Source organism: Phocoena phocoena, chromosome 15 (genome assembly GCF_963924675.1).
Source record: "Phocoena phocoena chromosome 15, mPhoPho1.1, whole genome shotgun sequence".
In the NCBI taxonomy this organism is placed as follows: domain Eukaryota; kingdom Metazoa; phylum Chordata; class Mammalia; order Artiodactyla; family Phocoenidae; genus Phocoena; species Phocoena phocoena.
Window position 1 is genome coordinate 3,919,392 of NC_089233.1, and position 275,694 is coordinate 4,195,085.

The 275,694-nt window shown below is 46.1% G+C and overlaps 2 protein-coding genes across 2 annotated transcripts; one reads left to right on the forward strand and one right to left on the reverse strand.

Moving 5' to 3' along the window:
- Nucleotides 1-32,343: 32,343 nt before the first annotated feature.
- On the forward strand, nt 32,344-40,789 carry FSCN1 (fascin actin-bundling protein 1). The gene is made up of 5 exons (XM_065892762.1): nt 32,344-33,175; nt 39,333-39,489; nt 39,585-39,706; nt 39,954-40,121; nt 40,587-40,789. Exons 1-5 carry the CDS (start codon nt 32,344-32,346, stop codon nt 40,787-40,789), a joined length of 1,482 nt encoding a protein of 493 aa, XP_065748834.1.
- A 20,115-nt stretch (nt 40,790-60,904) lies between these two features.
- On the reverse strand, nt 60,905-231,260 carry RNF216 (ring finger protein 216). Its single transcript, XM_065892156.1, has 17 exons — nt 231,137-231,260; nt 211,469-211,590; nt 199,619-199,752; nt 189,975-190,661; nt 188,936-189,012; nt 180,121-180,223; nt 178,120-178,284; nt 170,122-170,236; nt 166,752-166,891; nt 161,238-161,288; nt 159,590-159,727; nt 157,527-157,675; nt 156,937-157,015; nt 89,967-90,064; nt 78,380-78,602; nt 62,437-62,506; nt 60,905-61,688 (listed from the first exon to the last, which is right to left on the reverse strand). The coding sequence occupies exons 2-17, from the start codon at nt 211,533-211,535 to the stop codon at nt 61,369-61,371; spliced, it is 2,616 nt and encodes an 871-aa protein (XP_065748228.1). The 5' UTR covers nt 211,536-211,590; nt 231,137-231,260; the 3' UTR covers nt 60,905-61,368.
- Nucleotides 231,261-275,694: the final 44,434 nt, after the last annotated feature.

The following is a 275,694-nucleotide window of genomic DNA, read 5'->3' on the forward strand; positions in this document are numbered from 1 at the left end:
AAGGATGTGACGGAGGGACCTGCACATGTCTCTTGATCTGGGTGCTGGGTACGTGTGAGTGTTCGGTTTGTGGCAATTCAAGTAGCTGCACGATGATAATGTGCGTACTTGCCTAGACGGCAGCTAGTTTGGGAGTGTGGCTGCCCGTCCCCCCACCCCCACCCCCCGCTCCCGCCAGCCTCACTCTACACTCCAGACATGCTGGCCTCTAGCCCTTAGAGCACTAAGTTCCCGCCTGCCTCAGGGCCTTTGCACTTGCTGTTCTGTCTGTCTATAATGGACCCTTCTTCCCACACACATCCTTTCTGCTTCTTTAAGTTCTGCTTATCCTTTAGGGCTCGGTGTAAACATCACCTGGTCCAGGGGGATCCCTAGACAAGGGCAGGGTTCTCGTGGCTCCTGCACTTCTCTGTCATGCTCGTCACAGCCGATTATTGGGTGTATCTGTGTGATCATAGGTTTATTCTCTCCCTCCATGCTGCAAAGGCAGGGACCACATTTGTTTTGATCACTGTGGGATCCCCATCTCAGGGTGTATAGTCAGTACAGTTTTGGGCTTCTTTTTTTTTTCTTTTTTTGGGTCTCCATTGCTGCGTGCGGGCATTCTCTAGTTGCGGTGAGCGGGGGCTACTCTTCGTTGCAGTGCATGGGCTTCTCACTGCGGGGGCTTCTCTTGTTGTGGCACATGGGCTCTAGGTGCGTGGGCTTCAGTAGTTGCGGCACACAGGCTCAGTAGTTGTGGCTCGCAGGCTCTAGAGCGCAGGCTCAGTAGTTGTGGCGCAAGGGCATAGTTGCTCCGCGGCACGTGGGATCTTCCTGGACCAGGGCTCAAGCCCATGTCCCCTGCATTGGCAGCTGGATTCTTAACCACTGCTCTACCAGGGAAACCCCAGCTTTGGGCCTCTATCTTCAGATGGAAGAAAGGAAGGGAGGAAGGGAAGATGGATGGATCCAGTTCTCTACAGAAGGGACAGAGGTCGCAGGAATGGATGTACTGGCTCTCAAGGGTGTGAACACCCTGTGCCAGGAGGGTGTGGGCACAGCCCTAGCAGGAATGATGTCCCAGGACTGCCAAAGCTGATGAGGAACAGGCCTGGGGAGGAAGGGGTTTGGCCAGCTCAGGGCTCACACCTTCCAGCGGATGTTGACGGGAGGGGTGTATGGGAGGCTGGGTGTCACAAGAAGTCCTCAGGTCTCTGGGCTGCAGCTGACTCACCCAGTGTCTGATATCACTCACAGGTCAGACTTGAGCCTTGTTCTCCGGAAGTCTCCAGGGAAAACAACTGTTTGATATCCTGAACGTGTGAGGAGCTGAACTGGAGGAAGAGCAACCCAGCCCAAGTATCAAGCAAGGCTTTCCACAGGAGGGGTCTTTTTGGCTGGGCTTTGAAGTATGAATAGGAGTTCACAAAGGAGACAATTTAGAGGGGGCTCGACAGAAGGTTTGTTGGGAGAACTGCAAATATCTGATGTGGCTGGGAACTTTGGAAATTGAGTCCATAGAAACCTTAATGGGGAGATCTGGACTCAACACCATTTTTGTTCTGGCCAACACTCAGTAGAGTACATGGAGGCCCCATCTGAGAAAGACCCCAACTGGGTGAGCAGGACTGGGGTGGGCATGGGGTTCGTGGAGCGCTCTTAGCACAGCTCAGTGGGGGCTGTGAGTCTTTACCCCTTGGAAGGAATGTACTGGGCCTTGAATTCAGGTCCCATTGTAAAGGTGGGGAGACTGAGGTAGGCAGGGTCAGAGCTAGGCTCGAATAGCTGGGTTAAGCTTGGGTTCTGGAGCCCATAAGGGCAAGAAACGGGCCCTCCTGGAAGTTGGACACCCTGCAGACGCAAGTTTACGGGGCCAGCCTCTGGGGTCCAGCGCTGGGGGTACCATGACACTCACCAATGAACTGGCTGGAAACAAGGAACTAGAACTCTGCAACAGGCGACAGCTGCAGGGCCTCTGTGCTGCCCTCCCCCAAAGCTGTCAGGTACCCCTTCCTCTCCTAGTCAGCCTCAACCTTGGCCCAGAGAAGGAAAGCAAGATGCAGGGCCACACAGCAAGAATGTAGCCTTGGAACTCAGCCAGGAGGTGGGAAAGTGCTTCCTAGGTCTGGAGATTTGCTGGCGCCCAGGATGCCTGGGGTGGGTGTGTTCTCAGAGGACTGGCATGAACTCAGGAGCTGGGACTTTGTCCGCAATTGTAATGGGGAGCTATAGAGGGTGGGGGAGCGGGAGAGGGGAGGGCCATGTCTGATGTTTCAGCAGATGGCTCTACATTATGAAAGGGCCCAGGAGGCTCCAAAACAAACTCTGTAGCCTCAGATTTCAGATTTCTGTCTGTCCCTGGCCAAGTAGAAGTTTGTATTAGAAATACTAGCGCTATACAAATAATTATAATAATAGTAATGAGAATAATAACCTATGTGTGATACTCTTTCATTTTTCTGATGTTCTATGATTTGATTTTATCCCATGGCAACCCCAAGAGGCAGGAAGGGCAGCTTTCATCATGACGTTTTAAGTTGTGGGTAGCAAAGCTGACAGTCGAGGTTGGGGACCTGCCTGGGGTATGGGGAGCATGCAGCTCACTCACGTTCATGCAGGGCCACGCTTACCTGGAGGAGGTGAGGTGGTGAGCCCCCAGCTGGGACCGACTGTCGCTACATGCCCAGATGCCCTTCATGAGCCTCTAGGAGGCAGGCCCTGTCCTGCTCACTCCCCATTAACTGCCCCATGAGGCAGGGGCCTTGATGTTTCCCCAAATCCAGGTGAAGCCCAGAGGAGTGAGGGGACATGCCCAAGGTCACACACAACCAGGGAAAGATGGCAAGAGGGGGCATATCTGCCATCTCTGTGACTCTGGGCAAGTCACTTTACTTGCAAAGGGCCTCGGTTTTCTCACCTGTAAAATGGGGGTGAGGACTTCCCTGGTGTCACAGTGGTTAAGAATCTGCCTGCTAATGCAGGGGACACGGGTTGGAGCCCTGGTCCGGGAAGATCCCACATGCTGCGGAGCAGCTAAGCCAATGCACCACAACTCCAGAGCCTGTGCTCTAGAGCCTGTGAGCCACATCTACTGAGGCCTTATGCCACAACTACTGAAGCCCACGCTCCTAAAGTCTGTGCTCTGCAACAAGAGAAGCCACCGAGTGAGAAGCCCGCGCACCGCAACAAAGAGTAGCCCCTGCTCGCCGCAACTAGACAAAGCCCGCGCACAGCAGAGAAGACCCAACACAGCCAAAAAATAAATTAACTTTTTTAAAAAAGGGGGTAAAAACTGTGTGGGGCTGCTGGAAGGACGAAACCAGAGTGTAAGTTGAGGGGTCAAAAAACATGCAGCTGGGGCCGCCCTGGTGGCTCAGTGGTTAAGAATCCGCCTGCCAATGCAGGGGACACGGGTTTGAGCCCTGGTCTGGGAAGATCCCACATGCTGCAGAGCAACTAAGCTCGTGTGCCACAACTACTGAGCCCGCACTCTAGAGCCCACGAGCCACAACTACTGAGCCCGCGCGACTAGAGCCTGTGCTCCGCAACAAGAGAAGCCACCGCAATGAGAAGCCCGCGCACCGCAATGAAGAGTAGCCCCCGCTCGCTGCAACTAGAGAAAGCCCACGTGCAGCAACAATGACCCAACCCAGTCAAAAATAAAGAAAGAAATAAATGTTTTTTAAAAATTATTAAAAAATAAAAAAGTATCCGCCTGCCGATGCAGGCGACATGGGTTCCAGCCCCGGTCCGGGAAGATCCCACATGCTGTGGAGCAACTAGGCCCGTGCGCCACAACTACTGAGCCTGCGCTCTGGAGCCCGCGAGCCACAACTACTGAGCCCACGTGCCACAGCTACTGAAGCCTGTGCGCCTAGAGCCCGTGCTCCGCAGCAAGAGAAGCCACCGCAATGAGAAGTCCGTACACCGCAACGAAGAGCAGCCCCCGCTCGCCACAGCTAGAGAAAGCCCACGGGCAGCAACGAAGACCCAACGCAGCCAAAAATTAATTAATTAATTAATTTAAATAAACAAAAAACGAAAACAACCACGGAGCTGGACTTCCTTGGTGTTCTAGTGGTGAAGACTCCGCTCTCCCAAGGCAGGGGGCACGGGTTTGATCACTGGTCTGGGAAGATCCTGCATGCCATGTAAGCACAGCCAAAAAAAACAAAAAAAACACAGAGTTGCTGGGCTGTGGTTACAACTGCTCTTGTTTCCAGGGAAGAACCGGGGGCCAGTGGCCTCTCTGTGGTACCTGCTGATGGTTGGTTTTGGGGGAGGGGGTGGGGGGGTGTAGGGAGGAGGAGAAAGGTGTTCATGTATCAGCTGATAAGCTAAGCATCCTGGTTCTGCCCTAGCCCACTCCCAGGGTCCTTATGACCGGAGAGCAAAGGACAAAGTGCAGGGGCTGGAATCTGGCCTCTCCCTGTCATCCAGGGGCACTTGTAGGCATATCTAGACTTAATCATGACAGTCACCTTTCCCGGAGGGTGTACAGGGTGTGGTGCCAGCCTTCCAGCTCAGGAATCTGAAAATATACAAGCACACCTCCGCCCACCTGTCCCTATCCTCCACTGAAATGTCACCCCAGGCCTGGGGGCAGGGGCAGTATCCACTATGGACCTAGAGACCTTAGGGGCCCCCACCCTTAGGAAGGGCAGCGCCAGGACTCCTGGCCAGGTCTTGCTGACTCCGGAGGAGGGAGGGGACTGTGCGGGTGTCACGGAGCATCTGCAGCAGGGCTGGACCAGGGTCTTCAGGCCCTGCGGCATTCCCATCTTCTGCCGCTCAGCTCCTCGGGCCTGTGAACTCCCTCCAAGGCCTGGCGATTTCTGGGGGGGGACTCAGGAGAATCTCTTCGGGCATAGCTGGGACAGCATTCCCCGTGTCCAGACCCTCTGGTCGGGGTTCATGAGGCCCCACGACAGAAGAGCAGAACGTTTGCAGCGCCCTGAATCACACCCTGCTGTCTCTGGGCCTCTGTGCCCACCTGCAAAATGGAGCCCAGTGGCCTCAAACCAGCCTTGCAGGGTCCCAGCTGGACTCCGGACCACACGGATGTGGTGGAATACTGGGTTCCCAGAATCCCACAGCCCATCCCGGCCCTCCTCCCGTACAGTGGCCAGGGCTGGAGCTGGTGGCTGTTGAAGGTGGAGGAGAACTTTGTTGGGAGTCTGGACCGAGAGACACTGAGCTGCAGGACAGAGCCCCTGACTCTCCCAGGTCAGGGGAGTGGGGAGGGGGTGTGTCTAAGTCAGATCAGAGGGTGGGAGCCCATCTGGACACTTCAGGTAGGTAACTGTCTGGGGTCCCAAGGTGAGTGTGCTCTGACCCATCCCCAGGCAGGTCGTAGGAGCCCAAGGCCAGGGCCAGGCTTGGCCGGCAGAGGTGGAGGCTCCGCCTCCCCTGGGCTCGGCCGCTGGGGGCCGGGGTGGGGTGTTTATTATCTGGCGTTCCCAGGCCCGCGCGGCTCACGTGGCCGTGGCTCAGGGCCTCCCGCGTCCCAGGGCCGCTCGGAGATAAGCCTGGTGCTCCCAGTGCGTGTCCAGCGCGGGCCGGGCCGGAGCTCCAGGTCCCCACCCCTACCCTCGGGCCGGCCCGGCCCACTTGGCCCAACTTCCTCTCCATAAAAGGCGAGGTTTGGGAGCGCCCGGGGAGGGGGCGCTGGCCTCACAGGCCCGGCCGCCGCCGAGGTTTGCCTGGGCTGCCCCCCCATGCCCCTCCCCCCAGGGAGCTGTCGCGGGCCTGAGCGCCCCGGGTTGGGAGGGGGGCACGGCCCAGCGCCCGGGTGTTCTAAATCCCTGCCTCTCTCCTCCCAGACCATCACCCCGAGCGCGCTCTCCACTCCAAACCGGACCCCCTGTACCCCCCGCATTTTGCGTTTGAACAAACGGAGGCCCACAGCGTGGCAGGGCCGGAGGCGGGGACTGAAGACCAGCAGGAAACCATACACGTGCCCCGAGGGTCGCGGTGCGACTCAGCTCCGCACAGACGCACAGGAATTCTATTTCGTGTGGGGCGTATGTGAGTTCTGACGCCCCTAGGATTGGGGTACCTGCTCCCAGACATACTTACGTTAGGCCCCTCGCATTGCCACTTAGCTCCCTGACCTGGGGCTCACAGCTTCAGTCTACCATCTGTTAAACGGGGAGATGATTTTCATCTCCCCGCAAACGTAAAGTACAACAGCCAGCCAGGGGCAGGTGAGGGGGAGGACCAAAGGGGAGCTGCTTCTCCCCTCCGGGGAGAGCCCGCGTCGGGCTGTGGTTCGCGGACCCAAACCCGCTCTCAAAGGACTGCTGTGAAGCCGAGAAATCTGGAGGCCGGGAGACAAACAGTGGGTGCTCAATAAATGCAGCTGCGCGCCCTTGGGAGTGTGTCATCTTTGTCCCGGCCCTGGGCTGGGAAGCAGGGCCTTTGGGTGTCATCGGGTGCCACCCCGCCGTGGTGCGATGTGACCTTGGCAGGGCTCCGCCCCTCCCCGCACCTCAGTTTCCCTCTCGGTAAATCTGGGAGGCTGGGCCTGGCCAGCTGGGGGTAGGGGTGGGCTGGGGGAGGTGGGGGGAGAGGATGGTCGGCCCTCGGGGAAGCGCCCGCAACCCCCCGCCGCCGCCCGGCCCCTCGCAGTCGTGCCCTCAGCCCCTCGGTCGGGGGGGGGCGGGGGGGGCGGGGGGGGGGCCCGGGAGGCCACGTCCGCTGCCGGCGAGTCCGCCATAAAAGGCAACCGGCGGCGGGGCGCGCGGCCAAACTTAGTCATCCGGCCCGCGGGCCGCCCGGCGCGCGCCGCGCTCAGCTTCCTCCCTGAACTTCCCGTGTGCCGAGGGGCCCGGGAGGGGTCCGAGGTGCGGCTGCGCCTTTCGAAACGTACGCGCTTCTCAAAAGGGCCGGCAGCGGCTGGGCCCTGGGGTGGGACGCCCTCGGGGAAGCTGGGAGGCTTGGCCTGGGGGGTCCCGGGCTGGGGGCGCCCTCGGGGAGGCTGGGAGGCTTGGCCTGGGGGGTCCCGGGCTGGGGACCCGCCGCGGACGCCACCGCCCCGCCCCCAGCCAAGTCGGTCTGCGGCGCTTTAACCCCGGAGCTGCTGGACAGTCTGGCGCCGGGGCGGGCGGGCGCCTGGGCCCCGCAGGGTGACCTCCAGAAGATGCCTGCGAGGGAGGCCGAGGTCACTGCCCAGATCAATCTAAGCGAAGCCCCGGGGAGAAAAGTGCAAGGCAGTCAGGTCGAGTTTGTAAAATGTAAAAACACTTTGTGAAACCACCAATATACTGGCCCTCAGGAGCAGGGATAGATAAGAAGGGTATGGGATGAAATACGTGCAAAGTCAGGAGTAACAAGCCAGAAGCACCCAGATGGAGCAGCCTTAGGCTGTCTGGTTCAGGCCCCTTACAGCCAAAGCTAACTGAGGGTGACAGCAGTCGGGATGGTGGGAGGGAGGCTATAGGGGGCGGTGCGTGGGGAGCCATCCTGGGATGGAAAAGTCCTGTGTGCTAATTTGTGGTGACCCCACTGCAGTACACTCAGGACCCAGCTGTACACCCGAGGCTGGTGACCTCTACTGTAGGTAAATTACACCCCAATACAGACTGTAAAAAGGAATGCGCACACAGGACACTCCCATTTATCGTTTAGGGACACGTAGGTAGGAACAAAGGCCATGGAAACAGAAGGGAAGGGGCCACCACAGCTTCAGGGTGGAGGTGGGAGGGGGCAGAAGGGTGGGCATCCACTGCTTCTGATATCTTCTATTTCTTTGAGAAAACAGAACTGAAGAAAATATAGTGAAATAATTACCGGATCTGGGGGTGCATTATACTCCTCTCTATACCTTTCTGTACATTCGAAATATTTTTCACGCTTTTCAAAAAGGAGCGGGGGGAAGGGGGGGGGAAGCGCAGAGCCGGTAGTTGGACATGGTGGTCAACCTCTCTGACCCTGAGTTTCTTCTTCTGTACAGTGGGCCAATCAGTAATCCCTCTGGGGCAAGTATATTAGAACTATACGATGTGGGGCATGCAAAGTGTTGAATGTGAGCCCCAGGCACACAGTAGGTGCTCGACAAAGGGGGCTGGGGGTGTGGGGCTCCCCCTTTCCTCAGCACCCCTGGGAGAAGGAAGGACTTGCTGGGGTATGGGCCTAGGGTGGGAAGGTCTTTAGGCCATAGCTCCCTTAGGCTAATGGCCTGGCCTGGCCTGGCCTGGCTGGAAAGGCTTGTGTTTCTGACAAATGGGGCCAGCCAACCTCATGCCCTGCTGTCCTGTCCTGTCCTGACTGTCCTGTCCCTGGGGCGAGGGTCACTCCAGGTGAGGCTCAGGGCCAGCATACTCAGCGGGACACGGGCCTGCAGGTCCCCTGGCCTCAGATTCCAGGTGGCCGGGGCCACAGGCAGCCTCCGTGGCGGTGAGGACACACTGGATGGTAGGTGCCAGACGGTGAGTCCTGGAGCCCTGCCCTGGGAGCACGGCGCAGAGGGCTCCAGAGGGCTGTGGGCAAGCCTAGCCAGCAGGGAGGAAGCGGGGAGGGCGTGGGGGTTTAGAAAGGGCATTCGGGAAGGAACAGGGAAGAGAAAGCAGAAGGAGAGTCTGCCTTTCCTCCCATGACTTAGGGGCACCCACCGGTGGGCACTGCATCCGGGTGCTCTGATGGAAGCCATCATGACCCTGACGGGGAAGGAAGACCCCCAAATGCAGTGAGGTTAAGTGACTGGGCCAAGGTGACCCAGCTGAGAAGGGCAGGTATGAACAAGAGAGAATTGACAGAAGCGTGGCCAGGGGACAACAGAGTAGGCAGCGGGCATGAAGCAGCCCAAGTGAAGGGGAGGCCCTGGGAGTAGGAAGGAGAGGTGGGGGCTCAAGGAAGGGGGTGTTGGGGGCGGTTGGGGGAGCAGAGAGGAGTAAGTGAATGACAGCCAGCTGGGGCAAGCCGGAGGGCAGGACCAGCGGGAAGACACTGCTCTCGGGTGCCCTCTAGTGGGGACATTTTCTTCCCTGGCCAGGTGGACCTGTGATGTCCCCACACGACGAATTAGGGACTGGCTGGATTCTCCCTGTAGGGACCAGACCTCCATAGGCACCCCCCTTCATGGCACCCCTTTCCCAACCCTCCCTCACCTCCGCAGGCCCTGCCTCTCCCAGGCCTTGCTGGACAAGAAGTGGCCATGGCAAAGTATCAGGCAAGAGGAGTGTCCTTAGCTGCCCCACGGCCCAGCCGTCATCCACCCACCAAACGCTCCAGCTGCAGCCTCCCAGCCACACTGTTGGGGCGGACATTTCTCTCCCCCTTTTCCAGATGAGGAAACTGAGGTCTAGAGGGTACCAGGCATGCCCACCTCTCATGCACACGAGTGCACGATGGAGCTGGGCACCCTGAGTCTGCTCACCTGGGTGGATACAGATGAAGCTGAGAATCTGGGTTTCTCAGCCTCCCTGGCTGGCAAAAGCAGCCCCTCCTGCAGTATCTGAGGAATCCAACCTTCCCTGGCTGGAAGGTGCTTTAACACCCTCACCTGAAGGGAACCTCTTACAGGCTGTAGCTCCACCATCCCTGTGGCCTTCAGCCCCAGAACTAGGGTCAGATTTCAGCATGTCCCAGGGGCTCAGAGGTCAAAGTTGACCCGGAGGAAACAGCTTATACTCCAAGAGAGACAAATGTTGCTAATTTCCATCAACAGAAACCTGGGGCTCTATGGAGATGGACTCTACAGGTATTAGGCCCGTGGGGGTGACACTGGATTGGGCTGGATTTACAGGCATGAATGTGCATCCCAGGGAGTCAGAATGTAATGTGTCAGCTGGTGCAACTGAAAGGGCCTCCAACAATTTGCTTGGTCTGTTGTCTGAAGTTGCATCCCATCAGTGGTCTACATTCAGTGAGGCAGATGTGCCAGAACTTCCCAGGCATAATTGAAGGAAGAATCAGAAGAGAGTGATTTGTCACGTGTGGCCTGCATGTCTCTGAGAAATGTAGCGGCGAGGCAGCGCCAGCATCCCCAGGCACCAGCGGCCATGCTCTGTGGGCTGGCATGAGGGGGTGGTGCTGCACTGCCATGGGCTCCTGATCTCAGGGGGCTGATGGCACCCCGAACGGCAGAGGCTGAGCGGTGACCCTTAAGCTCTAGAGACAAGGTGAGCAAATTACACAGAGATGGAGCTATTTCCAGAAAGTTCTGGCCTGCAGGAATTTTTTTTTTTTTTTCTTGCAGGAATTTCTGATGGAGGCTAATGGATCGTGGTGTTCTTAGGAATGAAGTAGATGGGCCACATACTAACGTATCACTTGAGCTATAAAATTGGAAAACTCCAGGTCTGGTGGACCAGAAATCCCACTGGAGTCCCCACAGTCTCGAGTTTCTAGGCTTGAGATATGTTATTTAATGCATTAATAAAGAAGTACTTTTATCAGTTACTGTATCACACATTTGTGCTTTCAAATTGTTGACAACTGCGATTGATAGTTTCCTTTTGTACATTCCTTTGTAATTCTATGCATTTTATTTTATGCACTTAAAGGCATGATTCTCATTGTCTGTGGATGGATGAATGCATAAACAAAATGGGAACATATATACAATGGAATATGATTTTGCCTTTTAGAGGGAAGGAAATTCTGACACATGGTGCAAGGTGGATGAACCTTGAGGGCATTATGCTAAGTGAATAAGACAGCCACAAAAGGACAAATACTGTATGATTCCACTGACATGAAACAGCTAACGTAGTCAAACAGAAAGAGAAAGTAGAAGGGTGTTTTACCAGGGTCTGGGGGCAGGGCGAGAAGGGGAATTTGTTGGGTGTAGAGTTTCAAGTTTGCAAAATGAAGAAGTTCTCGAGCTGTCTCACAATAGTGCGGCCGTCTTAACTAAACTGTACTGTTAAAATGGGCTAAGAAGGCAAATTTTATGTGTATTTTACCACAACTTAAAAAAATACAGAATACAATACACACAACTGAAAGTCTTAAATCTTTTCTTAAAAGCATGATTCTGGGACTTCCCCGGTGGTCCAGTGGTTAAGACTCCACGCTACCAATGGCCCAGGTCCCATCCCGCATGCCACAAAGAAGACCCCATGCAGCCAAATAAATAAGTATTGTTTTAAATTTAAAAAAAAAGCATGGTTCTGAGAAGGGTCGCCCTAAGTATCTTCAGATGCTAAACGCAGCCACACGAGTCCACCCACAACACCCAAACTGTTAAGAGCCCCGGCGCCTCCTATTGGCCGAACCCAGCAGGAATTCCGGGTCGGCCAGGGATTCTGGGAATCGTAGTTTACAGACCTCAGCCGGAGCCTCGCTGAGAAGGGTGGGCTTGGACCTCGGAGACAATAGCTCCGAGACCGACATCCGGGATGGGGGGGGGGATTCGCGGAATGCAAGCTCGGCGCACCCGTCCCCACGTTGCCCAGGGCAGCCTCTTACACGGTCAGACGAACACATACACCTGTCCACTTGCACCACGCAGCGCGTGGCGCTCCCGGTTTGCAGTTTGCACCTGCACATTTTTTCCAATACAAATGCCCACACGAACATCTGCGGGTCAGGCACGTAGATGCTCCCTCGCTCTTCCCTGACACATCCCCACGGGAGCAGAGGCCTTGGCAGTGACCATGGGGAGGATGCACAGGCTACAGATGCCCCGGGGAAGTGTGTGCCAGGCTGAGGGCACAGAGAGTGCAAAGGCCCTGAGGCGGGAGGCTGCGTGGCCACTTGCACTAGGGGAGAACGGCAGGGGATGAGGTGGGGTAGGCCTCGTTGGCCACGTAGAGGCGTTTAAACAGGCTAGTGGCCAAGCCTCCCAGGTGAGCGCTGGGCCGCTGCCTAGTGAATTGAATGACGCTTATTGTTTTCACCGTGATTGCAGCTGCAGCCTCGGAAGTAACTCAGCGGAATTCCTGGGAGCTGGGTGTGGGCGGGAGGGATGCTCCAAATAGTCTGGGGAGGGGGCGGTGCCCGAGCAGAGGCCCCACCCCCAAGCTCTGGCTGACGGCGGCGCACACCCACCCTGGAGTTCTCCACCCTATCCCTGTTGGCTTGCGCAAGCGCCAGCGGGAGCGGAGGAAAGCGGGGCGGCGGTGGGCGTACAGCTGGAGGATTCAGGGAGAGAGGGAGGGAGCGGGAAACCTGGCGCGGGGCGGGACTTCTCCCATCCTCCTGGAACCTCCATCCTTGAGCCCGGATTTGGGTGGGGGTGGGGCAGACTGGAAGGAACTGGGGTGCGGTGGAGGCTGGCTCTTTTTTCAGCCCCCGGGGGGAGCCCAGGCCTTTGGCCGGGGGCTGGGGAGCAGAGTTGGCCCAGTCCGGACTCCTGAGTGAGTCAAACGGATCAGGGCCTCTCTGGGACTAACTTCTTCCTCTAAATAAAGGGAATCGTTCAGTCAGCAGGCATTCTAGCTTAAAGTCGCATGTGGCAGACTGGGCATTTCCGAGGGGGAGCCAGGGCAGGCTTGAGTTAAGAAGGTCTGAGCACTGGACTGGGGCTGTGGCGCAAATATTCTAAGAATGAGCCTCAGTTTTCCAGTGCATAAGACGGGTGCAACAACCCCAAGAACGAGGCTTGCTGGAGTAAGCTGCGCGCGGTCCACCTTTGCTCTGGCCTTGCACCCCGGGGTGGCTGGACTGAGAAGGCGAATTAATAAGTGTACTGCATGGCCCAGCTCCAACTTGCCGTCCTTAGGGAAGACGTCCCCCACTACCAAGACAAAACACACGGCCTGTTCCCTCCTCGGGGCCGGAGAAGGGAGGACCCCGCCCAGGATCTGACCGCCCACAGGGACCCCACTGCCCTTTCCACCGCCCGATCGGGCTGCGGGGCGCCTGGCGGCCTCCAGGTGGCACTGGAGACGCGCCTGCCAAGCCAAGCTGGGCGGGGCTGGACTTGTCCTTGAGAAGGGGCTGCTCGGGAAGCCACCCCAGATCCACTGAGAAGCCGTTTGGACACCCCCGCCCCCAGCCAAAAGTACTGCATTCAAAAAATGCAAAATTAAGAGTCAATACATATATGTATTTATGTGACATATATGTATATATATGTCAACTTATGACTGAACTCGCCTCATCTTTCTGAGTTGGGGGTCCAGAGCAGGGCCAGAGGTCTCTGTTCTGGCGGGGTGACAGGTGAGAAGTGCCTGGGGTGCTTATCTGAGCAGGGAGATTTAAATAGGGCCTTGAAAAGTGAGGAGAATGTGGAGCGGAGGGGAGAGGGAATTCTAGGCTGGAAGGTGGGACTGGTTCCAACAAGTACAGAACAAAACAAGTTCATTTCTCGGGTAAGAGGGTGGAATTTGGCAAGTGGAGTAGATGGGGTGGGTGATGTCCTAGCCTCATCCAGCTTGGGACTGGCCACATTTTGTCTCAGCATCGTGTCCTTGCTCCACTGGCATTTCACTCTGGCATTGACAGATACTGAGAGGTCACTGTGGGCTGTGCCTAGCCTGGGGACACAGTAGGCCTGCCTGTCTGCTTCCAACCTAACATTATCCGAAGCTCCCCAGGGCCCTTGAGACAAAATCTGGGGCCTCAGCTTGAACCTGCATGCCAGTAGCAGCTGGACATTCCCTGGCAGATGGAGATCAGGAACGGCGTATGTGGGGCGCTGGACGAGGAGCACCTTCCAAGCTTCTTAGGTCAGAAAGGCATAAATAAGGAGGTCTCGGCACAGGTGCTAAGGTGGGCCGGGCAGTGACTCTGACCTGGCAGCAGTGGTGAGGGGTGAGCACTTGGGGAGAACCAGGCCTTGACCTCCCACCCCGCCCAGACTTGATCAAGGTCGGGAGATAGAAAGACCCTGTTCTGGCAGGCAGGTGTCAAAGCATGATTTTTGAAAAGCTAAGATCATGACTCTCACATAATTAGAACATGAACATTTGTGAGAGATTTAGTTCAACTCATTAATTAATGAGGAAACAGTAAGGTGGTAAAATTCACGCAAAGAGCATTTGTGGAACTGGGGTTTATATAGTCCATTAAAAGTGCTAGGATAAGATTCCTAAATTTGATTTCAAAAGCTGCCCAAACCTGACTCATATCCTTTTGGGCAACTAAGAGTTAACCTTTGGCGTTATCTTTCATCTCAGACACAAATCCACAAGTTAACCTGTAACTTCAAGTTTGAGCCCTTATTTATTTATTTTTTAATATAAATTTATTTTTATTTTTGGCTGCATTGGGTCTTTGTTGCTGCGCCCGGGCTTCCTCTAGTTGCGGCGAGTGGGGGCTACTCTTCGTTGCAGTGCGCGGGCTTCTCATTGCGGTGGCTTCTCTTGTTGCAGACTGCGGGCTGTAGGCGCGCAGGCTGCAGTAGTTGTGGCACATGGGCTCAGTAGTTGTGGCTCCTGGGCTTAGTTGCTCTGCAGCATGTGGGATCTTCCCAGACCAGGGCTTGAAGCTGTGCCCCTTGCATTGGCAGGCAGATTCTTAACCACTGCGCCACCAAGGAAGCCCTTGCTGTTTACTTTTAAATAAAGGCTCAGGGCTTCCCGCGCACCTAGAGCTCACGCTCCGAAACAAGAGAAGCCACCACGATGAGAGGCCCGCACACCGCAACGAAGAGTAGCCCCTGCTCGCCGCAACTAGAGAAAGCCCGTGCGCAATGAAGACCCAACACAGCCAAAAAGAAAGAAAGAAATAAAATTTATATATAAATTAAAAAGTACGGACTTCCCTGGTGGTGCAGTGGTTAAGAATCCGCCTGCCAATGCAGGTAACACCAGTTCGATCCCTGGTCCTGGAAGATCCCACATGCCGCGGAGCAGCTAAGCCCGTGTGCCACAACTACTGAGCCTGCGCTCTAGAGCCCACAAGCCACAACTACTGAGTCTGCATGCCACAACTACTGAAGTTCTCATGCTACAACTACTGAACCTGTGCTCTAGAGCCCGCAAGCCACAACTACTGAGCTTGTGTGCTGCAACTACTGAAGCCCGTGTACCTAGAGCCCATGCTCTGCAACAAGAGAAGCCACCGCAGTGAGAAGCCCACATGCCGCAGAGAAGAGTAGCCCCCGCTCACCACAACTAGAGAAAGCCCGCGCGCAGCAACAGACTCAATGCAGCCAAAAATAAATAAATTTATATATTAAAAAAAAAAAAGTAAATAGCAAGGGGAACTTCCCTGGTGGTCCAGTGGAAAAGAATCCGCCTTACAATGCAGGGGACGCCAGGTTCGATCCCTGGTCAGGGAACTGACTCAGCCCGTGCACCACAACTACTGAGCTCACGCATCTCAACTAGAGCCTGCCTGCCGCAAACTACAGAGCCCAAGCGCTCTGGAACCCGCGCGCCACAACTACAGAGCCCACGCACCTTGGAGCTTGTGCACCACAACTAGAGAAGAGAAAACCCGCAGGCTACAACTAGAGAGAAGCCCGCGTGCCACAACTAAGACCCGACGCAGCCAAAAATAAATAAATGAATAATAAATAAATCTTAAAAAAACAAAAAGTAAATAGCAAGGCAAACAGAAGTTTCCTAGAGAATTAGATAATCCTTAGGTGGGCCCCGTACACATAATGCAGTCCTTCTGTGGGCTTCATTTCTAGGTCTTCATGTTGCAAGAAATGGAAAATACCAACGTACCTTGTCTAGAACAACAAATACTGGCTTCTGTAGCTGTCTAGAGGTAATGGGATGTGAGGTATGGTATGATCAGGGCTCTGGCTCAATTTCTGTCTCTCTAAGCATTGTCTTCTCCATGGGTCAGCTCTGTGTACAGGGTGGCCAAATGCTTGCTGCAGGTCCAGGTGGCACATCCATAGGCCATAGTGACTTGGAGTAGAACAGCAGTGCTCTGGGCCAGGGTGCCAAGCATGTCCCGGGGGCTCTCCAGATTGGGCGGTTTAGGTCACAGGCCCATCCCTGGAGCAATGATGACTTGGATGAGGAGGTGACCTGGATGGGGAGGTTAGAGTAGGGGTTGGCCCAAGGCTCAGGAGTTGAGAGAACGAGCAGAGAGTGGAATGAAAACCTGGACTGTCCCTAAAAAGAAGGGGAGGGATGGATGTGGGGAAGGAGCCCAGGGAAGAACAATGGAGGGAAAAGAGGAGATTGACAAGGAAATCCCTTAGGCGGGTTGCGGCTGGTGTAATCATCCAGGCTTGGGGACTGTCTGGCTGGCAGCGGGTGCAGTAGCTCAGGTGTGGAGGGCGGAAGGGGCTCTGGGTGAGGATGCAGCTGGAGGACCTTGGTGAGGGGACTCCAACCCCAGGACTCCGGAAACCACACCCAGAACGAAGCCACTCAGGCCCTACCAGAAGCCTCCAAGCTCCCCAAACCTCCTACTGCTCTAACTGCCGCCTCCGCCAGCAGGAAACCAGGGGGGAGGGGAGGCTGCTCGCGGAAGGGGACGGGAAGGGCCGTCTCGGGACTCAGCCGGTTCGAGAAGTAATCGGGTAGCAGGAGTTGCAAAGGGAGGAGGGACCCGGGGGGCGCGGGATCCGCTGGGGCGGTCCGGGCGTGGCTCTGCAGGGCCTCGCGGACCCCGGGGCGCCCCCTTCCTAGCCGCGTCCAGAGTCAGGGGCTTGCTTCCCCATCGCGGGCGGGGCCTCTGCTCGCCCTGATCCCACTGCTGGATCCCAGGCCCCTTCCCCCCGTGGCACCCCTCTCCCCAGCCCCTCCTTCTCCCCTGGGGCACCCGACGGCCTCTGCAGGACCCCAAAGGAACCTCAACTACAGCAGGTAGCAGGAGCCCCGCCCACTCTCCCACAGGCCCCGCCCACGCCCCGGCCACAGCCCCGCCATTGGCTTCCCAGAGCTGGGGCCTCCCCGGATTGGTCCATCTCCGCTAGACCGCGCCCTCCCGCCCGCACAAAGAAAGGGGCCCGATCAGCCCACCCCCACCGCAGACTGCAAGGAATTTGGGGGGGCTGGGTCCCAATGTTGCAAGCCCCGCTCTCGCCCCGACCGAGGCGGCCCGGTTGAGTCACAGCCTGGGGGTTGTAATAGTAACTGCGGTCGAGGTTGTTGTGAGCCCCAGATGCGCTGACTCAGGCCTTGGGGGGTTCCGATTTGGGAAAACCCGGGTCTCCCTACCCAGACCTCGCGCCCCGCCCCCCCGCCCCGGCTCCATTCCCACCTAGGAACTTACCCTCTAGGCCCCGCCACTCTGTCACTCCGCTGTTTCCCCTCCCTGCCCTTCGTGCTGAGGTGGGGGTGGGTGGACTCACCGATTTCGAGTTACTTGATTGTGAAGCTGTTACAGATGAGAAAACTGAGGCTCACAGAGGGTAGGTAGCCTGGGCCAAGTCACACAGCAGTCAGGAGTAGCCGGAAAAAAAAATAATGAGGTGTGGGAAGAGGGGGGAGAGGGCTGTGGACGGTGTGATCATCGGTGCCTCCTCCCCCCCTTCCTCCCTGCACACCTGAGACTGGGCAGCTAAGTCAGGGAAGGGTCGCCTGCAGGCTGAGGGAGGGGATTTGATTTGATTTGATTTATTTACTGTTTATGGTCAGAACGTGAGCCATTTTAATGGAGTCAAGATTCTTTGTTCAGAATTTTATTTTATCAGTGATGTGCTCGATCCCAAACAACAGCACGATCCAACAGATACATAATGAAGCCATAAATGCAAATCACATATTTAGTTTTAAGGTTTCTTGTCTGGAGGAGGAGATTTTAGCAAGAAAACGTGGCAGTGGTGTCTAGAGAGCGTTTATAGGCTTTGTTCCCACCTCCACCTCGCAGGCAAGTTTTGCCTCCTTGAAACTTTCCTTATCTGTAAAATGGGTTGGTAACAGCTGTGAGGATTAGATGAGACCCTGCCAGTGCCAGGCACACAGTAGGGGTGGACATGCAGCACTGTGAAGAGCCACGAGGGCAAGCTGGGGTGAGGGTCCAGGCTGCCCCGGGAAGCGTGGGTGTGAGGGGACATTCGGGCCATGCCTGGGCAGGGATGGTGTGAAGAGGGGGACGGGGATGGAGCCTCCCAGTGCCCAGCAAGGACCAGCAAGGGGTGTGGGTGGGCTTGAGGACCTCACGCTTCCCAGAAACACCTTAAACTGTTTCAAAGCTGATGGCACTTCTGAAGTTTTGGGAGAGGGTGGGCGAGTGGTGGGAACACTGGCCAGGACCCCTGGATTCAAACTTGAGGCATGTGGTACATCTCCAGGTGAGGGGTCAGGGCTGTCCCCTTGTCCTCAGCCAGTCAGTGGTCCTGCCCTCCTGGAGGAAGCCCCCTCCTACTCTCTCCACTTCCCGGGCTCGTTGCTGGGGCCTCTCGATTCTTTCTCCTGAACATGAAAATCCAACCCCTCCTGCCACCTCCAGGGTCAATGCAGGGTACAGCCACCACCCTCTGCCACCTGGCTTCATGTCCCCAAGCCGGCCACCCAACTCCTGCACACCCCCCATGGGAGGCCTCTCCACCCTGTGCATGGAAACCTACCTTGCTCTGCCCCAGCCAGTGGCTTTAGGACTCAGCTGTTCCAGAAGGGAAATGAAAGAAGGGGCAAAGGGGAGAGGAAGGAAGAGATCTTCTCTGTTTCTCGCTTTATCTTGAAAACTCACGCCAAGCATGCAGTTTTTTTTTTTTTTTTTTTTTTTTTTGCGGTAGGCGGGCCTCTCACTGCTGTGGCCTCTCCCGTTGCGGAGCACAGGCTCCGGACGCACAGGCCCAGCGGCCATGGCTCACGGGCCCAGCCGCTCCGCGGCATGCGGGATCCTCCCGGACCGGGGCACGAACCCGCGTCCCCTGCATCGGCAGGCGGACTCTCAACCACTGCGCCACCAGGGAAGCCCCAAGCATGCAGTTTTTAAAGAACGCAATTCCTTTCAGTTTAACGTGATGCAGGGTCCTCCCCACTCATCTTCGTGCTGTCCTGGGAGGAGGTCTGGGGCTTCCAGGGGCCAGTGGAGTGGGGTGGAGTGGGGGAGCCTGGGGGAGGGTGGGGGAGGGCAGGGGCCTCCGGGACTCTCCTGACCTTCCCTTCCTTCCAAGACAATGGGCTACCAGCTGAGGGAGATAAGGGGCTGGATGGGGGCCCAGTGGAATCACAGCCTCTGGCAGCTGCCTGGAGGAAGGGGGCTTCCCCAAGGATGGCCTCCCCACAGCCTCCAGGGCCTCTGGTCCCCATTACTCTGCACCTTCGTGGAAGGGAGGCCCGAAGGCTGTGCCTGGTCGGTCACCAGAGCCCCCCTCCTGACTCAGGGACTCAGTCACTCAAGGACATCTTCCTTCCTCCCTCCCTCGCCCCCCGCCCCGCATCTATTTCTCTTTCTCTCTTTCTTCAAACGCAAAGTGCACCTACCTTGAGTACAAGTATGTGTCTGTTGAGATGTGTCCAGCCGGGATGTCAGCCTGTGGTGGGAGCGGGCCAGGTGCGGCTTGACGGAGTGTAGGTGGGCCAGATGGCTTAGTTTGGAGGGAAAGGAGAACCTAAAAATTTCTCAGTAACTTTTATATTGATTACATATTGAAATGATCATATTTGGGGCATACTCATGGGTTAAATAAGATATATTATTAAAATTGATTTCACTGGTTTATTTTTACCGTGTTAATGAGGCTGCTGGAACATTTAAAGTTACATCTGTGGCTGATACCGAACATTTCCAGCTCCTAGAAGCCCCCTGGAGCCCCACCTGGCCAGCACCTCCCCGACTAGCTTTGACTGTTCTTGAACTTCCTAAAAGGAGTCACCCAGCAAGCGCTCCTTCCCATCTGTGGGGTCATCGTGGTGGTAGAGTTGCTGCACCCTCATGGGGAATTTAACAAGCCAGACTCTGGGCGGAGCACAAAGATGCTGCAGCCACCACGACAGCCGGTCCTTGCCTTGGAGCAGCCCTCAAGAGGCGGGAATGAGGCCGGGGCTCCCAGGGGCTGCAGAGGGAAAGGGGCACCTGAGCGAGGCCCACATCTGAACTGGACTGGGTTGAACTGTGACCCCCTCCAAATTCATTTCCCGTTGGAACCTCAGAATGTGACCTTAGGATAGGAAATAGGATCTCGGCAGGTGTCATTATTTAGGGATCTCGGATGAGAGCCTGGGTTGGGGGCGGCCCCTCCATCCATTGGCTGGTGTCTTTATAAGAGAAAGGAGAGGGAGATTGGGACCCAGAGAGATGCCAGGAAGGAGGTCTTGTGAAGGCAGAGGAAGAGATGGGGTGATTCGGCCACAAGCCAAGGAACACCTGGGGCCACCAGAGCCCGAAAGAGGCAGGAAGGAGCCTTCCCTGGAGCCTCTGGAGGGAGCACGGCCCTGCCGACACCTTGACTTCCGCCTCTGGACTCCAGAACTGTGAGAAAATAAATTCCTGTTGTTTTAAGCCAACTAGTTTGTGGTAATTTGTTATGGCAGCCCCAGGAAACCCATCTACGGAGACTTGGAGCACTCATCTGGGAACAGAGGAGAAACTGAGGCACTGGGGGCACGCGAGTGAGGTCTCCTCACAGAGCACAGGTTTGGGACCCCTCCCGGACTAGCTGGGCATCCCTCAGCAAGTCACTGCACCTCTCTGAGCCCCACTGTCCTCCTTGAAGAGGCGCTGCTCAGAGTGGACGGAGACCCTCCTACCCAGGGCTGGGGGGCACCGCAGATGGTAGGGAGGGGCCTCCATCCCTCTGCCCCCAGAGGTGCTCTGAGCCTGGCTCCTCAGTGACATTGATGCTGCAGGAATCAGCTCAACATGGCCTCCACTATCACTGTGCGCAGACCCTGGGGTGCCCGGAGACACTGGCTTCTAAGGCATTCCTGTTAGCGTTTTGCCTTGCACAGGTTTTATTAAAAAATCCATAACTAGGCCAGAGACAAGGCAAGGGACACTGCAGCCCGCTGGCCACTGCATGGTGCCTGCCAGGGCCCAGCCAGAGCCTCCGCACCCCGTCTTCCCCTCCGCTGCCTTCCTGCCGGTCACCGCCTCGTGGGGTGAGGGCTAGAGGGCGGTGGGAGTCTGGGGACGGCAGGGGGGAGGCGGAAGGAACTGTGGGGTCCCAGCCAGCGTGGAGAGGCCTTGATCTGAGCAGGCTTGTGACCCTCCCCCAGGTGCCTGTCTGGTCCTACTCATGCTGCCCCCTTGCAGCCCCTCAGACGGTGTCAAAGTTCTTTCCCCCAAAACAGAAACTGCTTTCTGAGCACATCCTCTGGGCCCTGCTTGGTCCTCGTGACCCTCGGGATGTGGGGCTCCGAGGCCCCCGCGCCCCAGCATGCTGACTCACCCTCTTGTACACGGCACCTCCTGCCCATCTCAGCCCCGGGGCCTGCTCCTCCCATCTGTCTTCCCCAGGCGGCAACAGGAGCACGCCACACTCCCACTGAAACCTTCCATAGCTCCCCAGCACTCCCAGGATAAACCCTGAGCACAGACCTGCAGGCTCCGGCCTCTCCACCACCCTGTCTCCCCCCACCCCGCCCCCGTGCACCCCAGACCAAACCCCAGGTGGTCCCTGAACTCCTCCTGCCCTGCAGGCTCCCGTGGACACATATATTTTTCAGGACATTTCCCCACGGCCCTCTGAGGTGGGCAGTATGGTACCCATTTCACAGAGGACAACGCTGAGGCTCGAGAGAGAAAGGAAGCTAGAGGATGAGCAAGGGCCTACACCCCGGCGGCTGCAGCTGCCCACAGCCCTGCTCGGAGACTGTTGCCCCATCCGTGTGCCGACCTCTATTTCATTGGCACCTTTGGTGTAAATCAAATGACTGGATAAGTCAATTGGGCTCAATCTTCTATTCCATCCACCTGCGTGTCGGTCCTGTTCCAGAACTTTGCCATCTTCCTTACTGTGGCGTCAGAGAAAGTCACAGGTTACGCAGCAGTGAGTTCTCTTTGTTTTATTTTTTCCCCCTCACTCAACCCCCGGCCACCACCATTCCGCCTTCTGTCTCTCTGCGCGTGGCTCCTCCAGGGACCTCATATAAGCAGAATCCTACCGTATTTGTCCTTTCGTGTTCACTGAGCCTACTGTCCTCAAGGTCCATCCCCGTTGTAGCAGGTCTCAGAATTTCATTCCTTTTTAAGGCTAAATGACATTTCATTGTATGATGGACCACATTTCGTTTATCTACTCAGCTGTCAGTGGGACTTCCCTGGTGGTCCACTGGTTAAGACTCCACGCTTCCACTGCTGGGGGCACGGGTTCGATCCCTGGTCAGGGAACTAAGATCCCACAAGCCGCTCAGCGTGGCCAAAAAAAAAAAAAAAAAAAAAAAAGCTGTCAATGGTCACTTGGGTTCCTTCCACTTTTTGGCTACTGTGAATAAACGGTGCTGTGAACGTGGGTGTGCAGCTACCTGTTCAGGTCCCTGTGTTCAGTTCTTCGGGGCTTATACCCAGAAGTCGAATTGCTGGACCGTATAGTCATTCTATGGGGCGTGGATTTGGGGAGAAGCACGTTGTCAGCTTGGCTAAGAGAAGTGAGGGAAGGTCTGCAGGAGGGCTCTGGGAAAGGTCTCTTCTATTTATAAAAACAGCCTTCCACAGAGAGCTGCTGGAGTTAGGGAGTCTGGAGTCTCTGAACTCGGATGAGAAAACAATCACATCCTGAGCGTCACTGACTGAGCTCAGCATTTCCCCCCTTTAGGATTGGGAACAGCAAACCCCAGAAGGGCCTGTGGTTTTGCCACCAACACTGTCACCGAGGGCTTCAGAACACAGTACCTCTACTGCAGAAATTTCAGAATGTCGTTTGGACTCAAGTCGTGGTAGTTCTTAAATCCACCACTAGGTATTATTTAATGTATTAGAAGAAAGTCCATATTAGCACAACACAAGTAAACAACAGGTTGACAATTTGAATGTAATTGGCTTCCTTTGTAATGCTACGTATTCTGTCTTATGCATTTAAAAACATGATACTGAGAAGGGGTTTGTCAAAAGCCTAGTTTAGATGATGCTGGGGAGATGTGATGTCTGGAACCCTGGTAGCCATTTTGTGACTCTGAGGGGCTCAGCCTGAGAGTAAAGCTGACTCAGTAAGGATGGTAGAGAGAGGAGTAGGGGAAGTTCCAGGGTCCTTTCCCAGCTATTATCAGAATTACCCAACCCAGGAAACTCCCCTCTTCAGGGCTTCTTATTTCTTGCCATAATTACTGGACTTGTTACTGATAGTTATCCAGTTGAGTCAAGTTTCTTTCCTTCTTTCTTTTTTTTTGGCCACCCTGCAAGGCTTGCAGGATCTCAGTTCCTCGACCAGGGACTGAACCTGGGCCACGGTAGTGAAAGCCCGGAACCTAACCACTAGGCCACCAGGGAACTCCCAATTTTTTTGGTTGGTTGTTTGTGTGTTTTTTTTGCCGTGAAGATTTCATGACTGAAAGACAGTGTTTCCAAAGGGATCCATGAATGGCCTAGGGAACGGTGGGTGAGGACAGAATCCTGCCGGCCTGCATAGAGCCTTTGTGTGAATTAGAAAGAGGTGCTCCTCTGGGTGGCTAAAAAGTGCCCTGGCTGGGGGCTGTGGCTTTTGGCAAGAATAAAAGCCTCTTTTCCTCCAGGCTGACACAGCCCCCAAGCGGGGGCACAGGGCTTGTCTAAGGGGCCTTGAGTTGGCTCTCCCCCGACCCCAGCTGTACACGGAGGCCCTGGGAGGAGACCCCAGGTTGAGGAGAGCAGGTGGGCTTCATGAAGGGGCTGGACATGCATAGGGTGGGGTAGAGAGGGGCCGGCAGGACCCCTGAGTCAGGCACGTAGTGAAAGGTTCCCCTTCCCTGTATGAGCATTTGGAATTCCCCAGACAGCTGGCGCTCCCGAAATGCTATGCAGATTCCGCCCCAGGCTCTTTCGGGGAAGCAGCCAGAGTGCTGGTCGGAGGCCATGTGCCCACTTGTGGAACTGTCAGGGTCTGGAGTCGGGGAAGGTCCCCGGGCCGCGGGGGATTGAGCCAAGAAAGGCCTGGGCAGCAGGGAAGGTGAGGGAGGGTCTGGTGTCCGGGCCACACCACCCCTCCTGCCTCTGGGTCCCTCTGTCTTGCTTGGGGCTGCCTGGCTGCTGGGTGGGCCTCAGGGATGCATGTGTCAGGGATTTGTTGCATGTTGCAGGGCCTGACATGGGTGCTGCAGCTGTGGCACTGGAGTCGGGGGTGGGGAGACACAGCCCTGGCCGCCGGTGAGGGGGGAGGGCAAAAAAGGCAAGTCACCAACAACTGGCCGAGGCACTGGACGCTTGTTGTCACATCTGTCAACTCGTGGGATATCCCTCCGAGCTCCAAACTCTGCTCTAGCCTCCCAGGGTGGGGCGGCGCGGGCCGGGGCGGGGCGGGGCGGCGCGGGCTACCCAGGCCGCAGCAGAAGTGCCGGGACCTGCGCTTCTTACACGTAAGCGAAGCACAGTGAAGCGAAATGAAAGGTTCCTCGGTCACACAAGCCACGTTTCAAATGCTCCGCAGCCACATGTGTGACCTGAGGCTCCCGTATCGGACAGAGCAGGTTCCAGAACACTTCCATCACTGCACAAATATGCCTGCCTTGACCCCTGGGACGCTTGGACCTGCGGGAACAGAACCAGGGTTTCCCCCACACACACTGGGGGCCTCCCCAGAGGAGATGGGGAATGTTTGAGGTGAGTCTTTTGCACGAGCAGGGGTCTGCAGGTGGAGAACAGGGAAAGGAGGAGAGCGAGGCAGGAGAGATGGACAGAGGCTGGACCACCAAGGGCTCTGGGCACTGGGGAGCCGTGAGAGAGCTTTAAGCTGCGGGGCAGGTGGGGCCAGCTTTGCCGTGGAGGAAGCTGCCGGTATGCCCCAGTGGATGAGTTGGGGGTAATGGAGGAGGCGGGCGAGGCTGCCGTCCCTGTGGAGGTGCTCGTCACTCTTTCTCCCCACCCAGGCGTCAGAAGTCAATCAGAATAGCGCTCAGAGCCCGCTGGGTGGGGGAAGAGCGGGCACCGCGCTCCTCGCAGGTGACCGTGATGCCCCTGGACTTACGGGCGTTACGTAGCAAGGGTTCCGCGCAGGCTCGGGGAGGATGGATGAACACACCATTTGACACACGGGGCCTGAGGCCTGAGGCCAGAGGCCGGCCTGTGCTGTGGAGGTTCACGGGCACCGGTGGAGGGGCGGGGGGACCCCGAAGGTCGGCCGCAGGCCCTGAGGAGCAGGAGTGGGGTGGCGGCCAGGTGGGGCTTAGCAGAGGCCTGGCACGGCCAGGGAATCGGCCCTGCTCCTGGCAAGGATGCCTTGGCAGGAGAGGGCTTCTGCCCAGGGTGCTAATGCCCTCTTAATTAGCCAGGCACTTGCCAAGCAACTGCCACCACAGCCTCACTTTACAGAACACACTCGGGGCTCAGAGCTGGTCCAGCACCTGCCATACTGTCAGGCGGATGGCCAGGTGCGGCCTCTGAGCTGCCCGCTGAGGCCAATCCAGGCCTTCCCCTCGGGGCTTCCTGGTCCAGGACGACAGAAATAGCAATGCTTTGTAGGGACGCGTTTTTGGTAACAGACACGGGGCAGGTCAGCCTCTGTACCTTTGCTCCAGCCAGCCTGGCTCTGCCCTGCTGAATTCCTATTCACCCAGCGTGGCCACCACTTCCTCCTGGGGGCCCTCCTGGACCTCACGGTTAACTCTGGGGTCTCCCCCACCGCCCAGGACAGCTCACTACGTGGGCCACGCCGTGGGCACCCACAGGTTTGGTTCCTGACTTAGAAGGGTTACAATTTAGGGGCAGGAGGGGGTGTCACAGATCTCTTGGCAAATCTGAGAAGAGCCACAGACTGGGCCCCTGGGAGTTGCATGTCCCTCCTAAAAGCTGGACCAGAGCCTCGCTGTTCTGTCCAAGCCACAGTTTCCCTACGCGTAACCTGGCGGCCCTGGACCCATATTGGCAGAGATGTTTCTGGAGATGGGGTGACAGCTGGTCCTGCCCTCCTTGGCTCTGACCCGACAGTGCTGGGGTGTGGCCCGTGGCCCCAGAAAGCACAGCTGTCCATCGGTTACTCCCACTTAGGGCACTCGTGAGGGATGCGAGGGATGCAGGGATGCAGGCCGTACCAGGCTGCCTCGAGGGGCCACAGGGGCAGAACAACAAAGACACCATTCACAGGCTCTGGGCCCCGAGGCCGGTCATCTATGGGGGCTGGGCCGTTGACATCTGTACATCTGCAACGTGGATGGCCCTTCCGGCCTCTTACACATGCCTGGGACACACTTACCTCCTTTTGAGAGAAGGGAAAGTGAGGCTCAGAGAAGACAGGGAGCCCCCTGTTCACGGCTCTAAGTGATGCTGGCGGGAAACTCCCAGGATGTCACATCCTGTCCTTTTGCAGACGAGGAACTGAAGCTTCGAGGGGCCTCAAACGCTGGTCCCTGGACAACAGTCAAGACCAAGTGCAGGGCCCATGCCCTGAAAGCCGGCAGCCCTGGTCAGGTGTGACAGGAGGTTTCCAGCGTTGAGATCCTGGCAGGCAAAAGACAGGGTGTGAGACTGTAAAGCTGGTATGAAGGGGGAGCCCCAGCAAGGAGTGGGAGGTGCTGGGGGCGGGGCGGGGGACAATGGGAGACAGCCTAAGGCTTGATTTTGTCACTCCTAGCTGCGTGACTTGCTTAGGTTCTTTTTTCCCCAAGATTGATTGATGTTTTTTAAGTTGAGGGAAAGTTCACACAACATAAAAATTTAAAGCGCACGATTCTGTGGCATTTAGTATATGCGTTCACAATGTTATGCAGTCACCACCTCTACTTAGTTCTGTTTTTTTAAATTTTTAAACATTTTTGGTTGTACTGCTCAGCATGTCGGATCTTAGTTCCCCGACCAGGGATCGAACCCTCGCCCCGTGCAGTGGCAGCGTGGAGTCTCAGCCACTGGACCGCCGGGGAAGTCCCTCTACTCAGTTCCGAAACACTGTCGTCCCCCCACTCCGTCCCCATTAAGCAGCCGCTCCCCGTCCCCCGGGCCCCGCAGGCACCAATCTCCTTTCCGTTTGGTTGTGTTTCTTCCGCCGCTCAGGCTCCTCCTCCTCATTCGTGAAGTGGGCATGACACCCGGTTGTCGGAAAGTTAAAGCATATAAAGCCCTCGGCACAGTGCCTGCAGCGCCTGTGATTGTGAGTGGTTTAATGCCCGCCTCCCAACCGGAGCCCAGCACCAGTGACCCCAGGAGTGGTGGGAGCTGGGGCCGGGGTCTCGGCGGCTGGGAGAAGTGGGGCTTGGGAAGACCTCCTCGAGGAGAAGCCACGGGGAGCCCGAGGTGCCGGAGACCCTGGGCAGCGCAGCTTTGCCCCAGCCCAGGTGAGAGGGCTCAGCTCTGGGACAGGCACAGGTCAGGGCCCAGCTAGTCCAGGCAGGCATCTGCCCCTGGGATCAAGCCTGGAACGTCAGGTCAATGTGACAGCCTAGTAGGAATCTGATGACCTTCCACATGCCAGAGAGAATGGGGTGGAAACAGCCCTGGGGATGGAGGGGGTGGGGGGCGTTCACTGGGCCAAGTCATCATGGGATGTAAGTAAGATGCAGAGCAAAAAATAAAATAAAAAAAAAGCCAAATTAACAAAACCCTCAGAAATAAAGCTATGCACTTCTCTATCTAAATATCTATCAATATCTCCTACCTATCTATCATCTATCATCTACCTATCACCTCTCCACCTCTACCTACATAATACATTCCTGAATAAAGGTACAGAGCGGGCTGGCAGGATGAGGTCCAAACAACGAAACAGTACACACAGGAGACAGGACTAAGGCACAGGCGAAGATGCAGGGTCAGAATGTCAGGGTTCATTACTGTTACGAACATGTTCAGGCAGACATAAAAAACACAGTATGTTGTCTCTTCTCGTGCCGTCACTGCTGGCACAATCATTACATCCTATCTATTCCCCACCACCACTATCTTTTTTGGGGGGGAAGGGAGGACTGGGGTATTTTATTTTTTATTTTTAGTGTCCTTGTCCAAAACTTTTTATCATGGAAATGTCCAAACATTTATTAAAGTAGAGAGACTCGGGAATTCCCTGGCGGTCCCGTCGTTAGGACTCCACACTTTCACTGCCAAGGGCCCGGGTGTGATCCCTGGTCGGGGCCACGAGGCATGGCCAAAAAATAAAAATAGAGAGACTCACGGAATGCAACCCCATGTGCCCACCACCCTGTCTGGAATGGTTTAAGGCAAAACCCAGGCATCATGTCATTTCATAGGGAGTTCTTTTTCATGGCTTGAGGGATCTTAGTTCCCTGACCAGGGATCAAACCCGGGCCCTCAGCAGTGAAAGTGCCAAGTCCTGACCACTGGCCCGCCAGGGAGGTTCCTTTAGGGAGTGTTTCTGACAGGTAAAGACATTTGTTTGTTGCTTTTACAAACACTGTGCCATTTTTATACCTACCTCTGTGTTGTCCATGAGGAACTCTGCATGTATTATTATTTCCATTTGACAGGTGAGGAAACTGAGGGTGAAGTAACCTGTCAAAGGTCCCATGGCAAGTGTGTGTCAGAGCTGGGAGCCAAGTCAAGGCCTCCTGACTCCAGCTTCTGCTCCTTGGCTTTTGTGCTGGGATGCACCCCAGGATGTCATTTCAGGAAGCCCCTGCCCATCAGTGGTGGGTGGGCACAGGGAATTCTCCAAGCCTGCTGGACGGGGGAGGAGTCTGAGTCTTTGTGGCTCAGAATCCTCATTCGGGGAACTGGGTTCAGGGCTAGCTGAGCAGCCCTTCCTGGTGGCCTCATTCTCCTGCCCAGACCAGGCAGGAGGGCGCCCGGCGGCCAGCCTGGGAGCGGCTCAGGCCTGGCCCCAGCCAAGCACCTCCGTTCTCCCCGTGCCATGCCCTTGTTCCAGGCAGCTCAGGTGGCGCCTGGGTTCCCGTGGGGCCCAGGGACACAGCGTCCGTGTTCCTGTCCTTCCCCAGAGGGACCCAAGGTGGAGCCTGCAGACAGGACCATGTGACTGCACTGGACACAGAAGTGCCCAGTGTAACTGAGACTCGGGGAAGGGAAGAGGCGGGAACATGGGTGCAGAGCAGGGAAGGAGTTTTGAAAATGCTCTTTTGCCAAACTGACCTAAGATTTTGGTCCTATATTGGCTTTTCAGCAATAATTAATCATAATAATAATTTAAAAAAAAACTGAGATGCTTCCCTCTGCCCTCATCCAAAGATCTATGGTCATGAGACTCAGCCATCTGGTAGTTTTCCCTGTACACAGGAGACCCCTCTTTCCCAGCAGCTGCTGTGGGCCAGGGCTCCCTCACCCCCCAGTCTCCTCCCAAGCTAGAACAAGGCAAATACGTATCACCCATATTGGCTTTGGACAGAGGACAGAGTGAGCTCCCCATCACCAGAGGCATTCAAGCCAAGACTGGACAGCCTTAATTTTTTACATGGTGCCTGCTGGGTAAAGAGAAACATGAACACATGTTGGTTTGTGGTTGAGGGCATCACTCTTGGGAGGAGGTTCTGGCCAAAGCAGGGCATCAACAGCAACAACCCAAGTGTCCATCCACATGGCAGTAGTTAAATAAATGGCACATTCATGCAATGGAACATTACAGAGCTGTGAAAGAGAACAAGGAAGGCACTCAGGTACTGAAGCAGAGACTGGGTTCAGATGAAAGTAAGAAAGCAGGATTGAAAATACTGTTTAAAGATGTAGAGATTTACACGAATACAGATGCAGGTTTGCTTGTCTTTGAAGTTCACGGAAAGGGAGACAATCTAACAGCAGTTATGGAGGTAGTGGGTGGGAATGGGGGGAGGGGGAGGACAAAAGCCTTTTTAGGGTTTGGGAGATTGGAACCATGTGAATATATTGTCTGTTCAGAAAAAAATTAAATATACTAATTTAGCTTCACGCCTATTGAAACGAACCTCAGCTCTTCATCTACTCACCCCTACACCGCCCCTTGCCCCCAGTCTCAGGACTAACCTGATTTTCCCCAACACTTCACTCGACCTGGACTGCCCTCATCTGTAGGGAAATCCAAGGTCCCCTTTCTATGTGCCCTCCCCCACACTGCTCCATTTGATTTTAATTTATTCAGCAAATCGGCACAAGGCTCATACTCCTGGCCGACTGATCCTAAAGCTTTGTACTTCACCATCGCTCTGACTACGGGACTAGGGTCCTGGGGACTCCTGGTGACCCTGGGGGCTGGAGGGAGTCTGGCCCGTCCCCAGGACAGTTCCCAGGACCAGTTGGCATTTATGAGCACTGACCACGTGCCAGGCACTGTTTTTTAGGTGCCTGATGTGTGGAGTCACCAACTTGTCTCCGTTTGCCCAAGACCTTCCTGGTTTGAAAACCGAATGCCACGTCCCGGGAGCCCCCTCAGTCCCGTTCACAGCTCCTTCTGTCCTCTCAGCTTCTCTCCTGGGGCAGGTGCTATCATTATGCCCTTTTTAGAGATGGGAAAACCACGAACCAGGGATGTGCATTTGAGCCCAGGAAGCCCGATGCAGGAACCCTGGCTGCCACCATACCCAGCCGGGCTCACCAGTCTTTCTGTCAAAAGCATCACCTGGGAAGGCCTGGAACCGCTCCCACTCCTGGCCTGACTGAGAGGCAGGAGCCCCCAACCCCAGCCTCCTTCCTGGCCTCCATGCTGCTAAGTTGTAGGAGGGGGACTCGGGTCAGAATGGGGAGCTGCAGAGCCAGGAGGGAGGTGCCATCCAGCCCCCATCCCAGCAGGCACGGCTCAGCAGACTCCAGTCCTGCTGCCAGCATGGACCCCGCCCCCAACCTTCAGTTATTCAGCTCCCTCTCCTCGGAGCCTTGGTAGTTGGCCAGAGGGTTGGGGTCTCCCTTACTAGGGCTTTCTGGGGACTGTAATGGGTTCTGAGGGGGGCCAGGGACCGTGTCTGCTGAGCTCCATGCCCTCAGGGACTCTCAGACAACCCTGAGATGGGGGATTTGAATCTCTTCTACAAAAGGTGAAACAGGCTCAGAGAGGTTAAGTGACTTGCCTACAGTCACACAGTCAGCGAGACCCTGGGTTTCAAGTCTATTAGATGACCTCAAAAAGAGACACTTGATTTCTCATCTCTCCAGAGGTGAGCTTTGTGGGAGGGGATGCTGTGGGCAGTGCCTGCCTGGGGCTCAAGGACCTGCCAGTAAACCCATTTGACCCAAATGATGGGAAAGTAACACAAAATTACCCTGAAAGATAAAAATCACTGGAGGAGGTTGCCTGGGGGGAGCCACAGGCACAGACCAACCGGCCCAGGAGCTAGTTCAGTGCCCTCTGCCTTTGGCCTCGAGACCTTGTGGGCAGCCTGTGGTCATGCTGGCATTCCAGGGGCCTGCTTGGCATGTGGGGAATGTCCCAGCAAAAGTCTTGGCCTTTGGAGATGCTCAGAAAAGGGAAGTGTTCCTCTACAGGGGCGGGGGTGGGCATCTGTAGGGAAGATCCACGTTGACGGAGGAGGATGGAGAGCTGAGGTCCTAAATGAGGGCTGTAGCCAGCGTCGCCCCTTCCTGTGTGCCAGGCTCTGCGTCCAATACAGTGGGGACCTGGGGGTGGGTATCAAGTGGGAGGCACGCTGGCCCCTGGGGCTGGAGACCTGGGTTCCGCCCCTCGGGGCTGTACTGCCTGAGCCGGAGCACGACTCTGACCTGCTCAGTAAAAGCGCACGCTGCTCACTCTATGCCTGGAGAACCTCACCAGAACCCTGTGGCTTCTGCATCCTCAGAGTGGACACACTGCCACTTGTCTCAGCCACTACCACGGAGACCTATTTGGGCCAGCCCGGCTGGGTGCCTGGGCCACAGGGAAGGGTCTGGGTGGCTTTCAGGGCAGTGTCCTGGGAGGGAAGCCTCGGGGAACCCCAGCCCCCGCTCTGGAGGCTGCAAGGCCTGGGTTGGGTGAGTTGGGGTCTGCAGGCCCCTCCCCAGCTCCTGGCCTGCCCCCCACTCTTCCGCCCACAGGCCCTTGGAGGGTCCCCTCTCAGCTCCTTCAAGGCTCTGCTCTAAAGCCGCCTCCTCTGAGGAGCCTCCAGGCCGCTCCGCCCTAGTACTGATGTGCTCTGTGGTCTTGCGGTTTCTATCACAACCTCAAACCTGGCTCGGCCTTCCTCCCGGCTGAGCTTGGGGTGCGGGGCCTCCGAGGGGTCCCGTGCTCTGGGTGAGTCCTCAGGCTGCGGTGCTGCGAGGGCGAGGCCTTGGCATTGGCGGGGAGGGGGCTGGCGGCCCGAAGAGGTGGGACTGCAGAGGCCGGCCGAGCAGGGAACGCGGCGAGCCCAGCCCCCACCCGCGCCCCTCCGAGACCCTGCGCGGCTCAGCTCGCTCCCTGGGCCCCGGTGCCCCCTCCTCGGCGAGCCCCGGGGCGGGGCGGGGGCGGGACCTCGCGACGCTGACGTCACCCCGCCTATAAAGAGGCTCGGGCGCCACGGGCCGGCTTTGTAAAGCGCTGCTGAGGGTGAGCGCACGGCCGCGGCAGCTGAACAAAGGAGCAGGGCGCCGCCGCTGGGACCCGCCACCGACCTCCCGGGCCGCGCCGGCCTCCCGCCCGCCGCCACCATGACCGCCAACGGCACGGCCGAGGCCCTGCAGATCCAGTTCGGTCTCATTAACTGCAGCAACAAGTACCTGACGGCCGAGACGTTCGGGTTCAAGGTGAATGCGTCGGCCAGCAGCCTGAAGAAGAAGCAGATCTGGACGCTGGAACAGCCGCCCGACGAGGCGGGCAGCGCAGCCGTGTGCCTGCGCAGCCACCTGGGCCGCTACCTGGCGGCGGACAAGGATGGCAACGTGACCTGCGAACACGAGGTGCCCAGTGCCGACTGCCGCTTTCTCATCGTGGCGCACGACGACGGCCGCTGGTCGCTGCAGTCTGAGGCGCACCGGCGCTACTTTGGAGGCACCGAGGACCGCCTGTCGTGCTTCGCTCAGACCGTGTCGCCGGCCGAGAAGTGGAGCGTGCACATCGCCATGCACCCCCAGGTCACCATCTACAGCCTGGCCCGCAAGCGCTACGCGCACCTGAGCGCGCGGCCGGCCGACGAGATCGCAGTGGACCGCGACGTGCCCTGGGGCGTCGACTCGCTCATCACGCTGGCCTTCCAGGACCAGCGCTACAGCTTGCAGACGGCCGACCACCGCTTCCTGCGCCACGACGGGCGCCTAGTGGCGCACCCCGAGCCCGCCACCGGCTACACGCTCGAGTTCCGTTCCGGCAAGGTGGCCTTCCGCGACTGCGAAGGCCGCTACCTGGCGCCGTCGGGGCCCAGCGGCACGCTCAAGGCGGGCAAGGCCACCAAGGTGGGCAAGGACGAGCTCTTCGCCCTGGAACAGAGCTGCGCCCAGGTCGTGCTGCAGGCGGCCAACGAGAGGAACGTGTCCACGCGCCAGGGTGAGTGGGGACGCCGTCCCCCGCCTCTCTGGGCCATGCACAAAGCGAACCCCACCCCAGTCCCCGCAGCCTCCCGCCCTTTCTCGCCCGCGGCGCCGCTGCAATCCTGAGCGACGCCCGGTGCGCCCCCGCTGGGCGCGCGGACCACCCCACCCCGCCGCCGGGACCTGCGCTCCGATCCCCAGGAAGGGGCGAGGGGTGGGGCTTTGCCCATCCTTGGGGGCCGCTGCATAGCCCCCACTCCGCCTTGAGGTTGGGGCTCCTAGGCCGCGATTAGACGCCGCCCCTTGTGCCACCCTCCGAACCCTCGGCCTGATCTGGGTCCTCCCTACGCGCGCAGATCCGTCCCTCGCATCCGTGGGCCTAGCCCGTGGGGAGGGGACGCCCCTCGCCTGTTTCCTCGTGCCCCTCCCCCCGGCAGTGGGCCTTTGGTTCCAGGGCGGAGACTAGGGGTCGCAACAGGCGCGGGGCGCGCCCCCGCTCCATGAAGGCCGCCTTTCGCGGGCGGGATGGGGGTAGCCTTTGATCTCCGCAGGGTGCGCTTCCACCTCCCCTCCCTCCGGGCCTTTCTCCACCTCCGCTGGCTGCTGGGAGGGGTTGGCCTCTGCTGGAGGGGGGTGCCCAGAGTGTCTGCCCTTCCCCCCCCAGCCCCTCCTCCCGCGTCCGCCCCGCGCTCGAGGCCGCGGCCTTTGTGAGCAGGGGGGCGGGCTCGTCGACAAGGCCCTCCCTCGCCCCCTTTGTCCTGCTCCGTCTCTGCAGATGGGAAAACCAGATGCGGCCGGGCGGGGGAGGGAATCGACTTTCTGCGGGTACCCCCTGCTGAGGACCCCCCGCGCCGCCCCTAGGCCCAGTGCCCCGTCCGAAGCCGCCCCAGAAGGCGGCCTCCCTGCTCGCGCCCCAGCCCCGGGACGGCGTGGCGTGGATGGCGCCCCGCCAGGCACCCCGCCCCGCGCCCACCGCGCGTCTCCTGGCCTGTACCCTCTGCTCTGCGGGAGCCAGAGAGCGGTCTCAGCCTGAGCCCGGAGACGCCAGCCCGGCACCCTCGGGAAGCCCCCCTTACCCTCGGTTGAACCCACCCCCAAGACTCCCGCCTGGAACAACTGGCTGCAACTCGATGCGTCCTCTCCCGGGGCCTCCCGCTGGCCTGGCCATTTCCTACTGGCCTGCGCGCCAGAAGTGAACCCTCCTCTTTCCCTTCTTAGATTCTCCCCGTAGGCGGCTTCTCTTCCTTCTGGCGCCCTCGCCCCTCCTTTGGGGGAACCTGTGGGTGTCTGGCTCCCCCAGCCGGGAAGTTGGGCCCCAGCCTCTGGAGATGGCTGGATGGGAGCCCAGTCCCCCCCACCCCCTTCCTTCTGACGGCCACCCTCCTGATCCGGCTCTGCCAAGGAGGTTGCAGCCGGGTGGCAGTTTCCTACCCGAGTGTGCTGATTGAAGTGGGTGGTATTTCCTCCATCCTGCAGATGGGCAGGTTTAGGCCCAGAGAGGAGCAGCCATGTGCCCAAGATCACACAGCAAGTAAGCAGCAAGAAGAACTGGGTTTGACTCCAGAAAGAGCTCTTATCTGGACCCCCTGATGCCTCCCAGCCTCTGGGGCACAGGTCCTCCCCTTTCCAGTCTCACACAGTACGAGGTGGGGCAGGACTCCCCACCTATTCAGCAAACACTGAGCCCCTACCAAGTGAGACATGCTGAGGCCTGAGTGGTGAGCACGTGGGCATCTCCTGGATCCTTCCCTGCTGGGCCCAGTGTTCTCGTTGGGACCTGAGGAACATCCCAGAGGTGTCAAGCAAAGGTCTGGGGGTCCAGGAAGTACATGAAGGTCCCAGATTAGATGGGGGAGGTCCCTTTCTGAGGAGGACACTTGACCTGACCTGAGGATGAATAGAAGGTAGCATGTATCAGGTGTGTGGAACAGTGTTGCAGGTACAGGGAATAGCTCGTGCAAAGGCCCCGAGGCAGGAAGGAGCAGAAAGCCCAGGGTGGCTGAAGAGAAGCTTGTGAGGTTGGTAGATGGGACTGGAACAGCCGGCAGGGCCACAGGACCTAGGTTGGGTGCTCATCAATGCAGGCATGCTCCATGCTTGCTGGGCTGCATCTAGCACCTGCCCTGGGGAAGGTGTGGCAGGAACGCATGGCCCTGGCCCTAGCCCTTGGCACCAGAAAGGAGCAGAGAGATCCTGGGGGTGTTCCTGGCAGGCACTGGTGAGCCTGGGCAGGTGCCCTCTCCTTTCTAGTAAAGCTCGTTGGTGGTGTCATGGTGTGATTCAAGCTGATGGGGCAGGAGGAGACGGAAATTGCACCAGGAGAGCTGCTGGCTCATCTGTGCGTTTAAAGGGAAGGGAGATTTGGGAGCAAAGATTGGAGCTACATTGGCCTCAGATTTTGGGGTCCTCATCTCGTTCTGATGTTGGCTGACCTCGGGTCTTCTTTGTGGTGTGGAGGATGACCAGAGGACCTGGAGCCGGCATGGGCTTGGGGGGTGTGTCTGCAGAGGCCATTTTGGACAGGCCTGCGTGGCAAGGAGGCTTCAGCTGTGCTTCCGACACATGTTGGGAAACGCCAGCCAGGAAGGAGGAGCATCCTGGGTTTAGCTGGCTGGGGGAAGTGAATCATCATCCCCGTAGGCCTGCACAGGCCGGGTCTGGTGGGGGTGGGGTGCTCCCTGCTGAAGCTGCAGCCTGCTCTCTGGCCTCAGTTTCCCCATTTGTAAAGGGCTCGCCCAGGGCTGCCCTGGGCACATTCTTGTCGGCCAGACTGTATTTCTGGGAGGAGGCCATCACAGCCTACATTAGAGGCAGGATCGGCCACAGGGAGTGGGGGTCCTAAGAGCTGATGTGACAAGGCAGATGGCACATGTCTGTCCCAGGTCCTGGGAAGTGCTGTAGCTGTGACCACACAGGTGAGGACATGGCTTGGGCAGGGATGGAGGATGGCAGGGCCACTGAGTGAGCAGTACTCATGCTACTTTGGAGCCTCACCTGCCCTGGGCTCCAGCCAGACCCTGGGCAGAGCCTCACCACATTTCCCACCTGGTCTCACAGCCTCTTTGCATCTGGCCAGCTGTGCCCTGGGGACTCCATGCTCAGGAAGTGCCCAGTCCCAGCCGCTCAAAGGTGAGGCTGGCTGGCTGAGAAAGGGCTGGTCAGGCTGGGCTCTGCAGGATGTGTAAGAGTTCTCCTGATGAGGCAGGGCATTTCAGGCCCAGGGAACAGCTTGTGTAAGGACGGAGTAGGGATTTAAAGTGGTCAGGTAGTGGCAAGAGCTGACTGGGAAGAGGGGAGGTGAGGTGAGGCCACAGATGCTTCTGGGCCCCCTCCCTTAAACTGAATGGGGGTGGTGGAGAGTGCCTGATTTGAACAAGCCAGGGGAATATGTGGACTGCTAAGGCTGAGGGGGATGGGGATCATGAAGTGTGTTGGCAGGGAGGGGATGCCCCCTCCAAGCCACTGTACAGGATGGCTCAGAGGCTCGAGATGGGGAAAGCCACAATGTGGGGGGACATGCCGGGGCCCGGTGTCTCAATTGTGCTCTCTGGAGCGGGTCGGGGGGATGTGCCCATGGGCTCTGTTGAGCTCCCTCATCTCCTGCCTCCTCAGGGCTCCTGTGGGCCTGTGACTCAGGTTTTTTGTGCTGCTGTTGATGAAAAGAAAAATCCTGAAGAGAACCCTGTTCCCATAGTAACCGAGCTCTAATTAGAGACTCCAAGGCCCCACTCCAAGTGGGGCCTTTCCCATCTGGGCAGGGCCTTGGAGCCAGGAGTTACCCCACTGGAATGGGGAGGGGATACTCTTCCCACCCCTTCCTATCACGGGTGGAAGACCTGGTGTCTACTTGGCACTGGGCTGCTAAATCCTTTCCATCTCAGACCGGGCCCTTTTGGCAGGCAGAGAGGGAAACTGAGGCTGCGTGGGGGGGAGGCACTCGAGGGCGCCTGGCCCCGGCTTTGCATACCTTGCGGGCTGGCCTGGGCCTGTTTATGAAACCAGTTCCAGGACTGGACACACCCAGGCGGGACGGGGTCTGAGTGGCTGAGCAGGTGGTGGTGGTCGTGTGGCCCTGAGGAGGTACCCGCGCTGCAGAGCCTCCCTTTGTTCCTGGAAATAGCTCTGTGGAATTGCTGGGAGGACTCAAGTCCAGGGCTGTCCGCAGGAGCGCAGGGCTGGCTAAGCTCTCAGGAACCAAAGCCTCGTTGAAAAGGAGCCCCTGCGCTTGCTGTGTTTGTCCTCGGGGCAGGCTGGCGAGCCTCTGTTATGTCAGGTAGGCTGGTCAGTGCTAGAGATCTGACTGCCACTCTGGGCCCTTCCCTGCCCCCTTTGCCCCTCTTTCTGGGGAGCCCTGTCTGTCTTTTCTGCTGCTGAGGTGTGCCCGGCGGGGCTCCTCCTCGTCTGTTCTTTCCTTCCCGTCAGCCGGCCTGCCACGTGTCGGGCAGGTGGGGCCACGTGGCTGGGCAGGCTGGGCAGGCTGGGGGTGGCAGCTCTGCAGCAGCGGGTGGGGCAGGCCGGCTGGGCGGGGTCTGAGCGGGGTGGAGCCCAGCCCCACATTGTGCTCCTGGGTGTGGCCTTGAGGATGGTGGTCCTCTGGGTGGCTCGGGCACCCAGAAGGCCCGGCCCCTGCTGACCCTCGCCCCGTGCTTCACTGGGGCGTGATGGGGGATCGAGCTCACCTCTACCCCCGGGGCCTCAGTAGTCAGCAGATCCCTGACACTGTGGCTAAGGGGACCCAGGGGGCCTGGAGGGTCAAGCCCAAGCGTTGTGAGGGTCTGCTTCAGAGTGACCCGCGGAGGCCACATCCACCAGTCCACAGAGTGGAGGGAGGATTGGGGGAGAGGGCGTGGCAGGAGGCCTGAGTTTGCCCATCTCTCCTCCCGAGAGCCCTGGACCCCTAGCTTTCTCTCTGGGTGACCTTGGGCAAGGGCACCACCTCTCTGCCTCATTCTCCTTTGTGATGGGGTGGCGCTGACATGGGACACGAGACCCGGTTAGCATGGGGCTGACACCTTTCAGGCCCTCTGGGTGGTGGCTGGAGAACTAAGAATGGGTCCTGGGGGAGGGCCTGGGGGTGCTCAGACCCCAGGCTCTGCCACCCGCCAGCCTCTGCCACTCGCCAGCCTCATCTCATCTAAAAGGACACCTGCCGCCCGCCACTGATCCTGGCTTCATAAAGGCCTCAAGGCCCAACTCACCCTGCTGCTGAGGCCCTTAGGATCCATGGCGCTTGGGGATGTGAACTTGTTGGGACGAAAGATCCCACTTCAGGTTTTATCTGGAGGAGTCCATACGGATGTGCAAAACGACATGGCTGCAGCTTGTGGGAGCAAGACCCCGGAAGCCACCCCCTTCACAGACAACTTAGGGACGTGGAAACGTGTAAAGGTGTTAGGCAGATCATTTGCAAATCGAGGTCTGTAGCATGCATGCACTTGAAGGTCAAGAAAATGCATATGTGAGCGCACGGGGAAAAGGCTAGGAGTGTGTGGTCGCCCGCCGTTCACGGTGGCGTTCTGGGGGTGTGGTGGGCATGGGGGTGTGTGTGAATTTGCTTTTAAGAGTTTTCTAAATTCCCTGAAGGGAACGTGTGCTATGACTCTCTTGACACGTATACGGAAGCAGGAAGGATATCATGAGCTGCTACCATATTCCGACTCCCCCAGCTGCAAATTCTGCCACACTAGCTCCCTGTCCCTTTATTCATAGCTTCTGGTTGTACTTAATGCAAATCCCTGACATCAGGGCATTTCATCTCAAAATGTTTGTGTGTATCTCTAAAAGACAAGGCCATTTTCTTACTTAGTGACAGCGTGATTAACAATAATTAATCCATGCTCTCTAATCCTGGACCACGTTGAGAGTCTCCCAGTTGGTTCTACAATATCTTTTTTTTTTTTTTAACAATATCTTTTTGCATTTGGTTTGTCGGAAGGTATTACTTCTGTAATCAGAGAACGTGATGTGTAAATGGACCTAGCTGGCCTTGGCCCTTGACTTGTCCTGCCTGGGATCCTGGGTTCCGCCCTCTGACGTGAAGGCCGAGGGGTCTGAGCCGCACTGTGGGGTCTCAGCAGCCCCCTGCTGTGTTGGTGTGTGCGGGCAGGGCTGAGGGTCAGCCAGCACCGGGGGGGCGTGGGGGTCCCTGTACTAGCTGGAGGCTCTCCCAGCAGGTATGGACCTGTCGGCCAATCAGGACGAAGAGACCGACCAAGAGACTTTCCAGCTGGAGATCGACCGCGACACCAAAAAGTGCGCCTTCCGCACCCACTCGGGCAAGTACTGGACGCTGACGGCCACCGGGGGCGTGCAGTCCACTGCCTCCACCAAGTGAGTGCCCCGCTGCCCGCCCGCCACTGCCCGCGCTCGCCCAGGCTGGCCTTCCTGTGGGGCGGCCTTGCCTGACCCTGTCCCGCCACCCCCAGGGATGCCAGCTGCTACTTTGACATTGAGTGGCGTGATCGGAGGATCATGCTGCGCGCGTCCAATGGCAAGTTTGTGACGGCCAAGAAGAACGGCCAGCTGGCTGCCTCGGTGGAGACAGCAGGTAGCCACCTGGGGGCGTACCTCAAGCCCTTGTTCCCTGGAGGGTCTAACTGTATGCCATGGTCACTTACGAACCCCACCCGAAGCCTGCCCTGTGCTGGGCATCCTCCCAAACTGGCACCACCCTGCCTCACCCGAGGGCTGGCATGCTGTGTGACCCCAGACTCCCGCTCTCCCTCTCTGAGCCACACCCCGGGTGTCCACGCCCAACCCCATGAGGCTCACTTCTTTTCCACCTCCTGGGACAGGGGACTCGGAGCTCTTCCTCATGAAGCTGATCAACCGCCCCATCATCGTGTTCCGTGGGGAGCACGGCTTCATTGGCTGCCGCAAGGTCACAGGCACCCTGGACGCCAACCGCTCCAACTACGACGTCTTCCAGCTGGAGTTCAGAGACGGTGCCTACAACATCAAAGGCAGGTTCTCCTGTGGGCAGTGCCGGGTGGGGCCCCCTGGGCTCAGGGGGCCAATGTTGGACACGGAGAGCAAACCCCTGCCCCACTTGAGCCTGGCTTTGGGGCTCGGCTTGGCCACCCTGTGATGTGGCCTGGCCCAAGCCCCGTCTGGACACCAGAGGCTCTAGGCTGGGGGCGGGGTAGCCCCTTCCCCTCTTGTCTGTACAGGAGGGAGATGTCCGGCCCACCCCAGATAGAGCTAGAGAGGGAGACGGGATTCTGGAAAGGCTGGGCGGGGAAGGGGTCACACACGAGTTATGGGACCAAAATTCTGGTGGGAGGCGGGGGAAGGGACTCCAGTCCAGCATGGGCCCGAGGCTTGGGTGGATGTAACAGACCCCACCCCCATTCTGGAAGCCATGACTGGAGGGTGGGGAGCAGAGCCCAGGCAGGGCCTGACGGGGCCTCCCCTTGCCCCTGCTCCAGACTCCACAGGCAAGTACTGGATGGTGGGCAACGACTCCTCCGTCACCAGCAGCAGCGACAGCCCTGTGGACTTCTTCTTCGAGTTCTGTGACTACAACAAGGTGGCCATCAAGGTGGGCGGGCACTACCTGAAGGGGGACCACGCGGGGGTCCTAAAGGCCTGCGCTGACACTATCGACCCCACCACGCTGTGGGAGTACTAGGGCCCCGCCGCCGGCATCCCCCTCCCCACCCTGCCCAACCCGCCCTGCTAACTCTCTTCTCCAGGTGGGCTCTGCTGTGGGTGGCGAGCCCCTTTGCCTTTCAAACTGGAAACCCAGAGCAAATGGTGCCCTCACCTGTTGTCCCACGTGGCCTCCCCCGGGCAGGTCAGAGGCTGTGACCTGGTCCTTGGAGGGATTTCACATCCCTCTGCTCTCTCTTCTCTGCCCTGGGCGAGGCTGGAACTTCTTTCTTCTGACCTCAGACAACTCTGAGCCTTATTTCCCCGAAGAGGCCGAGGAGGAGTGGGGGGCTGGGAGGCCTTCCCGATCTCAGCTCCTGGGAGTGGCGGGGTGTGTAACTGGAATCTCCTGTCCCCTCCTGAACCTCCCCCTCCCCCATTTCCCGGGAGCCAAGCTCTTGCCCCAGGCCTGTTGGTGGCCCCCCTGGGGCGCCATCCCTGTGTTGTCAGGAGGACAGCTGGTGGACAGGACGGGGCTGGCTCCAGGCCCCTGTGAGTGGAGCAGGCTTGGTTTGGTGGCCGCCTGGGCCTGGCCACTGCACACACATCCTGCTGTGGTCCGGGGGTCCTGCTCCTGTCTCTTTTCTTTCACTCTGGCCTGACTGGAAGCAGAAAATGACCAAATCAGTAACTTTTTTTTTTTCAGTGAAATGTTATTGCTGGAGGAGCCCCAGGCAAGCCTGGTTGTAGCCATGGGTGGTCTTCAAGGGGTCTTGGTGGGGGGGTAGTCTTGAGACAGCATCTCCGGGCCTCAGTGCCCTCCGCCCACTAGTGGTGGGGTAGGTGGGGTGCCTCCCCGAATCCAGAACCTGCCTCCACCTTCCCAGGGGGCTCTCACCGGCCCCCTCCCTCCCATGTGCCTGGGCCCCAGGCCTGTGTCCCCACCTGGTGGTGCTGGGCCCTTCACCGCCTCAGCCAGGGCCCCTGGTGTGATCGGTGCTCCTCTTCTGACTGGACTCCCAGGTCTCGGCAGGATGAAGCTGGGCGTCGCCCTCAGCCGGGAGCCCCATGGAAGCCCCCTGGTCCCTGGCTCCTAGCCCCGCCCCTGCCAGTTCCCTCCCCCTCTGGTTAGTGTCCACCATGCATCTCACTCTGGGTGTCTTGGTCTTTTATTTTTTGTAAGTGTCATTTGTATAACTCTAAATGCCCATGATAGTAGCTTCAGACTGGAAAGAGCAAAATAAAGTTAACGTAAGTCTGCACCCCTGAGGTTGTGTGTGTGTGTGTGTTGGGGGTGAAGGCAGGTGGCAGGGGTGGGCCTGGGAACCCTCCTGCTGCAGGTTTCCGAGTTAGAGGTCAGGCCCACACAAACCAGCAGAGCGGACTTCGTCTTGCCTTGGCACGTGTGCCTTGACGAGCTTGGAGGTACGGTGCCTGGGTGCCCCCTTTCCATACTGCAAGGGGCCTTGTGTGCATCCATCCACACGCCAACACAGCAGGCTTGGGCCCCTTGGGACCTGGATGTGCTGTCTGGGCGCCCTTGGAGGACAGGCCCGGGTAGAGGTGGGCACAGGCCCTGGGAGAAGTCAGCTGGATGAGCTAAGCTTGGAGTCCAGGGAGGATGCCTTCATGAGAACAGGACCCCTAGGCCCAGCTTGGGGGAGGAGGGGAGGCACTTCTCTTATTTGGCAGATAAGAAGCTGAGGAAGTTTCCAACCTCGAGGGGGGACCTGGGTCCTGAGCCCACCCTGTGGTCGTGGCCCCTGGCAGACCTCCAGGTGGTCAGCCCTGCAGGGACTCCAGAGAGGCAGACGCTGGGTTGGGCCCTTCTCTGCAGTATCATGTTACCCAGAGCATACCTGTTCCCATCTTACAGAGGAGGAGACTGAGGTTCAGAGTAGCGAGGCAGAGCTTTGAGGGTGGAACGGGGTGCCCCGTGGGTGTCCAGTAAGTGGGCGGTGATTGAAGATGGACTTGGGCGTGTGGCCATCTTGCGGGGGCAGCGGGACCAGAGGGGCCTGAGCTGTCAGCAGGAGCGCTGATTGGCTGCTGATGACGAAACTGGGATGCCTGCGCTGTGATTGGTGGTCCCTGGGGGCGGGAGTCTCGAGATTGACAAGCACAGATGGCGGCTACAAAGGGACGTCGGGCTCTCAGCGGGGTCCTGGCGGCCAACCCTCCACCACTGTTAAAGCCAGGCTGGAAGCCAGAAAAGTCTCAGTGACGTGGAAGGGAACAGATGAGTCCTCCGGAGCCAAGCTCCTCCAGACTGTAGGGATGGGGATGCCCTGGAAGGGGCTCAGGGAGGGGTCCCCAGTTGGGCAGTTGAGCGAGGTTGAGCGAGGTGGTTCCCTGCGGTGCCCGGGGTGGGCGCCTGACCAGGAGCAGGAATGACCTGTCCTGGAATGATGCAGGCACCCCTCCCCGCATCCTCCCAGCCAGGCCCAGGCACTGATTCTGAATTCCACGCGTTCTGCAGAAATGGGCGCAGAGCAAGTGCCTGCGCGTTACAGGGGCTTCTTCCCCCGCCCCACACACACCCCGCGAATGAGGCGAAAAGGCTGGTGGGGGAGGTGATCACACCTAGGGAGCAGGGGGGCCTAACCCAATACTAGGGACAGGAAAGGCAACCAGGGCAAGGGAACCGCACAAGCAAAGGTCAGGTGGGAGGAACCTTGGGGCGGGGCCTGGTTGGGTCCCGGATGAAGAGTGGATTTGAGTGAGGCCATTGTCTCTAGGCCCACGTGGAGGCGACAGGCGTTACCGGAAGGCGGCAGACACTCCCGGGGGCGCAAATGGAGCACCGTGGGGACCACCAGATTCACTCCTGCGCACGCACCGGGACTCCCCATGTCCTGGTCGAAAGGTGCCCCCCGTCAGAATTGGCTCTGGGGCCCCCAGGGCGCAGATTCCAGAGCAAAGGATGCGGTTCTTCCTCAGCGATTCCCAGTTCACAAGGGTCACTGTGATCCTGCATACACGCACACGGGCTTGTGTACAGGCATGGGTGAGTGCACACAGGAACACGTGCAGGCATGTACAGGAGCCCAGTGCACACACAACACGCATGCACACAGAGACATACGTGGACGCAGGCACAGGCACACGGACCAGCCCACAGGAACAAAGGGCTTACGGTTTGCTCACCAGCCTGCATTGACTCAGCCCACAGGCTTCCAACCACTGTGCCTGGGGACTCCGTTCCCCTCGGTTTTCCCAGACCCTGACTGCAGCTCCTCTCACCTCCAGCTGGGTCAGGGGCCAGTGGGCCCCACAGTTCTGAGGCTGCGTTCCCCCCAAGCCTGCCATGGAGGGCCAGCAAGAGTCCAGGCTCCCATTGCTCAGATGGGGACATCAAGGCCTAGAGAAATGCCCAGTGAGTCTGGGCAGCTGCAGCCAGTGCTCCAAGCTACTCGTTGGGGTTAATTGTGAGCCTAAAAGATCATGTCAGAAGGAAAAACATTCAATTAAACTTGTAAGGAAGAAAAAAGGAAGGAGAGGCAGACCTTCTTCCCTTCCGTGGCTCTTTTCCCTGTTAGGGGCAGGACTGCCGGAGGCTGGGCAGATGGGGGCAGCTGCAGTCCCCAGGATGTGGCCTGGCCAGAGTAAACTGGGATCTCCACAGGTTGGTCCTTTAGGTCTGTCTTGGGGTGGGACCCCAAGCCCTGCTGGGGGCTCCAGCCCCAGTAGGACACAGGTGGTCCCCCCTGGTGGGGGGAAGCCTCAACTTCCCAGGTGCATCTCCATAGGACACTTCAAGCCCCCTGCCCTCCCCAGCTCAGGCTCCTCCCCTGTTCATTTCTGGGGAGACCTCAGTGGAGGATATCCCAGACCTGGCTGGGCCCTGCTTCCTCCAGGGCCTCTGTCAGAATTGAGAAGTATGAGGGGTGACCTCCAGTGACCTTGGGGCTAATATCTCACACTGAAGTGTAAGGTAGGTGAGGCTACAAAGGGACCCCCGCCACTCTGGACTTCCTGGGGACCCTCTGGCCTCAGTTTCCCTCATTTGAGCGACGGACAGCTGGTTCCCTGGGCCTCAAGACTGTCAGATGGGGGAGGGGCTCTGAGACCTCTGGGGCAGCGAAACAAGAAGGGAACAGATGGGGTCTCCCCAGGCAGAAGGAGGCCTGGGAAGGGTGGGCTGGAGCTGAGCATTTGGCCTGAAGCCCCAGCCCTTTAGTGGGGCCCCTGAACTTAACCAGGAGGAGGCTGATTCTCCATGAGGAGATGGGGGGAAGAGAAATTGCTCTCCTCTCCCCGCCCCCTTCCCCCAGTCCAGGCCTGACCCCCAGAAGGGGAAGGGAAACCCACCTTCCAGGAACCTGGAACTGGGCAAGCTGTTCTGAAAGGTTTACTATTACTATCATTATTGTTACTTTAAGAATTAAGAGAGGGACTTCCCTGGTGGCACAGTGCTTAAGAATCTGCCTGCCAATGCAGGGGACACGGGTTCAAGCCCTAGTCCGGGAAGATCCCACATGCCGCAGAGCAACTAAGCCAGTGTGCCACAACTACTGAGCCTGCACTCTAGAGCCCACGAGCCACAACTACTGAAGCCCTCGCGCCTAGAGCCTGTGCTCTGCAACAAGAGAAGCCACCACAATGGGAAGCCCGCGCACTGCAACGAAGAGTAGTCCACACTCACCGCAACTAGAGAAAGCCTGCGCACAGCAAAGAAAACCCAATGCAGTCAAAGAAAATAAATCAGGGCTTCCCTGGTGGCGCAGTGGTTGAGAGTCCGCCTGCCGATGCAGGGGACATGGGTTCATGCCCCGGTCCGAGAAGATCCCACATGCCGCGGAGCTGCTTGGCCCGTGAGCCATGGCCAATGAGCTGGCACGTCCGGAGCCTGCGCTCTGCAACGGGAGAGGCCACAACAGTGAGAGGCCCACGTACCGCAAAAAAATAAATAAATTTATTAAAAAAAAAAAAAAGAATTAAGAGAATAGGGACTTCCCTGGTGGTCCAGCAGTTAAGACTCCTTACTCCCAATGCAGGGGCCGGGTTGGATCCCTGGTCAGGGAACTAGATCCTGCATGCCACAACTAAAGATTCCGTGTGCGGCAACTAAGACCCGGCGCAGCCAAATAAATAAATAAATATTTAAAAAAAAGAATTAAGAGAATAAATACCTAGAGTATAAAGTCAAAGGGTGCCCCAGCCCCAGTCCTCCCCCCAGAGGTAACACTGAAGTTACTTATACTCTTCCAGAAAATCTTTTTTTTCTTTTTTTGCGGTACGCGGGCCTCTCACTGTTGTGTCCTCTCCTGCTGCAGAGCACAGGCTCCGGACGTGCAGGCTCAGCGGCCATGGCTCACGGGCCCAGCTGCTCTGCGGCATGTGGGATCTTCCCGGACCGGGGCACGAACCTGTGTCCCCTGCATCGGCAGGCAGGACTCTCAACCACTGTGCCACCAGGGCAGCCCCCAGAAAATCTTATTTTTTATTTAAGGAATATAGCCCTTACTATGTGCCAGGTACAAAGCCCTTTATTACCTCACTTAGTCCTTATGATGGGCTGAATTGTGTCCCCACCAAATTCATATGATGAGATCCTAACTCCCAGTACCTCAGAATGTGACTGTTTGTGGAGATCAGGTATTTAAAGAGGTGATTAAAATTAAATGAGGTCATTGGGGTGGGCCCTACTCCAATATGACTGGTATCCTTATAAGAGGAGGGGATTAGGGACTTCCCTGGTGGCGCAGGGGTTAAGAATCCGCCCGCCAATGCAGGGGACACCGGTTCGAGCCCTGGTCTGGGAAGATCCTACATGCCGCGGAGCATCTAAGCCTGTGCGCCGCAACAACTGAGCCTGAGCTCTAGAGCCCGTGTGCCACAACTACTGAGCCTGTGCCCGTGCTCCACAACAAGAGAAGCCACCGCCACGAGAAGGCTGCGCACCGCAAGGAAGAGTAGCACCCACTGGCCGCAACGAGAGAAAAGTCTGCGTGCAGCAACGAAGACCCAACGCAGCCAAAAAAAAAAAAAAAAAAAAGAGGAGGGGATTAGAACACAGACAGGCACCGAGGAATGACCATGTGAGGACAGGGGGAGAAAACAGCTGTCTGCAAGCCAAGGAGAGAGGCCCAAGAGACATCAACTCTGCTGATACCTTGATCTCAGACTTCTGGCTTCCAGAACTGTGAGCTAATATATGTTTTTGTTTAAGCCGCCCAGCCTGTGGTACTTTGTAACGGTGGCCCCAGGAAATTAATACAGACCTTGTAACAGCCCCGCATGGTAGGTACTGTTGTTGTTCCACTTACTGGTGCAGAAATTGAGGCACAGAGAGGTTAAGTGACTTGCTCAAGGTCACACACCCAGTTCGTGGTGCAACTGGAATTTTTATATAGAAACCTAACAGGTGGAAATGCAAATCAAAGTCAAAATGAGATACCACCTCACACCTATCAGAATGGCTATTCTCCAAATGACAAAAAATAACAAGTGTTGGAGAGGAATTTTAGGGAAAAGGGAAGCCTCATGCACTGTTGGTGAGAATGTAAATTGGTGCAACCACTATGGAAAACAGTATGGAGGGTCCTCAAAAAACTAAAAATAGAACTACCATATGATCCAGCAATCCCACTCCTGGGTATTTACCCGAAGATCACTAAATCAAGGGGCTTCCCTGATGGTGCAGTGGTTGGGAATCAGCCTGCCAGTGCAGGGGTCACAGGTTCGAGCCCTGGTCCGGGAAGATTCCCACATGCCGTGGAACAACTGGGCCCGTGAGCCACAGCTACTGAGCCCACGTGCCACAACTACTGAAGCCCGCATGCCTAGAGCCTGTGCTCCGCACCAAGAGAGGACACTGCAATGAGAGGCCAGCACACCACAGCGAAGAGTAGCCCCCGCTCGTCACAACTAGAGAAAGCCCGCGTGCAGCAACAAAGACCCAACGCAACCAAAAATAAATAAATAAATTTATTTTTAAAAAACCCACTAATTCGAAAAGATACAGCTACCTCAGTGTTCATAGCAGCATTATTTATAATAGTCAAGATATAAAGACAGGGCTTCCCTGGTGGCGCAGTGGTCGAGAGTCCGCCTGCCGATGCAGGGGACACGGGTTCGTGCCCCGGTCCGGGAAGGTCCCACATGCCGCGGAGCGGCTGGGCCCGTGAGCCATGGCCACTGAGCCTGCGTGTCCGGAGCCTGTGCTCCGCAACGGGAGAGGCCACGACAGTGAGAGGCCCCGCGTACCACACACACAAAAAAATAATAAGATATAAAGACAACCTAAGTGCCCATCAATAGATGAATGGATAAAAATGGATAAAGAAGAGGTGATACACACACACACACACACACACACACACACAATGGAATACTGCTCAGCCATAAAAAAGAATGAAATCTTGCCATTTGCGACAATGAGGCTGGGCCTAGAGGTATTATGCTAAGTGAAATAAGTCAAAGACGAATACCATACGATTTCACTTATATGTGGAATCTAAAAAACAAAACAAATGAGCAAACATAACAAAACAAACAGACTCAGACACAGGGAACAAACAGGTGGTTGCCAGAAGGGAGGGATTGGGGGGATGAGTGAAATAGGTGAAGGGGATTTAGAGGTACAAGCTTCCAGTTACAAAATAAGTATCACCAGAATGAAATGTACAGCATAGGGAATATAGTCAATAATATTGTAATAACTTTGTATGGTGACAGATGGTAACCAGACTTGTGGTGATCATTTTGTAACGTATATAGTACATTAGTGTAATGTATACTATGTATATGTATAATCTAATGTACACTATGTTGTACACCTGAAACCAACACAACGTTGTAAGTCAATTATGCTTCAATAAAAAAATCAACAAACATAACAGGACTTCCCTGGAGATCCAGTGGTTAAGACTCCGCGCTTCCACGTCAGGGGACGCGGGTTTGATCCCTGGTTGGGGAAGATCCCACATGCCGCACAGCATGGCCAAAAAAAAAAAAAAATCAACAAACATGACAAGTATGTACCGGCACACAGGCACTCAAAGTCATCAGTTCTCCCAGAAACAGATGGATATAAGCGTTCAGGCCAAGTGACTACTTTGGAGGTGACCCGGGGACAGGGAGAGGAGGGGAGAAGGCAGGCAATGGCAGGGCAGCACCGTGGGCACCGGGCCCTGAACCCCTCTGGGTGGTTCAGGAGATCAGGACAACACACTGCAGAGCCTTCCCTGAGGAGCAGAGACGCAGGCCTGTCACCACCAAACCTCTCCATCATGGTGGGCTGCTTTCCAGAGCGCCAAGCTGTACTCTGGACTTCCCCAGTGTGGACAGGACGGATGCGTGCCTGCAGCTGGGGGACTGCTGGGCAGGGGGCAGAGGGTGGCGTGGGGGTTCGAAGGCAGCACCTCTGCTGCAGAGGGGGAGCTGAGGGGATATGTGAGGGGCACCGACAGGGCTGCTACGGCCTATGTTGTCATGCACTTATTATCATGACCCCCGTTGTATTTATTTTATTCCAATTAACTAATTAAATAACTTTTAATTGTGGTAAAATACACTAGCACAAAAGCTGCCATCTTAACCATTTCTAATGGTTCAGCGATGTTAGGAATATCCACATTGTTGTGCCATCATCTAATTGCCACCATAATCTCCAGAACTCTCAATTTGTAAAACTGACACTCTGTCCCCTCCCCCAGCCCCTGGCACCCACCCTTATACTGTCTGCCTCTATGAATGTGATACTGTAGGGACCTCATCCAAGTGGAATCATACAGTATTTGTCCTTTTGTGAGTGGCTTATTTCACTCAACATAATGGCCTCAAAGTTCATCCATGCTGTAGCAGGTGCCAGCATCTCCTTCCTTTTTAAGGCTGAATACTATTCCATCGTATTGGTATGCCCCATCTGTCAGTGGACATTTTGGTTGCTTCCATCTATTGGCTATTGTGAATAATGCTGCTATGAACATAGGTGTACAAGACCCTGCTTTCAATTCTTTTTTTTCTCTTTGGCTGCACGGCATGGCATGTGAGATCTTAGTTCCCTGACCAGGGATTGAACCCATGCCCCCTGCAGAGGAAGTGTGGATTCTTAACCACTGGACTACCAGGGAAGTCCCCCTGTTTTTGTTTTTTTTTTTTTAATTTTTAAATTATTTATTTATTTATGTTTGGCTGCATTGGGTCCTCGTTGCTGCTTGCGGTCTTTCTCTAGTTGCAGAGAGCGGGGGCTACTCCTCGTTGTGGTACGCAGGCTTCTCATTGCAGTGGCTTCTCTTGTTGCGGAGCATGGGCTCTAGTTGCGTGGGCTCTAGTAGTTGTGGCCCACGGGCTTAGTTGCTCCGCGGCATGTGGGATCCTCCCAGACCAGGGATCAAACCCGTGTCCCCTGCGTTGGCAGGCGGACTCCTAACCACTGCGCCACCAGGGAAGCCCTGCTTTCAATTCTTTTGGGCATAGACCCAGAAGTGGAATTGCTGGTTCATGTGGCCATTCTAATTTTAATGTTTTGAGGAACTGCCATAATGTTTTCCATAGCAGCTGCACCATTTTACATTCCCAGCAATGGTGCACGAGGGTTTTATTTTATTTTTTGACACACGCAGCATCGTATGCGTCCACTGCTCCATCCGTTCACTTGTCACCTAACACATGCCGGTTTTCCTTATCTGCCCAGACAGACCTCACTCTGTCTTCTCACGCTCAGCCCTGTGACATCCTGTCTTATCTACCTCGTCCCCTGCTCATGGACGTTCACATCCTTTCTCATCTGCCATGACTGGCACAAACATGGCTGAATGGAACAACGGTGGGTAGGAGCCTTTTTACAAGTCTCTGGGGTAAATTCCCGGAAGGATTAAAATTCTTGGGTCACTTGACATTTTGATAGATATAGTCTGATGGCCTCCCCAAAAGACGCTCCCCCCGGCCCCTGCCCAGCTGTGGGTGTTTCTTTACACTTTTCCCAACGTGGATGGAATCACTCTTGAAGCTTCTTGCCAAGCTGAGAGGTGAGAACCCGGGTCCTACGTGTGTTGGTGTGTGCCATCAGCACTGTGCTTGGGTTAGTCTGCTAACTGGGAACACAGGGTGTCTGGCCTGGGGGCTCCTGCCTGCTGGGCTTCCTCCTTTCCCAAAGCACCACTGGCAGATTTGAGGGGTGTAAATAAAAACCTCGTACATCTCCCAGGGCTCCAGATAAAGTCTAATCAAAGAGCTGGTAACCGGGACTTCCCTGGTGGCGCAGTGGTTAAGAATCCACCTGCCAATGCAGGGGACACGGGTTCGAGCCCTGGTCTGGGAAGATCCCACATGCCTCCGAGCAACTAAGCCCATGCGCCACAACTACTGGGCCTGCACTCTAGAGCCTGCAAGCCACAACTACTGAGCCCATGTGCCACAACTACTGAAGCCTGCATGCCTAGAGCCAGTGCCCTGCAAAAAGAGTAGTCACTGAATAAGAAGCCAGTGCACCACAACTAAGAGTAGCCCCCGTTCGCTGCAACTAGAGAAAGCCCGTGTGCAGCAACAAAGACCCAATACAGCCAAAAATAAAAATAAAATAAATAAATTTATTTAAAAAAAAAGAAAAAAAGAAAAAGAGCTGGTAATCAAGGAGGCCCTGGGTCCCTGCAGCTCCAGATGTGCTCAAAGGGGCTCCAAGGTGGCTGATGGTCAGCCAGCCCCCTCACTCACCTGGGCCAAGGTCCTCCCCACAGAGGCTGTCCTCTTTGAGGGTGTAGGCTGTGCCCTGTCTGGCACACCCTTCCCCTTCTGTTTATTTTTTTCACTTTTTTTTTTTTGTGTTTCTTTGTTTTGGATAGTTTCTATTGCTGTCTTCAAGTTCAGTAACCTTTTTTTTTTTTTTTTTCTTTTTTCCCCTGTAGTATCTAATCTGTTATTAATTCCACACAGGGTATTTTTTTTAAATATAAAACATTGTATAGTTTCATCTTTAGAAGTTTAATTTGGGTGGGTTTCCCCCCACCCCCTTTTTTTTTTTATCATGCTCATGTCTTCTTTTGCCTTCTTGAGGGACTCGATTTACATCTATCTATAATAGCTGTTTTAATATCCTTGTCTACTAACTGTATCTTCTTGTTTCTAGTGATTGATTTTCTTCCAACCTTAATATGGGTTGTATTTTCCTGCTTCATTGCCTGCCTTGTAATTTTTGATCGGATGACAGATACTTAGATTTTCATGTTGTTGTACGCTGGATTTCTTTCCTTTTAAAAAATATCTTAATTGATTAATTAATTAATTTTTGGCTGTGTTGGGTCTTAGTTGTGGCAGTCAGGCTTCTCTCTAGTTGTGGCATGTGGGCTACCTAGTTGTGGCATGCAGGCTCTCTAGTTGTGACATGGGCTTAGTGGCCCTGTGGCATGTGGGATCTTAGTTCCCTGACCAGGGGTCGAACCCGTTCCCTGACCAGGGGTCGAACCCACGTCCCCTGCGTTGGAAGGTGGATTCTTAACCGCTGTACCACCAGGGAGGTCCGAATTTCTTTTCTTTGTGTTTCTTTTAATGTCTGTTAGCTTCATATGTTTTTGCTCTGGGTTGACGTTAAAGTACTTGGAACAGCTTGATCGTTTGGAGGCTTGTTTTTAAGTTTGGGGCCAAAGCAGCCCTTCAGCCTTTCATGCCCACTATGGCGGCGACACCTTTCTGAGAATTCTAGCCCTGATCCATGCACTTAGATTCTTTGCTCTGCTGTGGGGAACATGAACTATTCCCAGTGCTGTGTGGCCTCTGTGGGTCGTTTAGTCTGCTTCTTTCTGCTGGTTACTTCCTGGCCTGACACCGGGTCCTCACATGCATTAACTCGTCAGTTGTCAGCTGAAGACAGAGGAGGCCCCTCTGCAGACCCCTAGAGCAGCTCTCCCCTCTTTTCTGCTCTTTTGCTCCGCGGATTCTCGGTCTCACCAAATTCTCAACTCTCCTCAACTCTGGGAGTCCACTGGTCTCCGCCAGGGCTTCCTGTTCCTGTGCTGCAGCCTGGACAACTCTCCAGAAAGGCGGCTGGGAAATTGTAGAGGTCACCTCATTTGTTTCTCTTGTCTCAGGGGTCATTGACTTTGCTCCTGTTGTCCACTGTCTGAAGACTATTGTTTCATATATTTTGTCTGATTTTTTAGTTATTTAAGGGGGAAGGGTAAATCCAGTCATCCTTGTTACTCCACATGGCCAGAAGTGGTATCTCTCCCCTCCCTCCCTCCCCCTTCCTCTTTCTTCTCCTTCTCTTTTTTTAAAATAACAGCTTTATTGTGTGATAATTCACACACCATAAATTTATCACCTCAAAATGAAAGACTGTAGGGACTTCCCTGGCGGTCCAGTGGTTAAGACTCTTCGCTCCAAATGCAGAGGGCACGCACTCTTTAGCTGTCACCCCCTATCCCTCCATGGCCCCCTTCAACCCTAAGCAACCACTAATCTACTTTTTGTCTGTATAGTTTGCTGATTCATATAAATGAGATCACACAACCTGCAGCCTTTTGTGTTTGGCTTCTTTCACTTAGCATGTTGTCAAGATTCATCCACATTGTCGAAGGTGTCAGGACTTCTTTCTTGTATGGCCAAATGATATCCCATTGTATGGAGAGACCCCATTTTGTTTATCCATTCATCAGATGATGGACATTTGGATTGTTTCCACTTTTTGGCTATTTATGAATAATGCTAAATTATCATTGTATGAAACACATTCTAGGGAAACATCTCTGTAGATTTATAACCCCAGCTCTTGATATCTGCACCATCAGGACACCTGTAAAATCCCAGCCCATTAGAGCAGGGAGGGCTTTTCAGGCTACCCAGCCAACCCCTCCACTTCACAGATGGGGGAATTGATGCTCCAGCTGGCAGGTGACTTGCCCACCATACCAGTAGTGGAAGGAACACTCACCCACATTTTCTGATCCTAAAAACAATGAAGGTAACATTTGTGTGGCTCCTGTGGGTCGGGTTGCATCTTCACATACACTATCTCATTTGATGCCCTACATCCCCCTTCTGAGGTGGGTCTTTTTATCCTCATTTCACAGATTTCTTCTTCCAACAGTTATTGCCTGAGCACCCCAGACCCTGAACTGGTGCTGGAGATGTTGAGCTGGGCAGAATGGTGCTCCTGGGATTTCAGGGAGGCAGGCACTGTGGAAAATATTCCAAAGGTAGGGAATCAATCAAAGATGGTTAGTGCCTCATGAGGATAGAGGTCAGGGGACTGGGCTGTGTCTCAGAGGCAGGAAATGGCAGAGCTGGGTAGGAACGCCCGCCTTTAAGGTCGCTCTAGGCTTCCTTTTTGGCCTTACTCCCCATCAGAAGGGAGAGAAAGGGTATGTCTGTGGGGGAGGTGTCAGCTTCCCCGAGGTCTGAGGCTGTGAGCAGGCTTGGCCCCCAGGGTGCCTGGGACAGGGGCAGCCGGGCCTCCAGCAGGTCGCCGAGATGTGCCTCGGCCTGCACAGTGCCCTTCCCTTGAGCTATGGGCATGTCTCCGTCTTACAGAGACATTGACCCTTATAACTCATGCGTTTCAGCATGCGAGGTGAAGCTGCCTTTGAAGACTGGGCAAGGACGCCTGGTGGAGGTGATTCAGAGCCCTAACTCTGGGCTGTGCTCATTTTATAATCATAGCTTCGCTTTTGTTCCAATTTGGTTTCTCTGTTTGTTTTTATATCATATGTATTTTTGGTAAGTGGCATTAAACGCGATAGAAATGAGTAAAGAGGGGGAGGGGGAAAGAGAGAGAGACAGAGAGGACCAGACTTGGGGCCAACAGAGAAAGGAGGGACAGAGCCATTTAAGAAGGCTGCGGCCACAGTCCCCCACAGGCGCCTCTTCCAGCCGTGAGAGGCGAGCCGCGCACAGGGGGCCACAGGGCTTGGTTTGGGGCACGCTGGGCGCTGCGCGAGGTGGTTTGTGTGCGCTGGCCCCGGGGTGCCCTTGACAGCCCCCGCGCGTCGTGCTGGGGGGAAGCTCGGGCCGCTAGGGGCGAGGGGCCCTGGGAGGCCATCTACGGGGCTGCAGTCTCAGACAAACCGCAGCAGGGCTCAAAGCTGCCCGCGGCGGTTTCTAGCCATTGCGCTCTCTTGCTCGGGGTGGTTTCCTGCTGCCGAGGCCGCGGAGGAGCGGGTGGAGCAGCGGCGGGGCGAAGGGGGCCGCTGGCTCCGGGGCGGGAGAAGCTCGGTTGGGCCCTGGTGGGGGCTTGGAGGGGAGGGTAGGGTAGCCGGGTCTGCTATCCGACGCCCAGTAACCAGAGGGCCGGAGAGAGGGCTCGGCGGGGCAGGAGGCTACTCCCCCTGTCGCCGCACCCAACCTACTGACAAGCCCTAGGCGATGAAGAGGAGCCAGGTTGGGGTCTTTCCCCACCCTCTTGGCTGGAGGCACCCCCTCCAGGCCACCTCCCTAGCCCATGGGAGCCTCCTGCTGCGTCTTCTGTTCCCGCGGTCTGGTGTTTTAGTGGCATGTTTTTTGTCACCACTGCTGCGGAGCCTGACAGCCCAAGCCCACCCAGTTGAGTGGCGCCTTCCTGAGGCCCAGCCTAAGCCTGTACCATTTAGTGGTGCGTGCACAGGTGCCCACTGTGTGCAGGGCGTGGGGCATGTTCTCAGTGCCGCAAGGATTTTATTTTTTATACAGCAGGTTATTAGTCATCAATTTTTTTTTTTTTTTTTTTTTTTTTTTTTTTTGCGGTACGCGGGCCTCTCACTGTTGTGGCCTCTCCCGTTGCGGAGCACAGGCTCCGGACACGCAGGCTCAGCGGCCATGGCTCAAGGGCCCAGTCGCTCCGCGGCATGTGGGATCCTCCCGGACCGGGGCACGAACCCCTGTCCCCTGCATCAGCAGGCGGACTCTCAACCACTGCGCCACCAGGGAAGCCCCTAGTCATCAATTTTATACACATCAGTGTACACATGTCAATCCCAATCGCCCAATTCATCACACCACCACCTCCACACACACACACACACACACACACCCCGGCCCGGCTTTACCCCCTTGGTGACCATATGTTTGTTCTCTACATCTGTGTCTTAATTTCTGCCCTGCAAACCGGTTCATCTGTACCATTTTCTAGGTTCCACATATATGCGTTAATATACGATATTTGTTTTTCTCTTTCTGATTTACTTCACTCTGTATGACAGTCTCTAGATCCACCCACGTCTCAACAAATGCCACGAGGGTTTTAACTGGCACCTTCTAAGGCAAAGCCAAGCCAAGCCAGTGATCAGTCCTTGCCAAAAATGTGCTGATGAAGGGAGAGGAACTGGTTCTCCAACATAATCCTGACTAAGAGGGATGACACAGATGGGGATTTAGATGTGACCATTTCCCACCAGGGGTCATGGGAACAAAGGGCCAGCAGGCTGGGGAGGGTTGGCTGTGCACCAGCCTTCAGGAAAGAGATTTTAATAAGCCCAGAGAGAATGCTAACAGAGCCTGCAGCAAGAAGTTATAAAACAAGGAGCTAATTAAAAATCATGTTTCAGAAGCACTTGCTCATACGTACCTTGTTACTGCTCAAGACAGACTGAAAATCTGCACATCTGGCTTACTGGTTTTGTGAAATACACCATATATATCACAGAAAAAAAATACACTGGAAGGAAACACATCAAAATATTAGTAGTAGTTACCTTTGGGTAACAAAGCACTTCTTCTTTATACTTTTCTGTGTTTTCAATTTTTTTTTCTATTTAAAAACATTTACAATTGGCAAATATATTTAAAAAAGACACTTTTTTAAGGGTGGAAAAAATAAAAGTTTAGACATTACAATGACAAATGCTCCTGACCTAAAAGCAGTTTTACCTAAAGGAAGAGGTGACAATAGAAGTGATGTCTCCATGAGGTCAGATTACAGAGGGCATGACTTAGGACAGCAGGGTGGACCATGGTCACAAAGATGTGCCAATGAGGGGCGAGAGCACAGCCAAAGGCTCTCACCTGTGGTGGGCTGACACAGCTTTGCAGGAGAGGAATCTGGCAATGCTACTGAAATATACCTGGAGAAAAGGGAGCCCTCCTACATTGTTAGCAGGAATGTAAATTGGTGCAGCTACTGTGGAAAACAGTATGGAGGTTCCTTAAAAAACTTAAAATAGAGTTACCATATGATCCAGCAATCGCAGTCCTGGGGTTATATCTAGAAAAGGCAAAAACTCTAATTTGAAAAGATACATGCACCCCAACATTCTTAGCAGCATCATTTACAATAGCCAAGACATGGAAGCAACCTGAGTGTCCATCGACAGATGAATGGATAAGGAGGATGTGGTACATATATACAATGGATACTACTCAGTCATAAAAAAGAATGAAATAATGCCACTTGCAGCAACATGGATGGACCTAGAGATTATCATACGAAGTGAAGTAAGTCAGACAGAAGGACAATCATATGATATCACTTATATGTGGAATCTAAAAAATAGTACAAATGAACTTATTTATGAAACAGAAACAGACTCACAGACACAGAAAACAAACTTATGGTTACCAAAGGGGAAGGCGGTGGGGTTATAAACTGGGAGTATGGGATTAACAGATGCATGCTACCATATATAAAATAGATAAACAAGAAGGATTTACTGTATAGCACAGGTAACTATGTTCAATAGCTTGTAAAAAAAGTATAACGGAAAAAATGTTTAAAAATCTAGATATATATATGTATAACCAGATCACTTTGCTGTACACCTGAAACTAACACAATATTGTAAATCAACTATACTTAAAAAAATAAATACACACACACCCCTTTCTTTGATTCACAACTCCACTGCTGGAAATTTATCTATTGCAACGTCAAAGGGAATGTTCACTGAGGTGTTGTGTGTGGTGGCAAGACTTTGCAAGCATCCAAATTTTCTTTAATGGGGCAATGGTTGGCAAATATATACAAAGAAATATCATGGAAGGCATAAAAGGCACAAATTAGAGCTATATTGACCCACAGACCTGGAGGGTACTCCATGACTGCAAAGAGAGAAAAGTGAGTTTCAGCCAAAAGTATGAAACCACTTTTGTAACAACAAAGGCCCAGAGCCCTGATAAGCAGGTGCATGTTGAAATGTGCTGGAGGGCGAGTGGGGTAAAGAGGGAGGAATGTGACTCTGGTTACTTGAATGGAGGATGGGAAAAAAAGATGGTAGTAGATTGTGGGGCAAAAACATTACTCATCTACTGATGGAAACTGTAGAATAGTCTATGATATTGCTGCAAATACGTAAATATGGAACATGTACAGGAACAAGAACTAGATGGCATGGGTAAATTTAAAATACACCGATTTAGAAGCTGGTAATGCAGGTACACACCTTTTTCAGATGTGCAATTAAAAAAAAAAAAAAAAGTCACTCAGTAAAAAGTTGCAAGTAGAGAAGAGGATAGCGTGCTTTCTCAACATCTGAGCCCGAGTGTGCTGTGATCCACCCGTGCCCAAGGTACCCTCCAGGCCTGGCAGGTGGCAGGAAGTGTGGTGTACCTGCAGCTTCACTGCCTAGGGGCTCCCTGTTCTCAGGACTGGCCTCCTGAGTGAGGTTTCTCCCTTTTGCATCCACCTCCAGGGCCGAGTCAGTGGCTTGCTGGCAGCGGCCTGGAAGAGGAGCTGACCATACTTTCTTGAAGGGGATTCTGTACTGAAAAACAAATAAAAAACCCCCTTTGTGCCCAACCCGACCTGGGCAGCCACCCAGGCAGGGTTAGCATAATGGATCACCTGATCTTCCTCCTGAGCAGGCCCAGCCCCTCGGGGCTCCTTTGGGATCAGATCCTGCAGCTCTCCAGCAGCATCCCGACCTCCGCTCTGGGTGAGCAGTGTTACATGAAGTGCTATCACTCCCCTGGAATCCGCTGGCTTTCAGTCTGAGCAGCCCCTGTAACTCTGTGGGGTCGTGGGGCCTGTCTGGTCAGGCCGTGTGGAGACACTAAACCAGAGAGCAGTCTGCACAAACATTTATTTACAAAAAACCAAGTTACATATGGTACAGGCTTTTTACATAACACAGTAGTTTAAACAATTATTTTATGTATTTTTACTACCAGAAGGTAAAGAATTTAGTAAACTAATCGTTTTTGCTATTTTTATACAAAGTGACAGGTCATGCACATTTTTTTTAAGTTTTAAAATCTTTTGCTAAGTGCAAATACTAGATTCCTCTCTCCAGTTTTAAGGCAAGAATGGGACTGTTGCTGGGCAGTCTCTCGCTCCAGGGAGCAAGCAAGGCAGCCCAGAGGGGAAGGTGCCAGGCTGCCTCCGGGACCGCTCTGTCCCCCAGACAGGGGCTGATCTCTGGGGGTGTCCTGTCATTTGCATCTTGCAGCCACTGACTGGTTTGTCTGACGGTTATGGCGCCCTCTCTCCCCAAACCCATCACTAGTACAGACTGCTTCTCCAAGACACGAGGCACCTACAGGGCCATTTTGCAGACATGAGGGGGCTCACGCTTGGGTCAGAACTTGAGGCAAAAGTGACTGTGCTACATCTGCAGACCCGCGAGCCGCTCCACAGCCTGGCTCAGGGAGGAACATTAGCAATCAGGAGCCCTCGGCTCAGAAAGGCAGGAGTGGTTCCCTAGCTGCCTTGTGTGGCTAAAAACAGCCAGAACTCATCTCAAAAGACAAGTCTTCAGTTTGGCCTTGGGGGAATTATTCTGGTCTCCCTCCTGTGCAGCAACCTTTGGACCTTCGCATGCCAGGTCCTAGGGCAGTTGCTGGACTGCAGTGTCAAGGGCATGCAACACCAGCCCAAGGTCTGTCCTTGCTGCTGCCCCAGGACCTCCGTGGAGCCACGTACCCTGGGCTGCTGGGCAAAGATGGAAGCTGGTTCCTTCTTTAGATGATGAATCGGGTCAGAGACCCAGAAGGTTCTGGTGGGCTGGGGTGAGCACTGTCACCAGTGGGGCAGGTTGACAGCACCTGGGGTCACCTTCCCCATCCGGTGGTACATCTGCTGGCAGTTCACAGCCCTCAGGGACCCTCCCTTGGGGAAGCATGGGGAACATGCTTTAAAGGTACTTGAAGAAATACTGTTGCTGTGCCCCGAGGGCAGGGGCAGGAAGCCCGGCAGGGAAAGGCTCCTGGCAGCAGAGACTCAGTGTAGCCTCTCTTCGTGCGTCCCCCACCCCAAGCCCAGGGGGCCGCCTATCCGCAAACCCCAAACCCAGAGGAAAGACAGCAATAACAGGCAACGTGGCACATCACCTCTCCATTTTAATCTCTGAAAAACATCTGAGAGGCTGATGGCAACGGGTGACCAGACAGTGATGCCTGGTCCCGGGTGTGTCCCCTCCTCTCTGAGGTCTGTGTGTGTGAACTTCGGGGAACCCCATAGCCATCAGAGCTTCAGCAAGAGGAACGGAGGCCAACACAGGGAGCCAGGCAGGTTCATTCCCCACTGAGGCCTCTGCTCTGCACATGGGCTGGAGCACGAAGTACTGCAGAGTGGGTGGCCGGGGTGAGGCTCAAACACCTAGCTGGGGCTGGACAGCAAAAGGCAACTGGGAACATGGCGGGGACTCCCAAGCAAACCCATAGCCAGACTCACCTGACCTCAAGAAAAGGTAGCTGCCGAGCACAACCTGGGTCATGTACCTGCTGGGGAAAGCCAGCGCCACCATACCTTAGGGGAGAATCTGTTCATTACCTGGGTGGTGGCAAACACGGCTCCCTGGGAGAGCCACCAGGCCTCTGTCACAGCTACTTCAAAAGGATCTTGTGGTTGGCAAAAATTTCAGGACCATCCCACCCTCCTCAACTGCCAGGCGCGGGGCAACAGGTTTCTTTGACTTTGCAGAGACCGAGGGAGAGAAACTCTAGTAGAGGCCACAGAAAACTGGGAAGGTTCAAAGTGAGTAAACGGCAAATGTTTCTTTAGGTAAACTACAAACATCCCATTGCATGAAATGGCTCTCTGTGGTCTCATCCGAGAGGATCAAGAGGGGAGGCGAGACCCTGGAACAATCACTGTGGTGGCGGCCTGGGGTACTGCACTTGGACACGGTCCACAGCCACCCCAACCCGAGCAGCGCTCCCAGGTCTGTGGACATCGCTCTGCCACTTAGACCAACCGGCTCAGGGCAGTGGGGTGCACCTCACTCTAGGTGGGCTTCAGAGCGAGGGGGTAGAAGAACCAGGCCTCCACGACACGGTGCCAAGCTCTCAGCTTTCTCGAAACCGCACTACTTGTTACTTCACTTTATTATGGATCACACTGCTACGGTAAGGAAGGCTTACGTGGTTTTTAACTGAGAGACTTCTGTTGTCTGCCAGGGGGAGGGGATGGAGGCAAACATTTCCCTTCATCTATTTCTGCAGGGACGTGATAGAGACGGGCTACCTTGTGGCCCAGGGCCACCACGTTGGCTGCTACGACGGCAGAACTCTTCAGGAAGAGGGTTTTGCTGCCCCCTTATCTCTGGCCCAATCCCGTTACGGGCACCCAGAGGGTACTAGCCTGCTGATCACTCTTCAAGGAGCAGTGGCCCTTCCCAGGAAGAAATCCAGCCTATCCATTCGACAGGCAAGTCCGTCATCCCTACTTAGCAGGCATGGGCACAGCCATCAGCCTTGGGGGCAAAGGAGCATCTATCCAGCCCCAGCCTGCACAGGATGCTTGGCGGGGCTCCCGGGAGGGGTGGGGCCTGGGTGTCAGAAGCGATGCCGTGGCTGGGGGCCAAAGTGCATAGGCAGGTTGTGCTCCAGCGGCATGTGGACGGGGGCGAAGTCGTAATTGACTCGTACGTTGGGCAGAGGGGGCACATAGGGTGCTGGGATGGGGCCCATGTTGAGGGGGAAGTTGTTGAACATGGGCCGGACAGGAGGCAGGGGGAAGGCTGGGTGCACGAAGGCGTAGTGGGGGATCTGTGGCTGGTGCAGGTTCTGTGGGACGGGCCTCGGCAGGGCTTCGATCCTCTGGACTTTCTCTGGAGGCTTCTCCAAGGGGGGCCCAATGCGTTTGAAGGTATTCTCTGAAAAGAAGATGGGATTTAGTAGAGAAAACAGTTAAATCCCACTGTGCCCGGATCTGGCTTGGGACCAGAGCTGCATATCCTGATCCTGGTCCCAGGGGCCCTGAGCTGTAGGCTGACAGCCTGGAGCATGAGGGCAGACCGGGAACCTCCAACTTTCAGCATCATTCTTCCCTGTGGACACAGGAGGGGTGGCCAGGCCAGAATAAGGCCGATTAAAGCCCAAAACGTAACATTCACGCATGAGTGCATAGCCCCCTAACCAGCCATCACCAAGGACAAAACCATACTTCCCACCGAGTGTCACACTCCACAAGGATCACCTTGGAAAGAGACAGACTGATCCAGCTCAGAACAGGTGGAGCTTCTGTGAGAGAATTTCCTTTAGAGCCAGGGCGTGGATGGCCACTTACAGAAACTCCATTTCATTCCTCCGTAACCTCAGAGGGGCCTACTGTCGTTTTAAGTCTGCTTTCGCTTCTATTTGCTTCCTAAGCTCCAACTCACCCCTTGGGACCTCCTGGCCATCAAGGAGCTGCTGAAACTGTGTCTATGCTTTCAGGGCCTTTCCCAGAGAGAGGTGGATATGTGGGTGAGGTATATAAGTGGCCACCTGAGGGACAGCACTCCCCGGTGGTCCCTGGCTGGGTGGAGTGCCAGGATCCTGATGCAAGCCGGCAGCGGGGTCCCCTCCTCCCCTGTGCACATGCAGTGAGTGAGCACAGGGCCTGTCTTGGGGAGCACTTGCCTCCATTCTTTCTCTTCTGTTCCTCTTCGGCCTCCTTCTGGATTTCCTCAATTAGCTTCTCATCATCTTCCTAGGAGAAAGGAAAGAAGATGACAAGCTTGCTCTCAGCCAGCTCCATGCAGCGCTGAGGCCCTCCCGGAACGCGCGGGAGGCCGGCTTGCTGCCGATCAGCAATGGGGCTAAGCCGGAGACCTGCTGCTGACCAGCGAGGTCGTGGGCTTGCATACCACCCATTCCCAGTTCCCCGAGAATCTTCTTCCTTCATCATTAGACCGTGTTCCCACGAGGAAGCCCATCTGAAAGGCTGGGACCAAGGAGCGGATCTGTGCACTGCAGGTGGCTGTCTGGGGGCTGGGCTAAGAGAGCCTGCTCTGTTCACTCACCTGTAAGGTAAGAACTTCCCACGGCTCGAAGAGGGCAGACTGATAACCCAAGGGTTTGGTATGGGGGTGAGTCTGGAGGGGGCAGGGCCTGAGGAGTTTCAGATCTTGAGTCTACAAACTCTGAGCAAGAAGCGCTCTCTGTAGAGCCCGGAAGTCTTGCTGGCTCCCCGAACTGAGTTGGACAAAAGACTGTGCAGGCCTGCTGAGACCTGAAGCTGGCCTTTAGCTCCTAGACAGCGGTGGGCTGTAGAAGGAGCAGCATCCCGCCAGCAGAACGGTGGCCTGGGCCACAGGGAAGGGCACAGCAGTCTAAGAACAACTCCCCTGTAGACCTCCCCATCTCCCCTTCTCAAACTCAGGCTTGGTAGGCCTGCTTCGCTAATAGGCAATTCAGACTTGGATTATCCCCTCCTGGGGACAGAGCCAAGTAGGCGCTCTGGGTTCAGGCAGATGTGTGGGCTTCACCAGGGAAACTCAGGGGTCTGTGCCACATACAGTTCCCCCATCTCCACCTGCCCCAGGCACCGTGAACTGGGCTGCTGGCCCGGGACAGACAACCTGAACCATGCCTGTTCTGTGTAATGTCCTGGGGGTTCAACCCACTCCTCAGCAGCCCTGCAAAACGGCTGGGGACTGAAAGGACACTCGCTGGATTGAAAACACCACCAATACGGTGCATGTCTTTGCTGCCAGCCGCAGGGCTGCTGCTGAACCAGCATGGCCACGGAGGGCATGGGACTTAACGTCTACCCGCCACGAGCTGGGGCTCGACAAAGAGCAGAGTTGACACTGCAGCCACAACCTGAGCGTGGCAAGTGCACTGATCAAACCGAGAGACAGGCAGGCGTGTCCTGTTTCCTGGGGTCTTGCAGTAGCTTCTCCAGGAGTTAAGGGCAGTCAAACTGGGAAGAAGTAAGGAGAAGGGCAGTGGTGCCCAGTGTGGGGTGGGGAAGCATAAGCCAAGTTTCAGGACTTCCAGAAGCCTGCTAGAAACGTGTGTTGCCCCAGGCGACGCATCAGGCGAGGCCTCTCCACATGGCCCGTGTGGTCTGGGCTGGAACACTGCCAGTGATAACTCTGGAGTTTTCATGCTGATTGGATGCTCTGGACTGGCTGACGTCACCCGTGGCACTTCTGGGAGGTGAATGGAGGGCCACAGAAGGGAGTGCATGAGCTGGAAAGAACCCCTGGAAAACCTTGGACCAGGGGAGAGCACAGCAGCCTCAGCGTGGAGCTGGGCAATGGGCAGTTACCAATGTCATAACCAAGATGGTAACTTGTGATTTCAGACAGTTACGGCCCCTCCCTGATTCTGGAGTCACGAGTGTCGCTCACTCATTGTGTACTGGACACCTACTCTATAAAAACCCTAAGACGTGCTCATGCAGCCTCTCTGTGAACACTCCAAATGAGGAAACTTATTACTCTACAGAGTAATCACTAAGCCAATCAATACTAAGGGCTCCAGTAATGCAGCAGGCTTTGGTGGAGGCAGTCTGAAGCTTTCCATGTGAATGTCAAGATAAATTCTACCACTATTGAGATTAGGAGCTGGCAAGCATCTTCATTTTGGTGCCAGTGGCAAGCCTAGGAAAAAAGATTTAAAAAAAAAAAAAGAGTAATCTAGAAAAATGGAAAGTAGGAGAGCTGTTGCTCTGCACTGCTCACTGAGTGACCTGGGCAAATTCCTGAACATCTGAGTCTGGGCATCTCATCTGTAAAATGGGCTGTTGTAAGGACCGTATGAGCTCAATTGTGTAAAGGACCCAGCACAAAGCAAGTACTCCTCATTAAAGACAGGAAAGTTGTGAAAATGGCAGGAATAAAGATTTCAGAAAGATGAAAAGTTTCAAGAGAAAGTGGTAAAGATTGGGAGATGCCCTAACATTTCTCTCAGTGGCTTCTTTATGGTATGAGTGAGGTTTCCTGCCTCTGGTCATTTATTAATTATAACTATTAGTACTACATCACCATCACCCTCACCTCACCCCCACTATCTCATCCCTCTTCTATCACATCACTTAAATGTGGTCATGCCCATCGGTACCCAGAGGGACACCTAAGGCCTCTGATGGCACAGGAAGGCACCTTAGAAACCAGCCATTCTAACTTCCTTCTACCACAGAAAGTAAGGTCCCAGAGCAGGTAAGTTGTTCAAAGTTATGGTTAGTTGGCGGTGGACTAGGCAGTGTCACTCAAATACCTTTCCTGGAGAAAATCCACAGAAAACTACTGTGAAGGTTCCCTGTCCCTGTCGTTTGATTTGAAAACGTGGAGGGTATATGTATGCTTTCATTCAAGAATATGTATCGTGTGTCCAGTATGCATCAGGCACTGAACTGGATGTACAGCTAAGAATAAGGCAGACCTGGTCCCTTCCCTCATGCAGCTTCTATTTTTGTGCTGTGATCACAATTCCAGCTGGCATTCCACTTTGGAATCCTACATGGGCCTAAAGAGTAATTTCACAGCGTTAAAGACTAACCCCTGACCCCCACCCCCTCTTTCCCTTCTGACTGTCTTGTGACATTTCTGTCAGAATAAATGAAGAATGAAGAATCTTCTGAGTAAAAGATTCCAGGTCTCTTATAGCACTGTTAAGGGTATGGATGAACAGGGCATCTGACCGATTTTGATCAATACTAAGTTTCCTGTGATAAATCCCAACGCTCCTGGTAGAAGTTCGCCCCTGAATAAATGCAATGTAAGAACTCCCTTAGGCGGGTCTGAGGCACTTGCACAGGCAAGAGTGAGTTGAGCGTCCTGATACGGATCTGCCGGCTCTCTGGAGGACAGAGCAGCCAGGTCCACGAGCTGGCAGAAACTCCCAGGCCGCCACTGAGAGCTCTTCCGGGGTTGGGGGGCGGGAGAAGCCTTAGAGCCTTGAGCTCTTCACCTTTTGAAGAGAGCCACCTGGAGCCTCTTCCCTTCCTTCCTTTGCTCTGATCACTCTCCTGATTTGTTAAGTGGACTCAGGACTATTTGTCCTTAAGCTCTGGCTTTCCCTGGTTAGGCAGTGCTCTTACGGTCTAAATACAGTCTGTATTTCACAAGAAAATGTCAGCACTCAACTATTTTGAGCAGTGATTGTTACCATAAAGAATGAGCGAATTGTTAGTTACACCTAGAATATGGGTTAAGTGTTTCAGATTTCAACTTTCTCCAACTGGTTGGAGTCACAGGACACTATATTTCGAAACTAAGAACTAAAACGCTTTTCAATATATTTTTTTAAAGATAAAAATTACATTTTCAGCCAAATATGTTAGACTCTAAGGGGGAAGACTTTTTCTTCATCTGGGGTAGAATTTCCTTCCATAAGCAGTTCCCCTGGAGTATTTAAAATTCCTCAAGTCAGGAGTGAAGGCATGGGCTTCCCTAGTGGCGCAGTGGTTAAGAATCCGCCTGCCAATGCAGGGGTACACGAGTTCGAGCCCTGGTCTGGGAAGATCCCACATGCCGCGGAGCAACTAAGCCCACGTGCCACAACTACTGAGCCTGTGTGCCGCAACTACTGAGTCTGCGTGCTACAACTACTGAAGCCTGAGCATTTAGAGCCCGTGCTCTGCAACAAGAGAAGCCACCGCAATGAGAAGCCTGCACACCATAACGAAGAGTAGCCCCCGCTCACTGCAACTAGAGAAAGCCTGCGTGCAGCAACAAAGACCCAATGCAGCCAAAAATAAATAAATAAAAAAATTCAATAAAATTTTTTAAAAAATTAAAAGAAAGTGAAGGCAGAAGGGCTTCCCTGGTGGTGCAGTGGTTGAGAGTCCGCCTGCCAATGCAGGGGACGTGGGTTCGTGCCCCGGTCTGGGAAGATCCCACATGCCGCGGAGTGGCTGGGCCCGTGAACCATGGCCGCTGAGCCTGCGCGTCTGGAGCCTGTGCTCCGCAACGGGAGAGGCCACAACAGTGAGAGGCCCGTGTACCGCAAAAAAAAAAAAAAAAGCGAAGGCAGACTGAATTGTACACTTTAAAAATGGCAAATTTTACTTTACCACAATTTAAAAAGTTAATAATGTTTAAAAAAAAAAAAGAGTGAAGGTAGGTTTAGGGTTGATTTTGAGATAACACGTGAGGACTGGTCCCTCATCAGAACACTTCTTGGGTTGGATAAGTGATACATGGGGATATTAAGGCTTTTCTAGAGGTAAGTTCCCTTGGGAAACATTCTAGGCATCCCAAGTGTCATCATTCACGGTGAATAAGAACACCTGTGAAAAAGTCTTGCCATTCTGCAAATCTAGGACACACCTAACCTGCTGGAAACAGGGAACAATAGGAGGAAAAAAGATGACGAGAGGGCCAGGGGTGTGTGGGCTGGATCACAGAATTAACTGTCCTCCAGCCCCCCTGCAGGGCCTGAGTCACTTACAGGAAATCCTGGCATGCTGGAGCAGGCCCCACCGTAGTGAATTTTATCTTAAAGCAGCACTGGCTTCCTAACAGGCAGGCAGCTGGTGTGATGGGACTCCAGCTTTGGGGTTCCACAGACCTTGGCCTGGGGACCCCTCTACCCAACACGACTTAACCTGGAGCCTAATCATTTCCATAGCAGGTTTACTGTGAGAAGCAGATTATCTCACTTTTTATAAAGTGCCAAGCACAGTGATAGTAATAATGGCTTACTGTGTGCCAGCTCCTGTTCTAAGCACCTCACATAGATTTCATAACAACTCCAGGAGTTAGGTACTACTGATTAATCCCCATATTACAAATGAGGAAACTGAGGTTTTTTAAAAATATTTTTTCTGATCAGGGATCGAATCCATGCCCCCTGCCTTGGAAGCACGGAGTCTTAACCATTGGACCGCCAGGGAAGTCCCACACATAGTAAGGTTTGAATCCAGGCCTTCTCAAAGCCTGAGCTCTTAAGCACTTAAACCACTAGTTTCTGAATAGAAGCTTCTGGAACAGTATGACTGGAGGGGCCCAGAGTACTCTGCCTGCCCTGAGAACTGTCAGAGGTGACTATTTTTAGGCCCTGCTTTGTTCTAGAAAGAGTGTATCTTGCTCTCTTTGAAATATAAGAGTTCCCTCTCTTTGGGATGGGCAGAACTCTGAAATCTCCTTTCTCCACTGAATAAAAGAAGGGAATAGGGCAAAATAAAACACCTCTACTCAAGGTGATGAACAGCCAGCAGTACAGCAGAGAAGGGGACACTTCCCTGGAAAATTCCCATTTTCCTGGGGTCAGCTCACCCAGAAGTACATGTGCCATCACTTGGAACGTCAGGTCTCTGACTGGCCTCCCTAGCACTTGGCCTTTGAGACAAAGCCAGCAGAACCTTCTCACCCAGAGTGGGAGCCGGGAGCTCGGGGAGAAACCAGAAGCCTAAGGTGCAGGCCAGGCTCTATCACTGAGGCCACAGGACTTAAATGGCTCATGGTAACTGAGTCGCCTATCGCTCCTGACCTGGGCGCTGTTCCAGGCCATCTCCAGATGTCCTTGCCTTGTTGACATGTTTTCTCATGAGGCTACCAAGTTACCTGTATACCTTGGAGTCCCATGGAATTTTCTCCTTCTTCCACAAAAAGCCAGAGTTTTGATTCTCACACACATTAAAGCAATCTTGGGAAAAAGAGTTAAACAAAACACAAATAAAAAGGTAATTCCGGGCTTCCCTGGTGGCACAGTGGTTGAGAATCTGCCTGCTAATGCAGGGGACACGGGTTCGAGCCCTGGTCTGGGAGGATCCCACATGCCGCGGAGCAACTAGGCCCGTGAGCCACAACTACTGAGCCTGCGCGTCTGCAGCCTGTGCTCCGCAACAAGAGAGGCCACGATAAGGAGAGGCCCGCGCACCGCGATGAAGAGTGGCCCCTGCTTGCCACAACTAGAGAAAGCCCTTGAACAGAAATGAAGACCCACCACAGCAAAATTAATAATGAACTCCTACCCCCAACATCTTTTTTTTTTAAATTTATTATTTATAAATTTATTTTATTTATTTATTTTTGGCTGTGTTGGGTCTTCACTGCTGTACGCGGGCTTTCTCTAGTTGTGTCAAGCAGGGGCTACTCTTTGTTGCGGTGTGCGGGCTTCTCACTGTGGTGGCTTTTCTTGTTGCGGAGCCCGGGCTTCAGTAGTTGTGGCACATGGGCTCAGTAGTTGTGGCTCGCAGGCCTAGTTGCTCCGCGGCATGTGGGATCCTCCCAGGCCAGGGCTCGAACCCGTGTCCCCTGCATTGGCAGGCGGATTCTTAACCACTGCACCACCAGGGAAGTCCCAGGAATTACTTTTTTTTTTTTTTTTTAAAGATGTTGGGCTTCCCCGGTGGCGCAGTGGTTAAGAATCCGCCTGCCAATGCAGGGCAGACGGGTTCGAGCCCTGGTCCTGGAAGATCCCACATGTCGCGGAGCAACTAAGCCCATGTGCCACAACTACTGAGCCTGCGCTCTAGAGCCCGCGAGCCACAACTACTGAAGCCTGCACGCCTAGAACCCGTGCTCCACAAGAGAAGCCACCTCAATGAGAAGCCCGCACATTGCAACGAAGAGTAGCCCCTGTTCGCCGCAACTAGAGAAAGCCCACGGGCAGCAACGAAGACCCAACGCAGCCAAAAATAAATAAATTTAAAAAAATTAAAAAAAGAAAGAAAAAAGAAAGGTAATTCCTCACCAGAGATGACTCCTAGGAAGATTTTGGCCTAATTTCCATTGGTTGTTTTTGTATCCACATCTCACTTTCAAAATCCCTGAGGTTCCCTTCTAGAAGGCCACACTCTGCACACTCAGGTCCCCACTTCCCTGTGTGTAATGCGCTCGTTCACACATGCCTGCTCTCCAAGTGTCTCTCCCAGCCACAAGGGGCTGGCAGCATTCTACCCACGAGGAAACAGGCTCTGACAAGGCAGTTACGTGTTGAAGGTCACCAAGTAGATGATGAAGAGTGAAATCAGAACCAGGGCAGGGCCAGGCTGCTTCTTCTGGGCTTACAGCCCCAAGGGGAGCCTGGGCAGTTCTGGACTCTGCAGGCAATCAGAGGCCAAAGGCCTTGGGAGCAAGCTATTAGGGGCCCCTCTGACCCCAACAAAGTTGGAGGCTAAACCGAGCCCATTTGAGACCTGAGCTCCCCTTCATACCCTGCCTGCCTTGGTCAGTGGGTAACTGTGGGAGGAAGACAACTCTGTCCGGACTCACTGCACTGGACACCTCGACAGGCCCTAGTGAATGTCCACCAAGGGCAACATGCCCACCCCAGCATTCCTCTCCTTGGCCTTTGGCTCGGGGTTTAAGATGGACCCAGTAGGCCTTTTCTGCCCTCTTTCTGGCCCCTCCTCATCTTGGTGAAAACCTTTAAACAGATCCGCAGAATATGCATATAAGCAAGTCTCAGACTGAGCATAAGGAAACGCCAGGCTAGAGTAGAAGTGAACCCCACAGACCACCACTGAATGTAATGAGAACTGGGATAGGAACATGTGTAGCACCCACAGTGGGCCAGTGCACCCCAAATGCAGTGCTGAGGACAAAGGATCACAGCAGACAGTGACATGGAGTCTTGCAGCCCAGCAGATCTGGAAGAATGCTTTATATAAAGAAATGAGGGGCTGCATCTTAACAGTGAGAGGATTTTATTTCCTTTCCCTGAATTCCTCTGAGCTCAGCAAGATACAGAAATGCTGGCCTAACACAGAAGACTCTGACACGCTTGCTTCACATGGAGGTGGGTAGGGAGTGAGGCACGGCAAGAGCATGAGGGGGATGGCAGGGGCCCGGCTTCTCCGAAACACCGACTCAGCACGCCAGCTGCCGGCAGGAAGTGAGGGAGAATTCACCAGAGAGGTTTTAATGGAGAAAAACAACCCCAAACCCCAACTCCTTAAAACGTGTCCCTCAACAATGAAGCCCCACAGCTCTGCCCATGGAGCAGGGTCTGGATGGGAGAAAAAGAAGGAAGAGAAACTGCAAGTGGTTAAAGGGAAAAAGAGAAGGTTTCCACCAATCAGATATTGACAACAATCGCCAGCCACAGGCTGAAGGTTCCTAAAATAAATGTCTGAGTACTTAGCACACAGCTTGTTCTTGCGAGGCTTTTAAACATCCTTTTGAGCCCGTTTTCTTCAACATTTCTGGACACCAGAGCTGCCAGCCTGCTTGCCTGCTGCCAGCCTCCGGTGACCATGAAGGGAGGGTGGTGACTTTTCTTCTCCATTTAACTTTTCCTCCCTGTAAAAAGGTGACTGAGAATTGCAAGTCAACTGCTGCTTCCCTCCTGCAATTTTGGGGGTGGGGGTGGGGCTGGGGCTGGGATCCAGGTCATGTATGGCCACAGCTGTTGTTAATAAACTTGCAATGATTTCATAAAAGGCTTCCAAAGAGCTGAGGATTTAGTTTCAAATTATTCCCAGATTGGCTACAGATCGCCGAGCAACACCAGACCCTAACCCCCCCAGCGCCAGCTGTCCCCCTGCAACAGGAAACTGGGGGGAGGAGGGTGCAGCATGGCCCGGAGTGGCACATGCTGTGCAGCTGGGGTCTGGAATGGCCGGGGAGGGGGTGCGGAGGTGGTCTGGATAATGTGTTGGGGAGGAGCAAAGACTGGACGGCTCTCTGCTGGCTTCTGCAACTATCTCCTCGGGTCACAGAGGCCTGGAACGCAAACACCTTTCTGTCTAGAGCTCCCCCCAGGGACCTGGAGGCAGCATGGGGTGTGGCCATGTTGGGACTCCTGTCAGGGTCAAGCACTCAGCCTGGGGCCTGCTGGCATCTGCTGAACATGACACATGCCAACATGCCATGTTTACTGGACTGAGCCATACTGTGGCCCTCCTTGGTACAATCCTCTAGTGACATCTAAACCTGACTGGGGACACTGTCAAGGCCCCTTTCTACCATCTGCAGCTTGCTCAATGGGGAAGGGTCCAGCGAGGGCCTATCCCTTTACGGAGGCCTGCGTGACTCACTGGGTGCAGGGGCTCTGCGGGCAGCTATCGGCAAGCTCCCGTACTTGTGACCTCTTGCTCCAGACAGAGAGTGGAGACTTGGGGAGTGGAAGGAGCTAACGGCTGGCTGAAGACCTGGATTTGCACCCTGGTTTTACCAAGTGACCTGAATCTTGTTTTCTTCATCTGCAGAATGCGAAAGTGGTCCCGCCTCCATGTTGTAACAGAAACAATGGCGTTTAAAACAGTGACTTGAAATAAAATGCTAAGGCCAACTGTGGAAGTTAAGTGATGGGGCAACATGGGTGTTCACTTTACCATCTTCTTCACAGAAGGTAAATTTTAGAAGTTAAGGAAAAAACCCTGAAACTGAAAATTAGTTCCTGAGCTAAACTCTGGAATATCTTTCTGAAGATACTCCCTAAAATGATCTCCACCTTTCCCTCCTCAACCCTGTGTCTGAAATACTTTTATTTCCTCTTCCTTTCCCAGGCCACTCAAACAAGGGTCTCAAAGGTGCCCAGTGCCCTCCGTGCCCCTGACCCATCAGGAAGACAGACACTGGTCCAGGCTGGGTGGTGCTGGAGCCAACTAAGGGGAGAAAGCAGAAAGCAGCTTTGTTTAAGATGCTGAGAGAACAGAAGACCTGAGATCAACACATGTCACGTTTTTTTTTTTTAATTTGGCATGCAGGATCTTAGTTCCCAGACCCGGGACTGAACCTGTGCCCTCAGCAGTGAAAGCGCAGAGCTCTAACCACTGGACCGCCACGGAATTCCCCATGCCACCTTTTACTGACCACAATCTTCTGCAAGTTTCTTCATTTGTAAAACTGGGATGATACACTGGCCTTAGAGGACTGTCAAAGAATTAAATATATTAACACATATTAATGTCAGGTTCAATCCACTGCAGGCTTGAGAAAAATAAATAATTCTCTTAACCAAACGGCTAGACGATAATGGTGCCAAATTGTAAACTGGCTGTTAAAGCCCTAGGGTTTTATTTGAACTGAACATGCTTCAAATTCTTATATTTAAAAAACAAAGAAGTTGTAGAAAACAATTCTGTGCAGTTTCTGGTAGCCAAAACCCAAGATAAATACCGACTTTGTTTTGTATTAAAGAGAAAATGCTCTTACGAATTTTGCCCCACTTCCAGAATCCGGACTGCCAGATGACTGCTCTGAACATGGCTTCTAACAGTTAAGATGTAACTCGTTAACCCCCTTAAGTTACCACTCACGGACAAGAAAAAAGTCAGCACATATGGGTCCAGTAAAGTCCCGGGGTAACCATTCCCCCACTGCAAAATAATGTTTGTTCATTTATGTGTTGTGATTTGGCTGTGCATTCTGACCCCTAAGCTAGAAAACTGTGGTTTGTTGTGACTGGTTTGCTTCTGTTTTTCTTTTTTCCTTCTTAAAAAGACATCTTGTTTTTACAAGACTCTTGGTTGAATGTTTTGAGCTTATTTCTGACAACTAACAGATAACTGACAGCTTTCTAATATGCAGTTAGTTCAGTTCCCAAGCAATCTCCAGTCATTAAGGATGAAAACTCAACTTCTCTCCAAACCACGAAGGGATAACTCCCTCATGGACAAATGAGAGATTCTTCCTGGCCTTGCCGGTTAATTAAGCCAGAGAAAAGGCTGGATGACAGGGCATGCTTTGTTTCCCTGAACTTCTGAATGGCTTTGTGTTCCCAGAAGCCCCAACAGATGCTGGGTTGGAATTCAATCGGTCTCCTGGTGAGAATCAAGGAAACGGGGCTGATCCCGGTTTTGATGGGAACGGGACAAATGGAACAAAATCTCTGGTTGTGGCTACCAGAGGAAATCGGAGGGATTTGTATTTGCCTGACCTTCCTTTCGAACTTTATTTTGAGCAAGTACAGAACCTTTCTCAGGGTAGAAGATGACAATGCAACATGAAAATGAGGGGCAGTTGCATGCTATGGCACCGAAACAAGGTAACAGAACAAGAGAAACGTTTATAATCAATTCCATGTGTGGGAAGAAAAGGGAGGTGGCAGGAGAAGAACAAGAGAGAGCAGAAAGGAAAATGGGGCTGCGAAGAAACCAGACTGCCTGCCGCACACCCTGCCACACGTGGTAACTCCCACGCTGCTCTCTGCTTCTAGAGAGGAAAGCAGGCTGAGGAATGCTTCTTAGGAGCGCCGCTGAAGAAATGGACCCTATTTCTTCACCAAGTCCCTAGAGATGCTCAGGCCCCCAGTATGCTCGCTGGATGGGACTGAGGAACCGAGTCTGTGGAACTGCCAGGGCCTGGGAAGTTTTGTCACAAAATGCAGTGTGGGTTACCTTGGAGAGCACTTCCCACTGTGGGCCACACCTCCCTCCACTCAACCAGCAACAGAAGGATGACTGTTTATCCCAAAGTCGCCCCTTTCTTTCAATTATTTCCTCAGTGGTAGGGGGGCAGGCTTGCTAAGGGTTTTACTGGGTCACGGAGCTGTGGGATAAGAGCAATTTCTAGGTCCCTCAGCCCAGTTTTCCGTTCCTGACATGCAGATGCCGGGTTTTCACAGAGGACTCAGTGCTTAACAAAAGTGTGGGGGGTTCTGAGGATTAGGGTTAGGCCACCAGCTTGGCCTGCCGTGGCTTTCAACAGGGGCCAGCCTGTGACCCTGACACCTTTTCTTATCAGGCATACTGGAGGTGTTCTATATGAGGGATAAAGATTGGTGGCTAACAAGACTTTTATCTTTGACTTATAAAGTTCTAGCTAGAACAGTGTTTTAGATTTGGATTAATGACCAATCTTCAAAAATTGGGAGATTTCACATTAAAATACAGATTTCCAACCTCTCTGGAAAATCCAAAGCCGTGGTAACTCTGAGCACAGTCCCATCTAGCAACGAACTATGGGGGCTTAGGCCAAGTCACTCGTGTACTCAGGGCCTGCAACAGCTCCCAGCACACTCAGTGAGACCCACGGCCTGCTTCTGTGCCCACCTCTCTCACCTCCCTCCCCTCGTTCACCACCTGCAAACCACACCAGCCTTCTTTCTGTTCCACGAATAGGCCGAATTGTTTTATTTCTTTGGCCGGCCTTGCTCCTCCTTTGCATGCAGGTTTCGCTGTAAATGCTGCCTCTCAGAGAGGCCTGCAGAGATGACTCCCCCCTCCGGCTCCTGTCATCCTCCACTGCATCATTCTTACTGCTCCTACACAGTACCAACCACATGAAGTATCTCTGTTTTAAACTTAATAGACTGTAAACTCCAAGAAAACTAGTCCTGGCAACACTGAATAGTTACAAAGAATGGATGAATCTATAATTTCTCCAGTGATTTGAATGATATTTTTGTCACACATTAAATTCTTATGGGACTGTTCCTGGTCTCTACCTTGTCCCCTTGATCTGTCTATTCTTGCATTAGTCTGCGTGATTTTTTTTTTTTTTTTTTTTTTTTTTTTGGGGTACGCGGGCCTCTCACTGCTGCGGCCTCTCCCGTTGCGGAGCACAGGCTCCGGACGCGCAGGCTCAGCGGCCATGGCTCACGGGCCCAGCCGCTCCGCGGCATGTGGGATCTTCCTGGACCGGGGCACGAACCCGTGTCCCCTGCATCGGCAGGCGGGCTCTCAACCACTGCGCCACCAGGGAAGCCCAAGTCTACGTGATTTTGATTTGTGCAGCTTCACAGGAAAAATTAGTCTCACTTTCAAAATTACAGGTAATTTTTCAAGAAAAAAAATCCGACTGAATTTAAACGGGAATTGCAGTAAACTTGTAGATTACTTTGGACATAAGTAATCTCTCTGTAATACCAAGTCTCCCCTTTGAGGGACAAGGCGCTTCTCCACTATCCAGGTCATCCTCACTTGCCCCAGTGAAAGCTGACTCGTCAGTGGCTATCCCCAGGCCTCCGCGGGCTATGGTGCAGCTTCCTTGCTAGCTCCAAGTTGGCAGGGTATCTATCCACTGTTATGCTCAATTGTTTTTTGGTAGAACAAGTCTTCTCACATATACTACATTGCCATCCTTACAGAGCAACTTACAACTGACTAATAGTAATACTATCAAACTTAAAAATTATTGGGACTACCCTGGTGGCACAGTGGTTAAGAATCTGTCTGCCAATGCAGGGGACACGGGTTTGGGCCCTGGTCCGGAAGATCCCACATGCCACGGAGCGACTAAGCCCGCGTGCCACAACTACTGAGCCTGTGCTCTAGAGCCTGCAACCCAAAACTACTGAGCCCGCGTGCCAAGAGCCCATGCTCCGCAACAAGAGAAGCCACCGCAATGAGAAGCCTGTGTACTGCAACAAAGAGTAGCCCCTGCTCGCTGCATCTAGAGATAGCTTGAGCGCAGCAACGAAGACCCAACACAGCCAATAAATGAACAAATAAATGAAATTTATTGTTATTATATACATAAAAAAAACAAAGCATATTTCTCCACATGTTCAAGTCTCTTCACGTCCTTCAATACGGTTTTATAGTTTTCTTCATACTTCTTGTTAAAGTTCATTTCCTGGGTATTTCACGATTTATATAGCTACTGTGAATGGCATTCTGTATATCTATTTTTTTGTGTATATCTATTTTGTATCTAGCTATCTTTCACTGTTTCTGATGCCTTTTCAGTTGATTATTTTGTCTTTTCTCAGGTTTAAAACAGTAGGTTTGCCTTTTTTTTTTTTCTCTTTTTTTGCGGGGGCTGTGCTAGGTCTTCGTTGCTGTGCACAGGCTTTCTCTAGCTGTGGTGAACGGGGGCTACTCTTCGTTGCAGTGTGCGGGCTTCTCATTGCGGTGGCTTTTCTTGTTGTGGAGCATGGGCTCTAGGCACGTGGGCTTTAGCAGTTGCAGCGTGTGGGCTCAGCAGCTGCGGCTCATGGGCTCTAGAATGCAGGCTCAGTAGTTGTGGCACATGGGCTTAGTTGCTCCGTGGCATGTGGGATCTTCCCAGACCAGGGATAGAACCTGTGTCTCCTGCACTGGCAGGCGGATTCTTAACCACTGCGTCACCAGGGAAGTCCTGCTTTTCTTCTTTACATATAAAAGTGCTTAGGGGTTTCCCTGGTGGCACAGTGGTTGGGAGTCCGCCTGCCGATGCAGGGGACGCGGGTTCGTGCCCTGGCCCAGGAGGGTCCCACGTGCCGCGGAGCGGCTGGGCCCGTGGGCCATGGCCGCTGAGCCTGCGCATCCGGAGCCGAGAGAGGCCACAACAGTGAGAGGCCCGCGTACCGCAAAAAAAAAGTGCTTAGAACTTTTTATTGGACACACAGTGGGTGTCCAATAAGCATTAGTGATCATCTTCTCCAATATCTATATTTTTCATCTTATTCTCTCAGCTAACTGCACTGAATAGCACAAATAATGGTGATAGTCTTATATATGACTTTTGGGGAATGTTTCTATGTATTTCGTTATTAAATACATGCTAATGACTGTTTTGAAACATGGGGCTTATAAAATATATTAAGTATCCTTCTAATACTACTGTTAAAGCTTAAATCAAGAACGGATACAGTCATCCCTAGATATCCACAGGGGGTTGGTTCCAGGACCCCCATGGACACCAAAACCAGTGTTGCTCAAGTCCCTTAAAATGGTGTAGTATTTGCACATAACCTATGCACATCCTCCTGTATACTTTAAATAATCTCTAGATTACTTATAATACCCAATACAATGTAAATGCTATGTAAATAGTTGCTGGTGTATGGCAAATTCAAGTTTTGCTTTTTGGAACTTTCTGGAAATTTTTTTCCCTGAATATTTTCAATACATGGTTTGTTGAATCCACATATGTAGAACCTGTAGATACAGAGGGCTGACTGTATTTGTCTTCTTTTTTTCTTTTTGCATTTTATTGTTTTGTATTTATTTTTGTTTCACACACACTGTATTTAATCTTATAAGAGATGAATAGACTGACACCAAGCATTGTAAATGGATGACCACAACAAAAGCAACAATGACTGCAATTACCAAACACTCACACACTCACACTATGTCATAATATTGACATTCAGTCCAGGAATCCTCCACTGTAACAGCTCCTTTACTCTGCAATGAAAATTGATTTGTATATTTTTTGCCCGAGTCCTTGTGGGATTTTTTTTTTTTTATTCCAACAGAAAGTCACAAAAATTATAGTCACCCTCATCAGTGTATTTGTCTTTATCACCTAAAGATATCATATGGTAAGTTATATTAACAGAGTTCTTAATACTGAGCCATCCTTGCACATCTGGAACAACCTCACTCAGTCATGGTTTCTATTTGCTGATATTTTATTTAAAGAATTTTAAACCTATATTCGTAAGTGAGATAAATCTGTAGATTTCTTTTTCAGGGTTACCTCTGAGAGGTTTTGGTATCAGCATTATGCTGGCTTTATACCAATATATGTAAAACATTCGTTTACTTTTCTATCCTCGGAAGTATTTCAAATGGCATAGAAAAATTTTATTCCCTAAAGGATTAAAAGAATTTGCTCATAAACTGTTGCAGAATGCTTTCTGAGGAGTAGCTTTTTAGCTACTTTCTCAATTTTTGTGTGTAGTTATCTATGCAGTTCCCTATCTTTTCAGGATTCAAAATGTGTCATGTATGTACAAAATCTCTTTTTGTCATATTACGTTATAGATACTTTTTCCCTACAAAGCAACATGTAGCCATGCATTCACTTACAGTGGGGTCGGTCCAGAGGGAGCATCTTGAACACTCCTGGCAAGGGGCTCCTGGGGAGCGAGGATGCTGGCAGAAGTGGTCATATCCATTGATAGATACTCGACAGAGGTAGCACATTTGGGCACCGCAGCGGCAAGACATGCGGTTGCAGCCTTCTGATTTGATGAGGCCGGTCCCACACTTATGGCATTTCCTAATGCGGGCTGCAGTCATCTTTTCTTCACTAAAAAAAAAAGAAAACAGGATTGGAGAGAGCACGGAAGATGAAAAAGAAAGAAAAACATTATGGACCTTAAAGTCTTTCTTTCTTTCCACAGATAATGATTGCTTGGCTCTTTTGGTGACATTCGAAGGGTGAAAAGAGCCTATGTTTTGGGCTTCCCTGGTGGTGCAGTGGTTGGGAATCCGCCTGCCAATGCAGGGGACACGAGTTTGAGCCCTGGTCCGGGAAGATCCCACATGCTGTGGAGTAGCTAGGCCTGTGTGCAACAACTGTGCCTGTACTCTACAGCCCACGAGCCACAACTACTGAGCCTGCATGCTGCAACTACTGAAGCTTGTGTGCCTGCAGCCCATGCTCTGTAACGAGAAAGGCCACTGCGGTGAGAGGCCTACACACTGCAATGCAGGGTGGCCCCCAATCGCCGCAACTAGAGAGAGCCCTTGCACAGCAACGAAGCCCCAACTCAGTCAAACAAACAAACAAACAAAAAAAGGAGCCTATATTTTGGAGTCTCAGAACTGGCTTCAGTTTTTCAGTTGTATGACCTTGGGTAAATTATTTAACTGCCTCGAGACCCAGTTTCCTCATTTTTAAATTGGGAGAACCAAACTTTCTCATAGTGTTTTTCAAAATTAATTAATTAATTAATTTTAACATCTCATAGTGTTTTTTTTTTTTTTTTTTTTTTGCGGTATGCGGGCCTCTCACTGTTGTGGCCTCTCCCGTTGCGGAGCACAGGCTCCGGACGCGCAGGCTCAGCGGCCATGGCTCACGGGCCCAGCCGCTCTGCGGCATGTGGGATCTTCCCGGACCGGGGCACGAACCTGTGTCCCCTGCTTCGGCAGGCGGACTCTCAACCACTGCGCCATCAGGGAAGCCCTCTCATAGTGTTTTGAGGATTACAGATAAGATACAGGGTACCCTGGGGCAAGTGCCTGGCATCTAGTATTTAGAAAATGATTATTCTATTTGTTATAGGAGTCCCTATAGGCTTAAAATGGAGAGAAAAAACTCAGTGTCTTCCTAAACAATGTTTTTTTATATACACAAAGCTGGATAATGGAGAGCCAGTAAACCTTAGTTACATACACATCTTAGGTTTTTAAATACATACTTGACATAGGGCTGGGGTAGACACAGCTGGGGGCGATCCAATAGCCACCTATGACTTCTTCCTGTTGGCAGAGCTCACTCCTATGACAAACTGGCATGTTGGAATACTACCTTCTCAGACTCCCTTGCAGCTAGGGGATGGGCACACATATGACTCAATCCTGGCCAACGGGAAGCTTGCAGGGAGGCGACTTGTTTCCAGAAGCACTTTTAACTGATATCTAGAGTCAAAATGACAGGTCTTGGCTTGTTTTCAAGAGCTGGCACTTCTGAATTAGTTACTTCTAATGGTGCTGTTCATAACTCTGAAATAACACTTGCCACCTTTGCCTATAATTGCTTATGTGTGTCTTCCTCTGCTGTGCTGAGTTCCTTAAAGTATAAGGCAGAGGCTATGATGCTTGTACCCAAGCTGGCATGAAGAAGTATCATCTTGATGGGAAGGAGTCAAAAGGTATTCCTGCTGAGACCAAGAAGAGCATGAATGACCCCAAGCATGGATAGCCTTGAAGGACTCATCCCATTGCTCGAGAACTTCTCTCCTCTCCAAGTACAAACACAGTGTGGAACCAGGTAATTGCTTCATTGTAAAGAATGTAATAATGTGGGGATGAGTTCTGATCTGCACTCTCCCTCCTAAAGCTGAGGGAATGCAGCCTTCTTCCTTCCACTGCTCCCAGTTTTTCTGCTAATAAGTAAGAGTAGCCAGATGAGCCTGTGGTCAGGCAAGTGTTTTTTTTTTTTTTTCTTTTTTAAATATACATTTAGGACTTCCCTGGTGGCACAGTGGTTAAGAATCCGCCTGCCAACGCAGGGGACAAGGGTTTGAGCCCTGGTCTGGGAAGATCCCACATGCCACAGAGCAACTAAGCCCGTGCGCCACAACTACTGAGCCTGTGCTCTAGAGCCTGTGAGCCACAACTACTGAGCCTGTGAGCCACAACTACTGAAGCCCGTGCGCCTAGAGCCCGTGCTCTGCAATGAGAAGCCACCGCAATGAGAAGCCCGTGCACCGCAATGAAGAGCAACCCCTGCTTGCCGCAACTAGAGAAAGCCCGCCCACGGCAACGAAAACCCAACACAGCCAACATAAATAAATAATAAAAGATATTTTAAAAAATTATATATATAAAAAAATATTTATTTATTTTTGGTTGCGTCGGGTCTTTGTTGCTGCGCACGGGCTTTCTCCAGCTGCTGTGTGCAGGCTTCTCATTGCAGTGGCTTCTCTTGTTGTGGAGCATGGGCTCTAGGCATGTGGGCTTCAGTAGTTGTGGCATGTAGGCTCAGTAGTTGTGGCTCACAGGCTTTAGAGTGCAGGCTTAGTAGTTGTGGCGCACAGGTTTAGCTGCTCCATGGCATGTGGGATCCTCCCGAACCGGGGCTCAAACCCGTGTCCCCTGCATTGGCAGGCGGATTCTTAACCACTGCGACACGAGGGAAGTCCAGGCAAGTGATTTTAATTACTGATATTTAGAAGACTGTTGTAGAATGCTCCTCAGAAGCCAGATCATATGTGTTTAAAAATAGAAAAATACATTAGGAAATTGGCTGCTATTCATTTCATTTAGGTCTAAGCTTTGAACGGCCCAAAATGAAGGCAGGCAGAACTTTGGCCTGAAAAGAATTTAAACCCAGTTCAAGTTACAGAAGAACAAATGAGTTCTAAGTTTTGCTGAACAGGAAACAAGGTCAAGGAGACAAAAGTTTTAAAAAAGTAAATTTATTATTGTCAACACTGTACACATGTTCATGATTTCAGTTAGCTCAGCAACTGTGAAGACAGTTCTCAATGTTCCATGTTAAGACTCACAAGGTTCTGGGACTTCCCTGGTGGTCCAGTGGGTGAGACTCCATGCTCCCAATGCAGGGGGCCCAGGTTCAATCCCTGGTCGGGGAACTAGACTCCCCCATGCATGCCACAACTAAGAGTCTGCATGCCACAACTAAGAGTCCTCATGCTGCAACTAAGAAGCCCACATGCCACAACTGAAGATCCTGTATGCCGCAACTAAACGTGCCACAACGAAGATCCCATGTGCCACAACTGAGACCTGGTGCAGCCAAAATAAATATTCAAAATTATTATTATTTTAAAATAAAGTCCTTGTCTTTTATTTTTTATTATTTTATTTACTTACTCCCCCCCATCCCCCGCCCCGCTTTTTCAGCTGCACCAGGTCTTAGTTGAGGCATATGGGATCTTTGTTGAGGCATGCGGGATCTTTCATTACAGCACGTGGTCTCTTCGTTGCAGTGCTCAGGCTCCTCTCTAGTTGTGGCGTGTGGGTTGCAGGGCGTGTGGGCTCTGCAGTTCATGGCACGCGGGGTCTCTCATTGAGGCGTGTGAGTTCAATAGTTGTGGCATGCAGGCTTAGTTGCCCTGCAGCATGTGGGATCTTAGTTCCCTGACCAGGGATTGAACTTGTGTCCCCTGCATTGGAAGGCTGATTCTTTACCCCTGGACCACCAGGGAAGTCCCCAAAATTACTATTAAAAAAACAAACAAGACTCACAAGGTTCTGATGAAAAAGTTTCCAATCTGAAAAGCTGTGACCAAAACACAATTACAATTTTCTATGGCACAAACTTTCTGTGTACACGCACCCTGGAGACTGAGGTGTGGCTTTAAGCCATTGCACTCTGCCTGGGGCTGGCTCACGTCTTCCCCGAGCAGCTGCTTAGACTGTAGTGTGGGAGAGGAGTGGCTAAAGAGAACCAAGGTTATATAGTCCTTTCCAGGAAGAGGGTGCATTTGCTTGCTCTGTCCCACCAAGCTGTCAGTCGCCAATGTGAAATAATACTGGGTGTGGTGGGGGAGAAATGGATGGAGGAGGGGGCTTCCCTGGTGGCACAGTGGTTGAGAGTCCGTCTGCCGATGCGGGGGACGCGGGTTTGTGCCCCGGTCCGGGAGGATTCCACGTGCCGCGGAGCGTCTAGGCCCGTGAGCCATGCCCGCTGAGCCTGTGCGTCCGGAGCCTGTGCTCCGCAGCGGGAGAGGCCATGGCAGTGAAAGGCCCGCGTGCCGAAGAAAAAAAAAAAAAAAAAAAAAAAAAGGTGGAGGAATATGAAAAACACATACAACTCAGCATGGTTATAATGTTCAAATAGCTACTCAACACTGCAAGGATATCTATTCAAGTCCTTTGTTTTTGCAAAAGAACAGAACTAGATAGGGCCAGAATGGCCCTGTACCATAAAAGGACTGCTATTATGGGATGTGGTGACCACCTATGCAGTAATGTGAAAGTGCAAAATGGGACTGGGGAGAAATCATAGATGATTTTTTTGGGAGGAGGGTGATTTGGCAAGAAGATTCTAAACTAGGCAGGAAGCAAACAGCCCTACAGGATGTGATCATTCACAGGAAAGGAAGAGAAGCCTGGGCTGCAGCTGTGTGGACTGACCTTGTGTTCAAACAGGAAGGCTCACTGCCCTCCTCTACATAACCAATCAAGATCCTACAATTCCATGATTATTTGTTCTCACCACTATTTAATTACGTTGGAAACTCCTTTTGGGAGCTGTCCTTATTTCTTGTAGCATACACTATTCAAAATCGTAAGTGGCTTTCCTCCGTGAGCATGTGCATGCATTTTTCTGGTGATAATGTGCACATAAAATTTGCCATTTTATCTACTTGAAAGTGTACAATTCAGGGACATTTAGTATATTCCCAACGTTGTGCATCCATCACCATTACCTAGTTCCAGAACATCTTCATCACCCCCAAAGGAAACTGTACCTATTAAGCACTCACTCTCCCCAATCCCATTTCCCCTGCAACTGCTCATCTGCCTTCTGTCTCTAACGGTTTTGTCTATTCTGTACATAGGCAAATATCCATAAGCCTATGAATACTTTATATAAAAGGAATCATACAAGATGTGGCCTTTTGAAACTGGTTTCTTTCACTTAGCATGTTTTGAAGGCTCATCCACAGTGTAGCCAAATATCTTCATTCCCTTTCCACGGCTGAATAATATTCCACTCTATGGATATACTACACTCTGTTTACCATCATCAGTTGGTGGACATCTGGGTTGTTTCCTCCATTTGGCTATTGCAAACAGTGCTTCTAACGAACATTCTTGTACAAGTTTTGCTGGGATACCTGCCCCATCTTATACCACTTATTATGCTGTATCTTATGATTTAGCAATAAACTGCTTATGATTCCCTGTGTGTACCCTGTGCCTACAAAAAGTGATACCAGATTCCTGTGAGCATCTTTGAGAGAGGCACCACCATCAAGGGGTGCTGATTCTCAATAAATCTCCTTTTACTTCTCTGTCTGGACTGTATAGAGGAATGGGTCTTGGAGAACACTGCATTACTATAAGCCTAATCAGGTGCTGACTCTAATTGCAGCTGCTGTTCCAGATGTCATTTCTTACCAGAGCAAATAAACATAACCTCTGGCAACTGGTATGCAGCCAATGATCCGGAAAATGCTTTTATTTTCTGACCAATAAGCCGAGAACACCAGAAGCAGTTGGCAAGGACCTTGATCATCTGTCAACCAACAGACAATCCACTGGACCACTATTCTAATGACATGCAAATAGAACCCAGTTAACAGGAAGTAGCAGGTCCTTTACGATACATCAATATGGTGTATGTATGCCAGAAGGTGGGAGATAGATCTCTTGAAAATACAGAGATCTCTAATCTCTATGAATCTCTGGTGGCCTGGAGGTCATGTGCATATATATCAGGCTATTCCTTCCAAAGGTACGCACACATTGCTGTTATGTTGTATCCCCTACCACAAAGAAAGAAGTCAGACACTTGGGAGGCCTTTCTGGATTTTGGAATTAACATATATCACATCTGGATACATGGTTCTGATCCATTTACTGCTGATACAAAAGGCCAGGTTTAAGTAGGGTCTAAACCAAGAGAAGTCTTCCAGCTGCTATTGGACCCAGTGGTGTTCCAAGTGTTTACGGCAGACCAACATGCTGAACAGAGCTCGTAGCAGGAACTGACAGGAGAGTCAAAAAGGGGGCTGTGCTTCAAAAAGTAACCAACTCTGGGAATTCCCTGGTGGTCCAAAGGTTAGGACGTGGCACTTTCACTGTGGAGGCCCGGGTTCGATCCCTGGTTGGGGAACTAAGATCCTGAAATCTGTACAGTGTAGCCAAAAAAAAAAAAAAAAAAGTAACCAAGTCGTCTCCTTCTGAGAAACATCTCTGGGTCTGTGACCGAGTCTTGGAGTAGAGTATAGAGTATAGAGTATGCTCTATACTTTACAGATAAGGAAATTTAGGCACAGAAAGATTTAAAAATTTGCCTAAGGTTCTTAACTACAGCTATCCAGGGTGAGCACTCAGTAAATCTGTACTGACTTCATGAATAAGACATCCTTCTTCAAGGCAAAACAAAGGCTCAAACAGCAACAACAGAAATCATCCGTTCCTCCCAACTCAAACTAGATATGACATGTCCACAATAACCAGAACAGATCTGGGGGGAGCTGGCTCGTAAACCGGCTGAAAGACAATTCCAAATGAGAAGTTTAAAGTGTTTTAGGCAATAGCACAACTGCTAGAATACTGCCAGACACGATGATGACTTTGAAAAAAGAACATTTTTTGACATGTTCATCACTCAAGGCCATGCCACTGGTCAGGGTGGTGGTCACTCTAAAATATAAAGGCTGGCTGACAGGGATAAGCCTGGATGTGACGAAGCAATACCAGATTTTTCTAGTTGGCGTGGTATTTGTGATTACTATGTATGTGGCTGAATTAGTTTTCTTTTGTTTACTGTAACCTTAATCACATCTGCAAAGCCCTTTACCATGTGAGATTAAAAACAAAACAAAACAGAACAAACCACAGGTTCTGGGGATTAGGGCATGGATTATCTTTGGAGGCCATTTTCTCTTCTCTAACACAGTCTGCCCTCTGGCTTCCAAAGACTGATATCCATCCCACATGCAAACTACAGTGACCTCATCTCAAGGACCCCAAAGATCTCATCCAGTATAACATCAACTCAAATTTCATCATCTAAATTAGGTATAGATGAGACTCTGGGTATGATCCACTATGGGACACACTTCCTCTCCATTTGTGGGCCTGGGAAACTAAAGAAACAAATTATCTGCTCCTAAAATACAATGATGGGACAGGCCTAGGACAGCATTTATAGATATTCTGGTTCAAAGGGGGAGAAAATGGAAGGAAAAAAGGAGTCACCATTCCTAATAAATTTAGAAATCCAGCTGGGCAAACTCCCTTATATTTCAGCTCTGAGCACAATCCTCTGTGGCTCACAGCTCTGTTCATGGCTTGAAGAGGAATAATCCTTCCTTTTTCAAGAAAGGTAGCATATGTTTGCAGCTGAGTAGTTTTTAATCAGCCTGTTTGCTGCTTATAGAATTTTGGGGGTCTGACAGACTTCTTTCATTTTGTACTGTCTCTTTCAGTCCAACCTGGCAGTGTTTCTACTGATATAAAATTCTCAAGAACCTTGTGGGTCTCCCATGTATGTCACAGGGATTCATTCCATTAAGACATGAAGCTCAGGGGCTTCCCTGGTGGCACAGTGGTTAAGAATCCACCTGCCAATGCAGGCGACACAGGTTCGATCCCTGGTCCGGGAAGATCCCACATGCTTTGGCGCAACTAAGCCCATGCACCACAACTACTGAGCCTGCACTCTAGAGCCCACAAGCCACAACTACCGAGGCCCGCGTGTCTAGAGCCTGTGCTCCACAACAAGAGAAGCCAATGCAGTAAGAAGCCCACGCACTGCAACGAAGAGTAGCCCCCGCTCCCCGCAACTAGAGAAAGCCCGTGCACAGCAACGAAGACCCAACACAGCCAATAATAAATAAATTTATTAAAAAAAAAAAAAAGACATGAAGCTCATTCACAGATATTTCCTTGATAATCCCATCTCTACTTTTGGCTTCTGCTTAGATGGCTGAGGGATAATGCCCGAGTTTCCTAGAGGCTCCCTGGTTACACTGAGGGGATCTGTGAGTCACTCTCTCAGGCTCTTCAAAGAGCCTTTGTGTGACTGAACACTCTGACATTCTCAAGGCAGCCTTGGTTTTTTTCTCTAGAGCATGCTTTTCCTGACAGTAAATCTCTTAATTTTAGGGTCTTTTATCATCTGGAGAGTATGAGATTTTCAGAAACAATCAAGCCTGTTCCTTAAAAAAAAAAAATCTATTTATTTATTACTTTTGGCTGTGTTGGGTCTTCGTTGCTGTGTGCAGGCCTTGTCTAGTTGCGGCGAGCAGGGGATACTCTTTGTTGCAATGCACAGGCTTCCCATTGCGGTGGCTTCTCTTGTTGCAGAGCAGAGGCTCCAGGCATGCGGGCTTCAGTAGCTGTGGCACGCGGGCTCAACAGTTGTGGCTCGTGGGCTCTAGAGTGCAGGCTCAGTAGTTGTGGTGCACGGGCTTAGTTGCTCCATGGCATGTGGGATCTTTCTGGACCAGGGCTCGAACGCTTGCCCCCTGCACCAGCAGGTGGATTCTTGACCACTGCGCCAGCAGAGAAGTCCCACCTGTTCCTTTGTGTTAACAGCTCTCCTCTCAGTCTATCTCTTTCCACTTGCATTTTCTACTCTTCAATACTGTGCTTGGGGGACTTCCTTGGTGGTCCAGTGGGTAAGACTCTGTGCTCCCAATGCAGGAGGCCTGGGTTCAATGCCTGGTTGGGGAACTAGATCCCGCATGCATGCCTCAACTAAGAGTCCGCATGCCACAAATAAAGATCCTACATGCCAAAACTAAGACCCAGCAGAGACAAAAAAAAAAAAAAAAAATACTGTGCTTGGAAACCTCAGTTAAATGTCGTTTCACCATTTACAAGTTCTACTTTCTTCATAATTGCTGGACACAAGTCAGCTAAGCTTTCTGCCATTATATAACAAGGATTCCCTTTCCTCCAGTTTTCAATAACATGTTCTCCATTTCCTTCTGAGTCCTCACCAGCACTGCCTTTCGTGTCCATATTTCTACTAACAGTCTGTTCATGGTGATTTAAGTGTTCTCTCAGGTAATTTAGGCTTTGCCCATAATGGTCCTCACTTACTTCTGAGCCCTCAATGGTGGTTTCCAATGTCTGTATTTCTACTAATGGTCTGTTCAAGGCAATCTATGTATTTTTTTATCATGCTTCTCAAAATTCTTCCAGTTTCTACCCATTGCCCAATTCCAAACCCATTTCTACATTTTAAGGTATCTGTTACAGCAGCATTCTACTTCTGGTTCCAAAATTTATTTTCTATTGCTGCTATAACAAATTACCACAAACTTATTAGCTAAATATAACACAAATTTATTATTTCATAGTTTTATAGGTCAGAAGTATAGCATGGATCTCATCAGACTAAAATCAAGGTGCTGGTGGGCTATGTTATCTACTGGAGGTTCTAGGAGACAATCTGTTTGCTGCTCATCTGGAATGTCAGAGGATTCAGTTCTTTGAGGTTGCAGGACTTGAAGTCCCCATTTTCTTGGCAGCTATAAACAGAAGGTTATTCTCTGCTTCTGGAAGCTCTCACGTTCCTTGGCTCATGGCCTTCTTCCTCTACCTTCACAAAGAGCAACAGGAGGTAAAATTCTTCTTGTGTCTCTCTGACTCTTTGTCCATCATTCCATCTTTGTCTGATCAGAGAAAAGCTCACTCTGCTTTTAAGAAGTCATGTGATTAGACTGGATTTACCTGGATAATTCACGATAATCTTCCCTATTTCAAGTTCCATAACCTGAATCACATTTGGAAAGTCCCTACTGCCATGTAATGAAATATATCCAAAGATTTATAGGTTCCAGAGATTAGGACATGGGACATCTTTGGGGAACATTATTCTGCCTACCAAACCTGTGGCAAACAGCGAAGTCATGGAGCCATTTGCCTAGGTTCAAATTCCTGCTACGCCAATTTCTACCTGTGTGACCATGTCTACTTGGGCTCTCTGTGTGTCAGTTGTGTCATCTGTAAAATGAGGATAATAGTACCTATCTGTGGTGGAGACCTGGAGACTGTTAACTGCCCCAAATAGCCATTTCCCACTTTATTTTCTTGGTCACAAAACCCACTCCTTACCCTTCAAATTTAAGCTGGAGAAAAATTCGGCCAGCTAGAAACTATATATGGTATCTGCCTTGGAGCCAGGTTGTGGCCATATGACTCAGTTTAGACCAATAGGGTATGAGCAGAAATAATATATATAATTTCTGCTTCACTTAAAACTTAGAAGCTGCCTGCCTGGCAACTTGTCTCTGTCTCTCTCCTTTTCTACGGGCTGGAGTGCAAATGTGGCTGCAACCTAGTCACAATTATGCAGATAAGAACACCACCTTAGTGAAGCCACGAGATCAAGAAACCTAGGTCTTTGAATGACCTCATGGGACAGATCTGCCCCACCTGCCAGGCAGGGCTGGACTATCATATGAGAGAGAAATAGACTTCTGCACTATATAAATCAATGTATTTAATAGCTGTAAAGTGCCCAGACACGTAAGGAGTGCTATACAGTGATGTTCTTCTTACTGACTGCGTTATTTTGAATTCTGGAGGTTGTAATTCTACCCAATGTCTCAGGCCACCGCCTCCTACAGAAAACAGATGAGCAACAGCAGTGCAATGTGACTTAATTAAAATGTGTAATAAGGGACTCCCCTGGTGGTGCAGTGGATGAGAATCTGCCTGCCAATGCAGGGGACACATGCTCAATCCCTGGCCCAGGAGGATACGACATGCCGCGGAGCAACTAAGCCCGTGCGCCACAACTACTGAGCCTGTGCTCTAGAGCCCGTGAACCACAACTACTGAAGCCCGCGCGCCTAGAGCCTGTGCTCGGTAACAGAAGCCACTGCAATGAGAAGCCTGCGTACCGCAACGAAGAGTAGCCCCTGCTCGCTGCAACTAGAGAAAAGCCTGCGCACAGCAATGAAGACTCAACGCGGCCAAAATTAAGTTAATTAAAATGTGTAATAACACATTTTATTTAAACAGTAAAGAGAAGAGGAACCGAAAGTTATTGAATTCATACATGCCAGGCATTTACTATGTTACATTTGACCGAGAAATAGTTCTAAGAGGCTGCAGAGATGAGGAAACAGAGGCTCAGGGGTTAGGTCCCTTCCTTGAGATCATTCTAGCCTGGGGTAGCTTCAGAGCTTATTTTTCCCACAATATTCACTGCCCCCTCTGCCCAAAAGGCAGGTTAATGGGGGAGTTGCAAATCAGTCAATAAGCCCCCCTGAATCATGTTACTCACATAGATGTTCGGTACTTGATGTCATCTTTTTCAGCCAGTTCTTCACAAGTGAGACCGTTGTGCTCTTTCCAGAGTCCCTGACACTTCCTACAGGTTTCCTGGGGAAAAAGGAGAGACACAAAGACAGCTCTTGGTGAGTAGACACCATATACGTCTCTGTTTAACCATCGGGAATGCGAAACAAGCTTCACTTGGCTTGATTCTTTCAGAGGATCTCTCTCCTTTTCAGCAGGGATATTTCTAAATACATCTCAAAAGAAGATGTAAGAATCATTATAAGAAAGCATGGGGAAATTTTTCTCTCCTTGGATCAAAAGAAAGTGTCGCTCCCATCACCTAAGGTTTATAAGGTTTTCTAAAATGCCAGGAGTCACCTGAAACACTACATAAGATAAATTTATGTGATCTTGGTTTTTTAAAAATAAAATACTGTGAGCTGCTTGAGGTCTGGTTCTGCCCAGCGTTCCAGTGTTGGTCTGGCACAGACCACTTGTGTTGAATTGAAGTGAAGAACAGTCTAGATAGGGGTCCTTAGGGGAGACATTCCCTCAGTCATCCCTCACTCATAAACATGGATATCATCCTCCATAGCTTAACTTCATTTATAAACATAAATTCAAAATAATTACTAATTTTTATTCTAGGACTCTTCACAGTTTATAAAATATTTTCACATGTGCCAGAAACCATCTCACATCAGTAACAGGAATTTAAAGAAACATTAATGCAATTTAATTTCCATAAATAGAAACCACAACCCTAATAAGTACAATGAAGGAAGAAATGGTGTCAGCTTTGTTTGGCCTGGTGCGACAGTGAAGGCTTGAGGACGTGGAGCCTGAGATCAGAAAGATGAGTCAAAGAAAACAGAAGGAGAATAGCATTCCAGACAGAGGAACAGTAAGAGAAAGACTCTAGTAGATGAAACTGGCCGAGTTCGGTTCCTGTAGCTGGACTGCAGGCATTGAAAATAGGCCCGGTGAGGCCTGCTGGAGCCCGTCCATGTGAGGCTTTGTAGGATGTGATTATCAGTTTGACCTTTATCCTAAGAGTGGTAGGGAAGCATCGAAAGGTGTCAAGCATGGAAGTAACATGAGCAGGTTTGTGATTTTAAAAGATGATTCTGCGTGGAGAACAGAGCAGAGGGAGAAAAGAGTGGAAGTGTAAGACACTAGGAAGCTATTAAAGTCATTCAGGAGAGAGACTATGGAGGCCCCGGTCAAGTAGGTGAGGACATGAAGGAAAGCTGACTGATTTAAGAGAAATTTAGGAAGTAGAACTGGCTGGCTTGGTGACGGCCTGGCTCTGGGAATGAGGAGAGGGAGGTATCACCCTGATGCCTTGGTTTCTGGTTTGTGCAACCCAAGATAACAGCGACATGGATGGAGCTTGGGAACAGTGGAAAAGGCCTGGCTTGGGAGGAGGGAGGGCAGGTGTTAAGATCCCGAGTTTGATCTTGGCAGTAATGACACAGGGGGACCTGTGGGACACCCAGTGGAGATGTCAGGCAGGGAGCTGGGGGTACATGTTTAGCATCTGGAAGTACCTGGGGTAGAGCTCGCCAGAAGATGTGCTAGATTATATCTTCACATCAATTCTAGAAACATCTCCTACCTCTGTATTCTCCACTTACTACTGAACTTTCTGTAATATACACTGAGATGACTCTAACAAGGTGCAGAGTAGTATACATAGTAAAGATACTACCACTTCTACATCAAAAAAGGTGGTGGTGGGAGAATACAGTGATATATAAAATCAACCTGAAAGGATAGCCAAGTAATTGGTAGTACTGATTGTCCCGAGTGGCTGGAAAGTGGGGTGAGACTTCTTACTGTAAGCTCTTTGTATCTTTTGTATCTTGTACTACACCTAATTAAAATATAAAATTTTAAAAGAGAAAGAGAAATAAAATGTACTGCTTGAGGAACTAAGAACCTGAATAACTCTCATAAAAAGGCTTCAATCAATGGCATGGGGTGGGGTGGAGTTAGAGATGAGCTGATCAGAGATTCTCTATTAAATGCTGTTGCTTCCAAGGTCCTGGTCTGCTGCTCTCTGGTCCACTACCTACATCTCTGTCAGTAAACAGAAGCTAAATCAGTACTGACTTCATTACTACACACCCAAACGTAAAGCAGCGTAAAACCCATTTTTTTAAAAAAACCCATTTTTAAAAGACCTTGTGCCTGACTATTCTGGGAAACTGGAGGATAAACAACAGCTGGAGAATAAATGAGCTAGTATCTATATCTTAACCTTCAAAACAATGCTAACCTAGCCACCCACCGGGAATAACATCTTAGAAACAATGCATGGCATTTAGAGAGTGCTTTCCAGCATTCCTGGTGATCCAGTTATTAATTCATGGGACCTTCTTCATAAGGGAAGAACCCATTTTCTAGGTGAGGCACAGGTCCATGACAGCAAGATGACCTGGCCAAGCTGAGTCAGCTGTGAGGGGTCACCACGAAGCCACTGCTTACTTCCAATGTCACAGCGGCTCTCCTGTAGGTCCACATGTGGTTTTTCAGGCATGTACTTCTCATTGAAGGGCTGAGGGGTCCCAGAGAATAAAAATGAAATGTCTTTTGAAGAGACTAGCTAGTTAGACATTGAAACCCACAATTAAAAGAAGGCAAGCAAATAGCAGGCTGGGTGAATTTTACATTTGGACCTTTCTGTGTGTTGTTTCTTTACAACGTACCCTCTCTTCTAAACATAGCGTATACTTCACTAAGCTGTAATTCTCTCCTCTCAAGTACAGCTAGGCTTTGTTCCTAAATGCAACAAATGCTTAAACAATATTAGGCAGAAGAAATGTTCTTCAATGTTTCTAACGTGAAGATAATCAATTCTTCAAAGTAAGGTTAATGAAAGTCCCAAGGACCATTTTGGAAGGTGGAGTACAACGCTGACAAGTAACTTCAAAACATGAAGGACATGCATATCTTGGCTGTCAAATCTAATTGGAGAGGCTTCCCATCGCCTGCGTGCATTTTCAGATCAGGAGGAAACAGATGAATTCATCATCGGCCCAAATACAACAGAGAAGGCAGCTCCTTCCTTCTTGATGAGGAAGGCACGCACACACTGGTTGACTCAGCAGCTACCAGTCCACGTTCCTCATGACATCAGAGAGATTTCTGGTTAAGTTTTACGTTGCCCTTTAGTGCGCAAGATGCATCAAGGTGTTCTGACTATTCACTAAGGTCTTAACTTTGTACTCTAAAGAAAGTACTCGACAGCTTCTCTTCATCCATTTTCTGCTGCTTAAATAATGTTTACTGGGTAAGGCAGAAGATCAAGTTTGGTTTCAGATGACCCTGTCAGGGAGCTGACATTTCTTCAAAGAACCAGCTTCCTAAAAGACTAGCAGACAGTGTCCAGGTCATCATCTACGCATAGCAGGGCTTCCTGCTGCTGGCAAAGAACCTGAGAGATGAGACCAAGGGTCCAAGCAAGTCACCAGACTCTGCACTTCTTGCTCGCCATCCCTCCAGGCCTGCTCTGAAGTTTCTTGGTTCCCTGTGCATCCTGCATCTTTCCTGCTTGACTTCCAGCCTTGTCTCAGAAGCGGAACACAGTAGAGACTGCTCACTTATTTCTGAATGGTTCCTCCAGTGAAACTTCCAGACTCACTATCCAGGGGAGAGAAGTCTGCTGGCCTAAGATATGGGGTATGGGGCTGTGGCCAATTCATATCAAATCTCTGAAATTCCAGCTCTCTGCTTTGCCATCTCAGGTACTCAAAAACTGGTGGGGCCGTAAATCCTCACACCTCTTAAGTAAAAGATGAGGCCCGGGCACCTGACCATTCACAAGTGCTTAGCATACTCCAGAAGCCACAGGGCTATGGGCATTCAGGCCACATGTGTCTTCCAGCTGTCAAAGTCACTGGTTCTCCCCACCTCAAGACCCAAATGACATACGGATGCTAGCCAAAGCCAGAAAGAGTTCGATTTTAAGACAGGAAAACAGACAATGAGATGCATGCTGGAACCCTTGGGAATCAATAAAGCTTGGCAAAGTCAAAGCTCAGGCAGAATCAGTGGGCTTTCTTTCCTTTCACTAAGCGAATTTGAGGATCTCTATTTTCTCTACGGCAAGGATGCCAAGGAAGTCAGATATGTGAGCAAACCAAGTAGAGCACAGTGGAGGTAAGTATAATAGTGTACACATGTACGTGCGCATGCGCACACACGAGCACACGAGAGACAGCAAAGGGGGTGGGGCTAAGTCAGACAAGGACTCTTTGAGGAGCTGGTGTCTTCATGGGACTGAATAAAACCAGTATCGTGAGGACTTCCCTGGTGATCCAGTGGTAGAGAATCCGCCTTACAATGCAGGGGATGCAGGTTCGATCCCTGGTCAGCAACCTGAGATCCCAGATGCTGCGGGGCAACTAAGCCTGCGCGACACAACTACTGAGCTTGTGCGCCTCAACTAGAGAGAAGCCTGCACGCCGCAAAGAAGGTCCCTCGTGCTGCAACGAAGACCCGATGCAGCCAAAACAAACAAAAATTAAAATACAACAGTATCATGAGTGATGAGAACATCCAGGCAACCAATAAAGTACTCCTCACATCTGGACTGACATCTCTTAGGGAAGTGCCTTTCCCAGCTACAACAGCCATTAAAGTACGTAAAATGTAGAACCAGGGAATTCTCTGGAGGTCCAGTGGTCAGGACTCTGTGCTTTCACTGCTGAGGGCGTGGGTTTAATCCCTGGTCCGGGAACTAAGTTCCCACAAGCCACATGGCATGTCCAAAAAAGAAGTAGAACCAGACTCTCAATCAAACATTTCAATAATGAAACATATTCAAAGTGTTAATATTTTAACGAACACAAAAGGTTTTCATATTATTAAATAGAATTGTTTTGTTTTGGGCTTCCCTGGTGGTGCAGTGGTTGGGAGTCCGCCTGCCGACGCAGGGGACACGGGTTCGTGCCCTGGTCCGGGAAGATCCCACATGCCGCGGAGCGGCTAGGCCCGTGAGCCATGGTCGCTGAGCCTGCGCGTCCGGAGCCTGTGCTCCGCAACGGGAGAGGCCACAACAGTGAGAGGCCCGCGTACCGCAAAAAAAAAAAAAATTGTTTTTTAAATAAAATTATTTTAAAGTATTTATTTCATCCTGCCCTTTACAATTTTCTGTATTTATGTATATTTTGCAATGTATGTTACAACAGTAGTACAGACACATAATTTATAAATAAATAAATACGTACTTTGGGGGGAATTCTGCTGTACCCATTTTTTTCCAATACAGAGAGCAATGGCAAAGTTGTGCCATCTACTACCCTAGATATCAGAAAGTCACGGAAGGGATCCAGACGTGGCAGCAACCTGCCTGGGCCTGCGTTTCCAAATGCTTTGATGGACTGAAGGGGCTGAGACTAGAGGCAAGAGGACAGTTAAGCAGCAACCGAAGAGTCTATGGGACTGGGTTGGGGAAAACATGGACTTGGATCAAGTGATGGAGGAGGAGGAGCAGATCTGAGTGAGGGTGGGAGGCAGAGGTGAGAAGAGAAGTTTAATTTTAAACGAGCTTACTTATTCACTCTCAATATTTGCTGAATTTTTATCATTGGTTGAGGGCTGTATGAGATGCTGGGGATACAGCATTAAGCAAGTTAGACTCAGCGTCTAACTTCTTGCAGCTTATGTTCTGCTGAAGAAAACAGACATTAGACAAACTGGATATACAGCTGCAACTGTGACAGGAACATTCAGAGGAAAAGCACTGGGTGCTATAGAAGAGCGGAGTTAAATTAGCCCAGCGATCAGGAAAGGCTTTGTGAGGATGTGATGTTGAAGCTGAGCCCTGAGGGATGAGCAGAGTTAGCCAGATACGGGGGAAGGGTGTTCCAGGCAGAGGGGAGAGGATGTGTGAAGGCTTTGGCACAGGTGAGGGCCTGTCTCATTCAAGGAGCACAGAGGGAGTTGGTATTGGCTGGAGCCCAAGGGGGAGAGCTGAGAGTAGACTGGTGAATCCTGGTGCAGCCGCTGAGGCTGGAGGGAGGTGTTTGGAAAGCCAGGCTAAATAGGTGGGAAGTGCAATGATCGAATTCACATTTTCAAAAGATCACTCTGGCGGCTGATGGCTTGCTAGGTTGTAGGACCTTGCAGTGACCCCCTCACTGAACTAGGGTCTGGTAAATAACTTTTAGGGGAACAAGCCCTACAGTCTGGATTCAGTTCTTGGGCAGACTTCCTCCACAGCCCTCCACACATAAGGCCACAACCTCCCTCCTGAAGCAAGCTGTGCCAATGCTGAGCCTGGCAGAGGTGAGGCTGACCTGTGACCAGCAAACGGCAACATACCTATCTTTTCTTGTTAGGAATAAGAGGACCACTTTTCCTACACGATTTCAGAAAGGGACTTCATTATTATTTTAAAAAGGAGATTGCTTTTTTCAGTTTTGGCTCTTTAGATGAGTTTCTCATTGAAATGTCATCTATATGGTATGGAACATCCATATATAAAGCACTGCATATATTTCAAATAAGACATTCTTTGTTGATTTTCTCCTATAGCTCCAATATGTGGAAACTGATCTCACCCGAGACCCTGGTTCAAGGTTTCAGACATATACACCTTCTGGTACAGGCTGTTTACACACACATTTCACTTAGTCTTCACAGCAATTCTACAAGGGAAGTACTGGCCATTATCCACCCCCCCCCCCTTTTTTTTTAAGTAAATGAGAAAGGAAGGCTCAGAGAGGCAAATTAACTTGTTTAAGGTCACAGAGCTATGGACTCAAGTCTGCTCAAATCCATTTACACTCCCCACTCTATTCTCACTGACTCCAGCACGGTGTCTGTGAGCAAGAACAGGTCATTGTTTACTGGAAGCCCTGAGGTTACAATGGGCATCTTGTGTAAGGAGACCACAGACGAAAGGTCAGTGAGGTCACGTAGAACCAAGCGTCAGGGTAGCAAAGGTGTGGACACCGAGCTGCAGCTGTGCAGGATGGCTGCTTCCCTGCGTTTCCTGGAGAGCTGGGAATGACCCATTAAGAGGCAGGATGGACTAGGATTAAACACGAGGACACCTTTTATTAATGATAATGATAGGAACCTGCTAATCACAAAGTAATCCTGGACTTGACACACGTGAGGAAGTAGCTGTTCCTGTCGCTTTCAGCCAGTTGCATGTCTGGCGGGGCACTGATGGAAGTGTGTTTTTAGATTCCCATTAGATGTAAAAACGTGAGTATTCCACACCAGAACCAAATATCAGTTACCTGGTCCTTCCCTCAACCAGCCCCTGGAACTTTACTTGTAAATACTGGCCGCTCACTTCCCCAAAGGTGGCCAGGATTAGGATACATGAAGACCTGCCGGTGAGAATGCTTGAGGTGATTTACCATCACCAACCCTGTGATTCAGTGCAGACCATTTCTGCACTGAAAGGAGTAAGGACACCTTCACTTTCCCTCCCTCGCCCCCTTCAACAAATACCTCCTGAGCGCTGCCACGAGGACCAGGCACTGTTCTCAGCAAACGATCACTGAACAAATGAAGTCCCTGCCCTCCCCGAGTCTACATTCTGGGAGTGCTGGAGTGGGTGGATCGCCAAACAGATAAACGTCTAGTCTGTAGGAAGACAAGGAGCACCCAGGGGAACTAAAGCAAGGTGAGGGGCAAAGAGGTGTGAAGGACAGCCCTGCGCAGAGGTGGCGTGTCAGCTCAAACCTGAAGGGTATCTGGTAGAGGAGTGGGAGCAGGATGGAGGATGGTCAAGTGAGCCAGGAGAGAAGAAGGAGAGAAGCTCAGAGAAACAGCCGTCCCAGGTCTCGCGTCCGTCCTGAGCCAGCACCCAAGGCCAGCACTGCTGGCCTCCTGCCAGTGCCACACGCTCAACACCCTCAACCTCGCAAAGCTCTGCCTAGGTGTCCTTTCTCTGCTGGCAACAACTACTCATCAGCTCTCATTTCAAGTACCGGGGGCTCTGGAAAACCCAAATGACACGGGCAAAAGTTGGCACTCTTTCTCTGGACTCTTGGAGCCCTTGGCTCCAACTCTATCACAGTAGCACTTTTAATAGTGTCTTGTAATTATCTGGTTACATCACATCTCCAAGGAGCCAAGCACTCCTTGCAGGCACAGACTATGCCCTGCTGATCACTACAGACAGGCTTGGAATGGAGGGTTCGATTCATCTATTCAAAAAATGTTATCCTTTGAGTGCCTGTTATGTGCCACATGGGGATACACTGGCGAGTAAGCCAGCAAAATTCCTGACTGAAAGGAGCTTACAATGTTCTACATGGTGTCTCAGCTATCTTTGGGTTTCTAGGGCCTTACACTAGGTCTGAGAAAAGCAAGGGGCTTAAGGTATGAAAAATTACAGAGAGATGAAGGCTGGCAAGACAAAGCACATTCCTCTCCGTACAGAGTTACAAATACAACCCCACCCCTACTCCTGGGACGTATGCATTTTACGTGGGAAAAAGGCATATGAAACCTCTTAGTAAACTGAACCCCTTCCCAAAAGAACATTAGTTCCTTCCTATCTTATCTTTTTCTTTATAGTTATACAAAATATAATGATGATTTTATGAGAAAATCAAGCTATATGTAAGACAATTTCAAGTTAATTCTTTAGAGTTTATGCCTTAAGGATACGGGCTACACCTTTTCCACTGTGGTTCCTTTCTTTGCTCCCTAATCACCTTCCCCAACCTAATGCATAAAACTTACAGATCAGTTATTACCAAGAAGCTAGTGGCCAAATGCCTGCAGATGGTGCTTGAGAAAGCACTGCATATATTTCAAATAAGACATTCTTTGTTGATTTTCTCCTATAGCTCCAACATGTGGAAACTGATCTCTCTTCATTTCCAATGAAAGGAGCTTCACCAACTATACTGCTTGTGCGAGCCTCTACTTTAGAGAGATTAAGACTCAAAAATCACGGTCAAGACTTCCCTGGTGGTGCAGTGGTTAAGAATCCGCCTGCCTATGCAGGGGACACGGGCTCGAGCTCTGGTCCGGGAAGATCCCCCATGCGGCGGAGCAACTAAGCCCATGCGCCACAATTACTGAGCCTGCACTCTAGAGCCCACGAGCCACAACTGCTGAGCCTGTGTGCCACAACTACTGAAGCCCGTGCACCTGGAGCCCGTGCTCCACAACAAGAGAAGCCACCGCAGTGAGAAGCCCACGCACCACAACGAAGAGTAGCCACCGCTCGCTGCAACTAGAGAAAGCCTGCGCAGCAACGAAGACCCAACACAGCCAAAAATAAATAAATAAATTTATAAATTAAAAAAAATCACAGTCAGCCTGGCTCTTTCCTTCTCCCACCCAGGGGCTCTGGAAGGTCAGTTACCACCTGAGGTCAGATCACAGGTTCCTCCTGCCCACCCCTCACCCCATCAAGACCAGTCCACTCTGCCTGGGCCCACTTTTCTTTTTTTCTTAATCACTATTTAAAAAAAAATTTTTAGTTTATTTATTTTTAACACAGCAGGTTCTTATTAGTCAATCCCTTTTATACATATTAGTGTATATATGTCAATCCCAATCTCCCAATTCATCACACCCCTACCCCCATCACTTTCCCCCCGTGGTGTCCATATGTTTGTTCTCTACATCTGTGTCTCAGTTTCTGCCCTGCAAACTGCTTCATCTGTACCATTTTCCTAGGTTCCACGTATATGTGTTAATATACGATATTTGTTTTTCTCTTTCTGACTTACTTCACTCTGTATGACAGTCTCTAGGTCCATCCACATCTCTACAAATGACCCAATTTCGTTCCTTTTTATGGCTGAGTAATATTCCATTGTATATATGTACCACATCTTCTTTATCCATTCGTCTGTTGATGGGCATTTAGGTTGCTTCCATGACCTGGCTATTGTAAACAGTGCTGCAATGAACACTGGGGTGCATGTGTCTTTTTGAATTATGGTTTTCTCTGGGTATATGATGCCTGGGCCCACTTTTCTTAAAGGACAAACAAAATTTGAACATTAATTCTTTAAATGATGTCTTGTAATTATTGGATTACATCATGCCTCTACAAGAAGCCAAGCTCTCCTTGCAGGGGATTACTCTCTTTCCTCAAAGTAAATAATCACTCTGAGGCAGAAGAACCTTTTGATTTCTGAATGTAGAAATTCAAATCTGGGTGTGACCCGGCAACAGCTCTGGGCAACATTACTGTGGAATAGGTTTCTTTGGGGAAGATTCCATACTGTTCTTATTTTTTGATGATCACACACACAAACTATGGAGATTTAAAAAAATGTGTGCACTGGATGCGCACCCTACCATGTCTATGCACAGAAGCAGATTTTGAAAAAAGAAATCTCCAAATTTTACTCCTGCAGATTAGAAAGAAGTCAAGCACTCCCTTCCTTTGGATCCACCAGGATTAGGTGACAAATCAGAATAGGTGGTTTATAAACTTGGTTTCTGTGCTAATGCTGCCCTCTAGGGACAGAAAGCTATAAAGGTACGGAGACTTAAAGAGATTTACGCTGCCTGGGAAAAGGGTAATGCTTGAGAAATACTGACTGGGAAAAGCCCATTACAGCAGGGCCACAGCTGCCTGCTTTTTACTATACTATAGGGACCAGGACTTCTAAGATAAAAAGTGGGAGGTAAATGTTTCCTGAAATAAATGTAAGTTCAAATACTGATAACGTTCTCTAGAATGTCCACTTAACAGAACCAATGGGACAATATAAGTAACACCCGGGGCAATGCCAGGAGGTGGACATTAATATAATCTGATTACTGCTCTGGGCATTGGGGAATAAAATGGACAAATACAAATCCCCTACCTTCAGAGAATTTACTGGGGATGGAGGGAAGGTCATACCATATGTCAAATAAGTAAAATACACAGTGAGATAAGATTATAGGTGCTTAGGAGAAAAACACAGGGAGGAAGAATGTTAGCATTGGGTTGCAGAAAGGGAAATTATTCATCATTTTAAAGTGGGTGGTTGGGGAAGGCCTCTCTGAGAAGGTGTATTTAAGCAAAGACTTAGGAAAGCAAGTAAGCTTTGTGATGTCTGGGGGAAAGAATTCCAGGCCATGGAAACAGCAAGAAGGGAGGTGGAAAGGCCAGTAAGCTGTCAGGAGGGCAGGGTGTCTGGGGCCTGGGAGGTAATGATAAGGACTTTGGCCTGTACCCAGAGTAAACAGGTTAAAGAGGATTCCCTCTACAAGGACTTGAGTGAGTTAAGTCCCAAAGAACCCCCATCTGCTGGCTCCCCTTTCCTGGTGAGTTCTCAGGTCTCTGAGCCACACCTCCACCTGGGCCCTGGGCCTCTCCTCCCTTGTGCTGCGCTCACCGGAAAGGGCGGGAGGGCAGAGGCTGTGACTAAGCCCTGTCCAAAGGGGTTTGCTCATGGTGGACGCGCAACACAGTGCAACTCTGTGGAACCAGCTACTTACAGCTATGATTTTTAAACTATGGACTACAAACCATTGGTGGGTTATGAAATCATTTCAGTAGATTATGATAAAAAAAAAAACTAGAACGGGAAAGAAGATACTAGAGTGCATCCACATGTCAGGCATTTGTTTTTTGTAAAGCTACTGTTTTGGTTATACATGTATGTGTTTATGCATGTGTTGGTTCTATGGTAAAATATATTCCTACTATAGGTCACAGTTAAAACAGTCTGAAAACCATCAACTTAGGATTCATTCATTTATTCAAGAACCAAAAAGTTTCTCTAAAGGATCAGAGAGGCTCTTTCTTCCAGGGACCAGCTGTGAGGAATTGAAAAATGGACCCATCTCCAGTTTACCCTAGAGGTAATGCTTTTAGTGAGGAACAATGCATGAGAATCAGGTAGAACAACAGTCTTCAGGAGGGCTCAGGAGCAAAGCAATGTATTATGAAGTGGGGGATCTAATAAAAGGTCACTTCGACTGTCAAAAATAAACATTGTTAGAACTTGGACAGAAACAAGCCCAGTGCTCACTCCAAGGGCTACTCCTGGGGGACTTCCCTGGTGGCGCAGTGGTTGAGAGTCCGCCTGCCAATGCAGGGGGCAAAGGTTTGAGCCCTGGTCCAGGAAGATCCCACATGCCGTGGAGCAACTAAGCCCGTGCGCCACAACTACTGAAGCCTGTGCGCCTACAGCCTGTGCTCCGCAACGAGAAGCCATTGCAATGAGAAGCCTGTGCACTGCAATGAAGAGTACCCCCGCTAGCTGCAACTATAGAAAGCCCATGCGCAACAACGAAGACCCAACACAGCCAAAAATAAATAAATAAATTAAAAAAAAAAAAAAAAAAAAAAAAGGGCTACTCCCGGGCTTCCTGGAACTTCTGGGAATCCTGGCCTGGAAGGAAGAGCCAGCAAAGCCAGCTCTTCCCTGCTCTCACTCCACTGTCAACATGCCCTGGAAGGGAGGCTCCAGATTTCAGGAAAACCAAAAGATGTACCTCCCACAATACGCTTCGAGACCTCATCTATATTTTCATGGTGTTAGCTAGCTGGGCAGGGGTGTTGAGGGGCAGACAGACAATAAAGGCCACTCACAATCCAGAACTTGGAGAGAGGTGACCCTCTGCCCTCAGTGTTAAACCGGGAAATGCTACGTATTTCTTGCGGGAGACAGACAAGTGGCAGAAGGGCTCAGGGAGCAAGTCTACAAATCAAACAGGAGAGGCATGGCCAAGGAGAAGAGTGCTACAGCCTAATGAACAGCCTCACAACCTGAGAAACAGAAGGATGCTACCTGAGGTCAGAAAAAGAAGAAACGAAGGATTTGTCAGCCTGACTCCACATGCTCTAAAGAAGAGGTAACTGCACCAGCCAGCTCAAGTATCTCTGGCCTTGTCACAGCTACCATCCTGCAGCCGTGACAAATAGCCATGAGATGACTGGACCTGTCCCCTGCCTTGCGCTCCCTCTTAGATGTGCCTTTGGGGACAGACAGCATGTGCTGGAAGGCCAACCTAAGTGTCTGTGTGGCAGTTACATCTGGGACTCTAGCTGCATTCTGTTTTCTCTTTTAATCTTGTGTGGATTTGGCTTGGGTCAGTGTAAAATTCAGCTTCTGGATCAGTAGTGTCAGACAAAACCCTTGACCCTGGCACTCACTTTCTGTGTGCACAAAAATCACCGGGGTTGCTAATAAAAGATGCAGATTCTAACGCTGTGGTGCTGGGCGGGCCCAGGAACCTGCACATAGAGCAGCCTCTTGGGACACTGCTACATGGCTTACAGATTATGCTTTGAGAAACCTTGCCCAGATCCCCGCACTGCCTCCTTACGAGGTCTGGCCTTGATGGCTTTCCTCTAGGACAGTCATGACTACTCTTCAAGGGTAAATAAATGGTAATTAATGTCCCTCACCTAATAGGCTGCCCAGTTTCCTGGGCATTCCTGAGTAGACAGCATGCACACTTTTGTTTTTTTCTTCTTTGACAAAGTTAGAAAAAAAGGTCTTTTGAACACACTGTTCACTTGTATTTTAGCCTGGTGTGATGAGGCACTGTAAGCCAGAAAGGAGAGAAACCAGGCCCCGCCACCAGGCCTGTGAGAAGGAGTGGAGACCACCTGAGTCAGCAGCCCTCCCCAGTGGCAGGTCCGGCAACAGGCTGGGAGATTTATGCAGCTGGGGTTCCAACAGGCTGCCCAGGTAGAGGAGGAGCCGTGAGGTCTGAGCACAGGAGGAAGGAGGAAGCAGAGACCTCAATCACAGGTAGTTCAGTGGAAGTGCTGATTCTAAGGTGGAGTGCAGTTTCAGGGGGCATTCTGTACAGCTGGCAGTGGTACCGGCACCCAGGGTCAGGACTTAGGGTTCAAAATACCCCTTGGTGGACGTTGGATAGGACAGCTCACAGAGGTCTCTGACCTAGGCTTTCCACCTTATGAGCAAAGGTTTCCAAAGAGGGAGACCCTGTAGGCCACTCACGGTGGCCTGTTTCCACAGGAGGCAGCCTGGCTGCTCCCCGAGCCTGTACCTCCACCTCCTTCCCGCCCCCACGGATGGTTTATGCCCTACCAGAAGAGCCCAAGAGGTGAATATAGTTATAATAAAATGAGAAAACATCCCCAAAGAGGTCTGGACTAACAGTTGTGGTGCACAGGTCAGCAAGGCTCTCTGGGACAGGGAAGGCGTAGAAACCTTCTCAAATGTTAAAGCTAACAGAAGAAAATGTAGGCAAATATCTGTGTGTTCTTTGGTTAGGAAAGGATTTCTTAAACAATTCCCCAAAGCACCCACTACAAAGGTGAAGCAACTGAACTGAGTCGTTTTATCCTAAGGAGGACACCACAGACCAGGGTTAACAGATGTGTGACTGACTAGAAGTATCTGGAGCACTTAAAACTGAAACAAGATTAATGTCTAGAATGTACAGGGAAGTGGCAAAAATTGGGAAGTAAAAATAAAATAAGAAATATGATAGAAAAATGGGTTAAAGATATGAGAGGGGAGATGTGCAACTGCAAAAGTTACCAAAGACAAATGGCCAACAGACACGTGAAAAGATGCTCAACATCGCCAATTATTAGAGAAATGCAGATCAAAACTACCATGAGGTACCACCAAGACTAAAACACAAAGACTAAAACACCAGTCGGAATGACCATCATCAAAAAGTCTATAAATAAACTTTGGAGAGGGTGTAGAGAAAAGGAAACCCTCCTACACTGTTGGTGGGATGGTAAATTGGTGCAGTTACTAAGGAGAACAGGATGGAGGATTCTTAAAAAACTAAAAATAGTTTCCATGATCTAGCAATGCTACTACTCAAAAACTCTAATTTGAGAGGATACCCGCACCCCAATGTTCACAGCAGCACTATTTACAATAGCCAAGACATAGAAGCAACCTAAATCTTCACTGACAGATGAATGGATAAAGAAGATGTGGTGTATATACAATGGAATACTACTCAGCCATAAAAAAGAATGAAATAATGCCATTTGCAGCAACATGGATGGACCTAGAGACTTCCATACTAAGTGAAGTTAAGTCAGACAGAGAAAGAGAAATATTATATGATGTTGCTTTTATGTGGAATCTAAAAAAATGATACAAATGAACTTATTTACCAAACACAAATAGACTCACAGACATAGAAAACGAACTTATGGTAGGAGGGATAAATTTGGAATTTGGGATTAACAGACACACACTACTACACATAAAACAGATAAACAATAAGGACCTACTGTATAGCACAGGAAACTATATTAAATATCTTATAACAACATATAATGGAAAAGAATCTGAAGAAGAATACACACACACACAACTGAATCACTTTGCTATACACCTGAAACATTATGAATCAACTATACTTCCATAAAAAAAAAAAGTTACCAGAAAAATGTATATGAAAACACTTTACACTAAGCAGACTGGCGACAATCAGAAAGTCAATCCACGTGAGGTGCTGGTGAGGCTGTGTGTCAAAGGGAACCACTGAGTACAGCTGGAGTGTGTCAACTGCCTGGCCACCTCCACCTAGGGTTGCTTCCCCAGGCCCATAAGGATGCATTCAGAGGTCTAGGATGGTAGAGAGGTGCTACGGTACACAGGAGAATGGATAACAAGATGCTATGCAGGCAAGGAGAAACATTCACAAAAAGCAACGCAGAAAAGACCTCAAAAACAGTATGAAAAAAAGAACAGAATGAGATCTACAGCACATATCACTTATGTAAATGAAAATCATACAGGCATAGAACTCTATTTTCTCGAGATACACACATACCCAAGGACATATACTGAATATTTAAAATGGGTGTCTAAGGGGGAGGAGACAGGAGTAGGGATTGGAGATGGAGAAAACCCAGTAAAACAAGAGGGGTCTTCTGCAGCTGGTTCTGATGGTGTGCTCGTAGGTGGAGAGTGTGACTGATTTAGATTCGTGGACTTGGGGTTCCAGTCCTCACCCCAAGACTAAAACACACCATTCATACACCCTGGGCTCAAACTGCTATTACTGCCCCCACCCTCCCTAGGATTTAAAAGCAGCTGTAGAAGGACTGGATTAACCTCCATATTTGCAAATCAAAAAGCAAAGCACGATGATCAGGGCGTAAGCACAGAGTGTGGGTGTGTTCTGGGGTGTATCTTTCACTAATACTTTTATTTTGGTTAGGCCTGGGGATTTATTTCGTTGACTTGGTCTAAATATGACTGAGTTTTAGAATACTTTAGAAAAAACCTTGAATAATAAAAAATCAAAATAATAAGAACAGCACATACTCAGAAAGATGGGTTCTGATAAGTGTAAGAGGACCCTGTAGAATCTGTGATCCTAGGGTACATGTGGTTCTGTATTTCTTGGACAGCTTTACAGACACCAGGACTTTTCACTTGGGATGAAATTCTTCGAGTGAAGAGGACACAATTCAATCTTTTCTTGGTGACTCACAGTTATGGTCTCAGTGTATGCCAGCCACTCTGAGCCATAAGGAGTCTACCAAGTCTGTCCCTACCCAGAATGTCCCCAGGCTGCTGGGCCTTTGGAGTCCTCATGTTTGTTTCGGATAGACGGTTTTTTCCTTGCTTTCAGGAGGCGCCCTTTTCTCCTGCTGTTTCTATGACTGCCCAGCATGCTCCTTCTTTCTCCCCATCTATTGTTAAGGAGTTGAAAACTAGATAACTAAGTGTTTTAGAACTGGATCTCAAATAAAAATAGACTGATCTGAGGGCTAATCTCTAGGCTCACCTTGGAGGACAAAGCATCACAGACTGTGATGGTAACTATTCTGGATGCTTCAAAGGCTTTTCTGATTAGCTCCTGCCACTATTTCAGTGTGGGAAGATGAAAAAAGGCAACTGTGGAAAATTCTTCTCAAAAATGGCAATGACTACAAAATCTGCCCTGGCTTGACCTTACAGCCCTTTCCCAGCCGGGTTATCTTCGCCTGCTGGGCCAACACTGTACGGGGAGTGGTACTCTCTGCCTCAGCAGACAAGTGCGAGGGGGCTGTGGGGGTACTAGGTCAATCCCCTGACTCTGTGTTCAGTTTCCCTGTGGAGCTTCCAGCCTATGCAGAGCGCCATGCAGACCCAACAACAGTCTTTAGATACTAGGGTGGAGGAGACAGGTGCCGTGTCTTCTCATTTTACTAGACAACAAGCCTCTCTGACGAGGACATAGTCAGTTCTCATTAACGGGCTTTCTCACGAAATCCAACCCATGAGGTTAGTGCAGCTGGAGACCAGGTATGTGGTATGTTACTGCCTTTTTCGACCTGGTGCCTAGGTCTCATCAGACTCATCTTAAATTTTTAGGATTCACGGTTTATGAGATGTTGTCAGTGTACTTTTATGAAACCCTTGTCAAGAAAACAAGACTTCAAAAGGAAGACATCACAGAGACATAGTATCTGGAACTGTAACAGCAAATGCCATGTTTAATAATGGGATTAATCAAGTGAAGCCTGGATTTCTCTGTATTCCCTCATTTGATGAACTAGAAAATGGGGACATTATTGTAATCATGTTTGTTTTCTCCCCAGGACTCAAGGAGAAGGCAGTTATTTTTGAAGAAAACATGAGAGATTTAGATTTTATGTGGTGGATTTGGGGAACTGTTTGGCGGTGTGGTTTGAACTTGTTAGGCTAAGAGCTCAGGGAGGGGTGGGGCTGGAGTCCAGATGTATGAGGCTCTGGCACGCAGAAGGCATTTAAGACAGCTTGGATGAGGTCACCCAAGGCGAGTGGGGACAAACGCAAAGGGGCACAGATCAGTGCCCCAGGGTGCTCCAGGGGTGGCATGCAGGGCAGAGAGGAAGAGATAGGAAGCTTCTGTGTGGTGGGGGTCATTAAGGCACTAGATTAGGTTTCTAAAATGGAAAGATGACAAATGAAAGCGAGCGGGTAAAACTGCTATGCCTTAGGGACTGGCAATCTCTCTTTCGGGCTACTTAATAACATCACACCCATCTCTCTCTGCCTGAGTACCGAGGCACATCCTACTTGCATTTCTCTCTGCTGATGTCTTTCACAGTTCACTACAGAATTTCTGGCATTTTGGAGTCCTACAGTGATAGGAATCCAAAGCCCTGCTAGTGTCAGGCTGCCTGGAACCAAGAACTGGCTCAAGTTTGAGCCCATTCAGCCACTAGATAACACTCAGATAATTCTTGGCTCAAATTTTGTTAATTATTGATGGGTTAGAATTGCATCATTCATGAAACATAAGATCACAAGTTGGAAGCAACTTCCAAGAACTAAAAACTTCAGTTTTAATTTACAGAAAAAGGAACTCCTAGGTGGATATCCAATTGGAGTGTACCAATACTATCTTTCCAATACTAGTACCAATACTATCTTTAGCTAGGCTTAAGGCAAGGTATTCAGGCCTTAGAGTATACATACAGGAAGAAAGATCCTCCGCAGAGTTGTTAAAACTGGTAGTTACAGTTCATATGACCATTTTTGATACTGAAACTGGTAATGATTTCTGGAAAACTTGGGAGAACAGGCTCCTGAACGAGCGGTAGGGGTTGTGGTAGGAAATAGCCAATGAGAGCATTAAAGCAGCACAGGGAGGAAAACAATTCTTCTCATTACTTCCCTTCAGTGGCTGCCTTTTCCCCGCACTCCTGTGACAGGCCCTACTTGTCTGCATTTTTTCATCTTCTGGCTCGCCTCCCTGTTGACCCCTCTATCCCACTCTTTCTCCAATGACGTTCATTTTCCCCTTCAGAAATGGACTTTCATAAGGAAGTAGAGGTCACATGTGAGCCTTTCCCTTGTGGAGTCTGTTGTCCTGTTCCCTTGAATGTGGCCCGCACTCACTCTTTTTTGGACCCCTTAGGACAACACAATCTCTCTACTTTCCTTTTTCTTCCTCTTCCCTGAGACAGACACACAGACTTGCTCTGTTAGAAGGATTTTATGGCTCACCATGCTGGGTGGACAGATTGGAGAAAAAAATGACATATAGGAAGTTCGTTTTCAGAAACTCCCTTAAAAAAAAAAAAGTACTGGTTTCTGGGATGTGGTGTCAGGTACACTTCTGTGCTGGTAACTGGTAAATCCCATTGGATTTCCTTCCACTTTTATTTTTAAAGCTCACACGCCCTCCCCACCTGCTGACCCAACCCAACGAAAGGAATAAAGACAACACAATGTAGCAGAAGGCTTGGAGAAAAAGAGGAAGTATTTGCTGCTATTTACTGCTATGAGCAGTCTCTTCTCAAAGAGTTACCACTTTCAGATCTCCCTGTAGTAGTATAAGCATTAAATGAGAAAAGGTGTCACCTCTGGTAGGGTGCCTGGCACTGAGAGGCTTTTTTTTTTTTCCCACATCTTTATTGGAGTATAAATGCTTTACAATGTTGTGTTAATTTCTGCTGTACAACAAAGTGAATCAGCTGTATGTATACATATATCCCCATATCCCCTCCCTCTTTAGTCTCTCTCCCACCCTCCCTATCCCACCCCTCTAGGTCATCACAAAGCATCGAGCTGATCTCCCTGTTCTATTCAGCAGCTTCCCTTCCCACTAGCCATCCATTTTACATTTGGTAGTGTATATATGTCAATGTTACTCACTTCATCCCAGCTTCCTCCCCCGCCGCCACCCTGTGTCCTCAAGTCCATTCTGTAGGTCTGCATCTTTATTCCTGCTGTGCCACTAGGTTCATCAGTACCGCTTTTTAAAATTCCATATATATGGTATTTGTTTTTCTCTTTCTGACTTACTTCACCCTGCATGACATCCACCTCACTACAAATAACCCAATTTCATTCCTTTTTATGCTGAGTAATGGTCCATTGTATATATGTGCTTTAACCATTCATCTGTCAATGGACAGTAGGTTGCTTCCATGTCCTGGCTACTGTAAATAGAGCTGCAATGAACATTGTGGTACATGTCTCTTTTTGAATTATGGTTTTCTCAGGGTATATGCCCAGTAGTGGGACTGCTAGGTCATATGGCAGTTCTATTTTTAGCTTTTTAAAGAACCTCCATACTGCTCTCCATAGTGGATTTATCAATGTACATTCCCACCAACAGTGCAGGAGGGTTCCCTTTTCTCCATGCCCTCTCCAGCATTTACTGTTTCTGGATTTTTTTTGTTTGTTTGTTTCTGGATTTTTTGATGATGGCCATTCTGACCAGTGTGAGGTGATACCTCATTGTGGGTTTTTTTGTTTTTTTTGCTGTACGCGGGCCTCTCACCGTTGTGGCCTCTCCCGTTGAGGAGCACAGGCTCCAGACGCGCAGGCTCAGTGGCCATGGCTCACGGGCCCAGCCGCTCTGCGACATGTGGGATCTTCCTGGACTGGGGCACGAACCCGTGTCCCCTGCATCGGCAGGCGGACTCTCAACCACTGCCCAGGGAAGCCCCTCATTGTGGTTTTGATTTGCATTTCTCTAATGATTAGTGATGTTGAGCATCTTTTCATGTATTTGTTGGCCATCAGTATGTCTTCTTTGGAGAAATGTCTATTTAGGTCTTCTGCCCATTTCTGGATTGGGTTGTTTGCTTTTGTGATACTGAGCTGCATGAGCAGCTTGTATGTTTTGCAGATTAATCCTCTGTCAGTTGCTTCATTTACAAATATTTTCTCCCTTTCTGAGGGTTGTCTTTTAGTGCTGTTTATGGTTTCCTCTGCTGTGCAAAAGCTTTTAAGTTTCATTAGGTCCCATTTGTTTATTTTTGTTTTTATTTCCTTACTCTAGGAGGTGCATCAAAAAGAATCTTGCTGTGGTTTATGTCATAGAGTGTTCTGCCTATGTTTTCCTCTAACAGTTTTATGGTGTCTGGCCTTGCATTTAGGTCTTTAATCCATTTTGAGTTTATTTTTGCGTATGGTGTTAGGGTGTGCTCTAATTTCATTCTTTTACATGTATCTATCCATTTTTCCCAGCGCCACTTATTGAAGAGGCTGTCTTTTCTCCATTGTATATTCTTGAGAGGCTCTCTCTTTGAATGCTGACCTCACTAGCAGGGACTCAGCTTCTCTGCTGCTCCTCTCACCCCCTGCCATTTGTGTTTCTAACTCCCCAGCAATTAGAGAGAGCACCAGCAACAGCCTGACGTTCCTCAGGGCTTGTTTTCTACATTTGCACACAGTGCAGTGTGGGTATGTCTGTCTTTTCTTTTTCTTTTGCTCATAAGGTTTGCAGGGCAGATTCTATGCTGATATCATCCACTTAAAGTATCAACTAAGTGCCCACCGGGGGCCAAGCAGACTGCCGGGTATAGTCAGCAGTGCTTGAAATTATCAAACTGTGTGCTCTCTTTATGCTTCACATATTGGCAATGTTTTGAACAGAGGGCCTAATCCTTCCACCGTGGACCCTGGCAATACTCTGCCTGGGTTACGCCTGACCACAAAGCTCTTTTCTTCAGAGTTCAGGGCCTTCCTTCCTCACTGTCCAGGGAGCGAACGGTCATTTATAAACATCTAATTTGCCCACAGGCACACGGTCAGCTCCTGGAAAAGGGATGGCAGTCAAGGGGACTACATACTCGCAAAGGTTTTCAGAATGATTTTCCTGCAAAGAACCCAGAATTCTCCCAAATTCTGTACATGTTTTTTGTGGTTTTTTTTGTGGTACGCAGGCCTCTCACTGTTGTGGTCTCTACCGTTGCAGAGCACAGGCTCCGGACGCGCAGGCTCAGCGGCCATGGCTCATGGGCCCAGCCGCTCCGCGGCATGTCGGATCTTCCCGGACTGGGGCACGAACCCGGGTCCCCTGCATCGGCAGGCGAACTCTCAACCACTGCGCCACCAGGGAAGCCCCCAAATTCTGTACATCTTAAGGAGATAGAATCCTCACTGTCTTCCCAGAAAGGAAAGAACAATGGTAAAAAATTGAAAGGGTGCAGTCATTTCTGATCTTTACTGGTACTTTCACGTTCCCTTCTGTTCTGCTATTAATGGGAGGTACAATAAGGGCTGTTTAATTCTTATGAAGCAGGTTAAGAAAACCAAGAGTGACATGGATTGCTGATGTGTTGCCAATGACAGTCCCTTTCCTTTGGTGTTGAAAGGAACGTTTTCTCCTCGAACTTATCTGGAGGTAGAGTTATACCCGCTTCACAAGTGCCGTTTATACAGCAGGCTTGCAGGGAGGGAGCGGCTGCCTAGCTAGTAGTTTTTCATATCCTCATTAACAAACAAACAAACAAACCCCCTCCTCAGAGTAAACAGCAATGGTGAGCTTTCAATCTTTCCCTCCTTGCTCCTTAAGTGTGACAAAAAGAAAAGCCTCTCTTGGGCTCAAGCAATATGACTGAATAGAAGGGTCAGGAAAGGGAGGAAAAACCGTCAACTTGACACAGGGGCATGATAAAAAATGCAAGTGGAAGAATCCCAACTCGAAAGGCACAGAAACAGGAACATAGAGACCTGTCTCGATACAGAAACGCTTCGTGCTGTCACCCTCCTAATGCCTCACTCCCTCCATGCTCCCACTTAACATGCTTTGGCAACTCCACTTATACTGTAAGTTTTCATATATTTTTGTTATAGGAAACAGTAAAACACTATGTATTTGGTTAGTACGCTATCCACCTGATGTCTTCAGATACTATCGTCCTTACACCCCTACTGAACTCACATGCCCACATGGCTCTTTATCCAATTTTTTTTCCTTCCTTTTTTCCTTCCCTCCCTCCCTCCCTTTCTTTCTTTCTTTATGCAGGCTGTGCTGGGTCTTAGTTGTGGCACATGGGATCTTTTAGTTGTGGCATGCAGACTCTTAGTTGTGGCACACATGCAGGATCTAGTTCTCCGACCAGGGATCAAACCTGGGCCCCCTGCACTGGGAGTGCGGAGACTTGCCAACTGGACCACCAGGGAAGTCACTCTTTATCCAACTGAAAACTAGTCCTTTCCCTTAGGAATACGAGCAGTTTAATCAATGATTTTTAGTTCTGTGGGACATAATAGTATAAAAAACATCAGAGAACATTCAGGGGATGGTTACCTAGTTACTGCTCCTCAGAGGATGAGCAACACTGTCTTTCCCTGGGAGCTTGTCAGAAATGCAGAACATCAGGCTCCGCTCTAGACCTACTAAGCAGATTTGCATTTTGACAAGATCACTGAGTGATTCTAATACACAGTAAAGTTTGAGAAGCCCTGGCCTCTTCTTACACAGGTCTTGGTTTTGCTGATCCTTCTGACACCTCTATTCAGACAAGAAAAAAAATCAGGTAATATGGGTTCTTTAGTAGCTCAGTTTTCACTACTGGCAATTTTTAGGGAAGCTGACTATATTCATTCTCCGTTCTTTTCAGCATGGCTAAGGGGACTGCAGAGTTTACTCAACGCTCGCTCGTGAAATCATCACTCCATCTTGCTTCAAGGGAAAGGCCATCAACATATTTAACAGTAGGGGACAAAGAGGTATGAGAGAGTGAGGAGACTGGAGGGAGCAACAGTGAAATCTACAATTCTTTATGCTCGTAAATCAAGGTCTAAAATTTATTATCAAATTTGCCAAATATTGTTATTGAAAACGAGATGGTGAACAATGCATTTTGGAAAGCACCTTGCAAACACACAATGCCGGCGCAGGGTCTTCAAGACTGTATATAAACCATCTGCACTGAGCACATACTCGCCTGCCCATAAAGGCTGCTTGCTGATGCAGGGAAGGACCCAGCTATGCGGGGAAGCAGGGCTTGCCTGATGCCATGTCGAGGAAGCTGCCAAAAAGAGACATTCAGAACCGGCCGAGAGTGCTGAGCTGACTGCTGATGAAGACAAATGGTCTCTTATTTTCTTGTTTGCTTATTCTTGGACTTAAATTTTCAGTACAGTTAGTCACTCAAGTATAAAACAAACCTTAGTATACCACGATCTCAAACACTATTTGATCAGAGAGAAACTAATCAATGGTGCATCCTCACCATTTGACCCTAAAGCATGCCTAACCACCACCCACTAATGCTTAACCACTTTTTCATTAGTTTTCTGCTTGTTCAAACACCCAAAGGTGACCTTTGGAAGCAAAAGTGCAGCTAAGGTGTTGTAAATGGGTCTCGTAACACAATATGTTGCAAATGTGACTTCCCTCTCATCTCTTTTAAGCTGTCTTTCAGCCTTTATCTGTGGCCCCAATTCTCTGTTCCAGTTATATGGTGTACCGAGGGGGAACTTGTAGTGTTTGGCCATATAAGGAGCCTGTCCACAGCCTTCCTTGAAGGCAAGATAAGCCCAGCCCAGGAAGGTAGAGCTGAAGGAACCATGTCACTCACGCCCCCCTTCCATGTCCCCTCCCCTAGAAGGGCCTAGTGATTTTGTAAAAACCCGACCCTGCAGAGAGCTGCCAGAGTGGTGGCCTGTTCTGGTGCTGCCAGTATCTTTGTTTTTCATTCTTAATTCCTTCCTTACAGCAACTACTCAAAACAACAGATGGACAATAGGACAAAACTTCACCAGAAGCCATTTGCCTTTTGTCAGGCTCCCCAAGCTCTGCTCCCCTCGGGCTCAGCAGCAATTGCCCTAGGTGCCTGGAGGAAGGCTGGACAACCTGGAAATACACGGGGACACATCTGCTAAAGCTGTAACAGATTTGTCTCTGGCTCAGTTGTAAGCTCAATTATAACCACTCCTGATTTCTGTGGCCTGAGTCAGGCTACAAAAGACACTGGTTTTTTTTTGGCAGCCATTATGGACTGAATTGTGCTCCCTCCTAAATTCAGATGTTGAAGTCCTAACCCCCAGCAGCTCAGAATGTGAATCTGTTTAGAGACAGGGCCTTTAAAGGGGTGATTAGGTTGAAATGAGGCTCTTAGGGTAGACCCTAAGCCAACCTGACTGGTGTCCTTATAGAAGACGGGTATCTGGACATATAGAGAGACACCAGAGATTTGCGTTCACAGTGGAAAGGCCCTGTGAGGACACAGTGAGGAGGTGGCCATCTGCAAGCCAAGGAGAGAGGCCTAAGAAGAAATCAAACTTGCCAACACCTTGATCTTGGACTTCCAGCCTCCAGAACTGTGAGAAAGTAAATGTCTGTTGTTTAAGCTGCCAATCTGTGGTACTCTGTTATGGCGGCCCTAGCAAATTAACAGGGTGGCCTTCAACGGTGATCAAACACTAGATGGTGGTGGATCTAGAGAGGTCCTGACCCTCTGTGCACACACTGCTGCCCTTTGACCTTCTTCATTCATGCTGAAACTCTAAGTCATGATTTTTGGAGGACAGATGGGAACAGGCTGTGGAGACTGTGACTAAGTCCCCGAAAACCGAGAGTGCCACTGATCTATTTTCCATTCAGATGAACACGTGGCTTCCTGGAAGTGGGGCCTCTAAGTACATGTTGACTTTGGGGGAATAATGATTTTTTTCTTTGGCCATGCCGCGTGGCTTGTGGGATTCTCAGTTCCCTGACCAAGGACTGAACCCAGGCCCCTGCAGTGAAAGTGCCAAGTCCCAACCACTGGACCAGGGAATTCCCAATAATCCTGTAGTTATACCAGTTACTTCTACCTTTACTAATGGTAATCCTCAGAATATACCACCCCCCTCAATGCAATGTGGTGCTTAGAGTATGAAGAGATAGTTTATGCTACTGACCAATTTCAACAGGAATCGGACTCAATGTATCTTCTGGGAATAAAAAGAGGTTTCCAGAATTCACAAAATACATGTTGAATTAAATTTGCATCCGTCTCCCTGCATTTTCTTGCCAGTACACAACAACAAATAGCTATGATACTAAAGTGTGATTAAATCGATTTCAACAAATATTTATCAAGCAAGCTAGACACTGTATTAGCAAGTGGAAATAAAACCATGAACAAGACTCTGTCTCTGACTTTCAGGAGGAGATTACAGCAGACCAGGAACTGCAATCTCAAAACGCCCATATGGGTGGCAGGTAATGCAAGCTGCTAGAAAATAACCAATCGTGGTGACCAATAGCTGCCAATCAAAAGCGAGATTCAGTTTGCCTAAGCTTTAAATTTAAGAGAAGCCAGAAATCTGAAATTTTGCATAAAATCTGATTTCATATATTGGTAGCTAACTAAAAAAATAGTTTATAATGTTGGTGAGGACTAAATGAAAATGGCTATGAGCTGCATCAGGGGTGTGTGTGTGTGTGTGTGTGTGTGTGTGTGTGTGTGTGTGTGCGCACACACGCGTGCGCTGGGGGTAGGGTTTTCTGCACTTTACAGACCAGATTTAGGACCGGGCACAGCTGAGGGATGAGCACTGGCACCAAGGAAACATTCACAACCTTGGCTCTAGGTTTAGGCTTGTTTGTTCATCCAGCTACTGAACTGCTGCCACTCACCAGCTGGTCCGGCTGTCTCCACCCTGCCCCCACCCTTTTTACAAAGGTATGTGTGGTTTTCCTTAACCATCAAGACACTGCTCCCTCTCCACCTTTCTCCCCAGGCCCCCACACCCTCCCAAGACAAGTACAAGAGTTCATGGTTACTGCTGCTCGGAAAAGGCCTCTGTGAAAAGAGCTGTCTTCTCATAAAGCAGAGATCATCAGGGAGTGGTGGTGTCCACTCCTCATGACTGACTAACTTGTTCCTCCAAACAAACGCTTATGCCAGGTCCTGAATAGGTGCCGGCTAAGAGGTGGATCCTACAGTGTTTCTGTTCAGGTATCGGCTACTGTAGAGTGGGACAAGAGAGAAGGGTCACATGGTGTTCTAGCTGTTCAGGGGAGGGGTGGGGCCTGGGAAGGCTGCACAAAGGAGAGGGTCTGGCTGAGGTTCAAAGGTTCAGGAAGAGTCATCCAGGAGAGGGTGGAGGGTGTAACAAGTACAAAGAGCAGAGGTGTGAGAGAGCTGGTCTAGTGAGGAAACTCAAGTCGTGTGGGGCTGGAACATGATGCTGGGAGAAGGAAGATGTGCAGGAGAGGAGTCTGGTGAGGCCAACTAGATCCCGGGCCAGATGTGTAAGGCCTCCTAAGGTGCATCCTAAGAGCCGTGGGGGCTATGGAGGGTGTTAAACAGGAGACAACGTGGCCAAGTTTGTTCTGTAGGAGATCACTCCAGTGCAGGTATGGAGCATGAAACTGGAAGTGGAAGCCTTGTGAGGAGGCTGCTGTGATCCGGGCGAGCAGCGCAGGGCAGAGGAGAGATTTGGAGAGAACTTGGTGGCAGGTTGCAAGGAGAGGTGGGAGAGTGGAGGAGAAGGGAGCTGCGGGGAGTACGGGGTCTAGGATGGAAGGTGAGAAGCTGAGGCGCTTTGTGCTTGAGGTTCTCTCTCTGGATCCTATCGCTTGACCTCCGGGGATCCCCTGGTCAGAAAATCTACAGGAGTGCTGAGACTTCCTAAGCCTTGGCCTAAGAAGCTGCAATTTATAGGTTTGTTCTGTCTTTACAAGAGACATGGGGTGGTATCTATCAGCCTCTCTACCCACTCTCATGGTGGGATGGGGACACGCATGCACAGTGTGGGTATCCGCTCTGCACCAACTGGACTGCCTGAGACCAGTTTACTGAACAATCTGATGCTGAGACAGATGTATTCTCTCCAATACCAAACCCCATCAGGGTACTCTGATGTAATTATAAGGTGTGGAAAGCTGAAAATGATTTTGTTTTGTATTAGCATTATTTCTAAACTGTCAAACCCCACCTGTGGGCAGTACTACATCTGGCACCAGCCCTACCTGAGAGGGGGAAGCAGGTTAAATAGTCAGTGGTTACTGAGATTCTTCTGTGGAGCTCCAAAGTATAAAACAGGGCCTCTGCCTGCCTACCTACCTACCTACCTATCTATTTGCCTGCCAATTTATCTATTTTATTAATGTGGATCCACAGAGCAGTGTGGACTGGAGAGGGCTTTGTGGAGACAGCAGGACAAGAGGTGAAGAATATGGTCCAGGTGAAGGCACGTGCATGAGCAGAGGCAGGCACGTGGAGGACCTGGTCTGGTCTGTGAGAAATCAGGAGGCAGAGGCCAGATTTCTTTCTTTTGAAAGAGTGTCAAAGGCCTGGGCTCTAGAAGCCACTGCAGGTTCTAACTGGGTGATGTGAAGGAACAGCAAGGCTGACAACATTATAGGGCATACTGGAGGGAGGAAAAGAGAGTCAGGAGACTGAGTGCAGGAGGCCACAGCTACAGTCCAGAGTGGAAGTCCGACCAGGTGAAGTGGGGAGATAAGAGATTCTGAAGAAATTCTTCCATATGGCTAGATTTAGATGAAAAAACCCAAACAACCCTAAGTCATCACAGGCTATGAGAAAAATCTGCCAGTCAAGGAATCCTTGGGAAGATTGTTCAAAGAAATGCTGACACCCACTTGTAGGAGCGCAAAGAAGGGAGCCTTTAAAGCAATGTGGAGGTAAAACGGTTAATGTTTGCATATGTTAGCTTCATATGTAACAGAGCAGAACTCCCGCAATTTAACTGAAAGGTTAAAATTTGATTTTAAAATAACAGCGTGTAAAGAAGAAGTATCAACTCTCAAAGACTCAGATATGGCATCGTTTATTAAATACCTGCTATATACTGCTTACTCTACTGGGTGCTTCACACCCATCATCTTGTCAATCCCTAACCCCCTGCACAGAGGCAAGTGAGTCACAGACAAGAATCTAAGGCTCCTGCAAGGGAAGTGACTTTTCTGGGCTGTATCTCCGTGGATGGAGTAGAGAGGCAGGACCACACAGATCATGAAGCTCATAGCACCACCACTATCTGAAAGAAATGCTTTTTTCCCCAGCTTCATACCTTAAAAATTTATGCAAATTTTAACACAAAACGAAGCTGACAGTGAAAGTGTTGACAGCAGGTGCAAAAAATGAGTACGACTCTGAAACAAGGTAAGCCCTGTCAGAACCGCTGCTGGGGAAATCTCCCAGCAGCACTTGCAGCAGAGCCAGTGAGCTGCTTCCCTGCAGCCTCTGTCCACATGGCATTTCTGTGTGGAACAAAGTGGCGCAGCCTGCTCCAGACCTACTGCTTCGGTCCTGTCTGCCTGTCTGCAGGGCTACCACAGCTTCGACGGCACTCTTGGAACATAAACAGCACCCCAGACACCCTGAGAGGGCACAAAAGGGGGACAGGTGCACAATTAGAAAGAGTAGGCTTGTGCTGGAAAAAGCCAGTCTAATCTAAGCCCTTATTCTTGCAGAAGAATGGCACTTTAGGCCTAACAAGTGGTAAAGAAATAAAGGACTCACAAACAGTACAATATGAGAACCATGACAGACAGAAAGGCCACTGGCCTTCCTTGGGCCTCAGGTTCAAAGTACTTCCCCTCCAGCCATTGTCCCCTGCTATTATTTCAAGGCTGACCTTGGGCCTATGACCAGGTGTGCACCCAGCTGGGGTGCTCCAAAATGGGACCAGTGAATGCCGGAAATACTCTCATCCAAGGTCTATGTTTCCAGTGGGTAGGGGTTACTGTTTCTTAAAGACAAAGCCAAACAAAAGCAAACCAAAACAAACCAGATCCTGTTCTGTTCTATGACCTTCCTAAGAAAACCTAACTAGCGGCCCAGTTTAAGTAAAATATTGGTATAACACACACACACAAGTGGGGCCTGCCCACCCAACAGTTTCAGGGTACTCTGATGTAACTGTAAGGTGTGGAAAGCTGAGAATGATTTTGTTTTGTATTAGCATCATTTCTAAACTGTCAAGGTGCTCACTTCAGGGCAAACACATACGACTTAGAGACTGCTGAACATGCACTTCCACGCGTCACTCAAGGGCTCACCAAGGATTCCCCTGCCCTCTGAACACTATGTGCTCTTACTGTGCATGCAGCACAGGCAGTGAATGCCTCCTACATTCACTAAAGGGGAGCATGAGATAAATTTTATTGCTAGTGATATAACTGCATTCTTTTGGCTTTCTTGCCATCTTTCTAAGCTTTCCACTATAAAGGAGAAAAAAAGGGACATCCATGGGGAAAAAAGGGAATGAATGTAAGATCCAGGCCACGATTTAAAGGCCCATATACGGGGAGTTCCCTGGTGGTCCAGTGGTTAGGACTCCTCACTCTCACTGCCAAAGGCCAGGGTTCGATCCCTGGTCGGGGAACTAAGATCTTGCATGCCGTGTGGCTTGGCCAAAATAAACCATAAAAAAATAAAAATAAAGGTCGATATACAGTTTTTGGTAGACTATAACAACAACAAGCACTTATAAAGGCATTGTTCCAAGAGCTTGTCACTACACCTATAATCAGGATCCTCAGATTAGAAAGAAATTACTAATAACCAGTCTGGAATCTGGCCATTCAATTGCTAATACTGAGGGTTAAGAGCGAAACAGCTTAATCCTCTTCCGGGTGTGTCTGTCATTACTTCACTCAGCAGTTGCTGTCCACAATCCTGGAAGCGTTATGCAGGACTTCCCAGGAAAGAGTCTGCCCAGGGAGGGGGTTATACATGCAGAGGCCATGCGGGTTACTGAAGCAGAACCCAATAAAAACCAGAGCAAGGGGATACTGGGGTGTGAAGGAGTTAGATAAATAGTTTCTTGTTCACCTCCCGGTTCCCGCAGAGCCGATGCGTTCCTCTTTTACATACAATGGCATACCACACAATCCTCCGCCCCACCCTCAAAGCAAGACTACACGTATTCCCAACTAGCAGGCCACCAGATTTTGCAACTGTACTTCTGTAACTGTGATTTCTATCTTCCACCTAGCCCCTATCTTGATATCGAAGGGGGTGGAGTTTCCTCCCAAGTTCAGAGATGGGCACTCCAGTTTGGGCTTGCCTGACTGCACGCCCACTGAAGCCAAAGAAGGCTGGCCTTGGCCTCCCTGAGAGGGCCAGAATCTGCGCTTATTTGTGAGGCTCTGAGGCCCTCTGCTGACTGCCTGCTGTAACTGTCAGTTCCTCACTAGACCAGTAAGAAAATGGTCCTCAGAAACCTTCCCATCTCACTGCCATCTACAAGGCTTTCAATTTACTGAAAACACCCACAGGCAGAGAAATACGCAATACAGCTTTACGTCATCTGAGCTCAGGCAACGTAAATATTTTTATCCACATTTAATAAACAGCATCTACAGAACATTAAGGCTTGTGCCCAGTCTCAGGACGGGAACTAACATGGTCAAGATCTGCCCGAGATATCCTCTGGCCAGCATCGCAGCCTCACCAAGTATGTACAGTTAACCTCATTCTACAGATGAGCGCAGTGAGGTTAAGGCAACTTGGGCTCCCCACACAACCTGGTGCTCAGGAGACTGGCTCTGGGCAGATGTGGGTGGTCTTCCTCGGCCACTCACTGAATGGTGACCGTGGGCTAGCAGCTCATCTCCCAGCTTTAGTTTCCTCGTCTATGAAGGAGAGGTAACAGTGTTACAGGACTGAATGAGACGCTGCACTTCTAGTATCCACAGGGTGGCGGCACCCAGCAGTAGACTAACAGACGTTTTAGCTGCTGCTCTGCCATCGCTATCATCACAGCCTGGGCCTCCAGGCCTCATGCCTGCCAAACACAGCCGCAGGAAAACCCTGCCCCATGGGGGGAGGCGGGGGGGGGGGGGGGTCTAGAGCAATAACTTGAGTCGGAGAGGCCCCCTCATACAGAAGGTGGCAGAGCCTATTTTTGGACAGCAGGTTACCAAGTGAGAGCTGGTTTCTCTCACTTAAAAGGCAAAGGGAAATCGAGAGAACTGACAGAGCAATGAGCGCATTAAAGAACCGAAACCCAGGTCCGTAGACACTGCTGAGGAAACTGAGGATGCCGCAGGTGAGCGGAGGATGAGCACCTGGAAACAACATGGGCAGTATGGTTGGCTTCCAGTTACTTTCCAATAACCCTGACCACACAGGGACTGGAACAACCCTGGGAAGAGCCACAGGGAAATTTATGGGAGCCACCAAGTATAGAATATTGAAAAGACTTAGTAAAGTTGCCAAATCTAAGAGTAGGAGAAATGAGATACACAGTGGGATGAATAATAGTAACAGCTAACATTCACTGAATGCCCATGGACTACACATCTTACTTATATTAAGTCATTCAATCCTTATAGCCAATCTCTCAGGAGGGGGCTATTCTCCTCCCTATTTTCACAGTAGGGGAAACTGAGACAGAGGGTGAAGGGGGCTGTGTAAGGCCACACGACTAGCTGGTGGAGGGGCTGGGATTTGAACGCAGGCAGTGGCAGTGCTGTTCCAGCCAGCCCCAGTGAAGAGTGCTGGACTAACAACCTGCTTTGCCGCTGTCTAGTGACTCTGGGCAAATTCTTTCGCCCCAGAATGGTGCAGCACAGAGAAAATACTGTATAAACAAATGGCGTATTTACTGATACACTAAAGAGATGTATTTGGTGGGACAGATTGTTAGGAAGCCAGAACTTGGGCGAGGCCTCCCAGTATTGGGAGAGCTGACCGGAGAGCCCCTTGACAGTTCTCCTTGCCTCCAGTTCCTGGGAGTTGAAGTCTTCACCAGATGCGCAGTTGTCTGATAAGGCCTTAGCTCCAGGCGCTATGGCAACAGACCACAAAATCAAACCACTGAAATCAAGCAAGTGAAAGAACATTCCTGTTGTGGAATCTGCCAGTGGAATGTGCTGTTGCAGGATACAATTAAAAAAAAAAGAAAAGGAAAAAAAGCCACCAGGAGAGAGTATTAGTGTGAGTGTGTGCATTTTAAACAACTGGTCTTACAGAAACAGGAACAGGCGTGTCTTTAGCATTGCCCTTGGTGAGACAGAACCTGAGCAGCTAGACCATCACACTGATAAAGAGCCAGCCTTCCCAACACACTTGGATCGATAAAGCCAGAACCTCCACTGTCCACACAGCACGTTGGCCCACTCATACCCACCTTTCTGCTGAGCTGCCAGAGCCCCAGGGCAGGGAGCACGGTGGCTCCGCCATCACTCTAAGGATGAAAGCAGCAGCGCTAACTGCACTGCATTGCCTGTGTGTGGCTGAGCTGCATCCTTTTTTTTTTTTTTTTTTTTTTTTTTTGCTGTACGCGGGCCTCTCACTGTTGCGGCCTCTCCCGTTGCGGAGCACAGGCTCCGGACACGCAGGCTCAGCGGCCATTGCTCACGGGCCCAGCTGCTCCGCGGCATGTGGGATCTTTCCAGACCGGGGCACGAACCCGTGTCCCCTGCATTGGCAGGCGGACTCTCAACCACTGCGCCACCAGGGAAGCCCTGAGCTGCATCCCTACGCTATCTTCTTACTGCCCTCCCTGCCTTCAATCTCTTCTCACTTTCAGTCCTTTTTTCAAACTGCTGCCAGAATAATCTTCTGAAAACCTTTATTTGATCATATCATCCCCTTTCCCACCCTGGATGGACCTGCTATTGTTAACAAGAAGACACCCACACTCTTCCCACAAGGACTGTCCCCTTCACCAAATGGCTCACCACCGGCCACCGCCCCACCCCTCCCTCAGAAACACACCTTAAATATGCTGTGTCTCCTTCTGGGAGGCCTTTCCCCACTCCTCTGCCCTAGCTACCCAGCAGCCTTCCAGGTCCAATCCTAAAGTCACTTCTATAATGTTTCCTCAACTCTCCCAGGCAAAACCAGCAGTCCCCTCTCATCCACTCCCTCCCCAGCTGACACGCCAGGCTCTGAGGCTCTCCCATGCAGGCAGGATCGGTGGTGCCTGGCTCTACTCTGGCTCTGACAGCTTCCCTAAGTGGTAGGCCTGCATATCCGACTGGCTCTTCAACATTTCTGCCTGGAGGTCTAAAAGGCATCACAGACACGTCTGAAACACAAAGTTTGATCCCCTCACCTCCCCACAAAGCTGTTCTTAGTCTCCTCTGTATCACTAAGGGACACCACCACCCACTAGCTGCGCAAGCAAAAACCCTGGATTCTTCCTTTTTCTTCACCGCCCCCCCCCCCCCCCCCACTTATCCCACCAGCCAGTCCTCTCAGCTCTACCTCAAACCCACCCACTCCCATGTTTCCCGAAGCCTAAATCCAGAATCACTGCTAGCCTGGACCCTGTAGTGCTGGAAGAACCAGAATCTAAACCAAAAATAAATAAATTTTAAAAAAAGGATGCTACAAAGGTGACCAAAGGTGACAAACTCCCTGAGCCAACAGCAACCAGGATGGAACACGTGCGCCCACTCTCACAATGACGGCTTCACAGGCACATCCGATGTATGTATGTATTTATTTATGGCTGTGTTGGGTCTTCGCTGTTGTGCACGGGCTTTCTCTAGTTGTGGCAAGCGGGGTCTACTCTTTATCACAGTGCACGGGCTTCTCATTGCAGTGGCTTCTCTTGTTGCGGAGCAGGGGCTCTAGGCTTCAGCAGATGTGGCACGCGGGCTCAGTAGTGGCTCGCAGGCTTAGCTGCTCCGTGGCATGTGGGATCTTCCCGGACCAGGGCTTGAACCTGTGTCCCCTGCATCGGCAGGTGGATTCTTAACCACTGTGCCACCAGGAAAGCCCCCATCGGTTTGTTTTGGTTCTTCTCATGCTGTTTCTTTACCCCAGCAGCTTCTCTCCTCACGGCAGGGACAATTAAGAAACGCCTGCACTAAAATGCAAGCACAACTGTCCACTCAGAGAAGGACAACTGAGACCAGAGTGGGTGTCACGCTGCCAGGACAAACTCTGTACCGATGTGCTGGCCTATACTTGCTTTTGCTCAAATCTGGACTCTGAAAATGCCTGTTTTGTCTTGAAATCCTCCGGAATCACCTCAAAGGCTACTTCACAAAGCAGGCCTTCAAAGGTGTCAGTGCCTCTCTGAAGGGCAGCCAGGCAGCATGTGCCACTGTTCAGCCTGGGGCAGCCAGTCTCTGTGCTGAAAACAGATGACACTTTTCCTTTTAAAATAAGCAGCATGTACTGGAGGAAAGATAACCATATACAACCCTGGAAAGAAATCTGGAACTACGTCTTAAGAGTCTTAAGAAGAAAATTGATTCTCTTGGGCCCAGGAGTCCTACTCTAGAGATCTATCCTCATGAATAATTCTAAAAAAGAGAAGGCTTTACATACAAGGCCGTGCACTGCACTGTTTGCAGCAGCAAAAGCGGAAAGCCTCCTGCATTCCAGCTCAGGGGTGCATGGGAATAAGCCGAAGAACACCTGATTGACGGAATGACAGCCACCCATGACACATGTTTACACGTGGTTAGAGAATGCAAAAAGTGCTTACGTTATGTTGAGTAAAAAAGCAAGGCACGGCAGTGTACATATGGAATGACTACAATCATACGGCAAAAAGCAAATGCCAGCCTGCAAGCTAAAGGTGCAGCACCACATGGCAGAGCAGAGGATCAGAGGCATCTGTGTGACCCTGAGAAGTCCTGGCCTCTCTGCTTCCACAGAAAACGGGGAAACAAAAACGGAGAAAACAAGTACCTGGCAGGATTTCTGTAAACATAAATGAGAAATGTGTGTGCTCCATAACCAACAGCTGCTGTTCTTATGTAGCAACAAGACAGCCTGGTGGTGCTGCCTCACTCCTCATCACACCCTGAGCAGGTACCACATTATCCCCACTCTCCCTGTAAAGACTCCAGGGTCACAGGCACTCAGGCACTGTGATCTTAACTGCTTCACTAGAACTTTCTAAACAGACACTTGAGCCTCAGTCCTGGCTCTGCCATTTACAGGTGTGCACTTAACCCCTGAGCCTCAGTGTCCCCATTTGGTAAACCGGGAATGACGATGATGCCTTTCAGGGTTACTCTGAGGCTGGTAAGAGTCTTCAGAGTGCTGAGCACAGCAGTAGATAAGCAATGAGTGACACAGTTATTATTGGGGGAAGTGGGTGGCAATCAATCATATTAGTGTCTTGGGATAGAATCTGTACAAAGCTCATGACTAGCCGAGCAGAGTTTATAGCCTAATTACTCTGGCCATTACTACAGAGACAAGTGAGAGACAGGATTTTCTAACTTAATTCCGGATGGGGACAGGGGTAGTTTTTGTTTATGGTGGCACAGCGGTTAAGAATCTGCCTGACAATGCAGGGGACATGGGTTCGAGCCCTGGTCCGGGAAGATCCCACACGCCGCGGGGCAACTAAACCCATGTGCCACTACTATTGAGCCTGCGCTCTAGAGCCCGCGAGCCACAACTACTGAGTCTGCATGCCACAACTACTGAAGCCCGTGCGCCTAGAGCCTGGGCTCCGCAACAAGAGAAGCCACTGCAACGAGAAGCCCACACACCACAACGAAGGGCAGCCCCCCGCTTGCCACAACTAGAGTAAGCCCACGTGCAGCAACGAAGGCCCAATGCAGCCAAAAATAAATAAATTAAAAAAAAAAGAAAAATTGCAACACTATGATATGACAAGTGACATATGGTGAGAAGGCCGCCATGGCTGAGTTAAGGCCTAGATAAAAGTAGACAGTGATGTGTGAAGAACAAGTGGGCAGAGAAGCAGTTCAGCCTGGCCAGTGTTTGGCTCTGATTTGTGATGGCCGAACATGTGTTTCCATTAGCTGGGCTTTCTAAGTGGGAGTCTGCATTAAAAAAAAAAAAATCCTGAGGGACTTTCCTGGTGGCACAGTGGTTAAGACTCTGTGCTCCCAATGCAGGGGCGCCCGGGTTCGATTCCTGGTTGGGGATCTGGATACCATGTGCATGCTACAGTTGGGAGTTTGCATGAAGCAACTAAGGAGATCACGTGGAGCAACAAAGGAACCCTTGAGCTGCAACTAAGGGGCCCACCTGCCACAACCAAGTCCCAGCACAACCAAATAAACTAAAAAAAAAAAAAACAAACCCTGAGGTTGAAACTACTGCCAGACTTTGTTATCCCTGACCTGCTTGTGCAGGAAGCACCAGCCACCACTCCTGTTGTACAACGCTCCCTGGGGTTTCTGGAAATTCCAGCTTGGCTTACAGCGAAGATCACCCCGAGCGGTCGAGTAGTGTCTCCAGTTGCCCTCAGGCCTGGGTGCCTGTGCCCCGCCTATGGAGCAGAGGGGGAGAAAGGGGGCGCTATTGATTTCCTAACAGCTATTCCAATGGGCTCCCAAGCAACATCTGTCCAAAAGGCACCTCACAAATAGGAAGGAAAAACGAAGCTTTTACTTTTGCATGGTTCCTTCCTTTAGCAAATCAAATGGTGTGCCTTATTTTTTTTTTTTTGAGGTGGCTAAAGAAGTCAATGAAACACCTTGCTTAGCTCCCCCAAGAAGGGAAAGTGGGCTCCTGATGGGGCCATCTGCACTGCTCCCCACCCCCAGTGGACCCGTTCCTGTGAGGCGCATGTGGACGAGGCTGCTGGGGACTGCTGAGGTGAGTCCCACACCGGGCGAAGCCAGCTTCTGCTGGCCAGAACTCTGTCTCCCTTCCACCCGTGCCACTGGCTGCTCATGCCACACTCTGCTTCCTACAGGGAACCAGACCACAGCAGAAAGAGGGGTGAGCCTTCATTCATTGGACTCGGGCTGTAGGAACCAAGGAAACACCCTGATTGTCACCCACTGCAGATGTGTGGACACGGGGTGGCTCCCCTGGTGGAGGTGGCCTGAGATGAAAAGGAGTACAGTGACCTTCAACAGCCACTCCTCCTCTGTGCCCCACAGGCTCCCGGACCTCCTCCGCCTTCAGAACTAGATGCGACTAATGTTAGGAGAGGGGGACTCCCACTGGCCCCCGTCTGGGGTCTGGGTTCTTTTGTGGGCCTGGACCTACTCCTCCCCTCCCCATAGGCCACCAAGGTTGAAGGACCCAGGGTGCAAGGAAGGACTTTTTTAAGTCTGGGAGAGCAGGGCCACAGAAACTGTTCTGTTACTGGACACTAAGGAATGTACACTAAACATTACTACTTTGAAAATACAGCCAGCTACAAGATGAACTCCACAGGGGCAAATTCTATTACCTTTCCTCTTTCCACCCAAAACCAAAAGGACAAAGTGACGAGCTGAAAATGAGAGGGAAGGGTATGCAGTGGGAGGGAAATAAACAGCCAAAAGCTGAACCTGACAGAAGTCATGGTTTAGCCACTCTTCTCTCACAGCTGCATCCAAATGGTAAGTCACCAAGGCTGCAAACATCTATCTCAGGAGTAATTAAATCAAATTAATCTCAGGAAAAGAGCTTTAAATGTTCAAAGCCCCATTAGCGCTCATGCCTTGTAATTAAATACGTATGTTAAGAAGGCTTGGACAAAAGCAAAACATTTTCAAATGTGAATTCTTTACATTCACAGCATTATAATGCATTCTAAGTACTGATCTTGTAGAAAACTATGTAAAAAATTTAGTGAAGCACACTGTAAAAACATGGCAGAAAGAACGCAGATACAATCTCAGTCCATACTGAGCTTTAGAAAAATGTGCCTTGATAAACATCTTCACTTTTAAGGCTCCACATAAGTTATCCAGTGATAATCTCCACTTAGTTTTTTAACTCTTCCCTGATCCTTGCCCCTCTGGATCCCGAGGCGGCAGCCCTCACATGCATCTTGGAAAAGTTCTTTGCTTCTGCTCTCCTGGGATCTTCTACTTTATTTCCTTGTTCGTGTCAATCTTCCAGGGTTAACCTTCTCTTTGATAATCAACCATGAAAGAGACTGGTCACCCCAACATACTGTGTGTCTTGAAGGGAAGGTATCCAATCTTCCATTTCTAAAAAAGCGTGTACTTGTCAAAAATCTCAAGAACACTACTGCTGCCACGTGGTCTCTGAACAGCTCTTGACTCCTTTGTCAAAGTGCTCTCACCTCACAGAACCTCATTTGCTTCTCACAGCCACCCTGAGAGAAGGTGGAGTAGGAATTACACGTCCATCTTTCTGATGAGGAGAATCAGAGTAAAAGACTTGCTGACAGTCACACAGTAAGCAGTTTACAGTCTGAATGTTATCAGTTCTCTGATTAAGTGCTACTGGTCAGAACCGTTGGTGCCTCCAGGAAAGGCTGTCACAATGGAGACCAAATCATCTACAAAAGGCTCCCATGATTTGTCTGAATTGCTTGGTTCTGTTGCAACTGTAGTTATCAATTCTTTCTTTAAAAACATTGTGAGTTGGAGTTATGGACTGAATGTCTGTGTCCTTGGATAACTCATACATTGAAATCCTAACCCCCAATGTGATGGTATTAGGAGGTAGGGCCTTTGAAGGCCATGAGGGGGGAGTGCTCATGAATGGGATTCATTATAAGGAGAGACAGGAGAACCTGTTCCTTCTGCCCTTTGTCATGTAATGATATACAGAGAAGATGTCCATCTGCAAACCAGGAAGAGGGCCCTCACCAGAACTCAATCTGCCAGCACCTTGATCTTAGACTTCCCAGCCTCTAGAACTGTGAGAAGTAATGCTGGTTGTTTAAGCCACCCGGTCTATGGTAATTTGGTAATTAGCAGCCTGAGCTAAGATGGCTGAGTTTGGAAAACTTAACAAAGTTTTCAAAGACAGGGATATCTGTGGTAAAGGAATTTTACCTACAGAAGATCTTAAAAAACAAAAGCAGAAGCCCTGATTATTCCAACTGGATTCATTACCATGGTCAACTGAATATATCTGTCAGGAATACCAGGTTTCAAATCAAAACCTCGAAATTAAGGGAAGAGGCAGAGTTTTCAGAAACCAAAGAAAGAGTATACTCGTATCTAATTTTTGGACAAAGATACTGTGGAAGGATTGTCACACTGACACCAGCGGATCTAAATGACATTTTAAAGTTTCTTCTAGGTCCAAAAGTCTGTGTGAAGCTCCTCTGCCCCTTGAAAGATTCTAAGGTAAGTAGATCTCATTCCAGAGGAGGAAGCCAAGTGATCCAGCAATATCGTTTCAGAGAAGACTGAAGTAGAGAAACCAAATGCCTCAAATGAGGAGGAATCAAGAACAGTAAAAACCTCGTCTTTTGTTTATTTCCCAAGTCCGAGGGAAGGGAGAAGATAAATGGACCTACCCACATTTTCAAGGACTTAAAGATTAAAGGTGCTGTCTCAGAATTTTACTAATATCCCTTCCTTCAATCCTCAGATAGCCCGGAGAGAATGTCATCATATCCATTTCACATATGAGGAAACCATGTTACTTAGAAATTGAAGGACTTGCCTAGTTTACATAGGTTATGCCCAGGATTCTCAAAGTTACACTACAATTAACTTCCTATCATACTCTTTCCCCTGTTTTCTAGCAGGAAAAAACAGCTGTTCTGACAATTTTACTTATGTCTGATAAAAGGTCCTGGCTTTTGGAAATGAAACTAAAGAGGTGACTGGAGCAGTAAATAAATATCAGAGAACAGATCTTTGTTCAATGAACAAAGTCTTTGTGTTCTGTTCCCTGAGAAAACTTAAAACATTTATTTTATTTTATTTTATTTTTGGCCGCACCAGTGGCATGTGGGATATCTTAGTTCCCCGACCAGGGATCGAACCTGTGCCCCCTGCATTGGGAGCATGGAGTCTTAATCACCGGACCGCAGGGAAGTCCCCAAAACATTTATTTTAATGTCAAAAGTTTTTGCCTAGTGAATTTCATTTACTTCTGACACAGCTCCAGGTCTAACAGACGGAGGGAGCACTTCAGTTCAAGTGAAGAAAATGGAACTTTACTGTCTACATTGTCTGAAGCTCTGCCAAGCTTTCCTGGAAGAGTCACGAGACTATTCTTAACAGAAGACATTCCTGTTTCCAGTCCTGGATTCCTACAGCTGGCCAGCGAGGGCACCAGGCTTTCATTCTACTGTTAAAAGCACAGAATTGTGTAAAACCGAGATAATTCTGGCAATGATTACCTTCTTTCAATTATTTTTATATTGAGAGAAAAAGTAGAGTAAAAAGCTATGAAAAGTATAAGCAGACGGTAAATGAAGTAGGGTGAAAACTACTTAATGTGACACAGTCACATATTCAGAAACCATGAAGAAAGAGAAGGAGGAGCTACCGATCCGTTCATTCCAAACAGACTGAACGTCAGGGGAAAAAGTGGTCAGCTGAAGCTCAGAATTCTATGCTGGGGTAGTTTTTGTTTTTTAAATTTCTGTGGACACCGGTCAAAGAAAAAAAAAAAATACATGTACATGCTGAGAAATACAAAAAGGCCTAATGAGTGAAAGCCTGTGTTTCATTCCAGAAAAAAAGCTCACACTGCACCCATTTTACCTTGCTTTTTGCACTCGAAAGTGCACTTCTTGGAGAGATTTCCTGATCAGTACTTATAGATCTTTCCTATATATATCATATATATTTTTTGGAATGGGTTATGAAAAATTTTGCTGGTTACTCTAGCAGTGGGCCAATTCTCAATTTATCCATCTTACTTTCTTATCAACAGAAGAGTTTTTTAAAAAAATTTATTTATTTTTATTTATTCTATTTTTGGCTGCCTTGGGTCTTCGTTGCTGCACACAGGCTTTCTCCTGTTGCGGCGAGCAGGGGCTACTCTTCGCTGTGGTGCGTGGGCTTCTCATTGCAGTGATTTCTCTTGCTGCGGGGCACAGGCTCTAGGCACGCGGGCTTCAGTAGCTGTGGTGCATGGGTTTCAGTAGTTGTGGCTCACAGGCTCTAGAGCGCAGGCTCAATAGTTGTGGTGCACGGGCTTAGTTGCTCCACGGCATGTGGGATCTTCCCACACCAGGGCTTGAATCCGTATCCCCTGCATTGGCAGGTGGATTCTTAACCACTGCACCACCAGGGAAGCCAAAAAGCGTTGCTTTTGATAAAGTATGACTCAGGCTCCTAAATGAAGACAACAGTCAACATTACTATGCAGATCGCTGGTTTTTTTTTTTTTCTTCAGATCGCTGTTTTTTAATCTTTTTTTTTTTTTCTGGGCTGTGCAGCTTGCAGAATCTTAGTTCCCTGACCAGGAATTGAACCCAGGCCCCGGCAGAGAAAGTGCTGAGTCCTAACCACTGGACGGCCAGGGAATTCCCAGATCACTGCTTTTTAAAGTAAAAATTTAAGAGATTCTGAATTCAAATGTTGATTGAGAGACCAGAAAAACAAACAAATGAAAACATTCGAAGAACTGGATTAAGGAAACAACCTTTCTTCCTTAAGTGGATCTGCCATGGCTCCATCCCTCATGTCAAGACCTTAAGACAAAATAAGTTCCTGGGATGTAGCACCACCACCAGGACCACTCATGCCCACTGGGAGAGCTGGGGGCGTGGAACTGGAAGGAGTGCCTGCCCTCCCATGCGGCCTGCTTCAGCATCGTGCTGGTGTGTGAGATGTGGGAAAAGCGAGAGGATTTACTTTCAGTTTTGAGAACCATGATTCATTCTCCCTACATTCTCTCAATTCTTAGTATTTTTAGTATTAAAAAAGAAAGAAAAAGAAAAGAGAGGCAGATCATGAAGCAGGGAACATAGAAGCCCACATCCTTTCAGTTCTACCATCAAATGATTAATAACTGCTCACTTTCGTGAAGCTGTTTTCTTTCCAAGAAAAATATAAGCTTTGTGTCCTCTCAAAATGGTTTTTCCTGCTTTTCAACAATTAAAAAACATTATTTCAAAGTAGTTTTCCTTTTCTCCTGGACTCAGGGTTGTGATTGCATGATAGCACACTTGAGTAAAATAATTTAGAAATGAAGCGTTCAAGAAAATGATACGTGAGGGGGCAGGTAACCCACGTTTGCAGAGCTCAACTGTCTTACGGTTTACTCTTACCTTTGAAGTCCCTTTCTACTTCCTCTTACTCTAGAAGACATGGTCAGTGTTCCTCAGAAGCTGGGCAGGCTTTTGATTAGAGATCAGTTTGCTAAGGTTCCCCAGGTGACATTAAAGGCGGCTCCAGCGGCATGAAATTCTCCTCTCCCTGAAGCAACAACGGGAGGAGGTGCTGTCCTCACCTCTCACAGAAACCACTACACCAGCTCACAGGGGCCGTCAACCAAACACGCCCTCGCATAAGCAGGGCTCCGTTCCACAGGGAAGAAGGGGGGCGGCTGGCCCCTGCCCTTTGGTAACGCTCTGCCGCCCAGCCTTTTGTACCTCAGGTAAGTGCACGTGCTCGTTCTGCCAAGCTTACATCTCCCAACAACACCGACGTGTCACATTCGCAAGAAGCTGGGATCTGGGGGCTGGAGGGAGACTTAACTCACGTAGGCAGACTCAGACCTGGAGGTGAAAGGCTGATGCCAGCACACGGCACATGGCCAAGCGAGGGCGGAAGCCGGTTCCCCGCAGTCTCCCTGCAACGCCTCTCCTGCCACATTAACACAATCCTGTCCGGCTCATACCGCCAGCGCACAAAGAGCTCGCTTTCAAAGGGGTTGTTCTGCCATGATAAGAGTTTTGGATGTTTCAAAGTTCTGACAGAAACGCACCCTCTTCTCTAACCCTGTGCACAGACAGTGAGACTGGGGTGACCGATGTGATGTTAAGAGCACCTCCCCTCCCACCAACAGGGTCTCTGCTGGGTCGGCTTATGGTGAAGATCCACCTCTACCCTCAACAAACAGTACCGACACGAGCAATTTTGCCTGACAGCAGTATTTTATTGTTATGACACTGTCTTGTGACCCACTTTACTCCCTGCTCCTTACTTCTCGGTTATAAGCAGTAATTAGTAATGTCAGTGTTCTGGCTGGATTGCTCCAGGTCCATTAATGATGCAAGAGCAGGAACAGGATGAATGCGTAAATGTGCAACAGAGGTTTCAAGGTTAAAAGCAGTAATGGGGAGAGCTGGGGGGAGGCAGGCAGTGTTGGCAGAAGAGGAGAGCGTGTGTGTGTGTGGTGTGTGTGTATGGTGTGTGTAAGAGAGAGAGAGTGAGCGAGAGAGAGAGAGAGAGAGAGAGAGAGAGAGAGAGAGAGAGAAGCAGGGAGGGTGTGGGGGAGAGAGGTGATGGGGGGTTTTAAATTTATTTTTTAAAACGTCCAGCTTCCCTTTAGGGGCAGTATGTACAGCGAAGTACTTCTCAGTGTCCTTCATCAAGCTGAGTATAGTTTCTCCTCTCCTCTGCAGTGGACACATGCCTCTGGCCACCTGGTGGGGAGGGCATCAGTGCTAAGTCTCAGGCACTGAAGAGTTACCAGTATATGAAATTGAGGTCAGAGGAAACTATGCCAGTATCTTTCAATCACCTTTCTGGTGTTTTAAATGACTGCTCTTATAAAAGGCAATGCCTGCTTGTTCAGCAAAACTGGTACCTTCCCACTTAAGCTTTTACAGGAAAGTCAAGACACGTGATGCAGAACAGGTCCCAGTCTGGCAGCCAGGTACTCCTTCAGTGCAAGAGACAGAAGACGATGTTGTTGCAACTGCTTCCCCATCTCTGCAAATCTCCATCCCACCGTGTTTCCAAGGGGGGATTTCAAAAGGTACGATATCCAACATTCCTAAACAGATCTTTGTGTTAGAACCGAATGACAGCAAACAAGCCTGCAAATTAGGAGTGGGAGAGGATGAGCACGGCTATCTGAAAAACATTTGCTTAGGAGATGGGGGAGGGGGCCCTGAAGCAAGGTGGACAGCCATCTGTGACTCCTGAGCTGTTTGCAGCTACATTACCTTTTAAGCAGACACAACCTTTCACTTGTCCCTCACGTACCAAAAGTGAACTGCTTTACATACTAGGAAAGTAACAACTTTCTCTGCTGGTTTCACAACCAAAACCAGACATTTTAAAAGCCGGTGATAGCAATGCTTGGGTGAATCAGAACCCATCCTTACTTGTTAGTCAGAAATAGTCTCTGTGGGAAAAGGAAGCAGCTGGAAGCAGCCTTGAATCATAGTTACTGAAAGCTGTATCTATTCCCACAGGGCTCTGACTTCTGTGCCAAGGTTTTCTCACTGGTAGCATATGTTCTGTGCGCTAGAGATGGGGCTCCTGCAGAAAGGCCAGCGAGAAGAAAGGCAGAGCTGCCAGAGTTCCAGCTCTTTCCACTGGCCACAAAATTGCATCACGTCACCTACAACCTGAGGCAAAGCACTCCTTTTGAGGGTGGTGAAGTCAGCCCTCACAGGGATCCAGGAGAAAGGTTTATGGGTTTGAAAATATACAAGCATGTTTTTAAAATCACATGTCTATCATTCTTTTCAAGTTCCCTAAAAACAAATAAAATAAAATCCTTTTGTTTTAAAAGTTCAGAGATGACTGGGTTGATGAAAATGGGTACAGTTATTTTTTAATTGGAAAAGTAGTACACGCACACAGTACTCCCCCTCTCCTGCCTTACCCTCAGAGTAAGCCTCCCCCAAAGCAATTCCCTGTAACCAATTTCTTACTTATCCTTCCACACAGATTTTATTCACATGTTGGCACCCATCTCCTCCTCCTCCCATGTGAGACCAGATATAAGCATACAATACCCACTGTTCTATACCTTGTTTTATTTTATTTAATTTTTTTACTTAATACATCTTGGTGATAGCTCCAGATTGGCACAACTGGACCCATGTCATTCTCTTTAATGCTATGGTGTACCGGTTCACAAGTCAAATCTGTTCTGTTGCCTCTCTTTGTAAATATAATCTTAACTGGATCACAGCCACATTCATTTGTTCACATATTGTCTACGGTTGCTTGCAAGCTACAAAGGCAAAGTTGAGCAGCTCTGACAGATTTATATGGTCCAAAAAGACTAAAATATTTACTATCTTGCCCTTTACAAAAAAAAGTTTGCCAACCCCTGGTGTATGCCATTGTATGAATGTCCATATGTAATCTGTTCCCTGTTGATGAACATTCAAGTGGAAAATGGGTATCCTTAAGAATAAAATTAAACTGTAAACATTGAGAGGCACTAAGGATGAGGAGGAAAGAGCAGGAACTAGCTGGAAGAAGCTGGCATGAAGAAGCAGGCGTAAAGAGGGAACTGCAGGGCAAGCTACAGCCTCCCAAAGTGTTACTTCCTTTTTTTAGAGGAAGTAAGAGGCAAACTGTAGGTCTTTGATAAAAGGAAATTCCCCTTTGCTGTATCAAAGCTACTCCCTGTGTTTGTGTTTTTCTAAGTTAGGCAAGGCTGCCTGAAGCATACTCTGACCAAATTAGGAAGCAAGCAGGCTGATGTCTCTAAGCTGGTCACCACATGGCCAGGACGCCCAGGCATGCATGCATACACAGAGTGATGGATGGGGAAGGAGAGACTCAATCCAAGAAAGAAATGCTATTTGCTTGAGAAATTAGCCTTATGAAAATTACACTTAATAAGAATTAGTAATTGTTCTTGAAGATGAAATTCACTTCCTGCTTCTGACAAAAAAACCAGGGCTTCCAAGGTTTCTACAAGGGTAGAATGTGTGAGGTGCACAGTGGAGATGAATTCTTCGGGGCATTTTTCTGTTTACTCCAAGGGCAGTGAAGATCTTGTGAAGCACCAAGGAAAAACATACCAATTAGCTCTCTGATAGATTAATAAGATATTCAGTTTTACACTACTGAGAAATAAAGAACTTAGAAAGGTCATACTAAAAAAGAATTGTATAAATTTCTATTTGAAGACTGACTACTCAACTGCTTTATCTGCTGGAAGGATAACGTTTTAAACTAGTCTTACACTTTCCAACAAGGTTGAGGTATGCGATACTGAATCAATCATTCACACTGAGCTTGTTTCTGCCATCTCTACTCAGTGATATTCTTTTTCAGGAATGACTTCTGAGTTAACTTTTGATTCTGAGCCAATGAGCTCAGAATCTACTCCGACCACCAGCACTATCTGGGTAATAAAATTTAACCTTGAAAATCCTTGCTTTCCTCCCAAATTTCCAGATCAGCAAGATTCTTGGACATGATTTTTATTCCCTTAGGAATGTGCTCAGTTCAGTTCCAGTATTCGCTTTGAAATCAGACATGCAGTTAGAGTTAAGGTAAGTTTAAATGACAAAGCAAATCTCAGTTCTTCTTTTTTTTTTTTTGCGGTACGCGGGCCTCTCACTGTTGTGGCCTCTCCCGTTGCGGAGCACAGGCTCCAGATGTGCAGGCTCAGCAGCCATGGCTCATGGGCCCAGCCGCTCCGCGGCATGTGGGATCTTCCCAGACCGGGGCATGAACCCGTGTCCCCTGCATCGGCAGGCGGACTCTCAACCACTGCGCCACCAGGGAAGCCCGCAGTTCTTCTTTATAGGAAAATCTTCAAGGGAGCCAGGCAAAAAGATGTGGGCACTGCTCTTGGCTCAATCTGAGAACCTGCTCTCTCCAGCGCAGCAGCTGCTCCCCACAGAGAAGGCAGAGGCCCAGAGCAGCAATCTGCACAGGTGGCCATGGACTGGCGTGGGGCTCCTGTTGAAACAGCGTTTTCTGTGCTGTAGCTCAATTTGTGTTGAGTTGGTATCCTGGTTCCTTTGCCAGGCTGCCTGAGGCAGGAAATTCGCAGCCCTTCTCTCCAAAGTGCTCTATATGTTGTCAAAATTGCTAAGTGTTTGCTTTCTACCTATTCCTTTACTGACTTTGCACATTTATTTACAATCACCTAAAGGACCCATGGATTTTACAGGTAACACTATAAAGAACAGCTATTTTTTTAAACCCTGGTTGAACCCATCAATTAAGAACTGTATTTCTATTAGTCAAGACTTCTGTGACTCACCTTTAACTGAGTCAAACTGTACACTAATGGACCACTGAGGACATACACAGGTTAGAGAGCTATCCCTGAACCCGAAGTTCATATATAACCAAAAGACGAAAGTGTGATAGTTTCCTCAAGCTGCGTGAACCTGGCACTTAACCCCTTTCTTCGTCTGCACAGTGAAGATGTATGGGCTATATGAGTCCCCTCTACTCCCTTTATAAATCCAGCACCTACAATTACAAATGGAGAGAACCAAATGCCAGTAACATAGAACCACCTGGGCAGGCTCAGTGCAGTTCCCCCTAACAAGGTTTGAACTACACACTTGTGTCCCAGTAGACGAGCGTGAGCTGTCGACGGTACCCAGGTAGATGGGAGGCCTTCCTTGCCCTGCTTTCTCCAACTGAGGCTGCTGCTCGGCAGCCTGGCCGAAGCAGCGATGTGGGCTCGGCGAACCTGCTGCTGTACCTACTGCGACGCGTCCCTCTCCCCAGCTTGTCTTCTGCTTTCTTACTGCAGTGCAGAAGGCACCACGGCTCTACACAAGCTTTGTTGCCCTTTTATGGTAGAAAAATGAATTGCCTGCCCAGCAGTGGAGCGGAGAGAGATGACAGAACGGAAAGTTGTCATTTGTTGTGGTTTTGGCAGCAAGAGAGTGTTCTCCCCTCAGCCACCCTTGGATGGACAGTGCACGCCAGGCATTCAGAGAGGGAAACGCAAAAGCCCAGCCAAACTGCTCCCCGATGCATTCTTCCTTTGCCTGGGCGGCAAAGGGATGTGTTTATTTATGAACGGTATCAAGCCTCATTCTTGTGAAAATGTACCTTTTACAAAACAAGCCATAAAAAGGCTGTTTGTTCTCTGCTGAAAGATTTAAGCAGAGGTGTCCCAGAAAACATGGTTCCAATCAGATCGCATCCAAGGAACAGACTTCACTTCCTTGCGTAATGAGGATGTAGGACTGGAGCTGGGCAGGGAGGTGACCTCACTCTGAAGGAGGGGCTGTGGCTTTTACTGCAGCCCAGCGCAACCTTGGTCCCTGCCTCCCATATGGCTCAGAGGGACAGGAGAGTAGCCACAAACCCCAGATAAATGCAACTCCTGGGAAAACACACCAATATCCAAGTCCCTGTGGTAATAAACAGCAGTTGGTACAAGGCCTTAAACGGTTTGCACTTCTGTCAGGAGGCCCACAGAAAAAAAGCAGGCCTCCCAGCAGCTGGGAAAGCGTGCTGTTAAAAGGAAAATTTAGCAAATCTCTGTATGCACATCGGAGTTAGGGAAATTAAGCCATCTGAGTGAGAAATTAAGCTTAATCCAACATGCTTTCAGCTGGAAAACAAGCCTTTTAAAATGTGTGGGGAAAAAACTTTGATGGTTACGTGGTTTCTTCCATGTTTAAAAAGCACCCAAGGACTAAAAAAGCCAAACATACTGGTACGGAACTGTACCCAAGCAGCAGCTATTAAAGGATGTGCCCAGTGTCTCATTTTTGGGCTCCCTCCACACTACACTCCCTACACCCACAGGGGCTGTGCTCCGGGACAGCCCCGCAGGAGGAAGGAGCCTCCTGGACACCCGTGCCCAGGCTGTGTCCACCACTGGCCCTGGGCTGGCGCCTCCACCATCGCTCCTGATGGCTGCTGCCCCTCCGCTGCAGCCCCCAATCAGCCCTCAGAAGACTGTGTTTCTTCAGGACAATCCAACCCCATCAAGGCCTTCTGGAGAAGAAAAAAAATCACAGCAAGTACCTGAGGCACTACATAAACGGGCTTTGGGACCGGAGGGTTTGTTAACCGAGGACCACGGGAGCACTGTGTGATCCTAGGTCTTGTGGCACCAGACCCGTTACGATAACTAAACTGACAAGACTTCCCAGCTCCCCTAACATTCTGTATCTCATTTCTCCCCAACTCCCACTCCTCTTTCATGGCTCTACAAGGTCCACCCTCCTTGCACTTTGATCACATTGTCCCAACATCAGGCCTGCAAATAGCTCCCTGGAGTGTCCAGAATCAGATCCACTGTCTTTACTCTGCTTTGCAAAGCCCTCTTCAATCTGGGCTCTATTTATCCTCCTAGTGCCATTTTCTCCTGCTCTGTCACACTTGTCTACTGGCTGACCACTCATGCAGTTTTGCTCGTGTCAGAGTACCAGTCCCCCATCTCCACCCGTTAAGTCCCAGTCAGGCCAAGACCCTGCTCTTTCAGGGAGTATTTCCTGACTGCTCTTCTGACTCCCTAGAGCAGTCACCATCACCATCTCACTATTTAACTGTCTTCACAGGAGTGGCCTCCCCTGCCGAGAACTTAGGTTAGGGCTGCGGCTGCCCCTTTTGCATTTCTTCAGGCACGGCCGCGCTCAATAAGTATCTGAATGACCAGATTCCAACCAAGCAGTGATGTCCCGCCTGTCTTGGCACAAGTCTAGGCTGAGGGAGCGGCTCACAAACATGTTCAGAGAAGAAGGAAGTAACATCGGGGAGGATAAGGGGCAAGACCCTCGTCAGCTGCTTCTGCATGATGGCTGGACAAAGCTTTTTAGGAAGGACTGAGTCCAGAGCTCTAGAGAGGGAAGGACTTGCACAGCAGGCAGAGCCATAGAATGAAGGGTTTAGGGGCAAGGGTGCCACCTGGAGAAAAGATCCAAGCCAGGAGAGATAAAGTTAGGTCAGAGTGGGCGCTGGCCTTGAGGGAGAAAAGAAGGGTTTTAAGGGAGGCAAGAGGGCCTTGGAAGAAAGAGGGCTGTGGTCACAGGACAGGGAGCTACAGAGATTTTTAGCAGCAAAATGTGACAGAAGAGGGGAGAGGAAGGCAAAAGGATAAGCCGCTGTCAAAGACAAGAGAAGAAAAAAATTGCGATCTGTTTCACTCTCTTTGGGCTAGAATCTGGATCAGCTTCTAGGGAGCTTTTGAAACTTAAAATGCTTTCCATATATATGCTTCTGATGGGAAATAAAACTGGAAAGTGCTTTTATGAGGCTTTAGGGATTTGATCTGAGAAATTCTCTTAGCCTACTTCTCTTTGAAAACCAAATGCCAATGCCAGTTTGAAAGCCCTCAGTATTCTAGAAATCAGAGACTCTGGACTGGAAGGACACTCGAAAGGTCATCTGGTCTCCCTCCCGGCCTCGAGGCTAGACCGCATGTTGCCAGTCATCCTAGAGGAAGGAGAATCTGTCCAGGGCTGTACGTGAGCCTCCGCGCAGGGCCCCAGGCTCCTGGAACCTGTTTCACTGGTTACATTATAGTCTAGCGATCCATCTTGGATTCCTGATGGGCAGCTGAAGTCTGTTTTCTCAGGGAAGTTGGAAAACATCAGGTCACCACCACTTGTACGGAAGAATCTTGTACCAATAGAGAAACTACACACATGCAGCCTTCCCTTCTCCAGGATGACTAGCCCTTTAATCTTCTCACAAATAGCTGCTGACATTTTCCTGTTATGTTACAGATTTTCTTCATCTCTTAAAAAAGTGACTACACCATGAAATAGAATATTTGAGTGAAGGGTCTTGCCAGTTTCCAAGAGTGAGGTGCCCTCAAAGTAGTAAAGCAAAGTAGGTCAGAGCATAGACATAGAAAAGTCAAACACATCTAGATTTCTGTTTTTTAAATTAACTTATTATGAAAAAATTTAAATATATGCAAAAGTAGGTAATATAATGAACCCCATGTACCTGTCACTCATGTTTAATAATTATCAGATCAGAGCCAATCCTGGCTTCTCTAAACCCTACCTGCTCTCCCGTCCTCCCTCTTCCAGTATAATTTCGAAGCAAATCCCAGACTACACATCATTTCATTTGTAAGCATTTCAGTTTGTATCTCCAAAAGACAAGGACTCTTAAAAAACCAACGATCACACCAAAATCACACCTAAAAACACACAAACAATGATAAGTAAGAAAACCTTGGATGTGATTCAGGGTTGTCACCCTGATGTTGTCACCTGCTAGCTGCGTGACTTTGAGTGGACAAGGAGTAGAAAGCCCCTAAAAGCCGGCAAGAGCGCTGCTGGCAGGTACTGTGACTTCCGCCGGGTGTAACTATGATGCTAAACTCCCACCTCAAGGAACTCCGACTAGATTGGCTCTGACTTTCTGGCAGAGCAGCACACTAGCTTTTGGTCGTGCTCCTCAAGCCAACCTCAGCGGACTGCACTTGGTTTCTCAGCACTGCTCTGAGTTACCAAGGTGATTCTGAGTCCATCTTCTCAAGAGACATTAGCATGTAATGCAGACGCAGAGCACAAAAGCTACCATTTGGCTTCAAGTGAGACAGCAAGGCTGACTCCTTAACCTGTTATACTGGAGATGAAGGGCAGTGGGTGCTGTAGGTCTGGGTGGTCGGTCCCACATGGAGCGGTACACTGTCCACAGACACACACACTCGTTTCTAACTGTGGCCTGGGAGAAGGTCATGTGGCCTTTGGGAACCACAGAGATGACAGAGGCCCTTCTCATTCTCTGTTTGTCTCCAAGTCAGGGAGGACACTGGGGAGTAAAAGACCATTTACCTTTCTCAGCTACCACACAGCAATCACAAAATGACCTCGAATTCAACAGTAAACACAAGAAATTCCATCCAGTGGCAGCTTTAGCCTAGGCTTCACTCTGATTTTACCTGAACATTCCTCTCTGCTACCGCTTCCCTTGCCTGCATTCCTCCTCCCTGACACAGACACCCAGGGGGATACAGGGTGTTTTTGAGCTTGTGTTATTACCATAGCAACAATTTTTCTTCTACCTGGAAGGCTGGAAGCCCTGCAGTGCTCTGTGCTGAGAATGCAAAGAGGGAACACTATTGCTTTGCTCTCCTACATACATGCACCACACACAGACACACACACATGCAGGCACACACAACACACACTCCTTCCTCAAGGACATCGCGATGAGGATCGCTAAAACAAATTAAGATGCTGACACCTAGTAACACAATTAGTGAAAGACAAAAAGGAGGCAAATGACTCTATAAAAATCTATTCTGTAGATTATCAATTCTTGAGGGATTTTTAATGTGAGATTTCTAAAGATTTTGAATCAAAATGCATCTCTCCTTTGATGAGGCCACAGGCACAGGAAAATGCATTATTTTAGCAAAACGTCTAAAGGCACTCAACAAGTAATATGTGGTTTCCAGAAAGAGAGGCACTCAAAGCTTCTGATCCCCGTACGGTTTGTGAACAGGGTTAGGCCGCTATGAGTCTGATAAGCAATGGCTAATGGTGGCCATAAAAACCATGAAAAAGGGTCAGAGTTCCTATTTTAATAAAGTGCCCATACAAACCTATTAACCCACAGAATCTTTTTCTTTAAGCACCACAGACAGTATATCTTAGTAGAGACCAAAACAACAGAAGACAGACAAGGAGGTGTGTCCGTTTGCTAAGAGGACAGCAAAAGGCGAGCAGCCCCAACCCCCAGGGCTGCCCGCTGCACTGCACGTGCGGGTGACGGTCAAGACTCCAAGGTCAGCACCCTGCCAGGAAGACAATTACCAACGAATCATGGAGACGAACCAACGCTTTTAAAAATATTCCCTTTGTGACTAATTCTGAGTTCTCCAGCAAAATGTACTACCAGTTTTGTTTCTGGGTCCTTCTTACACTCATCTCTTTGAATATCATTCCCTGAGATGCCAATCCTTCTAGATAGGGGTTAAAAAAAAATCAAGGAGAAACCTGAAAGGAGGGGACACAGCAGTGGTGCAGACCAAGCAACTGAGACATGGAGAGCAAACCCGCGAGCAGCCTGCTTCAAGACACGGCTCTCCCCAGGGCAGAACAGGGTTCTCTCTCAACTTGAACACTGCGGGCTGAACTGAGAGTGGTTATTTCTGACAGAACATATCGGTCAGCAAAAAATTTAGCTTCAAAAATCTATCCCCTTTCCATTGTGGCATGCTAGTAAGAAATGAAAATCTTTGAGTACGTGATTTGAAAAATTAAGGTAAGTGAGGAGTCCTCTTTTGGTCCCCTGATGGGACTTCACATCTGCCCACTTTAGGGGAACTCTGCTCTTGTGGTAAAAGATTTTACAAACCTGGGAGAGGTTCCTCCTTTCTAGGAATTCCTGTCCTCACCTGAGCCTGCACTGCACCTGTACACACTGTCGGCATCAGTCTCTGCCTTCCTTGTACAGACAGCGGCTGTTTACTGAGGAAGTGCTGGGCAGTGGGGTAAGCACTTCAGCTACATCACGGCATTTAACACCCCCCCCCCCCCCCCCGCCCAACCCCCCTGGTGTAGATTTACTGAGATAAAACTGACAAGCCATTTACTTTTCACAAAGGCTCCACGACATAGGTGTAACTGTTCTCCTTTTATAGATAAAGAAAATGTGGCTCAGGGAGATGACGTTTTTACCCTAGGTCACAAAGCCAAGAAGAGGAAGAGCTGGAATTAAAGCATGAGCAGGTTTAACAACAAAATCCCTGTCTTATCCACTATGCCAGACTGTCTCCTTAGCTGCTTTATAAGCAACAGCATGGATTTCTTTGATATTTACAGCCTCATGGCACCCAGCACAGGGCTGGACCCAGAGCAGTGCATCCATGAATATTTCTCACGTAACTGTATTCAAAAAGAACTCTCAAAACAGAGAACTTACTAATAAAGCCCAGCAAAAAAAGTACTTGTCCCAAGCAATGCTGCTGGATAAAGGCAAAGCCTCTTCATTCTACAGAGAACAGGAAGTTCTGTGATTTGTCTCCTAGAAGGTGGCAACATTTTAACCCTTTAAAGCAGCTTCATTAAGAAGCACCAGAATGTTCTCTGGGGGCAAGACAGAGCAATGCTCATTTCCTGAGGGTGAGGGAAGTCGGCAAAAACCCGAGGCCCAGGCTGCTGCTCTGCCCTCAGGCCCCAAGTCCATACTGACAGCTGTGTCTGGACCACCTTGGCTCTGAAATGCACTCCACCATCTGCTGAAAAGTCAGCAGTCAACCTCTGAGAGCTTCAAGGGGAGAAATCTGAGGGGCTGTGCCAGCCTCCAAGAGCAAGCAGGCAGAGCGGCACTGCTTGTGCCCGCTTACCAGTCCCCTAAGCTAGGAGATATCATGGGTTCAGTTCCAGACCGTGGCAAAAAGCAAATATGCTGTAAAGGGAGTCACATGAATTTTTTGATTTCTCAGTGCATATAAAAGTTACACTGACAGGGCTTCCCTGGTGGCGCAGTGGCTGAAAGTCCGCCTGCCGATGCAGGGGACACGGGTTTGTGCCCCATTCCGGAGAGATCCCACATGCCGCGGAGCAGCTGGGCCCGTGGGCCATGGCCGCTGAGCCTGCGCATCCGGAGCCTGTGCTCCTCAACGGGAGAGGCCACGACAGTGAGAGGCTCACGTACCCCACACACACACACACACACACACACAAAAAGTTATGCTGACACTATACTGTACCATGTACTATTAAGTGTACAATGGCATTATGTCTACAAAATGCATATACCTTAATTACAACTTTTTTTTTTTTTTGCGGTACGTGGGCCTCTCACCGTTGCGGCCTCTCTTGCTGCAGAGCAGAGGCTCTGGACGAACAGGCTCAGCGGCCATGGCTCACGGGCCCAGCCGCTCCGCGGCATGTGGGATCCTCCTGGACCGGGGCACGAACCCGTGTCCCCTGCATCGGCAGGCGGACTCTCAACCACTACGCCACCAGGGAAGCCCCTTAATTAAAAACTACTTTATTGGTGAAGAATGCTAACCATCACTTGAGCCTTCAGCGAGTCATAATCTTTTTGCAATAGTAACATCAAAGATCACTGATCACCATAACAAATAATAATGAAACAGTTTGAAACACTGCAAGAATTACCAAAATGTGCCACAGAGACACAAAGTGAGCAAATGCTGTTGGAAAAACAGCAGCAACAGACTTGCTCAATGCAGGGTAGACATAAACCTTCCATTTGTAAAAAAAAAAAAAAAAAGATGCAGTATCTGTGAAGTGCAATCAAATGAGGTATGCCTGTACAAAAATAAAAACTATTTCTGTACAGTTGAGGGGAAGCAAAAATAAATGTTTTATTCATACTGGCATTTCAGTTTAATGCATGCATATTTTTACCTTTCCCTATTTTGGGTGGATATCTATCTCCCTTTTAAGTAACGACTGCAAACAACAGCAGAGATGGTTTTTATTTGACTTTTATTAGGGAAGGCAGGGTGGGAAGAGGTAAGCAATATTTGCCTTTCTTTGCTTTTATTCTTCTTGGAAACACACAAACACACCCCCCAACTGGAAGACCTAGCTTCTCAAACACAATGTTTGATGTGTTAAGATGTCAAGTAAGGAAGTGTGTGTAGTTATCAACCAAAATCTTTCAAGGATTGAGAAGCCTATGATGAACAGACTCACTACGCTGTTTACTATGGAGAATTTTAAAAAGTGGAAAAAAAATATTAAGACAAAAACAGAGTTAAATCCTGAAACCTCGCTGCTACAGTGCCAGCTCTACTCAGTGCTTGTTGGGAGGACGGCTCACAGAGATGGCCTTTCGGATCCACTCTGGACTGTTTGGGGGCGGTAGGGAGGCCCCCCTTTGGGTTCTCAGCTCCACTATTTTACTTCAGTGTCCACTTCATAGGGTGGCCATGGGGACCTGCAGGAGCCTAAGGTCCTGCAAGGCACCCTTCCTGACACACCTGCACACCACTGCAGCCTGAGCTCTTAAGCTGTTCAGCCAGAGCCCTCGGGCTCGGAAGGGAGTGACTCACCTTGAGAGAAACAGGGGCAGCTGAAATGCCTGAGAAGGAATTCCCACACCACCCCACTTCTTTTCTGGACTTGCATTATGCAGCATGGACTTCCACGCCAGTAAAGGAGCCCTCATTTGGGGACTTAAAAATCCTTTTGTTACCCAGACATTTTGTTCTTCTCAGCGTTACTTCCTGAATAAAGGTCCTTCCTGATAATGAGAACAAGAGGCTCAAGCTTCATTCACATCTAGATAAGTGTAAAGGCTGAGCTCAGCACCCGAGTCAGCTGACCGGCTGGGCCTCAAATCACAGTGCTGCTAGTAAGTGCCAGCCGTCCACTGTCACAGCTGGAGCTGCCCTGGCACTGACAGCTGGTCTAGGCTCATTTACATTCTCTTCATGCAGCCATTGAGCTACTTCAGGCGGCTGCAGATGCCTGTTTTTAGCAACAAACTGGTTCACTGCAGATGTGAATTTTGGTTATATTTTACTGCTGCAGAGCCAATAACACTGAATGCTACCAAGGATAGGATGGTGCCTGGGAAGCATAAAAAAGATGAGTAGAGAAGAAAGCTGGCAGGTGGGAAAGATACATAAAAACAAATATAAGTGACACTGGGAAAAGATGAGCGGTTACAGAGTCACTTCACATTCTCCACTAAAAGACACCAAACTAGGCATTCTTCACAGCTACTCTGATTACAGTCTTACCACCCGATGGTCTCCCTAATAGCACTTGCTTCGTGAGTATTCTTAAAGCTCCGCCTTGTGGTCCTGGTTACCCTTCGGGAAAGCTCTACTTACATATCTCTGAGTTTATGGAGCAAAGTTATGGTTCTAGACAGTTAGAAAGAGACCCAACAGGGAAGCTTCTGACCCTAAAAGATATTCCAGAAGTATCACTTACAAATCTCTTTTTAATCTAGCACCCTGCAGTCCCACACCAAACCCATCCAATCCACTCCTAAAAGCAGCACATTGAAAGCAAACTGATGAATCCTTTATCAGAGAGCACACAGGACACCGAGGGCCTTGACAAAGGCATTTCATCATATCAATGTAACAAAGACTCTCCCCCCATTTCATCAAAGATACAGTGTCTTACTAACTCTTCAGGGATTTCAGGGGAATGATTCCAGGCATTCAAGTCCGTCTCCAGATAATGCATTAATATAAATGCCTCATCTCAGAGTGACAAGTTCCCGGAAATGTAACTGGAGTTTAGATTACTAGCAGTGACACTGCAATAAGGAAGCAGAAGCCCTTAGTCTCACAAGGGCCCAAATTAGCTTGTGGCTCATTTCTTGAAGATGAAGAATCCTCAAGGATTAACAGTTGGTTTAGCCATGTAGCTGAAGAGAAAGAATGTCATAAGGAGAATGTGTACAAGTGAAAAAGGTAAAAGCATATGTCCTAAAAACAATGACTCTTTGATGTTAAACTCTGAATGCAAAGAGTGGTTTGCTTTGGTACTAAACCTAAAAGAATTCTGTCAATTCTGCTTACAGGACAGTGTTTCGCAGACACACATGCTTTTGAAATGCCCAAGAGAAAACCTTTCTTCACGGAGTGTTAGTGCCACCCTGTGGCGAATCTTTCCATAGCTCCTAATAAGGATCAAACGTTTTACTTTTAAGTTCTCCCTTCTTTTCAAAGGACAGCTGGGAACTTCTCAGTAACCCTTAACTGGCTGTCACTGGCCTCAGGTCCCATGAGACAGTTTTCCCTTTATTTCCCTTTATTTCTTTTATTTCTTTATTTCCCTTTATTTCTGCAGCCAAACGCTGCAGATCTTACCCTAATGGTAGAAAGCAAGTCTAGAACATGAATGCTGTTGTCCGCAAGTGAGGGTCAGGTTCTGATGTATAACACTTTATGATGCATTCTCTTCACTGTAAAGCACTACTAAGGGACATAAAAAAATGTGCATCACTGGAAAGACTTATTTTGAACTTTGATAGCAGGACTCAACATTTTAAAGGTAATACTTTCCTTATAAACTCACCTATAAATTTGATGAGACTCTAATGCAAATGCTGCCAGCATCCTTAGGTGCCAGCATTCTCTAACTCCTGTGACCTAACTCCTAGAGGGCCTCACCCCAACCCCCAACCCCCCTGAGTTCCCTGCATTCTGCCCTCTGCCTTCCCCCAGGACTCCCGCCTTTCAATGCTTCTTATTCCTGACTCCAAAATCTTTCTGCAACCCATCTCTCTCCTGTGTTCCTGACCCTAGTCATGTCCCAAATAATCACTGAGCACCTGATATGTGCCAGGCACTGGGGAAAAGTACGCTTACTGAATACGAACACCTCCACCCTCAAAACTCAACATGTGCAAAACAGAGTTGATCTTCTCTCCTGGAACCTTTTTCTATTCTATTTCCAATTTTGTGTGAATAGCATCATCACCCACTTAGTGGCTCAAACCAGAAAAGTGAGTCATCTGGGCTTCTTTCTCCCCAACCCCACAGTCAAAAATCTCTTTCTAATCCTATCTCCCTACTATCTTTCCTTTTCTCCACCCCTATTGTCACTTGTGGTTCTCATGATCTGTACCAGTCAGAATGTGCTCGGTTATGCTGTTGGAACAAACTCAAATTTCAGTCGCTCAAAACAAACTTACTTCTACATGTCTATCTTGGCAGAAGGAAGAGAGACAGTGAACCATATGCTCTCTCTCTTTTTTAAATTGTGGTAAGAAACACGTAACACGAAATCTACCCTATTAATGCATTCTAAGTGTACCGTGCAGTACTGTTACCTGTGTGTGCACTGCTGTGAAGCAGAGGTCTAGAACTGCATCCTGTGTGACTGAAGTTCTATACCCGTTGCACAGCAACACCCCAGTTCTGCTCCCCTGGCAACCACAATTCTACTTTCCGCTTCTATGACTGACTACTTCAGATATGCCTCGTCAGTGGAATCGTACTGCATTTGCCTTTTTGTGACTGGCTTATCTCACTTAGTATAATGTCCTCAAGGTTCATCCATGTCGTAGAATCTCCTTTTTAAATACTGAATAATATTCCATTATATGGATGGACCATATTTTCTTTATCTACTGGATATTTAGGCTGCTTCCATATCTTGATTATAAATAATAATGCAATGAACGTGGTAGCACAAATACTTCTTCAAGATCCTACCTTCAATTCCTTTGGATAAAAATCCAGAAGTGGGATTGCTAGATTGTATAGCAGTTTTATTTTAAATTTTTTGAGGACATTTCATACCATTTTCAATAGCAGCTGTACCATTTTACGTTCCCACCAACATCCTGTAATGGTTTCAATTTCTCCATATCCTTGCTGACACTTGTTATTTTTTGCTTTTTTTTTTGGTAGTGGCCACCCTAATAGACATGAGATGATACCTCACTGTGGTTTTGATTTGCATTTCCCTGACGATTAGTTATATAGAGCACCTTTTCATATACTTGTTAGCCATTTGTATGTCTTCTTCACAGAAATGCCTAGTCAGGACCTTTGCCCATATTTGTTTTTTGTGTTGTTGCTGTTTGTTACTGAGTTGTAGAAATTCCTTATATATTATGGATATTAATGCCTTATGAGATAAATAGGTTGCAAATACTTTCTCCCATTCCAAAGGGCTGCCTTTTCACTCTGTTGATTGTTGCCTTTGCTGCCCAGAAGCTTTTTAGTTTGATGCATTCCTATTTGTCTATTTTTGTTTTTGTTGTCTGTGCTTTTAGTGTCAGATTCAGGAAATTACTGCCAAGACTAATGTTAGGAAAATTTCCCATGTTTTCTTTTAGGAATTTTATAAGTTTCAGGTCATTTAAGTCTTTAATCCATTTTGAGTTGATTTTTGTACATGGTATAAGATAATGTCTAATTTCATTTTTTTTACATGTGGTTATCCAGTTTTCCCAGCAACACTTGTTGAAGAGACTATCCTACTGTGTAGTCCTGGCACCCTTGGCTATATATGCATGGATTTATTTCTGGGCTCTCTATTCTGTTTCACCGGTCTCCATGCCTGTCTTTATGCCAGTAACATACTGTTTGGATCACTGTGGCTTTGCAACATGCTTTGAAGTGTGGAAGTGTGAGGCCTCCAGTTTTGTTGTTCCTCAAGGTTGTTCTGGCTACTGGGGTTCCATATGAATTTTAGGATTGTTTTCTGTTTCTGTAAAAAATGCCATTGGGATTTTCATAGTGAATGTACTGAATCTGTAGATAGCTTTGGATAGTATGACATTTTAATAACCAATCCATGCACATGGATGTCTTTCCACATACTTGTATCTCCTTTCATTTCCTTCAACAGTGTTTTGCGGTTTTCAGTGCATAAGTCTTTCTTTCACCTCCTTGGTTAAGTTTATTCCTAAGTACTTTATTCTTTTTGATTCTATTATAAATGGAACTGTTTTCTTAATTTCCTTTTTGGATTGTTTGTTGTTAACATATAAAAACTCAACTGATTTCTGTATGTTGATTTTGTATCTAGCAACCTTGCTGAATTTGTTAGTTCTAACAGGTTTTTTTTAAAAAAATAACATTTATTTTTGGCTGCGTTGGGTCTTCATTGTTGCGCAGGGCTTTTTCTAGTTGTGGTGAGCAGAGGCTACTCTTCGTTGCAGTGCGTGGGCTTCTCACTGCAGTGGCTTCTCCTGTTGCGGAGCACGGGCTCTAGGAGTGCGGGCTTCAGTAGTTCTGGCTCGTGGCTCTAGAGCACAGGCTCAGCAGTTGTGGCGCATGGGCTTAGTTGCTCCACGATTATGTGGGATCTTCCTGGACCAGGGATCGAACCCGTGACCCCTACACTGGCAGGAGGATTCTTAACCACCGTGCCACCAGGGAAGTCCCTTTTCCGATGTGAATGCCTTTTATTTCTTTTACTCGCTTATTGCTCCAGCTAGGACTTCCAGTACTAAGGTTGAACAGGAGTGGCAAAAGTGATCCTTGCCTTTTTCCTGATCTTAGTGGAGAAGTTTTAGTTTTTCACCAATGGCTGTAGGCTTTTCATACATGGCCTTTACTATGCTGAGGTAATTTCCTTCTACTCCTAGTTTGTTGAGTATTTTTTATTATGAAAGGGTGTTGAATTTTGTCAAATGATTTTTCTGCATCAACTGAGATGATATAATTATCCTTCCGTTAATGTGGTCTATCACACTGATTGATTTCTGTAGAACCATCCTTCATTCCAGGGATAAATCCCATTTGGTCATGGTGTATAATCCTTTTAATGTGCTGTTGAATTTGGTTTGCTACTATTTTATTGAGGAGTTTTGCATCTACATTTGTCAGGAACGTTGGCCTGTAGTTCTCCAGTGGTATCTCTGTCTGGCATTGGTAGTAGGGTGATGCTGGCCTTATAAAATGTATACTTGAGAGGAATGTATATTCTGCTCCTGTTGGGTGGAATGTTTTGTGTATCTGTTAGGTCCATTTGGTTTATAGTGTTGCTCAAGTCCTTTGTTTCCTTACTGATTTTTTTTTTTTTTAAAAAGAAGATGTTGGGGGTAGGAGTTTATTAATTAATTAATTTATTTTTGCGGTGTTGTGTCTTCGTTTCTGCGCGAGGGCTTTCTCTAGTTGTGGCAAGAGGGGTCCACTCTTCATCACGGTGCGCGGGCCTCTCACTATGGCGGCCTCTGTTGTTGCAGAGCACAGGCTCCAGATGTGCAGGCTCAGTAGTTGTGCCTCATGGGCCTGGATGCTCCACGCTATGTGGGATCCTCCCAGATCAGGGCTCGAACCCGTGTCCCCTGCATTAGCAGGCAGATTCTCAACCACTGCGCCACCAGGGAAGCCCCCTTACTGATTCTTTGTCTGCTTGTTCTATCTATGATTGAAAAATGGAGTAGTGAAATCTACAACTATTAGTTGTAGATTAGTGTAGATTCACTATTAGTGAATTGCCTATTTCTCCCTTCAGATATGTCAATGTTTGTTTCTTATGTTTGGGTGCTCTGACGATGGATGCATATATATTTATCCCTGTTATATCTTCCTGGTTAATTGATCCTTTCACCATTATATAATGTCCTTCCCTCTTATGACAGTTCTGCCTTACAGACTATTTTGTATGACATAAGAATGGCCACCCTGGCCCTCTTTCGGTTATCATTTGCATGAAATATCTTTTTCCATGCTTTTGTTTCCAATGTGTGCCATTAAATTTTTTTTAAAATACAATTTAATTAATTAATTTTTGGCTGTGTTGGGTCCTTGCTCGCGGGTGGGCCCTCCCCAGCTGCGTAAGCGGGGGCCTCTCCCCATCACGGTGCATGTGCCTCTCACCGCAGTGGGCTCTCTGCTGCGGAGCATGTGGTCCAGGTGAGTTGGCCCCAGCAGCCATGGCACGTGGGCTCAGTAGCCGTGGCTTGCAGGTTCCACAGCGCAAGCTCAGCAGCCATGGCGCACAGGCCCAGCTGCTCTGTGGCATGTGGGGTCTTCCTGGACGAGGGATTGAACCCACGTCACCTGCATTGGCTGGCGGACCCTCAACCACTGTGCCACAAGGGAAGTCCGCCATTAAATTTCAAGTGAGTCTTTGGGAGACAGTATATAGTTGGATTAAAAAGTAAAAAATCCAGGGCTTCCCTGTGGCACAGTGGTTAGGAATCTGCCTGCCAGTGTAGGCGACACAGGTTTGAGCTCTGGTCCAGGGAGATCTCACATGCCACGGAGCAACTAAGTCCATGTGCCACAACTACTGAAGAACGTGTGCCTAGAGCCCGTGCTCCGCAACGAGAAGCCACCACAATGAGAAGCCAGCGCACCACAATGAAGAGCAGCCCCCGCTCGCTGCAACTAGAGAAAGCCAGCACGCAGCAATGAAGACCCAACGCAGCCAAAAAAAAAAAAAAAAAAAAATCCACTCAGTCACTCTGTGTCTTTTGGTTGGAAATTTTAATCCATTTACATTTAAAGTAATTAATGACAGGGAAGAACTTACTACTGTAATTTTGTTGTTCTATGTCTTGTTGCTTTTTGGTCTCTTTTCCTCTTTTGCTGTCTTCCTTTGTGTTTCATTGAATTTCTCGTAGTGACATGCTTTGATTCTTTCTTCTGTGTATATTTATAATAATCTATTTTCAGCTGATAACAACTGTGATCACATACAAAAACTCTACTCTTACCTCCCTTCCATTTCATGCTGTTAATGTTACAAATTATGTCTTTTTATATTGTGTATCCATAAACATATTTTATATATTTTCCATACTTTTGTCTTTTAAGTTCTATACCAGAGTTAAAAGTGATTATATACACACGTTACAGTATTCTGTTTGTCTACATATCCACCTTTACCAGTGAGCTGTATACTTTCATGTGCTTTTGTGTTTCTATCTAGCATCCTTTCATTTCAACTCAAATGACTTCCTTTAGCATTTCTTGTAGGGCAGGCCTAGTGGTGATGAACCCCCTAAGCTTTTGTTTATCTGGGAAGGTCTTAATTCCTCCCTCACTTAGTTATGCCAGATACAGTAGTCTTGATGGGCAGGGTTTCTTCTTTTACTTTTTTTACCACTATGAATATATCATCTTACTCTCTTCTGTCCTGTAAGGTTTCTGCTGAGATATGCTCTGAGAATCTCTTTTTTACAATAAATTTATTTATTTTATTTATTTATTTTTGGCTGCATTGGGTCTGCGCACAGGCTTTCTCTAGTTGCAGCGAGCGGGGGCTACTCTTTGTTGCAGTACGTGGGCTCTTCTTGTTGCGGAGCACGGGCTCTAGGCACGCGGGCTTCAGTAGTTGTGGCTTGCAGGTTCTAGAGCACAGGCTTAGTAGCTGTGGCGCATGGGCTTAGTTGCTCCGCGGCATGTGGGATCTTCCCAGATCAGGGCTCGAACCCATGTCTCCTGCGTTGGCAGGCAGGTTCTTAACCATTGCGCCACCAGGGAAGCCCTCCTCTGAGAATCTTATGGGAGACTCACTGTACGTGACAAGTTGCTTTTCCCTTGCTGTTTAAAAAATTCTCTTTGTCTCTGACTTTTGACCATTTGATTATAAAATGTCTGGGTCCATCCTAATTGAGCATCTCATGATGATTATTTGGATTCTTTGTCAGGTAATTCACATACCTCCATTTCTTTAGGGACAGTTTCTGAATATTTATTTTGTTCCTTTGCTTAGACCATGGTTCTTCTTGTGCCTTGTTACTTTGTCAGGATCTATACATTTGAAAAACAGCCATCTCTCCCAGTCTTTAGACTGGCCCTGTACGGGGAAAAACCTTTACCAATCAGTCGGGCTATAAATTATGGAGGATTCTCAAACCTCTTCTGTGGATGCACCTTCTCTGGACCTATGTGTGTAATTCCCAATTCAGAGAGGTTTTGCTGGCTTTTTTTTTTTTTCAGGAGCTTGTAATCTCTTGCTCGCTCTGGTGTCCATCTACAGTACTGCAGGTTCTCTGGAGGGGCTGTAAGATGCCCAGCTCTTTTTTGTTCTCAGTAGACCTTAGGCATCTAGCGTATGGTGGGTCTCATCAGTGCTCTGAGTTGGGCAAGAGAGAAACCAGTCCCTTGAAGAGCTCCCCCCTCCCCCTCAAAAGCTAGAACATTGGGTGTATGTCCCACTCTTCCTTTCTCCTGGAGGGAAAAGCCACAGAGACATAATGGCCTCTGTCTGCTATACTGTGGGTCCTTTGTAGCAGCAGCAAGCCTCTCAGCTCTTTTTTCCTCAGAAGCTTCCAGGTATCTAGAGTATGCAGGGTCCTGTCAGTGCTGAGTCAAGTGAGACAGAAACCAGCCCCTTGGGCAGTACCCCAAAAAGCTGGGACACTGGAGGACGCACACTCCAACTCTTCCCCTCCCTAACCAGAAGCTGGGAATTGGGGGTTTTCTTCTGCTCTTTCTACACTAAGCCAAGGAAAGGGGCAAAGGTGAGTGAGCGTATGCTAGTCCAAACCACTGCCTTTGTTTTTGAGGATCTGAAACCTGGTGCTCCCTCCTGTCGGTGCTTAGATTCAGGAAAGACATAAGCCAGGCCCTTGGGTAAGCCCTCTGAGAAGTCTGAATGTTAGATGTATGTTCTAGTCTGCTCTTTGCCTCCCCAAGGAGAAGCAAGGAGTTAGGTGTTTCCTCCCATGTGTGCTATGTGTGCTGGGGGACAGGCTCTGGGGAGTGAGCTCCACTAATTTTCCTACAGGTCTCAATGCAGCTAACTGCCCTGTATGGAATGCAGGAGCCTTGTAACTGGTTTCTAGATTTCTCACAAAGGAAACTGGTCCATGTATTGATGAATCAGTGTTTCTGTGGGGGAAGGAGAATTTGGGGCTACTTATTCCACCACCTTGCTGACATCACCCCTAAGCATTTATTTTACCACTGTTTTTGCAAGTGACCTCTCACCCATTTCATTGGCCAAAAGAAGCTACACGGCCCCCTCCAAGTTCAGCAGGGCAAGTATATTCCTCCCACAGAGAGGAAGCAGAATATCTGGGTTTTCTGCCTAGCATCTTAAGAGCCTCTAGGAGGCTTTTACTGATATCCCAGGCTGGATATCCTCAAAATACTCACAGGATGCTGTTTTAGACTCATAAGTACCCTGATACATTCCTGTAACTGTCTCTGGCATTCCAAATCATATATGAGCACTTTCATTGGCAAGGTCTAATTTGGAATCATACCAGGAAATATAATTCCTAGCTCAAACTAGCAATTCCTGGAGACTCCAGAGGGGGGTGACAGTGATGTGCATCCCTCACCTTGATTACTCAACAGCCAAACAGATCTCCCTGCTTTTTCACTCCCCCATCCTCCTGCCTCAGAATGGTGCTGAAGGCCTGCATGGCTCTGGCCCTTCCCAGCTCGTAAGCCTTTCTCTTCACACTCCCAGTACGTCAGTGTCCAGGATACTACTGCTCCTTGGACCTACAACATTCCACATCTTCACTTTCACTTTACTCCCACCCTTTTCTTCCCTTGGCTACCTCCCTTGCTCTCTGTATCTTAGTTCAGGCACTGCCTTCCCAGGCATTCTAGAGCTGAACACACTGGAAGCACACAGGACAGTCAGTGAGTCTGCTTTCTTAGTTCCAAGATTCCAGAGACTACTGAAACATCTGTTATAGCAACAGCCTGGGGTGGGGACAAATTACTAATGGATACATCAATTGTAAGAAAATAGCCAGATTTTACACAGAAATGTTAATGTTGAAAACAAAACAGGTAAGGTTTTAGTCTATCAGTGTAGTTCCTTTTCCAATATCTACTTTCTTCGCTCCCCAAAAGGTGGAGGTATTATAATATTCAACTCTGATCATTCTATTTTAGGAAAATGGCTTAAAACATACTTGTCTATGTGGATGCCAATATTATATTCCTTAAAAACTCTTAAGTGGCTTATAAATGGTTGACAAATTTCAAGACATTCTTAGTTCATGGCATAGGAGTCTGAAGGGAAGAAAGATTTTCAGCAGCAAGGCGACTAGACAGCTTTGGTCTCACCTGACACAGTCAGTCCTTATGTGAACAGCTGAGTGAATCATCTACCGCATGTGACAGAGATGCCACCATGACACCCAATTCTTTAATCAAAGAAACATCACTTGGACTTTTCAAGTGGCAAGAAGTGTGTGCAAGCTCATGTGCACACACAGAAGAAGTATCTGAGCACAAGAGGGTGGTGAGGAGCAAGCACGAGAAACACCGGCACAACAAGAGAGTGGTGAGGAGCAAGCACGAGAAACACCGGCACAGTGGAGTAAACAGAGCCCTTCACACCTTACACGGCAGCATATGCCCTTCAGGCAGACGGCGTGAAACAGGGATCCAGAGCTATGTGATTAAAATTCTGTAAGTGGCCCCCATCTCTGCAACAAAGTCAACCGCCACTCACAAAGAACCAATCTTCACTTGCTTTCATGAAAAGGAGAGCACTCAAATCCTCCTCATGGGTCAGCATGCAGACACCCAGCACACAGCTGTGCCACAGAGGCAGTCCATAATACAAATATGAATCTAGAAAAAATATTTGCCTCCCTACCTTTCGGCAGCGAGGATTGGGACAACTGAACCTCTTCACATCACTGTCCAACAGAGCAGGAAAGCTGCAGGAGGGGCACCTAGAATCAAAACAGCAGAAGGAATATTATTCAGAATATTAAAGCCTGATTTGTTCCATGTGATTATTCATACTGAGATGGAGTTTTCAGCTGGACAGCCACACCTCCTTTCACTCCTTAACTTTTCATTAAAACATGGACTGAGGCTCTGCTTTGTGCTGGCTCTCACCAGGAAACGCAGGTGCCATTCTGGGTTCTGCCTCAGTGCAAACCACTCAATATTTAACATACGTCTCTGAGAACTCCTTACACATGTTATCTTTCCTCTAACCAACGCACAAGGACTGTACCTATAAGCCAGATGATTAAGAAGTGCCAAGGAATGTAGGTAAAAATACGAACTGCAAATTTTTCTATGAATACAATTATTCTCTTTTTTTAAAAGCAAGAAATGCCAGAAAACCTGGAGACAGAGCTCTGTTACAGAATTTTCATCACCAATGAAAGGGCCCAGGCAGTCTTCCTAACAGGGAATGAGTTGACAAGTGACACGCTGACTCTGAGGACTCACCTGACGAGCTCATCAGCGTAGGCTGCAGCAACTTCTTCTTCTGCTTTTCGCTCATAGTATTTATACAGGATGGTCTGGGGAAGCACCTTCTCCAGTTCACTGGCTGGGAATGAACACGTGCAGCTGCCTTCCATGCAGCTGAGCTCTGACTAGAATGATACGGTCAGGAGGCAAAAGGAAAAAAAAAATTTAACCAAGTTTTCAGAGAAACAAAAAAACCTCAGTGGTTAAATGCATCTTTCAATGGGAAGCAAATAAATCATGGTTTGGAACACAGACTCTGAGATGGTAAAGGTCCCCTCTTCTCTGAGAAACCACACTCAAAACAAGAAAACCATGAAACAAAAACACAAAGTCCATCTTTGATTCTACCAGAGGACGTCTATCAGCCTAAACCACAATATATGAAGATGGGAAGTAGATGAGGAAAGATAAATCACTTAGCAGATTAGAGGAGGAAAGTCACAGCTCAGTGTCTGAAAAGCAGATACTCATGAAAAGCAAGTTGATTCCCTCTACACTCTGTGGAAAAGCTGGAGTTCCGAACCTCTTGGAAGGCAGAGATGAGTGGTAGGAGGGAAGGGGATTGTCAAAATGCTATTGCACACTTAATAGGCTAAAGTATAGTGTAAACATAACTTTTCCATGCACTGGGAAATCAAAGAGTTGTGTGACTCTTTTTATTGTGATATTTGTTTTACTGCAGTGGCCTGGAACCGAACTTACAATATCTTTAAACTATGCCTATATTCTGCTAATCACAACTACTCTGCTCAATAACTGCTACACAAGGGACTTCCCTGGTGGCACACTGGTTAAGAATCCGCCTGCCAATGCAGGGAACACGGGTTTGAGCCCTGGTCTGGGAAGATCCCACATGCCGCGGAACAACTAAGCCCGTGCGCCACAACTACTGAGCCAGTGCACTAGAGCCTGTGAGCCACAACTACTGAGCCCACGTGCCACAACTACTGAAGCCCGCACACCTACAGCCCGTTCTCTGCAACAAGAGAAGCCACCACAATGAGAAGCCCGCGCACTGCAACGAAGAGTAGCTCCCACTCGCTGCAACTAGAGAAAGCCCACCACAGCAACAAAGACCCAATGCAGCCAAAAATAAATAAATACATTTATAAACAAACAAAAAAAAAAAACCCCTGCTACTCAGTCCTTGACTGAATTACAACTGATTTTAGAATAATTGATGTCAAGTGGTTTGATTATTGGTGGGGCATTTATGAAAAGCAATTTTGGTTTTTAAGTGTTCATTAAGACAAAAAACTCCTTTCCATATTGTATGTTGGTGTCAAGAGAAACTGACTTTGGACAGAGAAATATAATCTTGTATAAAATATTATTCATTTTATGGGTCTTCCCTGGTGGCACAATGGTTGAGAGTCCGCCTGCCAATGCAGGGGACATGGGTTCGAGCCCTGGTCTGGGAGGATCCCACATGCCACGGAGCAACTGGGCCTGTGAGCCACAACTACTGAGCCTGCACGTCTGGAGCCTGTGCTCCGCAATGAGAGGCCGCGACAGTGAGAGGACCGCGTACCGTGATGAGGAGTGGCCCCCGCTCACCGCAACTGGAGAAAGCCCCCGCACAGAAATGAAGACCCAACACAACCAAAAATAATAAACAAATTAATTAAAAATATTATTCATTTTAATACAACTATATAAAATGTTTTTAAAATTTTGTTAAAAAAATACTAATTTGCAGCCTCATATGTTCAAACAGCCTGCAAGATTCTCTTTTTGAGTTCATCCTTCATTTTAATTTCAAACAGAAGATAACTGAATAAGTTGGTGCTCCAGTGAGCTGGGCATTAGAGCATGGAAGAATTAAACCATTCCCTGAAAAAAAATCTGCTGTGCTTCAAACCAACATAATCACACAAATCAAAGGCTGTCTAGGAATCACACACATTAGCATGTCTTAGCAGAGTTCCACATCACCTCAGAAAAGGCACTTCCATGAGGCATTTACACTTGTCTATAAATGTGGTGTCCTCAAACTCTGTGAATATTTCCTATGTATGGACACACTGTACGGTTCTTACCTTTCCAGATCCAAAGACTGCCTCTTGGGCATATCTGATGAGACATTCTTTGCAGAACAAGTGAGCATCTGCACACTGCGTCAGTTCCTCAAATGGAAATTCTCCGTAGCAGCAGCGGCACTCAATCAACTGGCCATCCTGCAAGCCACCAGAAACACACATGAAATTCCCTACACTCAAGTAGAGGGGGCAGCCATGTTTCATATTCCCCCACCTCCAAGTACATTCTGAGGTGAAAAGCAATCCCTAGAAGCCATAAAAAAATGATGAGCTGTTTTCTTTTCTTTTTTTTTTTTTTTTGCGGTACGTGGGCCTCTCACTGCTGTGGCCTCTCCCGTGGCTCCGGACGTGCAGGCTCAGCGGCCATGGCTCACGGGCCCAGCCGCGGATCTTCCCACACCGGGGCAGGAACCCGTGTCCCCCGCATCGGCAGGCAGACTCTCAACCACTGCGCCACCAGGGAAGCCCGAGCTGTTTCTGCTGTATAAATCTAGCTTAAGATGCTAGTACAAATATTAATACGTAGCTAAAGACAATGAGATTTTCATGTTTTCTGGGGGTATTCTTTGGTATCATCTTTTGTATAAAGTTACCATATTCATGAATTTCATGGTACCAGCAGAACCTTAACATCTATAATCAGATGTTAACATAACAGTCAGGGACAAGCGGCATGAGGGATATTATTTTAAAAGTTCTGGGCTTCCCTGGTGGCGCAGTGGTTAAGAATCCGCCTGCTAATGCAGGGGACACGGGTTCGAGCTCTGGTCCGGGAAGATCCCACATGCCGCGGAGCAACTAAGCCCGTGGGCCACAACTACTGAGCCCACGTGCCACAACTACTGAGCCTGCGCTCTGAGCCCGTGAGCCACAATTACTGAGCCCGTGCACCACAACTACTGAAGCCCGCACGCCTAGAGCCTGTGCTTTGCAACAAGAGAAGCCACCACGATGAGAAGCTCATGCACTGCAACGAAGAGCAGCCCCCGCTCGCTACAAGTAGAGAAAGCCTGCACGCAGCAACAAAGACCCAACGCAGCCAAAAATAAATAAATAAAATAAATTTTTTAAAAAATGTTGGATTTTACTCCTTATTTTAAGACAAGAGTGCGATGGGGTCACGACTCAGCACAAGCTTTATCTTAAGTGACTACTGAAGCTATATAAAGCAGCATCTCAAGTACTGCGAGTACCAGAAAACTTACGCTTTTTATTAAGGGCAGTGACTGATCCAGTCACTAGTCCATTTCTACCATGTTAGAAAAGGCCACTACATGAGGATGGCTGACATCATACAAAAGCCATCTGGTCCTGAGGTTAGACACATCTCTTCCTTCTAACCCTATAAGTGATACGTGAATTCTAAATTTTGCTCTAAGAGTCTATCCAATGGATTCCAGGCAATGTTTTTTCAGAGGCACGACTCTAACAATATTATCTTCCCTCCAAATCTGATCCAATTTGGAAGCAAGAGTGACTATAATGGTTTAAGTACCTGACTGTAACTTAGCTGAAGCTCAAACTCAGCAGATCAACAGCTAAGGTTATACGGGAACCAATTTGTCATCAAAATGCTCAGGAAATGTGAGAAGAGAAAACAGCTAATGAAAATACCCAGAATAAATTGATTAGGTGAGATTTTAACTACCTTTTGATACTGTTCTTCATTCATCTGCAGGGCAAGCAAAAAGTCTTCATGCTGAGGAACAAAAAACCATACACGCGGATGCAAATTTAGTCAAGATGCCACAAACCATTTAGCATTTACTTTCATAAACATAAAAAAACCCTATTATTAATAGTCATCTCTTCAGTTACATAGTTTAGTAGTTTAAAAAGTTACCTGAGAGTAAATTTAAAATGCATCAGAATACTACACATGAAAAAGGAAACCATGTAAGTACTAAAATATATGGGGAAACTTCCTTAAATCTGACTCAAAATATAGAAGGAATAAAAGACTGACATAAAACATTTATGAAGAGTACAGAATAGCATAAGCAAACAAAAAAAACTGAGTGGGTAAAAACCAAGCTTGACAACATACTCTGTTGGTGAGGTTAGTGGGAAACAGGCACTCTTGTACATTACTGGTGGGAATGCAAAACAGTACAACCACCATGGAGGGGAATTTGGCACCATATAACAGTTACGTAAGTATTTACACTCCAATTCATCAATCGCACTTGTAGGAATCTATTCCAAAGTTACCCTGGGGCAGAAATATGAAATGATGTATGCACAAAGTTATTTATCATGGCACTATTTATAATAGCAAAAAACTGGAAACAACTCTGAATGTCCCTCAGTAGGCGAATAACTGAATCAACTCTGGTACTGCAGACAATGGGACACTAGGCAGTTTTAAAAAGAAAAGAGAAAAATCTCCATGGATTGCTGTGGAGTCATTGCCAAGAAGCACAGTTAAGTGAAAAAGGCAAGAGTAGAACAGTGTGTACCTTTTAATAAGAAAGAAAGGTTTAAAAAAATATATATATATACATATATGCTTTTACATAAAATAAGAAAAGACAACCCAAAAACTATTAATAATGGTTTATGTATAGAGGGAGTTAGAGGACATGGGGAGGACAGACAGGACAGAGGCTAGATCTCTCTGAACGTTCCTTGTTTTATAGTTTTGACTTTAAAAATACTTTACATAACTGAACAACAGGATTAAATGAAAAAGAAATTAAAAACCAATTCCTTAAAACTTAAAAATAAACAGAAACAAATAAACTTCTTTGCTTACCAAGTTAATGGCATAACCACACACTTATTTCAAGTAACTTTATAATATTTTAATTTCAAATTCCTAATCTAAGTTATAAATAAATCCTAGACCGTATTTAGCAATATTATTGGTAATAATACTGGGTTGTTATTTGGGATCTACTAAGTATACAACATAGGATAAAGGAAATAAGTCATTATGGTAATGTAATTAAGAGCCAAGATTTTCAGCATAAGAGAAAAGAAATGCTTACATAAAATGAAAGAAGTAAAAAAAACCCTATAAACCAAAGTTGAAATAAAAATCTTAGTATGAACTTCCACTAAAAGAAAATATGACACCTTGGAAAAGTTGGTGATTCCAGGTCCAGGTTAGGAAAAGCAGAAGTTGAACCTGGGTCACCAGATGTGCCAGAAAGCAAGGATACTGTCAAAGAAAGATGACTAGGTCCAGGACAGAGGAACTAACTTGAAGGTGACGCCACTGGCCAAAGAAGGGACAATTTGGTCATCAAAAAGATGACCACAACCATCTTGCCAATACTTCAACACTCCTCTGATGAGGCTGGCAGTGATATTAGCAAATGTGGTGTTTTGATACTATACGGTGAAATGTGCCAACATCTGGAAGGTCTACATAACTCAGTGAACCGGTGTTTATGATAAAATCATGCATGGGTGAAATATCTGTTCGAACTGCAAGCTACACTAACAGATTTTAATGTAACAGATACAGTCACGGGTAACTCTATGACGGATGGATCAAGATGACAATTCTCCAAAAGTCCAATTTCTGTTTGAGATCCAGAATTTTATCATTGGACATAAATAATCACTTCATTCAGTTTTGAGAAAATTCCTGCTAAATACCTAATTTTGAATAATCATAGTTTTTCTGTCAGTCATTTTTTCAAGTAAATATGGTGGGTTTTTTTGGGGGGGGTAGGGAGAAGGGCCTAATTCAGCAGCTTGCAATTCGATGTTACAAATGTTTCTCCTTGAGAAAACCATCATAGTCAGTCAGTATGCAGCAAAAGCACTTTACGCATACATTCGGCCCTCCATATATGCAGGTTCTGCATCCACAGATTCAACAACCTCGAATCAAAATTATTTGGGGGAAAAAAATTCTAGAAAGTTCCAAAAACTTGAATTTACAGTGTGCTGCCAATTATTTACAGAGCATTTACATTGTATTAAGTGTTGTAAGTAATCTGGAGATGATTTACAGTATCCGGGAGGATATGTGTAGGTTATATGCAAATACTAAGCCATTTTATACAAAGGACTTGAGCATCTATAGATTTTGGTATCTGTGGTGGGGGTCCTGGAACCAACCCCCTGTGGATATGGAGGGACAATTGTACTTCCCATTTTGTCATACAGAGTATTGAAAAGATGTTTTCAAGGGTTAAAATTTCATAGAGTAATAATTTCAACTGCTTCATCAAAGCATCAAATACATTTTTAGACGACATGGGCTTTTTTTGTTGTGTTTTAAAATGTGAGTGCATGGTGGTGAAGAAAGTAATGATTTCCAGTAGAGTTTGGTGCCACTGGCTTGATTCATGCTAAGGCACCATTACTTTTGTTCCTCAGTACAAATTCAACAATGTGAAAAAGGTAAATATCGTCTTATCATGATAAGAGATCTGACGTCGCAGACATCCTAAAGAGTCTTGGGAAACCCAGGGGTCCATGGGGCAAACTTGAGAGTTGCTGGTCTAGAAAACACACTTCATTTTATTGCACTTTGCAGATAGTACCTTTTTTTTTTTTAAACAAACTGAAAGTTTGTGGTAACCCTGCATCAAGCAAGTCTATCAGTGCCATTTTTCCAACAGCATTTGCTTACTTCATGTCTCTGGTCACATTCTGGCAATTCTCGCAATATTTCAAACTTTTTCGTTATTATTATTACTGTATTTGTTATGGTGATCATACCATTGCAACTGTTTTGGGGTGCCATGAACTGCACCCATATAAGAGAGTGAACTTAATCGATAAATGTCATGTGTGTTCGGACTGTTCCACTGACTGGCCATTCCCCATCCTTCTCCCTCTTCTCCCGCCTCCCTATTCCTTGAGACACAACAATGCTGAAATTAGGCTAATTAATAACCCTACAATGGCCTCTAAGCATTCAAATGAAAGGAAGAGTGGCCCATCTCACTTTAAATCAAAAGCTAGAAACAATTTAAGCTTAGTGAGGAAGATATGTCAAAAGTCGAGACAGGCCAAAAGCTAGGCACCAAACAGTTGGCCAAGTTGTGAATGCAAAGGAAAAATTTTTGAAGGAGATTAAAAGTGCTACCCCAATGAACACACAATGATAAGAAAGTGAAACAGCCTTACTGCTGATATGGAGAAAGATTCAGTGGTCTGAACAGAAGATCAAACCAGCCACAATATTTCCTTAAGCCAAAGCCTAATCCAAAGCAAGGCCCTAACTCTCTTCAATTCTATGAAGGCTGAGAAATGTGAGGAAACTGCAGAAGTCTGAAGCAGGCTGAGGTTGATTCCTGAGGTTTAAGGAAAGAAGCCATCTCCATAACATAAAAGTGCCAGGTGAAGCAGCAGATGCTGACGTAGGAGCTGCAGCAAGTCCAGAAGATCCAGCTAAGATAATTAACCAAAGGTGGCCACACTAAACAACAGATTTTCAAATGTAGACAAAACAGCCTTATATTGAAAGATGTCATCTAGGACTTTCACTGCTAGAGAGGAGAAGTCAATGCCTGGCTTCAAAGGACAGGCTGACTCTCTTGTTAGGGGTTAATGCACCTGATGACTTGAAGCTGAAGCCAGTGCTCCTTTTACCATTCCAAAAATCCTAGGGCCCTTAAGAATTAGGCTAAATCTACTCTGTCTGTGCTCTACAAATGGAAACAAAGCCTGGATGACAGCATATCTGTTTATAACATGGTTTACTGAATATTTTAAGCTCATTGTTGAGAACTACTGCTCAGAAAAAGATTCCTTTCAAAATATTCCTTTACTGCTCACTAAAATGCTCCTGGTCACCTAAGAGCTCTAGCGGAGATGAACGAGATTAATGTTTCCATGCCTGCTAACAAAACATTCATTCTGCAGCCCATGGATCAAGGAGTAATTTTTGACTTGCAAGACTTATTATTTAAGAAATACATTTTGTAAGGCTTATACCTGCCATAGTGATTCCTCTGATGGATCTGGGGCAAAGTCAACTGAAAACTTCTGGAAAGGATTCACCATTCTACATGCAAAGAGGAATATTCATAATTTATGGGAAGATGTCAAAATATCAACACTAACAGGAGTTTGGAAGAAGCTGATCCCAATACGTGCGGATGACTTCAATGGAGAAATTAATTGCAGATGTGGCAGAAACAGCAAGAGGCCTAGAATTAGAACTGAACTGCTGCAATCTCATAATAAAGCCTTAACGGGCAAGGAGTTGCTTTTCATTGATAAGCAAAGAAAGCGGTTTCTTGAGATGGAAACTACTGGTGAAGATACTATGAAGATTGTTGAAATGACAACAAAGGATTCAGAAAATCACATAAACTTAGTTGATAAGGCAGCAGCAGCAGGATTTGAGGGGACTGACTCCAGTTTTGAAAGAAGTTCTACTGTGGGTAAAATGCTATCAAACAGCACTGCATGCTACAGAGAAATCATTCATGAAAGCAAGAATCGATCGATTCAGCAAACTTCATTATTGTCACATTTAAGAAATCTGGACAGCCACCCCAGCCTTCAGCAAGCACCACTCTGATCAGTCAGCAGCCACCAACACTGAAGCAAGACCCCTCACCAGCAAAACGATTATGACTGGCTGAAAGCACAGATGATGGTTAGCATATTTTAGCAATAAAAGTATATCTTAATTAAGGCATGGACATTTTTTTTTAGACATAATGCTATTGCATACTTACTAGACTACAGTGTAGTGTAAACGTAACTCTTCTATGCATTGGGAAACCAAAAAATTCATATGACTAGCTTTATTGCAATATTCACTTTATTGCGGTGGTCTGGAACTGAACCCGCAATATCTCCGAGATTTGTTTGTATTAAATAACCAACATATGTATATTCCAGTTGACTTGCACATTTGATAGTATATTTGGAAGAATTAAAGAGCTAAATGGAATCTCTGTTTTTTCCTCCATTTCCTCTAATTTCCACCATTAGAGGGTGAAGGAGGTGAAACAGATGTGTTTACTAAGCTCCAATTAAAATTCTCTAACATAAATCTGATTTATGAAACTGTGAACTTCAGCCAGTATCATTACAAAACCTAGTTTTGTTTTCCTTTTAAAAGTTTTATAGTTTATTCAAATGAACCACTTGAAAGAAAAGGCAAATCTTACAAGACAGTTTTATACTATGCCCTAACAGCAAACCAGAATCCCAGAAACACATTCCAAGCACATCTTCCTACCTCTGCCATTTCTTTGATTTTCTGCTCATAGAACTCCTGCTCTTGCTGCACAGCTGGAAGGAGAGCACGCCGGTCATAAGACCTACAATGTCGCCGCTTATTTTCCAGAAAGAACATCCTCTTTTCTATTTTTTTGTCACCTAGAAGATAAATGACAATGCAAAGTCATGCAGATAACTGTTCTGCTAGGAATCCAGGCAGCCATCCCAGTCCTCTGTGGCCTGGTCCTACAGAGGACGTTTAGTGACTTTCCCATAACATATTCTCTTTGGGAAAACTGGGCTCCGTACCATTCCCTAACATTCCACACACTTCCCGACTTTCTTCCTCTCCACCCCTCCCTCGCTCCTGCTTATTATAATCCAACTGGAAGGTCTCTCCTAGCCTGTCAGTACTGCACTGTGTGAATATACCACAATTTATTGTGCATTCACTACTGAGGACAGGTAGGTTTACAGTTTTGGGTTATTATGACCAGGGCTGCTATACATACGCCTGCAACTCAGCTGAGAATACGTGAAGGAGGAAAATTGCTGGATCAGCTTAGAAAACAGTGCTAGTTTTCCAAAGTGTCTGTTCCAATTTACACTCTCCCCCCACCAGCAATGTATGTGAGTTTCAATCACTCCACATTGTCCTCAGCACCTGATGACATCAGTTTTTAATTCGAGCCATTCTGGTAGATGCACATGTGTTTCATGCATGTTTAAAAAATTTTTTTATTTTGAAAATTTCAAAGACAGAAAAGAGCAGTACCTAGATTTACAATAAATAACACTTAGAATAAAAGCTAACAAAATGACAAGCGTCAAATCTTGCAGTTGGTCTGATTTAGTTTTTGTATTTCTTTGGTTAATTTGGTAATGTACATTTTCTAGAAAACTGTCTATTCCATCCAGATTTTCTATTTACTCAAAAAACCTTTTTGATAATCTCTTTTGATTTTATCAATATTTACTATACATTGATACATTTTATTTTTCCTCTTTTCTCTTATTCACTCTAGTTTTTTTTTTTTTTTTTTACTCTCACTAGTTTTTAAAAATTAAAACATTTTTTTTCATTATTTAGAAAACCAGTTTTTGGTTCTCTATTCTGTTCCATCTATCTGTCTATATTTCTGCCAAGCCCACCTGGTTTTCTTTTCAAAGAGTATTTATTTATTTTATTTTTTTGGCTGCATTGGGTCTTAGCTGCAGCACACGGGATCTTTGTTGCGGCATGCAGGATCTTTCGTTACAGCGCTTGTACTTAGTTGCCCTGCGGCATGTGGGATCTTAGTTCCCCGAGCAGGCATTGAACCCGTGGTCCCCTGCATTGGAAGGTGGATTTTTAACCACTGGACCACCAGGGAAGTCCCAAGACCACCTGGTCTTAATCACTGTAGCTATGTAGTAAGTCTTGAAATCCAGTAGACTGATTTCTCCCACTTTATTTTTCTTTTTAAAAATCACTGGGACTTCTCTGGTGGCGGAGTGGTTAAGAATCTGCCTGCCAATGCAGGGGACATGGGTTCGAGCCCTGGTCTGGAAAGATCCCACATGCTGCGGAGCAACTAAGCCCGTGTGCCACACTACTGGGCCTATGCTCTAGAGCCCTCGAGCCAAAACTACTGATAAATAAATAAATGTAAAAAAAGAAATCATTTTAGCTATTCTAGTACCCTGCCTTTCCATATAAATTTTAGGATAATTTTAGGATACCTTGCCTGTATCTACAAAAAAATCTTGCTGGGATTTTGACAGAAATTACATTAAGCATGGTACCAATTTGGGGAGGATTTACATCTTCACTGAGTCTTCCAATCCATGAACACAGTACGTTTCTCCATTTATTTATATTTTCTTTGATTTCCTTCTTCATTGTTTTGTAGTTTTCATCATAAGTCCTGTACATGTATTGTCAGATTCACATCTAAGTATTTAATTTTTTTCAGAGCAACTTTACTTTTCAAATTATTTATTTATTTATGGCTGTGTTGGGTCTTTGTCGCTGCGCGCGGGCTTTCTCTAGCTGCAGTGAGTGAGGACTACTCTTTGTTGTGGCGCGTGGACTTCTCATTGAGGTGGCTTCTCTTGTTGCAGAGCGTGGACTCTAGGTATGTGGGCTTCAGTAGTTGTGGCACGTGGGCTCAGCAGTTGTGGCTCATGGGCTCTAGAGCGCAGGCTCAGCAGTTGTGACGCACCGGTTTAGTAGCTCTGTGGCATGCACGATCTTCCCGGACCAGGGATCAAACCCGTGTCCCCTGCATTGGCAGACGATTCTTAACCACTGCGCCACCAGGGGAGTCCCAGGAAGGTACATTTTTGGCTTGATATAAAGGAATAACTTTCTAAAAGACATAGCTGACCAGCAAGGGAGTAGATCATCTTGTGAAGTGGTACTTTCTTTTCTCTACCACTGAAAGTCAGAAACAAATACTGAATGACTATGTATTAGGGATGCCTAGTTAACTGTGGATAAATTCAGCTGAATGAAAAACCACCTATACACTGTCCCCACTTCCATTCTGCCACAGATCTGTGAGAATGTCATGTCAGGAGGGCACTGCTTCACAGAGTAGCTTGGCGAACTTAGAAGTCAGAACCTAGGACGTTTTCTTTTAGATCCTGAAGAGTTCAAAAATTCAAATACTTTCCAACTCTATAACTATCTCATGGATTTTTCATTTAGTCACACCTGAAGTCATGAAATTAATTACAGATGTAACAGAAAGACACATAGGAAAAAAGGAAAGGGAAATATTCTTATTTATGACATAATCTACAGGAAAAGTTGAAGTGGACTCTCAGACACAAGCAACTAAGATCAAATTTGTTGCAAAATTCAGCAAGTTTACCTTGGCGGGGGGTGGGGAGTTAGACCTGAAGTAACCTCTTTGAAAGAGCTTTCAGCAGTTACTTCATAAATATGAATAACAGAATTTTAAATAAACAGCTTAAGTGGCAGTTTAAGAGCTGTTTGGTTTTTTTCTGTGTAGAAGCTACTCTCTCAGGTGTGTAAGTGCCTCCTCTGCAGTAAGCAGTCAATCACTGGTCTAGCTTTTACTATGTAGTGAAAGGCTAATTCTTGTCAAACCTTCAAGACCTCTCTTCCCCCCAAGCTGAAGAATGTCCCCAAGCACTTTTCCACATGTGAATCTAACACTGCACACAATTTTCCCGTCATGGTGTATCCTAAACAGAAAGATGACAAACGTAGCCACTTTCTAAAAACACCAATGTGCCATCAGAGCAGTCACGTCGGTGACACTCCTCAGACTGCTGTAACAGGGCATTTCTAAGCAGCCACACCACGACTCCCCTTACAGGCTGTGTGGGAGCAGATGGCTCTGCAAACACCATCAGCAACACTCACATTTGGCCATTACCTTGTTCAAATTTGAAATCTATGTAAGAATACTGATTCATTTCTTTTCTCTTTTTTCTTTTTCCACTGGTTTCTGGCGATAGCTCCTGCCATTTTTTAATGGCATCAGAAAAGGCCTAAAAATTGAGAAAGGGAAAGGTTACCGCTGTAAATGGGACAAAAAAAGTACATGAAACATCAGCAATCCCTAAATCTCGTTGTGACTCACAGCTATCTTCCCTACATGGCTTACCAGAAAAGGCAGCAGGCAAAATAAACAGGTAGCATTTTATTATTTTCATTTTCTCTTTCAACAACTGCTACAATGGTAGAACCAAATGCTTACTGATAAAGGTACACAAGAAAATAGAAACTACTGAAGCTGTCCTTAAATAAGCACAGGTTAAATCACGTAACAAATGGCTACGAGTTATATTTTACAGGCAGCATCTTACATGGTGTTTCCCTGGTCAACACTCCCTCCTCCACTTCCCCCACATTCTCGTTGCTTTCACCCACATCCCCACTTTGTACTGAACACGGGAGTGCAAAATTCTTATGCCAGTGATAATCCCTTTTCTTCCATTCCTTTAGCTTCTCCCCCTTTTTACATCTTTCCAATAGGCATTTAAAGGTGCTCAAGTCTCTGCCATCTTAAAAAAAAAGAAAACCTTTCATTCCCTGACCTCCTTCCTCTTCCAGCTATCAGCCCTTTTCTTCTTCCTCTTCTTTGTAGCCAAACTTATCAAAAGAGCAATTTGTACATCATTCCATCACCTCGCCTCCCACAAGCGGCCAACTCCCTCTAACCTGGCCTCTACCCCACCTTTTCACTTGCTAATCTTCCTAACGCGGGGCTAACTCCTCACCTCACTGGATCTCTCAGCAGCACGAACAATGCTGCCTGCTCCACTCTCCTGACTTCCTCCTTCCTCGCTGCCTGCTGCTCTACCTAGTTTTTCCATGTTGGGAGTCCTCAAGGCAGCCTTGGCTCTCTTCTTACCCGACAGTCTCTCTAGGTACACTTCATCCAGGCTGGTACGGTCACCTTCCATATGCTGACGACTCTCAAAATCCCTTCTCCAGTTCGTATTTCCCACCTTTTTTGTCCATTCAGCCAACCAATGAATTGCTTTTACTTGGATGTCTCACAGGCCCCACCCAGCATGCTGGCAGTTCAGCGTTTCCCAGACAGAATTCATGATTCCTAAGGATCACCCTTGCATCTTAATCTACCTCCTACCTCCCTTCCTTTTCAAAGCTCCTAAGTTTGGGAACCACCATTCGTTGTGCGCGCCTCCTATAAGCTAAGCACTACATGTGGCCCTTTCAAGTCCTTACTTATTTAATTCTCACAACAATCCTCTGAGGGAGGTATTATTTATTTTATAGTAGAGGGAAGCAAGGCTTAGAGAAAGGAACTCGCCCCCAGTCAAACCTTAATTAAAGCTAGTATAGGAAGTCAGGCCAGTCTCGGAACTAAAGCTCCTCTCTTTGACATCACCTTGCCCTCAGATTTCAGTGAAAGCCCATCAAGAGCTGGCCAACAGCAAGATTCATCTTGCCACCTCTCTATATCCCGGATCAACGTCCTCCACAGCTGCAGTGCCTCCTCCCTTGCTTTCTGTTTCTTCTTTCTGTCCCACTACCCAAGGTGTTCCCCACAAACCCTTAGGCACCAATCTTAAAGTCACATATTTGTACTCAGCTGCAAAACTACTAACCTATACCAAGTTTTATCTACAGGTGAAACCCCACCCTTGAACCAGGGCTATGTGCAAAAACCCAGGAAAGGAAGCAGGATAAGTTATTATTATCTGCATTTTAAAAATGAGGTAATTAAACGGTAGATGTCATTTATCAGCGACTGATTACTGGAATGTGAACTCAGAGCTCATAACTGGTAGGTAGTCTACTGGGTTTTCAACCACACTACACTGTCATAAAACACAGAAGCTTCTGGGACTTCCCTGGCAGTCCAGTGGTTAAGACTCCACGCTTCCAATGCAGGGGGCCCGGGTTCAATCCCTGGTCAGGGAACTAGATCCTGCATGCTGCAACTAAAAGATCCCACATGCCACAGCTAAGACGTGGTGCAGCCAAATAAATAAATATTAAACAAACAAACAAACAAAAAACATAGAGGCTCCTGACTGCAAGAACTGAGGTCATTACCTTGGTCCCATTTAATACTGTTTCTAGTTAGCAGGAAAAAAAATCCATATATATGAACACAAACTCATACTTGTCAGGAAGCTGTACCTTAAAACAAATGTTGCCTAAAAATTAAAGGCACCTCCAAAATCTTACCTTAATAGTTATATTAACATTCATTACTTATCTTTTTTTGTTTTTTTCTGGTCGTGCCTCTCAGCTTGCGGGATCTCAGTTCCCCTCAGGGACTGAACCTGGGCCACGGCAGTGAAAGCGCCGAGTCCTAGCCACTAGACCACCAGGTAACTCCCTACTTATCCTACTGACTAATGGTCCAGTAGACAAATAAAATTAGAGAATCAGAATTCCTTCCTTTCGAGACCTGCTAGTTATAATTCATACCTGCACAACCAAAAGGCATCACAGTTACTTTTTCTTACCTTTTAGCCTTTCACATATTATTCCTCTAGTGAAAGCATCTTTAAGACCTTGTTCAAATGACATCTTCATTTCTTTCCTAGTGCCCTCATGCACCTTTATTCACTCTATTTTATAAGACTCATCACATCGCTTTAGCCTTTTTTTTTAACTTTAATCTTCTCAAACAGACTGAAAACTCTTTGGAAAGAAGCTAATTTGTATTCTACGCATGTCAGTGTCCTCAGGGTCTAGTCAGTAACTACCACAAAGTAAGTACCCCAAAAACCTAGCAGGAAGAACACAGAACAGACAATGAAGAAAAAATCTTTAAAATTTTCCTTTTTTTGTTTCTGGCACTTTTCCCTCCAGCCTGCTCACACTCACAAATCAAATACCCACTCAAAGTATTCGTTTTGAGAATCAAGGATACAGTCTGGTAAGATTTTTGGGCCATCTCTGACAACAGCCAAACTTCTTTTAAGGGATGACCTAAAAACACGACAATGGTCATGTGATGATGCAAAAGCTGAGAAGTAGACAGAGACTCCTCTGTGGAGCCTGGTAGAAAGGTCAGGTCCAGAGACAGGGATATGTTACCTGCATGGAGACAGAGATGACCATTCAAGTACACAGAGGGAGAAATCTAGGAAGCCTGGGTAGTCAATACCCTGAGAACGACCACCTCAGAGAAGAGAAGTCAAGGGGTGGGTTAAAAAAGATGGCCCTGTCCACTAGCATTAAGCTCCATGAAGGAAGGGAACCTCTATATTTACTGTGACATTCCCAATGTGTGACCTATGGCAGGCATTCAACAAACTGCCTGAAAGAAAGAGGTAGTCACATCTGGGGCAGAATTATTGAGAAGAATTAGGAGGGGAAATAATTTTCAACCCAGTGGAACCATCAGTCAAGCATGACATGAGTGTGTAAAGGAAGACACAGAAAGTTGTCAGGATCTAGAATACAGAAAATTAATCTTTGTCAAAAGGCAAAGGGAATTCCCAAGATAACAGCTATGCAGCAGGCATGAAGAACAATCCGAACAGACTGGAGTCTACCAGCAGATGAATGGATAAAGAAGGTGTGGAATATACATACAATGGAATACTACTCAGCCATAAAAAAGAATGAAATGTTGCCATATGCAACAACATGGATGGGCTTAGAGGGCATTATGCTAAGTGAGATAAGTCAGACAGAGAAAGACAAATACTGCATGATATCACTTACATGCAGAATCTAAAAAATACAACAAACTAGTGAATATAACAAAAAAGAAACAGACTCACATATACAGAGAACTAGTGGTTACCAGTGGGGAGAGGGAAGGGGAGAAGGGAAATATAGGGATGGGGAATTAAGAGGTACAAACTATTAGGTATAAAGTAAACTAAAAAGGACATATTGTACAACACAGGGAATATAGCCAGTATTTTATAATAACTATAAATGGAGTATAACCTTTAAAAATTGTGAATCACTATACTGTACACCTGTAACTTAGGTAATATTGTACAGCAAGTACACTTTAATTGAAAAAAAGAAAAAAAAAGAAATGAGAACTGACAGGTTTGACAATAAGCAAAACTAGAATACGAACAACTTTCAAGTTGTTGGGTGTGGAAAGATTTACCCAGAGTCAAAAAACAAAACAACAAAAAAAAGCAAATGAAAAAACCAAGGCAAGTGATTTTTAACTCTATGAAAAATACAAAATTCAAAAAAAGGAAACGTTACCATAGTACATTACTTGCCCTAGCAGTGAACATTTCCATAGTCATAACAATGACAATTCTAAAAACAGATTTAAAAAAAGCTGTGTGCATTTAAAAGATGAGTGTGTGTTAGATCTAGAACCTCCATCTACCATAAAGAGTAAACTATAACAAACGAATCAAGCATAATAATATGTTCATAAATGTGGAGGTAAATACCAGGAAAAAAAACATATTAAAGAGGATGAAGAAGGGGGCTTCAGCCTGCCATTTACAAAATTATAAATGAGCATTTTGCCACTATTGTATTTTATTTATTTAAAAAAATTTTTGGCCGCGCTGCACAGCATGCAGGATCTTAGTTCCCTGACCAGGGATTGAACCCACACCCACTGCAGTGGAAGTGCAGAGAGTTTTAATCACTGGACAGCTAGGGAAGTCCCTGATTTTTTAAACTATGGAAATTAATTAGTTTGATAAAAATAAACATTCATTTTAAGAAGTAGTTCCTGTTGTGAATTTTAAGGATGACCAGTTCTCTCCAGTTTAGAAGTTATTCATTGAAAACACTTAGTGCTGATAGCATTTCTGTCCCTACAGAACTTTACAACCAGAAGAAACATTACTGCAGCTGCACTGGGGTCTCCAAGAAGCTCACCCACAGGATACACCCATAAAAAGAGTGGAGCTAAAATATCCACAAGTGCACACACATGCGGGTAGAGTCTTCCTGCACTCTGGGCCTCCATACGACAGGCTTGGAACAAACCAGAGTGGGCCCTGCTGGTCACAGGCCTCTCTAGCATGAATTCAGCCCTGCAAACCTAAGGAGGCCGAACCACGCAAGGCTCTTGTGCTCTTGTACTACACTAAGGACCAACTCTGAAGATAGCACTGAGTAACCGTTAAGTAAAATGGTTTGAAAATTATTCTGTAGCACACAGAGCGAAGTGTGAAGGGATGGGAACTTGTTACTGAAACTTGATATATGTGAGGCACTGTGTTATAGGCCTGCTATATATTATCTCATCTAATTCTCACATTACTCATCTAGGACATCCACTATTTACTAACAGAAAACTGAAGCTCTGCAAGTTTAAGACACTTGTTCAAAGTCACACACCAAGTGGCAGAAGTAGAATTAAAATTCATGAGAGAGAAAAAAAAATCAAACCTAAGTTTGATCAAGATTCTAGATGTAACCATCAATTTATACAAAATTGAGGGGACAGAGGAATCATTTAATTACAATGCAGGGGTGCAGTTAGCAAAATCTAGACTGTGAAAACCTGTAAGATAAAACAACCCAGTTTTCCCCAACAAATAGGCAGTAAGGAAAAATAAAGGGGGAAGAAAGAGAGAGAGCTTACAGATTTTTAAAAAGAGATTTAAGAAGTTATCAATCAACTGCAATAAACAGATTTTACTTGGAACTCTATGACCAAACAAGCTAAAGATTTTTGACATATTCAGAGAAATCTGAATGCTGACTGGATATCTGATGATGTTAATTTTTAAGCTGCGAGAATGGTATTTTGATTGTGTTTTAAAAATTATTTTGTCCTTTTTTTTTTTTTTTTTGCGTTACGTGGGCCTCTCAATGCTGTGGCCTCTCCCGCCGCGGAGCACAGGCTCCGGACGCGCAGGCCCAGCGGCCATGGCTCACGGGCCCAGCCGCTCCGCGGCATGTGGGATCTTCCCGGACCGGGGCACGAACCCGCGTCCCCTGCATTGGCAGGCGGACTCTCAACCACTGCGCCACCAGGGAAGCCCCTATTTTGTCTTTGTATTTATCTTTTAAAGATAAATACTGAAATACCTATGGATGAAAAAAATGAAATGAAGCTTGGAATTTACTTCACAACAGTCTGGGAGGGAGAAGTGTGTAGGGGTGGAAATACAATACAACAAGACTGGGCAGGAGCTGATAATTGCTGAAGCTGAGTGACAGTAAGCAGGGGTTTTTTACAATATCATCTTTACTTCTGTATGTGTTTGATGTTTATAGTAAAAAGTAAAAAAAAGAGAAATCCACGGAGAATTGACTTTGTCTTCAGTCAGCATACCCTCCCAAAGCAATCATCATGTTTGGGGAGTGGCACAGGGAAGACATGCTATTGCTCAAACTAGGAAGCATCTCCGGGTGTGTTTCCTACATCCCTGTCCACGTGAGTGTAACTTCCTACAAGGCAGAAGTCTTGTGCACTATGTCCATAGAGCAGGGAGACTTTCTGATTGAGCACATCAGATATTAGCTTCTGTCAAACATTATTTCTCCTTAAACACCTTACATTCATTCAAATAGTCCAACCCACCTCTTTCCAAAATCCTGCAAATTTTTAAATTACCCACTAAAACAAGCAGACACCATAAAAATATAAAGGGCCAGAAAAACAAGGAAAAGGATAAGGAAGGTATGAACAAGAACTGAGCCACAAAGCCCTACAACCTCCCACCCATATAACTAGTAGGCCTTCAGTGGGGAGAAGCATGTGCGAGCACAGTTACTCTTACTGATCTCAGGATGGCGGCAGGGACGTTACCAATGAGGACCAGCCCACACCCAGACCACAGGGGCTGTCTCCTGCTGCTGCCCTCTTACTTCTCATCTAGGCTCCCTGGGAGCTCAGAAAAGGTGTGAGGCACCAAAGCGTCAGTAAAGACACCAGGCAGGGCCTAAAGATGAAAGAGCCCCTTCTTTCTCAAGGTCGTTATTTTGGGGGGGAAGCTCATTCATTTTTCAATGACAATACGGACATTCCCTCTTTAGCATGGGGAATGAGACTCAGAAACAGAAGGCACTATCTCTGTGTTCCCTTCAGAGTAATTTTACCTAAAATGAACCTACAATTAGGAGTTTGTTGCCAGCTGCCTAGATGTTATCAATCTAAAGGTGGAAGGGGCCTACACGCAGCAAATTCACCAATGTTCACCTTCTTTCAGGATATGACCCAGTGGGTGTTTTAACCGTTAAAGTAACTCCACATTTGCTTGTCTTCTGGAAAGAAAAGCACACTGTCTGCTGAGAATCACCAGAACTTCAGCAGGAGAAATGGATTTAAAGGCAGGAGAAAGAGGAACAAGTCAAGGACCTGCTGGTGCTCACTCTTCCATCCTGGCTGACTGCCATGAAACGGGCACTGTACAATGGACTTCACTAAATGAGGCACGTCTGCTACCCACTAGTGACCAGCACCCTTCCAAGCCCTGGAACAGAGGCCCTTACATGGAACCTTATTTAGGGCCCAGAAGAAAAAAAAAAAACCTCGAGAGCTTTCAGTTAGCTGCCTACTCGCTTCTGAGGCAAACCACCACTCCCTGGGCAGAGCTGGGTTCTGGGCCCTTTACAGACTCTACATGTAACTGCTAACTGAGCCATCTGGGGGAGGACTGTGGTGGCCAGCTCCAAGTCAGAAAGCAGATGAGGGAGGAATAGCACTGAAATGCATCTTTTAAACTCTAGTCATCCGCATTCCATGGGAAAATTCATTACCTTCCATGTCTTTATGGTCAAACCAGAACCTCCCTGCTTCTAATATGTATTTCTTTTCATTCAGTTCTTCCTGATCAGCAAATACCTTTGTCTATTTACCTTCGCCCTGACAAACTCCTTAGCTCTTTACCATCATAAACCATGCCAATTTCCACAAGCTGAACTCTTCATTCTGTTATCATGGGAAGGAGTAGTTAGTCAAGAGGTGTGACCCCAGCAGGAAGACCGAGTAGAGCACCTTTCGGGTGATTGCATAGTGTCCTTTGAGCTCATGCAGGGCCCACTTGATGTCCTGACTGCTGAGCATTTTGAAGTCGGCCATCAGGAGGTCAGCAGCTTGGATGAAGCAGCGCTGGTCAAGAGGAGCCAATTTAGAATAGTCAAAAAAGTCTATTTTAGGCAACTGAAATGAGAGAGAGGCACAACATTAGAGGCCAGACAGTGCATTTCCTACGAGGGGGAAATCATTTGAAGAATTATTTACTACAGAATAGAATAATCTGACTTGTACTCATAATTACTCTAAAGGAGAATACCAACCCTGAATAGAGATGAAGAAATGACAGTTCAGAGAGGGTAAACAGTCTGTCTGGAGTCTGAAGACTAGTTTTACTAGTTGGAACTATGAAAAAGTATAGCTGGGGATTTGAACCCAATTTTTTAGCCATTTTCTTTTCACAAAATGTTTAGAAAAATGAATTTTCTTCCAGCTACAAAATACAGGCATACTTCAGGGAAACTGCGGGTTTGGTTCAAGACCACTGCAATAAAGTTAGTATCACAATAAAACGAGTCACACAAATATTTTGGTTTCCCAATGCAAAGAAAAGTTAAAGTTATGTTTACACCATACCGTAGTCTAGTAAGCGTGCAACAGCATATGTACAAAAAATAAAAAAGTACATGCTGCAATTAATAATTTATTGCTGGGCTTCCCTGGTGGCGCAGTGGCTGAGAGTCCGCCTGCTGATGCAGGGGATGTGGGTTCGTGCCCCAGTCCGGGAAGATCCCACATGCCGCGGAGCGGCTGGGCCTGTGAGCCATGGCCGCTGAGCCTGCGCTCCGCAATGGGAGAGGCCACAACAGTGAGAGGCCCGCGTACCGCAAAAAAAAAAAAAAAAAAATGTACTGCTAAAAAATGTTAACCATCATCTGAGCTTTCAGCAAGTCAATCTTTTTGCAACAGTAACACCAAAGGTCACTGATCACAGATCACCATGACAAATGCAGTAATAAAGTCAGAAATCTTATGAGAATTACCAAAATATGACATAGAGACACGAGGTGAACAAATGCTGTTGGAAAAATGGCACCAACAGATTTGCTCAAGGCAGGATTGCCACAAACCTTCAATTTGTAAAAAACATTGTAACATCTGAAAAGTACAAAAGTAAAGAGCAATAAAATGAGTAACACCCATACATAAAAGAAAGAGTCAAAAAGAATTTGTGGTAAGTAGAAGGATGGTACAACAGATCCCAGTGAAGCAGTTCTGAACTATACTTTCCTTCAACAGCTTAACACACTAAATGCTAGTCTGGATCACAAATGAAGACAATGATTAAGATTTCTAAAAACCAAACTTTATATCTTGATACAGGATTTGGTTACACAGGTGTATGTACTGTATATAAATCTTATACAAAAAGAAAAACTGTAAACAGACATTAAACTCTAGGCAATAATCTGCATGCTAAAGTATTTACGGGGCAGTGTATTGATGTTTTTGCAATTTACTTTGAAGTGCATTATAATGAAATAAAATATGAGAGGAATGTGCTGATGGACACAGGGATGGACATGTGACAAAATGGACATAGTAAAATGTTAACTTTTAATAGTCCTGCTGGTGGATATATAGGTAATCAATGGAAAAGCCTTCTGACTTTACTGTATGTTTGAAAATTTCATAATAAAATGTTAAAAAAAAACCTAAAATGATACAAATAATCTGGTCCAATTCTTGTTTATCTTAGGAACTTCCTTTGTAGGATTAAAGATATGGAGGATTTGTTTAATTCTTTGTGGGGAAGGGAAGATAGAGTTACAATGAAAGAAGTCAAATACAAAATTCAAAGTGACTCAGATGGAGAAATCCCACTAAAATATATATTCTGAAATCCTCTTTTCCTGGATTGTCTTAAAAAATGTGTCTTGACAAAGCAGTTTATTCCCTTAAAAATGATGAAAAGAGCAGAGCATTTCCAAGTAGACACTGCAAAACAAGAGCACAACTTGCCTTTATCTCATCTTGGCTGGCAAGCAGGCTGCTATTGGGATTGATAAGGACTCTATCTTCTCTCTTTGGATAATCTGGATTTTCCAGAAGAAAATTACAAAGTCTGCAAAAATAAATGATGTTACTTTCATAGTGCTTCCAAATCCCACACCTGCCCATTGATTCAAATGTAATGTGTGAAAATAAAGTTTCTAGACACACATTATAATCGACCTATCAGGGAATTAAAATGTTTGCAGATCAGAAAAACAAAACAAATAAACAGACAAAAGACAGTTACACTGAATCTCTATTTTTACTTGCTAATTTAAAAAGTAATATACATACTGAAATATAAACTCTGAAGTTTTTCTATTAGTTGCGTATCAATATAATGAAGTCACTGAAATTCTTACTGGTTGAACTGTATGGGGAAAAGTTTGTATTTACATTCACAATTAAAAATAGTTTTCTGGGCTCCCCTGGTGGCGCAGTGGTTGAGAGTCCGCCTGCCGATGCAGGGGACACGGGTTTGTGTCCCGGTACGGGAAGATCCCACATGCCGCGGAGCAGCTGGGCCCGTGAGCCATGGCCGCTGACCCTGTGTGTCCAGAGCCTGTGCTCCGCAACGGGAGAGGCCACAAGAGTGAGAGGCCCGCGTACCGCAAAAAAAAAAAAAAAAGTTTTCTAAGAGTTAATAAATGGAACATAAAAGACCTTCTACTAATTCATTAATACTTCTTTTAACCCTACGGTAATAAATCCCCATGACAATCTGAGGGATGCTCAGTTTACTGTAAGGCTGAAGGAACAGACCATGTTTGCTTAAGAGCAGACTCTCTTCATACCAAACTAACAACCTTGTCTTTTTATCACTACTATGAAACACTTCAAAATTAAGGATATAGAGAATAAGATAACATGAGAGATGTATCACCACCCAGATTTACAAATGTTAACTAAAGGCCCTTCACCCTAACAACCAAAGAAGCAACGAACGGTACTCCTGGGATGATTCCACACAGACAAGTACAGCCTGGCGGTATGCAGCACAAGCCACTTCAGTAGCAAGAAAGCTTCCCAGTTACAGGGCAACCGGGGCTTCCCGTCTCCTCCACCTTCCTTCCCTTGCTCCTGCAGATTCTGAAGATGACCCCACTGCCTCGAAGGTGCCCCACCATGATTCTCACTCAACTCCCTTCTCCCCAGGTCTCTCCTGTCCAGTGTCAGGAGCGCAGCCTCTAATTAAGACAGGTCTAGCAGGAAGAAGACAGAGAAAAGGTGCTCACCTCCAGCTCCTCTTCTCACCAAGGGCCAGTGTGTGGGGACTAAAAACTAGGGAGGCATGCTTCTTTTGCAATCCCCCTCAGGGCCCTCAGCACTGGCCGGAATACAAAGCCCAACTGCAAAGCCCCCTCTTCCTCCTACTCCAGGACCGGTCAGCACATCTCAACACCTTTTTCTTCATCATCACTACCAGGAGTCCCATGCTTCTTATTGTTAAGCTCTCCTCTTCCTATCACCACGCCCAGTCTCTGGAACATAATGCCAGAGGCCCGGAGAGTGAAAAACCCCTTTCCCATATTACAGTAGCAGCAAGCGGAGACACCCCTAGTCAAGAATTCTGAGCACATTTCCCATTTAAAGCATTGTCACTGATGGTGACTCTTTGTTCCAGTACAAACTGATGAGCACCACAGGTTATACAGATCCCTGAAGGCTAACCTGAGAATCATTCATTGTTAAGAACCCAGTATTTGTGGAGAAAGGCACGAAGTTCCAAACAACCCCTTTAACATGCACAACTGGACATACTACAAACCAGATGTGGAATAGCTCCTCCATTCCAATCTTACCTGTTTGTAACGTTCTGATAAGTGTGGCTACCACAGGCCAACAAACTGCCCCCAAACCAGGAATTTGGGGAAAGATAAAAAGGTCAAATATAAAGAATCTTCTTTAATAGAATAGCCATGCATGAGTGAAGCCAGAGGTCTCCTAAGTGGGATGCATGGAAGATGATCTGCTAGGGTGTTGGAAGAAAGTAGTAAAACTTGTTCCTAGTTTTTAAAATCTCATCCTTCAAAATGTTCTATTTTTATGCACTTCCTAAAGTACATCCTATAGAACAGTAGGTATAATTTCTGAATCACCCCCCACCCCCGGCCGCATTTTAGAGGTTCTTCTCTTAGCAATTCATTTTATATTTTCAACACTATTAAAAACTTCACATATCGAAATGCCTGTCAGAACTCAAATCTGCCAACCTACTGATATTATTTCATGCTTGATCTGACCTGACAAGCTACAGGGTTTCGAGAAAGCACTCCCACTAAATAAGCCAAGCTAATATTCCAAGCTTTTATTCTTTAATAGTTGTTTGCTGCCTCGATCCAACTTAAGTTGCATCACATGTAAGTGAAAAGTCTCAGTTAAAGCGTCAAAGAGTAGGTTACCATCACAGCAGGTTCTCTGGTGAACAGGCCCCTCCTGCTAAAATGACCAGCTGGTTACATCTAAAGGTGACTTAAAGACTGCACACAAAGTGACTGAGAGTCAGCCCCACAAAATACCAGCTTGCTCAACTCTGCTTTGGGCCTCCTTTCGGCCCTACATTAACAACATTCAACTTAGTTTTGAGAATTAACAACTTAGTCTCAACAGCCCAGGGGCGAAAGGAAAGCAGTGTCAGGAAAATCATACTGTAAGTTTCAAAAGATTCAATACCATTATTGAACATTCCCTTTCCTTTGGAATTCACAAGAATTTATGTTTAAGGATGAATATTTGCTTTTCAGTGATGCAAAAGGCACAGAGTCAGTAAGCCCCTAGAAAAAATGACATGTATGAGACTCAGGAGGTAGGAGAACAGAACTGTCACAGAATCTGTCAATTTGATCACACTTTACTGATATTACATTGAAGGCTAATTCTGCAGATATTTAAAAAATAATATATTCATCCATAGAATGAGAGGGAAACATTATAGTATACTAAATTTCTAAAGGATTACTTTAATATTTACTATAAGTTATTCAAAATACTACTTGGTATTTCCTATTCAAATCAGTATTCTGTAACTAAATGTGCTAGGTATATACATTTATAGTTTCTAAAATAAACGAACATTATGCTTCATAATCAGGAAAATATTAACAAAAAAAGGAATTCAATGAGACAAGAGGAGTAAACAATTTACACAGGAGGGAAATACAATTAGTAAACAAATATATGAAAAATGGTACATAGCTAATTATCAAAGAAACGCAACTAAAATATTACTTTATGCCTAGTTAAAATATGACTACTCAATATTGTTGAGGAATGATTAAACCAATTCATATACATCTCTAACAGCAACATAAACTGGCACAACTCCACAGGAAAGCTATTTGTTAGTTAGTTTGTTTTTGCTGCGCTACCTGGCTTGTGGGATCTTAGTTCCCCAACCAGGGATTAAACCCAGGCCCTCCGCAGTGAAAGCGCAGAGGCCTAACCACTGGACTGCCAGGGAATTCCCTGGAAAGCTCTTTGGAAATACGTTTCAAGGATCATGAATCTGTTTATAATCCCTGATCCCAAATCTTAACTTTTAGGGTTTCAGCATACCGTGTATAACAAAAAGAAGGAAAAGTACTACATGGAATAATGCAGAATGTTTATCAGAACACTAGTGAAACTATGTACAGGAAAAATATTTAACAAAGAGGAAAATTCAATACAATAATTTTTATTAAAGGTAATCACTAATAACACCATAAAAAATGGAAAGTATTTTTTTACATAACACTATTTCATGAAAAAATATCCAAAATTGTGTTTACCCTCCAAAAAAAAACTAGGTTTTCATTCCAAGAACTAAAAAGGTACGTTAAAAAAAATCAGTTTGGACTTCCCTGGTGGCGCAGTGGTTAAGAATCCACCTGCCAATGCAGGGGACACGAGTTTGAGACCTGGTCTGGGAAGATGTCACATGCCGCAGAGCAACTAAGCCCGCGCGCCACAACTACTGAGTCTGCGCTCTAGAGTCCTCGAGCCACAACTACTGAGAATGTGTGCCACAACTATTGAAGCCCGCACACCTAGAGCCCATGCTCCACAACAAGAGAAGCCACCACAATGAGAAGCCCACACACCGCAAGGAAGAGCAGCCCCACTCACCACAACTAGGGAAAGCCCGCGTGTGGCAACGAAGACCCAACGCAGCCAAAAATCAATCAATCAATCAATCAGTTGTTTTTTAGTTGAGTGGAAGTCTAGGAGATATTTTTCATTGTAAAAATGTAGATATTTCTGCTCAATTTTGCTATGAATTTAAAACTATTCCAAAATTAAAGTTTATTAATTAAAAATAATGCAGTTGCCATCATGTTGTTTACATACTAAAAAGAAAATATTTTAAAACCTTAGAATAAAACAGCACCTTCACTTCTAGTAATGGCAGACCAATACTCCCAAAGATGAGAAACAAGACCAAAATTAAAAAATTTCTACTTGAAGGTATCACTAGCCAACAGGGTGGTAAAGAAGGCCAAGTCTGGGCTTCCCTGGTGGCGCAGTGGTTGAGAGTCCGCCTGCCGATGCAGGGAACATGGGTTTGGGCCCCAGTCCAGGAAGATCCCGCATGCCATGGAGCGGCTGGGCCCGTGAGCCATGGCTGCTGAGCCTGCGCATCCGGAGCCTGTGCTCTGCAATGGGAGAGGCCACAACAGTGAGAGGCCCACGTACCGCAAAAAAAAAAAAAAAAAAAAAAGTAGAGGGAAAAATTTAATTACAGCATTTTCATACAAGTGGAATACTACTTAGCAACGAAAATGCATGAACTATAGTTATGCACAGCATGAAAGAATCTCACAAACATAATGCTGAAAGAAGCCAGTCACGAGAGAATACAGACTACATGAAATCTTCATACAGCATTCAAAGATGGCAGCAATGCTCTATTTTTTGAAGATTTCTGGGTGGTGGTTACATGAATGTTTTATTTGTAATAAATTATTAAGCTGTGCATCTTTATTTTGTGCATTTTTCTGTATGTGTATTATAGTGCAAAAATAAAAAAAATTAAGTTATACACAATCCAGAATATGGAGGAAAGGCTTGAGAAGAATGAATGGCGTGTAAAATAACAAAATGGCTTCCCCTTCCAGCAGTATGGAAGATTAAGTACCAATTAAGTACCCAGGCAGTCTCCAATTGAAAACTGCTGAATGAAATATTAAAATAAAACTTTTAAAGTACACCAAAATGTTTAAGTTAGTAAGGCGTTTTCAAGAGTCCAAATCTAAGTGAAACTGACACCCCTGAGAAATAAGCTAAACACAGAAGCTAGTTTTCCTGAGGGCGGCATTTGTTGATCCTAATAAACATGAGCCCTTAGTTTTCACAGGGCACACAGGGTAAGAGACAAAGCTCATAGACCACATGGAAAAGCATGCCTTAACACTGATGCTGAGTGGATGGATGGGAAAACAAAACTCCCCCTGAGAATTTGTGATTACCCAGTCCTCATCCAGGACTAAAGTCTTACTACCCAGGTAAGATAAAACTTCCAGACAAAACCTAAAATAGTATTAGACTGACATTGCCCTGAGGCACATGACAGAAGTTAAAGCAAGTCCTCCTTGAAGGAACCGTTTCTATCAAGACCTCAAGTAATGCGCTCACAGTCAAAATCTACAAAATAACGCAAGGGAAACAGGACACCATGAGGCCAGGAGAAACAACAGAATGAGATTCACAAGAACTTCATGTGTCAGAACGATCACACCCAGAACACAAAGAAGTTATGTTTGTTTTTAAAGACCTAAAGTGATTAAAAATACAAACAAAAAATAAAACACTATTAGAATGGCCTGAAGAATTAAAGAATAAAAATACTAGAAATGAAAAACATATAGAAACTGAAATTAAAAACATAACAGATGGGGCTTCCCTGATGGCGCAGTGGCTGAGAGTCTGCCTGCTAATGCAGGGGACACGGGTTCGAGCCCTGGTCTGGGAGGATCCCACATGCCGCGGAGCAACTAGGCCCGTGAGCCACAACTACTGAGCCTGCGCATCTGGAGCTTGTGCTCTGCAACAAGAGAGGCCATGACAGCGAGAGGCCCGTGCACCGCGATGAAGAGTGGCCCCCGCTCACCGCAACTAGAGAAAGCCCTCGCACAGCAACGAAGACACAACGCAGCCAAAAATAAATAAATAAATAATTAAAAAAAAAAAAAAAAAAAAACATAACAGATGGACTTACTAGCAGATTATACCCCACTGAAAAGACAATTGGTGAGCTGGAGGTTAGATCTGAAAAATCATCTGGAATGCATCTCAGAAACAAAGAGATGATGTTAAGAGCCATCATGGACAAGGGTTAGAAGAAAAGTGTTTCAGAAGAGGGGAAAAAGAGAACAGGGCAAAAGAATTATTTAATGAGATAATGGCTACAAAATTTCCAGACCTGACCAACATCATCAATCTACAGCCCAGCACAGTCTATATTCTAACTGTATTGCCTTAGTGAAATATACGTAAGTGCAAAAATAACTACAAAACATTGTTTACTTCACTCAGTAGAGGTATTAGTACTAGTAACATCGGTACTATAATGTTAAAATTATTTTATGTATATTTTAGGATAAAGAAAATAAATATATTAATGTTATTAGAAATTACGTTTTTAGTGGAAGAAAAAACACATAAATGTAAAATTCAGAAAGATTGAGAAAAAAATTTTAATGTTAAATTTGAATGGGAAAATTTGAATATAAATTCATGATTTAAAAAAAACTTATTTTCTTGGTTTGTCCCTTAAAAAGGTCTTAGAAGTAATGACAGGCTAGTAGGTATGATGAGCAAGTTTAGCCCCAAGATGTTAGTTTATAAATAACAATCCTCATTCTAAGAAACCTGGGTTTCTTGGAGGAAATGACAGATTCCAGGTTTTGGGCAGAGAAGTTCAAGGTAAGCCTGGGGTAACTTGGCCTATTAGAAAGCCAGGATGTGCTCAAAGACTAATGGAGTCATGCTAAAAAGACACAAGTGCATCTTAAGAAGCTCCTACTGGTCAAATTTAGGATAATTCAGTTTCAAAAAGAAAAAAATTATAAAGCACCACTTATACAAACCTTTATGTCTACAGAGATTTAAAAAAGAGCACAGGGCTTCCCTGGTGGCACAGTGGTTAAGAATCCGCCTGCCAATGCAGGGGACACGGGTTCGAGCCCTGGTCCGGGAAGATCCCACATGCTGTGGAGCAACTAAGCCCGTGCGCCACAACTACTGAGCCTGCTCTCTAGAGCCCGAGAGCCTCAACTACTGAAGCCCGCACACCTAGAGCCCGTGCTCTGCAATAAGAGAAGCCCACGCACCGCAACTAAGAGCAGTCTTTGCTCACATCAACCAGAGAAAGCCCGCGTGCAGCAAAGACCCAACTCAGCCAAAAACAAACAAAAAAAAAAGCACGCAAGAAATAAAAGGCAAAATCTTCCTTACAGCAGAATGCCAGATAATAACCTAGGTGGTGGATACAGGGTGTTCTTTCAACTTTTTATGTTCAAAAATTACAGGGGGAAAAAAAATCAGTAACATTAAAAAAAAAGTAAGTGGGGGACTGTTCTAAATTAAAAAGATAAATACATTTGAAACCTTGATTCCATCTTGGTTTAAAAAACTGGTAACAGTGCCTGCCTCTGGACAGAGGGGGAGAGATAGGGCTGCCAATGGCCCCACAGTGCCTTTGTATGAATTAGAAAAAAGTACTTCCTCTGGGCTGCTAACCTCAGAAAGAGGGCCCTTCCCTCTTGGTTAAGGCAGCCAGCTCCCACTCGCACCCTTCCTGAGTTCTACGGTACAGAATATAATCTTTGAGGACAGAGGTTTAGTATCCACCTTTAATTAAAATAATCTGTATTAATCAACCGAAAATCTGATCAAGTTCAATACCTACTGCTCTTTACAAATTTACAACTGTTCCACCTCTGCATACTAGAAGGAGGTGAAAGAGTATAAGAGGAAAGAGACTTATTTTTCATTTTGTATTCTTTGGGACACTTTTTATTTATTATTATTTTTTTTGTTTTGCGGTATGCGGGCCTCTCACTGCTGTGGCCCCTCCCGTTGTGGAGCACAGGCTCCGGACGCGCAGGCCCCGTGAGCCATGGCCGCTGGGCCTGCGCGTCCGGAGCCTGTGCTCCGCAACAGGAGGGGCCACAGCAGTGAGAGGCCCACGTAACGCAAAAAAAAAAAAACCCAAAAAAACATATTTATCATCTTTATAATGAAAACTAAAGAAGACACTTCCATACCTTTCTCTATATAGGCAGAGTGGCTACAGAATACTTTGTTACAAATATAGAGAAGAATATATCTTTAACATCCTACCCAAAACATGGGTAGTATCAATGCTAAGAATGAACTAAACATCTTAATTCTATAACCATGCATGATTCTATACAAGATCCAGAAAACAGCCTGTATACGACTAAAATTAAAACTCTTCTAATAGGATGATTCAAAAAGACATAAGGCTAACTGAAGTAAGGCAGCCACAAAAGGACAAATATTGTGTGACTCCACTTACATGAGGTCTCTAGAGAAGCCAAATTCATAGAGACAGAAGTAAAACAGTGGCTGGCACATGCTTGGGAGAGGGAGTGGGGACAGGTTCAGTTCGAGAAGATGAAAAAGTTCTGGAGATGGATGGTGGTGATGGTTGTGCAAAAATGTAAATATACTTAATGCCACTGAACTGTACACTTACAAATGGTTAAAATGTTTTGTGTTATGTATATTTTACCACAATAAAAAAGAAGAAAGAAAAAAAGCGTGGTGGTATACTTACACATTCAAATCATAGTAATTTTTCAAATGAATTATTTCCTCAATATACCCATGTGCTACATCTGGAAATCTTACTTCCTAGAAGGGAATAAAAAACATTATTTATATTTCATCCCCTGGTATGGTTTCAAATTGCAATAAAAACCAGATGGCAAAAAGTACATAAAATGACTAAAGACTAGAAAAGGACTGTAAAGCAGTTTTGTGTCTGGCTTAAACCTTCACACAAGGTGCCCAGATTTATCTGTCTACACAGAATATAGAATTTAGAAAGGTACGCAGAGATCACCTGGTCCTCTGCCCCCATTCTGCATGTCTATTCTATAGTCTTTCAATAAATATTGAACATCTCTGCCCAAGCAAAGGAAGTCTAAAGACGAATAAAACACTTTCTAGTGTATATCCTCAAGAAGCACACAATCTAGTAGACCAGATGAAAAAACCTGGGGGAAGAAGGGTTAAAAGACTGTTCCAAGGCAAACAGCAGCCCACAGAGCCCTGTATGACTTTCTAGGTCAGTGCTATCTAACAGAACTTGGTACAAAGGTGGAAATGTTCTATTCTGTGCTTTCCAACACGGTAGCTGTTCAGCCTCATGTGGCTATTGAGCACTTAAAATATGACTGGTGCCACCAGAAATGAAATTTAAATTTTATTTAATTGTAAGACATTTAAATTTAAACAGCCAAATGAAGCTACTGTATTGGACAGTGTAGCTCTAGGTAATCTTATAAACCTGCTTTAAGGGTTTGAATTTGGAGTTATCTCAATTCCTTTTTAAAAACTGCAGGGACTGCTCATATGACAGCATGAGGGCAACCATGATCTGCAGCTAGAATCCCCAGAGGGCTTGCTGAGGGTTTAAGCATACATTCAGGAATCCTGATTCAATTTTCAAATCTTCAGTTTCTCTCCTTCTAGTCTACAAATCTAGGAAATTCAGAAAATGAAGTCCACACGCACAAATAATACTTTTGCAATAAAAGGAAACTCAGTATACTTGGTGTGTATAATTATTTACATATCAAAATAAAACTTACTGTTTCTTTCACTAATAGTGCAATGAGTTCTTGGTCTACATCAGGAGCTTCTTGCCCCCAAAGGTTTTCCAAATTGGGCTGCTGAGATCCTTGCAGTGGAAAGGCTGGACCTGGCTCTTCATCATCTATTGCTAATTGTTGGTCTTCAAGCTCTTCCAGAGGATGGGCAGGCTGAGGAGAAGAAGGGCCTGGAATCCCATCCTGCTGGGGTTCTGATCTTGGAAAAGCTGGTCTTGGAAAAGCTGACCCTGAGGCTTCATGCTGATACAACAGTGGGCCCAGTTCTACTTCAGGCTGCCGCTCCTGAGGCACAACCTGGTTTGTTATCTCACGGGGCTGTTGGTTCAGAGACTGGAAGTAAGGATGGTCTAACCAGCAGTCTTCTTCGATGGCCTGGTCATCTAGGATATCAGTTGATTCTCCGAGGTTTGATAAAAGCTCTGTCTCTGAGTCTTCAGATGACTGGTTCTGAGTGTCCAAAGGATCACCTTCTGGAAAAAGAAGACTACCTTCTTTCAAGATAATGATTTTCTGCTCTGCTCTGTGGTTGACAATGTCATTTGTTGCTTGGTTATGACTTGGTCCAGGCTTGGGTTCTCTTTCTGTTTGTCCACTTGGCTTAATGAATTCAGAAACTCCAGGAGGCCCAAGATCTAGAAATTCACCGTAGTTATCCTCAGAATCATCCTGTGCCCCAGAACCAAACAACGAGCTGTTACACACAGAAAAAAAGCGGTTCTTATCTGATTCAAAGGCTGCTCTAGACTTTTTAGGCCTTTCTTCTCCCAATCTTTTGAGATCTTGCCACTGGGCAGCTGGTTTGATGAGATTGGGTCGTGATGTCTGAGGTTTATTTGTCTAAGAAAAAATGAAATTTTAATAATAATTCAATTTTTTTCCTGTGTCTATACCTCCCTATGTACTTATATTGAGCCTCTGAGGTTGGACAGGAAAGAAACAAAAACAAAAACACCCTCCCCCATGAGACCTATTCTTCACATTTATCTTAACATTGAAATTTGGTCACACTATAGTAACTGTAAGAATCAAAGCAGCCATTCATTGATTGAAGCATGACTTATAGTTTGAATTATAATTTCACCTGAGACCAGTAAAACAAAAATAACTGCATAGTACAGAAAATAATGAAAGAATGACAACACAGTAGAGGAATGAGAAACGTTCAACAGACACACGAAAAGCAGCTAAATCTCATTAGTAATTCAGCAAAATGCAAATTAAAACAAGGTACCCCCCCCCAAGACTGGCAAACAATTTTTAGTTAGACAACTTTTTAGTTAGCATTGGTACAGATGTGGGAAAACTCTCATACTATCATTCATTGCTTGTGAATTTAGGAAAGCAATTTGGTATTACTTATTTTTTAAAAAATGTATATCCTTGTGATTTGTCACTATCGTTTTTCAATATCTATTCTATAAACCCTTGTGTATCCAAAGGAAGCATATTCACTGCCACACTGCTTGCAACATAAAAAGAAAAACACTGGAGACATTCTGAAGTTTGTTCCTAAGCAAATAGTTAAGTAAACTATTATTTATCTGCTCTACAAAATACTCTCCAACTCTCCACCCCTCCAAGAGGTATCTCTATATGTAATGAAATGGAAACATCACCAATAAACGTTACTACGTGAAGAAAAGTTACAAAACAATACATACACAGACTGATTCTATTCTTTAAAAAAATCAAAACAGACATAAACATACCATTTCTAAAAGTATACACACACACACACACACACACACACACACGCACACGCGAATACATATGAATTCAAAGAAAAAGATATGGAAGGATACATGCCAAACTAGTGACAACAGTTCCTCTGGGAAACCTCTGGGGCAGAAGGGGCTAGTGAAGACAGACTTCAGTTTTATCTGTATTGTTTCAATTTCTATAGAGAACACAATCATATGTTATTTATAAATGTAAAAAGTGGAATGCCCTGGGCTTCCCTGGTGGTGCAGTGGTTGAGAGTCCGCCTGCCTATGCAGGGGACACGGGTTTGTGCCCCGGTCCTGGACACGGAGCGGCTGGGCCCGTGAGCCATGGCCGCGGAGGCTGTGTGTCCGGAGCCTGTGCTCCGCAACGGGAGAGGTCACAACAGTGAGAGGCCCGTGTACCGCCAAAAAAAAAAAAAAAAAAGTAGAATGCCCAATTTTAAGGTAGCAGAATAAAGATGCCTCTGATCCTTCTCTTCTCTGAAATTACCCCAATCCAGAGAGGAGAATGAGACAAAAAACTGAAAATCTTTGATAAAACCAGCAGACATCTGCGATCCCAAATCACAATACATACGAGAAGGAGCTGATAAATCTAGTGAGGGAAGTCTAACCAGATTTTAGGCAAGGCAGAGAAAGCTTCAGAAAGGCTGAGTTTTCCAAAGTAGGTGGTGTGGCCTAGCGGGCAAAACCAACTCCTTGCTTGGAACAATGGGAACTTCCACTCCATTTGGCAGCAACGATGTTCTGAGGTTAGACTGAAGGAAGACACACGTCTCTGCTGGAGGTAGGCTGTCAGTGAGGCAGGAGGGAGAGAACTTTGAACTGGGCTGCTCTGAAACTGGCAGTATCTGCCAGGCAGTAAGAAAGAAAGAAGCACACGTGCATGTAAGCACACCTCCCCCACCTGCTGCCACCCCAATATCCTCTGTCATAGGAAGAATTCCTGCTAGCCAAGAATAGTGCCTGAGCCTTTCCCCAACATAAATGCCTGCAAAGAGCTGGTCCAGGAAAACTTAAAATGCATTCAACATTGAGTAGTGATAAAAAATAACCAGTACAGAAATTATATTAAGATACCTAACTATTGAAAAAAGAAGTGGTAGATGAACAACACAGATGATAAAATCAGTACTACACAGTGAATGAAATGAGAAGAGAGAAGCAGGAACACAAAGTAGTAATGAAGTAATTAGGTATTTAATATAAATGTTCTAAATCATGGTTTTGTAGAAATAAGGTAACCATCAAAAGTTGGGAGGGGAAATGGAGAAGCTGAGGGTCAAAAGATACACTTAAAGCTAATAAATCAACATATAAGGACATATGTAAGGATAACAATTGAAAGTATAAAAGCAAGTACTAGAAGAACTAAAAACAAAAAAACCTAAGGATAAAAACCTTTCAAATTATCAGCAAGGACACATGCCCACAATATAAATAAAATAAAACCTCAAAAATCCAGGGAGTATAGTGAAAGATCATTTTTAAAAGCAATGAAAATATAAAGCATATTAAACACTATGAGAGAACTAAAAACAAAGTATAATGGTCACATTAATAAATATAAATTAGATCAATTTACCTATTTAATTTAAAAGTCTCTTTAGGGGCTTCCCTGGTGGCGCAGTGGTTGAGAGTCCGCCTGCTGATGCAGGGGACATGGGTTCGGGCCCCGGTCCGGGAAGATCCCACATGCCGCGGAGCGGCTGGGCCCATGAGCCATGGCCACAGAGCCTGTGCTCCACAATGGGAGAGGCCACAACAGTGAGAGGCCCGCATACAGCAAAAAAAAAAAAAAAAAAAAAGTCTCTTTAAATAGAACCACTAGGCAAAACCCAACTCTATAATCAACTACAGGCATACCCCAGAGATACTGCAGGTTTGGTTCCAGACCACCGCAATAAACCGAGCATCCCAATAAAGCAAGTCTCATGAACTTTCTGGTCTCCCAGTGCATAGAAAAGTTATGTTTACACTATACTGTAGTCTATTAAGTGTGCAATGGCATTACCGTTAAAAAAAAAATGTAAATCTTTAATTTTTAAAAATGCTATTGGAAAAAAGGTGCCAAAAGACTTGCTCAGTGCGAGGTTGCTACACACCTGCAATTCGTTAAAAAAAATAAAAAAGAGCAATATCTGCAAAGCACAGTAAAATGAGACATGCCTGTATACAATCAAGAGTTACTACACCACTGGGATTCAGAAAGCACATGGACAAAGACACCAAAGCGGATTTCTGATTCTAGCAATGGCATGCTAGACCATGCAGATCAACCCTTCTACTGAGTAAAAGCAGAAACCCTGGTCAAAATATCAAAGCAAAACATCTACTTGAAGGCCTCGGGATCCAGGAGGAAGAAATCCAACAAAATAAGCTACTTTTCTTCTACAGATGCATTTGCCAATCCCAGACCTGGATGAAGAATGAGAAGATTGAATGAAACCTTTGGTATCTTTTTTGAGGAGCTAAGTGCACAAAATCAGAATTCAGAACTCACCATGGGGAGGAGTTCTGGTAAATCTCAAGCTCTAGGGTCATTCCTTGAAGGGTACACCACTGAAGTAACGGTAAACCGGAAATATGCTGGACCTCCCAGAAGCTGAATCCTAGTTTCAATAGTTTAAATCCCTGGATCTGAGTTTCCTGGTCTCCCAAACCTTCTTTGAGAAACAAATATAGGCCCTCTTTGAAGAAAGATAATATCACCTAGAACCTCAAAATTTTCATATATAGTGATACTACTATTCAACAAAAAATAACCAGGCATATAAGAAGTTGATGCAACATAATAGAAAACCAAGAGAAGTAACAGACAACAGAAACAAATCTACAGTGATTTCAAATAGTGAAGTTATCAGACATGGATTCTAAAATAACATGCTTAGCATGTTTAAGGAAATAAAAGACTAGATTGAAAGTTTCACCAGAGAACTAGAAACTGTTACAAAGAAAGAAAAATAAACTATCAAATGGAAATTCCAGAATGTAAAAATACGATAACTGAGATCAGGAATCAATGGATCAGTGCACAGCATTTTAAATAAACACAGTTGAAAAGAAAAATTAGTGAACGGAAAGACAGGTCAGAAGAAAATAGCCAGAATAATGCATAGAGACACAAAATGATTGAAAATTAGATAAGAGAATAGGAGACATAAAGAATAATACAGTGAAAAGGTTTTACCCAACTATGTAACTAAAGTTCTAGAAAAAGAGGAGGGAGATAAGAAGCAATATCTGAAGATAAAATACGAATATTCAAGCAGAACAGCAGCTTGATTTCATTTCTGAAGATCTAAACCGGATAATTAAAAAAAAATCCAAACAGACCTAGATACAGCAATAGGAAGACTGTAGAAATCAAATACAAAGATAAAAATTTAAAGCAGCAGCACACGCTACTTTCAAAAGGAAAAAATAAGACTGACTTTTCAATAGAAAAATGGAAGCCAGATGGATAAACACCAAGGTCCCACTGAATAGCACAGAGAACTATATCAATATCCTATGATAAACTATAATGGAAAAGAAAGTAAAAAATATATGTATGTATAACTGAATCACTTTGTTGTATAGCAGTAATTAACACAACATTATAAATCAACTATATTTCAATTAAATAAATAAAAGAAAAATGGAAGCAAAAAATACTGGAATAGTATCTTCCTTGTATTAAAAGAAAATAACTGACACATTGAATTCTATACTCAACGAAAATATCAGATTTACTATAAAGAAAATCCTAAAGAGTGTTCTTTAGGTAGAGTAAAAATAATCTCTGTTTTAAGGCCAGAGATGCAGAAAGGAATGAAGACCAACATAAAAAGATAAATATCTGGAGAAGGTAAAGTGAATACTGATTGTATAAAACACAGGGTTTAAAACAATGTATACAGGGGCTTCCCTGGTGGCACAGTGGTTAAGAATCCGCCTGCCAACGCAGGGGACACGGGTTTGAGCTCTGGTCCGGGAAGATCCCACATGCCACAGAGCAACTAAGCCCATGCGCCACAACTACTGAGCCTGCACTCTAGAGCCCGTGAGCCACAACTACTGAGCCCGTGTGCCACAACTACTGAGCCCGCGCTCTAGAGCCCATGCTCCGCAACAAGAGAAGCCACCGCAATGAGAAGCCCATGCACCACAATGAAGAGGAGCCCCTGCTCTCCACAACTAGAGAAAGCCAGCGCACAGCAACGAAGTCCCAATGCAGCCAAAAATAAATAAAATAAACTTTTTAAAATGTATACAGAATTAAAATATATTAAAAAAACCCCAGTATTTAAGTTGGGAGGTAAACAAATAGAGTTAAAGTGTTTTAAAGTCTTTACAGTCCCCAGAGTTTAAAACACTAATAAGCATTAGTGCTGAGGCTTCTATGATGTGAGGAAGCCTGAACTAGCCTTTAAAATAGACCATATGGGGGGACTTCCCTGGTGGTCTAGTGGTTAGGACTTCACACTTCCACTGTAGGAGTCGCGGGTTCAATCCCTAGTCGGGGAACTAAGATCCCACATGCCACATGGTGTGGCCAAAAAAAAAGGTTAAAATAGGTCATATGTAGTATTAGACATGATACCAAAACAAGTGACAAAGGAAGAGATAAACTGAACTTCAAAGTTTAAAACTTTTGTGCTTAAAGGATACTATCAAAAAAGTAAAAAGACAATTCACAAAGCTAGAAAAAATATCCACAAATTAAGACATCTGATAAGGTATAGTATTCAGAATATCTAAATATTCAATAATAAGAAGACAACACACTTTAAAAATGAGCAAAGGGAGACCTCCCTGGTGGCGCAGTGTTTAAGAATCCACCTGCCAATGCAGGGGACAGGGGTTTGAGCTCTGGTCCAGGAAGATCCCATATGCCGCAGAATAACTAAGCCCATGTGTCACAACTACTGAGCCTAGGCTCTAGAGCCTGCGAGCCACAACTATTGAGCCCACGTGCCACAACTACTGAGCCCACGTGCCACAACTACTGAAGTCCGCACGCCTAGAGCCCATGCTCCACAACAAGAGAAGCTACCACAATGAGAATCCCACGCATGGCAACGAAGAGTAGCCCCCGCACGATGCAACTAGAGAAAGCCCGCGTGCAGCAACGAAGACCCAATGCAACCAAAAATAAAATTAAAAAAAATTAAAAAAAAAAACGAGCAAAGGATCTGCATAGACATTTCTCCAAAGATATACAAATGGCCAATAAGCACATGAAAAGAGGCCAACATCATTAGCCATCGGGAAATGCAAATCAAAATCATAATGAGATACTGCTTCACAACTATGAAGATGGCTGTAATAAGAAAGATAGACAGCAATTATTGATGAGAATATGGAGAAGTTGGAACACTCACACTGCTGGTAGGAATGTAAAATGGTGCTACTACTATGGAAAACAGTCTGGGAGAGTAAAGTACAGATTTACCTTATGATCCAGCAATTCCATTCCTAGGTATATACCTGCTATGGTCTGAATGTGCCCACTCCCTCTGCCTCCAAATTCATATGTTGAAATCCTAATCATCAAAGGTAATGGCAGCAGTAAGGGGAGTCTCTGGGAGGTGCTAAGTCATGAGGGTAGAACCCTCATGAATGGGATTAGTGCCTTTATAGAAGAGGCTCCAGGGAGGTTCCTAGCTCCTTCCACCATGTGAGGACACAGTGAGAAAGTGCCAGCTATGAATCAGGAAGAGGACCTTTACACGATCATGCTGGAATCTTGATCTTGAACTTCCCAGCCTGCAGAAGTGTGAGCAATAAATTTCTGTCATAAGCTACCCCGTCTGTGGTATCTTGTTAGAGCAGCCCAAATAGACTAAGACAATACTCAAGAGAAACGAAAACATATGTCCACAGAAAAACTTCTACATGCATGTTCATAGCAGCATTATTCATTATTCATAATCACAAAAAAGTGGAAGCAACTCAAATGTCCATCAATGGATGAAAGGCTAAACAAGATGTGTATATCCACACAATGGAATATTATTCAGCAATAGAAAGGAGTGAAGTACCGATTCATCCTACATTACAGATGACCTTGAAAACGTTATGCTAAAGAAAGAAGCTGGTCACAAAGGACCAAATAGTATATGATTCCGTTCATATAACATGTCTAGAATAGGCAAATCTATAGAGACACAAGTGGTTAGTAGTTCTTAGGACTGGATGGAGGAGAAGAAGGGAGGAGGGAAGATAATGGTTAGCTCATCAAATCAAGGAAAAAGGCTAAAAAACCACAGCTACACTAAAATAGAAAAGGAAAATGGAGGAACCATAGGTTCAGAGTAAGTAGAAAGAACAGGCTATTTTGTTTAACTCTATTAAATATATTAAAAAATGCTGAAGAAATAAATGATTTTCTAGAAAAATATCAGGGACCAAAACAGATACTGAAAGCAACAGAAAATCTAGACATGTCAATCACCACAGAAGAAGCTGAAACAGTTTCAAAGAACCGTCCTCCATGAAAAGAAATAGCCCAGATGCCTTTAGGGTAAGTTCTACCAAATCTTTAAAGAACAGGTAACTCCAACATTATTTAAAATATTTTATCAGAGCACAGAAAAAGAAAGAAAACTTCTAGAGTCTTCATTAAGTCAGAATAATGTTTATAAAAAATTTGTCAAGGACAGCCCAGGCACACACACACCCCTATGGGCCAATCTCACTCCTGAGATCTATGGAGAAAACCCTAAATAAATCTTAGCGAATAGAATCTAATAGCACATTACCATCATACTGTAATACCATTACCAAGCAAAGTCTGCCCAGAGACAAAGTAATTTACCACATTAACAGATTTTTTAAAAATCATATAATAATCTCCACAGATGCTGAGATTGAATTTGAGAGAATTCTACATTTACTCATTAATAAAAACTTGAAATAAAGTAGATAGCTACTTCCTTAACATAATTTAAAAATGGTATCTCAAGCAAAAAGTCACCATCACACTTAAGAAGAAATATTAAAAGTATTCCCACTTATGTCAGTGGCTATTTTTCTTATTTCTATTACCGCTATTACTTAAAAATTTTGAAGACTTATCACTTAATATAATTAGACAAGTATAAAAACTGGAAAGGAAGAAACTGTATCATTATTTACAGATGGACCAGATACCATTCCTTGGGTCAACTGAAAAATGACTACAGACAATAAAAACAAGCTGATTATGAAATTAATATAAAAACCAACAGACTTTTAAATTAAAAAAATGTTTAAAAGGTACACAGAAGAAAAGATGCCATTTACAAAAGCAAGAGAAAACATAAAATAACCAGGAACAAACTTAAAAATGTTTAAGATCTACTGTAAGAAAAATACAAAATGCTCTGGCTGAGGAATATAAAAGGTTAGACTGAAAGAACTTGTTCTTAGTTAGAAAGGGTCAATATTATAAAAACTTTCTATAACAATAAAATATTTTTAAAATTAAACAAACTATCTACCTATCTTTTGGAATTAGAAAAGCTGATCTTAAAATTTGCATTAAAATATAAGCACAAAATATCCTGGATGAGTCTGAAAAATATAGAGTAATAAGGGGAGATGGGCACTATCTGATATTAAGATACATTATAAGGACATAGTAATTATAACACTGTGGACTAGTACATGAAGAGTCAGAGCAATAGTGCAGAAGTTAAGTCCAGAAATAGACCAAAACATACAGCTTCTGACTTCTAAGCTAAGGGGACATCAGGTAGGGTATAAAAGAGGCTGTTCCCAGAAATGTAGAACAAGTGCCAACGAATAGTGCTGCAAGTGTAGCACAAGAGGTGCTCTCAGCTGCTATAAGGCCCCTACCCACTACTGAGTGGCTGAAGAATGAGATTATTAACTTGCAATATGCCTCATCACGTTAAGCTTTAGAAAACTCACTTCCGCCAGGATGACATCATCATCCAGGTCCTCTTCGTCATGCTGCTGAGGAGCTGGGGTGACCAGCATTGGAACCCCTTCCTCATCAGAGGAGTCAGATATGGTGATGGGTCCATCTCTGAGATTGATCCAGTCTAAAAGTAGGCAGAGAACACTGTTAGGAGGAGGTGGGCATAATCACATTGTCCTTTAATTCAACTTTGGCATGAAAAGGGTCAAGCTTAAAGCCAAGTTTACAGCTATTGGAGTGTTATCTCCTCAAGCAGCACATGCAACCAAGCATTAAAATGAGCCATTTTTCCATGCTGATCTTTGCCAATAATTCATTTTGGGAATCACCAGAGAAAATCTGACAATTACTATGCTCAAGATTATCAACTTTTTCTTATACTAGACTGGAGGAATCTGTTGATAAAATCTTCTCGACTGCTCATTTCTTAAAAGTGAAATCATGGCCTCCCATCTCACCTCTATTCTTCCAAAGGAATATAAAACACTGCTTTATTCAAACTGATAGGTCTGAAAAAACTTTCAGAAACAGGAAAATTTTCACTTAATATTTAAAATATTAAAATTTGCTCACCTTAGACACAAACCTTAAGTATCACTTACGCAAACATATTTCAGTGTCTTAGTCAGACACCCATTTATCATCTATGACAGTAAGCACTTTAACCTTCCTGTTTCCTTTTAAATATAGAGTTAAACTAACCATCTACTGATAGATGTAATAATTCTGTTAAAGGTCTCCAAGTCCTTTTATTTGTTTGAGGACAAAGTACGTTTGATATGAATTACTGGATAACACAGATTAATAATTCCTCCATTAAAGCTCTAATATTTTTCCTCAAGGTTAATGCCTCATGTATTTTTATGTTACCCAACAACTTGAAAAGCAATATGAAACCAATTATCTCATTTCATTCCTGTAACAGGACTGTGGTAATGCCAAGATAGTAGTTTAAAACAGGTACGTCCACGGGATCTAAGGTCAGACTGCCTGGATTCCAGCCTCAGCTCTACCACATACTAGCTATATGATGCCATTATTTACTTCTTTAGGCATCTATTTCCTCAACATTAAAGAAAGGCTAACAACACTGCCTACTTCAAATAGCTGTATTACCTAAAATGCTTGTTTATTACAGTACTTGACACACAAGGAAGCTGCCTGATTTTAAGTCCAATGCTACCTACACAGAAACAACCAACTGAACTGAGGGCCTGCGGAAGTACATTATAGAGGATTTCTCTTAAACCTGCATAATGAATCCAAGTGATTATCACCATCACCTGCTGAAACCCTACTAAAATGTTAGTAAAGGAACTTTAAAAAAGTATAACCTCTTAAGTACACAAAGAAGAGAAAAGGAGATAACAGCCAGCAAGAGATCTAAACAAAATTCTGGAAAACAGCAGATTTACACATGACAAGAGCTCTAGAAGAGTGGATAAGGCTCAAATCCACAGCCTGCAGCGGGGGCGGCCAATCAGAGGTGGCCTAATTCATGTTGCAGAATCGTAGATTTCCTGAATAACTGTTCTCAATTACTGTATGCCTTTGGTCATTTCCAGTCTTTAAATGGTTATTTTAGGGCTTCCCTGGTGGCACAGTGATTGAGAGTCCGCCTGCCAATGCAGGGGACGCGGGTTCGTGCTCCGGTCCGGGAAGATCCCACATGCCGCGGAGTGGCTGGGCCCGTGAGCCATGGCCGCTGAGCCTGCGCGTCCGGAGCCTGTGCTCCGCAACGGGAGAGGCCACACAGTGAGAGGCCCACGTACCGCAAAAAAAAAAAAAAAAAAGCAAAGGTTATTTTAGACAATTCTGTCTAATTTTACCGTTGATTTTGGGGAGAAGATTTGCCAACCTTCCCACTCAGCCATTCCAGAAGACCCACACTGTGGAGGTCCACTCTGAAGAGCCACTGAGGCAGCGAGTCACTAGACACCACGCCAAGAGAGGAAAGGGGTGTCACTGGAACAGCCATAATGAGTAAGACCCTGGCTGCCTTCTGCTGCTTGGCTCCCTGAATGCTGGCAAACAGTCTTGGATTCCACATTCAAGACACTGTAGATTCCTCTCTGGAAGAATTGGCCCAAGAAAAACACACAGACAACCACCGTGGGGCACCCCGCGAAAAAGGTGGTTTTAAACCTATCACCTTACAGTGAAGCCCAATGGTTTACAAGATACTCCCCAACGTACCACATATAAACACATTAGCTTTTAAAAATATACTTTAAAATTTTAAAGTATAACAGAGCAAAGGCTATGAATTAACACAAAAGGCCCATACCCGAGTGACCATCACAAACGTTCGTAAATACATTTCCTGCACAATAGTAGCCTAAACTACTCACATTAGTTCCTGAAAATACATTCTTTTGATTCTGGCTTCCTTGCAAACAACATGTCTGAGATATATCCATGTTGTTGCATGTTACAGTATGTAGTTTTCTTTGCTGTATGTAATTTACTATATGAATATATCATAAGTTACTTATTCTTCTGTTGACAGACATTTGGGTTGGTTCCAGTCTTGCCTGTTTTGGATAATGATGTTATGAACATTCTTGTATATGTATCTTGATAGACTCATTTCAGTTGGGTACATTCTAGGAGAAGTGCTGAGCCACAGGGAAAGCATATATTCAATTTTAGTGGACAATGCCAACCAATTTTCCAAATTGTCTGTGCCAATTTACACTCCCACCAGCAGTGCAGGAACTGGAAACTTGTTTTGTGGCTCAAAATGTCAATTTTGGTAAACACATTGGGTGCAACAATCAATATATGTTTGTTTGCTTATTTATTTATTTAAAACATCTTTACCGGAGTATAACTGCTTTACAATGGTGTGTTAGTTACTGCTTTATAACAAAATGAATCAGCTATACATATACATATGTCCCCATCTCTTCTCCTCCTCCCTCCCATCCTCCCCATCCCACAAAGCACCAAGCTGATCTCCCTGTGCTGTGCGGCTGCTTCCCACTATCTATTTTACATTTGGTAGTATATATTAGTCCATGCCACTCTCTCACTTCGTCCCAGCTTACCCTTCCCGCTGCCCATGTCCTCAAATCCATTCTCTACATCTTCGTCTTTATTCCTGTCCTGCCCCTAGGTTCTTCATAACCATTTTTTTTTTAGATTGCATATGTATGTGTTAGCATAAGGTATTTGTTTTTCTCTTTCTGCCTTGCTTCACTCTGTATGACAGATTTTAGGTCCATCCACCTCACTACAAATAACTCAATTTCATTTCTTTTTATGGCTGAGTAATACTACATTGTATATATGTGCCACATCTTCTTTATCTATTCATCTGTCGATGGACACTTAAGTTGCTTCCATGTCCTGGCTATTGTAAATAGAGCTGCAATGAATACTGTGGTACATGACTCTTTTTGAATTATGGTTTTCTCAGGGTATATGCCCAGTAGTGGGATTGCTGGGTCATATAGTAGTTCTATTTTTAGTTTTTTAAGGAACCTCCATACTGTTCTCCATAGTGGCTGTATCAATTCACATTCCCACCAGCAGTGCAAGAGGGTTCCCTTTTCTCCACACCCTCTCCAGCATTTATTGTTTGTAGATTTTTTGAGGATGGCCATTCTGACTGGTGTGAAGTGACACCTCACTGTAGTTTTGATTTGCTTTTCTCTAATGATTAGTGATGTTGAACATTCTTTCATGTGTCTGTTGGCTATCTGTATATCTTCTTTGGAGAAATGTCTATTTAGGTCTTCTGCCCATTTTTGGGTTGAGTTGTTTGTTTTTTTGATATTGAGCTGCACAAGCTCCTTGTAAATTCTGGAGATTAATCCTTTGTCAGTTGCCTCATTTGCAAATATTTTCTCCCATTCTGAGGGTTGTCTTTTCATATTGTTTATGGTTTCCTTTGCTGTGCAAAAGCTGTTAAGTTTCATTAGGTCCCATTTGTTTATTTTTGTTTTTATTTCCATTTCTCTAAGAGGTGGATCAAAAAGAATCTTGCTGTGATTTATGTCATGGAGTGTTCTGCTTATGTTTTCCTCTAAGAGCTTTATAGTATCTGGCCTTACATTTAGGTCTTTAATCCATTTTGAGTTTATTTTTGTGTATGGTGTTAGGGAGTGTTCTCATTTCATTCTTTTACATGTAGCTGTCCAGTTTTCCCAGCACCACTTATTGAAGAGACTGTCTTTGTTCCACTGTATATTCTTGCCTCCTTAATCAAAAATAAGGTGACCATATGTGTGCGGGTTTATCTCTGGGCTTTCTATCCTGTTCCATTGATCTTTCTGTTTTTGTGCCAGTACCATACTGTCTTGATTACTGCAGTTTTGTAGTATAGTCTGAAGTCAGGGAGCCTGATTCCTCCAGCTCCGTTTTTCTTTCTCAAGATTGCTTTGGCTATTCGGGGTCTTTTGTGTATCCATACAAATTTTAAGATTTTTTGTTCTAGTTCTCTGAAAAATGCCACTGGTAGTTTGACAGAAATTGCATTGAATCTGTACATTGCTTTGGGTAGTATAGTCATTTTCACAATGTTGATTCTTCCAATCCAAGGACATGCTATTTCTCTCCATCTGTTTGTAGCATCTTTAATTTCTTTCATCAGTGTCTTATAGTTTTCTGCATACAGGTCTTTTGTCTCCTTAGGTAGGTTTATTCCTAGGTATTTTATTCTTTTTGTTGCAATGGTAAATGGGCGTATTTCCTTAATTTCTCTTTCAGATTTTTCATCATTAGTGTATAGGAATGCAAGAGATTTCTGTGCATTAATTTTGTATCCTGCTACTTTACCAAATTCATTGATTAGCTCTAGTAGTTTTCTGGTAGCGTCTTTTGGATTCTCTATGTATAGTATCATGTCATCTGCAAACAGTGACAGCTTTACTTCTTCATTTCCAATTTGTATTCCTTTTATTTCTTTTTCTTTTCTGATTGCTGTGGCTACAACTTCCAAAACTATGTTGAATAACAGTGGTGAGAGTGGGCAACCTTGTTTTGTTCCTGATCTTAGTGGAAATGGTTTCAGTTTTTCACCGTTGAGAACAATGTTGGCTGTGGGATTGTCATATATGGCCTTTATTATGTTGAGGTAAGTTCCCTCTATGCTTACTTTCTGGAGGGTTTTTATCATAAAAGGGTGTTGAATTTTGTCGAAAGCTTTCTCTGCATCTATTGAGATGATCATATGGTTTTTCTCCTTCAATTTGTTAATATGGTGTATCACATTGATTGATTTGTATATATTGAACAATCCTTGCATTCCTGGGATAAACCCCACTTGACCATGGTGTATGATCCTTTTAATGTGCTGTTGGATTCTGTTTCCTAGTATTTTGTTGAGGATTTTTTCATCTATGTTCATCAGTGACCTTGGCCTGTAGTTTTCTTTCTTTGTGACATCCTTGTCTGGTTTTGGTATCAGTGTGATGGTGGCCTCATAGAATGAGTTTGGGAGTGTTCCTCCCTCTGCTGTATTTTGGAAGAGTTTGAGAAGGATAGGTGTTAGCTCTCCTCTAAATGTTTGATAGAATTCGCCTGTGAAGCCATCTGGTCCTGGACTTTTGTTTTTTGGAAGATTTTTAATCACAGTCTCAATTTCAGTGCTTGTGATTAGTCTGTTTATATTTTCTATTTCTTCCTGGTTCAATCTCAGAAGGTTGTGCTTTTCTAAGAATTTGTCCAGTTCTTCCAGGTTGTCCATTTTATTGGCATATAGCTGCTTGTAGTAATCTCTCATGATCCTTTGTATTTCTGCAGCGTCAGTTGTTACTTCTCCTTTTTCATTTCTAATGCTATTGATTTGGGTCTTCTCCCTTTTTTTCTTGATGAGTCTGGCTAATGGTTTATCAAATTTGTTTATCTTCTCAAAGAACCAGCTTTTAGTTTTATTGATCTTTGCTACTGTTTCCTTCATTTCTTTTTCATTTATTTCTGATCTGATCTTTATGATTTCTTTCCTTCTGCTAACTTTGGGGTTTTTTTGTTCTTCTTTCTCTAATTGCTTTAGGTGTAAGGTTAGGTTGTTTATTTGAGATGTTTCTAGTTTCCTGAGGTAGGACTGTATTGCTTTAAGCTTCCCTCTTAGAACTGCTTTTGCTGCATCCCATAGGGTTTGGGTCGCCGTGTGTTCATTGTCATTTGTTTCTAGCTATATTTTGATTTCCTCTTTGATTTCTTCAGCGATCTCTTGGTTATCAAGTAGTGTATTGTTTAGCCTCCATGTATTTGTATTTTTTGCAGATTTTTTCCTGTAATTGATATCTAGTCTCATAGCATTGTGATCGGAAAAGATACTTGATACGAAATCAATTTTCTTAAATTTACCAAGGCTTGATTTGTGACCCAAGATATGATCTATCCTGGAGAATGTTCCATGAGCACTTGAGAAGAAAGTGTATTCTGTTGTTTTTGGATGGAATGTCCTATAAATATCAATTAAGTCCATCGTGTTTAATGTGTGATTTAAAGCTTGTGTTTCCTTATTTACTTTCATTTTGGATGATCTGTCCATTGGTGAAAGTGGGGTGTTAAAGTCCCCTACTATGATTGTGTTACTGTCGATTTCCCCTTTTATGGCTGTTAGCATTTGCCTTATGTACTGAGGTGCTCCTATGTTGGGTGCATAAATATTTACAATTGTTATATCTTCCTTCTTGGATTGATCCCTTGAACATTATGTAGTGTCCTTCTTTGTCTCTTGTAATAGTCTTTAGTTTAAAGTCTATTTTGTCTGATATGAGAACTGCTACTCCAGCTTTCTTTTGATTTCCATTTCCATCCCCTCACTTTCAGTCTGTATGTGTCCCTAGGTCTGAAGTGGGTCTCTTGTAGACAGCATATATATGGGTCTTGTTTTTGTATCCATTCAGCCAGTCTATGTCTTTTGGTTGGAGCATTTAATCCATTTACATTTAAGGTAATTATCGATATGTATGTTCTTATTACCATTTCCTTGATTGTTCTGGGTTTGTTACTGTAGGTCTTTTCTTTCTCTTGTGTTTCCTTCCTTGAGAAGTTCCTTTAGCATTTACTGTATAGCTGGTTTGGTGGTGCTGAATTCTCTTAGCTTTTGCTTGTCTGTAAAGGTTTTAATTTCTCCATCGACTCTGAATGAGATCCTTGCTGAGTAATCTTGGTTGTAGGTTTTTCCCTTTCATCACTTTAAATATGTCCTGCCACTCCCTTATGGCTTGCAGAGTTTCTGCTGAAAGATCAGCTGTTAACCTTATGGAGACTCCCTCGTATGTTATTTGTTGTTTTTCCCTTGCTACTTTTAATACTTTGTATTTAATTTTTGATAGTTTGATTAATATGTGTCTTGGCGTGTTTCTCCTTGGATTTATCCTGTACGGGACTCTCTGTGCTTCCTGGATGTGATTAACTCTTTCCTTTCCCATATTAGGGAAGTTTTCAACTATAATCTCTACAAATATTTTCTCAGTCCCTTTCTTTTTCTCTTCTTCTTCTGGGACCCCTATAATTCAAATGCTGGTGTGTTTAATGTTGTCCCAGAGGTCTCTGAGACTGTCCTCAATTCTTTTCATTCTTTTTTCTTTATTCTTCTCTGCAGTAGTTATTTCCACTATTTTATCCTCCAGGTCACTTACCTGTTCTTCTGCCTCAGTTATTTTGCTACTGATTCCTTCTAGAGAATTTTTAATTTCACTTATTGTGTTGTTCATCATTGTCTGTTTGCTCTTTAGTTCTTCTAGGTTCTTGTTAAATGTTTCTTGTATTTTCTCCATTCTATTTCCAAGATTTTGGATCATCTTTACTCTCATTACTCTGAATTCTTTTTAAGGTAGACTATTTCCTCTTCATTTGTTTGGTCTGGTGGGTTTTTACCTTGCTCCTTCATCTGCTGTGTTTCTCTCTCATCTCGTTTTGCTTAACTTACTGTGTTTGGGGTCTCCTTTACGCAGGCTGCAGGTCTGTAGTTCCCATTGTTTTTGGTGTCTGCCCCCAGTGGCTAAGGTTGGTTCAGTGGGTTGTGTAGGCATCCTGGTGGAGGGGACTGGTGCCTGTGTTCTGGAGGAAGAGGCTAGATCTTGTCTTTCTGGTGGGCAGGACCGCAACCGATGGTGTGTTTTGGGGCATCTGTGACCTTATTATGATTTTAGATAGCCTCTCTGTTAATGGGTGGGGTTGTGTTACTGTCTTGCTAGTTGTTTGGCATAGGGTGTCCAGCACTGTAGCTTGCTGGTCGTTGAGTGGAGCTGGGTCTTGGCATTGAGTTGGAGATCTCTGGAAGAGCTTTTGCTGTTTAATATTACATGGAGCCAGGAGGTCTCTGGTGGACCAATGTCCTGAACTTGGCTCTCCCACCTCAGAGACACAGGCCTGACACCCAGCCAGAGCACCAAGACCCTGTGGGCCACGTAGCTCAGAAGAAAAGGGAGAAAAAATAAATAAATAAAATAAAATAGTTATTAAAATAAATAATAATTATTAAAAATAAAAAAATTAAAAAGTAATTTAAAAAAACGGACAGACAGAACCCTAGGACAAATGGTAAAAGCAAAGCTATACAGACAAAATCACACAAAGAAGCATACACATACAAACTCACAAAAAGAGAAAAAGGAATAAAATATATATATCGTTGCTCCCAAAGTCCACTGCCTCAATTTTGGAATGAGGTTGTCTATTCAGGCATTCCACAGATGCAGGGTACATCAAGTTGAGTGTGGCGATATAGTCCACTGCTCCTGAGGCTGCTGGGAGAGATTTCCCTTTCTCTTCTTTCTTTGCACAGCTCCTGGGGTTCAGCTTTGGATTTGGGCCCACCTCTGCGTGTAGGTCAGCTGAGGGCATCTGTTCCTTCGCTCAGACAGGACGGGGTTAAAGTAGCAGCTGATTGGGGGCTCTGGCTCACTCAGGCCAGGGGGAGGGAGGGGTACAGCATGCGGGGCGAGCCTGCGGTGGCAGAGGCTGGTGTGACGTAGCAACAGCCTGAGGTGCGCCATGTGTTCTCCCGGGGAAGCTGTCCCTGGATCACGGGACCCTGGCAGTGGCGAGCTGCACAGGCTCCCAGGAGGGAAGGTGTGGACAGTGATTTGTGCTTTTACACAGGCTTCTTGGTGTCTGTAGCGGCTGCCTTAGCGTCTCAAGCCCGTCTCTGGGGTCCGTACTGATAGCCATGGCTTGCGCATGTCTCTGGAGCTCGTTTAGGCGGTGATCTGCATCCCCTCTCCTTGCGCACCCTGAAACAATGGTCTCTTGCCTCTTAGGCAGGTCCAGACTTTTTCCCGGATTCCCTCCTGGCTAGCTGTGGCACACTAGCCCCCTTCAGGCTGTGTTCACGCTGCCAACCCCAGTCCTCTCCCTGGGATCTGACCTCCAAAGCCCAAGCCTCAGCTCCCAGCCCCCGCCCGCCGCAGCGGGTGAGCAGACAAGCCTCTCAGGCTGGTGAGTGCTGGTTGGCACCGATCCTCTGTGTGGGAATCTCTCCACTTTGCCCTCTGCACCCCTGTTGCAGTGCTCTCCTCTGTGGCTCTGAAGCTTCCACCGCCCCCCCCCCCCAACCCGTCTCTGCCAGTGAAGAGGCTTCCTAGTGTGTGGAAACTTTTCCTCCTTCACAGCTCCTTCCCAGTGGTGCAGGTTCCGTCCCTATTCTTTTGTCTGTTTTTCCTTTTTTCTTTTGTCCTACCCAGGTACGTGGGGAGTTTCTTGCCTTTTGGGAAGTCTCAGGTCTTCTGCCAGCATTCAGTAGGTGTTCTGTAGGAGTTGTTCCACAAGTAGATGTATTTGTGGGGAGGAAGATGATCTCCACGTCTCACTTCTTTGCCATCTTGAAGGTCTCTCTGTACTCACAATCTGGGTGTATAACTGTTGTCTCCTTTTCTTCACATTCCAGGGCCCTTTGCTCAAAGAAGGTGACCAGGTTCAGCTTAGAGACAGCAACACCTGGTGCGTGGCCTGGAGGGCAGACAGGGTTTCAGCCGCCCGGGTCTGTCCCGAGTACAGTGGCAGTCCCATATATGTTTATTATGTCCAGTTTGTTGATCGTGTTCTTCCAGTGTTCCATATTTATACAAATGTTTCTGTGTGCTTGATCTCTCTCAGTTATTGAAAGAAACATGTTAAAATCTCCCATTTTGATTGTAGATTTGTCCAACTCTCCTTTTAGTTCTGTCAATGTTTTCTTTGTATATTTTGATACCATATTACTACTCTGTAGAGATTAGAATTGTTCTATCTTCCCAGACTCTTATCTTTCCCAGAACTCTTTATCTGCATTAACACTTCTGGCTGGATTGTCTACTTTATCTAATAATATACAGACTTAACAGCTCTGTCTTGAGGGCTACTGTTTGCATAATATATCTTTTTTTTTTATTCTTGTACTTTTAACTTTTCTTTATTTTACCTTTATTTTTAAGGCTATCTTCACTGGATACAGAATTTTAGGTGAATACTATTCAGCAATTAAAAGGGATTGAATTACTGATACATGCAACAACATGGATGAATCAAAAAAATTATGCTGTGCGGAAGAATTTAGGACAAAGAGTAAACACTGTATGATTCTATTTATATGAACCTGTATAGTGACAAAAAGCAAATCAGTGGTTTCCTTAGTTCAGGAGTGGGGTGAGGACTACCTGCAAAGGGACATATAGGAATCTTTCTGGATATGTTCTACATCATGACTGAGGTGGTGGTTACATGGGTATATTCGTTTTTCAAAACTCACTGAACTATACACTTAAAATGTGTATAGTTCCTCACGACAAAATTCTTCACAACAGGTGCAAAATACACAAAACGTGTCCAACAGAAAAATATACCTCTAAAGCCAATAATTTCCCAGAATAAATTAGTTGTTCTTAAAGAGACTTTGTTGAAGTATATTTAAGACCCAGTTAAAAAAAGAATCACAACATTTATTTGATATACATGTTCAGAAAATTTGGAAATAATCATACATACAAATTACAACTAGGATTTAAAACTTCCTAAATCACAATAAATTATGGCTACAATCACTACCAAGTTAGAATACACATTAATAAAATCCTAAAAAATTCAGTATTTCTTTTGTTTTCATAATTTGCGTAGCTTAAAGAAACTTGTTTTTCTCAATTTATTTGCTTAATAAAATTTGCTCAATTTTAAATTATCTGAAAGCCCTATATATATAATTTACCTTCTGCTGAAAAAAAAAAAAGTCTTCATAAGCACAAAATATGATCAATGGGAAAACACACAAAAAATGGTATAACTTTTTCCATGGAATTTATACTTATCTTTTCCTACTCATCAGCATAACGTTTTTCCTTTTAGCCTAGATGTAACTGTGAATTACGATCTGATAGGAAATTTCATATGCATTTAGGAATCTTAGAGAAATGTAGGCTCTCTTTTCCTTTATGAATGAATGAATTTCCCCTAATTTTAAACTGTAAAGTCAAAGAATACACGTCCTAAAATTCCTTGTAAGGCTAAACCAGAATCTTCTGGCAAAAACTAAATTAAGTATTGTATGAGGGACCAGAAGTGCTTTAGCAGCAGATTCAGTACTTTCAGAATGCACAGGCCTGGAGGTGCACTCCTCTGCAGTCACTATTCCTTCAAAAACTGAGAACTACCACAGTTCCCGTACTCCTACCTCTTAAGATCTAATCTACTTGTGATAGAAGGTTCTTAAACTCCATTCATGCCAGCAGGAATCACCATTTAACACAAAATTCTAGTCTGATGAGTCCATTTAAACCTGATGTCCTGAGATATAAAAATGAAACGTCTCTGGGTTTTACATGGTGCAGAACAGATTCATTTCAAAGACGATATAACTGTAACATTAAGGGAAAAAGCAATGATGAAAGAGAGAAAGTGAGAACACTTACCTCGTCCCCGGTGGCAGTGGAAGTTGTTCAAGTGAATTACCTCTTCATTGTTGTTTCCCTCTGCCATTTTCCAATTCAGACATACAGCTATGTGCTTGCTAATATCTGAACATGGTGACTACCTGTTCCAAAGAGTCTGAAAAAGAAAAAAAAAAGAACATTAAGAATGAGGGAATATCAAAACTCTTCCCACATACCTGGTCAAGGTAGCATTCTAAGCTTATCGTGAAAACACCACTAAAAAGAAAAATAGGGGCTTCCCTGGTGGCACAGTGGTTAAAGAATCCGCCTGCCAATGCAGGGGACACAGCTTCAAGTCCTGGTCTGGGAGGATCCCACATGCTGCGGAGCAACTAAGCCCATGCGCCACAACAACTGAGCCTACACTCTAGGGCCCGCGTGCCACAACTACTGAAGCCCGCGTGCCTAGAGGCCGTGCTCTGCAACAAGAGAAGCCACTGCGATGAGAAGCCCATGTCCCACAACAAAGAGTAGCCCCCCGCTTGCCACAACTAGAGAAAACCCATGCGCAGCAATGAAGACCCAACGCAGCCAATAAATAAGTAAATAAAATAAATTAAAAAAAAAAAAGAAAGAAAAAGAAAAAGAAGGGGACATCCCTGGTGGCACACTGGTTAAGACTCTGCACTCCCAATGCAGGGGGCCCAGGTTCGATCCCTGGCCAGGGAACTAGATCCCACATGCATGCTGTGACTGAGTTTGTGTGCCACAACTAAGGAGCCCATGTGCCGCAACTAAAGAGCAGGCAAGTGGCAACTAAGGAGCCGGCGAGCTGCAACTAAGAAGCCCACCTGCTGCAACCAAGACCCAGCACAACAACAACAAAATAATAATAAATAAATAAATAAAAAGAAAAAAGAATAACTAAAAAGCTAACAGAACGGGACTTCCCTGGTGGCGCAGTGGTTATTAAGAATCCGCCTGCCAATGCAGGGAACATGGGTTTGAGCCCTGGTCTGGGAGGATCCCACATGCCGTGGAGCAACTAAGCCCGTGCACCACAACTACTGAGCCTGTGCTCTAGAGCCCGCGAGCCACAGCTACTGAGCCTGCGTGCTGCAACCACTGAAACCCACGCACCTAGAGGCTGTGCTTCTCAACAAGAGAAGCCACCACAATGAGAAGCACGCGCACTGCAACAAAGAGTAGCCCCTGCTCGCTGCAACTAGAGAAAGCCAACGCACAGCAATGAAGACCCCATGCAGTCAAAAAAATAAAATAAAAATGTGTATCTATAGCAACTTATAAAAAATAAATAAATAAAAAAGCTAACAGAAGAGGAAAAATAGAAATTAAAAAAAACATTACTGGGGCTTCCCTGGTGGTGCAGTGGTTGAGAGTCCGCCTGCCGATGCAGAGCACACGGGTTTGTGCCCCGGTCTGGGAAGATCCCACATGCCACAGAGCGGCTCGGCCCGTGAACCATGGCCGCTGAGCCTGCGCCTCCGGAGCCTGTGCTCCGCAACGGGAGAGGCCATAGCAGTAAGAGGCCCGCGTACGGCAAAAAAACAAACAAACCATTACTGCAAAAGAACATACAAAAGATCAGCAAAGGATCAAAGAACAAATGGAACGTATATTTTAAAAAAGTAAAATTAAACCGGAAAAATTAAAATAAAATAAACAAAAAAAGGCACTAAAAAACATTTTTCAAAAAGTAAATTAAAAACTCAATTACAGCAACCTATGGAATGGGTGAAAGTATCTGCAAATCATAACCCCTAATTAGGTGCTAAAATCCAGAATACATAAAGAACTCACAGAGATCAATGGCAAAAAACCCAAAATAATCCAATTTTTAAAAATGGGCAAAGGACCTAAATAGACATTTTCCCAAATAAGATATTCAAATGGCCAACAGGTATGTTAAAAGGTGCTCAACAGCACTAAACACCAGGGAAATGCAAATCAAAATCACCTCTGCCTGTCAGAATGGTTATCATTCATTCAAAAACTCACTGTTATGAGCGATAACAATGCTAGCAGGATATGGAAAAAGGGGAACCTTTGTACACTGTTGGTGGGATTATAAGTTGGAACAGCCACTAAGGAAAACAGTATGGAGGTTCCTCAAAAATTTTTAAATAGAACTACCACATGATCCAGCAATTCCACTTCTGGGTATATATCTGAAGGAAACGAAATATCTCGATACTTTGAAGATATCTGCACTGCCATGTTCACTACAGCACTATTTATAACAGCCAAGACATGGAAGCAACCTAAGTGTCCACTGACAGATGAATGGGTAAAGAAAATGGAATACTATTCAACTACAAAAAAGAAGGAAATCCTGACATCTGAGACAACATGGATGGACCCTGAGAGCATTATACTAGGTGAAATAAGTCAGATAGAGAAAGACAAATTCTGTATGATCTCACTTACATGTGGAATCTAAAAACAAGCAAACAAAAAAAAACCAAAACTATAAAAAAAGACTCACAGAAAAAGAGATCAGATTTGTGTTTACAAGAGGTGGGAGAATTGGATGAAGGTGGTCAAAAGGTAAAACTTCCAGGTATAAGATAAACAAGTATTGGGGATGTAATGTACAGCATGGGGACTAAGGTTAACACTGTTGTCTGGTGCATCTGAAAGTTGCTAAGAAGGTAAACCCTAAAAGTTCTCATCATAGGGAGAAAAAACTTTTTTCTTTTGGTATCTATATGGATGGAAGTTAACTAAACTTATCGTGGTAATCATTTCAATGTATGTAAGTCAAGTCATTATGCTGTACAACTTTAAAAAATTCAACTGTATCAGAAATTATATTACATAAACAGACTACTACAATTAAAAAACAGATTATCAGAATGGATAAATGAAACCCAACTAAGTGTGTTTTACAAGATAAACAGTGTAAGTACAAGAAAACTGAAATATTTAAAGTAAAAGGATAGAAAGCAAACATCAAACGTTAACAACGCATCTAATAAGTCCTTAATTTCAGATACCGTAGTTCTTAATTATAAAATGTCCATCTGAGGAAATGCAGATGGCCAACAGGCACATGAAAAGATGTTCAACATCACTAATCATCAGGGAAATACAAATCAAAACCACAAAGAGATATCAACCCACATCTGTCAGAATGGCCACCATTAAAAAGAACACAAATAACAAATGTTGGAGAGGATGGGGAGAAAAGGGAACCCTCGTACACTGTTGGTGGGAATATAAACTGAAGCAACCACTATGGAAAACAACATGGAGGTTTCTCAAAAAACTAAAAATAGAACTACCATATGACCTAGGAATTCCACTCTTGGGTATTTATCTGAAAAAAACAAAAACACTAATTCGAAAAGATACCTGAAACCCAATGTTCATCGCAGCATTATTTACAATTGCCAAGATATTGAAGCAACTTAAGTGTCCATCAAAAGATGAATGGATAAAGAAGATGTGGTATATTTATGCAGTGAAATACTACTCAGCCATAAAAAAAAAGAACAAAGTTTTGCCATTTGCAGCAACACGAATGGACTTGGAGGGTATTATGCTAAGTGAAATAAGACAGAGAAAGACAAATACTGTAAAGTATTACTTATATGTGGAATCTAAAAAATACATCAAACTATTGAATGTAACAAAAAAGTAGGAGACTCACACATATAGAGAACAAAGCAGTGGTTACCAGTGGAGAGAGGAAAGGGGGAAGGGGCAATAATATAGGGGTAGGGGGAAATAAAGGTACAAAATATTAGGTATAAAATAAGCTACAAGGATATACTGATTGTACAACACGGGGAATACAGCCAATATTTTATAATAACTATAAATAGAATATAACCTTTTAAAATTGTAAATCACTGTATTGTACACCTATAACTTATATAATATTGTACAGCAAGCTATACGTCAATAAAAAGTCCATCTGATTTTTAAAAATAAATTCTAGTTCTCTGTTGAAATTTTCTTTTTAACTATTTTATCTCCCTGCTCTTTACAAAACCCATAAAAAACTGCATGAGTGCACCAGTATCTGACAAAATGGATATTACAAGTATTATTACAAACGAGTAGGGAGATTTAATCCAGATAAGGTCAACTCACAGAAGATATAACAACGTTAAACCTGTATGAACTTAATAACACAGTTTCAAAATATATATGGCTTAAACTGACAGACCTTAAAGAAATAAGACAAATCCACACCTACAGCTGGACAGAAGACTTGAACAGCACTATCAAACAGCTGACTTTACTGACATTTATAGATCACTCCACCTAACTACTGCAGAATACACATTCTTTTCAAATGCACCAGGAACATTTACAGAACAGACTACATGCTGAGCCATAAAGCTAGCCTCAACAAATGTGCTGGGCTTGAAATCATACAGCATGTGTTGTATGACAACAGTCAGTAAAAGAAAAATTGGAAATTACTAAGTATTAGAAATTAAGTAACCTAAACAACCCATGGGTTAAAAAAATTACATTGAAAATTAGAAACTATTTTGACTGAAGTGAAAGGTAATGAAAACAAAACACATCAAAATTTGTGGGATGGAATTAAAGCAGTGCTGAGAGCATAATTTACAGGTCCAAATGCATACTTTAGAGAAGAAAAAACAACCCAAAAATCATTGATTTAAGCTTTGATCTCAAGAAGTTAGAAAAAGAGCAGTAAATTAAACCCAGAAAAAGTACACAGAAAAAACTTGTAAGAGCTGAAACTGAAACAGATTATAAACATAAAACTGAGAAAAATCAAAGCAAAAAGGTTTCCCTAAAAAGATTAATAACATACAAAAAACTCTAAAAAGATTAAATAAGATTGATAAACCTTTATTAAGAACGATTAAGAAAAAAAGGGAGAAAACACAAATTACCACCACCTGGAATGTTAAAGAAGACATCACTACAGATTCTACAATATAAAAAAATACCATGAATAACTTTATACCACTTAATTTGAAATTTTAACTGAAATAAACTCCTTGAGACACTATTTACCACAATTGAACAAAAAAATTAAACTTCAACAGATCTCTGTCAAATAAAGAAACTGAATAATTAATAACCTTCCCGCAAAGTATACAGCAAGCCCAGTAAAGTTTCCTAAACATTTGAGGAAGAAATGTAACTAGTATTACAAAAACTCAGAGAACAGAAAAAGAGCAAACATTATTTCTGAAATCATTTTACGAGGCTAGCACAATTTTGATACTGAACGGTGATGAGAACATGACTAGAAAGACTAGAATCTCTCATGAACACAAATGAAAAATCCTAACCAAAGCAATGCAACGTTCATTACTAGAATAAAAGAAAACTACATAGTCACTGCAGTTGAAAAAAAAAAGTGTTCAAGATTAACACCTATTCACGACTAAAATCTCTCAGCAAATTGGTACTGGAAGTGAATTTCCTTCATCTAATTAAAGCCATTTCAAAAACACTAGAGCAATCCTCACACCGAAGAGTGAAACACTGAAAAGCTTTCTCTCTGAAACTGAGAAGAGTTTTCACCATTTTTTTGTCAACACTGTATTGGAGGTTGTAGCAAGCAGAGTCAGGCAATAAAAAATAAAATATCAGGTTGAAAGGAAGAAATAAAAGTGGCATTATTTGCAGATCAGACTGTGGTACTGATGCAAAGATAGAAAAATAGAACAGAGGGCTCAGAAACACAGCCACATACACCTGGTCACCCACATAAAAACAAAGGTGTTACTGAAATGCAGTGGGAAGAATGGCCTTTTCAATAAACATTGCTGGGCCAAGTGGATATCTATATGGGAAGAAAATGAGCCTTGATACATTCCTTATACCGCCCATCAACATCAATTCCAGATCGATTACATGAAAGAGAAAACAATAAAGATACTAGAAGATTACAAGAGAACAAAATTATGTATATCTGTATGTGTAACTGTACACAGAGATACCACTGGAATAAGTGAATGAATGAAAAACAAAATCTCTAGATACAAGGCCAATATACAAAAAATGAACTAGTATGAAACAATTAGACAAAAACACATTTTAAAAGAGTAGCATCAAAAACAATCAACAGGGATGAACACATGAAAAATGTGTAAGACCTCTACACAGAAAACTGTAAAACATCACTGAGAGAAATTAAAGAGTAGATAAATGGAGAGACATACCACATTTGTGGGTTGGAAGACTCAAGTTTGTAAAGATGTCAATTCTCCCCCAAATTGGTCTACAAGCTTAAGACAGCCTTAGATTTAAAAAATGGATATGTACTAGATGATTCTAAAACTTACAGGAAAACGTAAAGAACCAAGAATAAGTAAAGCATTCATAAACAAAAACAAAACATGGAGAATTTATACTACTGGATATTTAGTCTTATTATTATAAAGCTACAATAATTAAGACAATGTGGTATTGGCAAAAGAAGAGAAAAATAGACCAATGGAACAGAGAGAAAAATAGACCAATAGATTCATTCACATATGGATGACTGATTTATGACAAAAGCAGCACTGCAGAGCAATGGATAAACATGATTTTTAAAACTATATGACACTGTACTGGAAAACTATATTTTGGGAGCATAGGAAAGATCAAAGAACTAGACCTCTTCTTCATGCCTTAGATGAAAACAATTTCAGGTGAACTCTTGATTTAAATGGTAAGGTAAAATAATAAAGTTTCTGGAAGATAACATAAGAAAATACCTGCACAAATCGGAGCTGGAAAATATATCTTAAACAGGAAATAAAAAGGGCTGTCCACCAAAGAAAAGACTGAAATATTGTACATTAAGATAAAATACTTCTGTTCACCAAAGAAATTATTAAGAGTGAAAAGGCAAGCCACTGGGAAAAGAAATTTGCAATACATGTAACAAAGGTTCCTATCCAGAAAATATAAAGAACTCCTACATGTTAACTGAAAATAGAAAAAAAAAGGAAAAGAAGGATCAGACAACTTGAAAAATGGGGGCTTCCCTGGTGGTGCAGTGGTTAGGAATCTGCCTGCCAGTGCGAAAGACACGGGTTCAAGCCCTGGTCTGGGAGGATGCCACATGCCGCGGAGCAACTAGTCTCGTTCACAACAACTACTGAGCCTGCACTCTAGAGCCTGTGAGCCACAACTATTGAAGCCCGTGCGCCTAGAGCCCGTGCTCCGCAACAAGAGAAGCCACCGCAACGAGAAGCCTGCGCACAATGAAGAGTAGCTCCCACTCGCTGCAACTAGAGAAAGTCCGTGCACAGCAGTGAAGACCCAAAGCAGCCAAATACAAATAAATAAATTCTGGGAAGATGGCAGTAATGGTGGCACCATAGCTTTTAAATCTCCCCAAATTTTCAAATAAAAACAGAAAAAAATTCCCTGGTTACAAAAATTCCAGTTTACACAAAAACAAGACAAAACAAAGGAGTCTCCACAGACTCCAAACTGCAAGCACATGAGGACAAACCACCAAGAGCCACACAATTTCTGAAGCATCACTGGTGCCTCAGAAAGCACAGGGTACCATTCAAACTTGAGAATAGAATCAATATATAACCCCAAATAACCGACAGGAATTCACTGGAAAGCACACAGGCCAATGTGAAGAAGGAGCTAATACTATGAAGCGGTTTTGCTCAATTCAATAGTGGGTAAGTGCAAGGAGGCCCTGACCCTGTAAGATCTGAAAAAGATATAGCAGTCTAGGATCCATGAAGTTTTGAAACTCATCAACCAGGGCTCCCTGACAGGACACAGCCCTATGAGAAGAAAATGCTGGGAACAGTTAAACTGAGTAAGATAGAGACAAAGGAAAGAGAAGTTAGGTCCAGATAAAAACAGAGAACAGAATCAAAAAGTCTCAAAAAGCAAGCTGCCATATTTTGAACACTGTATGAAGAGGAGCTCTGTGAAGTTAGAAAAAGTTATCCTAAACTACATCTCCTTCTAAAAGTCCAAGAAAGCATCCATTAACAGAGGAATGGATAAAGAAGACATGGTACATACATACAAGGGACTATTACTCAGCCATAAAAAAGAACAAAATAATGCCATCTGCAGCAACATGGATGGACCCAGAGACTGTCTTACTGAGGGAGGTCAGACAGAGAAAGACAAATACCATATGATATTGCTTATATGTGGAATCTAAAAAAGGGTACAAATGAACTTATCTAAAAAGCAGAAACAGAGCTGCAGAGGTAGAAAACAGACCTATGGTTACCAGGGTGTAAGGGGGGTGAGGAGGGATAAATTGGAAGACAGGGATTGACATATACACACTACTACATATAAAATAGGTAACTAATGAAGACCTACTGGATATAGCACAGGGAATTCTACTCAATACTCTGTAATGGCCTATACGGGAAAAGAATTTAAAAGAGTGGATATATGTATGTGTATAACTGAATCACTATGCTGTACACCTGAAACTAACACAACATTGTAAATCAACTATACTCCAAAAAAAAATTTTTTAAACATCCAAAAAAGCTAATTTCACTAAACAAAGAAAAGAACTGATGTCAAATCTCATGTAAAGGTGTAAGAAAAACAAGAAGCAAAACATCCCTATAAACAATAACAACATGCCAGAAAGATATAACCACCTAAGGGTCACTAAGAAAATAATATAAGACATAAAATAACAACATAAATCAGAACTAGAAAAACTCAGAAATGAAGTGACATATCTCAGGAAAGAAACAGAAATTAAATAAAGTGTTTTAGGAATGCAGAGTAAATTAGAAGAAACACAAGTGTTAATAAACACAACACATACTGCTTTAGGAGAACTGAAAGGTGAAAGGAAAATTTTAAATAGAAAAAAAGGAGATAAAGGAGCTCTTGAATAAACTGAAAGGGAAGAAAACACAAAAAACTGTAACTGAAAAAAAAAAAAACTTTCCTGAAGTAAAAATATTAAAGCTACATTTCAAAAGAGCACAGTACATACCTAAGGAAAGCAACCCAGAATGACAACCATCAAGACACATTCTAGTAAAATTACTGGACTTTAAAGAAAGAAAGAAAAAAATCCTTTAGCATCTGGGCTTGAGAATTATAACAGAAAAAATTAAGATTATTAACAGATTTTTACAGTGATGCTTAAAGACACTCGTAAACAGATTAAGATACTTTAGAAAAAAACGTGAGCCATAGATTTTATATCCAGCAAAACTAATTTTAAGAAAAAAGTGCACAAACTTAACAATGTACAAGAACTTCCTACAAGATTTTCCTGAGGAATCAACAGAAAAGCAAGCTTCAGGCAACCAAAACGACCAGAGAGACACTGACACAAAGACTAGTGGTAAACATGAAATACATAATTACTTACAGTACTAAGATTAAATTATAACTGAGATTGAATGATACAGTACAATTATAAAAATTATGGGGAGGGGAAGCATATGAAAGATTTTAAAGTTGTTTACAGTAATCATGCTAGTGGTGACATTCTGAGACTTTCATTTTGACACTTTTGGCTGTGTTAAAACAAAGTTATAGCATATTCTAATTCTATCAATCCCTCTGTCCTTGAGAATCACGATTCTTAGTGTGGTAAAAAGGAATTATAATATAGAAGCAATAAAGTAAGTTAACTAAAACCACTATAGTCCTGAATTTGAATTATAAATATTAGTATAAACTCGTAAAATATTTTACTTCCATCCAAAAAAAAAAAAATTTTTCAAACAAGACCTGCTTATAGCAATGAACATCCATAGTGCCCAGATTATTTGAAAAACTATTTCTCATCGAAAGAGATGAAGGCTTTTGGGACAAATTACTAATTCCAAGTCTGGGGCAGGAATCATACAGAATGAACATGGAACATCTTGTCATATCACATATCAAGGAAGCTATCAAAGACTACTTATCAAAGACTGAATCCTGTCAGAATAAATTCCTGAAGAGGCTTCCACTGGCCAAAGATGGAACATTTTGAACTTCAGCAAAGATAATAATTGATATGGTACAAACATCTTAGGAAAATGTTAAATGAAAGTGTGCATAATTTTTTAAAAGTCATTTTCAGAAGATGACGGTCAACCAATACATTATCTTTAAACCTGGTAAAACAAAGGCAAAGAATCAGGCATTTTCTTGCCTTTTCTATATAAACTATATCACTGGATAACCAAACAGCAGATGAGGAAATCATTTCTTTATAAAATTACTGTAGTATTAATTTAAAAATTCAATTAAAATATCACCATTTTGCAACCCTCAGTAATTTACTGGGCCTTGGAATTCCCTGGCGTTCCAGTGGTTAGGAGTCAGCACTTTCATTCTGGTGGCCCAGGTTCAATCCCTGGTCAGGGAACTAAGATCCCACAAGCGGGAAAAAAAAATAAAAAAATAAAAAATTACTGGACCTAGACATTGAATATCATTGACTCTAACATCATAGAGACAGTAAGACATAACTGCCTTCTGAGGAAAGAACACTATCTACTGTCTTGACAGAAACAATCAGATCTGGACACAGCCTAATTTTTAGAATAGAAGCTATCTGAAAAACGAAATTTTTGAATTACACCATTAAGTATGCCATCTAGATCAGGTATTCTCAATGGGGGCAATTTTGCAAGGGGGTAAAAATATCTTATATATTACAATGGTTTGTCATCCTCCCAAATTCAATCCCACCCAACAAAATCTTATTCCTTAGTATTTAATGGGGGAGAATCAGGAAAAAATGTCTAAAATGGCTCTACAGGGAGGAATGATTTTTTTTTTTTTAAAGCCTGACAAACACCTATCTAGGCGCTGGGAAACTAACAGGTCAAATGATTCAGGTTCAACAACAGATAAATTATAAGGAAAAATTAAAGGAATGGAAGAGAAACCCTAGATTTAAAAGATATAGGGATGCACTCAGGTGAAAAACCCATAAAGAAATACAAGAAAATGATCAGACTAATGGTTAATTTCAGGGGGAAGGAATGAATTATGCTCAGGACAGCATGCATAGAGGAGGCTTGGGGATGATCTACTTCTTGACCTAAGTAGTACATACAAACACCTTATAATAATTCATTAAGCCATACATGTTTTATATATTGTTTTATTTGTAAAGGGCAAAAAACTCCCATGAGATATTGCATACCCATAAGGATTGCTAGAAGCCTGAAAATTGATGACCAAGTGTTGCTGAGGATTTGGAGCAATGGGGACTTTCATGTACTATTGGTAGGAGAGGAAACTGGTACCACAACTGTGCAAAAAAGAATCCTTGAGGGCTTCCCTGGTGGCACAGTGGTTGGGAGTCCACCTGCCAATGTGGGGGGTGTGGGTTTGTGCCCCGGTCTGGGAGGGTCCCGCGTGCCGCGGAGCGGCTGGGCCCGTGAGCCGTGGCCGCTGGGCCTGTGCGTCCGGAGCCTGTGCTCCACGACGGGGGAGGCCGCGGCAGTGGGAGGCCCACATGCTGCAAAAAAAAAAAAAAAAAATCCTTGATAGTTTATCAATTATAGTGGAAAATATAAATCCTGGAAGACTCAACAATCCACTGTAAAATCTGTACTACAGAAATGTACACTTATACGCACCAGGTCTATGCACAAGAATGTTCATAGCAGCACTATTCCTAACAGCCAAACACTGAAAAGGACTCATATCAATGATGGAATGGACAAATACACTGAGGTATGCTCATACAACTGAAACATACACAGCATCAAGAATCAAGCCATTGTAGTCACACACAATATGAATGGATCTTAAAACATAATAGTTGAGTGAAGGAATTCAGACATAAAAGAAAATATACTGAATGCCTCCATTTAGATAAAGTTTAGGCATAGGCCTAAACTTAGCTGTTTGGGGTGAAATTTCTTTGTGTGTGTGTTGTATTTAACAATGGAAAACTTAGAGGGAAAAAAGTCACCATAAGGGAAAAAAGTCACCCTAAGGGAAAAAGAGAGTGGTTGCCTCTGTGAAACAGTATTTGGGGGTCAAGAGAAGAAAATTATTGCTTTTATTTCTTTCTGTAGTTTGATTTTTGAACCATTTTCTTGCTTTACTCTGACGGACATCACAAGAATGAAAATCAGTAAGAACAAACCAATGGGGGACAATTATAACTGCTACAGTGGCTTTTTAGTTCCAAGATCCTATCTGTAACCTACCCACTCAAGGTTTTTCTTCCTAAGAAAATCTCAATTTTCTTTGCCTTCCTGTGAGAAATCATGTACTTCAGAGGAGGTGGGCCCCAGACCCTGGCTTATTATATGATGTCTATAGATAGTCAAATAATGTCATCATTTTCCCAACTTAAGATACTATAAAATTTTATATCAAGACTATGTTTAAGTATTACAACAGAATTTTCTGGTACCTATAACTGAACATAGGTATCTCAATGTTTAAAAATTATAAACCCAAGCATAAGTTTAGGTATCTCACTTGAAATAACAATAATGATGCTACTGATTTTATAAATAGCATGGTATAATGGAAAGAGCTCTGGTATCAAATTTCAACTGCACCTATTCAAGTACTTTTCTTTCAAATACAATTTTTTTAAAAAATATTTATTTATTTAATTGGCTGTGCCGGGTCTTAGTTGCGGCACGCAGGATCTAGTTCCCTGACCAGGGATCGAACCTGGGCCCCCTGCCATGGGAGCACGGAGACTTAGCCACTGGACCACCAGGGAAGTCCCATCAAATACAATTTTTAAAAAGCATTTTGGGACTTCCCTGGTGGCACAGTGGTTAAGAACCCGCCTGCCAATGCAGGGGACACGGGTTCAAGCCCTGGTCCGGGAAGATTCCACATGCCGCGGAGCAACCAAGCCCGTGCACCACAACTACTGAGCCTGTGCTCTAGAGGTCGCAAGCCACAACTACTGAGTCCACGTGCCCCAACTACTGAAGCCTGGGCGCCTAGAGCCTGTGCTCTGCAACATGAGAAGCCCCTTCTCGCCGCAACTAGAGAAAGCCCATGCACAGCAACGAAGACCCAACGAATGCAGCCAAAATTTAATTAATTAAAATTTAAAAAGCATTTTGAACACTTAATTCCAATAACCAAGCTTATTTCTTCTTTTACCATAACTAGGTTCCTTCAATTTTACACTGGAAATCAAAGGAAAATGTGATTTATTTTATATCTAATTTAGTTAGACTGTCAAGCTTGTAGTTAAGCAGATTACTAGTGATGCTTTAAAAGCAAGATTCCTCATGAATGGCAAGTACAGTGGCCCCAAGCTGCAGTGAGAAAAGAAGACTGATGATGAAATTTCTACTCCTGACTAGCTTCTCTGTAAAGGTCATTTAACTCCCTGACATTCAGTCCTCTCATCTGGGCTCAGAGCAGATGGCCTAAGTATGAACCATGGTTTCACCAATTAGTGAATCAGTGCCTATGCATAAACTGCTTAATCTCTTGGGCCTAATTCCTTTATTTGTTTTAAAATTAATTGAGTTAAACATATATAAAGTGTTTAGCATAATGACTGGCAAATAGCAAGTGTCACATTATGACATTATTACCTGTGAAATGGAAACAGCAGATGCAGTGTTTACTACTACTACTACTACTATGTTGATAATACAACCAAACGGGGGGAGAGGGGTGGAGAGAGAACTTTATTCTCCTCTTCCAAGCTACTTTTCACTAGTATTACAACTATTCACAGTAAAACTTTTACTTCCTTCTATAAGAAACTTCGTTTTCCCTTTGGAAGTAGCAAGAAGCTATGTATGTCTTTTTGCTTATTGATCAGACACCAAAGTGGAGTTCAGAAATAGGAAATGCCACCCATAAAAGAATATTTCAGTTGTCACCTCTTGCTTTTAATTATACAAATAATCATTTACACATTTATGATTATACTCTACAGTCAAATATACCAATTAATGCTTCCAAATTAGAACTTAAAATTAGGATATATTTCATCACTTCATTACTCAGTGGAGAATCTTATGTAGTAATATTATAAGAATTTAAGAAAACTGGATGACAATTCTTCTATCTTCTCTTCCACCTCCCACAACTGTCCTAATGATCTTTTATTTTAATCCCCTTCACTTCGTTGTATGAATGAATCAACACATGATGAGAAGGAGTCCGCATTTTGTTTTCTCCATATGCCCTTGACTATGTCTTACTCATAGCTGTACTTCCAGAGTCTCACAGTTGTTGAATGAATGAGTGGCTCCAAAAACATACTCTTCTGCCAGAGACTGGAGCTCTTCATCATAGCCATATACAATCAGAGTCAAGTAACATGGCTTACACAACAACAATCAGTTTATCATGATTTTCTTCAGTTATAAAGTATTACACCATTATAGAAAATTTGGAGAACAAAGGAAGTCGGGAAAAGATGGGAATCACCCATGGTTCTCTCACACAATTTTATGATTCCCGAAACTGCATCTTTGCTTCCTTGTGACCAGGGTCCTTGGGTCTGTCTCTAACAAATCATTTTCTTCTCAATTCTTCTATTCATGTCACTTCTCCACTTTTCCTTCCAGATGCTCCTAATATAATACTGTATGGTCCTGGGGTTTTGTGGTGTTCCTGTTTTCCAGAGTAATCTCCAAAAATATGCCCATCACTTCTGCAACACTGATTTTGGGGTAATAAAGGATGTTTCAAATTTAGTGGGTTAATAACTCTTTGAATGTTCTAGAGAAAGGTGGGCAAAGAAGAGCCAGGCACAGGCTGAGAGAAGCTGACATGCCCGTGTCATATCAGCACCCACAAAACCTCTTCCTAGCATATTTTTTTAAGTGTCTATAAATGATTATCGCTTTTAACTCCAATACTAGTTTCTCATCTTAACATTTAGGTAGCCATTCTTTGTAATCCTGTACTAATATGTAATCAATATTAAATTAACACAGAAAAGTTAATAACGGTTATTTCTAAGTAATAGGTTTACATTTTTTGCTTCCTTATATTTTTATATACTAAATTGGTATTATTTACATTAACATTTAAAATTAAAATACATTACAAGAGTTTGGCAAATGTTTATTGCAGGCTCACCACATGGTATAAAGAATTTGTGTTATGCATCATGGGGAACACAAAGAAAATCCAACATGGATCTTGCTTCAAAGAACTTCCATCAGTGAGAGAAAATATGCACACAATTAAGTATACTACAAAGTATAAACCCATTAGTGCAATACAGAGACTATTCCAGTTGAAAGAGGGCAGGCAGTCAGAGTAGGCTTAGTGGAGACAGCAATATTTAAGCTAAACTTAATGCTCTGCCAGTTCCAGGCTTAGTTTTAAGAGAACAGCACTTCCATCTAGGGCTCTTGAAACCCATAGTCACCATGTAAGAAGTCTGACTACCCGATGGAGAGACCACATGGAAAGCCCTGACACTACATGAAGAGGGAAAGGGCAGCTGAACCCAGTCTTCCAGCAGTCTCAGACAAGGCGTATGAATAAAGAAGCCATTTTGGAAGTATATCCTCCAGTCCCAGCCACCTTGGCTGACAGCATGCGTGTGGGGGGAAAAAGGCTCAGGTGAGTCCTTCCCAATTTCTTGACTCAAAAAACTGCCAACAAATAAAACCGTTATACTAAGTCACCAGGCTTGGAGGTGGTTTGCTAACAGGTAAGTGAAGCAGAGCTCTAAGTTTACTTTCTAATCAATGGGAAGCAATGCAGAGAGCTGTGCTTTAGGAAAATCAACCTAGCTGCAGTGTGTAATCTAGTGGCAGGAAACCCAGGAAGCAAGAGCCAGTGAAGTCTGAGCTAAAGGTAACAGTAAGCAGAGGGAGGAAAAGATACAAGATACTGACCACAGAGGTTAGATTCAATGGGATTTTTGTATGTAATTGGCCATGAAGGGCATGAGGAAACAAGGAGTCAAAGTTGACCTCGATGTTGAGATTAGGTGACTGGAGGATGGTGATACTATTAAGAAAGAACAAGGAAGCTGATGAGTTCAGAATAAGAAAATGCAATGCATATTAATTTCAATACATAAAATGAAAAAACTACAGTAAAACAGCATCCATAATTACAGATAATATGCAAACAATTAGTCTGGAGTTTAAGCAGTTTAAAAGAGCTCTAAAAATCCTGTTATCAGTATCTTTCTACAATACAAAAGGTTTTAAACCAAAAATTATTCAAAATTTTTGGTGGGGAAGCTACAGAGTTTAATATATAACATTGAGATTTTTCATCAACTGTCAACTGAAAATTGGTTCAGAAACTGGGATGTGGAGGGCTTCCCTGGTGGCGCAGTGGTTGAGAGTCCACCTGCCGATGCAGGGCACACGGGTTCGTGCCCTGGTCCGGGAAGATCCCACATGCCGCGGAGCGGCTGGGCCCGTGAGCCATGGCCGCTGAGCCTGCACGTCCGGAGCCTGTGCTCTGCAATGGGACAGTCCACAACAGTGAGAGGCCTGCGTACCGCAAAAAAAAAAAAAAAAAAAGAAACTGGGATGTGGAAACAACCTAAGTGTCCATCGACAGATAAATGGATAAAGGAGATGTGGCACATATATACAATGGAATATTACTTAGCCATAAAAAGAAACAAAACTGAGTTATTTGTAGTGAGGTGGATGGATCTAGAGTCTGTCATACAGAGTGAAGTAAGTCAGAAAATAGAACAAATACCATATGCTAACACATACATATGGAATCTAAAAAAAAAAAAAAGGTTCTGATGAACCTAGTGACAGGACAGGAATAAAGACACAGACATAGAGAATGGACTTGAGGACATGGGGAGGGGGAAGGGTAAGCTGGGACAAAGTGAGAGAGTGGCATGGACATACATACACTACCAAACATAAAATAGCTAGCTAGTGGGAAGCAGCTGCATCGCATGGGGAGATCAGCTCAGCACTTTGTGACCACCTAGGGGGTGGGAGGGGGGGGTGGGGGGTGGGAGGGGGGTGGGGGGTGGGAGGGGGGGTGGGGGGGTGGGGGGGTGGGGGGTGGGGTGGGAGGGAGACGCAAGAGGGAGGAGATATGAGGATATATGTATACATATGGCTGATTCACTGTGTTATACAGCAGAAACTAATACAACATTGTAAAGCAATTACACTTCAATAAAGATGTTAAAAAAAAAGAAAGAAAAGAAAAAGAAACTGGGATGGATAGGCAAGCATATACTCATCCACAAAGGGGAGAAATCAATGTTTTCAATGATATTTTTACAGTTGAATACTCTGTGAACTCGTGATATCCTGTCCCTTCTATCCCAATACTGTCTACAGGTTACACCCTAGGATAAATTTTCACATAGCATTGAGTTTTTGTTTTTTTAAAAAAAACACAGATCTCATCATGGTAGAACCAAAATCCTTACCATGGCCTGTGAAACACTGCCTCATATGGCCCTTGCTGACTAGCTAGCCCCACCTCATACCTCTTCCCCCTATTCACCAATCTGCAGGCACCAAGGCTCAGGTCCTTGAACATTCCATGCTTCTGCCTTCCACTTCAGGCTCTTCTCTCTGGCTGAGTTACTCCTCTTCACTGCCTCTCTTTGACCAAATTAACTGTATTCATCCTTCAGTTCCTCATCTTAAATGTCACCTCCTCAGAGAAAAACCTTTCTGGACTAACCCCACTGTTTGTTCACACACCTCTCACTCCTTCAAAGTACTCACCACAATGATAATCTACAATTTAGGAAGCTATGATTAATATCTATCTCCTCTGCTAAAAAAACATTCATTCCTGGGCTTCCCTGGTGGCGCAGCGGTTGGGAGTCTGCCTGCCGACACAGGGGACGTGGGTTCGTGCCCCGGTCCGGGAGGATCCCACATGCTGCAGAGCGGCTGGGCCCGTGGGCCTGTGCTCCGCAATGGGAGAGGCCACAGCCTCAGGACATAGGACACAGCCTGGCAAAAGTAAACATTCCAGAAGAACTTTTTGAACAAACAAGAAGTTCACAGGTATAGCAGGATAATTAGGAGCATGAACTCTGGAGCCAAACTGGGTTCAAGTACCAGCTCTGACTAACCCTTACAAGCTTTGCAACCAGGTAAGCTATTTTTCAGCACCTCCCTTTCTTTCTCTTTAAAATAAGAATAATGACAAAACCCACAGCACTGAGGCGTCAAAGAGTTAATATATGGAAAATCTTTAGAACAGCATCTGGCTAAAGACAGATGTCTGTAAAGATCTAACTACAGCCTAGAATTTAGTGAACCCTCATTAAACAGGAACTATCAGAATTAGTAAACACAGGCTCTCTCATCTATCCTGTTTCATAAACTTTCAGTCTCCCAGACTCACATCTCAACTTCCTTTATTAGACTTCTCCAAAGGGGCTGCAAGACTTCTCTTTTATTAACTGCTGCCTGTCTTCAGGAGAAAAATCTAAAGCCTCTATTTAAGTTTACGGGGAGGTCCAAAATCTGGCCCCAGGCTCTCCAAATATTTCCTTAAATTCAACCACTCCCTACCCCCAGCCGCAATAAATTACTTCTACAAAACACCAACGAAGCAAGGCCATTTCTTAAAGGTCTTCCAGTAGGCCAGCATACTAAAGTCTGCCCAGCCCTCTCTCAGCAGGGTAAGTCATCTTCTCTTTGCATCAAAAAGCCTAGGACAGGGACTTCCCTGGTGGCGCAGTGGTTAAGAATCCACCTGCCAATGCAGGGGACACGGGTTCAAGCCCTGGTCCGGGAAGATCCCACGTGCTGCGGAGCAACTAAGCCCGTGCGCCACAACTACTGAGCCTGTGCTCTGGAGCCTGCGAGCCACAACTACTGAGCCCGCGCACCTGGAGCCCGTGCTCCGCAACAAGAGAAGCCACCGCAATGAGAAGCCCGCGCACCGCAACGAAGAGTAGCCCCCCACCCCGCCGCGACCAGAGAAAGCCCCTGCGCAGTCAAAACTAACTAACTAAATAAAAATTAAAAAGCCTGGGACAACCCTACCCAGACGCTTATCACGACGCATCCGAGTTCTCTACAGAGCCCTCGGCTCGCTGATGTCGGAACCCTGCCCAGCGGACATCACCGGGACCTTGCAGGCACTCGGTGAGCTTGGTCACGGGACTGAAGCGGCCCGAAGTTTTCGACAATCGTCCCACACGGTATTCGGGCCACATCTCACGCGGGAAGACCGGCCTCGTTCGCCGCTCGGCGCTCCGGGCACATTTGTCGGGTTCGCGTTCCCCGCGCTGCCCAGAGTTCTAACACACTCGGGGAGGCCTCACGAGGGCTGGGCAGCAGTGGCCGCCTTTTCGAGAAGACGCCCCTCCAGAGCCGAGTCGGGAGGGTTTGGGACCGCGGCCCGTCAGCCCCCCGCCACCCCTCGCCCGGACCAGGGCGTCGGAGATGAAAGTCACGGCATGTTGCCCCCCCGCGCGCCCCCGGCCGCGTTCGGCTCCACGGCCACCGCCTCCCGTGAGGCGCCGCCGAGGAAACTCGGTCTTTCGGATTTACCGGCCCGCGAAACTTCCCGAAGCGGCGGGAACGGCGGACGGTCCGCCGGCCGCCCGCACCTCTATCGCTCCCTCTCGGCCGCTAGCCCCGCTGCTCCGGACGCTCGGCGCTAGGCGGCGCCCCGCGCGGCCCCGGGTTCGCTCGAGTCGGGGCTACGTCTGAGCCCGGCCAGCGCCCCCCGCCGCCCCTCACAAACGAGCCCCCGCCCCCACCCTCACCCACGGGCTCAATGGAGGCGCCGGGCTGAGACGCCACTAGCCTCACAGAGCCTCCCGAATAGCTGGCGCGCCCCGCGGCCGACACTTACTCACCACTCACCTCGCCGGCTCTCGAAGCAGGCTCGGCGGCTTCTGTCGCCGCAGCTTCTAGTCCGCAGGAGCACCACGACAGCTTCGTGGCCGCAGCCGAGGCCGCCGCTGCGCTCCTTCCGGCCCTGCCGCGGCGTCACCTCGCGCCTGCGCACAGCGCCCCCTCCCGACTAATGACAGGAAGAACCATAGAGGCACGCCGGGTGATAGGGAGGAGGGGTCTGGGGAGTAACACCATAGAGAGGGACGCCTGTCCGCTCCTCCATCCCGGCTCACGGCCCGCTGAGTCTTGACTCCCCCACTAGGCGGGAGGACGAAAGGAACTGAGAGCCCCTCAACCCCGTGAGGAGGTGTCACTGTCTCCCTGGAGTTTTCAACTCCAGGGCGTGAAGCGTGAAGCGGGCAGCCGTGGAAATCTCCTGGATATGCATTTAATTGCATCCGTTGTCTTTGGCAAGTCATTCATGCAACACATTTCGGAGGGCTTCCTGTACGCTAGGCACTGGTCTAGGAATTGGAGCCAAAACGGCATAGACTGTCCCTGTTCTCATGAAGCTTATGTTTTATTGGGAAGTCAATAACTGGTGAACTAATTAACTAACCAACTAAAATACTAGCCTAGACAGGAAGTGTTCTGGAAACACACACACACACACACACACATACACGAAAAATAAAACAGAAGAAGGGATAGAGTGATGGGGATAATAGTGTGGTCTAAATGAAGTGAGGGAGTGAGCTGTGGTTACCACCCGGAGGAAGAGCACTTCAAGCAGACGGTATACAAAGGCCGAAAGCCCTGAGATGGGAATACGCCTGGCGTGTTAGAAAAACAGCGTTATGCTGTGTGGCTGCATGGCAGTGCGGTGAGTGAGACGTAGAGTGGTAGGGAATGGGCTTGGCAAGCTGGTCGGGAGCCAAATCGTAGGTCTTAAATTGAATTTGCATTTTATTCTAAGTGTGATGGGAAGCTACTAGAGAACTGGGAACAGGGACGTGAGTTGATTTGCTTGTGTTTTCCAAGACCAGAATCAGGAAAGCCAGTTAGGAAGTTATTGCAGGATTCTAAATGATAAGAGAGCATGGCTTGGACCAGTACCGTCAGGGAGGAGGTGATGAGAAATGGTCGGAGGAGGGATTTCTTTTAAAGGTAAAACAGAGATTTGCAGATGGATTGGATGTGGGGTGAGAGAGAATGAAAGGAGTTGAGGATAACTACAAGATTTTTGGCTTGTGCAGCTGGGTGAATGGTGGTGCCATTCACAAATATGGGGAAAATCAAGAGGAATAGATTTTGGTTGGAGTGAGAAGTGAACATGTTTTGCACATGTTACATTGCGAACTAGACCTTCAAGTAGACATATCAATATGCAAGTAGATCCTTTGTTTCTTGATGACTGAGAAACAAAGGATTCTTGGTTAATCTGAAGACTTCATTTGGGAACCAAAAATCTTTTAACAAATAATCTCTCAGACTTTGAGCCACACATTTCTCTGAAAAGCATGCATTTTTCCCAGCATAATTTTGTTGGGAGTTATGTTATTGAGGAATGAACTAAGATGAATATGTGGAACTGTAATTTAATGGCATAGAACTCTGAAGACCTGCAGGAGATTTAAAAATTCCAACCTGCTCTATGAAATTATCAAAACACACGAATCAAGTTTTTTTTTTTTAATTAATTAATTAATTTGTCTGCGCTGGGTCTTAGTTGTGACATGTGAACTCTCATTTGCTGCATGCATGTGGGATCTAGTTCCCTGACCAGGGAATGAATCCAGGCCCCCTGCATTGGGAGCACGGAGTCTCAACCACCGCACCACCAGGGAAGTCTCTGAATCAAGGTGTTTTTTTTTTTTAATTTATTTATTATTTTTGGCTGTGTTGGGTCTTCGTTTCTGTGCGAGGGCTCTCTCTAGTTGTGGCAAGCGGGGGCCACTCTTAATCGTGGTGTGTGGGCCTCTCACTATCGCGGCCTCTCGTTGCAGAGCACAGGCTCTAGACGCACAGGCTCAGTAGTTGTGGCTCACAGGCTTAGTTGCTCGATCTTTGCCTCCATTCTTTTTCCAAGGTCCTGGATCATCTTCACTATGATTATTCTGAATTCTTCTGGAAAGTTGCCTATCTCCACTTTAGTTGTTTTTCTGGGGTTTTATATTGTTCCTTCATCTGGTACATAGCCCTTTGCCTTTTCATCTTGTCTATCTTTCTGTGAATGTGGTTTTTGTTCTACAGGCTGCAGGATTGTAGTCGAGGCTGTCTGTTGTACCATTTCTTTTTCTGAATTCTCAGGCATGGTTTGGCAGTGCAAAAACTGTAACGTTAACAAATTCAATAAAAATTAATATATGAAAAAATAGGCAATTTAGATTTATGAGTGTAGCTTCAGAAAGACAGAACTCAGAGGCTGGGGATTTTTTTTTAAATAAATTTATCTATCTATTTATTTATTTATTTATGGCTCTGTTGGGTCTTCGTTGCTGCACGCAGGCTTTCTCTAGTTGCAGCGAGTGGGGGCTACTCTTCGTTGTAGTGTGCGGGCTTCTCATCGGGGTGGCTTCTCTTGTTGTGGAGCATGGGCTCTATGCGTGCGGACTTCAGTAGATGCGGCATGCAAGCTCAGTAGTTCTGGCTCGCAGACTCTAGAGCGCAGGCTCAGTAGTTGTGGCACACGGGCTTAGATGCTCTGTAGCATGTGGGATCTTCCCGGACCAGGGCTCAAACCCGTGTCCCCTGCATTGGCAGGCAGATTCTTAACCCTGGGCCACCAGAGAAGCCCTGAGGCTGGGACTTTAAACTGGGATTCACTAAGACATATATTATATATAAAGCCTCAGGACTGACTATACTTATACCTAGGGAATGATTGTAGATAGAGAAGAGAGGACAGCTGAGGGAGGCCAGGGTCACTTGAGCATTTAGGATTTAGAGGAGGATGCTGAGAAGGAAAGGGCAGTGAAAGAGGAGGAAACCCAGAAGAGGGTGGTATCCCAAGGTCAAGGAAATAAAATGTCCTGAGAAGGGAGTTATCAGTAGTGCCAAATGCTGCTCAGAGACTCAATGCAATGGAACTGAGTCTCAGTGAAATCAGAAGGAAGACCGTTAGCTGAGAGTGAGGTCAGGGAGAGGATCTTGGAGGTTGGTGAAGGAAAAAGAGTGGAGGGTGAAATGACGAGCAGAATGCAGAGGCTTGCTGGTCTGGAGTTCTGGGATCATACATTTAAAATGAGGCCATGTAGGGCTTCCCTGGTGGCGCAGTGGTTAAGAATCTACCTGCCAATGCAGGGGACACAGGTTCTAAGCCCTGGTCCGGGAAGATCCCACATGCCGCGGAGCAACTAAGCCTGTGCACCACAACTACTGAGCCTGCACTCTAGAGCCCACGAGCCACAACTATTGAGCCCAAGTGCCGCAACTACTGAAGCCCATGTGCCTAGAGCCCGTGCTCCGCAACAGGAGAAGCCACCCAATGAGAAGCCCGCGCACCGCAGCGAAGAGTAGCCCCCGCTCACCGCAACTAGAGAAAAGCCCACGTGCAGCAACAAAGACCCAACGCAGCCAAAAATAAAAATAAATAAATAAATTTATTATTTTTTAAAAAAAGAATAAACAAAATTCATTAAAAAAAAAGAGGCCATGTAGCAAGGATGTGGGTCTTTCTCCAGCCACTTGCTTAGATGCAGGGGAAAGAAAGAAGCTAGAGACATAGGAGGGTATCAAAGAGAGGGATGCTTGAAGGTGAGGTCTTGGAAATGATCCAGTTGTTGGTAATGATGAAGCCTAGGGTGTGACTATGAGAATGGGTGACTGAGGTAGAGAGAAAGTCTCGATCATTGAAGGGGAAGAATCAGGAAACTAAGAGGCCTGGGTGTGGATAGATTATTTAAAAGGATGTCAGAAATGGCAGGGGAAGAGCATAGAATAAGACAGGTCCTAAAATCATCAATGAATAAGAAGGTATGACCAGCTGGCCAGCAGATAGCAGGAAAGAGGGTGGTATCATCTGATGGGACGTGCTTCCAAAGATTCAGTTAATTGTCGTTGTTATTTTTTATTTAATGATGCTGCTCCATCTTATTGAGATGCCACAGATGAGCCCATACCGGCCTCTCATTGAACCACAAAGCAGCAGAGCTGAAAAGCCCTGCGCCACCAGGGAAGCCCAAAAGCAGACTTATTGATATCAAAAACAAACTTATGGTCACCAAAGGGGAAATGTGGGGGAAGAGATAAATCAGGAGCTTGAGCTGAACATACCCACACCACTGTATATAAGATAGATAACCAACAAGGACCTCCTGTAAAGCACAGGGAACTCTACCCAATATTCTGTGATAACCTATATGAGAAAAGAATCTAAAAAGAATTATCATATGTATATGTGTAACTGAATCACTTTGTTCTACAACAGAAACTAACACAACATTGTAAATCAACTATACTTCAGTAAAATTTAAAAAAAAGAAGTGTCATAAAAACCCATAAAGAGCTTCCCTGGTGGCGCAGTGGTTGAGAGTCCGCCTGCCGATGCAGGGGACACGGGTTCATGCCCCGGTCCGGGAGGATCCCACATGCCGCGGAGCGGCTGTGCCCGTGAGCCATGGCCGCTGAGCCTGCGCGTCTGGAGCCTGTGCTCCGCAACGGGAGAGGCCGCAGCAGTGAGAGACCCAAGTACCGCAAAAAAAAACCCAAAAAAACCCCCATAAAGAACAGATATGAAGTCTTTCAGTGTTCAGCTGAGGAGATGAGCTTTGTGTTAATGGGGGGCATTTTAAATCGAAGTGACTTATCCCCATCGCCATGTAAGTTCCCACGCCTGTCTCCCCCTTCCTACACATTTCCAGTTCCTGCAGCAGTTACTCCTGCTGAAGCTGCCATTTATCAGCCCTCTGTGCTTTTGAACCCACGAGCACCGCAGCCATCCCCGGCATACTACTCAGTGGGCATTCAGGTCTTTGTGAACTACACAGTGTACTAGCCCAGTGTTTGAAAGATGTCTGGTGATCCTGAAACCGTCAGAAATAAGACAATTTCTAGCAACTTCAGGGAACCTTTGTCTGTACTCAGGCGGCAGTATTTTCAGCAAACATGATTGGACAGTGGGCCTGTGCCCTATATTTTGGTGGAGTGAAAAATTTGAGCCAATGAAGCCAAATCCTTACAGCAAGCAGCAGGCTTGACTCCTTGCTGATTGCAAGTGGGCATTTATTTATTATTTTAAAATTTTATTGAAGTAGTCGATTTACAATGTTGTGTTAATTTCTGCTGTACAGCAAAGTGATCCATTATACATATATATCTATTCTTTTTCATACTCTTTTCCATTATGGTTTATCACAGGATATTGAATATCGTTCCCTGTGTTATATAGTAGGACCTTGTTATTTATCCATTCCATATATAATAGTTTGCATCTGCTAATCCCAAATTCTCAATCCCTCCCTCTCACCCCTACCCCACCCTCTTGTCAACCACAAGTCTGTTTGCCATACCTGTGAGTCTGTTTCTGTACCAAAGATAAGTTCATTTGTGTCATATTTTAGATTTCACATATAAGTGATATCATATGGTATTTGTCTTTGTCTGACTTACTTCACTTAGTATGATAATCTCTGGGTCCATCCATGTTGCTGCAAATGGCATTATTCATTCTTTTTTTATGGCTAATATTCCATTGTATATATATACACCACATCTTCTTTTTTTAAACTTTTTTTTTTGGCCGCACTGTGTGGCATGCAGGATCTTAGTTCCCCAACAGGGATCAAACCCGAACCCCCTGCAGTGGAAGCACAGAGTCTTAACTGCTGGACCACCAGGGAAGTCCCCTACCACATCTTCTTTATCCATTCATCTGTCGATAGACATTTAGGTTGCTTGCATGTCCTGGCTATTGTAAATAGTGCTGCAATGAACATTGTGGTATGTGTCTCTTTTTGAATTATTGTTTTCTCAGGGTATATGCCCATGAGTGGGATTGCTGGGTCATATGGTAGTCCTGTTTTTAGTTTTTTACTGTTCTCCATAGTGGCTGTATCCATTTACATTCCCACCAACAGTTCAAGAGGATTCCCTTTTCTCCACACCCTCTCCAGCATTTGTTGTTTGTAGGTTTTGTGATGTTGGCCATTCTAACCAGTGTGAGATGATATCTCACTGTAGTTTTGATTTGCATTTCTGTAATAATTAGCGATGTTGAGCATCTTTTCATGTGCCCACTGGCCATCTGTATGAATGCATGTGTTTCTCTGAGTTACTCATAATGTCCTTAGCTTGGCCGCAATGCCATGCAGATTTACATGGCTGCTGTTTTTGTTGACTTTGCATTACTTGGATTAACACCTTGAATTGAGAGTCAAACATTCCCTCTTCACTGACCAGCAACGGACTTTTAACTGCAGTAGGAAAAATAAAAATAAGAAACAAAATCCATTTTGTGTGAAAGTTGGTGATAACTGGCACTGAAGTTCAGAAAAACAGTTCTTTATACTTGCTGCCTTAAGATGCTGTCTGCCCAAAGCTCTGAAAGACTTTGATAGGCAGTAATACTTACTACAATACTACTGAGTTTTTGTAGAAAGGTTACATTTGATAATAAAACTTCCCTGCTTAAAAAAGAGAGGGAGAAGAATGGAATAGTTAATGACCAGTCAGAAATAAAGGGGTCTTTGCTCCACATTTTTAGTTTGAGGGAAAAATGAAGTTCTACATCAATAAGAGGAGTCACTTTTTTTTTTTTTTTGCTTTCAATGTTAACCAGCACCAAGAATCAGAAAGGGAAAAAGATACCTACTACAGACAAAATTATTGTCAAGTGACGGTTTGCTATTTTCCTGGGAAGAAGCATGGAAATTTCTTCTATGGAAATTCCTATCAACTGTACTGGCTGTACTTCCATGCAATAGGGCAGAAGGTGTGAAACACACACCAGCTTACTCTGAACCTTCCAGAGAGCTGTGGTATAATTCATACACCTCTGTGAGTCATCACAGCACTGTTCCCTTGATTTCATTTTCTGTTTACAATTAGTTTAATGTGCCTGCGACCTATAAAATCATTTATAATAGCAGAGGACTGTGTTTTCATAATTTGTGCGTCATCACTTTGTTCCCGAGAGCTGTAAGTATTGCCATCAGCTTTATCGAGATGAGGCTGTATTAGTCTGGCCATGGAGGAAATTATTCTTGAACTCTGTCTGCTTTCAGAAGTAGTAATTTCCTGCCATTCTGGCCCATTGCTTAAAAAAAAAAATCAATGTTATTGCAGTATAATTTGTATTCAACACAATGCACCCAGTATAGGGGTATATTTCTATGAGTTTTGACAGATTTATATGCCCAATGTAACCACCACCATAATCAAGATAGAGATTATTTCCATCACTCCAAAATACTCCCCGTGCTCCTTCCCCATCAATCCACCACCCCCATCCCTGGAGCTAGGCAGCCACTCATCTGCTTTCTGTCACTTTAGATTAGAATTTCTTTTTCTGTAGTTTCAGATAAATGAGATCATAAAGCATGTACTCTTGTGTCTGGTTCCTTTAGTTCAGCATATGTTCATTTTTTTTGTTATTTTTATTATGGTAAAATACATATAAAATAAAATTTACCATCTTAACCATTTTTAAGTATGCAGTGCAGTGGTATTAAATACATTCATAATGTTGTACAACCACCATCACCATCCATCTCTACAGCTCTTCATTTTGTAAAACCAAAATTCTATACCCATTAAACAATAACTCCCAATTCCCCATTCCCCCCAGCCCTCGGCAACCACCATTCTACTTTCTGTCTCTAGGATTTTCACTACTCAAAGTACCTCATGTATGTGTGATCATGCAGTATTTGTCTGTTTGGGACTGACTTATTTCACTTAGCATGGTGTCCTCAAGTTTTATCCATGTTGTAGCATGTGTCAGAATCTTCTTCCTTTTAAAGGCTGAATAATATTCCATTGTGTGTATTATCACGTTTCTTTTATCCATTCATCTGTCGATGGACACTTGGGCTACTTCCATGTTTTAGCTATTGTGAATAATGCTGCTATGAACATGGGTGTACAAATATAATATCTCTTCAGGATGCTGCTTTCAATTCCTTTGGGTACCTACTACTCAGAAGTGGAATTGCTGGATCATACGGCAATTCTATTTTTCATTTTTGAGGAACCATCCTACTGTTTTCCACCATCTGACATTCCCATCAACTGTGCACAAGTGTTCCAGTTTTTCTACAGCTTTGCCAATACTTGTTATTTACTTGTTTTTTTTAACATTATCCATCCTAATGGGAGTGAGGTGGTATCTCATTGTAGGTTTTCTTTTTTTTAATTAATTAATTTACTTTATCTTTGGCTGTGTTGGGTCTTCATTGCCGTGCGCAGGCTTTTCTCTGGTTGTGGCGAGGGGGGGCTACTCTTTGCTGCAGTGCGCAGGCTTCTCATTTCGGTGGCTTCTCTTGTTGTGGAGCACAGGCTCTAGGCGTGTGGGCTTCAGTAGTTGTGGCACACAGTCTCAGTAGTTGTGGCTCGCGGGCTCTAGAGCACAGCTCCTAGAGCGGGCTCTCCATGCTCCTCAGCATATGGAAGCTTCCCGGACCAGGGCTCGAACCCATGTCCCCTGAATTGGCAGGCAGATTCTTAACCACTGGGCAACCAGGGAAGCCCCATTGTCATAAAGATTTTGCTGTGTTTTCTTCTAAGATTTTTATAGTTTTAGATCTTACATTTAGGTCTTTGGTTCATTTTTGTATATGGAGTTAGAAAAGGGTCCAACTTCATTTTTTGGCATGTGGATATCCACTTTTCCCAGCACCATTTGTCAAAAAGACTGTCCTTTCCCTCATTAAATGGTTTTGGCATCCTTGTCAAAATTCACTGGACCAAGTATTTGAGGGTTTATTTCTGGACTCTTTTTTTCTATTCCATGTCTGTCTTTATGCCAGTACCATACTATTTTGAGTCCTGTAACTTTGTAGTACGTTTTGAAATTAGGAAGTATGACCCTTCTAGCTTTGTTTTTGTTTCTCAAGATTATTTTGGCTATTCGGGGTCCTTTGAGATTCCATATGAATTTTAGGATGGCTTTTTTCTGTCTGTAAAAAACATCATTGGGGGACTTCCTTGGTGGCCCAGTGGGTAAGACCCTGCGCTCCCAATGCAGGGGACCCGGGTTCAATCCTTGGTCAGGGAACTACATCCCACAACTAAGAGTTTGCACACTGCAACTAAGAGCCCACATGCCGCAACGAAGATCCCATGTGCCACAACTAAGACCCAGCACAGCCAAAATGAATAATAAATAAATGTATAAAATCATTGGGGTTTTGATAGGGATTGCATTGAATTTGTAGATTGCTTTGGGTAGTATTGACAGGTTAACAATACCCTTTTCCAATCCATGAACATGGAATGTGTTTCCACTGATTTATATCTCCTTTCAGCAGCGTTTTGTAGTTTTCATTGTACAAGTCTTTCTCAGCATATGCTTTTCAGTTTCCTCTATGTTGTTTACGTGTGTTAACGGTTTATTCCTTCTTATTGCTGCATAGTATTCCATTTCATGGATATATCATAATTTGTTTATTCACTCACCAGTTGATGGACACTGAGTTGTTTCCAGTTTGGGGCTATGATGAATAAAGCTGCTATGAACATTAAAGTACACGTTTTTGGGTGCATATGTGTCTTCATTTCTCTAGGGGTGGAATTGCTATGTCATGTATTAAATGTCAAACTATTTTTCAAAGGAGTTGTACCATTTTACTTTCCCACTGGCAATGAATGGGAGTCTCACCAGGTGCTCCCCCTTCTCATCAACAACCTTTTGAATTTTAGCCATTGTAATGGATGTATAGTGGTATATTGGTGTGGTTTTAATTTTCATTTCCCTGATGGCAAATTATGTTCAGCATCTACTCTCGTACCTGGGGCCTTTTTATATCTTCTTTTGTTCAATTTTTGTTCATTTTTTTTGCCCATTATTTAAGTTGAGTGGTTCATCTTCTTACGATTGAATTGTAAGAGTTCTTTTTACGTTTTTAAAAAAATTTTATTTATTTATTATTTATTTATTTATTTTGGGCTGCATTGGGTCTTCTTTGCTGTGTGCGGGCTTTCTCTAGTTGCGGTGAGCAAGGGCTACTCTTTGTTGCAGTGTGTGGGCTTCTCATTGTGGTGGTTTCTATTGTGGAGCACGAGCTCTAGGCACGCGGGCTTCAGTAGTTGCAGCACGTGGGCTCAGGAGTTGTGGCACATGGGCTTAGTTGCTCTGTGGCATGTGGGATCATCCCGGACCAGGACTCGAACCCCTGTCCCCTGCATTGGTAGGCGGATTCTTAACCACTGTGCCACCAGCGAAGCCCTCTTTTTACTTTTTTTTTTCTTTTTGGGGTACACGGGCCTCTCACTCTTGCGGCCTCTCCCGTTGTGGAACACAGGCACCGGACGCGCAGGCTCAGCGGCCACGGCTCACGGGCCTGGCCGTTCCACGGCATGTGGGATCCTCCTGGACCGGGGCACGAAACTGCGTCCCCTGCATCGGCAGGTGGACTCTCAACCACTGCGCCACCAGGGAAGACCCTCTTTTTACATTTTTGATGTAAGTACTTAGTACTGTGCATATTTTCTTTCAAATCTCTTACCTTTTTGTTCTCTTGATGTGCATATTTTCTTTCAAATCTCTTACCTCTTTGTTCTCTCTTAACTTTTTGTTCTCTTGGTGCTCTTTTGAAGAGCAGAAATTTTTAGTTTTGATATATTTCTTACAATTTCCATTCAACTTAAATATTTTGTTACTTCTCTTGTGATCTGTTTGTTGACTCATGGATTATTTAGAATTGTGTTTTAACTTTACTATTTGGGGGAGTTTTCTAGATATCTTTCTCTAACTGATTTCTAATTTAATATTTTGTGGCTAGAGAACATATACTGTATGCTGTCAACTTGAAAAAGTTTATCAAGACTTGTTATATGGCCAATGATAGGGTCTATTTTAGTGAATCTATGTACATTTGGAAAGAATGTGTATTCTTTTCTTCTTCAGTGGAGTGTTCTGGTCATGTCAACAGGGTCAGCATTAAAATCTGCATCCTTACTGAGTTTCTGTCTCTTTGTTCTTGCAGTTAGGGAGAGGGGAAGTCTTGACATCTCCAACTAAAACTTTGGGTTTGTTGACAGCGTATACTGGGTCTTGCCTTTTTATCCAACCTCACAATCTCTGTCTTTTAATTCAAGTGTTTAAACCATTTTGATTTAATATAATTATTTATATGATTGGGTCTAAATCTACTGTCTTGTATTCTTGCAAGAATAATTGACCCTCTTATTCTTTGTTCCCTCTCCCTCTTTTTCTGCCTTCTTTTGGATGTAACTGAGTAATTTTGAGATTTCCATTTTATCTTTACTGTTGGCTTATCAGCTATTCCTCTCTGTATTAATATTTTAATTATCTCATTAAGGTTTATAACATGTATACTTACCTTATCACAGCCCATCTTCTAATAATGTTGTACCCTTACAATCATATACTTCCATCCCCCACCCCCGTCTTTTATGCTTTTACTTCCACATATAATTTGAACCTCAATTCTACGCTTTCCAAAATCATGCCCTACAATTTCTGGCTGCCTGAGTTTCCTTGAGTTCTGATCTTTATCCCCTGCACTCAATAAGGGTCCTGGGCTCTGATTAGGTCTCCCCTCCTTGTGCCTATGGTCCGGAAATTGCTTCTGGGCAGAAGCTGGGGTAGTTATAGGGCTCATTTCCTTTGTTATCCGTCTCTCAGGCATCCAGTCCTGTGCTTCATGCTGTCCAATGTCTGGAAACTGCTGTTTCATATATATATATATATATATGTGTGTGTGTGTGTGTGTGTTCAGTTTTCTAGTTTTTTACTGTGGGAGGATGACTCTGGTTCTTGTTACTCACCAACATAGGAGGTGGAAGGCTTAGCACTACTTACTTGAATCTTCTCCTGAGTGATACTGTTTTTGAAGTCATGGATTTTTTATGGTCCTTATATTATTTATATTCATTTAAAAATAAGTAGCTATTAACATGCAAACATGTGTCAATTAAAATAATTTTGTTTAGCAACAGTGGTATATGTACCTGCTTTGGAAAACCCTGAGCCCTGAGTCTAATCTCAAAGTGTTATAATAGGGCTTCCCTGGTGGCACAGTGGTTGAGAGTCCGCCTGCCGATGCAGGGGACACGGGTTCGTGCCCCGGTCCGGGAGGATCCCGCATGCCGCGGAGCGGCTGGGCACGTGAGCCACGGCCGCTGGGCCTGCGCGTCCGGAGCCTGTGCTCCACAACGGGAGAGGCCACAACAGTGGGAGGCCCGCGTACCGCAAAAAAAAAAAAAAAAAAAAAAAAAAGTGTTATAATAGGTGGAAAACAGAGGATGAGTGTCATGCCCAATGTCACACAGACTGTTAATTTCAGATTCTGATCTAAAACTCAGGAGGGGGACTTCCCTGGTGGCACAGTGGTTAAGAATCTGCCTGCCAATGCAGGGGACATGGGTTCGAGCCCTGGTCCTGGAAGATCCCACAGGCCACGGAGTAACTAAGCCCATGTGCCATGACTACTGAGCCTGCGCTCTAGAGCTTGTGAACCACAACTACTGAGCCCGCACGCCTAGAGCCCATGCTCTGCAACAAGAGAAGCCATCACAATGAGAAGTCCATGCACTGCAACGAAGAGTAGCCCGTGCTCGCCACAACTAGAGAATGCCCGCGTGCAGCAACGAAGACCCAAAGCAGCCAAAAAAATAAATAATATTTTTTTAAAACCAAAAAACTCAGGAGGTTTTTCAGTTTCTAGATAATTTCTACTGTACACCCCAACCCCATTGTGTTTTCTTCTGCTTTCTCTAGCTCTTTCCACATCCAGATTTGAAAAGAAAGCTCCTAGGAGAAGAATCAGATTCTACAAACCTGTACTGAGTACCTACTCTTTGCCTAGTCATCACATAAAATGTTATTTTTCTCATGGAAACTTTTTCTGACAATTAAGGCTAGATCAGCTTCCCCTTTGAAACATTCCTTCATAGCTCATTTACAATTTGTAGTTATGTATGTATTAGTATGATTATTTGATTAATGTTTTCTTCTCTACTGTGGTCATTGTATAAGGACAGGGGGGCCAGGTCTGTTATTTGTTTTCTCTTTTTCTTTTTTTAAACTTTTATTTTATTATTATTTTTAAAATATTTTATTTATTTATTCATTTTTGGCTGCTTGGGTCTTAGTTGCGGCATGCAGGCTCTCTAGCTGAGGCACACGAGTTCAGTAGTTGCGGCATGGGCTTAGCTGCCCCGTGGCATGTGGGATCTTAGTTCCCCCACCAGGGATCGAACCCACATCCCCTGCATTGGCAGGCGGATTCTTAACCACTGGACCACCAGGGAAATCCTTTCTTTTCTTTCTTTTTTTTTCGCTCACCACTCTTCCTCTAGCACTCAATGCCTAGAATGTAGAAGGCACTCCATAAATATTTGTTGAACAAATATAGTAAAAAAGAACATCAATAAAGAAGCTGTAAACCACTCAAAGACTAAAAGAAGTGCCTGTATAAGATCTCATCCGGACTTCCTGGTTGGGCTCCAGAAAGCAAAAGAGCTGGAGAGCATGTCCCCAGATTGGTTGAAGTGGCCCCACTATGTGGGGTTTTGTCCTGCAGGCCCCTCCGGTGGAGTTGTTGCCAGCTGCCTTTCAGTCTCCACCTTGGAAGAATGCCAGGGCATCCTCAAGGACACCTAATGAGCCAACATCACCAGGGTACCTGAGCTTCAATATTGACCTGAGGACTCCCCTGGCGGTCCAGTGGTTAAGACTCTGTGCTTCCAAAGCTGTGGGCGCGGGTTTGATCCCTGGTCGGGGAACTAAGATCCCACATGCTGCTGCATGGCAAGGCCAAATATATATATGTATATATATATATATATATATATATATATATATATATATATATATATATACATATAATATATATGTATATATATATATATATATATATACATATAATATATATGTATATATATACATACATATACATACCTGAGATCCAACCATCACAGATGATCCATCAGAAATCTAAACTTGTGAGTATCATGGGACTCAAGATGAGGGAGAAAAAAGATTAAGAACAAAAGAAGCAATCTTTACACACACTGCTGCTAACCAGCAGTTGGAGGGACAGTCTCATCAAAGAAGGGCCACAGGGATTGACATCCTGATAGCAATCCTGGGAATTTTTCTGCTCATCTGCTGTTGGTATTGTAGAAGATGTAGTGGATAAAGAACCTTGAAGGACAAAAGCCTTCTTGCTGGTACTCAAAGTACCTTGACAGGAAGAAGCCCACATGATGGGCTTGCCCACCAGGACAGCAAACTGCCTTTTCAAGAGAACAATTGTACTGCTGTGGTTCCCAATGATCTACCTGCCCATGAGAAACTCTAAGAACCGTTGCCATCACCTTATTCACCTTTAGAGCCAACAAGTCACCTCAGAGGTGCTGAAATGGTTTCCTTCATGCTTTTGCTTAAATTTAACACAGGTGGATTTCCCTGGTGGTGCAGTGGTTGAGAGTCCGCCTGCCGATGCAGGGGACACGGGTTCGTGCCCCGGTCCGGGAGGATCCCTACATGCCGCGGAGCGTCTGGGCCCGTGAGCCATGGCCGCTGAGCCTGCGCGTCCGGAGCCTGTGCTCCGCAACGGGAGAGGCCACAACAGTGAGAGGCCCACGTACCGCAAAAAAAAAAAAAATTTAACACAGGTGTCTAATGTTCTTGATTAGCCTTTAAAAAGGAGGCACGGAACAATGTACATCATCTCTAATAATAAGCTTACTGTCAGATTCTTAGTAGGGTGACATTATAGGCAGAGTTGTGTTCCCCAAATATCCATATGTTGAAATCTTAATCCTTAGTACCTCAGAATGTGACCGTATTTGGAGATAGGGTCTTTAAAGAAGTAATTAAATTAAAATGAGGTCATTCAGGTGGGCCACAGTCCAATATGACTAAAGAGGAGATTAAAACACAGAGGGAATTGGGTATCTCCCTTCCTCCATGTAGAAGGCTAGAGCCAGCTGGAGCTGGTATTTCTCCTTCCCCAGGTCACTGAGACCCTGATAAAACCCCAGCCGCTTAGGCTCTGGTTAAGCAGTTTTTCCTGAGAGCAGGTCTTGTTAAGAACAGAACTGGGCTTCCCTGGTGGCGCAGTGGTTGGGAGTCCGCCTGCCAATGCAGGGGACGCGGGTTCGTGCCCCGGTCCGGGAGGATCCCGCATGCCGCGGAGCGGCTGGGCCCGTGAGCCATGGCCGCTGAGCCTGCGCGTCCGGAGCCTGTGCTCCGCGGCGGGAGAGGCCACAGCATTGAGAGGCCCGCGTAACGCAAAAAAAAAGGACAGAACTGTCTGGTGCCCTTTAAAAGGGTTACTTTTCCTCTCCCCCGGCAGGAAGCATGGGGGTGGGGTGGGGGTCTCTTCTATATTCACTGTGAGAACCTGGTCAGGCTCCTGGAGGGAAACTCACAAAAGCGTGGGGACCCCTCCCCCTGCCCACGATGGGGTGTCCCTGGGGTTTTTGATTCTCAGACTCATCCACACTGGAGCCTCCAGCAATTCATCAATTACAGTCTAGGTTTTCCTGCCCCCGGAACTGGCCCCCTTGGAGGTTTCTGCTTGTGGGTTTCTGCTCTGGTAAGTTGTGTTTCTTTGTATTCACCCAACTGTCTTTCTAATTTGGGGGGCAGTGGCTTGCCCTGTGACCTCACTTCTTTGACAGATCTAAGAAGAGTTGCTGAATTTTCAGTTTGTTCAGTTTTTTGCTTGTTAGGACAGAGTGGGAACTCCCAGGCTCCTCACATGTTGGACTGAAACCAGAAGTCCTGTCCATCTGTTGTTTTAGGCAGTTTGTCCACCTTTATGTGAATCTGGAAGTTTGTGGGGAGTATAGTTGGTGGATTGTTTCCGCATTATCCTTGTTGGCTTTGTTTGGTTCTTTAGAAGTGGGAAGGTTGAAAACCAACCTGTCACCCTGCTCCCACCACATTAAAAAATATATATATTTCAGTGTCTAGTGTATGCCAGGAATTGGGCTAGCCACTGGTGACGCAGCAGCAGATAAGAAAGACCCTATCCCTCCCTCTTGGCACTTGCCTGCCCACCTAGAGGAAATCCATTCATTCTTTAAGTGCCAACCTCAAATGTTCCTTGCTTGCTCTGTAAATCCCAGCTGATCATATCCTTTGATGGGGAGACACCACCCTGCTGCAGAGTTCTTGGTTCTGAATTATACCAAGGTGCATCCAGAAGATGGAGCAGGACTTCCCTGGTGGCACAGTGGTTAAGAATCCGCCTGCCAACGCAGGAGACACGGGTTCAAGCCCTGGTCCAGGAAGATTCCACATGCCGTGGAGCAACTAAGCCCGTGCGCCACAACTACTGAGACAGCGCTCTAGAGCCCGCGAGCCACAACTACTGAGCCTGCGCTCTAGAGCCGGTGTTCCACAACAAAGGAAGCCACCGCAATGAGAAGCCCGAGCACCGCAACAAAGAGTAGCCCCTGCTCGCCACAACTAGAGAAAAGCCTGCACGCGGCGACAAAACCCAATGCAGCCAAAAATAATAAATAAGTAAATAAATTAATTTTTTTAAAAAGGTAGAGCAAATACCAAAAAGAGGTGTCACTCCCATCTTTGCATGTCATAGTAAATTACCCTGTGACCAGGAGAGCTACTGTGAGGCCAGGAGCTGAAGGTGTTTTGACTGAAGAGAAAATACTTTCCTGTTAGACTCTGCAGCTCCAGGGGACAAAAGAGAAGTTCATTCCTTGTGTGCCAACCTCAGAAGTAGGCGGATGATATAATCTCACTTATGGAGACACATAAGTGATAAATGAATGAAGGGTGCTTGTATCAACATGTCTATACTCGTCTCTGGCCGACTCTGCTTCCATCAATCAAACAACCCCCCTTTGTTCCTAATCCTGTAGAACAAAGCTTCATATTTGAAATCAGCTTCAGAATCAGCAGCCACAATGGACACTCCCAGGCTTATCCTACTTGTATCAACACTCAATTCTGAACGATATAAACAAACGATGGGTTCAAGGATATGAAGGCTATCTGAGCAGCAAATGACATTTTTTAAGGTTTTGTTTTCATTTCTGTTTAAGGGGTTAGATTAGTGAGCGCTATTGCCACGGGGCTCCAAAGGATCATGATTCTGTGATTCTGTGTTGCTATGGGGATGGGATTATATGACTCAAATGCACAGCATGTTCCGTTGCTAAGGTAATTATGGGCGTCTTCACCCTCTTCATCAGGGCCTGCTTTGTCACCGATATTAGCTATGGGATAAAATGAGCTTGCGGCCTCGGGTGCCACGAGCGAGAAGTGAAAATCAGCTCTGTGGAAGGTTTTAGAGGAAGTGGAAAATTCCATTCGCTGGTTGACTTGGCTGGCCTCTTGGTGACAACCAGCAACATGGATTGCATGGTTACTACTGCCTTCAGAAAGCTAGTTCCAGGGTAGGAGACAGTGATTGCCATTTCCCAGGTGCCTGGTGGTATGGTGGTTTTAAATGCCTTGCTCAGAGCCACCGGCAAGTAGGGACCCAGAAGGCTTGAGTGCTCCAGAAGATGTCAGACTTGTGGTGCGAGGGCGGGTGAAGATTGAGTAAAACCGGGCTGAGGGAAACTTTTCTACTAGTGGACAATCGTATATCCTACTGGGTTTTATGTATCTGTAAGGACATGTATCCACCATTGTAGCATCATACGGAATGACTTCACTGCCCTAAAATTCTGTTGTGTTCAGTCTAATCATCCCTCCCTCTTCCCTAACCCCTGGAAACCAGTGATCCTTTTACCGTCTCTGCCTTTTCCAGAATGTCATATAGTTGCAATCACATCATACCATAGCCTTTTCGATTGGCTTCTTTCTCTTAGTAATATGCATTTAAGTTTCCTCCATGTCTTTTCATGGCTTAATAGCTCATTTGTTTTTAGTGCAGAGTAATATTCCGTTGTCTGGATCGACCACAGTTTAGTTATCCATTCACCTACTGAAGGACATCTTGGTTGCTTCCAGGTTTTTGCAGTTATGAATAAAGCTGCTATAAACACCTGTGTGCACATTTTTGTGCAGACGTAAGTTTTCAACTCCATTGGGTAAATACCAAGGAGTGTGACTGCTGGATCACATGGTAAGAATATGTTTAGTTTTATAAGAAACTGCCAGACTGTCTTCCAAAGTGGCTGCACCACTTTGCATTCCCATCAGCAATAAGTGAGAGTTCTTGTTGCTCCACATCTTTGCCAGCATTTGGGGTTGTCAGTGGTCAAGATTTTGACCATCCTGAGATGTGTAGTGGTGTCTCATTGTTGTTTTAACTTGCAATTTTGTTTTTATTTTTGGCTGCGTTGGGTTTTCATTGCTGCGTGCAGGCTTTCTCTAGTTGCTGCGAGCAGGGGCTACTCTCCGTTGCAGTGCGTGTGCTTCTCATTGCGGTGGCTTCTCTTGTTGTGGAGCACGGGCTCTAGGCGTGCAGGCTTTCAGTAGTTGTGGCGCAGGGGCTCAGTAGCTGTGGCTCGCGGGCTCTAGAGTGCAGGCTCAGTAGTTGTGGCACATGGGCTTAGTTGCTCTGTGGCATGTGGGTTCTTCCCGGACTAGGGATCGAACCTGTGTCCCCTGTGTCAGCAGGCAGATTCTTAACCACTGCACCACCAGGGAAGTCCCAATTTGCAATTTGCTAATGGCATATGGTTGCAGGGCAGGTCTAATCACAACAAATTCCCTCAATTTTTGTCTGAGAAGGTCTTTATTTCTCCTTCACCTTTGAAACATAATTTTTCCGGGTACAGGATTCGAAGTTGGTGGGTTTTTTTCTCTTGACACTTCAAATACTTACTCTTGCTTGCATGGTTTCTGAGAAGTCAGATGTAATTCTTGGCTTTGTTTCTCTATAGGTAAGCTGATTTTTTCCCTCTGATTTCTTTCAGGATTTTGTTCTTTTATCTTTGATTTTCTGATGTTTGAATATAATATGCCTAGGTGCAGGATTTTCTTTGTTTTTTGTCATTTATCCTGATTGATGTTCTCTCAGCTTCCTGGATCTTTGGTTTGGGGTCTGACATAAATTTGGGGGAAATTCTCAGTAATTATTCCTTCAAATATTTCTCCTTCTTTCTCTCTTTCTTCTCCTTCTTGGATATTTCCATTATTCATATGTTATGCCTTTTGAAATTGTCTCAGTTCTTGGCTATTCTATTCTGCTTTTTAATTCTTTTTTTTCTCTTTGCTTTTTAGTTTTTAAGGTTTCTGTTGAGATATCCTCAAGCTCAGAGATTCTTTCCTCAGCCATGTCCAGTTTATTAATGAGTACATCAAAGGTGTTCTTTATTTCTGTTACAGTGTTTTGATCTCTAGTATTCCTTTTTTGATTCTTTCTTAGAATTTCCATCCCTCTGCTTACATTATTCATCTGTTCTTACATGTTGACTACTTTTCCCATTAAAACCTTTAGAATATATATATATATATAGTATCTAGTCATCATTTTTTATTTTTTTTAACATCTGTATTGGAGTATAATTGCTTTACAATGGTGTGTTAGTTTCTGCTTTATAACAAAGTGAATCAGCTATACATATATATATATCCCCATATCTCTTCCCTCTTGCATCTCCCTCCGTCCCACCCTCCCTATCCCACCCCTCTAGGTGGTCACAAAGCACAGAGCTTATCTCTCTGTGCTATGTAGCTGCTTCCCACTAGCTATCTATTTTACGTTTGGTAGTGTATACATGTCCAGTTGTAGGTTAAAAAAATTCCTTGTCGGGACTTCCCTGGTGGCACAGTGGTTAAGAATCTGCCCACCAATGCAGGGGACACGGGTTTGAACCCTGGTCCAGGAGGATCCCACATGCCACGGAGCAACTAAGCCCGTGTGTGCCACAACTACTGAGCCTGTACTCTGGAGCCCGTGAGCCACAACTACTGAAGCCCGCAGTCCTAGAGCCCGTGCTTGGCAACAAGGGAAGCCACCGCAGTGAGAGTCCCGTGCACCACAATGAAGAGTAGCCCCCGCTCGCCACAACTAGAGAAAGCCTGCCCGCAGCAACGAAGACCCAACGCAGCCAAAAATAAATAAAATAAATTAATTTAAAAAACATAACTAACCACCCCATATTAAAAAAAAAATTCCTTGTCTGATAATTCCAACATTCCTGCCGTATCTGACTCTCCTTCTGATGCCTGCTCAGTCTTCTCAAAGTGGTTTGTTGTCTTTTTTGTTTGTTTGGTTAGTTTTTGGTTTGGGGTTTTTTTGTTTTGGTTTTTTTTTTTTTTTTTTTTTGCCTTTTAGTATGCCTTGTAATTTTTTGTTGAAAGGTGGATATGATGTACTGGGTTAAAAAACCTGCTGTAGGGAAATTCCCTGGTGGTCCAGCCATTAGGACTCTGCACTTTCACTTTGAAGGGCCTGCGTTTGATCCTGGGGAGCTAAGATCCCATAAGCCCTACAGCATGGCCAAAAAAAACCCAACCAAATGAAACAAACAAACAAACAAAAACCTGCTGTAAATCGGCCTTTAGTAATGTAATGGTAACGTGTGGACGAAGGAGAAATGCTTACAGTACAAGGATTAGGATTCAGTCTTTTGATGAGTCTGTGCCTCTGGACTGTGAGCCTCACAAGTGGTTTTTAACCCGCTTCACCTCCTTCAGTGGGTTAATACAGTTGGAGGGGCTGGAGTTGGGTATTTCCCTCCCTTGGGTCAGTTAGGTTCTGATAAGACCCAAGCAGCTTAGGCTGTGGTTAACTAGTTTCTCCTGAGGGCAGACCTTGTTAAGGAAACCAGAATGCTCTGGTGTATTTAAAAATGGTTACCTCTCCCCTTCCCCTGCAGGAAGGATGAGGCGATTTTTCTCCTGTGTTCACTGTGAGAACCTGGTCAAGGCTCCTGGAGGTAAACTCACAAAAGCGTGGGGACCCCCCACCCATGATGGGGTGTCCCTGGAGTTTTTGACTCTCAGACCCATCCACATGGAGCCTCCAGCAATTCATCAATTACAGTTCAGGTTTTCTTACCCTGGATTGGTCCATGTGGAGGTTTCTGCTTTGGTAAGTTGTGATTCTCTGTATTCCCCTCTCTTTCCAATTTTGGGGGGCAGCTGTTTGCCCTGTGACCTCACTTTTCTGATGAATCTGGGAAGATTGTTGATTTTTCAGTTCAGCTTTTTACTTGTTGTGTGGATAGAGTGGTGACTTCTAAGCTCCTCACAGCTGCCATGTGTTTTTCAGATAAACAGTTGACTTGTTGGGGTTTTGGAAAAGTGGGAACACAATAGCCTTGGGGGAGGATTAACCCACCTCTGGAGATGTTGAAGGAAACATTAGTTTTAATGGAAGACAGTGCAGGTTTTGAAAGAAGGAAGGCAGATTTTTATCCAGGCGCCTGAGACCCACATGAGTGGGGTTATGCAGAGTTTTTTCAAGGTAAGGATAAGAGATTTAGTTATTTACATTTTTCTAAGAGGAGATTTCGTTATGGGACACTGATTTCTCAGTTGAAGCTTAATGATAGCAGGGGCATGAGCCCTGAAATCGGGAGCTTAGTAGTGCTGGCGTTGGTTAATCGTTCAATTGTTATCGTCTCAAGAAAGTATGGGGCTACCTTATCATGTGGGTGAGTTTCCATGTTTGCAAAGAGATTTGAGACAGAATGTGAGATTTGGAGCTGCTCTCCTGGGCAATATTTCTCAAAGAAATGAGTGAGAAACCCTGTTGGTTTATTTGCTTGTTTTGTATTATAATTATGACTATATTTGATAGAAGTATAGCTGATGTATAATATTATACAAGTTACAGGTGTCCAATACAGTGATTCAAACATTTTAAAGGTTACACTTCGTTTATCAGTATTATTAAATATTTGCTCTCTTCCTCATGTACGTTATATCCTTGTGGCTTATTGTTTACTGAATAATTTATACCTCTGAACTCCCTACCCCTATCTTGCCCCTCCCCCCTTCTCTCTTCCCACTGGTAACCACTAGTTTGGAGAAACCCTGTTTAATAGTTGCTTTAGGGATTCCAAGTTCAGCTCTCCAAATGGAGATGCTGAAGGAACCCCATCAGTTCCCATGGAAGATGGCCCAGTTTTTGGCTATGGGTGAAGGAAAGCAAATGCTACCTTGCAAGCCATGTATTCAGGATTCAAGTTGCCTATTGTCTAAATCTCTAGTCTGATGAGGCTGTAATTCCTTGCCCAATTTACATAAACTACAGGATTGGATTAAACCAGAGATTCTTTTTTTTTTTTTTTTTTTTTTTGCGGTACGCGGGCCTCTCACTGTCGTGGCCTCTCCCGTTGCGGAGCACAGGCTCCGGATGCGCAGGCTCAGCGGCCACGGCTCACGGGCCCAGACGCTCCGCGGCACGTGGGATCTTCCTGGACCGGGTCACGAACCCGCGTCCCCTGCATCGGCAGGCGGACTCTCAACCACTGCGCCACCAGGGAAGCCCAAACCAGAGGTGCTTAACTGGGGGCAATTTTGCTGCTTCTCCCTCCCCTGAGGATATGTGACAATGTCTGGAGAAGGTTTTGGTAGTGAAATTGTGGAGGGTGTACGTGCGTCTGGACGCTCCTAAGCATTCTGCAATGCGCAGGACAGCCCCCAGCCCCCAACAAAAAATCATCTGGCCCCAAAAGTCAATAGTGCTGAGGTTGTAAACTCCTGCTCAGTGGTATATATCTGAAGGTGGAATTGCTGGGGCACGGGGTATATGCACGTCCAACTTCACTAGAGAATACCAAAATGTTGCCCCATGCGGTTGTATTAATTTCCTCCGGTAATTAGGGTTCCAGTGATTTTACAGCCCTGCTCATCCTTGGAATTGCCAGTGCCAGTCTGGTGTTTATAATTTGCATTTCCTTGATCATTACTGAAGTCGAGCACCTTTTTGTGTCCTTAATTGTCCATCTGGGTTTTCTCTTCCTGAAAGTGCCTTCTCGAGTGTTTTTGGCCTCTTCTTTTTTCTGTTGCATCATCTGCTTCTTTCTTACTGATTTGTAGGCATTCTTAATTCTGCAGATGTGCTTTGAAGCTATGTATATTATTGATATCTTCTCCCACTCTATGGCTAGTTCATTCATCCTCTGACCGTGTCCTTACTTTTGATACAGTCTTATCAATCATTATATTATAGTTAATGGTTTTTCTGTTCTTCTTAGGAAATTCTCTTCCACATTCTAAAATCATGAAGATACTCTCCTATATCTTCAAAAAGTAATATAATTTTGTCATTCTCAACTAGGTCTTTTGGATTTTTGACCTTCTCTACTTTTATTTTCTTTTTCTTTTTTATAAACATATTATTTATTTATTTACTTCTGGCTGCGTTGGGGCTTCATTGCTGCGCATGGGCTTTCTCTAGTTGTGGTGAGCGGGGGCTACTCTTCATTGCGGTGCGCAGGCTTCTCTTTGCGGTGGCTTCACTTGTTGAGGAGTGTGGGCTCTAGGCGCACGGGCTTCAGTAGTTGTGGCACACAGGCTTCAGTAGTTGTGGCATGCAGGCTCAGACTCTCTAGTCTCTTTTATGAGGCACTAATCCCATTCACGAGGACTCTACCCTCATGAGCTAGTCACCTCCCAAAGCCCCCACCTCCTAATACTATCACTTTGGGGGTTAGGTTTCTACACTTGAATTTTGGGGAAACAGATATTCAGTCTATAGCAATTCCATTTTATCTCTTTCGTCAGCTTATTAACGATAACTCGTTGTTTTCTTATTTTAGTGGTTCTTTTAGATTCACAGTATCCATTTTAATTTATCATAATCTATCTTCAAATGATATTATATGACATCATTATTATTATAGCCCTCTCTGGCACTCTGTCCTGAGAACTCTAACTACTTTGGTCTCCCTGGACTCTCAGGTTCAGTCCTTCAACTCAGGGAGTCCACTGGAGAATTCTACATCAACAGGATTTTATTTTGTTTTGTTAATTTCTTTCAGCACTTAAAAAGAAGCATTTCATTTTCTTCTGACTTGCAGAATTTCTTCTTCTTCAACATAGAAGTTGCCTTTATTATTTTACTGTGTTTATTTTTATGCATCCATATTAGGAATTTTAGAAAAAGAACATCAAACTAAACCCAAAGAAATTAATAGAAAGAAAAAGGATAGAAAGAAAATGATAACTTTGGAGGATAAATTGATAAAATTGATAAAATAGAAAATAAATAGGGCTTCCCCGGTGGCGCAGTGGTTAAGAATCCACCTGCCAATGCAGGGGACACGGGTTCGAGCCTGGTCCGGGAAGATCCCACATGCTGCAGAGCAACTAAGCCCAGGTGCCACAACTACTGAGCCTGTGCTCTAGAGCTCTTGAGCCACAACTACTGAGCCTGTGGGCCACAACTACTGAAGCCTGCATGCCTAGAGCCTGTGCTCCTCAACTAGAGAAGCCACTGCAATGAGAAGCCCACGCACCGCAAGGAAGAGTAGCCCCCACCGGCTGCAGCTAGAGAAAGCCCGCGTGCAGCAACAAAGACCCAACACAGCCATAAATAAATAAATAAAACTATTAAAAATATGTATATATTCAATTAATCCACAAGAAGGCAGGAAAAGATGCAAAGAAGAAAACAAATGGGATGAACAGAAAACAAATAGCAAGATGAGAGATTTAAACCCAGCTATATTAATAATCATATTAAATGTGAATGGTCCTTGTATGATTTTATATATGATTACACGGAGGCAGGGGAATTATATGGAAGAATAGATACTAGCCTATTTATATCTGTTACTTTGGAACGTAGGGGCTGAGGAATTAGCTTTCTCTATATATTTGTATTGTTTGATTTGTTATACCGTATGTTTATTATGTTCTTCAAAGAAATTGAAAACATAAAAACCTATAATCAGAGCAGTTAGATTCCCTTGTCTCCAGCTTTATCCAGCATATCCAGGTAAGCTATTACTGCTTATCATTTCCACCCCCAAGATTAAATTTTGTCCTGTAGTGAAATGGGGTAAATGGATAAAATTCATTGCTGTCTATAGTCCAACTCAGCGAGGTGGGGGGAGGTTCATTGTTCATGTCACAATCTGCTTCACCTGTTTGGGTGGCATTCTCCATGACATTGTGAATCCTCTCTTATCTCCTATGGCAGAGACTGCTAGTTGCCTCCCTATATCTATTCTTTGCTTCTGTAGTAACAGAGTCCCTGATTTTGGGCTGGGAATATTGCCCTCCCAGCATAAAGACGTTTTTTTCCCAGTCTTCCTGTAGATAGCAGTGGTCATATGACTAAGACCTGTCCAGTGGGATATGAGCAGAAGTGACTCATGCCTCTTCTGGATTGTGCCCTTAAAAGAAAGGACATTTTATACACTTTTCCCTTCTTACTGCTGTTTGACATACAGATGTGGTTGATGGCCATCTTGAATCATGGAGAGGAGGAAAATGCCCTAGAGATGGTAGAGTAGGCATTTAGAAGAAGCCTAGTTTTCTAAGTTTCTTAGAAGGGCTTATGAGAAATAGTTGTCTATGATTTTTTTAAGGCACTATTGTTTTAGTGTCTCTATTACAGCAGTTTCATCCATCTCCTAAGCAAGATAGCTCCATCCATTTTTAGTTCTCATTTTATAATTAGGATTGGAATGATCCCCTTCCCCATTTATTTTAAAGTAGTTTCCATGTAATCTTTTTTTTTTTTGAGCATTGGTTCTTTTTTTTTTTTTTTTTTTTTAATGCGTTACGCGGGCCTCTCACTGTCGTGGCCTCTCCCGTTGCGGAGGACAGGCTCCGGACGCGCAGGCCCAGCGGCCATGGCTCACGGGCCCAGCCGCTCTGCGGCATGCGGGATCCTCCCAGACCGGGGCACGAACCCGTGCCCCCTGCATCGGCAGGCGGACTCTCAACCACTGCGCCACCAGGGAAGCCCTGGTTCTTTTTTTAAAAAAATAAATTTATTTTATTTTTGGCTGCATTGGGTCTTTGTTGCTGCACGGGCTTTCTCTAGTTGCGGCGAGTGGGGTCTACTCTTGGTTGCAGCGTGTGGGCTTCTCATTGCGGTGGCTTCTGTTGTTGCAGAGCATGGGCTCTAGGCGCATGGGCTTCAGTAGTTATGGCACGTGGGCTCAGTAGTCGTGGCTCGCAGGCTCTAGAGCGCAGGCTCAGTAGTTGTGGCGCATGGGCTTAGTTGCTCCGCGGCATGTGGGATCTTCCCAGACCAGGGCTCGAACCCGTGTCCCCTGCGTTGGCAGGCAGGTTCTTAACCACTGCGCCACCAGAGAAGCCCAGTTTCCATGTAATCTTGATGTTAGAAGATGATACCTGTAAGAGTTTTATTTTCTCTCTCATCAGAGGAGAAAGAATAAATCTAAAGCTTTCTCTTTGGGAAAAAAATAAGCGATAAATCTCTGGTTGTGTTAATCAGTACAAAAGAGATACCAGTTATTGGAAAACTCTCTAAAAATACATCTGGAAATTTTAAATAATTCAAAGTAACAGACATGATAAATAACATAGTAAAAAACTTGAAAGTACTGAATTAAAAGACAATTTGGAAGAAAAAAATATATTACCAAAGTTGATTAAACAGGAAAAGAACAGCAACAATAAAAAGACATAAAACCCTCAAACAACTATCCTGTAAAAGGTTCTGTACTCAAAAGGTTCACAAACGAATCTTTCCAAACTTTCTTAAGGAGATGATTTCTATTGTTTATAATTCTCTCTAGAACAAACGAAAAGGCAGAAAACTATGTAGCTGAATCTGCAAAGGACTCAAATCCCTGATGTCCAAACCTAATACAGGAATTAGAAACAAAAGGAAAAGCAATCCCATGTTACAAAAAAATAAGATTATTTTTTCCTTGTTTTCAAAAAGAGCATGAGCTGAACCTAACAGCGTATTTTAAAAGTTCTTATAGGTTGTTTCCAATAATGCAAAACCTTAATTGATATGAAACTTACTATTTGAACATATTAGTAAGTAGCTTAAATGATTATTTTATAGGTTTTTCAAAATCACATAATGACGTTCCTTACCCCTAACATCCCCGTCCAACACACACACACACACACACACACACACACACACACACACACACACACACGACACATGTCACAGAGAATATCTATTTCAGACTAATATCGTATTTGGTTGTTTAAACTCTGCAGGCAGTTCTAGCAACATTGTAAAATAAGAAGTCCAATTTATTAACACTATTATGTAATATAGGATATCCTAAAGTTTTAAGCTTTAGTAACTTTAGCAATATAAATGTCAGAAGCATATGAAAAGCATCATTTTATTTTTTAATTTTAATAGTGTTTTATTTAACTCAGTGTGTCTAAAACATTGTTCCTTCAGCATATAATCATTATGAAGTTATTAATGACATATTTTACATTCATTTTTTTCATACCAAATCTTCAAAATTCAGGGTATTTTACAATTAAAGCACATCTTATTTATTTATTTATTTTTGCTATGACATGTATTGGGTTGGCCAAAAAGTTCATTCGGGGCTGGTTTTTTTTCCACATCTTTAGTGGAGTATAAATGCTTTACAATGTTGTGTTAGTTTCTGCTGTTCAACAAAGTGAATCAGCTATATGTATACATATATCCCCATATCCCCTTCCTCTTGAGCCTCCCTATCCCATCCCTCTAGGTCATCACAAAGCACTGAGCTGATCTCCCTGTAATGCACATATTAATTTGGACTAGCCACCTTTCAAGTACTCAGTAGTCACATGTAGTTAGTGGCTAGTGTATTGAACAGCACAGATCTATACAGTCACAAAGGAGAATTTTCTTCCAATACCCTCTGACCCTCCACCTGAAACCCATTACACTTTTCAACAGCTCTAGGAATCGGAAAGTTCTTCTTCGTGTGGCACTGATAATCTGAAAAGCATCATTTTAAGTTTAAATTCCTGTTACCTTCACTTAGTGAATTTTGAATAATAAATTTTAATAGCAAATAATGAGAGGAAAGCCACACAATACAGTAGCTAGTCAAAATAAGCAGAAACTACAGAAAAATATTTACCATTAACTGTATCTTTGAAACTAAATGAAGACCAACCAAATGAAAACAGGCAAGGCTATTTATTCAGAGCTTGTTAGAGCAAATGAGACAGTCACTGTCACTTGTTTCAGTAGAGACTCAAAGACAGGCAGAGGAATGCGAGAGTTTTACAGTGGAAAAAGGAAGATATCTGGTATGCCCTCTTTGGAGGGGAGCATGTTTGACTTTCATTGGTTGGTCCTAATTAGAAGCAGGCACAAAAACCAGGGAAGCTGTCAGTTATTGATCCAGTCCTCGTCATTTGGAACCAACTGCTATAAAAGTTACTGTTTAGCTTCCTGGAATGTGACTAGAGATAGCAGTCTGGCTTCCTGGGCTTTTTATTGTAGGTAAGGGGGTTGGTTTCTCGGGTAGCTCACAGAGGTGGTAGGTCAGAGTTCTGGTGTTAATTATTATTATTTTGCCTCACGGTATGTGGGATCTTAGTTCTCCCACCAGGGATGGAACCCCCGCCTCCTGCATCGGAAGCTTGGAGTCTTAACCACTGGACCGCCAGTGAAGTCCCCACAGTTCTGCTTTTATATGTGGTCTGGCCACTGTCCAGTTCATATATTCGGCATCTCGTATGTGTGTATGCATATATATATATTGCCATATTCTATCATGAGCTGCAGACGTAATACTTAGGCAAGTGTTCCCTGACACCTGATAATTATTTCAAGGGTGCCTCCAGAGTAAAAATATTGAGAAAGGCTGCTGCTGATTCCTCTACCCCAAAACGGGGCTAACAGTACCTATTTCGGGGATTGTCATGACGGCTGAAGGCCAGGCATTTTTTACAAAATAACGCGTCCGACATGGAGCCCCTCAGAGAGCAGACTTTCTGGGACAAGGCCTACAGCTAGGACCAGGTTGGACTTTCAACACTGGGGAGCCCATAACCTGCCACTCAAAATGGCGCCGGGATGGGAACAGATCGGATCAGATGCGGCGGGAAACCACCAGGGCCACTGCCGGCCCGGCAACACCATGAAGATGGTGTGTTCATGGCCAGCCTGCAGGTCCACCGGGGCTGCCAAAGGAGACACCTCCTTGCCAATCCACGTCGCCACGCGTGCCCGCCCACGCCAGCCCCTCCGTGGCCGGAAGCGCCTCTGGCTGACCGGAAGTGCCTTGCCGCAGAGGCTGCCGGGAGTTGTAGTTCCACCCCAATCCAGGGGCGCCTACGCAGTGCAGGGGTGTCCGAGTGTGATCTGCGCACTTCCGGACCCCAGTCTGGTATTACGGCGTCCAGCACCTCGGACCTGGCCAGTTCTGAGGTCTTCGCGGCACCTCGGACTGGTGGTTCCCTCGGCTCCCGGCTGTAGGGAGGGCACGTGTGGCGGAATCCACGGCTGCATAGCCAGGCGGGCGCTAGGAGGGGGGGGTGCTCTGTGCGGGGCGTCCGGGGGGGGGGGGTCTGGGTGGGCGGCTCCGTCTGACGTCTTCTGCGGAGGGTCAGGGTTTCTGTCTGGTGTGGGCTGGGGGCCGCAGGCTGACTGGGTCTCACTGCTTCTCTGACCTCCCACAGCTCAGCCTCTTCTGAGCCCACCATCCACAGGGGGCTACTGCAGGGTACCCAGTGATAGCCTTGGCCTCAAGGAGCGGGGGACTAGCTCTCCCGCGAATGGTCACCCCTTTTTCCCGACGGTGGATTTGTTTCTGACCTTTGACCTGGAGCTTCTCTGCTCACCCAGGTCCCTGAACTCCACTCAGGCGTCCAGACCTCCTGTGGGTGAGGAGGGAACTGCTGAGGAAAGGCCCCCCTTCTCTCCAACCCTCCCTCCCTCCTGCGGACCCTACATCCAGCCAAGGGTAGGCTCTGAGCTATGAGGGCAATTAAGGAAGTTTGTGAAACGATTGTTATTTCAGGGGTCTACAGTGTCAGTATTCATCTGACAAGCCTTTAGAGTGTCTGGGTCAGCCCCTGGGGAAGCACCGGGTCGCATCCAGTGGGCTGGGGTCCTAAGGAGATGTCAGTCCTGTGAACAGATGAGGGCCCTCAGGGTATGGGTGCCCTGGTAGTTATCTCTACTGGATGAATGGATATCCTGGGAGGGAGGTCGGTTCCCACTGGGGGAGGCGGGGCTAAAGATCAGACTTAAATAGGGTCTGCGTAGGTGGAAGGGGGCAAAAGGGTATTCCAAGGGGAGGGAACCGCATATGCAAAGGTAAGAGGCTTAAACCGAGGGGGTACGGCTGGATTCCGCGCTCTGGAGTAGCCCTGAGGTGGTGAGGGAGCAGATCAAGCGAGCTTAGGGGGTGTGGACTGGGTCCTGTTGGTGCCTGAAGTGTTTTAAGCAAGACATTGGCGCGGTTATACTTGTTTTTTGGTCGGAATGTATGAGCAGCTGAATAAGGTAGTGAGAGAAGAGTAGAGGCGTCGTATCTCAGATTTGTGAAGCCGTAGCGGCGCCGGGTCTCGGGAGTGAAGGTGGTGTAGTGTGAGCGCATCTGTTTGCAGACAGAGAAAGTTCAGTGTAGTCTTTTCTTTTAAGGCAGTTGGTGAAGAAAGAGAGCAACGTGAGGGTGGGAAGTGATGCAGAAATGATGGAGGATTTGTCTGTCTTTGATTCTTTTTTGTTCAAGTTGGGGCAGATTTGAGCTGTGGGAAAAAACAAACTGGTACTGTAGTTTTAAATCTTGATAAGGTCAAATGTATCAGGTTTTTCCATTATGCCTTGAACTTGGGTTTTATTGAAGGAGTTTCCCCTACTGCAATCCATAGTTCTCTCTCTATATTTTTTTCCTACTATTTATAATAAGTTATATTAGGAAATATCTCAAATGCAGCATGCAAAGTAGAAAAAGAAAGAAACCTTTGTGCTTATCATCTAGACTGAGCAAATGTTAAAGGTTTATTTGCTTCAGATTTTCTGAAGAACTAAAACCTCATAAATACTTGAAGGCTTTTTGCACCCTCCCTATTGGATTTTCCTTCTTCTCACTCAGAGGTAACTTCTGAAATTGCTATGTATCCTTTCATGTTTTGTTTTACTTACAAATATGAATGTAGCCATGAACAATATATATGCTTGTGTTGTATATTCATCACCTTTGCCTATATTTCTTTTGGATTTTTTTCTTATTTATTTTCAGTGTGTTGTCTAGATACAAATTCATTTTGCAGAAATTTTGAATGGAATTTGATTGGACCTAATGTTTCTTTGATGGGTATATTTTTGAGTATGGATCCATTTCACTTAATGTTCTGTAGTTTATTTGGTTTTCTGTTGCTTTGTTAATTTGATTAATTTACATTTTTCTGGAAAGTTGTCCAATTTAATTTCAATGTAATGGCATTACTTATAATAGTCTCATAATTAAAAGAAAACTCCAGTATATCTGTAATTGTCTCCTTTTTCATGTCCAAAAATTGTTTCTTTTTTGCCTTTTCTTGTTTTCTTGACCAGTCCTGCCTGAAGTTAGTCTATTTCATTAGTTTAAAATACAAAACAACTATTTTATTAGTTGTAATAAATCCTTTCCAAGAATTGAATTTAGTTTTTTTCATTTTTCATTTTGGGCACAATTTCAGAATGACAGAAAACTCATAATAGTAGAATGGTGCAAAGAATTCCTAAATACCTTTCATCTACATTCCCCAAATGCTAACATTTTACCACATTTGTATAGGGGGTTCCAGGAACTGTACGGATTTCAGGGCCAGTTAAGGAAAAAGATGTAAACATGAAGTGGCAGGAACACATGCAAAGATTATTTACGCGTGCAGGAGGGAGAAAGGGGCCTCTTGCAGCATGAACCCACCCAGAGGCTGGGGCTCAGGGGCCACTTCCCAGAAGAGAGGAGGATGAGGGAACCCCGGGGGGTATCTCTGGGTCAAAGCCACTTGGGGTCTTTATAGCCACATGGTGTATAGCTATCAGAAACTGGCTGTGGTTTCACAGGGTGGGTAAAGCATGCAGCTTCTAAATGACTAACAATGTGCTGGTAGTTGGACTGTGTTTAAAACATTCACATGTGTTGACATTTGAGTTTGGGGCTGCTGGTCTTTTGAGCTATTGGTCTCAGTCCGCCGTGAAGAAATAAACCACCCAGGGGCCATCTTTGGCTCATTGCTAATACAGTTAGCTTTATCTTGCTTTTCCTCCCCCCGCTATACATATATGTGTGTGTGTGTGTGTAAATACTTCAATGTGCATTTCCCCAAAACAATGGCATTCTGTCACACAACCACAGTATAATGATCAAAATCAGGAGATTAACATCGATGCAATACCATTGTCTAACCCACAGATCTTAGATTTTACTAGCTGTCTCAATAATAATTTTTCTAGCTAAAGAAAATCCAGGATCATGCATTGCGTTCCCCCCCACATCTCTTTGGTTTCCTTTACTTTGTCTGGTGTTACATCATGAGTAGATTCAGGTAATACATTTGTGGCAGAATTTTTTTAAAAATCTGCTTACTTATTTCTTTTTTTCTTTTAAAATTTCTTCTCATACTTGTCTTTTTTTTTTTTTTAACGTCTTTTGAGTTTATTCTTTTTTTCTGTGCCAGCCTCCTGCATTGAATGTCATTAATTTCCAGTTTTAATTTAATGCCTATCTTAGGGCTATAATTTTCCTTTAAGTATGTGTTTGTAAATATCTACCAATTTTGGTATGTACTATTTTTGTAGTCGTTGTAAATATTTTTGCATTCTTTTTATTTTCTGATTTTATTACTTTTTGGTTTAGAGAGTGGCATCTATGCAGTATGGATTTTTAAAAGATTGGTTGAGGTTTATTTTTTAGCTTGTCATTTTTATAACTATCAGATGCACTTTAAAAAATGTATATTCTCTAACTATTGAGTTCATTCTTCTGTCTGATCCAATAGGTCAAGCTTTTAAATTGTTATTCACATCTTATATATTCTTACTGGGGTTTTTTTGAATATTAGATCTTCGTTTCTAAAAGTATATACTAAACTCTTTTTGCTGCGATTGACGATTTGTCAGTTTCTCCTCGTTGCGTCGCGTCAGTGTTCAAGTGCATTTGAGCTGCGTATGTATCGTGTACATTTGCTGGGGACACGGACCTAAGATCGAGTTGATTTCTGGTCATTGCTTTGTCTCCTTCCAGTGGGTCGTTCTTTCTTGTTTTTTGTCTGTCTCCGAATTTTTAAAATGAATGCCGCGCATTGTGTGTGGGAGACTTCTGCTGGGCCGTTTCAGCATGCGGAGCTGGGAGTGCAGGAGTTTGGTTGCGATAAGACTGGTCAGCAGTTACCAGTTGCGCAAGGCTGGCATTTGTTGTCGCTATGGTTACTGTCAGCCTCGGCTGGCGTGGCTCTGTGCTTGGAGCCGGCTGGTTGCTGGGCCCCCCTTCAAGGCCGGCTTCCCTCCCCGCCCCCAGCCCCCCCCCCCCCCCCCCCCCCCCCCCGGTGCCCCTTGACTCTCCTCCTGCTGGCACTCCCCCGCCTGCTCCTCGGTGCTGGCTGGCCTGCTGGAGGCGGGGCAGGGTGCTCTTTGTGTCTCAGTCGGGCCGTGGGGTCTTGGGGATGCTGCCCCTCCCTGCGAGGTTGGAGGCTCTAAAAGTCTGAGCCCAGGACCTATGTCTGCCCCTCTCCCATGGGGATAGTGTGTGTTTGTTTGTTTCTTTTTCCTGCCACATGCGGTGGGTCTTACCAGTGCTCTGGGAGCAACAGGGTTTCGCTAACCTTCCCCCAGCAACACAGGGCTTTTGTTCCTCAGGAGAGAAATTTCGGGAAGAATGGGGCTTCCCGCGTTTCCAGCAATGGCAGCCACTCCCCTCCTGTAGGCCTTCACTACCCAGGGAGTCTCCACGTGGTCTCCAGCTCCGCCCTGTCTGTGTTCTTCCTCTTATCTGTATAACAAAACAAATCACCACACATTTAGTGGTTTAAAGCAGCTCACAGCTCGGAGGCCAGACGTCGCAGTGGGATGGCCACGCTCTCTGCTCGGGTCTCCAAGGCCAAAATCAAGGCACTGGACGGGGCGGCCTCTTCTCCGGGGCTCCGGGGGAGAGTACGCTCCAGGAGTTCGGGGTCAGGGGAAGTGAGTTTCTGGCGGTTTAGGTCGGAGGCCCCTGTGTCCCTGCCCGCTGTCGGCTGAGGGCCTGTCTCAGCATCTTCTCACACTCACATCTGTCTTCAAAGCCAGAGACGATGCACCGGCTCCTTCTTGGGCTTTCGTTCTTCCAGACTCCCCCTCTGACCCCCATCCGTTTCCAACTCAGAGGTAAAGTGCCCTGCCGATATTTTGACCCAAGTCTCACTATGTCGTCTATTTATTTGCAGGTTTTCTTACTGTCTTTGCAAAGGCTTAGAATCGGACTGTAGCCAGGGCGGCTCTGTCCTGTCTGCATATTCAAGCGTCTTTCTACCCGCTTCTACCTGCAGAGTCTCGGAGGCCGGAGCTGAGCCTCCAGCTGACGGTAAGTCCTCAGCAAGAGAGCAGAGCTGTGTCGATCAGAATAGGTCCCGGTCCTCAAATCCCAGGCGTCCCAGTGTAGAAAAATTCTCGTAGGGAAGGTGACCCGGGGAGCAGCCATCTCCTTGCCAAGGGGGATCCCTCTCTCATCCCGCTCCGTAGCTTAGGGCTGAAGTTGGAGGCTCACAATCTGGGGCAGCCCCCCGAAAAGCGCCCCTACAACAGCCCGGGACCCGCTTTGCAGGCAGAATTGGGGTGATGTCATTGCCTTAGGGGATCATCTAGGACTTGATTTAGGGGAAGGTTTGGTAGGAGGAGAGGGGGGTCTCTTGCTTTAGGGCGTGAGAAGCATGAACTAGCAGGAAGGGACCCCCATGGCTCTGAGGGTGAACCCCCCAACCACCAATTTCTCTCCACTCATTCACGTTTACTCTCATTCTCTGCTGTCCATCCAGCTAGATGTGTAGCTCCTCCCATCCCACTGTCACCTCCGCACCTGACTTCTAGTGACCTCTAACCCCACCCGCCCTTCCAGTTGAGTCAAGGCCCAGACGTTGCTTTCTTAACCTAAGAGTATTTCGTTTTTCCTTCTCCTGTTAAAGACGAAAGAAAATGGGCGTGAGAGAGGTGTTCAGAGCCACCCAGCTTACTAGAGGCCGAGCCAGCACTAGCCCCCAGGGCTCCTGTCCGGAGGAGGCTGGGCGGGGCCCTCATCGCTAAGCCCCGCCCCTCCCCACCCTCCACCCCTTCAGACCTTCTCACGGATTTCCTCTCCTCCAGGGGCAGGACTCTGATAGGAGGTCATGGAGAGAGAACCCAGTAAGATGATATATGTATATTTTTATGCCATACTTAAGTATTAAACAATGAGCACGTTTACTGTTGAAAAAATCAGAAAATGTGAAAAACAAATCCTACCGCGTGAAGGTAACCATTGCTAACATTTTGCGTGTTTTCTATAGAATTTTTTTCTTTACATGTTTATGAAAACCCATTCCATGACGATGAAGCAGGAAATGGAGTAGAGGGTCACAGACCACTGTTTTTGATCCACGCTGTTGGGCCCGCCTTCCTGTATTAGCTTCCTGGGGCCGCCATCACAAGTACCACAGACTGAGTGGCTTACACAACAGAAATTGAGTCTCACACAGTTCAGGAGGCTGGAAGTCTGAGATCAGGGTGTGGGCAGGGTTGGTTCCTCTGAGGCCATGAGGGAGGAGGACCTGCTCCAGGCCTCTCCGCGAGCTTCTGGAGCTCTGCTGGCAATCCGTGGTTTCTGCTGCATCACCCTGACCTCTGTCTTTCTCTTCGCATGGACTTCTCGCTGTGTCTCTGTGTCTAAATTTCCCCTTTTCATAAGGACGCAGCCATATTGCGTTAAGATCCACCCCAGTGACCTCATTTTCACTCGATCGTCTGCAAAGACCCTCTTACTAAGTAAGGTCATGTTCTGAGGTCCTGGGGGCTAAAACTTCGACAGAGCTTTTGGGGGAACACAATTCAACCCATTGTACTTCCCCTCCAGGATGCTATCTCAGGGAACCCCGTAGCTGTTGGGTCACTTCAGGTTATAATAGAATAGGCCCCCCTCCGTTGCCAACTGTCTGTGAACATCTTACTCTCATGCCCAGTCTCCAGCTTCTCCCTCCCCTGTGTGGAGCCAGAGGTCTGGGGCCTCACCATGGGAAGGGAATGTGATCTGTTCTGTCTCTGCTCCTTGATTCTTCCTTCTCACTGGATTCCCTCCTTTCTCCTCCAGGGTCAGGGTATGAGGAGGGGAGAGTAGAGGAAAAAATAGCTCAAATTTTCCCCTGCTTGGTGTTATTTGTAGCTCTCACCTGCCTAGTGCTGGCTGCCCTCAACTCTGCAGGAGGCCACGTGATGGCCCTTTGTCGGGGTGCCCAGCCTGGGACACCAGCAGTGGCTCTCTGCAGACCTCCATGCTCTTGGCTCAGTGGTCCTGCCCCTCAGGACCTGCTCTCTTCACCCTGCCAGCAGCCGGCTCCATCAGCACCCCTGCAGTAGGGCTTTAAGCCCACTTAGCCATCCACTTGGCTCCCCCGGGAACCCTCCCATCCTTGATCCAGCAAACGTGCAGCTGGCTTCCGCTCCTGCGCCCTCCCCTCCCCTGGCTGCCGTGGGGAGCCTCTGACTTCTGAATTCTTCAGCTGGAAAGCTGGCTCCTGTTTCTGGGTTCCTGCATGCCCTAAACATTCAAAGGAGCCCCCCTGTGGGGAGTTTCTGCAGCTGGACATACGCCAGCCTGGGGGTGTAGTTCTCCCTTTTTCCAGGCTCCCTCCAGCACCCATGAACAGTTTTCTTGGAGCACACCCCCTCTTGGCTTGCAAGGGGAGCAATCCCCAACTAGGATGGGAGGCAAGCCCCGCGGTACACTTGCTCAATAGACAGCTCTCCTTCGATAATTTCCCTCCCCCAAAGGAAGGAATCTGTTAGGGTGTGTCTGGACGCTCCTCCTTAGAACTTGGGGTGTTTGGGATTTAGCTGAAATTTCCAGGCACGTGGGAAAAAATCCCATCCATTCTCCTGTTACGCATCTGTGAATCATATGCTACGTATCCTGCTTTTTTCACTTGCTGGTGTTGTTGGAAGATCATTCCATGTCAAATATTTATAATATTTTAAGTTGATTCATAGCTTGGCATGCTTTAATTGTATCATAATTTATTAACCAATCTCTTATTTTTAAGCACTTAGGTAGCCTCCAATTTTTTTTAAAAAAGACACCCTCAGAATTCTTTATGGAGTTTCTATAATTCTAGAGTTTTAGTGTCTCTGCAGAATTCTTGGATCAAACTCCAGTGTGTCTCTATCCTGAGTAGGAACTTACCTAGGACCAACCTCGTGTCTATTCAGGAGAGATAGGTGTGGGGTCCAGTTGATGCTTCCAGCCACAGTAAATTTGCTCCTGAACCTTCGTGTTCCGGTTCCCTGGGAAAATGAGGAAAGGAGGAGGGCTCAGGAGAAGTCATCAGATCTTGTCCCATATTTGGTAAGTGGCAGAGCCAGACCGGGACCACTTCCTGGGCAGAGATGAGCACAGTTCAGCCCAGAACAGGTCTTAATAATAAAATTTACTGTCGAGAAACTACATCTACGAGAGGAGAAGCAAACAAAACTTAGCAGGATCCACGGATAGCACTGATCGCCCCAGGTTAATAGACCTCCAGTTGCCTTAGCTAAGTGCCATTGAATGGACTCCACCTTCTAGAACCCATTTTTATATTTTCCTGTGAATTTCCTCAACACCAGGGGCAGGAACGGTGATAGAAGCTTTGGGTTAGAAGATTAGTAGGCCACAGATATTTTTAAAACGATAATTTTAAAGGCATGATCATATATGAAATGCCCATTTGTCATAGAAGAGCTTAGAAGATTCATCTAAGTACAAAGAAAAAAATGTAAAATTGGGCATCATCCAAGTATGCAAAGCTAACTACTACTTGCATTTTGTCTTACATCATTTCAGAGACTGTTCTGTGTGAGTGTGAGTGTGTGTGTGTGTGTGTGTGTGTGAGATCAAATAGTTTTCAACCACCTTTTTCAGTTGCCAGTATACGATCGATAAATTGTCTTCTATGGTTTTATTTTTATTAGCTACATGACGTTTATTTCTCTTTGGTTGTGGTATATTCATTTAACTCGTCCTCTATAGTTGGATATTTAGTTATTTCTGTTTTCTCAGAGTTTTACCAGATTGTAATAAATATCTTGGCTGCTAAATCTTTGCCCGAACTCATGACTGTTTCTTCAGAATAAATTTCTATTAATTACATTTCTGGGTAGTGGCAGGGGAGGGTAGTAAATTACACATTTATTACTGCGACTCAGGGACGTGTATTCATTAAGTAGAAAAATAATTCAGGTTCAAGCCTCAAAGTTGGGTCCCCATCACATTCCAAGGTGAGGGCTTTGCTCTGATAAACGGGGTTCTTGGGAGGAGCCCCCATGCCACCCCGTGCCTGGGGTGTTAGAGCAGTTGATTCTGAGGCTGGAGGCAAGCTTGGCCTCTCATGTCCTCTTCTCCCCCCACCCCAACCTCTGCCTCCACAGGTGTCTGCTTTTCCCAGACCAGCAAGGAAGGACCATGTGCCAGGTGAGTGTGGCATTTCTTTCAACTGCGCTTCTTGTTTTACCATGGATTTCAGGATGCTTGTAAGAATTAATCCAGTCAAACACAATGCAAACAGAAATCAGGATCCGTGAACATAGGAAGAGAGCGGACGATCAAGGCCATGGGAAAGGCAGGGTGGGGGCAGTACAGAGGCTGCTGCGGTTTATTAGCTGCGCTCTGAATTTATGCCTGACATGCCCGGCACTTTAAAAAGACAGATTCCATCCCATATATGACTTGTGTTGTCTGGGACAAGCCTATCACCTTCCCAGGGGGAATAAAGCTTTTTAGGATATTGAGACATTTATGTGATGGGTCTTCATACGTGAGATATAGCAGGCAGGTTCCTCAATGATAGCAACGTTCAGATAAACACAACAGCAGATCTCCTGTGACTTTTTTTTTTCCAGTATAAAGAATGGATGTTGTGCCAGTGCAGAAATCTGTGATTACAGTTGTTGGAGGAATCCAGACACTCAGGTCTGCATAAAGAGCTGTGTTATGGTTCACACTGACCTAGATAAAACACTGCGTGATCTAGAGGGACGAGTGAGTGGCATGTGCTTCAAACTGCTGTTCATAATCATTTTTGACACAGATGGAGCTTAAACAGCTCAAAGCTTCCGTCTTCGGCAGGGGCAGGAGGGAAGACTGTGCGAGCTCGCCTGCCTCCTTCTCTCTCCGTGACTTAGACCTCACCCATTGCCCTTGACCTCCCTCGCGTCCTTTCTCACTGGTCGTCATTATCTTTCTTCAGACATCACGATGTCGTTGTGTTCTGTCAGCCGGTCATTCTCACATGCCTCTGTTCCTAAAGGGCCTCCCTCTTTACCCCGGGCTCTAGGGTTGCATGAACTTGAAGTGCACTGGTCAGAATCCTGGAAGTAACAAGAGCGCGAAACCCAGCTAGAGCTAGTTGAGGACAAAAACAAAAATCTAGGCAGCACCCCAAACTGGGAAGAGCAGGCGTGCAGCTGGGCCTGGGAGAGTTCCGCCCAGGGACCCAGATCTCACCAGGTGTCTCTGTTGTTCTCTTGTCCCTGTTTCTGTGACTCCTTTTCTCATGCCGACTTCATCCGTATGGCCGGAAATAGGGTGGCCATCGGCTCTCACATCGACAAGCTCTGCCGCAGAATGGGACGAAGTCTCCTTTCATAGGGCCGGTTTGAAAGATCTTTGGGAAAGATTGGGATTGGTCCTGCTTAGTTCGAGGGCTGAGGGGCTGGGTCTGCAGAGGGGCGCTCCCAGGAGCACCATGTGCTTGGGGTGGGGAGGAAGGAGGATGTTAGTCCCAGAGGAAGATGAGACCTGGTGGATAAACGTTGCAGCTGTCCACTCCAGGAAGGCAAGCATTCACAGGGTGTTGGTTTTGAGCTCAGGGACCTGTCTTTTTTGCTGCAGAATGCTCTATCTACAGGCGCTTTTTTTTTTTTTAAATTGAAGTATAGTTGACTTACAGTGTTGTGTTAGTTTCAAGTATAGGGACCTGTCTTGATGGGAGTGTCTGTGCTTAATAAAGCTGGGACTATCTGGATATCTGATACCAGGAACATCTGGGACAGGACCAATCTGAGAGGTTGAAAACCAGGTGGTGACACCACAGCCTCCTCAGAGGAGAGAGCTGACCACAACATGAGGCTGTCAGACCTGTATGTGAAGCTGGAGGTTTCATTTGGTGTCTTCTGGGGGAAACTTTTGTTTTGTAGGAAACCAAGTCTCACTGGGAGCTTCTCCCTGTTATGGCTCTGTGTGATAAAGATGATGCCAATAAAGCTTATAAAACTATCTGTTGAGCACTTATGTGCCGGTCTCTGTGTTTTTCGTATATTGTTTCATGAATAAACCTGTGAGATAGATATTACCATTAACTCCTTCCCTCATTTTACAGGTGAACAAACTGAGGCTAGAGATGTTAAAATCCATTAGGCGATGGAGCTGGGATCTGAATGCAGGCAGACAGACAGACATAGAACTGGGCCCTTAATGATTAAACTGTAGTTTTATCTACCAATAGCAAATTCCCAGCAAAGGAATCCAGTAGTATTGATGTGTTCTAGACATGCATTGTCCATCACGGTAGCCAGTAGCCACAGGTAGATACCGAGCATCCAAAGTGTGGTTAATGTGACTGTGGGTCTGAAATTTTCAATTACATTTCAATTTAAAAACTGAATCAGAGTAAATATTTTTTCAGGAAACACAACTTTGTTTTGATAGGACTACATTTCAGCAAAGTGAAACTGAAAATAGTGTCTGAATTGAGATGTACCTTAAGTGGAAAATACACACCAGGTTTTGAAGATGTGATATGATTAAAAAAGAATGAAAACTATATCAGTGATTTTAAAATTATGATATGTTGAAATTATATTTTGGATAGATTAGGTTAAAGAGGGATTAAAATTCTTTTTTTTTTTAACTGTTTAAAAGTGACTATTAGAAATTTTTATTTTTTTAAACCACTTTGAGGTATGATTGACATTCAATCTGTACATATTTAATGTACACAATTTGATGAGTTTACAGATAAGTGTACACCCATGAAACCGTCACCACGGTTAAGGCCATAAACTTATCCATTGCCTCCAAAAATTCCCCTCCCCCCACCTTTATAACTTTTTTTCTTTTGAGGTAGGAGCATTTAACATAAGATCTATCCTCTTAGCAAAATTTTAGGTATACAATACAGTATTGTTAAACACAGGCATGATGCTGCAGAGTAGATCTCCAGAAGTTTCTCATCTTCCACATCTGAAACTTTGAATCCTTTGACCAACCCTCCAATTTCCCCCTCCTCCCAGCCCCTGGTAGCCACCATGCTACTCTCTAATTCTATGAATTTCACTATTTGGGATTCCTCATAAGAGTGAGATCATTGTGGTATTTGTCCGGCTTATTTCACTTAGCATAATGTCCTTCAGGTCCATTTATGTTGTCACAAATGGTGGGATTTTCTTTCTCATGGCTGAATAATATTTCATTGTGTATATATATATATATATATATATATATATATACACACACACATACACACACACCACATTTTCTTTATCCGTTCACCCACTGATGGACACTTGGGCTGTTTCCATCTCTTGGGTTATTGTGAATAATGCTGCAATGAAATGGGAATATAGACATCTCTTTGATACCCTGCACTAAGATAACGTCATCTGCAAACAGATACCTTTATTTCCTCATTTCTGATGTGGATGCCTTTTATTTCTTTTTCTTGCCTAATTGCTCTGGCTGGACTTCCAGTACTGTGTTGAATAGGAGAGGCAAGAGTGGGCATCCTTGCCCTGTTCCAGAACTTAGAGGGAAAGCTTTCAGCTTTTCACCATTGAGTGTGGTGTTAGCTGTGGGCTTTTCATAAATGGCCTTTATTGTGTTGAGGTAAGTTCCTTCTATACCTAATTTGTTGAGAGTTTTTATCATAAAAGGGTGTTGAATTTTGTCAAATGCTTTTTATGCATCTGTTGAGATGATTATGTGACTTTTATCCTTCATTCTGTTAATGTAGTGAATCACAGTGATTGGTTTTCATATGTTGAACCATCCTTGCATCCCACGGATAAATCCTACTTGGTCATGGTTTATGATTCTTTGAACGTGCTGTTGAATTTGCTGTGTTAGTCTTTTGTTGAGGATTTCTGCATCTGTGTTTATCAGGGATATTGGCCTGAGTTTTCTTGTGGTATCTTTGGTTTTGATATCAGGATGATGCTGGCCTCATAGAATGAGTTTGGAAGGATTCCCTCTTCTGTTTTTTGGAAGAGTTTAAGAAAGATTGGTACAAATTCTTCTTTGAATTTTTGGTAGAATTCACTCATAAAGTTCCTGGGCTTTTCTTTGTTGACAGTTTGACAGTTTTTTGGTTACTTCTTCATTCTCTTTATTTGTTACTGGTCTGCTCAGGCTTTCTATTTCTTCTTGATTCAGTATTAGGTTGTATTTTTTTTAGAAATGTATCCATTTCTCCTAGGTTGTCCAATTTGTTGGTGTATAATTGTTCATCATAGTCCTTATGATCCTTTTTATTTCTGTGGCATGAGTTGTAATGTCTCCTCTTTCATTTCTGATTTTATATATTCCAGTCTTCTCTTTTTTTCCCCTTAGTCTAGCTATGGGTTTCTCAATTTTATCTTTTCAAAAAACCCTGCTAATTTGGGCTTAGTTTGTTCTTTTTCTAAAGGTGCAAAGTTAGGTTGTTTATTTGGTATCTTATTTTTAAAAGTAGGTGTTTATTGCTATAAACTTGCCTCTTAGTGCTGCTTTTGCTACGTCTCCTAAGTTTTGGTTTGTTATGTTTTCATTTTCATTTGTCTTGAGATATTTTCTAATTTCCTTTTTGATTTCTTCTTTGACCCAATGGTGTTTAAGAGTGTGGTTATTTAATTTCCATGTATTAAATTTTTTCCCATTTTCATTACTATTATTGATTTCTAGCTTTGTGAATAATTTCAGTCTTCTTAAATTTGTTAAGATTTGCCTTTATGTCCTAACATATGATCCATCCTGGAGAACGTTCTGTGTGCTCTTGAGAAGAATGAGTATTATGCTGCTGTTGGGTAGAATGTTCTGTATATATCTTTTAGGGCTATTTGGTCTATAGTGTTGTTCAGTTCTGCTCTTTCCTTGTTGGTTTTCTGTCTGGATGAGAATGGAGTATTTAAGTCTGCTACTATTATTGTGTTGCTGTCTATTTCTCTCTTCTGATTTGTCCATGTTGCTTCACATATTTAGGTGCTTTGATGGTCTGTGCATACATAATTGTTACATCTTCCTGTTGAATGGACCCTTTTATAATTATATGACTTTGTCTCTTGTGATAGTTTTTGACTTAAAGTCTATTTTGTCTGATATAAGTATAGCCAGACCTGCTCTCTTTTGATTACCATCTGCATGGAATATCTTTCTCCATCCCTTCACCCAACATGTGCCCTTATATCTAAAGTGAGTCTCCTGTGGACAGAAAATTGTTGGGTCTTGCTTTTTTATCCATTTGGCCACAGTATGTGTTTTAACTTGAGGAGTTTAGTTCACTTATATTTAAAGTAATTATTGATAGGTAAGGACTTACTATTGCCATTTTGCTAACTGTTTTCTGTTTTGTAGTTCTCCTGTTCGTCTCTTCCTCTTTGTTGTGGTTTGAGGATAGTTTTGGTAGTGATATACTTTTTTTCTCTTTATTTTTGTGTACCTACTGTAGATTTTGTTGTGGTTACCATGAGGCTTGCTTTGAATATTTAATAGTGTTAACAGTCTGTTTTAACCTGATAACAACTTAACTTCAATCGCATACAGAAACTCTGCACTTTACTCCCCCCTCCACTTTGTTATGACAGATTTTACTTCCTTTTACATTGTTTCCATTAACAAATCTGAGATAATTACTCTTACACTTTAGCCTTTTAACTTCTAAACAAATATTTAAAATGATTTACACACTAACATTATATATGTATAATACTCAGTATAAATTAAAATTGTAATTTTGGTCCTTAATTCATTCAGAGAGAGAGAAAAGGAGAATGAAAGGGAAGGGGAGCCAAGCCCTGTTCTGTGTACATGGAATCCTTTCTCTGCTTTCCTCTTGTTGCCACCTTAATTTTGACCATATCACATGTTGATGATTATAATTGTACCCGAACTTTATTTTTATTATTATTTTTCTGGCTGCGCCATGTGACTTGCAGGATCTTAGTTCCCCAACCCGTGCCCCCTGCAGTGGAAACACGGAGTCCTAACCACTGGGCTGCCAGAGAATTCCCTATAATTGTACCCGAATTTCATTCATTCTCTCCCTCCCAGTGATTCCCACCTCAGTGATGCCGTGACCTTCCACATCAGTTTGTCTTTGGTAACTCCCCTTCTTAAATACTGTGATGGAGTCCCCATTGCACGTATGAAAAACCC

What these genes read in the sequence shown, in the direction of transcription:
- FSCN1 (XM_065892762.1), top strand. Translation starts at nt 32,344, where the DNA reads ATGACCGCCAACGGCACGGCCGAGGCCCTGCAGATCCAGTTCGGTCTC. An exon ending in GAACGTGTCCACGCGCCAGG is followed by an intron (nt 33,176 to 39,332) that starts GTGAGTGGGGAC and finishes CTCTCCCAGCAG; the next exon opens with GTATGGACCTGTCGGCCAAT. An exon ending in TGCCTCGGTGGAGACAGCAG is followed by an intron (nt 39,707 to 39,953) that starts GTAGCCACCTGG and finishes CTCCTGGGACAG; the next exon opens with GGGACTCGGAGCTCTTCCTC.
- RNF216 (XM_065892156.1), bottom strand. Translation starts at nt 211,535, where the DNA reads ATGGCAGAGGGAAACAACAATGAAGAGGTAATTCACTTGAACAACTTC. An exon ending in ATGATGTCATCCTGGCGGAA is followed by an intron (nt 190,662 to 199,618) that starts GTGAGTTTTCTA and finishes TCTGGGGCACAG; the next exon opens with GATGATTCTGAGGATAACTA. An exon ending in CCCTCTGGACCGACCCCACT is followed by an intron (nt 62,507 to 78,379) that starts GTAAGTGAATGC and finishes CCTTTCTCCTAG; the next exon opens with GAAGATGATGAGAAGCTAAT.